The following is a 288358-nucleotide window of genomic DNA, read 5'->3' as shown; positions in this document are numbered from 1 at the left end:
TCCAATTCATGCAAGCTCCCTCCCTACTTGCTGTCTGCTTAAAACTGTTACTGAACAGTGAGAGTGAACAACCAACTCATGTCACTGTTGCTTCTTGTTATAGGGGAACTCTCATGTAAGTTGCTGTGTGATATCTAGCTCTCTGTATTTACACCATTAATAAAAATATTTATACAGGTAATTCATATTATAAGAATAAGAATATTTATATACCTCTTTTCAACAAATAACATTAACAAAGCAGTTTACAGAGAAAAAATAACTAATGTGACGGGGAAACTGATGTGAAGCAGACCCTTGGTTATTTGATAAATATTTATTTATTTTATTCATACCTACCTACCTACCCACAAGAACAGCATAAAATAATCCTCAAAACATAGGTGTACAGAAGAAATCAGTCCCTCAGTGTCCTGGTGCTAGGCTGCAGAGGGCTTTAAAGGTTAAAACCAGTACCATAAACTGGTCCTGAAAATATACCATCTATCATTGTGGCCACTGGAGCAGTGCTCTGTTTAGAGTTACATCGGTGAGCCCCAGCTCCCACATGGGCCTCCGTGTTCTGCACTAACGGTAGTTTTTGGACAGTCTTCAAGGGTGGCCTCATGTAGAGCCTGTTTCAGTGATATTAATGACATATCACCAAGGCATGGACCACTGTGATCACATCTGATGAACTTGAGTACAGCTGCAGCTGGTACACCAGCTGAGACTGGGCAAAGGCCCCCGCTCCCTCGGGTCGGCTAACTCAAAATTCACCTTGGGAACCATCTTTTTGAAATATGCCTGCCCAAAATATGTCAGATTTCCAACCTCAAAATGCCCCTTGGCGTGTTTTCATGGACATATAAGTGGGCTATTTATATTTTGTATGTGTCGCATATTCTTGTAAGTTCTGTTTTTCCTGAGCAGTGCAAGTTCCAGGACAGTTTCCTTCATAGAAGGGCACACGCGCTCTGAAGCATTGGAATGTTCATGTGGTACCTGTTTACTTAGAAACAAACAAGTGCAATAGGTAGTGAGCAAGCAGGTACATAAACTGGCAGCGCTGACCTCAAAGCAACAGCAGCCTTCAAAAGTAATGGCACCTCTATGTGTGTGCGTGTGTGTGTGTGTGATAAAACAGAGAAATAAAACAGAGTTATGGAATCTTATAATAATTACAAAGTCGAATGCAATTTTTTTTGGAGGGGTGCAAGTAGTTAGCCTTGGCTAGTGCTCAAAACAGTGTGCTACCAACCCTGCCTATTAATGGAACTTACTGCCAAGAAAGTGTGTATAGGATTGCAGCCCTAGTCTTGACCCTGCCCTGCAGCAAGATTTGCCATGCACTTGACTAAATGGAATCAGTTCTCCCTGTAAATCAGGATTATATAGTTTAACATGTGCAATTATCAGTGCAAAGATGTTATGAAACTTTGGGTATGGTTTTTGTAAGCATTAAACAGTGTATAATTACTTTGGCTGCTTCATGTAAAATTGTTCAAATACTTAATCTAATCATAGCCTTGTATGCTCATATTCTTCACTTTCTTATTGTAGGAATTTGTAAATACAGTAAAGCTACATTTGCTTCATCAGTCAACACTCCAGATCATTCACCACTAAGAGTTAATGTGTAATATTAATTGATTCAAGGATCAGAGTGATTTGTTAATCTTTTTAAATGTGGGGATTACTGATAGAGTCATGTATTCAGAATTCAGTTGTAAAGAAATTCTTCAGAATCTGCAGAAGGTTAAAATAAAGGAAATTGATACGTCTAATGCTAGTGGAGGTCTTGCATCAAGTTCAGAATACCAGGCTAAAGCTATTGAGTACGCAGGGATTTAAGTTAAACTTTTAATGGATATTATAGAAATGTTTGCTGTGTATTTAATGGATATTATTTTACTGCCACTATAATAAATATATTGCCAAAGTTTAGGACAAAGAATTTGTCAGGGAATGGGAATAAAGGTGTGCTTTCATCCAAGTTAGGTGCTGAAGTATTCACTGTCATGTAGTCATGGTGTCTCGGGCCATGTTTGTAGTAAATTAGACCCTTTCAAATTTGTGCTGTAACCTTTTGGGGGTTCACTTCAACAGCAGTTGATGGACATGCCCATGGGAGGCCGGCACACTCCATGTACTTGCAACCCTCTGCCCTCTTTCTCTCTGATCCCCAATACTAGTGCAGGAATATCTCCAGCTGGGTCTCTGGGAACTAGTATGCTCCTTTCTCGTTTGGACCATTAAACAAAGGAAGTGCAGGATCTCCTATTATATATAGGGGAGGCTCCATATCTGTGGATCCCATAACCATGGTTTCACTAAAATGCAGATTGGATCTGCAAAGTCCCCCCATGTACCCCCCTACACCCAATCTGTAGGCAAGGAGAGCTGAGCTGTCCTTGCCTCTATAAGATCTTTTGAGGTCTTCATTGGCCATGCTTGCCCACCCACCCATGGCTGCTGTGAACCTCAGAATGGCTGAAAAGGTGCAAAAAAAAAAAAAAAGTGGCCTCCCTGGGCCTCCAAATGCCTCCTCTGGTTTTATCATAAAACTGGAAGTTACTTTTTTTAACCTTTTCAGCCATTCTGAGGTCCGCAGCAGCCATGGGCGGGTGGATGCACGTGGCCTCTGCAGGCCTCAGAAAGTCTCCAGGGTGTGTGTGTGGGGGGTCCCCTTGTATCCAGATTCAGTTATCTGCAAGGGCTTCCAGAACAGAACCTACATGGTTACAGGGGGATGCCTGTATTGTAATTCCTGTTTTGTTTAAAGGGACTTTGTGACGAAGACGGGGGGTAGGATGAGGTAAGGGGGTAGTTGGGAGGCAGATTGCTGCCTTCTGCTCACTTTTCTGCTCACATTTAGGAAGTGGGAAGTGACTGGAGTAGATTCATGGTGGGCTGGAGGGATGCAGCTGCAGATTCAGGGTGAAAGGTACCCCAAATCTGTTTGCCGCTTCTCAGAACCCTCTGATCGTTGCAAGCCGTGATTCTTTCACTCTATGCATGTGCTCATATATGACTGGATTTGTACCTCCAGCATACTAAGAAATTTCTCTATAGGCCTTTAGTATGTAAGAAAAATTTAAATCAAAAGGATTCTGGACACACATGCCTTACTGACTTGCCTTCCAGAAGACATTCGATGTGCCCTTTTCAACAAAACATCAGCTGAGCTGACAAAACTGTGGTATGGTGCATGAGGAGGAGATGTCTGGCATAAAGGAGACAATCATTCTTTAAAATACGGCAGTTATGTACCAGGTCTTGTATAACAGAAGGCAACTGGTGAGATTGCTTAAGGCACATCAAGGGGGAAAGCAGCAAAAGTTGAGGCTTCTGTGATGAGTCACTGAGTACACAGGGCTGACTGGATTCATGACCCTGACATTCCAGCTGAATTAGTAGCTGAAATGTTGTCTCTGTACAATGAGTGATCCCAGCTGAGACTGTTCGGAGTGGACACATGAATCAGATGACTTTAGACAAACTATTGAAAATAAATGTAAGATAAAAGAAGAGCCTGGACCTGAGTGAAGAGCTAGACCTTATCAGGCTAGATGACATGGATGCAAAGCAAACTGATTTAAGCTGAACCAGACAAGACTGAAGTAATGACTGGTAAAACCTGTGACCTGAGGGCATGGGGAGGTGGTGTTGGAGTATCTGTTATTAATGACGGTTGGGTTCCTTGGTCACTGAGGCTTGCTTCTTTAGTGTCGGTGGTGAAGTGTTGAATGTTTAAGTGCAAGAATTATAACAAATTTCATAGTCACCCCTGCTAAAACTATACAACAAAAGAATAAACTTTAACTTTCATCTTTTTTCTCTTGTCACTTATTTCTAGTTTGAAACTTACTGTATTGCATTTTAGAATGTAACTCATTTCTGTCTCCTATGGTGAGCTGCAATAGTTTAAAGTGAATGTATAGAAACTGAAAGTTGGAATGAAAGGTATCCTCAAACGTAAAAGGCAAAGGCATTCAAATGGGATCATACTCTTCATACAGTGCTCCCCAAATTTACCTTGCCAGCAACGTCCTCATTGAGTTCCAGACCCAGAAGTAAGTGGTGATGATGATGTGACGATGCATTGACATGACGATGTCAGCGCCACTTACTTCCAAGTTGAGCAAAAAAAAGGCCTCAAAAATCACATCAAATAGTCCAGGGAGGGTAAGAGGGTAAATAATGCTCCACATAGCATTCTGTCGCATTGTGTTCCACTCGCACTGGTATGACCAGTGCATGTTCCATAATGCTCCTGAAAATGCGTCATGATGGAGTTTGGGAACCTGCATCAATGTAACATGAGCTTCATACTGAGTCTTCCAACATCTAGGGCAGGGCAGACTAGCACATATGTCCATTCACAAGTTTCTTGGCTTGTCTTCTGCTTCAAAGGGACCCTCCACAGGAGAAGGAACGGGAGCATGAAGCCACTACAGCAAGCATCCCCTCCTTCAGGCACAAGGAAGTCACTTGGAAGTTACAAGTGGCACAAGGAAGTCACTTCTGGGTTCTCCACAGAGGAAGAAGTACTGGCAGCTTTGCACCCCCTTGGCAAAGGGGGATGCATCCTAGTTAATGTCTTTGCTATTCTGTGCTCTGCTGTTGAAAAGTAGATGGGGCAGGAGTAGAGATTTTCTGATTTTTAAAAAAAATTCCCATTATTTCTTATGACTATTTAGTAAAAATTTATATGCCAACTGTGACTTTGTTGTACTCATTGTCTTCTGATGTTTGCAGTATGTCTGTAATCTGAAGAGTTTAGGATATGGCATATGTTAACTCCTTTGCATCCTACCTACCTACCTACCTCCCATTTCTCCATCCCCTTTACAAGTTTGCATTGGCTGGATTTGTGCTGGTATCAGAGGTGTGTTGGTGAGATGTGCTAGTGTTTGTAACTCATCTGTTGGTGAAACTTGGAGGTACTGTATGATGGCAAGATTGTCATTGCACTCATATCCGAGGTCATACACCATACCCTATACTGTTCAGAGTAGTGTTTCAGTAGTGCAATCAATTCTTGTTATCCGCTGGGGTTAAATTCCTGGAAACCCCAGCAGAAACTAAATCATTGTTCCCATGGGATAAATTGGGTTGGAAAAGGGGTAGCTAACCTGGTCAGGCATACCAGCAGCAGATAGCTGCAGAACAGCTTAAGATGTTTTAAAATGGCCATGGATAGCTTCAAGATAGCAGCAGATGCTTCAAAATGGCTGCCGTGAATAGCTTCAGGTTGGCTGCAAAGAGCTTTAGAATGGCTGTGGATGCAGCCAGTATCTTTGGAATGTCTGCATAGCTTCTAAACAGCTACTACAAATAGCTTCAGCAGACAGCTTTAGAATGGTCATGGATGCAGTGAACGGCTGTGGGTAGCTGAGAACAGGCAAGAGACGGTTCAAGGTAGATTACACTCTTGTTCCCGCAGATAAGTGAATCCACGGGAATGGAGTGTGCAGATAGTGAGAATTGATTGTATATGATTCTACCTTTTAAAAAAATGTATATATTTATATTATTTTGTCTTCTAGGCAGTTGGACTCTTATTTGAGATTGGTTTTGTCTATTATTTCAACTAATGGATATTGATTTCAAAACTGTGATGACTTTGCTCCGTTTATGCAATGACTGTATTTTCTTTAGATGTCTTTGAACTAAATATATTAATATGAAGAGAACAAGGTATTTCCTAATTCCTTTACTTCTATTAAGTCTTCCATTTCCAAATGGTCCATTTTATGGAGCAGTTTATTGCTATAGTCTTTCTGAGCTAAAAAAAACAAACATGTGACTATATTCATAAGACAGAAGCAACACCTTTAGATTACATTAAAGGTCACATTTTCCTTTTTCCTTATCCTGCAGGAACTTCTTATAATTTCCTACTGTGTATTTGAAGGCAATTGTATCAGCTTAAGGAAGGAACTGTTTTGTGCATTGTGTGTGTCTGTTAAACTGATGAATTCTTCCTGAGATATTTAATTAAAGCACACCCACCCATCTACCAGAGTACAAAGATGTATCCCTGGCCTTTTAAGGAGCTGAATGTCTAAACTGCAGGAGCAGAAATGTTACATATACTGTACTGCCTAATCATGGGGGAAGATGTAAATACTTTGTGAAGGCTGAATGTAGTATATTTAAAAACCAAACAATATATTAATATGTAGGGTTTTATAATAAACTCCATGTATAGAATCTCAGGGCTAACATTCAAAATATTGTTTGCTTTTCCAGTGATATGTTTGCAGCAAATTCAATACTAACATGAGCCATATTAGCTATTCAATTGAATTAAAACTTTTTGAGACCATCTGAAGTGGTCGTGATTATTCCAAGCTTGTTTTTAATGGCAAGAGACAATTCTTCAGGCACTGGCCAGATATCAAGATGAGAAACCACCCTGAGGTAGTTCGGGTGTTATCTGGTTTGTGTTTCTGTCTCAACACTTAATTATAAATGCGATTGCATTAAAAATATTTTAAAAATTTATATCCCAGATTTATGTATCTGAGTGTGGGCATGCCCCCTTATCCATGGGGTTTCCATTCTGGGATACCTGAAACTGTGAATAAGGGCAAACACCAGACCTCATGGTCTTGGGGCCACTCCCCCCCAGAAGTGAAGGGAACAGAGCTCCCCACACCTCCAAAGGGACCTCTGAGCTCAGCAGAGGCCTGCGACATCCGTCCCCAGCATCTGCCAAGCTCAGACTGAGCTCAGCAGCAGAAAAAATACTACTTCTGGCAGAGCGTCTTTTCAGCTGCTGAGCTTAGTCTGAGCTTGGCAGATGTCCCTGGCCTCTGCTGAGCTCAGAGGCCCCTCTGGAGGCAAGGGGAGCAGAGTTACCCATGCCTCCAGAAGGGATACACGAGATTGCGTGTCCTGGGGGCCCCCACCTGATTCGCAGATAAGTGAATCTGCAGATATGGCGGCCTCCTGTAAATTTGTATTGGAAAAGGAGGCTGGATATGTCAGCCTCATTTGTTCAGGATCATTTTGCATTTGGTTTTTACTGTGGGGCCAACTGCTCCTGCATTTTCTACAAGTTAGATGTCCTATGCTGTCGTCTTGTCTTTGCTCGAGAAACGAGGAGCGAAACCTTTTGAGAGTGGCATTGGAGTGGTGATAGTGTCTTTTTTCTGTTGCTCTACTATGGAAATGCAACTTCATGAACTGTGGAAGGCTACAGTGAAGTAAATCGGCACTGTGTTACACCATATTTATGTTAATAATCTGGGCACTGACATGTCTAATGAAACAGAAATAGTTCCCACAATTGACACATCACGTCTTGATTTAATGCCATCTAAAGTGTGGCTGTTCCTTCTTCCTCCTTTAGGTGCCCTTTTATGTATGCTGTTAAGTTAGAAGTAACTGTCAGAATCTGCAGGTGAAATAAAAATATTGGGAAATGAATTATTGTACACTTTTTGATAGCATTCGGAGAAACTTCTTCATATTGAATGGAAAATACATAGACATACTCCAGAATGCATTTTGGGTGTATCCAATGGCTTTGTCATGCTTTGTGTCTCCTCTCTTCTTTGTCCATCACAAACTGTGTGTGCTGTGATATCATCAGCTATGTGTATCTTTCTGCCACCTCAGTTAATGATGTAATGTAAGGACGGTTTATTGAAAATATGACACCATGTCATATTGGATGCACTTGGACACTACTACAAAAAGACCCAGAAAAGTCTCTGATAATCTTCGGCTTGTTCAGAGATTGGCTTGGAAAATTAGTTATAAATGGGATCAGTTGAACACCTGTATTTTGGAAGCTCTTGCATTCAAAAAGTTCTTTGTACGTTCTTATTTCAGTTATCTGACTTCTTTCTGTGATAGGTTATATATAACCAGTATAACCTTTTAATGTACACAGAAGTAGATGTAGCTCTCCAATAAAATATGGGGGAGTAGTTTTGCTCTGCAACCTGGTAATTTGGCGATGATGTGTTTATGTCATTGCTAAACATCCAGTCCCCTTTAAGAAAAAGGTTGCCAACCCCTGGTTTATATGGTCTCTTACAGGATGCAATTCATGGTACATATTATTTAAATACATTTTCCATGTGTGCTAGCCTATTGGCATGTCAAAGTAGCTTGCTAGAGGTCTACATGCCAGACCATCTAACTTTTGCAAAATAATGTTCTGTTTAAACAGGTAAGTACATTGCATGTGTATTTAAACATAACTCAGCAAGCATAGAATGATTATATACATAAAGGCTTTACCACTGGATCACTTTCTGTATAAATCTGATCTACATGACCATTATTCTATAAATGGTTGCTTGAATCTACACAATTTCAGTGCAGCTAAAAGTGGAGGACTAGATATTTTTCTTTTCTCTTAATCAGTGCATGCTCTAAACTTCTGAGTATGGATGGGAAAACCAAGTACAGTATAAGATGGAGGGATGGATGGATGGAGGGAGGGAGGGGAGGGGATGGTGATTGAAATTTGTTGGAATGGCTAAGAATGTGGAACCATGGGATAGATATTACTACAGCTGGTTCAAACTACAGCTGTTAACCTTGGTGATTTGATCCTCCTATGGTTGAAAAGGGAAAGGAAAACTAATGGAAGAGGCAAATGTTTGCAGTATAGTCGAAAACAAATATTTTCTTCCACTCTGTTTACTCTAGTTTCTAGTTTTATTCCTTGGTTTTATTTACAGAATATAGAAAGTGTATTTTAAGCATTACAGTGCAAGGAATATCAGCTTCTAGGTTTAAGAAACAGTATTCCTAACCAAGGAAACAGACTTTTAACATTCTTTTGCTTCTTTGATCTTTTCTCTTCGATGTTCTTTGTAAAGGGGTTTTCCATTTTATTGCATAACAAGCTGGACTTGATCCTGCCTCAGGCTGTACTTTTGAAATAGGGCTTTGTAGTGAAAATCTCCAATTTTCTCCATTTTTCTGCATATTTTGTCCTGGTTTGGATCTTCCTGTCACCTGGAAAGGCTTCTGTAATGCATCAGTGTCCTCCAGGGACTGCTGAGTCATTTGGATGCAGATGCCAGTGTTCTCTAGTAGTTTTTGATCTTTTCATTTGGACAGGTAGGCGACTTGGATTTGAGCTAGCTCCTTGGACTGCAAAGCCCACCTGGTTTCCAAGAATGGGCAAGTCAAGCTTAGGTGTCCCCTAGGTAAATCCTATTTAACCAATAGGTAAAACCTGGTTAAATGCACACAGGTGATAGAAAGCCATACACCCTCTGGCATATTTGTTTGCTCTTAGCACTGTCCCAGCTACAGGTAAGTAATAGTAAAGTAAAACACTCAATGCTTAATTTCCTGTTTATTAAATTTAGCTAAAAAGAGCAATTAATAATGTAAATATGATTTGCCACTGGACCCATGAATTTTATGTACTCTTTCTTTCAGGAAGAACTGAAACATGATTAATGATTTGCAGATTCAGAAACTATGTTATTCACATCACTTGAACTATTAAAACCTAGTTCTTAAATTTCCATTATGCATGTAGTGCCTAAATTTCCATTATTATAATCACTTCCTGGAGCAAGATTCAGGTTATGGTGAAGTCATAGTTCATTATCTCAAAATAACGATCGATTGTGCTTGTATGTTTGTGGGGGAAAACTATAACTGATCTCTTAAACAGTGATCAACATCCAGACCTTTGAGTTGATTTTCCAGCACTGACAAGGGCAATGCAGTTCTGAGGTAAGGGAACAAACATTCCCTTACTTTTGAGGAGGCCTCTGTGAGTGACACCCAATTGCAGGATGCAGCACACGTCCCATTGGCACCACTATGCCAGTGCTGGAAACCACTGACATAAGGGGTTAGGATTGTGCCCTTAGAGTGATACAAAAAAGGTCAAGAATAATATATTCATTATAAGTGTAGCAATTCTGTAAGTGACATAATTTGATGGATGCAAAGTCTACTACCAGCTTCTCAGGCTCTTGTCCACCATATGGCTACAAGATGAGCAGCCACTATCTTTTTTCCCTACCCATATTGCCTCTGATGCTCACAGTATCATGCCAGGACAGTTTGTGCATGAAAATATATTGATGAACAAAGATGGTGCAGTTATATTCTATTTTTAATTCAACATCATAGTCACTGATGTGAAGCTCATTTTTGTGATAATGCCAGATACAAAGGAAAGAGGACTGGGTTGATTAATTATCTGGATATTGCAAAAGGCATATTTTGTTTGTGATCTAATACCAGTTTCTACTTTTAGGTCTACTTAAATAGTTCGTTGGCACATTCTTTGTTTTTGTTTATTGAAGTTTCAGATGATGTTGGTTTAGTCTTCAAGTCTGCATCAAACATGAAAAGCAAGGTGCAGAGTAGCTCCCACAGGGCTCGATGGTGATGAATAAGAATAAGAATATTTATATACCAATATTCAACAAAAAGGTTCACAAAGCTGTTTTCATCATGGAATAAGTCGGTTTCCTGTCCCAAAAGGGATCTTAATCTAAAAAAAAAAATGCAAAAGGAACACCATCAGACAGCCGCTAGAAAAGATACTGTGCAGAGGTGAAAAGGGACAGCTACTCTCCTGCTGAGAGAGAGTAAAAATGCTTGAATAAGAGAGTAAAAATGCTTGAAAAAAATGCTTCTTTGTTCTGTTAGCCCAGTTAAATAACCCCCTGCCTCCCTCTGCCTCAGTTCTTCTTCAGACTGTGCTGCAACTTGGCAGGGTGATTCAAGTGCAGCCAAGGCCTTTGTGCCTGTCTTTCTCTTCCTGTTGCTGGCTTTTTGTCAGGTTCCCACGTTTACCTCTGATCTTACTTTTGCAGAGAGTAGCCTATGTACCAGGACCCTTGAGGAGGTCAAGCTGCTGGATGCCTCAGCTGGACCTGAATTGCAATATATCTAAAACAGCTGCAGCAATTCATACTCTGAGGCATTTGGTGAGAGAAAATAAAGTAATAATAGGCCCACTTGAAACCATTTTTTACCCTGTTCTCAGCAACACAGCATGCATGATTGCGCCCCTTGTGTTTACATATCCAAACTTCCATAAAAGCAGTAAAAAATGGAATGTTTTGGAAGCCTATTGATGTTGATTTACTGTAACAACAAAAGTCAAAGAGTTTCTGCAGTCTATATTATGTGTGGTACCATAATAGAATTCTTCAGTATAGAGCTCAGTGTCTTGTTTGTTCATAGTTTTGATCAGTGTTCTTCAGCCTTGGGGGTCAGGACTCTGATAGGGTTGTGAAGCCTCATTTGTGGAGTTGCCGTCTGGGAGTTAAAAGTAGAATTAGTAGGCACACACACACACACACCCCTGTCCAATTGGCTTATGGAGCAAGTGCTCATAGGACGAGACTTCTGGTACTGTCACCAGTGCTTGGGCTCTTTCATCTTTGTCTGGGCTTGCCCAACCTTACCCTGCATGCTGCCCAGTGTAGTATTCCAGCAGCATCCACACTGGGCTCCCTGGGGAAGCCGAACTGGGAGGCCGAACACAGTGGGTTGTGCCAGCCATCAGCTGGAGTAGCACAAGGGTGAGTGGAGACAGGGGTGGGGGTAGGCAGATTGGGTCCCAGGAGGGTCCCCAGCCTCATACTTTGTTTATTGGGGTCGTGGTATAAAAAAGGTTGAAGACCACTGGTTTAGATCTTAGAATGCCTGAGTTTGAAACTGGGCCAAAATATTGTTCATTATTTGATTTCAAGTCATTGCATATAAAACGAATATCTCCATTGTACTGTTTGAATACTGTTGAATAAACCCCTGCTAACTGGGTAAGAGGCACTTTTTCAAGTGGGTGGTCCTCTTTTATTTAGCAGGGGGAGAGTAATTGGCCCACCTCACCCCAGCACTGTCTGTTCTAGTGGCTGTCTGCTGGTATTCCTTTGCATCTTTTCAGATTGTGAGCCCTTTTGGGACAGGGAGCCATTAGATATTTGATTTTCTCTGTAAACCGCTTTGTGAACTTTTTGTTGAAAAGCGGTATATAAATACTGTTGTTGTTGTTAAGCAAAATGAGGAGATGACTCTCTTTTATATAGACTGATTCATTGGCCTTTTTGTGGCTGATGGCTACTATCAAATCATCGTCACCAGTTCGGGTGAGGGCTGTGCAACTGTGTCAGTTCTAAATGGGGAGAGAATTTGTTTTCAGGTAGCTGTCAAGAAGCAGGCTCAAGGCTTGCATGCTGTTGCTTTGGGGAATGAATCTAGATACTTGCCTTTCCACCCAAACTCAGCTTGTATACATGCACCCCCAGTATCCACAGGGGATATGTTCCAGCCCCCATGAGTACTGGAAAACGCAGATAAAAGGGAACCTGTTTCTGCATCTCCCCATGCCCATTGCCTTAGTTTGTCTCTTCCTTTTACTGATGCTATAAGCATGCAAGCATGAAAGTCAAGTAGGCAGGCAGCCTGAACGCTAGAGGTTACTCAGGCAAAATGTTAATAGGAAACATGAAGGCGTTCTAGCGTTCAGGCTGCCTGTCTTTGTATAAGCTTGCATTCTTATAGCGTCTATAAAGGAAGAGATATTCTTGCTTGGTCCAGTGGTAACAAAGATAAACAAAGGCAATGGGTGTAGAGGTGTGAAGAACCATGGATAACAGAATCCATGGATATTGGATCCATGGATATTGGGGGGGGGGGAGGCTTTATTTGTAAATTATAATCAATATATGTAAACTCTAATCAATATATGTGAAAATAGTTTTTGCATTTAGGGCAGCAGGGGAAGCTCATAGGTAGCAACTGAGTTTTGTCTCAAAATATGAAAGCAGTGAAAGCACTGTGTTTGTGAGCTCCTGGAAAATTGGCTTCAAGATCCTCTTGCTAGGTACTTTGTCAATTTTGACTGGGAACAACATCAGTCTGACTCAGTAGAAGTTTGCTTTTTACATAATGTACTGAAGTTGGTTCTTGTGTTCTAGAACATAGTGTGACAAAGCACAAAGTTGAAGTTAATTTCCAAATAATAAATGTTATTGTACAAACAATTATTTATTGACACAACTTCTGAAAGGATAATTTGGCCCTGCAGCAACTGTTACCCTGCACATGCCGGATCTTGTCTGATCTCAGAAGCTAAGCAGGGTCAGACCTGGTTAGTACTTGGATGGGAGACCGCCTGGGAATACTGGGTGCTGTAGGCTTATACCATAGTCTTTCGAGACTGAAGGTTGACAACCATCTCAGTTTGGCCCTGTCACACCACATCCTCATGAATTCTCTTAGACTTTTATGGGCAGTCCATATAAGGGCAGTTTTTATGGGCCGAACGGCCTCCTTGATAGTGAAAAATCACTCCCAGGTATTTTATTACTTTAACCTGCTCAATGGGTTTCCCATTTAGGAACCATCGATAGGCCTTATAACGTCTAGCAAAAACCAGCACCTTTGTTTTATCGGAATTTATAATTAATTCCTCCTGTGAACTGACCAGGGCTAGATGGCAAAGAGCCCTCCTCATGCTGACCTGTGTTCTCGATAATATAAGCACATCATCGGCATATGCCAGAACAGGGACATAGAAATGAACACAGAAATGAGTGATATAAAAGATAAAAAAGGCTTTTGAAGACTGTGGTTTCACAATGCCTTTTCAAATTAAGGCCCCAAATCCCAACCAACTTTCTAGCACTGGCATAGCTGTGCCAATGGGCTGTTTGCTTTATCCTGCATTTGGGTGACATTCATGGAGGCCTCCTCAATGTTTGTTTCCTTACCTTGGAGCTTCATTGCTCTTATGTCAGTGCTGGAAAGTGGGTTAGAATTGCGCCCTTATTGTTTCAGGTTATGGCTCTTTGGAATTGAAAATTATTAAAGTGTAAAAGTATTGATGCTTATTTTATACACTGCGCAAATAATAGTTTCCTGTGTCGTTTTTCCACATAGCATCCAGTGGTTACAGTCCACATGAACAGAATGTAGTTGTGGTATGAAATGCCACTGAGATCATTTAAAAAAACTATTCGAGATTTTTAAAGAACTGATTTTGTTCTAGACCAGGGGTCTCTAAACTTTTCGGCCAAAGGACCGCATCAAACATCTGGCACAGTGGAGAGGGCCTCAAAAAAAATTAAATATAAAATTTAAATAAATACATTAGAGATGGAACTTAGATGAATGAACAAATGGGCTCAAATGTCCAGGATTTCTCCAAACACCGACAAAGCCCAAAGCACACACTTAAAAGGACCCCCATTCCCCTCCCCCCAACTCTGGTTGTATTTGGTCAACTGGGCCAGAGGCTCTCAAGGAATCAGAGGCTGACCATGGACTGGATAGAGGCTGGCCACAGGCAGCATCTGGCCCCTGGGCTGGGGTTTGGAGATCCCTGTTCTAGACTAACTTAAATCACAGCTTGCTCCACATTCAAGAAACTATAGATTTTGTCCCATGATAAATGCTGATCTGCAGCTTTCTTTGGAACTGAAATATAAGCTTTGATCTTGCGGAATCAGCCCAGGGTAAACTTATTCCTATATTTCACTGCCCAGTTAGATTTAGTGGCTATTGCTTCAGTGATCATAAAATCATAGCAATGGAAGAAGCACAGTCCTATTTAACCTAAGCCTTCCTATCTAAAAGATTTGCAACCATTCACCCATCACCTATCGCAGATCATTCTTTGAAATCCAGGAAAACCACTGGTGGGCAGGGGCTCTCAGAGAGGTTTTTCCACAACCTTACCTCAAGATGCCATGGGTTGAACACAGGACCTTCTGCTTTCTAAGCAAACACTTTAAAAGTGGGCTATGACCCCTTAAGTGCCAGCTTAAACCACCCAGAAATCAACTGACAAAAAACAGAAAGCCTCATTTAATGTTCGGAAGTAATGTTTGGAAATTATGGTGCCACTCTGATTTTCATGGCAGGGACCAGGCATAGTTTGCCAGTTCACACAACACCAAACTATAGTTTGTTGGAAATCAGAAATAACTAATTACTTTGCATATGCAAGGGAATGGAACAAGGAAGGAATGTTTGTCTGAAAGTAACATTGGTTTGACCATGTGGCCAAGCATACAGATTGTTTTATGTATACTTGCTTTCCTTTGGCTGAGTTGAGCAACAACATTGCCTAGTCAACCTTTCTGCTTGGATTGGCATGCACCAGTTGATAGGTCATCCAAGCCCACCTGATCAGGTCAGAGGGCAGGTAAATATGCACAGGTAGCATCCAATTGGATGGATGTGTAACCTTGCTGAACCCAAGGATGTTCTTGTAAGTTCTGATTTGACTCTCAGAGGCATGTAAACATGGCCAGTTTTACCTGTCCTACTGGGGATCAGAGAGGGAAATAGCATCCAGAATGTTGCAACTGTACATACAGTTAGGGACCAGTGAACTAAAAATTTATTGGGGAATTATTGTACTTTAAAGTTTGACAGTAATCTGCTTGTACTCTTGCTAAAATCTGCACCTGGGCACTGCCAATGTCAAACCCTTTTCCTAGCTTGTTCGTTTCATTCTTTCCTCCTTGTATTGTCTGTTCTCACCCTTTTTCTGTGTCTCAATAAACTCTTTATGTTCCAGCTCTTCACTTGTTTGTTGATGTCTGAATTCTGCCGAAGCTTTGCCACAGTTCTCCTAGATCTTTGGCTGCACACTATTGGATAGGTTTTAGGTTTGGGGGGAATTCTCTACATAATAGGGAGGAAGGATTTTGAGAATGACCTCTCACTACCTGGTTTTAAAAGGTATGTTTCTAGCTCTTATGAATGCAGAGAACAACTTAAACACATGATCTGTGTCTTGTTATATCTCAAAACCAGAGAGCAGTTGAACAAGATTGTCAGTAGTCAAGGGGAGAGGCTTCATTATCCTTAAGAGCTTTTGGCTCAGAATTCCATTTTCCCCTATCTACACCTTGCCATATGTATTCTTCCCTCAATGTTTGGCATGACATTGCAAATTCTTTAAAAAAAAAAATCTTGTTTGTAGTGTTTATAGGTATGTGAACCCTTTTACTCACAATGGCCATGGGAATGCAAGCACAAGGAGGGAGTAACACCTGATTAGTCATATCTACAAACCACAGTTGCCATTTCCTGGCAGCAATTTGCAGTGGTGGAATCTGCTATGGTTACATCATGAAATTAATGGTTGCCCTGTACCAACAACATCTTGCAAGAGAAGTAAAAATGGATGACTGCGTGTGATTGTGGATTTCTGTGCCATAAGAACATCTGGCAATAAGGAGAGAGAACCTGCATTCAGTTGCTGCTTCTCAGGAGTAACTTCATGTGCAGGTGGAGCCTATTTATCCATGTTAGTTCCGTTCCGTGACTCCTCACAATTAACAAAAAACGAGTTATGCTAAATTCCATAGAGTTAAGCAAATACGCTGCAGCCTGACACTTGGGGCTGGAAGGAAACTAAGGCAGCTATTTTCAATCCCCTCCGCTCCTTCACCTCCTTCCCCTTTCACAGGTGGGATGCTGAGCTTTTAAGAGTCCAGTCCTATGCGTTCCTACTCAGAAGTAAGTCCCATTCTATTCAATGGGGCTTAGTCCCAGGAAAGTGTGGAGAGGATTGTAGCCTAAATCTAATGATTTGATTGCTGGGAAGGCTTGCAGCATCTCAGTGGGGGTGGGGGGGAGAATTTGGCAAACACTCCCTGGGTTTTTTTAAAGCAATCCCCTCTGTTGCTACCACACCTGCCCCTGTGTGTGTGTGTGTGAGAGAGAGAGAGAGAGATCCACCTTGCTGTACATGTTCTGGTTACACAGCATTTTCCGCTCCCCTCTTCAGCCTCTTTGCTGGCTCAGGGGCTCCAAGAGTGTTACTGTTCCTTTGCAAGGGGAACCTCTTCCAGGGCTATTTCCCTGCCTGTGCCAGGTGGAGCCTTTTTGTAGTGTTTTGGGCTGTCTGGAAATGGATCAGCGCAGGGCAACGGTAGATATGACTTTCAGTTCCCCCTCCCCATTCGCATTGAGACAAATAAAAAATCTGTGGATAAATAGGTTGCACTAGTACGGCAAATTCTTCTGGAGTTGTGCTCAAGGGAATCTCTGAAAAGGTCATGCATTTGTCCTAGATTTCTGGTTCCAGGGTTTGTAAATACTAGCTGGAGTGGGATGGTGGTTAATCTGAGCAGGGAATTGCATAATTGGATAATATATGGGTCATTCTGTTGACCTGGCAAAATTCTAACCCAGAAAACACTATTTGTAAATATTACAGCAAGAAGAATTCTGTATTTCCCACCTTTAAAAGGGGCAAAAGAAGACACTCCCTTGTTCCAACTGTGAGGAGCATTTCAGATTCATACTGTCTCCCCTCTATTGTTTCACAGTAGAAAATACTCCAGAATTCTAGCCTGACTAAAAGGGAGGATTAACATGAAAAAGGAACATGAAACCAAAGACCGTATGTCTGGAAAGAGTAACATTTCCATACAAACCGCAATATCAAATCCAGTTGAGGGCACCCAGATTTCAAGTGTTTTGTCAACAAATTGGAAAATTATTAAGATGACAACCTCAACAGTGAGGGGCTAATTATGATTTCTGTATTGTCCAGAGCAGGGGTGTCCAAACTTTTTGGCAGGAGGGCCACATCATCTCTCTGACACTGTGTCGGGGGCCGAATTAATTTACATTCCAAATTTGAATAAATTTACATAAATGAATATATTAGAGATGGAACTTGTATGAATGAAGGTCTTGTAATAGCTTAAGGCCTATAAAAATCCTTGCACAAAGCAAGGCTAGCCTTTCCTTCACTGCCACTGCTACATCACAGATGTGAAACAGCAAGCAGTGGAGGGGACCCTTGTCCCACAGCTCATGCAAGAGGTCAAACAGTCATCTTCACATTGAGAGCAGTTGTGTCAGGCCAGCATGGGCTCCAGCAAGTCTCTGGAGGGCCAGATGCTCATTGGAGATTGAGGGCTCCCTGCGGGCCAGATTGTGAGTCCCTGAGGGCCACAAGTGGCCCCTGGGCCGGGGTTTGGGCACCCCTGGTCCAGAGCATAGGAGACTAATAAGAGAGATGTCATATTTCTAAAATATGTTGGTAGGAAGGCAGACAACAATTATGTAAAGGACAAGAAACAGTAGTTCTGAACTACACGGATGTAGTCTCAGGGTTAGGAAGAGCTTTCTGCCTACAAAAGGAGTTCAGTAGTGATATATCGTAAGCTACCAAGAGAGGGGGTAGAATTTCCTTCCTTGTGGGTTTGAAAAAAATGGGGGGAGGGCAGATTAAGAGGTTGAATAGATATGTTTGAATTGCTTTAAATATAGGCTAGATATGCATAGTAGATTGGACTACAAGATCATCCATTTTTACCACTGAGTAATAATTTTTTGGAAATCCTGGTCTAACTGTGGTTTACCAAAGCAATGGAAACAAGATACTTTTCCATCATCTGCCTTGAGTAGGCATCTTCCTGCCTTTCTAGATAGGTAAAATTATTTCTTCTAAATATTTTTCTATTTCATTATGTAAAAATAAGTCCACAACATAAAATTTACAATTTTCACCAATATGACATAAACACAAACACAGTAAAAATATATTCACAAACAAAAGCCTGATGAAAGAGGTATATTTTATGTCTGTCCCCCAAACTAGCAAAGAGGTAGCTTTCTCTACCTCTTTAGGGACAATTGTGGGACATCCACAGCAAAAACCTGATTACTGGTCATCATCATCTGAACTTGTCTTGGGCAGAGAATAGACTGACTAGATTTCAGTTGGGAAAGTGGGATCCGGAGGGGGGAGAGGTGGTCCTTACGGTGTGAAGGTCTCAGACCGTGCCAGACTTTAAGGTTAAAATGAGTCCCTTGAATTTGTCCTGGATGCAAATTGGTGATCAATGAAGCGAATATAGAATTGGTTGACTATGCACCAACTTTTCAATATCCATTAGGAGATGTGCAGCGGCAGTCTGTGCCTGAAGCTTAATTTTCAGTTAAGCAAACAAAACTGAAGCTTAATTTTCAGTGGCAGCCTCATAGAGACTGCATTGCCATAAATCAGAATGCAAGATGAAGATGCATAAATCAGCATCAGAAGGAAGATGGGAAAGGCCTAATTAGACAAAGATGAAGAAAATGCTTCTAGGAATACTTCCAGTCTGTTTCTCAAGAAGCAGTGCCAGTACCACTAGTACCCCCACATTTTGTACCTGATCAGATAGGATCTTTGTGTCACTATCAACCATGAGCAGTTGTATCCCCTCCAGACCATAGCCATTACCTTCTGATATCCTGTTCTTCGCTGAATTCAGTTCTAAACATTTTCGCTCATCGTCTCCTTTGCAGTACAGCAGTAATTTGTGCTGTGAGTAGGGGTGATGGTGAGCAGAAACACCATGCTTAGTTCCTTTCTGGCCCCTCTTGTGTTCTTCCCTGGTACCATTGGTGAAGTTCTTTTTAAGGCTACCACCACTAAAGCAGCCCCTCTACGTTGGAAAATTCTTACTTTATGAGCCAGCTATGCCACCTGTACTGGATAGAGTGGAATTAAGAACATAAGAACAGCCCCACTGGATCAGGCCATAGACTCATCTAGTCCGGCTTCCTATATCTCACAGCGGCCCACCACATGCCCCAGGAAGCACACCAGATAACAAGAGACGTGCATCCTGGTTCCCTTCCTTGCAGCTGACATTTTGACATAGCCTATTTCTAAAATCAGGAGGTTGCACATACACATCATGGTTTGTAACCCGTAATGGATTTTTCCTCCAGAAATTTGTCCAATCCACTTTTAAAGGTATCTAGGCCAGATGCCATCACCACATCCTGTGGCAAGGAGTTCCACAGACCAACCACACGCTGAGTAAAGAAATATTTTCTTTTGTCTGTCCTAACTCTCCCAACACTCAGTTTTAGTGGATGTCCCCTGGTTCTGATATTATGTGAGAGTGTAAAGAGCATCTCCCTATCCACTCTGTCCATCCCCTGCATAATTGGTTGTTTGGTGGGAGGGAGGAAAACAAAACAACAACAACAACAAAAAACTTTGGAAAACAAGTTGAGTAAACTGCAAGAAAGTTTACTAGAGATTTTGAGAAAGAATTGTCATGCTCCTTTCCTATCGCACACTGGAACAGGCAATCCAGCAGGCCTGCACTGTATCCAGCACAAGATTGGGACCAGAATTGGCTCAGCCAGAGGCAAAGGGAAACTCTTCCCCTGGGTAAGCCACCACAGCCCCAATGGCTCTCCTCGGACCTGTGCCACTTCAGGAGGTGATGCAAGTCAGAAGAGAACGGAGTGACTTGGAGCCACTCCACACTGCTTGAAGAATGGGGTTGGGATCCACCGTAACTGCCGGATCCCAGCTCTGCCTCCTGCTTCCTGCCTGCCCTTCCCCTGCCCTGGAATGCGTCCTCCCCGGAATCCCCAGACTCCTGTGTTGGTTGAGCTCAACCGCGCAGCCTTATATCTCCATGTCAGCACAGAGGCTGTATGCAGCCAACACACGAGAAGGCGCAAACATGCTTTACAGAACATTTGCGATCCTCCTGGGCTGGTGCAAGGGATTTGTGCTGGCCTAATTCCCAGTTAGAATTGCACCTTTTGTCTTAAAGCAGTTTTTATAAAGCTGTAAGAGCACATGGGAACAGAAAATAAACAGGGATAAATGCGTTCAGCTAAACCCTAACTAGACTTGGTCTCTGGTGTAGCCAGGTTCCAAGTTAAAACAATAGACAGGTAGTTTAGCTTTTCAGTTCATTCTTCCTTCCTTATACCCTTTTCAAGCAGCAGCAGTTCTCTCTGGCTCTTTCTAAGCTGACTTGTTTGCTGGCTTAGCCTCATTTTTACAGGAAAACACTGACCTTTCCTCCTAGATTTTATTCAGTCAGATGTCCAATTCGATATCCTCAAATTAGTGGTTTTACACTTTCTGAAAAATCCTCACCCCCCTTTCATTTTTTCAAATAAAACTTTGATTTCTGTTACCTGGATTGATTTAGGGTCCAGTCCTGTGCTGATGGCGTGTGCATTGCATCCTGTGGTGGGGAGGCAATCACAGATGCCGCCTCAAGGTATGGGAACATTCATTCCCTTACCTAGGGACTGCATTGCAGCTACACTGGTGCTGGAAAGTTGGTTAAGATTGGGCTATTACAGAGCAATCCTATGCATATTTATTCAGAAGTCCCATTCGGCTCAATGGGACCTACTCCCAGGTAAGCTTTATTAACCCTCCTGCCTGCAGCTGAACTGAAACTTACAAAAACATTATTTTCTTCAGGCAACCACTTTACAAGGCAGCATATGTATAATACCACAAATATAAAATGGGGGAAAGATGCTGATTCCTTCACACAGGAGCCAGTCCTGTTCCCCACAGCCAATACCAGTGCAGCCATGCCAAAAAGGCACATGCTGCATCCTTTGGTGGGGAGGGGGAACGACCTGAAGTCAAACAGGAGCCAAGTAAAAATATAGTTTACTTACCTCTCTGTGGGTGCTTGGGCTGCCTATGTGTCTCCTTGGATTTACACCGCCTATTTTGGTGAAGTATATCCAAGTAGGGACATGGGGACAGGAGGTTTTTTAGAAGGGGATAATCCGCTGTGCACCATTGCTTCTATATCCACCCCTCTCTTCCTTTCTCCACTCCCCCCCCCCGGTTCCTCCCACAGCACTCCTGATCCTCCCCACCTCATCCACGGCCCACCGCCACCACTGACTTACTGGCACTGGGGGATCCAGGGAAGCTACTGTCTTGTGGTTAGCACCAATTACCGTTTCTGGCAGCAGACTGGTAACTACTATGATAGTCATGTTTTTTTGAAGCCATAAGTCAAGATATACTGCTGAAAGACTCAGAAACCTGCCCAGAAAACAGGCTGATCTAATTGCCTCCCAGGAAACAGAAAAAGGATCTCTGCTTGGAATACACCTGTTGACTTTAGGACACCCCAAGTAAGCATCCTCTTCAAGGGAGATACATAGTTGAGTGCCCACTAATTGGTGATAATTAAGCCTGTCACTTCTAGACAGACATCAGTTCCTTCTTTATCTTCTCTGACTTCTCTTACTCTGCAAACTACGCAATGGGCCTGGCAAAGCCCTATTTCAAAGCTGAATTCCTCAGGGGCTGGTCTAAAGTCACAAGTGACAGTCACCCCGCCTTATTGGGTTCAGAAGTCTCAAAGGAAAAACCCACCTCTCAGGAGTGTTACCTTGAAAAAGGGAAACTTTTATTTAATTAAAAATGATTTATATCTTTTCTATTTAGAAATTCACAAGGTGAATAACAATACTTAATTAAAATGCTAATACACGTTTTAAGAGACAATAATAAATTTTAAGAGACAATAATAAGATAAAATTAACAGCAAAATGAGGCTATTGACAGCAGTAAACAAATATGAGAGAATAGTCCCAAGACCCCATGGTTCACCTTTTGCCAAAACCCCTAAAGTCCAGCTGGGAAAGAGCAAAATAAATCTTCCCAGGGAGGAAGTTCCACAATGTTAACAACATGACTAAAAAGGCTCCATGCACCCACCCATAGAGAGGACACATGGAGCATAGCATCTGAGGAAGATTATCAGGTATCAGTAGGAAGTTGTACTGTACTTTCAGTACTGCTGCAGTCGCCTCAGAGGGGCAGTTTGTGATACTGGCTGCCTATGTCAATTTTTGGAAAACCACAATTGCATTTTTTCAGTACTATTTAATCTCTCTCTGTGTGTATCTATGTATACATACATGACATCTTTGATCTTTTTTGCTTAGAATTTTGCTTAGAATTTTTGCTTAGAATATGATACTTGAAATAGACTTAGGGCAAAAAGGGATACACACAAACCCCCACCCACCCATCAATGGCTTTCTAATAGTTTCCATGACTACATTTCTCAGAAGTCAAAGCTGTTTTAGCTCACTTCCGCTGTAGAGATATAGTTATGTTGTGACCTGCAGAATCTTTCACATTAGCAGCCTCTGACTTTCTTCTATATCATTCATTCATTCATTCTGTGGGGGTTATGGAACTCAAATAATGTTGTATAAGCCTAATGCCTTTCCTAAAATGTTTGTTGCAACTTTGTTATAAATGTGGGGGATGACAGGCAGTCCAATGCTGAATTTTTTTTAACTTGTCAAGTCTCATGGACTTCAGTGGAACTAAGCATGATTAGTAATGTATCAAAGAATTCTAATTATTGTTACCTGGTGCAGTGAATTATCCCAAATCTTATTGGATTCTATCAGATTTATTTCTCATTGAGGAAAAAATCAGTGGCTGGATGTATATGCAAACGGGGAGGGCATAAACAGATCCTAATGTGCGGTGTTGTGGTCATTCAAGTGGGAGTGTCTGTCACCACTATATTTATTCTCATTTATGATGCTTACTCTGATGCACATTCCTCCACAACTTGACAGCATGTATGTGCTAGTCCACCACTACACTGCACATTAGTTTATACAAATGCTTTATTCAGAGCAAAAAAATTAGAATCCAGTATGTGCAGAAATTGTGCTGAAAAGCAAAACTTTAGATATTAGAATCCTTTTCAGATTTCTTAAAGCATGGAAAGGCAATGTAGAAAATGTTCTGGAAATATTGTACCTTTTTGCTAGGAAGAAGTGGAGGCTGTCTGTCTAATAACTGAAGCATTGCTTAACTATAAATGTAAATCTTTCCTCTGCCAGACAGGAAAAAGGCATCAATATGGACAAATAACTGTTTGCAGAATAGATCTTACTAAGGCTATAACTTGCATTCCTTTATCTAGACAGTCACTAATTTGGTAAACATAGTTCAGAGAATCATATTACTGGAAGAGCATGAATATAATTAAGATTCACCTCAAAACATTGCAGAAATGTCCTCCATATTTTATTTTAGTATACAGGAATCAAACTATATGATTAACAAAAGCATGTGGCATAGCCATTGCAAAAAAGGAGCTGCATGTCTGAATACTTCTTCAACACTTTCACTCAAATCTTTATAGGTTATATCATGTGAGGGGGAAACAGTATGGAAGATTCATGATTCACTTGTTGTTCCACAATTTCAAGTATTGACCAAAAGAAAGGGCTTGCTGAGGAGGTGGTGTGGGAGATATTCCCACATTGCGAACTGTATGTAAACTAGGGTGGGCAAGTGGAGAAAATGCTATACCATTTATTATAGGAACTGAAGCTTTTGTGATCGGGGTTGTCCTGAAGTGAAAAGTTTTGGGGGGATTTTTTACCACATTCAGCAGATTTAAGTTCTCCTCCTAACATTTTGCCCTCACATGTGTAAGACATTATTAAAGGACTAAAAACACCTGAAAAGTTAAATATTAATCTACTGATAAAAACTTTGCTATGGTTCACTGAAAATTGTCCTCGGTGGAAGTTATGAGTTAACATAAGAAAATAACAAGAGCCCCGCTGGATCAGGCCAAGGGCCCATCTAGTCCAGCTTCCTGTATTTCACCATGGCCAGCCAGATGCCTCAGGGAGCTCTGAAGACAACAAGATACCTGTATCCTGTTGCTCAGATGCATAATGTCCCGCCCCAGTGCCCAAGGCAGTGACATCACAACTTGATGTCATTTTCCAGAGGAGGAGATACTAGCTAAATGCGGCTGTTTCTCATCTGGGGAGAGCCTGGAAGAGACTGCCTTTGTGCTGTGGAAGAGTTGGCTGTGCATGTGTGGCTCCTCATCCTCCTACTCCTCCTTCTGGGATGGCCCAGAAGACACTGCCTTAGTGCTGCTTGCGGTGCAAAGACAGTCACCTCCAGGCTGTCCCTGCAAAAGGAGGCGCTGGGAGCCTCCAGAGGAGATGGAATGGGGCATGGGAAGTGGCCAGTGTCCTCCATAATTAGGGCAAAGACTGGGGCCAGTCTTCCGCACCCCCTCCTGGTGGAGCACCCAGGGTGAGTGTTGCTCAGGCTCTGCCCTAGTTATGACTCTGTTGTTGCCAGTCCTTTGTATCTGGCATTCAGAGGTAGGCTACTTCTAAAACCCAGAGTGTTTTACTTCATAAAAGTTAGTTCCCTTAGCGTAGAAAGGCACATGCAGTGTAGTAAATGTCGCTGTGAACTGTTCATGGCACATATTATTCCTTTTTATATATAAGGATGTTTGTTTTTTTAAATCTGTGTTTTAAAAAAATCAGTTATAAAAATGATACTTGGAGAAAAAATTCACAGCACTGACACTGATCCCCCAGTTTACCAGGTATGACAGGAATCTGAACAAAAAGACAAGGAGACTGGAAATCATGACCTTTTTTGCTTTCATAGTGCATAGTGATATCAAATGCATTCTATAACGTCAGAGGCAAATACCAAGCAATCAAATAATACTTGTTGGAAAAGTGAGAACTGAGTGGTGTGGATTTTTTTTTTTTCCTTTTTGGAAATTGTGTACTGTTCTGAGTCAGGTGTTTCCCACTAGCTTCTGAATTGGATTTCAGTAATTTACTGTGTCTGCCAATTTGCACTGCAGTATCTTCGCCCACTCTCCTCCCATCCTTTGTCAGTGGGCGGATCTTGGTAATGAACAGTATCGGGTTACACTGCTTGACACACTCCAGCCTTTCTGCTTCCTGTTTCAGTGGAGCACAAGAGTTGCCTTAGGTAATGCTATCAGAAGCCTAGTGCAGCCAGAGGAGGACACTTCAATTCCACAGCTGCTGAGTGCCAGAGAGGCTGCAGGGGAAAGACTTGCCTTTGCCATCACATTTTATACTCCAGCAGAATCAGCGGTGACATCCGATACTGCTGCTCCTTCAGCCACAATGGTGGCAAAGGATTATCCATTTTATCTCACCGTCAAGAGAGCAAACTGTGGCTTCGAAGTACAGACAGCGAGCATCTCAGCTAGAGAGACAGAGGTATGATCTGCAGGCATTCAAGAGGTTTCACTGCAGCCTTTGTAATCCAAAACTAATTGGGGCAGAGATGGGTGTCTCTCAGATGCTATGTACAAATAACCTGCTCAGCTCTCTTTAGTTGTTTATATTACTCTGTCTTCAAAGAAATAAATATGATCTCAAAACACCCTTCTGTAATTAGAATTCATTTGTGGCGTTAATAATGGAGGAATGGATATGATTATAATGCGTTTACAGGCACGGTATTGATAGTATCTGCTAAAACTTATTGTAGCACATTTCATAGGCAGGAAAAGCTGCATGCTCAATACGTTTTCATCATTTTTAACTGATCAAGGAACTGAAACTGGAGTCCTAAACTTTTGTACATGGAAGGCCATTAGAGTGAACTTTCAGGTAAATACTTTTAGGATGTATAGTGTACACATATAAATACTGATTTCTGAACTAAGCTTATTTTAAACTTGGTCATTTTCACAAGTTAGCAAATACAGCTAAAAAATAAATGTTGCTATTATTAATGGTTGCAGAATGTTTTAAGTATTTTTAAAATACTTCCATAGTTTAGTGTTTTATAGTTTAGTTGTTCAAATGTGTTTCACAAAGAAAACAGAGATCCAAAGAATTAGGTCCAATGTCTGGGTGGGGGGAAACCAGGAGAGGAAAAAATTGCTCTTCAGAATTTGGAATTTATCTCCAGGAGACCCTTGTGGTGAGATCCTTTAAAAAGGGGGGGGGGAGGAATATTCAGTGGACTGCCCTTAACAAACCGTCACCTCTGAAAAGTGATTTAAGTGCAGTAGGAGATGAATTGCTTCTACAAGGCAAGGTTTTCATATGAAGGACTAATTACAGCGTATTACTGGTAACATGGTGAATTAATGTATGTTTCTGAGAATGTTTCCATTTCCATGATGATTTGCAATTCTGAGATGTTTCAGCACTTGTTACTATTCTGTAATACTCACTAACATCCCAATTCATACCATATTTATTCAGAAATATGACCTGTTGATCTCAGTGGCTGCTATGTATGTATGTTTAGGATTGCAGCCTCTGCCCAGAAATTACAAATACAGATGATCAAATGTGGTGCTTAATTTATTTTGAAAAAAAGCAGAAATCCTTTCATGCCTTTTCCTCCAAAGTATTTTGCAATTGAAACTCATCTTAAAAAGTACAAAAAAGTGGTGTTGGACTGTTTTAGTAGATATCTGGTTGTAAGAAATAATGAAGTTTCCATTTTTTTTGTCAGTGTATACTAAAGATCTTTCTGAGGGCTATTTAAATGCATTGTAGCAGTTGCATCTAAATGTTTCAGAATGTATTCCAAAATAGTAAAAGTGAAAGCTTTGAACTTGGAGTGCAATTTTCAGTTGGCATTATTCATTTAGATTGTGAAAATCAAATTCTGGAATGAGATTAATGCTGCAGTTCTGATTTTTGTGATTTAGTTTTAGATAAACAAAGCATAATTTTGGGAAACATGCTCTGCTATTATGTAAAGGGACACAAGAGCTGTTGAGGGGCTCTCTTGAACAGTGGGAACCTTTCCGTAATATACAGAAGCAGATAGACATACAGGAGGTAAAATGGCCCTCCTGAAAATACAATTTGAGATCATTGTTTGACCCTATCTCTGCCTCCTTAAGGGGCGGGGGAATGATGATCCCTAGGATCGCACCACCACCACTGTGGATAGAGGGACTTTTATAAACTCACCCTGTCTGTGCCAGTCTGGGGGGGGGGTGTGCAGGGAGCCCTCTTTAGGGCTTTCCGCACCTCAGAACTTTGTAAAAATGTTATCGTAACAATCGCAAAAACGGAACTGAGTTGCAATCTCATTTTTTTAAAGTTCTGAGGTGCGGGGAGCCCTGCAGAGGGCTCTGCGGGGCTCCCCCTACCCCCATGAGGTGAGCACAGAGAGAGGGTGAATTTAAAAAAAGCACCTCTGTCCCTGGTTGTGGCGTGATCCTGGGGATTGCATTGTCACCATCACCCTGCCCCTGCAAAGTCCAAAAATTGCAAAGCAATGCAAACTTGACACATGAGTTTGAGAACCACTGATTTACAGAAACAGGAATGGTATATTCTTGAAGAGGCTGTCAGGACAGGAGTTTGCATTGTCTTAAGTGCAGTTTTTTTACAGTTTGAAAAAGACTATGAGTGCACTCTACCATGATTTTGTTTCTATTGAGTTATCAAAGCAAACCAGCTGTTAATATCTGCAATCCTTGGTCTTGAAAATTCTCTGCTTGGTATTAGCTGTCCTTATCACCTAATGCATGCACACTTTGCTAGCTGAACATATATTGTGGAGGAGGACAAAGAGGAAAGTATGCAAAGCAGAAATCATAGTTGCCATTTGCACCTTCTCTGCTTTCTAAACCGGAACTATGTGAACCATGTTTTTGACAGAATGTGAACTGCTTCAACAGTCTCTTAGAAAGTGAAAAGACATAGATGTGCACATAGATAGCTATTGGTGAAGTAACATGTCCCCCCCCCCAGTATAATAAAGCATTTTGTCCTGCTTTTTGATTTAAAAACAAAAGACTTTCAATATTGAAGTGCATAGTAAAAATCCTAATACAGTCAGTAAAAATAAGAAAATAGAAACCGTACACAAATCACAGAGTAACATCATACCATCGAGCAGTGGTCTTTAACCTTCTGAGAGATTTACTCCTGAAGTAAGTCTTTGCTGGGGAGGGGCGAGAGCAGGGACGCAATCCCCAGGATTGCGTTGCTGGGGGGGGGGGTGCGAGGGGAGGTGCTTTCACTTTCTGAGGGCTGGTGCAAGGTCCAGGAGTTGTGGGAAGCCCTGCACAGCCCTCCACAGGGCTCCCCAAGACTTGGAATCTTAAAAAAAAGAAGTGGGTGCAAACCACTTTGTGCTTGCAACACGAAGCCAGAAATGGTTTGCGCTTACTTTTTTGTAGTTTCTAAGCCTTGGGGAGCCCTGCAGAGGGCTGTACGTGGCTCCCCACAACTCCTAGACTTTGTGCCAACCCTCAGTAGGTGAAAGCACCTCACCTTCCTTAGCGATGTCATCCTGGGGATCATGTTGCTTCCTCTCCCCTTCCCCTGCACCTTAAAGGTGCACCTTAAAGGTGCAGGGGAACCTTTACAAGGGGTGGTGGGTAACCTACCAGTTTGAGTACCACTCCCATAGAGAAAAGGCTTTCCGGAACAAGAATAGGCAGGAAATTAAAACAAAGAAAGCCAAAGGAGGAGCCAACTGAATCTCCTTGCAAAGGAAATTTCATAAATAAGGTGCTGCCATTGAGAATCCCTTGTCTTTGGTACTCCATCAACCACATTCCTGTCTGTGGTGGGCCCTAGAGGAATACCTTACCCAGCATGACCGGCACTTAGTGTTCTGGAGCGCCACTGTTATTCTTTTGTCCAGAATGGGACAAAGCTACGCTCTGGGCAGTTGCGTCTATGGTGCAGTGCCCCAGTGGGCATTGCGCCCAGATTTCCGGGCAGATGCAACTGCCCAGAGCATCACATTGTCCCAATCTGGGGCAAAGAAGAGCCCTGGCACACCAGAACAGTAAGCACCGTTCATGGGAGAGAGAAGGATTCTCCCAAATCCAGCCTGCGGGCTGGGGCTTGGAGAGACCTGCCCTAGAGCAAGATCCCCGAGATAGCTCTTAAAGGCCAAAATAAGATACTATTTTGCATATAAGAAGTGATACCAGAAGTTGTATTTTTTCGCCCAAAATGGGCATTCTGAGTCTCACAGAGGCAGTGCATGAATGTGTGCTACCTCTGTGAGGCTGGGATGGGATGAACAAGAAACAGTGGTGGCCATCACATATTCGGGCTGTCACTGGTCAGAACCTCACTAAGTGATGCTCACCTGTATATCAATTAACAAATGTAATAATTACTATGTGTTACTTTATGCATGCGGCTTGGGGTATACAGGTAAACAGGTATAAATATCAATGTGAAATAATATTTTATTTTAAAATACTCATGTGTATGTTGAATTGTGGGCAGACTGCTATATTATTTGGTGTGGACTGCATGTGCCCCACAGGCAAGGCAGGCTGGGAAAAAACTTTTTTGCTGCGCAATTTGGATCGCAGGTGAGGAGGAGCCCAACTTGGTCTCTCGACACTCTGCATCTGTGGAGCAGTGGTAGGCTGGGCGGCCACCTCCCGGAGCCCATTTTGATGTTTGAAGGGCTGTTCCAGTTTCCAAAGAGCCAATTTGAGCGAGCCCCCCTGCTCAGCACTTCCTGTGACTGTTCATCCCTTTCTTCTGGCTCCTATCACCCAATCAGTGCAGGCTCAGCCGTGGGCTTTTCCAGGTGGGCTCCTCACTCCATGACAGGAGGGCTGCCAGACAGCTGTGGTCTGGGAGTCCTGTAATGCCCAAACTGGTGTGGAGTTGCCTATCTCCTAGGCCGCAGCTGTCTGGCAGCTCTTGTGTTGTGGACTATGGAGGGCTCCTGGAACAGCCCACAGCAGACTGAGCATGGCTGAGTGGCAGAACTGGAAACAACCTGGGCTGGCGGGAACACCAGTACAGGCCAGGAAAGGGCAAAGCACACAGCTTGGATTGTGGGGAAAGTGAAAACAGATGGAGGAGATTGGGGAGGCCCGGTCAGAGCTGAAGGCTCAGCCTGTACTGATTAGGTGATGGAAGCCAGGAGAAAGGGACAAATTGTCCCAGGAAGGGACAATTGTTGCTTCTTGTTCTTGCTGGCAAGGGACTTGCTGGAGTGGCTTCTGCACTCTCGCACTAGGTGCTGAAGGAGGCACAGAGTTTTTGGTGTCACCCTCCCTGGTGTCATCCCTCCCTGAGGGATGTTCAGGCCACATCCCCTAGTGACACCCCTGAGGCCATCCACCTGATGTGGCATATTGCAAAGATATGAAGTTAGGCATATTGACCAATGAGGGTGGAGCTATTCTTGACATAGTTTTGTTCCCTTAAACCCTATGCATGAAATCTTGTGTTCTACATCGATTATTCTGTGTGTTTGAGAATGGTTTTTATTAGAAATGCATCTGAATGGAGAGGGAGGTAGTATGTATATGTAGCCAAAATGAGGCCAAATGAACATTACAGTTCTCAAAATAAAGATTTAATTGTGCTGTCTAGCTCTGGAAAAGAAGTACTTTATTTGATAAAGAAGAAGTCATTAGTGTCAGGACTTGTAGCTTGGCACGCCAGTGAGTATAGACAGGAATTTCATCTCTGAGCAGCTAAGCCTCCTCAGATCTACAAGTTATTCAGACTATGGAGCCAGGATATAAGGCCACATGTGATCCTATTGGCTGCTCACTATACTCTCTAGCCCAGCCATTTTCAACCACTGTGCCATGGCACATTGGTGTGCCTTGACTGGTCCATAGGTGTGACACAGGAATTTGGGAGACGGTCATTTATTAGTAGGGCCAATGGAGGATGTGAGCCCCCCCCCCCCACTGCAGCATGGTGTGCCTTGTCAATTGTCAAAAACCTGATGGTATGCCTTGACAATTTTAGTGCCTTGTCAGTGTGCCATGAGATGAAAAAGGTTGAAAATCGCTGCTCTAGCCTATTGCAGTGTTGTGAGGTTTAGGCTAGCAGTTCCTTCTGCTTATAAACTGCATCTGGACCTTGTTGCAAAAGACATGGTTCAAGATCCTTATGTTAGGTAGTGAGGAAGTGGTTCCTCTGGCACCTTTCTGGCATTTGTTCCATGAAAATGGAAAAAATCTGCCGCCACTTTAGCACTGGTATTTTCCACTCTTCCTTTTGTTTTCCATACGGTTTTCTTCTTCTTTGTTGTTTGTTAGTAGGTATGTTCAGAAACTAACAAATTAACTGACATTTCCGCAGATTCCAGGTGTAACTTGATTTTTTGGGAAGGCATGAATCTGGTCCTCAAATGAAATCAGCCAACATGAAATCTTGAACATACCTGTTTCTATTTTTTGGGTTGGAAGCTCTTAGAAGTTAGTAGCTTTCTGTAGGAAGCTGTCTCTTCTTAGTTTATTGCTTCTGGTTGTGAATGCACAAAATTACTGCTGTTTTTGCTGAGCTTAAACCAGACATTATACAGGTACCAACTAAGAACCGTAACAAAACAGTATCTAACATTGGATAATCCATCTAAAAATCAGAAACTTTGCACTGTGTGATGTAATGACCTAAGACTGGACAACTGAGAATCATAATGCTCTGTAATCTAGTTTCATAATGTTAGTAAGCCTTAAAACTGTGTTGTGTACTAATGCTAATTACAAGCATTGTGGGTACTACTGTAGTTGAACTTAAACTAATGAGTTAAAACATGTTTCTCATCTGTTTTCCAGTAAGGATTTATATGCATACTTAGGTAAGCAAAGAAGTCTCAAAGCATCTGTATATTTTTCATTGCAGTGGTAACCTCTGGATTTAGTATTGGAGAAAGGATAAGAGCATCACCTGAATCTCAGTTAATGGGAGCTACTATTCCACTGCTAAAGAGTTTTTTTTTTTATAGCTCTTTGCTAAGGTTGCATAAATGCTGCTGATACAGAACTAAATGCTGCAACTGAACCTGAATGAAGAAACTTGGGAGGTACAACATGATTATCCAAACATCCTTTGAGAATTACTGAGCTCTAGCCTAACCCATGAGAGCAACTGAGAAATAACCTTGATGGATGGAAGCAGGGGTTGCTTTACTTGGTCTCATCAGAACTAGTAGCCACAGTAACCTGCCTGCTCTGTAGTCAGCTCTGCAGAAAACCTTTATCGGTAGTGCTAACTCCCCTGCCCCTCCTGGTTCAGTCTCCCCAGATCCTAATGTTCATGTTTTGCCAATCAAGTTCAGCGTTTCTCAAGTTTGTCTCCTGCTATACCACTTTGCATGGTCCACCTATTAGAAGTACCGCTGGAAGTAACTGGCAATGGTGTCACCCCCAGTTACTTACTATAGATAGGGAGGCCAGACACAGTGCAACAAACACGTAAGAGGTTCATGGCAGGTGAGAGGATTTTTTTGAGCACTTGAAAAGCACATGCTGGAGCTCTGCCCACCCAGCCAACCCTCCTACCACTGCTTGTCATGTTGCATTGCTGCTCTCGCAGTCAGGTGGCTGGGGTCTAGGGGTCCTGCGCATACCACCAGGCACCAGTTCAAGTACCACTAGTTGAGAAACACTGCTCTAGTTTATTCTGGCTCCTAGACAGTCAGCCAGCTGCCAGTCATTCCATTCACACCCACATATATCAGTACTGTACATATTGCTGTGCTTCTACTTCCTAGAGGAGCCATAGCAAAAGGCAGACTTTTTGAACGGAGCTAGCTGGACCCAAAGAACAATGCAACTAGGAAGGTTTCTGGGAAGAAGTACAGTTACAACGGAGCTATAGGTACAGAGTGGAATACGAAGCTAGATATGAAGGCTCAGAATCAGAAAAAAGTGATGAAAATCCTCCTTTTTGAGGGGTCTGAATTTCTGAGGTTCTATTGAAATAGAATTTCTGAGGTTCAAGAGTAGTATTTTTAGCATGCCACTTTGATGTGGTGACTTCAAATAGGAAACAAAGACATTCGACACCTCTGCTTTACGGAAGTTGGCCTTGTATCAGTTCCATTGTCATTTGCTCATGAAGTACTTAAAGGGAAAAGGATATAGGTTAGGATAAACAGGGGTAAATGTAGACCTCTAAAAAGCAGGTAAACAGGATACATGGGAGAATGTTTCCTTGCCAGAATTTCACGTATGGCAATGAAATCTTTATTTTCAATTTAAGCTTGATACACATTTAAGCAGTAAACAGTTTTGTTCAATGTTTTGTTCGTCAGGTTTGTTCATTGAGCGTTAATACTTCAAACACTGAGGTTTTTTTGTGGGAAGGAAGAAAGGAAAATAAACAGGAAAAAAATGTAATATCCTCTAATATAAACGTTTATAGCTTCTCCTTCTGTAAGGATCATTGTTAATTGCTCTACTTCTTGTTCCTTCATATGAGAACTCAGAAGGAGTTGTCCTGAGAAGGTCTGACACACAGAAAAGAATTTTTTCCCCAAAATTATTTCCAATTATATTGATACGGTGTTATCAGTGCTCCCACCACCTTTTCCTAAGCAAGAAGAATCAATAGCATCATAGAGACTTACAGCACAGACCTATGCATGTTTATTCAGAAGGACCAGCGTGTTCAGTGGTGCTTAGTCCCAGATAAGAATGCATCCGATTTCAACTCTGGAGACAGTTTTGCAGAACTCATTGCCTAAAGTCCACACATTTATTTCATATCCTGCTATGATCCAAACGGGTTTTGCAGGTTTTTATTGAACTTTACTGTATCCTTGAAAGAACTAGTTCCAGTTCTGTAGTGGTGTTTTGATGTGACTGTTGTGAGAGCTAGTTAAAGAGTGCCTAGAATGAGTAATTCATTTGCTGACCAAGAACACTCTGGGGAAAAATAATTTTTTTAGCAAAAAATTCCTGTAGCCCTTTAAAAGAAATAAATAAAACAACACAAAGTTTTCCTCTCAATGAAATTGGCCAGATCAGGCACTGCTTGTTTTCCAGTCTAGTAAATGTTGCCACTGATTTGCATGGGACAAGGCAGGAAGGCTGCAGTTGGGAAAAGGGTGAGATATCACTTCTACCCTCATCCATTACTTCTGTACATTTATCAGGTTACTGCTCCCTGATCAGGGCTACTGCTAAGCTAGTGGTTAAAGAGGAAGCTATTGGTTGTTCCACAGTAATATCCCTCTACTGCTATAGAGGCATATCTTCTTCCTATAGAAACTTCAGACAAAACCCGCATTTAATTTCCAAAAATCAGACTGACAGTCCATTCTGCCATATAGCTGCCATGCTGAAACTAGTGTTCTGGTAGCACAGCCAGACCTATGATGTTGCAAAACGTGATACTTCCTGCTTCTGTTAGTGTCAGTCTAGTTTTTTTCCAAGCACTCAGGCTGCTGGCAGCCTGCCCGAGAGTCGCTGTAAGCTGTGAAAACATTTTTGCCCTGGTAAGCCTATCAGCAATGTTAATGGGTGCATTAACAGGGCGCATTTGGGGGGGAGCGGAATCTGCGGATAACTGAATCTGCGGATATAGGGTGCCATGAGCAGGTTAAATCTAGGCCCAAGTCTGAACCCATTTTGAGAGTTGCAACTGCTGCTCTGCAGCTGGTGAGAAAAGAGCTAACTAGCTTGAGTAAGGAATGTGTTATCTGCTTCTCAGTAGCCAGGGGAGGCAAGTAGCCAATCCCAGAGCAGAGCGCTTCTTGCTCGCTAGGACGCACTTATCAAGGAAGATTCCCTGTAGCTGTGTGATTCTAATTGGGAGGAGTTAGAGCAATGACCCATAGCAGCCAGTCTCTTCTAGAAGTTTCAGACCCTGTTACATCCTGGTTGGCTAGTGCAGGTGTAATTCACATAAGGGGATAAAAAGAGACCCTCAGAGATTGTGCTGTGCTTCCCATGGACAGTGAAACTTGGGCGCGGCCCTACCTTTGGCTTGTTTTCTTCGTCTCTATTGTCTGTCATGGGTGCCTGGCCCAGAAGGTAGCCTTGGGAGCCGTTTGTTCTTCAGTGGTTAGAGAACCCAGGTGAGAGATAGATATGTAAACAAGTAGAGTCAAAAAGCAAGCTTTGTTATTTTAGAACTGATGTGTTTCGGGAAGTCTGTATCTCTTGCAACTGCTGCCCTGATTTATGTATGTGTAAACTTAACTTTCTTAAATAAACCAAAATATATTTTACAGGCCAGAATTGGTCAAGAGTACTGGAAACAGGAACCAGCTATCCATCCTAGCTGCTTGGTTGAGCTACCAGTAAACGATTCAGTTACAGTGCAGAGTCTTGAGGGCTGGGTCCCTGAGTTGAAGGGAGTGCAAGCCCATTGGGCCTCAGTCTGAGGCACTGGTGTAGTCAGGGTGGTGGCAATCCTACCAAGATTCAGTACTCTGTACTTTGGTTTAATTGTCTAAGAACTGTGCCTTGCTGTCTTAAGGTATATTGTGTTCTCTTGAGATTGCAAGGAATGGAATAATTGCAACTAAGAACCAGGCTTGACACTTGAGCTGAGATTTAGACCCCTTAAGTGCCTGGCCTACCTATGAATATAAACTGGGTACGGAGACCCCTGGACTGCTACGAATTGAGATAGCAGGGCCAGGGGCGGTAAAAATGAAGTGAGAAGTGGGTGCCTGTGGTGGGGACCCAATCCTTACCTTTCACAGTGGGTCTACCTGTATTTAGCGATATTCTGTTGTTGAATCTCCATGATAGTCTCAAAGAATATTCTTATGCTTATGGACTAGGATGTCAAAAAAAGACCAAGAGCATTTTATGTCAAAGTAAAATGTGTGATCTTGTAGTTATTACAAAGAGCTTAACTTTGTGTGGTTTTTTTTTTCACTCAAAACCAAGAAACAGAAATAGAAAATGTCAAGAAATAGTTTTTTCCCCCTATTTTTCAATTTTTTCTTCTATGCTAAAAGTTGTAATAAGGAATGGCTGGAGCAGGCTTCAGCAGCTATTCACATTGCAGATCAAAGAAAATAGCTAGGTCCAGTAGCCATCAACTAGGAAGTTGATGGCAAAAAGAAACAACCTTATGGGACAATCTAATTTATATGTCTAAAGGTCAGTGGGAGACCTCTTGCAGTGCTGTCTAGTTCATATCTAAATGCAGTTGAGCAAAGTGAGGAACTTAAATCAAGAAGACCTCTTGTAGATCTGTATAGCAGTCAGGTCTTACGGCATTTTATCTTTCAGTCTCAGTTTGAGGTTTATACAGTGGGCCTTCGGTATCAATGGTGGATCTGTTCCTGGATTCCCATGGATACCAATATCTGTGGATAATCAAATTCGTGGTCAGCCCTTACAGGACCACCTGGACATGACTGGAAATGTCTTCTGATCGTATCCGGGAGGTGTTTTGAGGTTTGGGGAGGCCTCCAAAAGACACTTGATCATGTCTGGGAGGTCCATGAGCCCCTTCAGACACAGGTTGACACCCACATTGAGTCAAATCTGCAGGTGCCTAACCTGTACATTTGAATGGGCCACTGTTCTACCAAACCTCCATATTTCTCTCACTGGCTTTCTTAGGGCCCAGTCCTATCCAATTTTAGGATAGGATAATCCTATCCAATTTTATAGTGCTGATGCAACCACAATGCAGGTCCAAGGTGAGGGAACAAACATTCCCATACCTTGAGGAGGCCTCTGTGACTGCCTCCCCACCGCAGCACATGTCCCATTGGTACAACTGCATCAATGCTGGAAAGTTGGGTGGATTGGGCCCTTAGACGAAAGAATAATATGGCTGACCATATACCAATAATATGGTGTTGGATCAGAAATTAGTATCCAGTTTACTGTATTTGTAATTGCATTCCTTTTTAAGGGGCAGGGATCAAAGGATTAGCAAATGTATAGTCTTATTTGCCCTGGCTGCAAGAAAAAAAATCAGTGCTATATTTATTTTAGGGCTATGATTCTGTGAATTTATTGTACTTGTATTGGTTTGCTTATTGTATTTTGTTCATGACTTAAAATCTTTTTTTATATTTACTTTCCATGCATTTTATGATGTGTGTGTTGAATGTGCTTTAATTGCCTCATGTCTTCTATTTTAAGATGCCATAACCTTTAGTTTGTGATAATAAATCTGACTTACTCGTTTGTTTATAAAACTTTCATGGTATTACACAATTTTTTTTTGTTAAGCCTACTCAGAAAAGATTAGTTGTCTGAGTCATCAGAATAACAATTTGCAAGAGTAAGAATTAGTAACTCAGTGTTATTCTTCTAAGGACTGTGTGTTGCATTTAATACTTTTACTGTAATCATAGAAGTCTTTATCAGTAAAACATAATTGACTATTTCAACATGAAGAGCTGTAATAATTCCAGTTGACACTGGAATTAATGCTTCCAGTGGGAAACATGAGATCTAAAACAGTTTCCATGAATAGGATCCTACATTTCTGTGAGGCTCTGGCAATGAGCTTTGCTATGGAAAATTCTGTACCTTCGGTGAAATGTTTTCATCTGTTTTTTTAGGTAGCTGAAAACATCCTGACAATTCAACTTGAGTTGTGAAAACATGCATTTTCCATGACTCGTGGAAACTCGAGTTATGCATGTCATTAACTCAGATCCTTATTTGTGACTCGTGGCAATGATTCAGAAAAGAGCCATGACTTGTAGATACTTGAGTCACAAAGACTCATGTTCTTTGCGCCTGTGACTTGGTTTTGTTTCTTTTTTTAAATTAATTTTTAAATTATTTTCCAAAATAAAAACAAACAACAAATATAAACAAACACATGACAAACACAAACTCAATACACAACACAAAAAACAACAACACAAAAACATGCTGGTGAAGGGTATGTTCTCTTCTGTCATTTGCAGCTAATGAGGTTCTAAGTGAGAAAAAGTGCTTATTTTTGGTTATGACCTGTTTAATGACATTTCCTACCTAATGACATCACTTCTGGCTCTCAGCAGGCGTCATAAATGCTATTCCGCCCTTGGTTGGAAACGAGTTTGACACCCTTGGTCTAGGCTGTGCAAGAGGAGCCACCTGCACTCACCATTCACTGCCCTCTAATGCTCTATACCAGGGTTTCTCAAGCTTTGAGGGAACTTTACTCCCTCAGTAAGTTCTTTCAGGGGAGAGGCTTGGGCAGCAACGCGATCTCCAGGATCATTCCGCTAAGGGAGGTGATAGAAGTGGGCACAAAGCACTTCTGTTTTGCAGGAGGTGCTTTGCGCCCGCTTCTATTGCAGGTTCCAAGCCTCAGGGAGCCCTCCAGAGGGCTGCGCAGGGCTCCCCGCACCTCCTGCAGCCTGATGCAGCCCTACACAATGCTAAGTAAGTCACAAGCAACCCCCTTGCCCCCCTTAGCTGCGCAATCCTAGGGATCGCGTCGCTGCCTCCCTCCCCTTCCCCCACCCCTTTAAGGGATGGGGGAAGTGTTACACGAACTGGTGGGTCGCGACCCACCAGTTTGAGAGCCACTGCTCTATACAGCTTGATGCTTGTTTTGCTCTGTAAGCTGGGTTATTTACCAGCAAGCCCTGCATTTCCTCTTTTGTTTAAGCAATTTCTGCCCAATGTTGCATATATGCAATAGGGACTAAATGTGTACACCTGTGAGCCAGGCTAAAATTGGTTTTAAAATTGGTTTTAAAGAGCATGGATGGAGGAAGGGATGAGATCACCGTGCTCAGAGGATCCCAGGCACTTGAAATGAAAGAGGAACCATGGTGCAGCTTACAGAGCAAAGTGAATGTGAACTTAGAGAGTGATGAGTATGAGTGGCTCTTGTTACACAGCCCAGTCCTGACTTATATAAAACTCAGTATACATAAGGGTGTCCAAAATGGAACTCGTAGGTAAGTCAGGAGTTGCCCTTATATTGGAAGCAGGTCTAAACTAGTTTAACAACAGTTATGCAACCTATTACCGTAAATGCTTGTAATTCAGTTTCCAGCTGCTGTGACAGTGGCAATTAGCAAGGCTACAGTATTTTGTTTGGTTCTGTGATAGAAACTTCATATGTACAGAGTTACCACTGGATAATCTTCTGATGTTTTTTCTAGTGTTACAAAAGGTGATGGTAGTACAATAAAACTTTGCTTTGAAACTCTTTGATCTGCACAACTCAGTTGTTTCAACACAGCTGAAATATTTCAATATATTTATCTTTTCCAAAACCCATTCTTCATGCATTACCATAATCCCTAAGTACTGAAATATAAAAGTTGGTTTCACAGAGTTAAAAGTATTTTTGTCTTTTTTTCTAATGCTATTCAATCCAACTAGTCTGGATTCTTGATATCCTTGTGATCTTTCTGCTGTACAGTGATCAGAAAGCTGTGACCAGCTTTTTAGATTAACCCAGCACACTGATTAAGAGCTTGAATTAGCAACATTGGCAGAAATCTGAAGGTGTTTTAGCCACATCCTCTTGCTTGTTATCTGGGGTCATGCTCAGGTCATTGTGAACTTGTCAGAAATTCGAGCTTCTCCCAACTCTGCGTAGTGGGGGCACTGACCAAGCCATTGTTCATGCAGTGTATGGTATTGAAATGAAATAGAGTTAAATAAAGGTTAATCAGTAACTGGGGTGTTCTTGTTGTGGTTGAATTCAAGCCCCCTTAATTTGGTACAAAAAGAAGAGGTTAATACATACAGTGGAAAGCATTCATCTAATCCAATCCATCATTCTAAAGCAAAGAATTTCTATACCAGAGTTTCTCAAGCTCTTAGCAAACTGAGCTGTCAAAAATAGCTGTACCCAAAAAATATATCCCCTTGAGTAAAACAGGCAAGGATTCACCTGGCAACTTTACTTTGACTTTGGGATAAGGAGACTAAAAGGAAAAAAGGGAAGAAATGGGTTGTGTAGATCCACAGTTTTAAGAGAAATGGGGGGGGGGACAAAACCAACAGCTGCCTGCCAAAAATCTGCTTTCCAGAAAACCACAAAACACTCAAGAAAAAAAACCAAGGACGATCCCTGGAACTCAACTGCATAACAAGGACGGAACCTAATAACAAAACCAGCTGGCTAGGTGTGAATAATTTTCAAACTAAATAGTTAAATTTTCCTAGGTGCTTTGTGTCCATTAGTTTGAAAAAAAAAAAGTTACACTTTGATGACCAAAAAATTGAGTTGAAGATATGATTTGCAGTTAGATCCCAAGCTTATTTACTCAGAAGTAAGTTATTCCAAGTTAAATTGGATTTACTTCCAATCAAGTGTGCATAGGATTGGTGCTGGTGAAGTGTCACTGCAAAATTTTCCCCCAAATCCACATCATTAAAAAAGAAAAAGAAATCTGGTTGAAAATAGTGCTAATATTGGTAGTATCCAGTGAAACAGAATGTGACTTTCCCTTAACTATGGTTTTCAACTAAAGCATGGCGCTTGAGCTTTATTAAAACTATTTTATCCCCTGCCAAATCAATCCGTAGCAGACTATTTTTTAAGGCTTTTTTGACATCAGAAATGTTCATATGCTCTTTCAGTGTATACTCTACACTTCCAGGCTAGAATCTTTGAAAATAAAGAAGTATAGAAACTTTGTCAGGAGGAATAAGGTGTCTGACAGAAAGCTGGTTTTGGTTATTTTAGTTGCAAGGCTGGTGGAAACAGTGTTTTGTGATAGTGTTGCAGTCTGTTACACTGCTAAGTGCAGAATAATTTGTTTTCCAGATCATAACCTTTTAGCACAAATCAGTGCTGTACTGCCATGGAAATAATCTTGAAAAGAAAACAAAAAACATTCTGTATTTTAGGAACACTTTAGTCTTTTAACATAGTGAAACTCAGACTCATTGTTCCTGCTGCTTCCCCTTCATTTTTGTTTAGAATATATATTTCCAGTTATCTTATTGTACGTATTTTAAGCCATAGTTTGGTGGTCACAGTCTATAGTATGTTGCACTCAATAGTGTTTTTCTTCCCTATTCTGCAGTGAAGACCTCCCTGAATAATAAATGTAGGGTGCTATCCTAACCCCTTATGTCAGTGCTTTCTAGCACTGACATAAGGGCAATGCAGCTCTGAGGTAAGGGAACAAGCATTCCCTTACTTTGAGGAGGCCTCCGTGAGTGACACCCAACTGCAGGATGCAGCACACGTCCCAGTGGCACCGCTATGCCAGTACTGGAAAGCACTGACATAAGGGGTTAGGATTGCACCCGTAGTTGTCTTGATGATGCTGATCAACTGTATGTGTGAGAGAGGGGAAGAACAATGAAAGAATGGTACCTGGGCAAAGTACCTCACCCAGCAGCTGTTACCATTGTTAGAGATGACTGTGCTGACCAGTGCTCTGACAGTACATGACTAACCACAATCCATCAAGAGGTACTTCATATGGACATTGGACACAGACGCACAAGGCCTAGTCTGGAGGGCAATCTGTATGCAGAACAAGATCACCCTTGCTGGATCAAGGTGACAGTGCATTAAGACATATAACTATATAACCTGACTATGTATATTTACCATCTAAAGTTTTTAGCCCCATTTCTGAATAATCAATCTTTTTTTTCTTGGTTCTTCTGAAGATGTCTTTTTTTCCTCATCAGTTTAAAAAATAAGTTTTTTGATATTGAAAAAAAAGAATTTAGTATTGAATTTAAAAGAAAAAGTACTGAATTTTTTAAAAAGCCATGTTTAAACAGAAGATTCTATTGTTCACTCGTTTTGGGGGGGGAATGGTGGTCAGCAACAGGGTACAGGCTCAGCCCTATGCAGGGATGTGTATATAATTATTATTTGGGTGCAAGACATATAATTTTGAATTGGCTTTTACGTGTCAGTTTTGGGGGTTTGTATTACAGCTGTAACCATGTGTTAGGAATAATGAGACATTTAAGAAAGTGAGAAAAGACATGCAGGAGGATGCTCCAGGTTGGGGACTTCAGGGCAATGCAAGTGTGGAGCAATACTGAGATTTCTGAATACTAAGATGTTAATGTCATTAGTGATGCGGTTGGAAATTAGATATTGTATTTCCATGCCAGTGCTTTCGCCTTGAGTTGGCATAAGAGGTTAAATGCTGATCAGATGGGGTATGCATTCTCTGTGGTTCAGCGTTTGAACCAGAGGTGTCAAATTCATTTCATTTGATACCATTGATGGTGCCTGCTTGAAGGCTGGAAGTGACATCATGAAGCAGGCCATGATATCATGACCAGAAATAAGCACTTTGTTCTCACATAAGAACTTGTAAGCTGCAAATGACAGAAGAGAAAGTATGCAAACCTTGATCATATTTCATATTTTCAAGATACCAGAGAGCCCAATTATCACACTGGTTGCCATTTCAGCACTTCAGTCTTTGATCTGAGTTCCCTTTAGCAGCTCTTCTAGCTGTGGAGTTGCTGATTGGTGAGCAACTCCTGTGTTGCTGAGAGAAGAATTAACCATCTATAAATTTGTGAGGTCTAGTTGCATATGTTTTTTCATGTGGCAGTGGCTTTCTATCAGGAAGAGGAGTGAAAATACTGGGAAAGACCTTTACAATTAGGCCCTACTCATGTGGTTGGGTCATATGAACCTTTTCTCTAGAGCTGCTCACAGATAAGCAGCTTCCATGCAGTTAGGAGAATGTCTAAAAGCTGCCATTTACATGGTGAATGGAAGGTTGAGGTGAACATAAAGAGAGCACCTCCAGCATTCTTGGACCAAGAGCAGCTTGCTTGTTTGGCAAGTCAAGCTCACTCTTGAGAGAACATAAGAAGCTGTCTTCTATGAGTTAGACCAGGGGTGTCCAAACATTTTGGCAGGAGGGCCACATCATCTTTCAGACAGTGTCAGGGGCCAGGAAAAAAAAAGAATTAATTTACATCATCATTAATTTGAATAAATTTACATAAACGAATTTATTAGAGATTGAACTTATTTGAATGAATGAAGGTCTTGCAGTAGCTCAAGGCCTATAAAAGACCTTGCACAAAGCAAGGCCAGCCTTTCCTTTGCTGCCGCTGCTTCATCACAGACATGAAACAACAAGTAGTGGAGGGAACCCTCATCCCACAGCTCACGAGAGAGGTTGAACAGTTGCTCTCATGCTGAGAGCAGTTGTGTCAGGTCAGCCTGGACTCCAGCAAGTCTCATTGGACACTGGGAGCTCCCTGCGGGCCAGAGTAGGAATCCCTGAGGGCCGCAAGTGGCTCCCGGGCCGTGGTTTGGGCACCCCTGAGTTAGACCATTGCTCCATCTAGCTCAATGTTATTGACAATAGCTGGCAATGACTGTCCGGGTTTTTGAATAGGTATTTATCTCTTTCCTTTCTGAAGACTGAATCTGGGATCTCCTGCATTCAAAGCATATGCTTTACCACCCTCCCTTAACGTTTATGCTACACAAACAGACAGGTATCCAGGATAGTTAGCAAGATGGTGGGGTGGGGTGACTACAGCATCCAGGAACACCTTGTTCATGTTGATAGACATTATAATTTAAGAATAACAAACCCCAAACCACTTCTGCATCATAACTTGTAAACAAGCCATAAGTTTATATAACAGGCTAATGTCAAGGGAATATGTAACCAGGTAGGCTTTATTGGTTCAGTATACAGTTTCTGACCCACACACTGGGATTTCACTGTCTTCTGACTGCAGTGCAGTTTGATGGATGAGAAGCTTTCTCTGTCACAGGAGAATTGAGGTACAGCAACACTGGCATGCTAAATAAGAAACAGCTGATGGCTGAGGCGCCATCAAGAGGAGAATTACAGTGAGAGCTCAAAGACTTTTTTAGTGTGTTCAGTATTCCAGTGGTGCTGCAGTGGCGTAAAAATAAATGTACCTTCAACAAAGCTGAGCCAAATGTTTGTTGCTAAAGATGGAAGAAATAAAAGGCACCTTTGCTGAAGATTAGGGTGCAGATTGCTTGTTTTGTTTGTTATCAGGATCCACAAGTGGACATGTCTATTATTTATATGGGGCTTTGTAGCATTTTGGTGTAATATTTTAGCAGTGTTGGAGTTCAGTTTTATTTCTGGAGAAATAAATACAAGGCTTGCTTTTGCTTCTCCTGTCTGTAGCTGTGCTGGTGGAAATAATATTTCTGAACTATAATTAATGAAGTTATTTGTGCTCTGAATTTTTTTTTAAAGAAGAATTGCTAAGGTGAAACTACTAACATGTGGAAGATTGCAGTAAGATATGATTTATTTTCCCAGGGATTTTTCTAGGAAACTGCAGTTATAAGATGAACAAACAAACTTCATAATCATTGCTGAAAAAGAAAGGTGAACAGTTAAGGATATTTTTGGAATATGATTTTTGGTGGATTTATGCACATCACTTGGAAGTTTTGGCTTTTTCTGTCAAATCTTGACTTTTACATGTCTGTTCAAGATCTCTTCAGTGTTGGATGGAGATTAGGAAGGCAAGGGTAATGATGCATTTAAAAAAATTACTGCTGTACCTTTTTCTGCCTCTGTATCATAGTTTTGTTTATATTTCCTTGGCATGCAGAGAAGGAATGTTATTGGTCTTCACATATATGAGATTAAGTAGTCTGTGATTTGAGTTCATGGATTGCTCTGATACTAGATGATTAAGCTTTTAAATTTCAGTTCATTTAAGGTCATATGCTATATCTTATATATTAATGGAAAGATGTATATATGATTAAACGTGCAAATGACCTTCACAAAAATTGTTATCTGTAGCGCTCTAATTTTTGCTGCTTGGAATTTTTGCCTCTTGTATTTATTAAATGTACAGAAATGTACAGTGATGTGGCTACTAGCAAGGAAAAATACTTGCAGCTGTATCTATGCCCTTCAGTGGCAAGGTCATCATAACAAGCACAGTCCCTTGTATGTTATTGGATGGGATATGGAATTTTTCATGGAGGGGATTAAATGTGTATGCGTGTGGGGTGGAATGTTTGACTAAATGTGTTTGGGGGAAGTTGCATAATAGTCTATTGTGCTTCCCCCCCTTCTGCAGTTGTTTCATATATTTGCCAGATCTGAGTACATTGAGCAAAAGGAATCTATCATTGTCAGCATTAGAATTCATTCTGTTGGTTTATTGCTTAACTATCTCAAACTATGTTACAGAATCACTGTGTTGCTTTTCTAACATATTATTTTGTCTAAAACTTACAGGAGCCCAGTAACAAACGGGTGAGGCCTCTTTCTAGAGTTACATCATTAGCAAGTTTAATTCCTCCTGTCCGAGCAACTCCTTTGAAGCGCTTTGGTCAGTCACTTCAGGTAAAACATCTTTTTTGTAAATACATAGCTTACAACAGAAAAAAAAAACTTCTACCAAGCAGCTGTTTAGATCCAAGCCATCATTTGTTATTGTGTATCATTATAGCATTATCAATATGCATGACACTTCAAAGCATTAAAAAATAAATAAAACAGGATTTGTCATGATTCTTCTGATGCTATTGGTCTGTGCTGCTTGCAAAGAATTAAATACTTGCAGTAGTAGTGTGTCTGGATAGGAGGTATTATAGCATTCAACACAGTGACTTCTTGCTCCCAAAAGTCATATATCACATAAAATACAAGTCCCTGCATACAGACAGGGATAAAAACAAAGTAGATGAATTTTATAGTTTTGTCTAGAACAGGGGTGCTCACACTTTTTTGGCTGGAGAGCTACTTTGAAACCCAGCAAGGCCCGGAGATCTACCAGAGTTTTTTTTACAATGTTCGCGCCATCATAACATATAACATTTATGTGCACAATGTATGTTGGTGTACCTTGAGCCCCACTGAGTATAACAGGACTTACTCCTGAGTAGACATGCCTAGGATTAGGCTGTGAGGCTGCAATCCTAGCCACACTTACCTGGGAGTAAGCCCCATTGAGTACAATGGGCCTTACTCCCGGCGTTTCCTCCCAGAGGCACCTGAAAAGGGGGGGGGGTCGGCACTCCGCGATCTACTCATTTTGCCTTGCGATCTACCGGTAGATCGCGATCCACCTATTGAGCACCCTTGGTCTAGAAAGTATACTAGCTACTGTTGCATGGCTACTTCAGGAATGCCTGCATTCCTTTGGCAATATCAGTGTTGTCCAGTCTTTCCCAAAGAAAGATACTGGTCTGGCTCTGGAAAAAATGATCCATTAGTGTAGAAGCTGCAAAGTGTAGAAAGTGAATTAGATTGTCACAGGGCTTTACTTTTGCCATGAAACTGTTGTTTCATATGGGTTCTTATTTTCTTACATTGGTTTTAGAGGAGCTGGGGCTCTTTGGGTGTAAAAGATTCAGGTGAGAATGGTTGGGTTAATTAGAGAAGAGGGTAAAAACCTTTAGAGAAGGGAACTTTGTTGTCTTCCTGGTGAATGAGACCTAAGGAAGAGTTAGCCTCACTCTGGTGGTGTGAGTAAATGAGAGAAGTTTTGAGAAGAGAGAATGAGGAAGAGTCATGCTACCAGTTGTACTAGCAGTTGTGCCCTGCTGGGAGTAAGAGCATGGTGGCTTGGAGCATTACCTTTCTCTCTTCTGGGGCAGGCTACAGTGGGTCTCTGCTGAGAAACACTGTTCTGCCTCCTGTGGCAATGTTGCAGTTCTGAAAACAAAAGGAATTCAGATTAGTGTCTGACCAGTAGTAGCTAGTTGGAGTCCCTGGCATTCATCAAAAGGGAGCAGACATTCCCTGCTCTTAGTGTTGCACATAGAAGGAATGGTTAGGCAACAGTGACTAGCAGAGACATTTGATAAACCTCAAAGGTGACAGTTGGAGGTAGAGACAGGAGGCAGAGATGCAGCATCAATGTGTGGTGGCATGGACATCCCCCTTACTTACCTGTGTGGGGTGTGTTGGAAAAGGGGTGGGGGAAGCAGAGCGATCAGCAGAAGTATCCTTTTTCTTTGGTAAAATCCACCATCTGGCTAGGCTGCTCCTATCAATTAACAAACACAAAAGCAGAGGGTGGTTAAGGTTTCAAAAGAAATATTTTACTCACAGTTTCCAAGATTATATATCTTCTGACTGGTCAGAGGTTCCTACTACCATTTGTACGAGTGTATGTGGGAGGATGTGGTCTGACATTGTGGAGACAGAGCAATGCATCCTTCTGCGTCAGTGGTGTAGAAGAGGGAGAAGGGGCAGGAAGGAAATAGTCTCAAGGGCCACACCTCCTGCAAGGATCATAGAGGGCAGCTAAAGGGTCTCAGATGTCTGGACAGTATGCTGCCCTCCAGAGTCCGGTAGCATTGTATCCAGATTCCAATGGGGTACAACTGTACTTGCTTCTCTGTTGGAGCGGGGAGGTAGAGATTCCAGTTGAGTGTTTGTGCATGGAGTTCTCCTGAGGCAGAATACCTACAGTAACAATTCTGATAATCTTGCCATATATGTTGTAGGAGATAAGAGTGTTTGTCTCTTTATGTTCCAAAGTGCTTCCTTTATGATCCAAATGTGCTTTCACAATCGTTCCTATCACCAAAGTTCCCCTTTGAGAGACCAGAGAGGTATAGCCCACATTCATGCTGTATGTCCTGTCATCTGAGCTACAGTTTCCCTAGCAGGGGCTTGTATGCTGAGTTGGTGTGCTACAATTGGCTCCACCCTATGGTTTGTATCCAATGCTCTGTCTTAGGAATGTAGGTGGGGCAGGTGGATGGTGCAATTTTCCGATGTTTTTCCCTTTCCCATTGTTCTCTAAAGCAGTGTTTTGCAAACTCTGGGTTGGGACCCACAAGTGGGTCACGAACCAGTTTCAGTTGGGTCGCATAGCACCTACCTCAGCCACCACTGAAAATTCAGAGATGAAAATAGAGGGTACAGAGCTGTTAGGCGGGGCTGGCTTCCTGTGGGATTGAGGCATGGTGCTTTCCCTGAATAGGTGAGAAGATGAGAACCTGGAAAGGGGAGAGGGCTGTATGGTTGGAGAAGGATCCAAGCCTGCATTCTGCTTTGACTTCTGAGCTGGAATGTTTGAGTTCCAAGCTATGCAAAATAACAACACGAGCATGCTTTGTAATGGGACCTTTGGATGATTGTGGCTTAGGTTTGAAGCCTAAATTGATGATGTCACTTCCAGCCATGACATCACTTCCAGGTTAATGACATTACTTCTGGTGGGTCCTGACAGATTGTCATTCTAAAAAGTGGGTCCCTGTGCTAAAAAGTGCAACAACCACTTCTAAAGGGTTAGTTACACCTACCTACAGTAGCTGTGTCATTGGTATAGTGTTTTTCCATTTGGGGGGGCATGTCCATCATCTGAAGTGGGGTTCAGATATAGCATACATCAACTCTTCCTTCCATGTCCCTCCCCAGTCTCCTCCTCTTTCTCCTCCCTTTTTTGGCCTCTTCACTGGTAGGCATGCATCAGCAAATGTCAGTGAGGCATAAAGCTCAGTGCCTATTTTTTCCCAGTTTCTTTTGTCAATTTTTCTCTTGGTCAGATTCCCAACTCCCTTCCCTCTCCTTCCTGAGCTTAAATGCTATAAGGTTCCTTCTTGCTTCAATCCTGTTTCCTCTGCAAGTTTTCTGGATACCTTTGTACCATGAGCAGCTGTGAGTTGAGTGTGAGTTGGAATGTTCATATCATTGAATGGTCACACTACTGAATGCACAACCAGTACCAGAGGTTTCATGGCCTCAAATACAGCACAACAGAAATACTTATATCTCAGAAGCAGGAAAGATAAGTATTGAGAGGAAAAAACTCTGAACATAATCATCAATCTCTGAACAATTCTCACACTTTGAAATGAAGGAATCCATAGGATATAATTTCCCAAGTTTCACATGTAGCATTCCAATTACATTAATGTAAGTTTCATCTGCTGACTGAGAATGAGGTCAGTGTAGCTCTCCATGTGAAAACTGGCCCTGGCATTAATCCCTAGCTATTTAACATGAAAGCTTAATAACTATCAAGATCTATTACTTTAAAAATATTTTTCCAAATGTATTTATCAGTATTTTTTCCCCTGAGTAAAGCTTTTCTTTTCTCTTTTGCATCTGTTGAAGTAGACTCATTGTGAAATAAAGCTTGTTATTCAAGATACTGCAGGGCTCCTTATTTTTCTTGCAGAAGACTAAACATAGCTGCTCCTCTGGAACTGACTTTGTAATGCACACAAATGCACCATTGTAAATACTTTTCTGCCTTTAAATGTCAATGCATGGTGGATAACTGAAATAAATAAAGTTAAATGAATTTTTATATACTGGTAATTTTTCTGTATTGATTACAGAGTGCTTATTTGCTGCCCCATTATGTGGACATGTTTATATATACAAGTTATATCTACAGTTTTTATTTACTGTATAGATGTACTGTATACCTTTCTGCATTATGGTATACTGTAATATCTTCATTGCTGTTGTTTCCAAAAGTTATAGTAATTGCCTTGAGTTATATTTTAAATTTTTTCACTAGATGGTTAAATCTTTTCACTAATAAGCTTCCCATAAAGTTTCAGAATGTTGGTTTGTTTTTTGGAATTAGTTTTCATTTATCATGAACAAGGCATTCTCCCCGTTTTCTTGTTCTGTAGCGTTCCATCAGTTTTCGCAGTGACAGTCGGCCTGATCTGCTTACTCCTCGACCTTGGACTAGAAATGTACCTGCTAGCACCAAGCGAAGAGATAGTAAACTCTGGAGTGAGACCTTTGATGCTTGTGTCAATCAGATGCTCACATCTAAAGAAATTAAGCGCCAAGAGGTAGGTTTGTTTATATTTTCTTTGAATAGTTTTGCCTAAAATGAGAGATTGAGGAATGCAGGTAAGTATGTACATGTAGACACCCTTATATCTTGGTATAGATCCCAATGTTTTTGTTTGTTTTGTTTTTCTTTCCTTGAACAGGCTAAGAAAGCTTCTACAAAACCTGCTGCCACCTTTGTCCTTGGCATACACCTAGCATACTGTAGTTATGGAATATACTGTCATCTTGGGCAGGGTATTCAGTTCCAGCCCGGCCTGCTGCTGAGAGCCTGAGTCCTCCCTTCCTGAATACTTGCAGAAGGATGCAATCACTCTCTGCTTTTGGCTGTGGGAGAGTAGCAGCAGCAGCAGCAGATCCAGGAGCCTGGCCCTGTCAAACCCATCCGACTGGACTATCATCTTCCAGGGGCAGGGTGTTTGGTCCCAGTTTAGCCTATGGGGAGGGTTGCCATTAAAGGGGATGACACCAGAGAGGATTGTCCCTTTGGAGAGGAGCCAAGTGGATGCTGTTTTGTAGTCATCACTGTCCTCCCTGGCCAACAGGACCCAGAAGGAGCTATTGGGGAATAGCTGTCTAGCACCCTGGTTAGCATTCAGGATACTGCTGGGTTCCGCCTTCTCCCCCATCTTATTTAATGTGTATATGAAACTGGCAAGAGAGGTCATTTGAGGATCATCAATATGCGGATGATACTCAACACTGCCTTTGTCATCTGATTCTGGGAAAGCAGTTAAAACCTTGGAGCACTGTCTGGAGATAGTGAGGATCCAGATGTGGGCTGATAAAATGGAAGTCCCCTTCATTTAGAAATTCATAATACAGATATTCTGATATTGGCCTGTTCTGAAGGGGGCTGCAGTCCTCTGAAGGAGCAGATCCGTAGCTTGGGACTCTCTGCTGCTCTTGGATGCTGAGGTGGTGATGCTGGTAAGGGTCGCCTTTACGCAGCTCAGGCTGGTGAGCTGGTTGAGGCCAAATCTGATCAGACTTAACCACAGTGGCCCATGCTCGGTGGCATTGAAACTCTGTCACTGCAGCACATTTTGTGGGACTGCCCTTGAAGACTGTCCAGAAGTTACAGTTACCATAGAATGTGGGGGCCTGGTGCTACTGATCTGTTTCTAGCCAATTCAAGGTGCTGATTTTGACCATTTTAGCCCCATGGTGATCAGGCCGAGGATATCTGAGGAACTGCCTTCTCTCATACAAACCAACCGCATCCCTTAAGGTCAGCAAGGGGAACATTGCTATATATATCATCCCTCTGGGGACCAGATGGACAGCAACAAGGGGCAGGATCTTTGTTGTGGGGGTGCCTTTATTATGGAACTCCCTCCTAGAGGGATTAAAAACTGCTCCCTCTTCCTTAGCCTTCCAACAAGGACTGAAGACTTCCCTTTTCTGCCTGGCCTTCCCTTCTTAGTTGCTTTTGTGGTTGTATTCTGTATTTTGTTATTTTTTAATTGCACTTATTATTGCAGTTTTTCTTTTGTGTTTTGCATGTTACTGTTTCTTCCTCTATTTTGTACACTGCCTTAAGAGTTCCTTTTATTAAGAGTGGTGGGATATAAAATCCCTGGGTGATATAACACATCCCTCGCACTCTAAAAAAAAACAAAACAAAACTTACTTTCTTGGGGCAAGAGGGGCAGGTGTCTTGACATCTTCCTTGGCTAAAAGAATTCATAAAATGAATGGGTTGTGGGACTGGAGAAAATATTCTGAAAATGAATAGTATTCATTCTTAGCTTTGGACCGTATCCTATGTCCTACAGGTAAGCCTGATAAAAGAACATGGTTTGAGGGTATATGATGCATGCAGCAAAGTTGCTGAAACAAAGCAGGTCTGAGTCTTCTCAAGAGGCTGCCTAGGAACCCTGAGAATACCACCTTGAAATAAATTATGGAAGAAGGTTGACACTTTTGAGGAAGATTTGCACCTTGGTCCTGTCCTTTTTCTTCCATTGTTGTGCTGCTGCCACCTGGCCTTATTCCATTTTCCTATAATTGCTCTACAGTGCAGAGAAGGGGCCATAGGCCCACTATCACTTTTTCTTAATATCTTGCCTGGGGAGTGCTAACTGATTGTATGTTGTACTGCATTATCATCCCACGAACAAGATCTAAAAGTTTTGTCAGCAACAGGAGCTAGGGTTATGAGAACCTTCCCCCTGTAGTCTACAGATAATGAAAGAGAAGGGAATCAAATGTGTGCAAGAACAAAAAGAAATACAGGCTTCCAGGGCTCTAGCAGGAAATTGCTCAGGTAATGAGAGCAAAACCAATCTCTCACTTTTGCTTTTGGTAGAGAACTTTTGCTGCAATCAAATTTATAAATTTATCACCAGTTTATAAAACCTATTTTATCTTCACACCAAAGTAGGATAAGTGTCTTTAATAGTTTCAGCTAAAAAGTATCAGAATAATAAAGCTTTGAAAGGTTGCTGTTTGATAGCGTTGCCTTTATTAGAACCAACCAAGAAGTATTACTGTGCTCTGGATTTTTTCTTCTTCTTTTTCTAATGGGCGGATGTGATCACTTAGTATTTCAACATTTTTCAAAGTCCTAATTTCTCAAACAATATGTGTTTAATTACAGGCAATTTTTGAACTTTCCCAAGGAGAAGAAGACTTGATAGAAGACTTAAAGTTAGCAAAGAAGGTATTCAAACTTTAAATATTTTGGCAAGGATTCCACAAGTTTGCTTGCTACATATACCATGACAGATGAGCTCCTGCTTCTGCTTGGCAACTATGAGGAGCCTCAGCCTATCTTGAATCTTCAGAGGGCAGGGATTATCCTGCAGCTGCAGAGGCAGGGATTACTGTGCCACAACTCCAAAGATGGGAGGAAGGCTGCAGTTTGTTTGGCAGCTGCATTGCCAAACTGCCCAGACTGCCTTGACAATGCAGGATCAAGCCAGTAGTTCTCCCACTTATCTTTTCCATCTCTGCAGCTGGAGATGGGGAGAGGAACAGACATTTGTCACTGGCTTAACTCAGGTTTGCAGAGAGCAAGGTCAGGGACAAGAGGGGTGGGCAGGATCCTAGCAACCATAATTTTGACTTAGTTACCAAGGCTAGCCTCCCCACCTTTTTTTTCATAAACTGCTTAAGAAAATTCTTAAATTGCTTATTTGGTTTGCAGGCATTCTGTCACCTATGTATGTGGATAAAAGTTCAAATATCTAAACCTTCTGGCATGAAAATTAGAGTTCAAAGGTTATCTCTAAATAGCTAATTTGATGTGCATTTATTTTACAGTTTTTCTGTTTTTTGCAGGCATACCACGATCCTATGCTGAAACTCTCTATAATGACAGAGCAAGAACTGAACCAAATTTTTGGAACACTGGATTCTTTAATTCCTTTGCATGAAGGTATAATTGCTTTCATTCAATACAGGTAAAAGGAGGTCCACTGTACATATTATGCAGAGTGAGATGGTCAGCTGAGATAGTAGAGCTGTGGAATGTTCTACATAGTGCAGAGGTGCAGTCCTGTTTTTGAATCTTCTCCTGTGCAAAACACATCCCTCAGTGCACATAGTAAATGAGTGTAGCCTTCTTCCTGATTTGCTAGTTTACTATATAAAGGATTTTCCTGCTTGGAGAAAGGATTTGGAAATCAGAGTCTCCACCTGTCACCTAAAGTGAATAGAATTTTTCCACTTCATTGTGTAGTATGTAGATTGAGAGCCCAATCCTATGCCTGTCTTCTCAGAAGTAAGTCCCATTATAGTCAGTGGGGCCTACTCCCAGGAAAGTGTGGATAGGATTGCAGCCTGAGTCTGTGATGTTTTTCTACGTTGGACTACAAATGCCTCAAAGTGGCTTGAATAAAAAAGGAATGGGCAGGAATCTAACACATTTGGAATTTCTTTACAAAATCTGCCTATTTCAAAGTAATACTTTTTTATGGATTTTTCTTTTCTTTTGGAATTGGCCTTATAGTGCTTATCACATTATAGTCACTTTTGGGGGTTGCAAAATAGAATCATAGAGTTGGAAGGGACCTAATAGGTCATCCATTCCAACCCCTGCCTGTAGCAGGAAATCCTCCGAGAGCATCTCCAAAAGGTGCTTGTCAAGCTTCTGTTTGAAGATCTCCAGTCAGGCAGAGTCCACCACCTTCCTCAGCAATCTGTTCCAATGTCAAACCACCCTTTCGATCAGGAATTTTTTCCTGATATCTAATTGGCGTCTCTTCTCTTGCAATTTGTACCCATTGAATCTAGTTCTAAACAAAAACAAAGTTTCATTTATTTGACAATTAGTGCTTGTTTGAACAGCTACTGACAACTGTATTTATACATGACACACCCACCTCCTGAAAGTGGTATAGTTGTCAGCAGTTGCTGTATTTACAGTGCTCACATTTTATAGGTTAAATGTTCTCAATAAATCAAATTGCAAACAAAATACGTGGAAGTGAGTTTCTAAGTACAGAGAAATTTTCAGCCTAATCAGGTTTTTGGAAAGAGGTGTACTTTAAACAGTTGTGCATTTTAACAGCCTTGTAAGACTTGTGCAATTTTAAATGATTGGGACTTGTCACAACCATGTGCCTTACAACCCATCCAGCTGTCCTACAGAGCAAATGAAGACACTTGCAAGGCCAGCTGTGGGTCATTTGTGTTGGGTTTGAATGACCACAAACCAGCTAAATTTAACCCAAATGGTAGAACTGTCACCACCCCTCTGGTAGTCTTGATTCTGAGGATGGTCCAAGCCTCTATACATCCCAGCTATTCTGGAGAAAAAGAAGCCTCAACCCTCAGAACTCCCCTTTCTCCAGAGTATTGCAAAAGTTTTCAGCAGTGTAACTTTGTGGTTGACACAGAATTTAGATGAACCTAACCTTCCCAGCAAGAACCACACACTACTGTAGATCAGGGGTGTCCAAAGTTTTTGGCAGGAAGGCCACATCATCTCTCTGACACTGCGCTAGGGTCCAGGGAAAAAAATAATTTACACTTAAAATTTGAATAAATTTACATAAGCTTACATAAATGAATATATTACAGATGAACTTATATGAATGAATGAAGGTCTTGCAATAGCTCGAGGCCTATAAAAGGCCTTTCACAAAGCAAGGCTGGCCTTTCCTTTGCTGCCGCTACTGCATCACAGACATGAAACAGCAAGCAGTGGAGGGAGCTCTCATCCCACAGCTCATGCGAGAGGTCAAACAGTTGCCCTCACACTGAGAGCAGTTGCATGGGGCCAGTGTGGACTCCAACAAATGTCCGGAGGGCCAGGGACTCATTGGAGACTGGGGACTCCATGAGGGCCGCATTGAGAGGCCTCGAGGGCCGCAAGTGTCCGTAGGGCTGTGGTTTGGGCACCCCTGCTGTAGATTAAGAATAGGTTAAGAATAAGTCAAACACCAAGACTTCTGTAATATTGAATTGAGAATTATACATATGCACAACAGAACACAATATATGCTCCTAATCACTTACTGGTTTACCTCATCTGAAAGCATAACTTTTGAGCATGTTCAGAAAGCTGAGACAACCACCCAGCAGCATATATGTCTGTTCTGGCCATAGAAGGCATCTACCCACACTCCAGGAAGAATCTTTTATATTTGAGAGGATACCTTCTGGAAACATCTAACCAATCAGGAGATTCTGGACCTTCATGAAAATGTTCAGATGATGCAAGCTAGTCTGGATGTTATACCAGGTAGCAAGCAAAGTGGCTCAGCCAATCAGAACTCACACACTATGGAGCATTTGAGGGAATGCATCAGGCCTGTCCAGGAGCAATTGCTCTCTCTCTTCCTGGAAGACACAGCTGAAGCAAATTTGCAGTTAACAGCCTAGCTAGTTGGCCTTGAGAAGAAGAGGCCAGCACAGATAAGCCTGCATTGTTAGAACAGGTATCTCTGTGAGAATCCTTCTAATTAGCAGCTTGTTCTCATGCCCAGAGACACAGCTGTGCTCTCACACAAGATGGATTCCTGAGAGCTCTAAGATGGAGTTTGGTAAAGCAGGATTTGACAGATGTGTCACAGGACCATACAATTTTCTTGATCTAAATGCACTCCACTCAAAGCTGCTATTCGTCTTGCTGGAGGCAAAATACAGGCAATGATATGGGAACCTGTGTTTCTTCTTTTATGAGGTTAATAGCAGCACAGGGGGCTTTAGATTGCTACAGGAGGAAAAGGGTTTGCCCTTCCTCAGTTAAAATTAGAATCCACCACAGCTGCTTTTAAGTGCAAATAAAGATGACAGAAAATGCGACTCAGATATCCTGTGTCTTATGTATTTTGGACCTAGGAGAAGACAACTAGCAGAGTGTAACAAAGATTGCCGACAGCCATTTTGGCGTGGGACAATTCACTCAGATTTGTAAAAATGAATGTCACACCGTTTTGCAGCAATTTAATGAGCAGAGAGTGATAATGTGGCAAGCAGATGGTCAAAGATAATGCACATTTCACAGACTAGCACCTAGCAAGATTGAACTGCAGTGGAGAAGACCTAAATATTCCTGATTCCTTATTTTTGTTTATTTGCATATTTATACACCTTTTTCCAGGTAAGACCTGGTGCTCAAGGCAGTTCACAACACACACACAATAAAAATAATTAAAACCACAGTAGCTTAAATAAAAACCTAAAAACAGCAGCTAAAAACATAATACAACAGTATCCAGAAGACAATTCCCACTATCCCCACCTATCAAGTCTCCCCCCCCCCCAACTTCCCACCATCAGAAGCCATTTGAAATAAAAAAAGTCTTCAAGCTCTGCTACAAAATGTCCAGAAAAGGAGGCTGATCACAATTCACCCAGGAGGGAATTCCACATTTGAGGGGGCCACCACCAAGAAGGCCTGTGTCTCACCACTTGCCCCACTGCTTCAGTCAAATGGGGTGCACAAATAAGGGCCCCCTCTGAGATTCTTAGGGGATGAAGCAATCTGTGTAGGAGGCCTAGCAGGACCAACAGGAACATACTCCCCCCCCATCCAGTCCCCAGAGCAGGTTATCAAGTAGGGTGGCCAAGGCTGTCCCTGGCCTGAAGCCAGACTGACAGGGAGCCAGATAATCACCATCTTTCAGAAATCTCTGGGCTTGGGCACCACTGCCCATTCAACCATCCTGTTCAAGAAGGGGAGGTTGGATACAAGCCCAAAATAATTTAAAACTATAGTCATGGGATGGGTTTTTTTTAGGAGGGGGCATGCCACCATTGTTTTTAGCTGTGCAAGCAGCCTCTTCCCTCACCAATGTATTTATCACCTTCCCCACCCATTTGGCCAATCCCCCCTGCTGATACCATAAGCCATGCTTGACAAGGATCCAGCAGACACATTGACAGCTGTACAGCCCAAATGACTCTGGCCATGTCCTCAGGTTGCAAAAGTTGAAAAAAAATCCAAAATAATAGGGACCACCAGAATCATCAATGAACCCTGCCAGCATGGAATCCAGATAGCGACAGATTTTAGTAATTTTATCTGCAAAGTGCTTACAAACAAATAAATTTCATGTCATCTTCACCTGGAGCTGAACTGAGCAAGCTGTGCATGACAAGGAAAAGCCTTCCTGGACAGTCTCAGTAGACACGATGATAGCAGAGAAAAAACTGTGGAGTAAGCCCTAAAACAAGCTCTAGCCTGTGTCTAGTTGGTTCTGTCACAAGTCTTCCTCCACCATTACTGCAGACATATCTGCCCTGTGGCTTCATTGCCTGTAGCTCTCTAGTAAACCAAGGAGGCGGCTTGGAGGCATGGTAGACATTGTTCAGAAGCAAGCTGATCCACTACCATCACCATTTCCTCATTCCATAGCAATGCCGCATTCAGTATGTCTAGTATGTTGGGTTTTGTGGTATATTTCACAGATGTCTGGGAAAAGGACTTGGGAGAAGGAAGGCTAACCATGGGGAGTGGGGCTTAGTGGACATAAACCCCTTCTTACTCCCCACTTTCTCTTTTTTGATTCAGCAGCTGAATAGGGGAAGAACCTTGGTAGTTCATCTGCTGCCACCATTCCAGGTTACAAAGATCAGGCAAAGGAGGCCATCTGTGAAAAAACCCCTCCCAGGAATTATGGAAAGTCAAACTCACAGTAGTGTCTACAGGCCAACTCACATGACATAACCCATAGAAGTACCCATGAATTAAGCAGGCCAAGAATCAAAATATAGCTAGTTTAATTCCTTTTCTTTTAGTTTTTTAACAAAATGGGAGATGGGTGGAAGGCTGGTGAAAAATGCCAGTCTTGGCTAGATCGACACCGACTATTGGGAAACAGATAAAGACTGATCGGCCTATAATTTCTCAGGTCCTCCGTCCCTCCCTTTATAGCAATTTGAGTGACGTTAGCTATTCTGCTATCCTCTGGCATAATGGCTGTTTTAAGGGACAGGAGCGAGGACACCAATCCACAAAGACGTGCTTGATAGAAATTGAGTTTCATACAAAGGCTGCTTGCCAGCACCTTTTTAGGCTGCTGAACCTGTATAGAAGCTTCTGGAGAGTTGTGTCCAAAAGTAAAGGAAAATAGGACATTCATCACAGATGGATATAGAGAAATAAGATTTGCGTGGAAATAATAAATATTTAGATCAGAAAAGCTATTAAGTGTTCCTTTTTAAACGTATTGACTTTTTTCTTGTTTTTATCAGATCTTCTTAGGCAGCTTAAAGAAGTAAGGAAGCCTGATGGATCTACTGATTATGTTGGTCACATCCTTGTGAGCTGGGTATGGATGACCTTCATGCTTACTCATATGTTAATTAGTCTTCTTATCACTGTCTTCATTTATCAAGATTAGAAAGTTGAAAATGAATAGGGCTTCTTTGATATTATTGGTCATGGATAGCATAACCAAAGCAAATAAAATGTGTGAAGAATGGGCAGGCATATCAGAATTTGAAAATTTAGTGGCAATGAATAACTAATTCCACAAATGTATTAGTTAACAAATTCAAGTCCTACTTGATTAAGAACCTGTAGCACTAACTCTGCAGAAGAGCAAGGATCAGAGGCAAACGATGTGTCACTTAAGGGCCCAATCCTATCCAACTTTCCAGCACCAGTGTAGCCACAATGCAGCCCCGTGGTAAGGGAACAAATGCTCCCATACCTTGAGGAGGCCTCTGTGACTGCCTTCCCACCACAGGATGCAATGCACACCTCATTGGCATAGGCTATACCGGCACTGGAAAATTGGATAGGATTGGGTCCTGAGTTGAGTCAGAAGACAAGACCCAGTTTACTTTTGAGTTCAACTTATACTGAACTTCAGTAACTTGCTACTGTATTGAATTACAGATAGAAATTTCAAATGATGTGAAATAGTAGTAATATAGTTGCATAACTGACATCCAGATATTGTCAGTAGCAGGTAAGTGTCATCATGGAGAAGTTATACTCCAAAAAAATTCTGAACCACTGCTGTTAAGAGGATTAAGATATAACCTTATGCAAGAGTTATATTGGAGTGAACACTGGATAGAGGGGAATACCCCCAAAACAATTGCCAGATGTATACCCTACAAATTATTTCTAAACATTGTTTTTTCAGTTACCCTGCCTGAATTCCTATGATAGCTATTGCAGCAACCAGGTAGCTGCTAAAGCTTTGTTGGACCTCAAGAAGCAAGATCATCGAGTACAAGATTTTCTACAGCGTTGCCTAGAATCTCCTTTTAGCCGTAAACTGGACCTATGGAATTTTCTTGACATTCCAAGAAGCCGCCTGGTGAAATACCCTTTGCTACTCAGAGAAATTCTGAGGCACACACCAAATGATCATCCAGATCAACAGCACCTTGAAGAAGCAGTATGTATTTAGTATAAATACATTTTATAATACCATTTAAAATGTTGCCCCAGCCAGTTATCTGAAAGTATAGAACTCTGCTGAGTGTGTGCATATAAGAAGTTATTGAAATCAAAGGCATTTTATTAATTTAATGAATACGTAGAGCTGCTTTCTGTGCACAAAGGATTACCCATTGCACATACATAGCACAAAATTCTGCTCATAGAGCATAAGGGGGATGTCACTGCAGTGTGTTGGGGAGCCAGTGATGAATGGCCTTTGTAATAAGTGGTTCAAAAGGAAGAAAATAATGTTTAAAAATGAAACGCCAAACTGAAGTGTATAACACTTACATAGAATGTCTTCTGTTCACATCATTGTCAGTCTCTGGAAGAATAATGCTTGTTTTCTTTGTTTAAGGAATTTATACCCTGCTTTTCTACCCTTTTAGGGCCCTCAAGGCATCTAAGCCTAATATCGGAACATTAAGTTCCATTCAGCGTTTTAATGGTAAAAAAGAAGCTAGAAGAGTTAGCAAAGTTGGATTGCCAGATTCTGACATGTTTCATTGTCTTTTTCATAGATTAATATTGTCCAAGGCATTGTGGCAGAAATCAACAAAAAGACAGGTGAATCTGAATGCCAGTTTTACAAAGAAAGGCTAATATACCTTGATGAAGGCCAAAAGGACTCCTTGATAGATAATTCACGTGTTGTATGTTGTCATGGTGAACTAAAGAACAACAGAGGAGTGGTAAGGAGTTGATGTTTAAAAACCAAATACTGGTTCACTTTTTCAATATTCTGTTTTATTACTTCAGTAACTTACAGATGAATAATACTTTATTGGTATGAAAACTAGCACAGTAACCAGCTGTGCTACTTTGCATTTGGGATTCAGCCCACTGAGTTCTACAAATGGATGGGACCTGGACCACACCATTTTAATTGGAAGTTGAAAAGATTTAGGTAGCTTCTACACTCTCCTTCTGTTTCCAGGGGTGACACAGGTGGAACCTTGTTGGGTACAGTACCCCACAAGGCCTACCAGCCGGCAGCATAGAACTAGTTATGAAAATAGTCACATTGTGACTTTCTGTTTTCTTATCTCTATATGAAACTCAAGAGTCCTGTATAGGGACAGGAAATCCAAGTCACTGCACACCTGTACTATCCTAATAGATTAGTTCTGTGCCGCAGTCAGTAGTCTTGAGCCTAGCATTGTTAGCCCAGTGGGTCAGTGTAGGTGGGGCAGAGGGCCTGTGTGAATTTCACCTCCTCCCTCTTCTAGGAATTATCAGATTCGCTGGTGGGAAAAGGAGTAGGAGAAGGTGTTCATTAGAGTTGAAACTCACACGGGTTCTTTCCCCTCCCCCACTAACTGGACTCTCTTAGGCAGCTTAGGGAGGAGGAAGCTGTGTTCCATCTGTCAGTCCACTAAACTACATTTGGGTATGGAAGAGACAAAAGCTACAAGGAAGAAAGAAGTTAGATGTGATGTCACACACAAATGACATTATCACACCTGTGAGAAACACATAAGGATGAACCTACACATGTACCTAAAAACACACTGAGGGATGTTTGGTTATGTAGCACTTAAGGGGAATTGGTATTTGTGGAAAAAATAGAAGAAACTTCAAAATGCATAGACTATTTATGAGTCGTTTACAATAATAGGCAGGGGAATCAAAATAAAAGCAGTATGAGAGGCAAAACAGTAATGAAACAAGGGTTAAAACAATATAAATAGAGCAAAATAAATGAACAATAATATACAATCTCACTTAGAATGAGTGTGAGCCTGTTAACCCAATATCTGTCCAAAGGTACTTAGAACAGAGGTGAGAAGAGGGGGTAGGAGCTTGGTTTCCATAGAGCAGGGATGTCAAACATAAGGCCTGTGGACCAGATGTGCCCCTTTCCCCCCTCCTCAAAGTGCTTTAGCCAGGCCTTGTGATAACTGGACTCTCTCGACAGCACCACTTCTGTTGAGGTGTCACTTCACAGACCACCTCTCAGGTGCTGAACTGCAAAGTGATACTGCAACAGAAGTGGTGCAGTAGTGGCCAATGAGTTTCTATGTGAGAACAAAGTGCTTATTTCTGGCCATCATCTGCTTAATGACTTCCTGATTAATGATGTCTCTTTGGCCCTCAACAGGCTCCATGAAAGCTATTCAGCCCCTTATATGAAATGAGTTTGACACCCCCCTACATAGAGGAAGGAGATAGGAGAGGTCAGCGTTCACACAGAAGAAGAGAAACACTGTGTCATGGTTATTAGGTGGTTTAAGAAAGACAAGCAGGATTTTCAGTAAAAACAGACTCTAGAGCAGTGATTTTCAACCATTGTGCCGTGGCACACTGGTGTGCCGTGGCACACTGGTGTGCCGCAAAGGGTCTGCAGGTGTGCCACGGGAATTGGGGAGGGTCATTTATTATTAAGGCTATTGGGGGATGTGAATCCCCCATCAGCAGCATGGTGTGCCTTGTCAATTGTCAAAGAACTGATGGTGTACTTTGACAATCTTAGCATCTTGTCAGTGTGCCCTGAGATGAAAAAGGCTGAAAATCGGTGCTCTAGAGTGATTGGGAGGGGAACGTGGACATGAAACCTGGCAAAGAAATAATAGTAATAATAATAACTAGGTATTTATATACCGCCTTACTGGTCATCAGATTACTCCTCTGACTTTATTCAAGGCGGTTTACTTAGGCAGGTGTTCTAAATCCTTCAAGGGGATTTTTACAATCATAGAAGGTTCTATCTTTCAAGAACCACACAACATTTCAGATGAATCTTGCTGGTCTGGTCTCACTTCTGGCCTCCAGTTGCCTCCCACGCAGGCTGACAAGCAGCTCCTTCATCTCTCACATAGAGGGCATCCAAGATGCTTCTTCACTCACACCAAAGAGCAGGTGGAACAACTCGGCTCGGCTTGTCAGCTGCTTCAAGGTCTAGCTGTTCAGTGAGCTGCCGGTGGCTTTGAACTGGCGAACTTCCGATGTTATCTTCAGGATGACGGAGGCTCTACCCTCTAGACCAGACCTCCTGCCCTGGAGTGTCTGGACAAGCACATCAGTGGCTCAAAGCATAAAATGAATTGGAAAGCAGAGACAGTGGAGGCTAGGTTGAAATTGCTTCACTATTCGCTTGTAGCAAGAGCACTTGCTGTCCACCTCAAGGACTCTTAAAGCAGTGGCTAAGAGAAAGGAGTTTTAGAGAGAGCAATAGATTTCACTATCTTACAAATTGCCATTCAGTACAAAAAAGCTTTACATATGCTAGATTGGTTAAAAGACTCCTATTCTAGAGAGTCTGGAGGCTAATTTTCTGGGCTGTTGCCATGTGGGTTGAAAAATAGAAAAAGGACATTAAATACAAGAAGGCAAGAAAAACTGCACAATCAATGATCTATGTGTAGGAAATCTAAAACTAGTCTACACTAGTACTTACCAAGCCTACCTAGCTCAATCTACTGGGATACGTTGCTCAGGCCTGTTTAGCCAAGTTAGGGCCCAGTCCTATCCAACTGTCCAGCACCAGTGCAACCGTAATGTAGCCCCGAGGTAAGGGAACAACTGTTCCCATACCTTAGGAGGGATCTGTGACTGCCTCTCCACCACAGGATGCAATGCATGCCTTAATGGAGCAGCTACACCGGCACTGGAAAATTGGATAGGATTGGGCCTCAGGCTTTGGGGTCAAAGACTAGAAAGGTAAAGAAAGGAACAGGAGTGAAGGATGACCAGCAAATCTTACTTAACTTGTATGATTTCATCTTCAGTGACTTATTGGCACCAAATTGCCTTTAAAACAAAGACAACAACAACAAAAACTTTCACAGGATTTCCCAATATCTTAAGAACTGATCAGGCACTGAGTGCGGATGTCTACGTTATTATTAACAGTATTTATTAACAATATTTACAGCTGCTTTGGGAAAATTAGAATACTGGCTTTGCTCAAGTAAAGGGAAGGGAGTCCCAAAGAGAGTCCCTCTTTGGAGGCAACAGGAGAAAAGATTTCAGGTTGGGTTGGCCCTGACCAAAGTTTAGAAAACACAATATAAGCCACCCTACCACTATGAATGCTGGGTATTAATTCATAACAGGAGACCCAGGTCATGGCATTACAGTACAGCCTGGCACAAGCAGGCACCTGCTGCATCCATTTCCCATCATGTAGTTAGTTGGTGAACTACTTTAATGCCTTAAAAAAAAAACACCCTCTGCAATCTGAAAATTATAATTTTTTCTTTGGTTTTTGCTTTACTCTCAGAAGCTACACGTCTTTCTTTTCCAAGAAGTGCTGGTAATTACTCGAGCAGTTACACATAATGAACAACTCTGCTACCAGCTGTATCGGCAACCCATCCCCGTGAAGGATCTCGTGCTGGAAGACTTACAAGATGGAGAAGTGAGATTGGGTGGATCCATACGTGGTGCATTTAGCAACAATGAGAGAAGTAAGAATGCATTATTTCAGTGCTATCCATTTTTTTTCATTTTTAAAAGTGCTGCTTGCTTAGTGCTTAGATAGAAAGTGACCTTTTCTTCAAATAGCTGTTTATAAAAATGAACAAAACTGAAATCCCATGGGTTTCCCTGTGAATTCTGTTGCAACATCCAAATCTTTCTTGGAAGCAGAAACTTTCATATTATTCATACAAAACATTTTGCCCTGGCTTTTTAGATTTTTAACTGGGGGGGGGGGGGAGTAAGATTTTGAAAAGCGGTGCATAAAGTTTAAGAGCATAGCATGCTCGAAACTTCTGGCAGGAAATGGCAGAGACCCCACAGCCCAAGTGTTCACGTGAATATACTTTCATAATTTATTTTCTATTTAATTATTAAATATTTGGGCTTATTTACAAGAGTATGGAACAAGATAGTTAGTCAGAGTAAGGAAACAAGTGGAGTTTTGGGCAAGGATTTTAGGGAAATGAGAGGAGATATGGCAGAAGTGTTCTGGGCAGCAGTTAGAAGCAAGGGAGGAAAGAAGGAATCACTTGAAGAAGCAAGATACTTGTGATCTGCTGAGGGTAATGAATCTGGACGGGCAAAAATTACAGCAGGAGTTTGCTGAAATATTAGTGTTGAGTGGTTATAGTGTGTGTAGGAGTTTCCAGCAGAGCAAAAACAAACGGCAGCACAACAGAAACTTGAGGCTGATGTCCAAGGCAATCTCTCAGAAGACAAAGAAGCACTTGACACGAGAGTTAGGTTCCATCACCAAGAGATATTATATACAAGAATATTTACAGCAACACTGGTCAATCATACAGGGACACACATACACGGCATCCTGATTCCTATTTCCCCAGCTCACCCTCACTCACACTCACCCTGACCCACAGTTGAGTGTTTGTCTGCGGCCTTGTTATATGCACAAGGCACACCCACAATCAGCTGCACAGAGTCAGCAATCAGGAACAGCTGCTTCTTGTTACTAGCTACAAACAGTCTATTCACCATAGCATTTGTTACATTCCCTCCTGTGCACAGGACCTGAGTGATTTCCTGGGTTCAGACCTCAACAATTAGTGTGCAGGGATATAGAAGGAGCAAAGTCACCAAAGATTTTGAAGCAAGGACAGGGTACTTGCTTAATATCCAGGTGTAGACAGGAAGCTAGCGTAAGAATATAAGAATGGGAATTACATAGAACAGTGACAGTGGTGGATGTTTTGGCAAGAATGCCGAGTAGAAGTGGGGAAACAGATGAGACCATGGAAGATCAGAGAGTGGAAGGTTGTAGTAGTTAAGGCAAGAGACAACCAGGGCATGAACCAATCAGAGCTTTTGAAGAGAGGTTGGAAGGGCAATAGAAAGAGAAGTGACATGATTTGTTAATGAACAAAGGAGAATGAGGAATGACAGAGAAAGCAAGTGCTATTCACCACCAGTGACATGGGAACCCCTCCCTTCATTATTGGTGGTAGTGGGAAATGGCGACGGCAGCTACTGATGAGGAATGGGATTCTCTATGCCTTTACCTACAGCAGAAGTGAAGTAAGTAAGTGAAGTAAGCTTGAAATTGCCTTAGCCCTCTGCAGGTTGTCCAGCACAGCAGTTGTGTAGTTGGGGGGGGGGTTGTCACAGGGATGCTGTTACCCCAGGTGCAACTCCATTGGGACTTCTCCTGGTCTCAGAAGGCCTGCTAAGTGCCTTAAAACATCACTTCCAGTTTTGCCCAGAAAACCAGAAGTGATGTTCTAAGGCCTTCCCAAGGCCCAGGGAGGCCACCCAGGACCTCAGAACACCCTCTGGATGTGACAGGAGTGCAGCTCTGGTCACATCTGTAGTACAGGTAAGGGGGCAACCCTGGAAGGTGTGTCCCAGAGCAGCACTTCTTCCAGCTATGCCACTGCAGCAGAACCTCTCGTGTATCGCTGATGTAATCTTATTGGATGTCATTTGCCTTCAATCGATGCTCAATGGCAGCTTTTACTTTATTTTTACTATTACTGGTTCCTGTTGATTCTTATAAACTGTCAGCCATGAAAAAAAAAATCTTTAGGTTTATTTTGTGACTGTTCTTTAACTTGTTTGTCTTCCTATTGGTTTTAAACTTTAAAAAAAAGTTAGAAGTGCTATGCTTCGTATTAAAAAAAACTTAGGCAGTCCAGCAGAACCTGCTACTCGCAATCCACATGCAGCCCACAAGTTTCAGCCACCAGAAACTCAACAGACATTTTCTTGCTTTCGTTGCTGCTTGCTTTGGACAGATAAGAATGTCCCTATGCAAGCACCAAGCACTTGTCAGTGCATGGCTGTGTGAGCTGCATTTGGCTTAGTGGGCCCTGGTTTGTAAAAGTCTGCTATATTGCAAGAGAGTGCAGCATAGAAGCGTTAATGGTTGCAACTTTATTTTAGTTTTCCATGGTACTTAATGGAACCTTCAACTATTTAAATCCTTCCTATCCTCAGAGGAAGAGTGGTATAAAAATAAGAAAGTAAAATTTCTAGTAATTTCATGGAGATACAAATAAAGGGCTTGAACTTCAAAGGGTGGAGATTATAGTTAACAGTACGCATAAGTTCTTGCCCACATGGTAATCAGTGTATTAATAAAGATTCTTTCTTTCAGTTAAAAACTTCTTTCGAGTCAGTTTCAGAAATGGATCTCAAAGCCAATCCCACTCGTTACAAGCAAATGACACCTTCAACAAGCAGCAGTGGCTCAACTGTATCCGTCAAGCCAAAGAAACAATCTTATGTGTGTCAGGCAAGAGTGAAATACTGCTTTCTGAAGAATCCTTCCTGTCAACACATAGAAGCAGAGTACCCAGGCAAGAATCAAAGTTTGAGCAAATGGACCAATCGGATAGCAGTTCAGACTGTAGTATGGACACCAGTGAAATCAGCATTGACTGTGATCACATGGAGCAGACGAACTCTTGGAAGACTGACAAAGAGCTAGAAAGCAATGTCTGACTGAAACTTCATAGAATTCTTCTGTGTCTTACCTGTACAGTATTTGCATTCCTCATATGGAGCAAGAAGCACTTTTTAATTTTGTGACAATGTCAACTTGATATCTATTTTTTGTGTGTAATTTGGAATGTATGACAGCTATAATCCTGTGATAGTCTATAGATGTGTCAATGGCTGGGGGAGGTACTGTTCAAATGTCCTGTTGATGGGTATGATCTTTAAACTACTGTCTTTATGCATATTACAGAAGTGTCTGTTTATAAAGTGTCTTCTGACCTCTCAGATGATATCAAAACCAGAAAACGGTTGTAAATGATGCACAGCTTGAAAAGCTTAAAGGGCCTCATTACTTGATTACTTTGTACCATCAAGCAATTGATCCACGTCAGCGATCTAATACAGATGGAACTTTCACATCACCTCACATACAGTGGTGTTCAACTGAGTCAGTGTACACTTTCAGTTGAGTTGGCGAAAAGAAATCAAGAGCACAATCCTAACCCGGTCTACTCAGAAGTAAGTCCTAGTTTGTTCAATGGGGCTTACTCTCAGGAAAGTGTGATTAGGATTACAGCCCAAGTGATGTATGGGCAGTTGCAAACCAGTCTTGTGTCTGAGGATAAATTAAGACAGTATATCAATACAATTTTTACATCTTTATGAAGAAAGGAAAGATCTTTACTTTAACAGTAAAGGGTGACAGTTGCACCATACAATTGAAAGCAAATAGTCAGTTCATCTTCAGAGGAAAATCTGAAACTTTGTTTTTTTCAAATAAGTGGCTAATAACCTGCTTATTACCCTAATTGTAAAAAGATCATCAACAGGCAAAAGATCCGAAAAAAGCAAAATCACAACTTCTCAGTGACTTTTTATAAATTGTCTGTATTGTTCAATGTAGCCATGGGATCCTAGATGATAACCTATGGGTCACATCCAGCCCCATAACACATTTTGAATGGTTGACAGACCACAGGTGTGTGCATTGCCCTACTCCTTCCTCTTCTTCCCCCCCGCCCCTGCTTGTCACCACACAGCTTCTTCCTGCTGCCTGAAGTGACCCTGGGGGGGGGGGTGTCTCAGTGAGTCCAGCAGAGAACAGTATTACATAGATGCACAGAAGCAGGCTTGCAGCTGCAACTATTCTCTTATTGTGAAAATTCTAAAGGGTAATGTACAAAATGTATATATTTTCTAGAAATGATTTGTTTGAGCTTCCCATAAGAGAAAGACTGAATGATATGGCCCTTGCAGCTAATGGTTTGGGGACCCCTGTTGCAGCCCTTTCTGTGGCCACAGCCAACTTTTTATATGTAAAATGATACTCTATAAGGTATCCCTTAAACTTTTTTTTCCTTTTTCAAACATTAGCTATACTAATTTCATTAGAACAGCCATTATAGGATGCCTACCAAAAAAAAAAAAAAAAGCATTCCTTCTTTCACTATCCTTAATAGGTCCTAGCATCTTCTGCCTGCTCTCAAGATATCTGTAAAATACATGGTGGTATATGAAAATGTATTGGCTATGTGTGGAAGTCTTCCACAGCATAATCCTCAGGACCAGCACTGCAAACTAACACCAAGGTACATCCTCCAGACCAGGGGTGCCCAAACACTGGCCCTGGGGCCACTTGCGGCCCTCAAGGTCTCTCAATGCAGCCCTCAGAGAGCCCCCAGTCTCCAATGAGCCTCTGGCCCTCTGCAGATTTGTTGGAGCCCGCACTGGCCCGATGCAACTGCTCTCAGCGTGAGGGCGACTGTTTGACCTCTTGCGTGAGCTGTGGAATGAGGGCTCCCTCCACTGCTTGCTGTTTCATGTCTGTGATGCAGCAGCAGCAAAGTAAAGGCCAGTCTTACTTTGGGCAGTCTTTTTATAGGCCTTGAGCTATTGCAAGACCTTCATTCATTGGTATAAGTTCATCTTTAATATATTCATTTATGTAAACCTATGTAAATTTATTCAAATTTTAAATGTAAATTAATTCTCTCCCTGGCCCCACAATGTCAGAGAGCTGATGTGGCCCTCCTGCCAAAAACTTTGGACACCCTTGCTCCAGACTGATGGAAGAATACATACTGAAACTGTTTGGACTTGGGCTCCAGAAGAATTTTTGCCTTATTTTGGATGCACCTATGTTCCCTCACTTCTTTTAAAAATTATCCCCAACATCTCTTATGATGGCAATTCATCTACCAAAGTTTCTAGTTCTCAGAGAGATTTTAACTTGTTTTGTTAGTCACACTCTTCAGTCAGACTTCTACCCTTAGGCCCAAATCCTAACCAACATTCCAACGCTAGCATAGCAGTGCCAATGGAACGTGTGCTGCATCCTGCATGGAGGCCTCTTCAAAGTGAGGGAATGCTTGTTCCCTTACCTTGGAGCTGCATTGCCCTTATGTCAGTGCTGGAAAATGGGTTAGGATTGCGCCCTTAATAGGAAAAATGTGAAAAAAAATTGGTAGACCTGAAAACAAGCTTTCAATGCTGCTGAAGCTGAATACAGAAATGTGAAATTTCCCCATTTTTAAAAAAGAGGGGAAGGACTGTAGTTCAGTGGTAGAGCATCTACTTTACATGTAGAATATCCCAGGTCTGATCTCCAATATTTCCAAAGTGAAACAGAGAAAATTCCTATCTGAAACTATGCAGAGCTAGTGCCAGATATGTAGATTATACTGAGCTACATAGGCCAATGAGTCTGATTCAGTATAAGGCAGCTTCCTATTCCCCAAGAACAAGCATCAAACTTACAATCTAGTGCACTGAAATTATCTCAAAAACCACTATTTTTTCAATTTAGACTGTATCCTGAACACAAGCAGTAATATTGCCAAAATGCATCCTTCATATATAATACATGTTTACAGGAAAAACTGGGTGGTAATAGTGATAAAGAAGATGTTTTAATTTGTACATATTTTTTGCTATGTGTTAGAGGAACCATTGTGTTGAAATAATCAATATAAACACAGATTTTACTTCTACTTTAAAAGAATTATGACCAATTTTACTCTATAGAACATTTCTGTATTTATGAGTTCTAAACTTGACAATTCTTCTCTCTCAGACTTTTAATTTATTTTAATTGCTTCATTTTGTAAGTTAGTTTTAACTAATCATGATAGGTGAACAAGATACAAAATAAAACCCCAGAAAGTATAAAATGCAAACTACTGAAACAAGAAAGATTTGCTGAAGTTTTGGAGAAACAATGTAATGTTTTTCATTAAAACTATGTATAGATAATTTGTCTGCATAAGAGCCTTACACTGTTCTCAAAGCATTCCAAATAAATTACACACTTAACCAGTCCCCCCAATCTTAATATAACTAAAGGAGATAATAACATCGCTACAAAGTCAGTGATTTCTGAACAATACTGGTTAGTAATATTTGTACTTGATTGCAGCTTGTATCTATCTGGTTCATAATTGACTGATGAAACACAATATCAGAGTGGACTTTATGACAGTGAGTTTAAAAGTCATATATATTTGCTTTAATGTGAAAGTTACTGTTGTGGAGCGATGTGTTTTAATGTTAATAATAATCATCATCAGAAATTTTGCCTATATTATTAACAGTATAAACCACTTTTCAACAAAAGTTCACAAAGCAGTTTACAGGAAAAAATCAAATAAGTAAATGGTTCCCTGTCCCCAGAAGGGCTCACAATCTAAAAAGATGCAGAAAAACACTAGGAACCACTAGAAAAGACCTCATGTTGGGGTGAAAAGGGACAATTACTGTCCCCTTGCTAAATATAAGAGGAGCACCACCTGAAAAAAATGACTCTTGACCAGTTAGCAGAAGATAAATCCTTTTATACCATGGTACATAAACCAAATGAGTGAAAGCTGAATTGTGATCCCAGACATTTAGAAACAGCTAAGATAAAAAAGGCTTTATTCTAGGCATATATTTTTTTCAAACAATTCACTTTGGGTTTTCTATACATAAAGTATTATAGATATTGTATTGTCTACAGTAGATCAGCTACAAAAATGTATGTCTGAATTGTTGGGCTATAATATATTAAGGAAGCTACATTTTGTTCACTAAAACAAATGAACAGAAACAATGTTTTGTTGCTCATATGAGCAATATTGCTCCATCAAGAATCACTGTAAAGGTTTCAACTTTCCAGCCACATAATTGGCTTGCAGCAAGGTATTTGCACAAGCAGAGTACAGGATGCATGCACACACACTCTCAGTGACAGATTGCAGAGACTAATTTTTTAAGTCATGGGTAGGGGTGTTTGTTTCCAGTAAGCAAGATAGGATTACAACCTAAGTCTTACTGAATACAATGGGCTTACTTCTGAGTAAAAAAATACCATTCTAGTCATGGGCCAATATTATCAAACATATGCTAAAGGTGCCTAAAAAAACCAAGTTACAAATAACCACTGTTATTCAAACAAGACTGGTTTGTGCATCTTCACAAGAACCAGACATCAAACAATGTATTGTATTGGCAACCTTCAGTCTCGAAAGACTATGGTATCGCGCTCTGAAAGGTGGTTCTGGCACAGCGTCTAGTGTGGCTGAAAAATAAACAATATAGCAGGGCATACCACAGTGTGTTGTGGCATGCTACTACTGCAGTTCTGAATTGAAGCCTAACAAAGATATAGCATTTGAATCCCATCATTCACAGGAGTACTAACACAATTTAGATCCAAAACCAGTGGATTGCCAGAATTTGGTCATTAGGTTTTCTGGATTCTATTACAAAAATCTGAAAAGGGCAACTGCACATCTCCCATTCAAAACACACAGTATGAACATAAGAACATAAGATCAGCCCCATGGGATCAGGCCATAGGCCCATCTAGTCCAGCTTCCTGTATCTCACAGCGGCCCACCAAATGCCCCAGGGAGCACACCAGATAACAAGAGATCTGCATCCTGGTGCCCTCCCTTGCATCTGGCATTCTGACATCACCCATTTCTAAAATAGGAGGTTGCACATACACATCATGGCTTGTACCCCGTAATTTTTCCTCCAGAAACTTGTCCAATCCCCTTTTAAAGGAATCCAGGCCAGTCACCATCACCACATCCTGTGGCAAAGAGTTCAACAGACCAACCACACGCTGAATAAAGAAATATTTTCTTTTGTCTGTCCTGACTCTCCCAACACTCAATTTGAGTGGATGTCCCCTGGTTCTGGTGTTGTGTGAGAGTGTAAAGAGCATCTCCCTATCCACTCTGTCCATCCCCTGCATAATTTTGTATGTCTCAATCATGTCCCCCCTCAGGCGTCTCTTTTCTAGGCTGAAGAGGCCCAAACGCCGCAGCCTTTCCTCATAAGGAAGGTGCCCCAGCCCCGTAATCATCCTAGTCGCTCTCTTTTGCACCTTTTCCGCTTCCACTATGTCTTTTTTGAGATGCGGCAACCAGAACTGGACACAATACTCCAGGTGTGGCCTTACCATAGATTTGTACAACGGCATTATAATATTAGCCGTTTTGTTCTCAATACCTTTCCTAATGATCCCAAGCATAGAATTGGCCTTCTTCACTGCCGCCGCACATTGGGTGGACACTTTCATCAACCTGTCCACCACCACCCCAAGATCTCTCTCCTGATCTGTCACAGACAGCTCAGAACCTATCAGCCTATATCTAAAATTTTGATTTCTTGCCCCAATGTGCATGACTTTACACTTACTGACATTGAAGCACATCTGCCATTTTGTTGCCCATTCTGAAATGAGCTCATGAAATTATTATGAATAATAATTATGAAATGACCTCATACTAGCAGCCAGCACACCAGCAGAAATCAAGTCAAGCTACAAAAGTTTTGGTGGCAGTTCCTCCTTCACAAACTGTAGTAACACAGGCCAACATACATTTTGCTTCCTTAAACGTTACACCAATCCCTGGGTATATGTGGGGTGCTGATTCCAAAAATGGCATCCGTTTTGCCCCATCACATCTAGTTTTGGAGACACAGCATAGCCTCTTTAGTGACTGGTTCAAGCAGCTTCCTCATGAGGAAGCCTACACCATGGCTTCCTCATGAGGGAGCTGCTTGAACCATTCACTAATGAGGCTATACTATATCTCCAAAACTAGATGTGATGGGGCAAAACGGATGCCATTTTTGGAATCAGCACCCCAAATTCATATCAAACCACCATAAAGTTTGGGAAAAACTTTTCTGACCCTCAATTTTGTAGGCCTATGTAATCTTCTAAAGAAGGATTTTTTTTCAGTTTTAGGGGATTAATGGCAGGGTATGGCTATTTCCTTTCATCTTCTTGTGGACTCCCAAGAGACACTGAGTTGGTCTCTGTGGGATCAGAGTGCTGGGCTGGTTGGTTCTTTGGTTTAATGCAGCAGGGCTCTGAAGTGAAAATAAAACACAGAGAGCACAATTTTACTTCAAACCTTAATATTGACTTTGGAGTAGTAGAATAATCTCCCTGCACAATATGCTTTAACCTATAATCTTGACAGTGAAAAGCTAAAAGGTTTATGTGAGGTGTGATTATTCATCATTTAGGCTACAATCAGAATAACCAAGGGCTGAAGGGGGATTACAATTGTTTTTTCTGGAAAACTAGCTTTCCATATCCGAAAACAAACTGATTCTGAATCTGGAGGACGTTTGTTTTCCTACTCGTTTGTTTGTTGTTAATGAGTTTCTACTATTACAACAATACAAAAATGGCAATGCAACTTCCAATACTGTACTTTACCATAATATAGTAATGTATGACTGTATTACTAGTTATCCACCCTCTTCTTCTATATGGGAGTTGCAAAAGTAAAAGATTCTGTTGGGTAGTGCAAGTCTCCTGTGAAAGCTGCCACTGATAATACTTCACAGGCAAAATAAAAAATATGGTGAAGTTAGACTACTGCTGCCACCTACTGGGACTATTTTTATTAAGAGTAAAGCAACTTGACAAAAAGAATTAGCTCAATTATTATTAGTTCTTTTGTGAAGTATTACTGTTCATTAACTATTAAAAATTAAAAATCTAATTTAAATAGATGCATTTGTATAGCAAGGATTAGGAAGCCACTTCAGAAAAAAAATGTGCTCAATAGCAACAATACAAATGCAACTATGAAGGCATGTTAAGAGAAAAGGAGTATGTTATTGGCATCCTTCAGTCTCGGAAGACTATGGTATCACACTCTGAATGGTGGGTCTGGAACAGAGTGTCCTCTCCAGTGCACAAAGCCTGGGTAAAGTAGATATGGAGGAAAGACTGTTTCCCGTGCAGCAAATCTCCCCTCTCCACGTCACTGAAATGGTCCAATGGAAAGGCAGAGGCCAATACGGTTGGTTCCAGTGGCATCGCAGGAGTTGCCAGAACATGAGTGTGTTCAGCCATGAACTGCCTCAGGGACATTTGACAGTGAGTATTGTCTCATTTTGGCTTTATCTCAACTTCTGTGCTCCACTATTACTTAACTTCAGGGTACAGCACATCGACACTAAAAGATAGTTCCTCTTGGTAACAATTTATTAATCTATGTCTGGGCAGGCCCATATCTAACCTGGCCACTATACTGCTTCCCCCCCCCAACAGATGATGTGCGGTGCATGGATCCAGTCATGGAGCAGAATCACCAGAACTGAAGCCTGACCTTGGCTCAGAGCAAGCTGGGGAACTACTCAGCACACACTGCCACCGAGGCCAGCTACACTGATTTCTGGGCAGGGTGGAGGCTGGCTCCCACCACCTCACTGCTGCATCATGGAGCCACTGCAGGTGGCGCAGTATGGGATCCTCACTTGGAGCAGACTACAGAGGAGGGCAGCAGATGGGAGCTGAGAGGGAATAATGGAGAGGGCATTGGGGTAGGAGGTCCTTTTGGGTTAGGGAGGTAACCAGAAGGAGCTGGTCCAGCAGAGGAGCCAAACCTATTTATTAGCTAACAGAACAGGTTATGAGGAAATCACAGGTAGGTAGACATTCCCCATACTGGAGGTCATGAGTGACTGCAGCAGAGAGCCTGGGAAAATCCTTTCCTCCTGCAGGTCTTAAAAAACAAAAGCGGAAGAAGATACGAAGGTAAAAGTTACCTTCCGACTGCATAACTACATTTTTCAGAATTTGTTATAGAAGAGAGGAACGTCATCCAAAATTGAGCCAAAGAGTAGACCAGGGTTGTCAAATATAAGGCACGAGGGCCAAATGCGGCCCCGGAAGCAATTTATCCAACTCCCATTATACTGTGGTAATTGGGCTGTCTCATATCTTGAAAATATGGAGAGGGGCATATCTGCAGATTCCATATCTGCAGTTTCATGTATCTCTCCAGGGCTTCCCTGGCCTTAGAATGCCTTATAAGGCAATAAAAAGTCACTTTTTTTGGTCCAAACAGCCGTTCTGAAGCTCTCAGAGGCTGCCGGTGGACAGGCATGGCCTCTGCAGGCCTCAGAAAAGCCTCCAGACTTGACTGGCACACAGCTCCAGTCAGGTTTGGAGGGCTGGCAGGTGTTGTCCCCGGTTAACCGTGGTTACACTTAACTGCAGGGGAAGGGAATTCCAGAACACCCCGCAGATACTGGGGCATGACTGTATAAACAAGATTTGCACATTTCTCTTCTGTCGTTTGCAGCTAATGAGTTTCTGTGGCAGAACAGAGTGCCTTTTTCTGGCCATCCTCTGCTGCATGATGTCACTTTCTGCTGAATCATGTCATTTAGTGATATCATTTTCTGCTTAATGTCACTTTCTGCTCAATGATGTCATTTAATGATGTCACCTTCTGCTCAATGATTAATTATATTACTTTCTGCTCAATATCATTTCTGCTTAATGATGCCACTTAATGATGTCATTTTCTGCTTAATGATGTCACTTAATGACGTCACTTTCTGCTCAGTGATGTCACTTAATGATGTCACTTTCTGCTCAATGTCATTTTCTGCTTAAATGATGCCACCTAATGATGTCACTTTCTGCTCAGTGATGTCACTTAATGACGTCACTTTCTGCTCTGTGACATCACTTCCTTCCCTCAGTGGGCTTTGGCCCTCTGTGTGAAATGCGCCCTGATGGCATCCAGCCAAGAGTTATTAAGGAATTGAAGAAAGAAGTTGCTGATCTCTTGACTAAGATATGCAACCTGTCCCTCAAAACGGCCATGGTGCTAGAAGATTGGAGGATAGCAAATGTCACACCTATCTTTAAAAAGGGAAAGAGGGGGGACTCGGGAAACTATAGGCCGGTCAGCCTAACATCTATACCGGGTAAGATGGTGGAATGCCTCATCAAAGATAGGATCTCAAAACACAGACGAACAGGCCTTGCTGAGGGAGAATCAGCATGGCTTCTTGCCTCACAAACCTTATAGAATTCTTTGAAAAGAATCCACAGGAAAACAGGCATGTGGATGCGGGAGAACCCGTAAACATTATATATCCGGACTTTCAGAAGGCATTCCGGTCCCTCACCAAAGGCTACTGAAAAAACTCCACAGTCAGGGAATTAGAAGGCAGGTCCTCTCCTGGACTGAGACCTGGCTGAAGACCAGGAAACAGAGAGTAGGTGTCAATGGACAATTTTCACAATGGAGAGAGGTGAAAAGTGGAGTGCTGCAAGGATCTGTCCTGCGACCGGTGCTTTTCAACCTCTTCATAAATGACCTGGAGACAGGGTTGAGCAGTGAGGTGGCAAAGTTTGCAGACGACACCAAACTTTTCCAAGTGGTGAAGACCAGAAGTGATTGTGAGGAGCTCCAGAAGGATCTCTCCAGACTGGCAGAATGGGCAGCAAAATGGCAGATGCGTTTCAATGTGAGTAAGTGTAAAGTCATGCACATTGGAGCAAAAAATCAAAACGTCACATATAGGCTGATGGGTACTGAGCTGTCTGTGACAGATCAGGAGAGAGATCTTGGGGTGGTGGTGGACAGGTTGATGAAAGTGTTGACCCAGTGTGCGGCGGCAGTGAAGAGGGCCAATTCTATGCTTGGGATCATTAGAAAAGGTATTGAGAACAAAACGGCTAATATAATGCCGTTGTACAAATCTATGGTAAGGCCACATCTGGAGTATTGTGTCCAATTCTGGTCACCACATCTCAAAAAGGGCATAGTGGAAATGGAAAAGGTGCAAAAGAAAGCGACTAAGATGATTGCTGGGCTGGGGCACCTTCCTCATGAGGAAAGGCTACAGTGTTTGGACCTCTTCAGCCTAGAAAAGAGGCGCCTGAGCAGGGACATGATTGAGACATACAAAATTATGCATGGGAAGGATAAAGTGGACGGAGAGATGCTCTTTACACTCTCACATAACACCAGAACCAGGGGACATCCACTCAAATTGAGTGTTGGGAGAGTTAGGACAGACAAAAGAAAATATTTCTTTACTCAGCATGTGGTTGGTCTGTGGAACACCTTGCCACAGGATGTGGTGATGGCGTCTGGCCTGGACGCTTTTAAAAGGGGATTGGACAAGTTTCTGGAGGAAAAATCCATTATGGGGTACAAACCATGATGTGTATGCGCAACCTCCTGATTTTAGAAATGGGTTGTGTCAGAATGCCAGATGCAAGGGAGGGCACCAGGATGCAGGTCTCTTGTTATCTGGTGTGCTCCTTGGGGCATTTGGTGGGCCACTGTGAGATACAGGAAGCTGGACTAGATGGGCCCATGGCCTGATCCAGTGGGGCTGTTTTTATGTTCATACTGTGTGTTTTGAATGGGAGCTGTGCAGTTGCCCTTTTCAGATTTTTGTAATAGAATTCAGAAAACCTAATGACCAAATTCTGGCAATGCACTGGTTTTGGATCTAAATTGTGTTGGTACTCCTGTGAATGATGGGATTCAAATGCTATATACTGGATGCCAATAAGTTTTTTAATCAATGCACTGATCTATATATTTGTCATTCAGTTGATCTGATTAAAGCAACAACACATCTTCTCTGCTTTGAGTTAGCCATCTAGCATTATTTGAATGACCAACACATGGAAACAATGTCTTGAACTGGGAAGTACAGACTGGGTGGTCCACAGAGTACTGGTGTTCCCTGGCATGTTTTTAGATGGTCTGTGTAAAGAGGGCAAAATAACTGACACCATAGTGGCAAAGAGATTCTCTTTAGGCAATCAATGCGGTGAATGGTCTTTCACATTTTCAATGTATGAAAACCTCCTTTATTCTGAAAGAGTTTCTAACCTCCTTTTCTTGATTCATGCTAGCCCATCTTCATAGGCTTTGGCACATCTTCCCTAAGAGGTCTTGTGTGAGTGCAATATTGTGAAATGTAGCTACACGACTCAACAATTGATTCACTTCCCAAGCTACTTTTATCACAGCGTTCATCACAGTTAATGAACCTCAAGATTGCCAGTTGCAGGGGAGGGCACCAGGATGCATGTCGTGTCTTGTGCGCTCCCTGAAGCACTTGGTTTGCCACTGTGAGATACAGGAAGCTGGACTAGATGGGCCTTTGGCCTGATACAGCGGGGCTGTTCTTCTGAGCTTGCGGGACTCCACAGACCAGCCCCACAACGGGCGATCTCGCGCAGCGGCTGGAGAACAGGCGCGCGCCGACAGCCGGCAATTCCTCGAAAAGCGCTTCCTGAGGCCAGGCAGTCGCGCGGCGCGCGCGCAGCCCTGCCTTGGCGCTTTTATCAGTAGCGCTGCGCGCTGATTGGCTGTGCCTAAGCCCCTCCCCCTTTCAGCCGCCATGTTGCTGTGAGAGCGGGGAGGGAGGAGACGTTGGTGAGATGTAGTTGGCGGTCGGAGGAAGAGGAGGCGGGGTGGGGGAGCGACCCTCCTAGTGCCGCGGGGCGCCTCGGGATGGGGCGGCGGGCCGAAGCCTAGAGCCCTTAGGCGCGGCACAGCCCCCCTTCGTCGAGGTCCATGGCGGACGCCGCTGCGATGAGCGCCGGAGCAAAGGCGCCGGAGCAGCCTCCTCGCCCGGAGAGCGGCGGCCTCCCCGGTGCGGAGAGGAGAACCGAGGCGGAGGAGGACTCCACACAAAATGGCGGCCGCCGCCAGAGGAGCAGGAGCGGGGAGAAGAGCCTGTTGGTGGGCGCTGCGGCTGCGGGGGAGGGCGGAGGGTCTCCGGGCGGCGGCCCGCGCAGGAGCGGCGGCCCCGCGGCCCACGACCAGCCGCAGCAGCAGGTCAGCGAGGGGCCCGGGGGCGCTGTGCCCAAACCCCCCGAAGACCCGCCCGCGAAGAAGAACTTCCAGATCCCCAGGAAGAGCAAAGAAAAGAAAGGTGCTGCCCGCGCCCGCCGCTGCAGGGGGAGGGGCGGCCCTGCGGTGGCTGGTGGGGGAGGGGCGGGCCGAAGCGCCCCAGGCCGTGCTGTGCAGGAGGTGGTGAGGCAGGCGGCTGGGTGCGACGTGGGCAGTGTGGAGAAGCCTTCTAAACGCCTCCCCACCGACCTGTGTGTGGAGCTAAATTCTGCTCCCCTTCTCTTGTCCTCACAACAACCCTGTGAGGTAGGTGAGACTGAGAGAAAGTGACTGGCCCCAGGTCACTGAGGAAGCTTCAGAGCTGAGGGAGGATTTGAACCTGGGTCTTCCAGGTCTAAGTTCACCTCCCAAAACACTACACCACCCTGCTTTCCTGGTTCACCTCTTTTGCTCTCTTTGCAACAGGACGGGGGCAAGCATCCTCATCTTGAAGCCCTAGCGTGAAGGCTTTTTCACCCCCCCCAGCAGAAGCCACTCGTGACTTCCATTGTGTTGCCAGTGGCCCCCCATCATCCTATGCTGCACTCTTGGAAGTGGAGCTGCTGATCCTAGTTATCATTATTATTACAATTGACAGTATTTATATACTGCTTTTCAACAGAATGTTCACAAAGCCATTTTCAGAGACAATCAAATGACTGATGGCCCCCTGTCCCAAAAGGGCTCACAATCTAAAAAGATGCCAACAAAACACCAGCAGACAGCCACTAGAAAAGACAGTGCTGGTGTGAGAATCTTACAGATCTTCATACCTGCTCACAGCTTGGTTGGCTTTCAGTTACCTCTCCTTGAAAGTCTACTCTGAACATTCAGAGTTGTCCTCATTCTTAATCACTAGAGGAGGGGTGGTCAAATGTTCATCTTTAGGGATCCTGGAGCATTAACAGTTATTATTATTAACAGTATTTATATACTGCTCTTCAACAAAAAGTTCACAATGGTTTACAGAGAAAAATTGTGTAGGAGAGAGGATTTCAGCAGGTGCTGCTTGTCATCTGTGAGATGACAAGCTGCACCTGCTGCAGTTCCCTCTTCTATACAATTGTTAAAGGTTCAGGATCCCTAAAGTTGAAAGTTTGCCCACTCCTGCACTTTTCATCTCGGAGCACACTGACAAGGTGCTAAAATTGTCAACAACTTCTTGATAATTGACAAGGCACACCATGCTGCTGCTGTTGGGGGGGGCTAACATCCCCCAGTGGCCCTAATAATAAATTACCCTTTCCCCAATTTCCTTGGCAATTGAAAATTGCTTCACTAGAGAATAAGTTGGCTTTTCAAGGTGGTTCTTTCAAAGGAATTGTAGGTAGTACTAAAGTGAACTCTTTTGGTCTGTAGATTAGTTTGATGAGCACTTCTTGAAGGTGGGCAGTCTTATCTCTGGTTCTCATAACATAAGCAAAGTGGCTCAGCAAGTTGAGAAGATTCATCATCGCCTTTGGGAACAAAACCCAGTAGATGCTCTACTTTTGGCTTAGCCCCAAAATCATGTGATTGAAGTGTTATTGCATGGACAGCCAAAGGGTCATTTCATTTCCTGGTCATGTGTTTAGGACTTCTGTATGAACTGTATGAACTTGAGCCAAACTAGAGAGAGAGAGAAACTAGACCTGCTAAAGTAAGTTTCTGGGACTTCTGTTGCCTTCTTGTTCTCTACAGGACATATGGTTAACCACACTACATTCCTGGGAATACTTTTAACATAACACCATTTTGTTGCTTCTCCTTGCAGTAGCAATTCTGATGGTCTAAATTTACTTGCATCAGAATTAATTGCACAAGGCCCAATCCTATCCAATTTTCCAGTGCCAGTGCAGCTGTGCCAGTGGGGTGTGCATTGCATCCTTTGGTGGGGAGGCATGTTTTTTCATCTTCAAATACTGATATTTGAACAGTTACAGTGCACCCGGTATTGCTGACTTGGGCATTATTGCAAGTTTTATACTGTATTGAAAGTGAAATAACTGTTGGAAACAGCCAAGATTCTTTAAGAGGTGCCATTATTCAACACTTGAGCCATTGAGAGATAGTAATCTATGTACTGCATAGATTTTGGCATACTAGGAGAAAGATACTAAATGTTTCAGAGTTCGGCCAATCAAGTGTCGAGCTACCTTTTTTCAGAAAACTTGAAATAAAGTGCTCCCCCCCCCTTTCGTCACAGGTTGTTTCTGTTTTTCCACTGGAAGAACTATTGTCTGTGTGTGTATGAATCGTTTTTTTTTGGAGTCCTTATTTGGTGCAGTGGTGTTGTGACCTTTCTCCAAGGAGCTCACAGCAAAGTTTTACATAGATTATTCAGGGCTATGTAGGCCCAAACATGCTTTGTACTCAGAACCAAAAGTGTCAAAGAAATTTTGAGAACATTACAAAGATGGAAGTTATGTGAATTATATGTGTGTGTCTTCTTTTTTTAAAAAAGGATGCTTTGACTTTTGATGGGGAGCGCTTCATTTGAAAAGGTTTGAATAGAAGAAATATTTGCAAATGTTGGCCATCATTCCACCTTGACATTTTCTATATAGTAGTAAATGCTTTTCAACAAGAGGTGGAACATGATATCGTGGGAACTGTACTGTCCAGAGAATTGTAGAAAATATTTGACTCTAAAAGAGCAAAGCAATGAAGGAACTAATAGAGGGATTATGTAATTAGCATTTTCCCAGAGATTATTTGTGGCGAGTCATAGCTCCTTAGAGACTTTATTTCCAAATACCACTAACTGATAGGGAAACTCTTTTAGAGGAATGAGCTAGAGAACAGGCTTTAAGGAATATTTTTTTTTAACATCTAGCCATGATGCTTGAAGTCACGTCATTCAGAAAATTTAACTTTAATGAGAGAAGTAGTGGTTCTTTTTCTTGGTCAAACCTAGGTTTGGGAGGTTTTCTTCCCCAGGTCAGTGGTTCCCAACTTTTTTTTTTCAGTTGTGCACCCCTTGGCAGCCTATTTCCATAAATTGTACCCCATAAATTCCAGTTCTTAGATTCCAAATTGTAAATTCCAATTTACAATTCCATAAATTATATCAGCAAATGTTTGTAAATAATATTTCAAATTTGTTTTCAGGTATGATCCATATTTGATAATACAGAATTTGATGACTAAAAACTAGCAGTTGCTGGGGCTTTCACAGCCTTCCTTCCTGCCTTTCCAGCCCCACAAAGCATTCTGATACAGACCTGCTTTTTTCCACCATTATTCATTTTGAGTATCCCTAAAGGTCCTGGCAAGTACCCCTGTGGGTACACAAACCACAGGTTGGGACACTGCCCTAGGTTATTCACCTACAGAACTTCAGAAATGGCAAAAAGCAAGACAAACCCCTCTTGTAGCTTTCCTTTACCCCAGCATCAGTGGAGAAAGGAAGAGAGACTTGTGTTGCTTCTTGCCTTCTCTAGCATGAGGGAAAGTGAAAACAGGCCCATCACCTAGAGCAGGGGTGCTCAATAGGTGGATTGTGATCTACCGGTAGATCGCGAGGCAAAATGAGTAGATCGTGGAGTGCCGACCCCCCCCTTCAGGTGCCTCTGGGAGGAAACACCGGGAGTAAGACCCATTGTACTCAATGGGGCTTACTCCCAGGTAAGTGTGGCTAGGATTGCAGCCTCGCAGCCTAATCCTAGGCATGTCTACTCAGGAGTAAGTCCTGTTATACTCAGTGGGGCTCAAGGTACACCAACATACATTGTGCACATAAATGTTATATGTTATGATGGCGCGAACATTGTAAAAAAAACTCTGGTAGATCTCCGGGCCTTGCAGGGTTTCAAAGTAGCTCTCGAGCCAAAAAAGTGTGAGCACCCCTGACCTAGAGTCTCTATTTTGAATGGAGCTTTTGCACTTCTGCTTTTTGCCTGTTTCTTCAGTCTTTTGTCATGTGCAGTGAACTTGATGAGAGAGACAAATGAAGACCCCAAATAATGACTGGCTGCTAACCAAACAAAATCTGTGTACTACTGCTCCCAAAGAAGGGCAAAAGTATATGCTTGCTTGTAGACTATTTTTCACTTTCTTTAATCTACAGTAGGGCTGGATGAGTACATGCAGGCAAATGAGGTGGTAGTGTCAATTGTACCACTTGTGAATGCAGATGGGGAAGCATAACGGTTCTTCCGTTTGTGTTAAATGTTCTGCACGTAGAAAACCTAACAGGAAAAGGGTCTAGCCCAGTTGTCTTCCTGTTTCTGTCATATTAGCAGTGGTGTCACTAGGGTTTGTGTTACCTGGAGCAGGAAGCCAGCGCTTCACCCCCATGATGGACCTCCTTCCATGCAGTGGGCAGGGCAATGCCCTGGGTGGTGGGTGTGGTGATGTACCATTGCCTCGCCCCTGCTAGTTTTTTGGCTGTACCTTCTGATAGAACACAGATATTTCAGTGCAGTTTCATTGCGTTTTGCATAATATGTGTCAATTGATATATAACTTGGTGGTATTCCTACAAACCGTGATTTTAGTGATTTTGGTCACTAGTGGTATCACCCCCCCAAGGTATCACCTTGCTAACACCTTATTGGTTCCATGCTGTGTCACAGTAATATTGCATTGGCGATAACACTCAGTCATATTGCTCCATTTTGAACTAAGGAAATGTACTTTTTTGTTACGTAAGTCAGTCGCATTTTTGTTTTCTGGTTTTTTGGCCATAACTTTCGATAGAATGGAGATATTTGCCTCTGTTTTTTAATTGCATTCTGCTGTAAATTATGTATTGAATGGTATATAACATGATGGTATTATCAGTGACATCACTAGGGGGGGTGTGGGCCATACCAGGTAATGCACATGGTGATGCACTAAAATCACGGTGGTTAGGAATAACCCTATCATTCCATCCAAAGTTATGACCAAAAAACTGGAAAACAAAAATGCATGAAGCCCTATGGAAAGTGAAATCGAGCCATATCATGTGTTTACTCATGAGTAGGCAAACTTGCTTTAGGCTGCAATCCTATCCACACTTACCCAGTAGTAAGCCATATTGACTATAATGGGTCTTACTTCTGAGTACCTCACGGTAGAAAGAATACAGACATTTTTTTGTCAGAACCTTGCGTGTTAACAGGAGCCTTGCGTGTTTGTCAGAGCCTTGCATGTTAACATTTTGCAAAATGCTAGCTTGAATACTAATTTACACACTTGGGGGTTGCATGTGATTATGCTCACCCAATTCAGTAATACACTTCGCTCAATATTTCAGCCATGTTCCCAGCAAAGTTGGCCTGGGATTTGAACCGGTCAGGGAGAACACAAGGTGGCAGTGTTTGATCAGGAGGTTCATGACTGACTTTAGCTCACAGTATACTTTTAGAAGCAATATAACATCTAGGAAACACTTTATGTTTTCATGTATAGCTGTAGGAGGTGGTTTCCAGATGCTTCAAGCTATAATTCAAAGCTATATTAAATTTAAAAAAACCAACAGTACTTACGAAAAATGACAGAGGATATTTTGTATAAGGAGAAAGTTTTGATGCTATGCAATTGTGCAAAAATAAATGTGCAATTCTGATATTACAGTGAATAATCTTTAGTAAGTTTCATTCTCTTATTGACAGAGCATCTTTCCAAGAATTTTGTGGCATCTATTGGTATTCCCTGTACAGTGTTAATGGTTATCAACATTAGTTTAGTATGTTGACATTTATTAACAAACCTGGATGTTCAGATGGTGATTGGTTTTGTGTGTTTTCTCTCTCTCTAGATCTCTTCCAGAAACTAAAGCTTGGGCTTCGTGAATTTGATGATATTGTAAATATTTTACGTTCAGCATATTTGGACAGTAATTCTAAGGACAGTTTCGCCTACAACCAAGCCAGTTTGGTTCATAATGAACTGTTGGAAAAGGAGGTGAGTACTTGTGATTTGCTTATTATAAATTATTTTTTTGAAACTTGCACACAAAATCCTGTATTTATTTTATAATTAAATGATGCTATCCATAATTGGTTGCCTGTGGTGGTGCTGGAAGAAAAAACCAAGGAAATGGCCAAGTTTAATGAACTGCTTAATACTTGAAACTTAGGTAGTAAAAACAGTTTCAAGTGCATTTTGTTAATTCTCAGTTATTTCTGTAAAACAAATGTAGTTCTTTAAAAATTTAACTTGTGTCTTAAGAGTATAGTGCAAATGGAGCATAAGTTTATACTTATGAAAGACTAGTATTCTTGCTCCTGAATAGTTTTGGTGTAGACTACTGTAGTGGACAAAAGTAAAACGTTGATTTTGTAACATATGTTTCTTTGTCTCGGAAGGTATACTTACTTACATTTCAAGAACCAGTGTTACAGAATTTGGGGTAGGAAGTACAGTTTTAAGTACTTAAATAGGCTCTTGAAGAGGTGTACCTAATGTTTGGCTTGTTCATGTAAACACTGCCTTATGCACAATTGAAGATAATCAATTGTATATGCACAATTGAAGATAATCATTTTTAGATATAGGTGCTCTTGAGAATAGCCATCACTTTCTTTATGCATGTATACCCTATTAACCTCGGGACCTGTGTGGGTTTGACATAACTAGGAAAGGCACAATAAAGTGACCACAATCTTATGCTGGTCTACTTAGAAGTAAGTCTTGAGTTTACTAGGACTTACTCCAAGGAAATTATACATAGGATTGTAGCCTTAGTCAATCATAAACTATCTTTTCCTTGATATTTGAGTTAACTTACTACAGATTTTAGATTTGTTTAATTTTTAATATATGTGACCCCTTAATACAGTTTGTACTAATGCAGTATATTTAAAAATTTTGTCTCTTGCAAGTTTGTAGAGAAACGGAGAGAATTGAAACAAGATGGACGAACAGACATAGAGCTTTCTGAAAGCTATGCATTCCTGATGGTTGACCGTACACTGGTGAGAACATTTTTGATCAAATAACCATTAAAATGTAACTGTGTTGAAAGAACCAAAGCTCAAGAAAAGTATTTCAAGTAACACTGCTTAAACAGAATTCAGAGGAAGTGCAGAAATGCATGGAAGTCTTAGATCTGACTTATTGTTGTTGTTGTTGTTATTATTATTTATTAGACTTATATTCCACCTTTCTCCCTGAAGGGCACCCAAGGTGGCTAACAATCAAGATTAAAATACAGTACAAGGTAAAATACAAATAAACATTAAAAAAAAAAAATTAAACTGTTAAAACAAGATAAAGTATACATCAGTCAGAAAATAAACATGCACAGTAGAAGACATAATTTATAAAAGCAGCCCCTATTAGGCATCAAAGGCTTTCCTAAATAAAAAAGTCTTCAGACCATGCTGGAAAGTTAATAATGAGGAAGTTGTCCTCAATTCAAAGGGGAGGAAATTCCAAAGTGCAGGTGCCATCACCAAGAAGGCCCTGCTTCTGGCCGCCATCCTGTCACCTCTCTCAATGATGGAACAACCAACAGGGCCCCTTCTGATGACCTGAGAGAAGAGGGCCCCTTCTGATGACTTCTGATGACCTGAGAGGACTATATGGAAGAAGGTGGTCTCTCAAATACGCTGGTCCCAAGCTGTTTAGGGCTTTAAAGGTCAAAACCAGCGCCTTGAATTCAGTCCGGAATTGAATCGGCAGCCAGTGCAGCTGCTGGAGCAGCGGTGTGACAGAGTCAAACCGCCGACCTCCAGCAATTACATGAGCCACCGCGTTCTGTACTAGTTTTCGCTTCCAGACCGTCTTCAGGTGCAGCCCCATGTAGAGTGCGTTACAATCTAATCTTGATGTTACATGGCATGGACCACTGTGGCCAGATCCGCCCGAGACAGGTACAGCTGCAGCTGGCGCAGCAGCCGAAGCTGGGCAAAGGTGCTCCTGGTCACGGCTGACCCCTAGACGTCCAGGAGGAGCTGCGAGTCTAGGAGAACCCCCAAGCTGCGAACCTGCTCTTTCAGGGGGAGTGCAACTCCATTCAGAGCAGGGCGATAGTCTAAAACAGGGGTGCCCAAACCCCGGCCCTGGGGCTACTTGCGGCCCTCAAGGACTCCCAATCTGGCCCTTAGGAAGCCCCCAGTCTCTAATGAGCCTTTCGCCCTCCAGAGACTTACTGGAGCCCATTCTGGCCTGATGGAACGGCTTTCAGCGTGACGGCCAACTGTTCGACCTCTCACATGAGCTGTGGGACAAGGGCTCCCTCCACTGCTTGCTATTTCACATCTGTGATGCAGATGCAGCAGCAAATGAAAGACTGGCCTTACTTTGTGCAGGGCCTTTTATAGGCCTTGAGCTATTGCGACCTTCATTTATTCATATAAGTTCCATCTCTAATATATTCATTTATGTAAATTTATTCAAATTTGAAATGTAAATTCTTTTTCCCGGCCTCTAACACAGTGTCAGAGAGATGGTGTGGCCCTCCTGCCAAAAAGTTTGGACATCCCTGGTCTAAAACTCACCAGCAGTCTAGAAAACACATGTTGCCTTTTTCTTCTCCATTCCTAAAACCAATTGACTATTCAACTCCTAAGTGGCTACAGGAAGTCTACTTTGTATTGGCAACCTTAAGTCTTGAAAGACTATGGTATCGCGCTCTGAAAGGTGGTTCTGGCACAGCGTCTAGTGTGGCTGAAAAGGCCAATCCGGGAGTGACAATCCCTTCCACACCGGGAGCAAGTGCAGTCTGTCCCTGGTCTGTCTCCCTGGCTATGGGCCTTTCTTCTTTGCCTCTTAGCCTCAGACTGCTGGCAAAGTGTCTCTTCAAACTAGGAAAGGCCATGCTGCACAGCCTGCCTCCAAGCGGGCCGCTCAGAGGCCAGGGTTTCCCACTTGTTGAGGTCCATCCCTAAGGCCTTCAGATCCCTCTTGCAGATGTCCTTGTATCGCAGCTGTGGTCTACCTGTAGGGCGCTTTCCTTGCACGAGTTTTCCATAGAGGAGATCCTTTGGGATCCGGCCATCATCCATTCTCACAGCATGACCGAGCCAACGCAGGTGTCTCTGTTTCAGCAGCGCATACATGCTAGGGATTCCAGCACGTTCCAGGACTGTGTTGTTAGGAACTTTGTCCTGCCAGATGATGCCGAGAGTGCGCCAGAGGCAGCGCATGTGGAAAGTGTTCAGTTTCCTCTCCTGTTGTGAGCGGAGAGTCCATGACTCGCTGCAGTACAGAAGTGTACTCAGGACGCAAGCTCTGTAGACCTGGATCTTGGTATGTTCTGTCAGCTTCTTGTTGGACCAGACTCTCTTTGTGAGTCTGGAAAACGTGGTAGCTGCTTTACTGATGCGTTTGTTTAGCTCAGTATCGAGAGAAAGAGTGTCGGAGATCATTGAGCCAAGGTACACAAAGTCATGGACAACCTCCAGTTCATGCGCAGAGATTGTAATGCAGGGAGGTGAGTCCACATCCTGAACCATGACCTGTGTTGAGCAATTATACTGTACTTGATGTCTTGATTTTGTGCATGGCTTGGGAGCATGTGATAGTCAAATAGGCAGTATAAATTTTCTTCTTGAAGATGATGGAATATGAATACTTCAGACCTACTTTGGAGGCAAACTGGTACATTTAGAGGAAGCATCAATTGAGGTACTGCATTTTTCTTATGACTATTGGTCTATAGCAGGGGTGTCCAAAGTTTTTGGGAGGAGGGCCACATCGTCTCTCTGACACTGTTTCGGGGGCCGGGGGAAAAAAGAATTAATTTACATTTCAAATTTGAATAAATTTACATAAGTTTACATAAATGAATGTTAAAGATGAGCTTATATGAATGAATGAAGGTCTTGCAATAGCTCAAGGCCTATAAAAGTCCTTGCACAAAGCAAGGCTGGCCTTTCCTTTGCTGCTGCTACTGCATCACAGACGTGAAACAACAAGCAGTGGAGGGAGCCCGCAGCTCAGGTGAGAGGTCAAACGATCGCCCTTACACTGAGAGTAGTTTTGTCAGGCCGTTGTGGGCTCCAGCAAATCACTGGAGGGCCAGAGGCTCATTGGAGACTGGGGGCTCCCTGAGGGCCGCATTGAGAGGCCTTGAGGGCCACAAGTGGCCCCAGGGTTGGGGTTTGGTTACCCCTGGTCTGTAGTTACATAGGACAGATTTTTGTGTTTATGTGTACAGTGTAGCTATTTAAGAGTTGGAAGAGTCAGTTGGAGCTGTATTTTTAAATGATGCATATTTTTAAATGATGTAGTAATGGTTAAGATGTTCTGCTGTTTTAGAAGATCCAAGGTTTATATACTGTCTAAACCAGTCATTTTCAACCACTGTGCTGTGGCACACTGGTGTGCCGCCAATGGTCCCCAGGTGTGCCCTGGGGATTTGGTGGAGGGTCATTTCTTAATAGGACCATTGAGGATATGAGCTCCCCACCAATAGCAAGGTGTGCCTTGTCAATTGTCCAAAAACTAATGGTATACCTTGGTAATTTTAGTTCCTTGTCAGTGTGCCATGAGATGAAAAAGGTTGAAAATCATTGGTCTAAACAGTTAAATGTATGTCTAAAGAGCTGTACAGTTGAGAATAAAATACAATACAGGTTGAGACTAATCATTATTATTATTTACCTTTGTGATGCTCTTGTGCAGAAAAGCACAGTAGCACCGTGCTTCTCTTGTTGCTGAAGCCACCTTCTGCAAAATCCTACAAGAATGCATCTCTCCTTTTTTTCCCATAGGGTGGCTTGTGTTTGTAGAAGGTATAGGGTTACTCATTAGGGTGGTGGTTCTCAAACTGGGGCATCGGAACGCCCCAGCCACAGAGCCCTGGCCTCTGCACCCTTGAGGGGAAGGAGGCAACGATGCGATCACCAGAATCACATTGCTGTCGAGGGGTGCAGGGGCTTGCTTCCACTTACCAGAGGCTGGAACAGGGTCCCAGGGATGTGGGGAGCCATGTGCCAGTCTCCACAGGGCTCCCCAAAGCATGAAGACACTTAAAATAACGATTGTGACCCACTTCTGGTTTTTAGTCGCAAAACTGGACATGGGTCATGATTTTTATTTTGACAGTGTACACACTTCGGGGGGCCCTGTGGAGGCTGGCACAGGGCTCCCCACACCCACGGGAGCCTGTTCCAGCCTCTGGTAAATGAAAGTAAGCCCCTGCAGTCCCCTGCAAGAACTTACAGCAGGACTCAAACTCCCTGAGAGTTTGAGAGCTGCTGAGGTAGGGGATGACACCTGCCAGGGGATTTGGTTTTAATCTCACTGACAACTCTCTGTCCATTCATAGAAGGGGAAGTTGTCAGCAAGCTTTCTGAAAAACACTTCAAATTCCTGACATCTTTGTTCACCCTGGCAGTGTCTTTTCTAGTGGCTGTCTGCTGGTGTTGCATCTTTTTAGATTGTGAGCCCTTTTGGGACAGGGAGCCATTAGATATTTGATTTTCTCTGTAAACTGCTTTGTGAACTTTTTGTTGAAAAGCGGTATATAAATACTGTTGTTTCCTGTAGCATGTTGGTGAAAATTCTGTGCCATCATGCAAGGTCAATCAGTGTGTTCAAAACTTTATCACAGCAAGTGCTGTTCAATATAAATGTTAGTATTTAAATACAATTTGAACACTGATTTTGATGCCAGCTTTTGAGTTTCTCTAATGTAGTTAATTAACAGCAATTAAGCACTGAAGTAACATGTTTAATTTCAGGTGCAGAGCATTTGTGAAAATGGGTTGCAGGTGGGCCATTCCAAAATAACAGTTCTTGGCAGCCCTTCTATGGGTAACTATCTTTTTTATCATTTGAACTTGTGACTTATATAATACTAGAGATCTTCAAGCAGAGGATTCATCATTTTGAATCAGTTTGAATCAGCTCCTCTTGTCTCCAAATCTTGTGTAATATATTCTCTCAGCATAGTGAGATGTTCTTACTCAGATGTTTTCAGCATGTTTTGATGTTCTTACTGCAACTGCACTAATCATTAATATTATGTGATTAACCCTTTTAGTTAGATTATTGGCTAAAAGGGGCTAGCAGATCAGGCACAGTTCCCTGCAACAGCTGCTTTATATTGTTAACTGTAGATTTAAAATATACATATGATTTCTGTTGACTTTTAGAAAACTAAAGATTAAATTTTGTTATCATCTTGACTTGATAACATTAGTCTATACTCCAAGAATGGTAAGGCATCCATGCTTTTTTTTAGAGTTTTGGTATTAGTCCTTTGATGGCTCTCACCTTTGATGTATCTCCATAAATACTCACATTTGTGATAACCCTTTCAGAAAGGGAGTCTTTTAGTAGTTTAATAGGAACTAGTAAAATCTATGGTGTTGCTCACCCTGGTATTTCTTGCATATCACTAGAACCATTCTGAGGGCTTTCATATATGTTAAAACTTAACTTCTCTTTTATTCTCATGCTCTTAAGGCATATATCTCTCTAGGTATGCAGACTTGTTGCAAGCCAATCCTCTGGAGCCTAGAACAACTGGTGATATTATTATTTTTAAAGTAATAAAGGTAAGTGTGAACTGTGTCAACTACTAACAGTGCACTCCTATGCCTGCTTACTCACTTTGTTTAAAGGCTTATTCTCAGAAAAGGGCATAGGATTGTAGCCTAACTTGCATTCCTTTTCCTTAAAATTTTGCACAAACATGATTTGCTGCTTAATTTTGCAGTTGAATCTAATATAAAATACTCCAGATTCTTTCTTGTATAAATCACATGGCGATGTTTTTAAAATCTAAACTTATTTTACTAAGGGATAGTTATGCAAAACTCTTATATGATAGCAATAAGTGGCATAGATGTAATTAGTTTTCAGAATAGAAAAAAAAAGCATTGGATTGGATGTAGTTAATTGCAACTGCATTTAAGACAACTTTGAAAGGAGGAAAGAGAATAGGCTAGAGCAGGGGTGTCCAAACATTTTGGCAGGAGGGCCATATCATTTCTCTGGCACTGTGTTGGGGCAAAAAAGAATTAATTTACAATTTAAAATTTGAATAAATTTACGTAGATGAATATATTAGAAATGGAACTTATATGAATGAATGAAAGTGTTGCAGTAGCTCAAGGCCTATAAAGGGCCTTGCACAAAGCAAGGCCAGCCTTTCCTTCGTTGCCACTGCTGCATCACAGACATGAAACTGCAAGTAGTGGAAGGAGCCCTTGTCCCGTAGCTCAGGTGAGAAGTCAAACAGTTGTCCTCTTGCTGATAGCAGTTGTGTCGGGCCAGCACGGGCTCCAACAAATCTCTGGAGGGCCACAGGCTCATTGGAGACTGGGGGCTTCCCAAGGGCCTGATTGAGAGCCCCTGAGGGCCGCAAGTGGACCCCAGGCCAGGGTTTGGGCACCCGTGGGCTAGAGTGCTTGCTATAACTAAACTGCTGTTTTCTGAAGATGGAGTTTATTGGAGGCAGTGCTCTATAACTCTGTATCTAGTTCTTTGTGTGTGACTTTATTAGATGGAGACTGGTTTGAGTCTGTCTGTTTATGCCATGTGTGCTTCTTTTCTAAAAAGCCATTTTCTGGTTCTTTAAGGGAAAAATGAAAAGCATATATGATAATGTGGGAGTAAAACCAGTGGATTCAACTGTTAAAAATGCATTAGACCCAACACCAAAGCATGAATGCCATGTTTTAAGGAGTGCAAACAGAATTCCTTCCATCTTAACTTATAGAGCATATGAGCGTACACAGGTAAGAGAATGCATTTTGTGATCTGTTACATTCATATTTGTTCAGTCACCTTGGTATGTATTGTAACAATCAGTTTATAAACTGTACTGCAGGCTTGAAATTGGGATTTCTGAATGTTTGTCTACTCCCTAATGTGCTGATTGAGATCTTCCCCCCCCCCCACTAGTGTTTGAAGTCTATCAGTTTGGGACACCCAAGAGAATATTCACAATACCCTGCACCACGATAGTAGAATAGCCTTTCTAGGAATGCTTGTCTAATCTGCTTACATTTATTTATATATATCTAGGAAGTTTTATCCCACCTTTCTACAGCAGAAGAGGCCCCCAAGGCGACTGGTGTCTCTGTGCCAGCTGTGTGTGTTTCTTTTACTTTTATCTGTCTCTGTTTAATTTTAAATAGTTTTATTGTTTTATGGAATGTCTTACAGTATTTTGAGCCACCATGAACACTATGGAAAGGCAGTATGTAATTTTTTGAATAAATACATTTTTGAGCGCATTGAGTGTTTCTCACTGAGCATTACTAATGTGAGGGATATAAATGCGTACCAAGTTTTTTTTGTAGAGTACCAGTACCATGTTTTTTTGTAGAGATAACGTCTTTTAAGTTTGATCTTTACCCATAGCTACTATTCTTTTATCAAATTGTTATTGATGCTAAAAACTCTTAATATAATTATAGGGGTATGGTTTAATCCAGAGGTGGGCAAAGAAAGATTGTGGCACTGGATCTGGTCCCTGACAGTATCCATTCTTACCCTTTGACTGCTCCCCATCCATGGCTAAGAATTTGGCCCTCAGATTCTTCTTCTCTGTTCAGCCACACCGATGCTACTACCTCATTCCCAGTCTGTGTGCACCCATGCATGGGAAAAGGGTTCAAGTGTATGCCAATTGATGTGCCATGCCATGACAGAGCACAAGCAAGCATGTGTCCTGTGTAGTAGCAGTGCCAGTCTTAGAAAATTTGCTCTGAGAGAGCAAGAAAGGAAAAATTCTTCCTCAGAACTTTCAGTTCAAAAATGAGTAGTCCCTACCGCATAGAAAAATAGTGATGTGTATTAGCCCGTTTCTGCCCAGCCCACAGGTGTACACATTTGATCCCTGTTGCATATATACAACGTTGGGCAGAAATGGCTTAAACAAAACATTGGAATGCAAAATATATTCGTTGTAGATTTTTAGATTGTGAGCCCCTTTTGGGACAGGGAGCCATTTAGTTATTTGATTTTTCTCTGTAAACCGCTTTGTGAACTTTTAGTTGAAAAGCGGTATATAAATACTGTTAATAATAATAATAATAATTGTAGAAGTGGCATCAAAGTTATAATGGTAATTATAACAAGTATTATGGCCCTCTTTACAATTTTCATATCCCAGTGAGTCTCTTGGGCCAAAAAATTTGTCCGCACCTGAATTCCTGATCTATTTCAGGAATTATATACTTTTTTAGGCTTGGCTATAAAGTTTCATTTGCAGTGAAATCTGATATTGTGGGTATCTGCAAACTCAAGTCCATTTATCTGAATTTGTTTCTAGTATTATTTCTATGAGTACGAATATGGATTTAATGAAATCAGGAAAAGACCAAGACATGTATGTCCATATGCTATTGTATCATTTTCTTACAAGGATGAAAAAGTACAAAACTCTTTGCCTCAATCAAGGTAAGTTAAAGTCTGATTTCAATCAAGTCATAACTTCCCGTGTTTTCTAATACAGGCAATTAAATCCTGAGCTGGGGTCAGGGGAATTATAAAGCATGGGACTCACTTTATCTGTTAATCGCTTGAAAGAAATTTACTGTATCCTTCTCTACAATAGTTTTATTTGTTCCTAATATATGCTTTTTTTCTACAAGGGAAAAAAACAGTCCTAAAACAACTGGGTTATGAGTGATATACTCATGGATTCATTCTTATACAATTTTGTCAATCCCAGTTGTTTGCGACTTTTACAACTTGGGTCAGAAAGTGTTTAAAACTCTGTTCTTCTGTTAGCGATAAAGGATTGGCGTACAAGGCCATCAATAAAGAATTGGTGTACAATATAGATATGCTACTTCAGAATATTATAGCATATTCTGATATGGGAAATTGCTGTATTGAAAGATACACACCTGTAGATGAGATTTGTAGAGCATTTACAAGCTAGGATTACTGTGTTTTTCTAGTATGATCTGGTGAAGCTGGTGGTCGTCTCCCAGAAAGGGAGATGGTCCTGCTTCCTGATGAGAGGTATGGGAACTTTCTGAAGGATATCAAATAACCTTTTCTATCTGTTGAGAACAGGAATTTATTATTAGAAAAAGTATAATTTTCTGTGCTATGAGCATTCCGTGCCAAGAAAAAACTGAGTTCTGTGATGCATGGCACTTAAAATCGAAGAGCATAAAAAGGAAAATTACCTGAAAATGAGGACAGTACTTCTGGCTTTTTATTTTAACTTTATATATTTTATTTGTAGATTGAAGACTTCCAGTGTGGATAAGATGACTGGTAAGAACACAACTCTTAAATGGTGATCTTAAAATGGGGGGGGGGAGTAGTATTGACATTTTTGTAATAATAAGTTTTGCTCATAAGAGGCAAAGTAATAAACTGTCTGGAACTGACAGCAGAGTCCCTCATATTCCAGAACAATCAACCTGTTAGTTGTGTACATACTCAAACTTTGAAAGCCTTTATTTGCGACTATATAAGATACAGAATCTACAACTTTTGGCTTCCTAGAGAATCACGCTGTTTGTACTGTAGTTTCTGATTCTAGTATAAAAACATAATTTACAGTAATATTTACATGTGTTGCATATCGTGGCAAACAATATTTATTGCAAACCAGGAAGTTGGTTGGTGGGACTTTAGAGCACAGACCTGATGATCAAACCATGATTTGACCATAATGTATGACTAATGACCGTAGATAATATCAACTGCCTTGTGAGGAAGGTGAGAAGGAGAAGCTAGCAAGGCGAAAAACTACCTTGACCTACTGGTGCCTTGATCGTACCCCTTCCCCCTGAAACAATAATGATTATTATTATTATTTTTCACATTTTTATACCACCCTTTCTCCAAAGAGCTCAGGGCGGTGTACACAGCTGCTCCCCTCCTTTTGTCCTCACAACAACCCTGTGAGGTAGGTGAGGCTGAGAGAAAGTGACTGGCCCAAGGTCACCCAGGAAGCTTTGTGGCTGAGGGGGGACTTGAACCTGGATCTTCCAGGTCCAAGTCCACCTCCCAAACCACTACACCACCCTGGCTCTCAGGGTGCCCTTGTGCCCCATAACTGCCCTTGTGAGAAAGGATTTGGTTTTTTTCTTTGTATCTGTATTCTTTAATAGTTGTGAGCCATTTGAGGAGCGTTGTAAGAGTTTGAAAGACAAGATAAACATCAAAAAATGTGAACGGTTGGCAATAGTGAGGATACACTTGGAGGATATTTGATAGGACAGGTGTGGGCATCAGTGCAGATCTTCACAAAACACTAGTGGGTGGACTTAATCTTTGCAGTGACTAGTTTTAGGTGGAAGAGGTTTCTCCCACGCACAGTAATTAATCAGGAAGATTGTTGCATGAGCTATGAGTGCATAGACTACCTTCCTTCATTCTACTAAAGTTTTGTTCCATTAAGTGGGTAGAAAAAAGTCATGTTATCCTCTTTGCTCATTTTGACATGGGCTCAATTTAGACATATCGCTAATTATGGCATTAACCTTTTGTGTCTGTCGTCATACTTTTCATTATTGCTTGTGTCATTTTACAGTTGGATTGTTTTGAGTCTCCATGTTCTTTGCTACAGGTTGCTAATGCCAGGGCTTGTATTTAATTTTTCTTATTAATGCATCTCTTTGGGAGTAAAACCAAACTTGATGGAAGGGGTGTGCCCTTTTTCTTAGTAATATTAGGCAATATATATTAATGGCAAATAACACCTTCCTGTCATCTTTGCTTTTATCTGCTATTTACATGCTAGCAGCAAAATATTTTCACAGACATGTGATCAGAGTATATTATAGCATTTATTATAACTTTTTGAGTCTACTGCAGTAGGGAACTTTTTGAGTCTACTGCAATAGGGGTAGCAACATTGCGTTTTAGACTGGAAGTTGTCATGAGCAGAAAAATTAAGGGAATCTCCAAAGTTCATTAAATTCTGATATTTGTTCAGGTTTTTAATGCTACTAAAAATGAAGCTAGCATTTTAACTTTGTTACTTGCAATTGGTATCCATTAGACAAGTGTTTCTCAAACTGTGTGTCAGGACCCACTAGGTGGGTCTTGAACCAATTTCAGGTGGGCCCCCATTCATTTCAATATTTTATTTTTAATATTTTAGACTTGATGCTACCATGGTATGTGAGTGCATTTGGGGAAATGTTACAGACCTGTACTTTTAACAAGCTACTACGTATATTATTTTAACAATGATAGTAAATGGGACTTACTCCTGGGTAAGTGTGGGTAGGATTGTTAAAAATTTTCCTGCTTGATGATGTCACTTCCAATCATGACATCACTTCCAGTGGGTCCTGACAGATTTTCATTCTAAAAAGTGGGTCTCGGTGTGAAATGTGTGAGAACCACTGCATTAGACCAATGATTCTCAAACATTTTAGCACCAGGACCCACTTCTTAAAATGACACTGTTATTGGGACCCATGTAGCTTTACAAGACTTTTTTTTAAAAAAAGGTGAACTAGGAATACTTATTTACACGTAATATTTTATTTGTAAAAAAACCTCGATCCCTTTCTCATAAAGAGGTAGCCCTAACAGATAGTCTTAAGGGGCTTAGTTATGTGACCTTATACTTCACCTGCCCCCACTACCTGTCATTGATGGACTTAGAAAAAAAAACACACCAGAAAAAAAGATACTGAAACATTTATATTCCTGTATTTACTTAGGCGTGTCTTATGCCTAATAAAGGTTTTTTGAGTTCAGTACTTAAGTGTGCAAACTGCAGGAGCTCAGTTTGCAGGGCAATTAGCTGCTATCTTGCAAACTGCAGGAGCTTGGTTCTTTGCATGGCAGTTAGCAACTATCTGAATTTTGAATAGCCTCAGGGCTTGTGGCAATTAACTGATCTTTCTTTATCACTATAATTTCATTTATTTATAATAATAAAGGGAAAAGAAAGGAAAAACACAGTAAAAGAGAAAAGAAACAAACATCATTAAAGGTATATAAAAATACAAAGAATCCTTCTAATAATGTAGCATGGGCAAAGTCAAATGTTCTAAGGTGGTGTCTTGTTTTCTGCTAGGGTTCTGTTCTAGAACCACTACTGGATAAAAAAATCAGTGGAAAAATAGATTTAAAGACCCACTTCCAGGTTTCTTGCCCCTCCACTGATCCTAATAAAGTTGTGTGTCGACATTCACAGGGGTTGGTTACTGGGACTCCCTGCTGATACCATAAAATGTGTTAAATAAAAGCCATTTTAAAAAAATTAAAGTGCGTCCCTTTACAATTGTGGTTTAAAAACAGCTTTTCTTACTGTTGTAGAGAGGCAGTCAGCAATTAGAAATGCAAAGGACCTCATGAGTTTGCCTGGCTTAGCTGAAGCATGAAACGATCCCTTGCATGACTGTCTCTCTATGACTAAGTAAAGCAGTTTTTAAAACTGTGATTTTAAAAATACATTTTCCCCTTCTCCAGGGATCAGGACATTTCTTCTCATTTGCAGTGGCCATTTGTGTTGAGTCAAATCCCATTTGCAGTGGCCATTTGTGTTGAGTCAATTTGTGTATAAAAAATCTGTGTATAACAAGGTTGGACCTGTATTCCTTTTTGGCACAACTGCACCAGCCAGGGGGAGAAGGATAAGATTGGGCTCTTATATGAATGAATGAAGGTCTTGTAATAGCTCAAGGCCTATAAAAGGCCTTGCACAAAACAAGGCTGGTCTTTCCTTTGCTGCTGCTACTGCATCATAGATGTGAAACAGCAAGCAGTGGAAGGAGCCCTCATCCCACAGCTCATACAAGAGGTCAAACAGTTGCCCTCATGCTGAGAACAGTTGCGTCGGACCAGTGTGGGCTCCAGCAAATCTCCGGAGGGCCAGAGGCTTACTGGAGACTGGGGTCTTCCTGAGGGCCGCAATGGGAGTCCTCGAGGGCCGCAAGTGGCCCCAGGGCCGGGATTTGGGCACACCTGGTCTATACCAATGCATTCTGGGGCAACAATTGAGGCTCAAAAAACCTGGAAGGTCTTTAAAGCCATTTTTCCACTGATTTGGTATCCACTGATTCTTTTATCCACAGAGCGTTTCCGAAAAGAACTGAGGCATGATCTGTATTCTAACATTGTTGCTCAAGTGTCTTTTTTGCAGAAAACCGCATTGGTTTTCATGTATAAAATTTTGTAGTACAGGTTGAGCCTCATTATTTGCGTGGGTTCTGTTCCAAGCACTTGTGGATGGCAAAAAACACACCATAGCAAATCAATTTAAAAAACAAAGTTTCTTTGCTCCGGTGATTTAAAAACAGCCTTAAGAACATAACAGCCCCACTGGATCAGGCCATAGGCCCATCTAGTCCAGCTTCCTGTATCTCACAGCGGCCCCACCAAATGCCCCAGGGAGCACACCAGATAACAAGAGACCTCATTCTGGTGCCCTCCCTTGCGTGTGGCATTCTGACATAGCCCATTTCTAAAATCAGGAGGTTGCACGAATACATCATGGTTTGTAACCTGTAATGGATTTTTCCTCCAGAAACTTGTCCAATCCCCTTTTAAAGGCGTCCAGGCCAGACACCCTCACCACATCCTGTGGCAAGGAGTTCCACAGACCAACCACATGCTGAGTAAAGAAATATTTTCTTTTGTCTGTTCTAACTCTCCCAACACTCAATTTTAGTGGATGTCCCCTGGTTCAGGTGTTATGTGAGAGTGTAAAGAGCATCTCTCTATCCACTCTATCCATCCCCTGCATAATTTTGTATGTCTCAATCATGTCCCCACTCAGGCGCCTCTTTTTTAGGCTGAAGAGGCCGAAAAGCTGTCGTCTTAATGACTCTGTCTTGACATCGCAATCAGTCCTTTTCCAAGCACTTACAGAGGCGCTTCTCTCAATTCCTCGTTTCACCAATGCAAAGTGATCACCTTTCTTTCACGTGCTCAGGGGGAAGGGAGGGGTCTGCTGGAGAGAGCAGGATTGATGGATTGTCAGCCAGCTGCCTTCTCTATCTCTCTCATTAACGAGGCTACTGTTAAAGGACTGTTCAGTTTTTTAAACTGATTTTAAAGGGGTGCATTTTCCCCTTCTCCAGGGATCAGCACATTCCTTCTCATTTGCCATTCGTGTTGAGTCAAATCCGTATATAAAAAATCTGTGTATAACAAGACTGGACCTGTATCTTCATTCTGTTTGCAAAAATTGCAATAAATATCTTATAATCGTTATTTAACAACAAATTAGGTCTATAATTTTTATGTCAATTAAATCTTGCTTTCTGTAGGTATCAGAGTTATATTTGCCACCTCCCACAAGCCTGGCATTTTCCCAGCCTGTAGAATATCATTCATTATATTTAACAGTGTTAGGCTTAAACATTTTATAAATGTTTAGATTTATAAAATCTTCTTGTTAAACCATCAGGAGCTGGTGCCTTACTTAACAGTTGTGCATTGCTTAGCGACAGGGATGTAGACCAGCAGCCCCATCACCAAGTGAGGCCTGACGTTATGCAAAGCCTCTGAAGGCGAATAGAGCTGTGTTTTCACCTCTGGAGGCGTTTCTGAGTCTCGCAGATGGAGCACGTCCACACGCTGCCTCTACGAGGCTCGGAATGTGTATTTTGGGCTGAAACGGTGTGCAGATGCATTCTGTCTCTGTGAGGCTCAGAAAGACTGGAGGGGTGAACAGGAATCGATAGGAGCCGTTGCGTATGCAGGTCGGAATGTCGCTAAGTGACACTCACCAGTATTTATTTCTTTATTGCATCTGCAACTTCCCATGGAGTTATTCATTTAAAATTCTTCTTTGTTCTTCAGATATCTTTGGTAAGTTTAGTTTCTCCAAATAACACTTAACTTGTGCTTGATCTGTCTTTCAACTTTTATACAGCCTCCCATAGTATTTTTTGTATATCCTCCTGTTCAGTACACATTTTTTCTACCTCTTGCAGTTTGAAATAGTTCTCCTTTCTCAATTTATAAGCCAACCATTTTCTTGTTTTATTGACATATCGAAATACCTTTGTTTAACAAATTTCATTTTAGCTTTCATTTGATTCACTATCATAAGTGATAATTGATGCTGTAAATCTTTTATTTGTCGCACTACTTTTTTAACACTTGATGTTTTCACCAATTTTTCTTTTTTAATTTTCCTCCTCAATTTTTTGAAACTTGCTTCATCTCTTTTTTCTATTAATTTTTCTGAATAAAATAGCCTCTCAAAAAAGCTTTGCTAATCCCAAACTATCCTCGACTCTTTGTGCATGCTCAGTTCAAAAAACTTAATTTCTGCTTAGTTCTTTTGTTATACTTTCCTTTTGCAGCAATAACTCATTCAATCTCCATCTATAAGTTATAACTTTCTTCTTGATCGCCAAAGCAATTGGGTTTTGATCTGAAAAAGTTTTTGCTAAAAATATGTTTTGAATGCTTTAAATGCTATGTCCTTTGACCCCCAAAACACATCAATCCTCAAAGGATCTGTGTTAGAAAAACACAAATAAGTAAATTATTTAGCATTCCCATTTATCTGTCGCCAGATGTCTACTATCCCTGAGCTTCTGCCAAATCAAAAAAATGGCTTTGGCAATTTCCCTTGGGTTAGCCTTTATCTCTTTTTCAGACCTTTTATCCCAATGTGGCTAAGCAACTGCATTCCAGTCTCCCATCAAACAATAACTAGCATATGGGTGATTTAAAAGTACATCAGATAATTGCTTAAAGAACACCCCCTCTCTTGATTTGAAGCATACAAACTAATTGCGGTTTCAAATTCTCTTCAAATTTGAATTTGAATATTTCAAATTCAAATATAATTGCAATTAGTATTTTCAGATGAGAAAGTTAGGTGGTTGGCTGTTGAAGTGATATTGAGAACAAGAATTATGGGTTTGTATGATTCAAGTTATATACAATTCTTTTCAACAAACTCAAAGAAGAAAAAAGTAAATTTTATATGTGTGTGTGTGTGTGTGTGCATGCATGCGTGTGCGCGCGTGCACACATGTAAATATTTAGTGTATATAAAATTTACATTTTTCTTTGAGTTTGCTGAAAAGAATTCTTGTTCCAAGTTTTTCTGAATTGGATATTTTGTATCCCCAGTTTTTTGAGTCTTTTGTAGACAGATCACACCTTTTTTTAACTTCAAATAATGAAACAGTCTTTTTCTCTTTTAGGAGCATTTGCCCCATTAATATTCCAAGATGAAAACTTATATTCCATTATTAGTGTTTTGAACTGTTTGTTGCAATGTCCATAATCTCTTTTTTGTATCCTTGAACTTGTTGCATATCCTCTTGTTTTCTTACAATCCTTCTCCTCCTCCTTTTTCTCTTCCTTCCTCAAATCTCTTCATAATTCTTTTTGCTTTCTGAATCATATTCAGTGTAAGGGTTTTTTTGGCTGAAATTTAAAGACCTTCCAACTGGCCCCATTTGAAAACGATCTTCTTTTGTTTTAACATGTCCACCGAAAAGCCATAATCCTTTCTTAGAATTCTAAGTGGGACCTTCTTCAACACAATCAGTACTCAATCTGCTGTGATCCTTGATTTTTTGTGGTGTTGGAAGTTCATAATCACTTGTGCAGTTCATAAGGAAAAGAACTAATACTTCTTTTGCAAGATTCTTCCATCTCGCAAATCTTGTGTGTACTCTACCCTATCAAGATCAATCTCCAGGTCTTCCAAGTCAAATATCTCTCATTCTAATTCTTATCATTCATTCATTCAGCTTTATTGGCATATGAGACATACAAACAAACAAAAAATAGTACAAAATGTTACATGAGCATTATGCTCATTTTAGCATTGATTGGAGGTCAGAAGGTCAAAGAATAAAATGTTTATGGTTGACAGAGGCATCATCATGAGTTAGTATTATCTATGTTAATAGCTCTTACAGCACTGGGCTTACATTAGTTTATACCAGGGGTGGCAAACATAAGGTCCGGGGGCCGGATGCGGCCCCTGGAAACTTCTTATCCGGCCCTCAGGCTCTCTGTTGCTGAGCAGTGCTGAGGTGTTACCACTGAAACAGCAGCCCCCATGAAAATTGGGCTTTCCCATATCTTGAAATATGATCAAGATTTGCGTATTCTGTCTTTTACAGTTCATGAACTTCTATATGAGAGCAAGGTGCTGATTTCTGGCCATTAGGTGCTTAATAATGTCACTTTCTGCTTGATGACATCATTTCTGGCCCTCAGCAGGCGCCCTGAATGCTAACTTCGGCCCTCTGTATGAAACGAGTTTGACACCCCTGGTTTATACCAACTGTTTCAATGGAGGGAGAGCTCTGCGGCTCTGTATTACCAGTTTTATAAAGGTTGCTAATTGGGTAATAAGCTATTCATCAACTTCATTCAGCAGATGTTGCAGAATGAATTTATCAGGATGTTCTGGAAATCTTGAGAGTATCGGGTCTAAGTGGAGTAAATGAATATCCTTATATAGATTGCAATAAAATAATGTGTGGGTCAGGCACTCTACTGTCTTGCTGTTACATGGGCAAAGTTGTGCTTCATACGGGACTGCACTGAATCTTCCAATTAAGACGTTAGAGGAGAGCGTGTTGCAGCTCGTTAGGGTGAGGGCACTTCGTTCCTATAGATTCTTCAGGAAAGAAAGATAGCTAACCATTCTCAGCACAGTTGGTATACTAATGTATAGAGAACAGGTTTTTCATGCTGCATCGTGTAATATTTGTTGCTCAATATCTAGTAGTCTTCCTTTCAGGAGCATCTGGGGTGGTTGAAGAGCTCCCATGGAGTCCAGAGCAATACCCATGGTTTTAACTTTCTGTAAAAATAACTTGAATTCAAAAAGTGAAAAAGGTTCTGAAAACATGCCCTTAAGAAAGGGATCGTTGTTTGATATATATAACAGATCCAAATCCAAAACCTGAAAAAATGAAGTTATGCCATAATTCTTATCTCCTCTCTCATCTGCTTTGGTATTGCCCTGAACCTTAAAATTTTCTCTTTTTGTGTCAATGCAAGCATATCTTACCTTCTTTAACTTCAAATCCTCAAATTCTGCCTCATGGGCTTTCATTCTGTCATTTATCCCGTTTATCTTTGCTTCTTTCTACATTGCATCTAAGCATGACATCTTCCTGCATCTGGGATTTCATCCCTTGTAATTCTTGATATAAAGCTTTGAATTTCTAATTTTTCCTCCACATTTTCCAGTAGTTCTTGGATACTGTCCATATTTAATTCTCGAATCAGGGATTTTGGAGGTGATTTCCCTTTTTGTAACTGTTCAAGGGTGTTAAGTCTCTTTCTTATAGCTATTATCTCTTTATTTGTAATTTAGAAGTTCAAATCTTAACACAGCTCAGCACAACTTGAAACAATTTAGCCCCAATTCAGCAAATTCTTTTATTTTCCCGTAAATTGCCACTGGATGTCAGCATTCCTCCATCCTGAATGTCTTTGTCAAACAAAAACAAAAAACTGTTCTAAAATCCTCAGATGCCTGAGAAATATTCCAAATATGTCAACAAACTGGTCAAAGTCTGCATTGAATATTTTACAATAAACTCTTTGCAGTTAAACTATGAAAAGTCTAAAATTGTGGTTTTGGGGAACTCATGGAAACCACAATCTTGGCTTTTCAGGGGAAATTAATACAGCAGGTCAAGGAATTCCAGTACCTTGATCTTCGATTTCATTACAAGCATTCCTGGTCCTCTCATCGATCAATTGCAATTAATTCATCCAAACCAGTGGTTCAAGCCATAACTTGTTTTTTCTTCTCCTGGGGCAACCGGTTTGTACCAGCTGCTTTACAAACTTTCAATGCTAAAGTCATACCACAAATTTTATATGGCATCCCAGTATGGATGCCGGCATTAAATAATACAATTGAAAGGGTTCAATCTAAATTTCTTTACAAAATTCTCTAAAGACTTACATGGCAGATTTAGAAATGCCTCCTGGGAAGATTGTTTATGTAGCTGCAATTTAGGCGAAGTAGAATCATCCACACACATTGTTGCACTGTCCCAGATATCAAGCGCTAAGACAGCAATTTCTCTCTCCCTTGCGCCATGCTAAAACAGGGCATTCTGAGAAAGCTATAATTCAATTCCTTCTAGCAGGTGATGTAGAGCATACAACTCTTTGTCGCACAGTTCCTAAATTTGAGTAATCTGAATCGAGCCAAGCTTTCTGTACCAAGCAATCACTGAGTATATTACATCTTGGCAATATCTGCAGAGTAACTGTTTTCTGTCTTTTAAATCATGTTTGTATGTAAAATGTAATGTATGTTCGCATCTGTGTGTACACGTAGGTGCACACATATACATATATTCGTGTACTGCTTAGGCTTCTATTCTCTCTATGGTTTCTGTACAGAGTCTTCACCTATCAAATGTTTATGCCTAATAAAGGTTTTGTTGACTGTTGACTATGTCAACAAACACCACCACAACAATAAACAAGCGGTGAAGACATTTCTTTATTCACAAATTATCCGCAGCAATCTATAAAAATACTTCCTACAAGTCTCTTCATCTTAATTCCAGTATTTCTAGTCATCACTGAACAATTAAACTTTACTGCTTATCATCTAGTCCAGGGATGTCCAGACACTTTGGCAGGAGGGTCACATCATCTCTCTGTCACTGTGTCGGGGCGGGGGGAGGAAACAAAAGAATTAATTTACATTTAAAATTTGAATAAATTTACATAAATGACTTTATTAGAGATGGAACTTATATGAATGAATGAAGGTCTTGCAGTAGCTCAAGGCCTATAAAAGACCTTGCACAAAACAAGGCCAACCTTTCCTTCACTGCCACTGCTGCATCACAGACGTGAAATAGCGAGTAGTGGAGGGAGCCCTAATAGGTAAATAGGCAGTGTAAATTTTCTTCTTGAAGATGATGGAATATGAATACTTCAGACTTATTTGGAGGCAAACTGGTACACTTAAAGGGAACAGCAATTGAGGTTCTACATTTTTCTTATGACTATTGGTCTATAGCAGGGTTGTCCAGACTTTTTGGCAGGAGGGCCACATCATCTCTCTGACACTGTGTCGGGGGCCGGGGGAAAAAAGAATTAATTTACATTTCAAATTAGAATAAATTTACACAAGGGAATATGTTAAAGATGAACTTATATGAATGAATGAAGGTCTTGCAATAGCTCATGGCCTGTAAAAGTCCTTGCACAAAGCAAGGCTGGCCTTTCCTTTGCTGCTGCTACTGCATCACAGACATGAAACATCAAGCAGTGGAGGGAGCCTTCATCCTACAGCTCAGGTGAGAGGTCAAACAGTCGTCGTCATGCTGAGAGCAATTGCATCATAAGAACATAAGAATAGCCCCACTGGATCAGGCATAGGCCCATCTAGTCCAGCTTCCTGTATCTCACAGCAGCCCACCAAATGCCCCAGGGAGCACACCAGATAACAAGAGACCTCATCCTGGTGCCCTCCCTTGCATCTGGCATTCTGACATAACCCATTTCTAAAATCAGGAGGTTGCGCATACACATCATGGCTTGTACCCCATAATGGATTTTTCCTTCAGAAACTTGTCCAATCCCCTTTTAAAGGCATCTAGGCTAGATGCCGTCACCACATCCTGTGGCAAGGAGTTCCACAGACCGACCACACGCTGAGTAAAGAAATATTTTCTTTTGTCTGTCCTAACCCGCCCAACACTCAATTTTAGTTGAGTGAACTGGCATCGGGCCAGCATGGGCTCCAGCAAGTCTCTGGAGCGCCAGAGGTTCATTGGAGACTGGGGGCTCCCCGAGGGCCTGATTGGGAGCCCCCGATGGCAGCAAGCGGCCCCCGGCCTGGGGTTTGGGCACCCCTGATCTAGTCCATGAGTAAACTGTCGTTTACTGTAGTCTCATTGTGAAATTTTTATTATTTATTTCTTTAAATTTTTTCTCCAGCTGTTGGTTTCACTTTTATCTTTTAAATCCACATGCTTTCTCTTTATCTCCCAAGTCCATTCTCCACTACATGCCTCAGAAAACAAGCTACATGGGGGAGGTCAGCTTACTTTCTATCTGCTTCTTGAGCTCAACGTTTTCCTTCTCTCTCACTCTAAACTGTATTACACCCTCAGAGCCTCAGCTCTGAGGGTATAGGATAGAAGTGTTTGGAAGATTCGAGGTTTATCTCATCATATACCCTGTCCATCCAGGGGTATCTTGTTTATATTGGCAGATGAACTCTGCCGATACAGAGCTATTGGCAAGATTGTCAGCCCGCCATTCCTACTGACTGTAGGTATCAGTTATGTATCTTTCCATCACCCATGTTTTTATTGGAGGCTCTGCGGGACCCACCAGAAATCAGGTCCCAACCCACAGTTTGAGAAATGCTGCTTTAGACTATCCCTGCCTCCAACTAATAATTCTCATTCATGAAAATTCCAAGTTTCTCTGATTCACGTGTAACATTCTCAAAAATGTTTGGGGCAAAAATGATCTCTCTCCCCTCCATCCCTAGTCCCTTTGAAAATAAACAATTTTCAAAGGCTCACTACGCTGGAGTGTTAAAAGAGAATTCTTATTTTTAATGCAGGTAAAACAAGTTACACCCTATGGAAAGGACAACTTTTAAACAGGGGGACATTAGTATGCCATGCTGCTTTGAAATCAGAAGCATGTCCTTCACTACCTTGCAAACTGTAAGTATTATTTTAAAAGCAGGTGCTAAATCAGGAATTAGTTCAGGTTATGCCAGCTTGCATGATGGAACCAAATTCATTTTCAGTTGGAAGAAACTTTTTCTAGCTTCCATTACATATAATTTTGAAAACGTAGTTTAAAGTTATTTGAATTAGCATATTTACCAGTATTGCCAATATGTGTTTAATGTCCTGATGAAGAAAAATTTAATTTTTCTAGTCCTGAGAAACTTGAGGTTGAAATGGTTATGAGCATTGAACGTTTGACACGGCAAATCCCACCGAGAGCATTGTATAAAGAAACATATTCAGGAGGCAGGGAAGGTAAGGCCTTTATCAATCACAGATAAATATTCTTATTGTTGTATATATGTATTGAATTTCCTAATTATTCAGATCACTGTTTTGCTGAGGAGGTTTTGGTAATGAAGCATCAGGTCAGATAGCATACATTTGGGGTAAAAATTCTCACCCAGTCCAGCCAGAGGTCATTTTAGATACTTTTGGATCCCTGCCTTGATTTGGCATTGAAACAGTAGATGACCTACAAAGTTCAGCAGTAGTTGAGTGTGATCCTGCTGATTTTTCTGAGAGTCTTTGATACTAAAGTATTCTTCTGCATTACCCATCTGAAATAGATGTATGAGGCTTTTGTATGGCACTTCTCTTTCTACCTAATGCAAAAATTCCAGGAGGTGTTATTTTAGAGTTAGCTGTCAGTTAGGAGTGAGTTTTAAACAAAATGCCCAGCTTTGTTTTTGCTTTTCCCCCCACCCCCCATTGGAGAGACAGTTGTGAACAGTTGAAGGAATGCCAGGTAATGGTTATGGGCTGGTTAAGGAATAATAAACTGAAACTCAGTCCAGATAAGGTTGTGGTGTTAATTGGTGTTTCAGTGTACACTAAGTCAAAGCATCTTATTCTTGCTGGTCTAGTGCTGTTGCACCTCCTTGGAAGCACCACTGAAGGATACAACTGTCTGTAACTTAACATCCATTACTCATGGAGCTGTCTGAACGTCCATGACTCATGGAGCCAGTGTAATTTCAAAGATTTGCCTGTGAGCAAAAGTACAACTCTTGGGTGACCTCTGAGCCAAAACAATTAGAGCACGGATGGGGTCGCACTCCTTCAGTAGTGGGTTTGCTCCTTGGAAGTCCTACTAGACTTTAGACTTAACCCTCTCTTGGGAGGCTTAGGATCTGTCTTCATCAGATTTGGCTGGTGTTGCAGCCTCCCTAAAGAGACAAAGAAGGCCTTGGTACAGTTGTCCATGTCACTGCAATGTTCAGATTAGATTACTGCAGTGTAGTGTATGTAGATCTGCCCTTGAAGATGAATTGTTGTCCAGAATACAGCAGCCAGACTGTTTGGAAAGCACTAATCTCAATATAAGTACCTGTCTCACAAAATCTGAAATGGCTCCCAATGTGTTTCTAAGCTTAGTTTCAAGGTGCTGATTTTAACCTTGAGGTCTAAAGGATTTAGGGGCAAGGTGTTTAAAGCTGTTGTCTTCCACATGAACCCCTTCAAATTTGAGGTCTTCCGTGCTTGTAGAGATCATGCTTATAGTGTTAAGACAGCCTTCTCAACGCAGGCACCTTCTTTGCACGTGATTTTTATTGCAGCTTTATTTTACTGATTCTGTTTTGTTTTAATGTGCTAAACTTTTAAATTATTAAATGTTATTATCTGTTTCTGATTTTGTGCTACATGGATTGTGCTTAGAGTTTTTTAGACACTTAAATAGAAAAGCAGCATGGACTTTTTCCCCAATAACTGCACACTATAAAAGAATAGCATTTACTTATTTTGTGTCCTGGCAGGGACAACAATTTGATAATTTTTTATTTTTATTTTTCTTCTCAGAGTTCAGAAACGGGATGTACTATAGTCTGTATGAAGTTGTGGAACAGATTAGTTTGGGAAGTAATTTAGAAGGCTTACTTCAAAAGCTAGAAAGAGAGAAAATGGTGAGTAGATTAGATTATCTGCCTAATTTTGCCATGTGCGGTTATTCCACTAAAATATTCAAATAATAATTTGAGCAATTTGTTTGGCCACTACATGTTATCATGAAGTACCATCTCAGATGCTCTTGCTCTTCCCCAGTGATTCTCAAATATTTTAGCATCGGGACCCACTTTAAAAAAAAGTTTCACTTTACAAGCTGTTCAAGCCTTTGTGGCTGTAATGGTGATTGGGCATCAGTGTTCCACCCCCCCCCCCCCCCCGTAGCAGGTTGCTTAACCCTTGATGCTCATAGCCTAATCTGCCCTGTCAGTTTCACAACCACCCAAAAATTGGGTCATAAAAGCCACTTGTGGGCCATGGACCTACAGTTTGAGAACTGCTGCGCTACACTATTTAGTGGTAATCCAAATTAAATATGTATTATATGATGTTGGGAATGTATTTTTATAGTTCGTAAACTTTCTTTTTGCAGGTTATTGTTAAGCCACTTATAGACAGAGGATATCTTCTGCTGCTTTCTCCTTGTCAGATGGCTTCACCTTATGGTATTCAACTTCTTTTGATTTTGACAGCTCCAGTTTTATTTGTTCATGAGTGTTGTTTTATGGCATGTTTTCTTTTTTTCCTTGTCAGATAACCATTCAGGAAGACCTCGCATTCTGCAGGCATTGTTTCTGTTTCGGAAACCTAGAAATTTAGCATCTTCAAGTAAGTTTAAATGTATGATTTATTAGGAGTGTTAATTGTGCCTGCTAAGTTTCATTACTACTGGTAAAATAAATAGAACACTAAACTAAGTAAGTGCAAGTGAATAGACACCCTTTAAAATGCATAATACTGTCCTCGGTTTTGTTGTTCATGATCAGTTTGCACACTTTCAGCCCAATCCCTAATTCTTTATATTGTCTAAACAGACTTGTTTTGTACTTCTGATTAGACTTGATTTTTTGACTCTGCCTGATTATGCCTAATGTAATGTCCCTAGGATGGGCTTAGGCAAAAAATTTGATGGTAATGTTTGTTTAAGAGAAGAGAGAAATGTGAGTGGTTTCCTTTTTTATTTTAAGAATGAAAAAAACACAAAAACATTACACAACACCACACAATAAACAAAACAATAAAAACATACACATACATTTGGGGGTGCAGAATATCATGTCACTTTAATTAATATATCATTGCATATATATTAGCTGATTTCCCCAGCTTGTATGTTTGTGATAGCAAGTGAGAGTTTTAAAGTCTAAGTAGAAAATGAAAGGAAGTGGTAGGAAGGTTTAGAGCCTTGACTGAAGTGTTGAACTACTTGAACTAAGTGTTGCAATGGTAAACTGGCCACATGAGACAAAAACAAAATGAGATTTTAGAGTGCTGAGGAAGATGGTCAAACAAGAGCAGGATACTAGGATCACTACCAAATGTGACTAGGATTATTGTACCAACTTAAAGACTTTCAGTTGTCTTTTATGATAAAGAGTAAGCAAACAAGTAGACAGTTATCTCTACAAAACTATTATGGTAAAAAGTCTTAGCCCCCCTGAATGTAAAAAGTTGTCTTGGGGTCTCAGTGTAGATGGATATCTCTTTAAAACTTTTAATATATATATTGATAATTAAGTTGCTTACTTGAAATTCTGTGTGGTTTTTCCTTATATTTATTTTTAATGCAGTACATACAGTTGAACAGAAAAATGCAAATACTTCAGAACTTCAGGAAACTCATGTGGTTATGCCAGAACTTACAAGATTTATTCAGTCACTACATTATGCTTATCTTCATTCTCGTAAAGACTCTAAATCAGACTTGAATACAGTGGTGGAAAAATATATAAATGAGTATTTGAAACGATACAGTAAACATAAGGAGTTTTTTTTACATCAGTATAAACCATCTTTGGATGAGAGAAGGCAATTGTATACTGCACCAAGAATCAAATCCCACCTTGACACCTCTTTGCATGCCTACATTTTTGGTTCTAAAGCCTACCAGATTCCTGTTTCCAAAGCAAAAAAACTAATTGAGGGGAATCGAAAACCTCAGCAGTTCAGTCCTGTTTCAGATTACGAAGTCCCGGAAGAAGAATCTGACTACACAAAGAGAAAAGCTGGAAAAAGAAATGGTTCTAAATGTGAAACTGTAGCTGCCAAAAGGAAACCTTCTCATCCTAGAGATTATGATGAAGAAAGAATCAAAGAACTGATTAATTTAATTCAGTGTAAGAAGAAAAATGTAGATAGAGATTCTGATACAGAAGAAGACAGCAGAAACAAAAGCAGACTCAAACGAAAGTTGGAAAGTAGTATAGAGAGCCCACAAAAACACATAAAAATAAGCGACTCTTCAGAAAGTGCTTTTCAGAATGAAGGTAAGAGGTTTTACCCCACTACTGTTCTTTGAAAAAATGGCCAGTTTTTTTCTCATCTGTTTCCTTGCCAGCTGTTTCAGGAATTTGCTGTTTTGTCATTACAATAATAGCACAGCTAGAAGTATATAATCAGTGTAGATGTGACTTTCATAAACAGCTAGTTTTATCAGATACCATCTAATGTTTGTGTGTGAGAGCTTGCATTTTGAATGTTTGCTATTTGCATAAATAACACCATGTGCAGTTTTGAGGCACAGAGCTTTCTTCCAGTTTTGCTGGGGTAAGGAATCAACAGCACTGAAGCAGTTGGCCGTTTGTCAGTTGAGTAGAAGAAAGGAACTGGAGTCTAAGGGAGATGGAGGTTTATTCAATTCTTAATTAACCCCATGGCTCAGTTCTAGAATTAGTTTTCTGTGCCTGGACTCATTCCTGACACAGAAATAGAAGCAATTCAATGTCTGTGCAATGCACATTTCCACTCACCCATGAGTCACCTCAAGCAGACTGCTATCAGCAGTGATTAGGGAAGTTATTTTGCATCTCAGGAGTTCTGATTTCTAAGCACACTTGAACCCCTTAGAAATTAAGTAGGCAGTTTAATTCCAGAGTTATACTGTGCCTTGCCAACTTTCAGCCCCTATGCCAGTTTAAAAAGATATACCAGTGCATTGGGGAAAATTCCTGACCTATGTTTGTGGGTAACACCTATGCTGACCCTGACTGTTCATTGGAAGGACAGATTTTGAAGCTTAAGTACTTTGGTCATCTCATGAGAAGGGAAGTTTCTTTAGAAAAGACCCTGATGCTGGGAAAAATTGAAGGCAAAAGGAGAAGGGGCGGCACAGGATGAGATGGTTAGATTGCCTCTGTGACACTATGAGCATGAATTTGAACAAATTCCAGAAGTTATTGGTAGACAGGGGGGCTTGGTGTGCTATGATCTATGGGATCACAAAGATTTGTACAACTTAACAACTGAACAACACCTATGCAGGTGCATAGGGTTGAGGGAGGGGTGTAAACATAACAGACTGATGCTTATTCAACAGAATACTATCCCTTTGTTGTGCCAATATAGCCTTTTTTTCCAGCGGCCTCAAATTGTTTTATAGTCTGGAAAGTAGGGGCACCTTCCCTATGAGGACAGGCTACAGTGTTTGGGCCTGTTCAGTCTAGAAATGAGGCGCCTGAGGTATGATTGAGACATACAAATCATGCAGGGGATGGACAGAGTAGATAGACGCTCTTTTCCCTCTTGCAAAACACCAGAACCAGGGGACATCCACGAAAATTGAGTGTTGGGAGAGTTAGGACAGACAGAAGAAAATATTTCTTTACCCAGTGTGTAATTAGTTTGTGGAACTCTTTGCCACAAGAAGTAGTTGTGGCATCTTGCCTGGATGCCTTTAAGAGGGGATTGGACAGATTTCTGGAGGAGAAGTTCATTACGGGTTACAAGTCATAGTAGGTATGTGCAATCTCTTGGTTTTAGAGGCAGGCTGCCTCTGATTGCCAGATGCAGGGGAGGGCACTAGGTCACAGGTTGTCTTGTGAGCTACCTCAGGCATTTGGTGGACCACTGTGAGATACAGGAAACTGGACGAGATGGGCCCTTGGTCTGATCCAGCGGGGCTATTCTTATGTTCTTATGTCTATATTATATAAACCAGGGACTGATTCAAAGATGGGAGAAAGCTTTCAGTGTATAATTTGTTTTTCTCTCTTGTACCTTGTTCTCAATTCCTAGGGGACAGAACATCAGAATCTCTTCTCAAGGTTATAGCTGATCTTGGTGGACGTGACACTGATTTGAGACAGCAAAACATTTCTGATCCACCTGATACTGATATGTTTCAGGTCTGCAGACTGCTTTCTGAAGCTTTAACTAATCCAGATTCCTCATTGGCAAGAATTAGCAAACTTTTAGCAGAAAACAGTTCACGGCAGCCTACAGCATATGATTTGATTTCACCACAGGTCAAGGAAGAAACTGAGCTTCCTAATACTACATGTATTGAAAATACTCATTTCAAGGATCCCCAAAGCCCAGTCAAGTTGGCAACTGATGCATCTTGTTTACCATATTCTGTTGATGTCCCTACAAGTGAAGCAAATACTGACCACATGCCGCATTTCAAAGTAAGAACCTTTTTAGAATGGTAGAAATAAAGTATTTTTAAAAATCTTCATTGTATACATTTGTGAATATAATTTTTTTTTCAGCATTTGTATCTTTAGACTGTGGATCATGTGTTTAACTGCTACAGTTACTAAATACCTTCAACGTATTTTCAGTTCAATTCTTTTTTTTCTCCTTTGCTCTTTATTTTTAGTTGGTTGCAAAATCATGTCACTTCTCCTTTTGTGTATTACAAAAATGTGGCACTTCTGTTCCATTGACAAAAATTCATTGTAATCTTTTCCCTCTCTTACTGATGCTTTCTGTTCCTTAGCCTCCCATTGTCTTTCCTGGGTTCCATCGCCTCTATCCAGCACTCCACAGCAAAAATCATGCCGCTCTCCCATTGCTCTAATAACATAATGCTCCTCCTTAAAGGCCTACATTAGCTTTCGGTTCGCTCCCACAGCAGTTTTGCATCAGTATTTTCAAAATCCTTAATTTTCCCTCCCCACCCTCTCTCACATTTTGATGCACCCCTGTCTGATCTTCGTTTGTCCAACTCTATCAGCTTAGTTGTCTGGAGGTATTCTGCTTCCTCAAAAGTTTCCTGTTAGTTCTTTCTTGCTTCTTGTTATTGCTTCAAGCTACCTCCTTAATTTTTTTAAAATCAATTACCAAACTCTCCCCTTTATTTGTGAAGCTTTTGAGCCCCCTTCCAGTCTCCGCATTGCATTGTAACTAAGCCTAAGTTAAGTGTCCATGATACAATTGCATTTTTCCTTAATCATTCCATTCATTCAGCACTCCTTCCCATTGTCTTCCTTTTATTTTTAATATGGTTAGCTATACGCTACTGCATATTCTCTCGCTCTGTGCTTTTGTTTAATTAGTAAGTATTCTAGATGCATGGGTCTAGTTCCATTCTTCATTGTGGTAGAGGGCATCTGAAGTTAAAGGGCAAGACGAACGCCCTTGTATGTTTGTATGATGTACCCCTTTTCTTTTGCAGTCTCTATCTGATTCTGAATAGTATCAGCTAACTTTTCCCCCTCCTCCTCACCATCATTGGTTTAGCTAGTGGAAAGGTGTGAGGCAGGTCAACACAACACCCCTGAGAACTGTCTAATGGTAGCAAAGGGAGAAGGTAGAGAATTCCCATCCTGCTTGAAAGAAAGGAATTCTCATAATACACACAGATGCAAAAATCTTTACAGGAAGGGTCAAAAGAGGGAATCATTTGGCCCTTCTTGTGCAGTAGGACAGAATTTTGAGCCTCCAGATGGCAGTGTACTTGCTGAATCAATGCACTGGCAGCAAGGCTGACCAGAATGGTGCCAGGAAAAGATATGAAACCCAAAATCATTGGTCCCCACTATACCTGCAGCAAGATGGAGTAGAAGCAAAGGCCTTATTGGGGTTTGCAGTCCATTTTGTTCTTTCACTGGCTGTAAATGGGGTCTTGGTTTAGCATGCTGGGAGCCTAGTATGGATTCTGGCAATTATTCTTTGTCCACTATTTTTTTCCAAGTGCTGTTTATTCATTGCAAGTTTTCGAAGACAGTTTCATAAGAGAAACATGTCCCTAAAAGCAGTGCTTTTCAATTGGTGGTACTACCACCACCTATATTCCTGCTAAAGAGTCCATGCCTGTGCACGGACCCCTGCATGTACTTCAGGGCGGCTCCTCAGCATTTCCATACACATGGTGGTGATGTCAAGCATCATCGCTGGACTTCCGGGACCGCTAATTCTGAACTTGGCTTTGAGCTTTACAGCTCAACTAGTGGCCAAGTACTACTAGTGGTACTTAAGAGCATGGGGGTAGTGATACTTGAAGCCACTGCCATGACAACAGTGTGGTTCTAGAAGCAGCTGGGTCACATGTGCACTAGTAGTCACGATGGTGCCATATAGCTATTTTGAGGAAGGAGAGTGAAGGGGAAGGGGAAGCCATTCACTTGTGCCATCTTTAGTAGCAGTGATAGTACTCATAAAAGTGATAAGATTGTACTAAAAAGTCAAAAGTGTTGCGGGGGAGGGTGGGGAGACCTAATTCAGAAGGGAGGCTGAATAAGAGTTGGGAATGGCCTTCAGAGTTTCCTTCTAGCTGAAGTGAAAAGCTGAAAGTGAAAAAGTCCAATGCTGTAGGTACTCTAACCAACTGCTTCCCCTGGTTGTCTGGTGCCATTTCTTTCTTGTTGCCCCTCACTGAGTGCAAGTAAAACATTGTCATTCTGATGCAAGCCTAACCACAGTTCTGTAGCCCTATTGAACTCACTAGGACATGCTTTTGAGTACACATGCATAGATCTGGGTTGATGATATGTTTTTATAAGTGGTTCACCAATGAACACTTTTGTCTGTGCTGAAATTGGATATACAAGTAAAAACATCTTTATAGAGATTTATAGAGATTAGCATTTTGCCAGTGTAACAATACTTTAAGCAGCATTTTTCAACATTTGTCCTTCACTGTACCACTTTACATGGTCCATTCCTAAAGATTATGTCATCGTCATTGTCATTGCCACTTACTTCCGGATTGGGAGGCCAGATACAATGCAACAAATAGTAAGAGGCTCAGAGCAGACAAGAGGACTGAGCACATGAAAAATGCACACTGGAGCTCTGTTTGCTGGACCAAGCCCCCTACTACTGCTTATCGCATTGCATTGCTGGTCTTGCTGCCAGGCAGCAAGGGTCTGGGGTTCCTGTGAGTACCACCTGACAGTACCTCATGTACCCCCAGTGGTACAAGTACCATTGGTGGAGAAACAGTGCTTTAAAAGCTTTAGCATGATTAAAGTGCAGTTTTTAATCTAAACTACTGTATATTTATTAGGGAACAAGTACTGGAAGTGTAAGTAGCTTTGATGGTTGCAACAGTCCATGTCCTGGCACACCAATTGAACAGAACTATCACAGGCAGCATTCTAGCTCAAATAACACTGGGTCAACTGAAATGCTCTGGAAACTGATTCCAATCACTGGTAAGTAATGCAACTTTATGCATATAAAGTCTAAACATTTGCTCTTTTCTGAGATGTGCTTTTGAAAATAGCAGGGAACTGCATTTCCAGCATTTGAATTTTCTTATCCTCAGGTTATGAAGACCACATTTTGAACCCTTCTCATGTACTGTAGCTGCCTGGCTCTGGGTTTAACTAAGCACCCACATAAGCAATAAATGGTTTGCATTAGATCACTAGCTAGCAGATATACAGTGTAATAAGCTGGAACAGCTCAGTAGGATTTTGTGTCACAGAGTAAAGTTGGAAGAGACACAGGAGGCCATGAAATCCAAGACTGTTTCCTGAAGCAGGACACTCACCATTTAAAACAAGGATGACCAGCTTCTACATTCTTGGGGCCTACTTTTTCTCCAGGCATTGATTGGAAGTAATACCTTGCCATACAAGCTGAATTGCTTCTGGATGGTTTAGGCTCTAGAATAAAGTTGGCATCACCTAGCTCTAGCAGCAGGCACTTCACAATTGCAGATTGTATGTACTCAGTTATGACTGGGGCATTACATACAACATTCAGAGATTGCTACAAACTGTATAATCTCACATCTTGAAAACGTGTTTCTTTATCTTATGAGTGAAATTGGACAAATGTTCTACCATCTATTGATTGAAATTTAGTAGGGCCACTAGAGTCAGAAAATAGCTTCAGGGGCATAATTTCATCTGCAAGTTACCAGTTGGTTGTTTGTGATCCAAAACATTCATGCAAATTCTAGTTGTCTCCTTTTGGAGATCTCATACAAGGATGGCTAAACTTCTTTCTAGGCAGACTCTGTGTCCAACAGCATTGCAATTTGAAGACTCTTTTTGCTGGAGCCTGATTTACTAGGAGTACTTTTGGAGTTCTGTTTATTAACTCTAAAGGATCTATAAATCGGTTTTTCTCAAACTGGTGATCTAGATTTTTAGAACAGCTTTTTCCAAAAGCTCCAAAGATGCTTAAGCTGAACATTGTGAGACAAGCTTATAAGAAAAGAGAGAAATTGTGCAGCTTCTTCTGAGACTTGTTTCTGAAGGATTCTTCTTGTTGTTGCAATTTGTCAGGTGCATTACCTTTTATTGTTCAATCTCATCAATTTAGGTGATTCCTCATCTTTTAAAACATTATTTGAATGCATGAAAATGGATTTGTTTTATTGCAAGCATTATTCTACTTGCTTTTGTTGGTGGCTTCTTTTTTTGTCTTTATAGAAAATGATGTAGCCTGTAGCATTCTTTGTTATGTTGTCTTTTTCACTGAGGAATGAAAAGTCTTTTGATGTGGGTGTGAAAGCAGCAGTGGCATGGTTAGGTAGCTCAAACCTTAGTAAATCAAAAATGCTTAAATATGGGAATTAATAGTCTGCTGTTTCTTGCAGTTTCAATAGATGTAATGGACTTTGGAATTTAAATCTTCTCTTGAATTAAAAGGAGACTCTATGTTATCCAAACAGAAATTAATAACAATCATTGGTTTTATACTCTTGATAGAGTGATAACAATTTTTAAATTGGTGCTGTAGCCCGGAAAGTATGTGGAAGGAAGTACTTTTATAAGTATTGAGAAACTCTAAACTTGCTAACTGCTGCTCTCCCTCAGGAGGGGCAGGAAGAGTTCCTGAGGAGCAACTGAGAAAACATGGAGATAACCACACAGGTGAGAAGGATGGCCTTTATTGCATACACCGTTGCTATCCAGATGACCAAGAAGAAACATTCTTCTTGAATTTTCAGCAAGACAGTGAGGGCCAGATGAGTAGCTTGCTGTGTAGTTGATTGTATTAATCCTCTGAAGTGAGCATCATAAGAATTTCAAACACTTGAGAAATAAAGTAGAGCAGGCAGTTGCATAGCCTTTAATCTTTAGAGTTGACTTTGTGTCTGTAGGGCAGAATATAGGAAAACGATCATTTGGAATAACAAATCCTCCTTTTGAGTACTGATTGTGAGAAAGGCACTAAAATACTTCTATATCTTAATGGGAAGTCAGTGTAATTGACAAAGCTACTTCTAAAAACCAAGGACCACTTTGTAAGTATGAAATGCTATAACAGGCATATAACAGGTGTGTGTCTAATACATGATCCATATATACAAAATTTCTATAAATGGAACAATTTCACTTCAAGCGTACTGTCATGTAACTTCTTGTAGTCTTAAAGGTGTAGTACATAATATTGCTTGGACAAGGTCCCCATTTCTGATGTAAGTCTTAGGTTGTTATAACTCAACATGTCCATGAAAATATGGATGCAGAATAAGCTCTGTTAAGTAGGTTAGATAACTTTCAAAGGCTTTCACTTAAAAGCCCTGTTCAGAAGTAGTGTAACTGTGGGAACTGTCCACAATTATTGCAAATTCTACAGTTATGAATTTCTTGGTAAGCCCCATTTATAAACAGTCTTTAAAACAATGCTCTTCCCAACTGGAGTGTTTTGTCTGCAGCTACTAACACTATACTGGGAGGGGTTCTCCCAGCATCCTTATGGTGAGGATCTCTCAACAAGAGAGGTCATGGAGGTCACGGGGCTCATGGAGGTCATGCATGGTGGGGATGGGGCTTGCTGATATGCTCACACAAACTCTGGAACTTCCACAATTAACAGCACTTCTGAATAGGGCTATAGCTTCACTTTGTTCTTTTATAAGAAATTTGGCTCTAAACTCTGTGTGGGGGTGAATGGGTGGGTCATCTTGGAAGACATTGAAGCTGTTCACCTGGAGTTTTGGGTGGTGGTTGTTTTTCCAAATATAATTCCACCATAGTGTGTTGCAGACTTGCTCTTTGAGAAGATGGGGTGAACAGTAATAAGCAGAGTGACCAGATGGAATGCAGGACAGAGTGCCTATACCTTTACCCATTGTATAGAAGAGATAATTTTGGCAGGTGCAGTTCAATATTGGAAGGGTTTAAAAAGTTGCACCTGCCAAAATTCCCTATTCTTAACAGTGGTTAAAGGTATAGGCACTCTGTCCTGCATTATATCTGGTGGGGGTGGCAGGTGAGGTAGAACTGCCCTGTCATTATCTGTGAAGAAACACTGCAGCTGCTCCGCCTACTTACACCTGAGGAGACGCTCCTTACACCTACTTTCTCAGGTGTAAGTGGGTGGGGTGGCTGTAGTGCTTTTCCATGGACTGTGACGGGGCGGTTCTGGTTCACTTGTGGCCCCTGCACTGCACATCCCTGCTGGGTGCTGTTGTCACTTCCTTACATCAGGCATTCAGAAGTAGGCTGCCTCTAAAACTTGAAGGTTGCATACAGTCATGACTTGTAACTTGCAATGACTTTTCCTACATAAATTTGTCCAAGCTGCTTTAAAAAGCATCTAGGCCAAGTGTCATCACAAAATCCTGTGGCAAGGAGTTTTAAATTAATTACATGCTGAATAAAGAAATGTTTCCTTTTGTCTATTCTAACTCTCCCACCAATTGTAGTGTAATTGCCCTGGTTCTGTAGTGTAATTGCCCACCAATTGCCCTGGTTCTGATGTTGTGTGAGAGGGAAAAGACCTTCCTTGTATTCATCCCATGCATAATTTTATAGGTCTTAACTATGTTCCCCTCAGAAGCTTTCTTTCTAGGTTGGAGAGCCCCAAACATTGTAGCCTAAATGGATAAGCCTTAATCTATTAGCCTTAATACAAAACGAGATAAGATGCAGTAGTGCAGACAAAGTTTATATATTTTGACAAAATGGAATTGCAGGCATACCAGTAGTAGTTGTAAATAAGTGTTTGATATTGGTTGACTAGTATTGTTTCACAAATTTTGATGTTTCCATCATATGACAGCAGTGGGATTATCAAATTGTTTTATTTGAATGCTCAGGAAGAAATAGTTCAGAGGCCTGATTTTTCTTCGTAAGCACAGAAATAAGTTCATTCTCTCTCAAATTGTAAGAAAGGAATAGTTTTTGCTGTCATTTGTAACATACTATTATATTTGGAAGCATTGTTAAGGTATCATTAACATGTGCATATGCAGCATGCTTAATGGTTGTTGACTTAATCATCCTCACAACAGCTCAATGAGGTAGGTTCTTTTATCTTAGAAATGCGGAGCTGAATCTGAAATCTCATCTTTATCTTGGACTTTCCATTGAAATTGATATCTGAATTCTGGTTTATACTTTCTGTTACCAGCATAGTCTAAAGCAGGGGTCTCCAAACTTTTTGGCCAGAGGGCTGCATCAAATATCTGACATGGTGTTGAGGGCTGGAAAAAAAATTTAAATATAAAATTTAAATAGAGATGGAACTTAGATGAGTGAATAAATGAATGAATGGGCTCATTCATTCAACCTCTCTGGCCCTCAGAACACCCTCCAGACACAATCAGAGCACAATTCTGGTCATGTTCAGTTGAGTGGGCCAGAGGCTTTCAGGGGATAAGAAGTTTGCTGCGGGCCGGATAGAGGCTTGCCGCGCGCCACATCTGGGCCCCGGGCCGGGGTTTGGAGTCCCTTATATAATTATAATTGAAGCAGCTTGATTTTCTTACCTAATTTATATGCATCCATGTGTTGAAACGATTTCCTGGAATCTCTATTTTTAGGTGATCATTTTCTAGGGATTTTTTTGCATTGGTTTTTTGAAATTCATAACATAATGGGGTTATTCACCTCATTCTCTCTCCACTATTAATTTGTAACAACACTGGAGTTTGCCATACACTCTAGAAATTATCCCTAGGTTAGGATGTGTGTTCTCAACTTAGAAGTGATGAGAAGTGCCAACAATTTGAATGTTTCTCTGGCATAGCTGTTGTAGTGTCCAAAGAGGAACTTGTGGAGTAGAGATGAGAACTTAACACTTGCATATTTTCTCTTTCCATGTTTCTCTTTGAATATTACAACATTAAAACAACAACAAACATTGAAGGCTTGAGGTGCTTGTGCGTTCAGTACTTTTCATAACATCTAAAACACCTAAGAGAGCAAAGATCACACCTTACAAATAATTGCTGTTAGCTTTCTGTTTACAGTATAAAATTCAATACACCTGATTTGTCTTTTATTGTGTTTAAGTATATTGAATAATGCCTGTGTTGCTGAATTATTGAAGTCCTTGTTTGTCTGATTTAAGATTTGGAAAAGTGTGGAATTACACATCAAAAGCACTGTCTTTTCACCGTCATGTGGTCAGGATTTGAAAGAAAACATGGTGGATCTGTTCCATGGTGGATCTGTTCCAAACATGGTGACTTGTTTCTGATATGCTTGCGTGGTGAACAGTTATTTTTTTTTTTAAACCTGACACACTTTGGCTGATGTGTTGGTTTTTAGATGCTTCTCTTTCTGTAAGCTGCCCTCTAGCTCCAGAAAATGGGTTGTATCCTAAAGAGCTCATGTAGAAAGTATTATGTTGGGCTGTTCCATATGAGGTTGGGCAAGCACATGCAAAAAACATTGTGCTGCAGAGAGGTACTGACAGTTTTTTGTGCAATGCATTAGGCAAGAGCTAAGTCAAGTCAGGATTTTTTTAAATTTCTGTGTGCAGGAAACATGTGCCATCATTTTGTACCCACAAGACTTCTTACACAAGCAGAAGGGTAACTTAGGCTACAGCCCATTTTATTGTTATGCCAGCTACAGTATGTATATGTAGTGAGAAATACTGTAGTGTAATACTGGGGGCGTACTATCGTCCTCCAGACCAGAAATCAGAAGGGGACCTTGAAATGAGGAAACAGATCAGGGAGGTGACAAGGAGGGACAGGGTTTTAATCATGGGGGACTTCAATTATCCTCATATTGACTGGGTCAATTTGTATTCTGGTCACGAAAAGGAGACCGGATTCCTTGACATACTAAATGACTGTGCCTTAGAGCAGCTAGTCATGGAGCCCACCAGAGGACAGGTGAGTCTGGATTTAATATTGTGCGGTACGCAGGACCTGGTTAGAGATGTCAGTGTTACAGAGCCATTGAGGAACAGTGATCATGATGTAATCCGTTTCGACATGCACATCGGGGGAAGAATACCAGGCAAATCTCTCACAAAAACTCTTGACTTCCGACGGGTGGACTTCCCTCAAATGAGGAGGCTGGTTAGAAGGGGGTTGAAAGGGAAGGTAAAAAGAGTCCAATCTCTCCAGAGTGCATGGAGGCTGCTTAAAACAACAGTAATAGAGGCCCAGCAGAAGTGTATACCACATAGGAAGAACACTCTCACATAATACCAGAACCAGGGGACATCCACTAAAATTGAGTGTTGGGCGGGTTAGGACAGACAAAAGAAAATATTTCTTTACTCAGCGCGTGGTCGGTCTGTGGAATTCCTTGCCACAGGATGTGGTGCTGGCGTCTAGCCTAGACGCCTTTAAAAGGGGATTGGATGAGTTTCTGGAGGAAAAATCCATTATGGGGTACAAGCCATGATGTGTATGCGCAACCTCCTGATTTTAGGAATGGGTTAAGTCAGAATGCCAGATGTAGGGGAGAGCACCAGGATGAGGTCTCTTGTTATCTGGTGTGCTCCCTGGGGCATTTGGTGGGCCGCTGTGAGATACAGGAAGCTGGACTAGATGGGCCTATGGCCTGATCCAGTGGGGCTGTTCTTATGTTCTTATGTTCTTATTAAGGGCTCGACTAAGTCCAGGAGGGTGCCTGCATGGCTAACCAGCCAAGTTAGAGAGGCTGTGAAGGGCAAGGAAGCTTCCTTCCGTAAATGGAAGTCTTGCCCTAATGAGGAGAATAAAAAGGAACATAAACTGTGGCAAAAGAAATGTAAGAAGGTGATATGGGAGGCCAAGAGAGACCATGAGGAACACATGGCCAGCAACATTAAGGGGAATAATAAAAGCTTCTTCAAATATGTTAGAAGCAGGAAACCCGCCAGAGAAGCGTTTGGCCCTCTGGATGGTGAGGGAGAGAAAGGGGTGATAAAAGGAGACTTAGAGATGGCAGAGCAATTAAATGAATTCTTTGCATCTGTCTTCACAGCAGAAGACCTCGGGTAGATACCGCTGCCCGAACAGCCCCTCCTAACAGAGGAATTAAGTCAGATAGAGGTTAAAAGAGATGATGTTTCAGACCTCATTGATAAATTAAAGATGAATAAGTCACCAGGCCCTGATGGCATCCACCCAAGAGTTATTAAGGAATTGAAGAATGAAGTTGCTGATCTCTTCACTAAAATATGCAACTTGTCCCTCAAAACGGCCACAGTGCCAGAAGATTGGAGGATAGCAAATGTCATGCCTATCTTTAAAAAGGGAAAGAGGGGGGACTTGGGAAACTATAGGCTGGTCAGCCTAACATCTATACTGGGTAAGATGGTGGAATGCCTCATCAAAGAGAGAATCTCAAAACACATAGACAAACAGGCTTTGCTGAGGGAGAATCAGCACGACATCTGTAAGGGTAAGTCTTGCCTCACAAACCTTATAGAATTCTTTGGAATGGTCAACAGGCATGTGGATGTGGGAGAACCCGTGGATGTTATATATCTGGACTTTCAGAAGGCGTTTGACACGGTCCTTCACCAAAGGCTACTGAAAAAACTCCACAGTCAGGGAATTAGAGGACAGGTCCTCTCATGGATTGAGAACTGGTTGAAGACCAGGAAACAGAGTGGGTGTCAATGGGCAATTTTCACAATGGAGAGAGGTGAAAAGCGGTGTGCCCCAAGGATCTATCCTGGGACCGGTGTTTTTCAACCTCTTCATAAATGACCTGGAGACAGGGTTGAGCAGTGAGGTGGCAAAGTTTGCAAACGACACCAAACTTTTCCGAATGGTGAAGACCAGAAGTGATTGTGAGGAGCGCCAGAAGGATCTCTCCAAACTGGCAGAATGGGCAGCAAAATGGCAGATGCGCTTCAATGTCAGAAAGTGTAAGGTCATGCACGTTGGGGCAAAAAAAATCAAAACTTTAGATATAGGCTGATGGGTTCTGTGACAGATCAGGAGAGAGATCTTGGGGTGGTGGTGGACAGGTCGATGAAAGTGTTGATCCAATGTGTTGACACATGTGTCGGCGGCAGTGAAGAAGGCCAATTCTATGCTTGGGATCATTAGAAAGGTTTTGAGAACAAAACGGCTAATATAATGCCATTGTACAAATCTATGGTAAGGCCACACCTGGAGTATTGTGTCCAGTTCTGGTCGCCACATCTCAAAAAAGACATAGTGGAAATGGAAAAGGTGCAAAAGAGAGCGACTAAGATGATTACTGGGCTGGGGCACCTTCCCTATGAGGAAAGGCTATGGTGTTTGGGCCTCTTCAGCCTAGAAAAGAAATGCCTGAGGGGGACACACGATTGAGACATACAAAATTATGCAGGGGATGGACATAGTGGATAGAGAGATGCTCTTTACACTCTCACATTACACCAGAACCAGGGGACATCCACTAAAATTGAGTGTTGGGAGAGTTAGGACAGACAAAAGAAAATATTTCTTTACTCAGCGTGTGGTTGGTCTGTGGAACTCCTTGCCACAGGATGTGGTGATGGCGTCTGGCCTGGCCTGGCCTGGTCAGTGCCTTTAAAATGGGTTTGGACAAGTTTCTGGAAGAAAAATCTATTATGGGTTACAAGCCATGATGTGTATGTGCAGGCTCCTGATTTTAGAAATGGGCTATGTCAGAATGCCAATGCAAGGGAGGACACCAGAATGAGGTCTCATCTGGTGTGCTCCCTGGGGCATTTGGTGGGCTGCTGTAAGATACAGGAAGCTGGACTAGATGGGCCTATGGGCTGATCCAGTGGGGCTGTTCTTATGTACATGAAATAATTGTATATCTTACCCAGTTTAGCTAGCTAGCACTTCTTCCTTCAGTTATCTTGCATGTGTGTCTAGATTGAGAGTCCCTTGGGGCAGGGACTTATCATCTTTAGTCAAGTGCTGGAAATCATAAAAAAGCAGAACCCAGTCTATTTCAGACTTGCAAGAATAGCAGGCTGGTCAGGCAGTGGCTGCTTCTTGCAACCTCTTCTGCTGAGACAACAAAGAGCAGCCATTGCCTCCAGCACACTGGGCAGATTGGATTTTTCCTCCCTCCCCCCCTCCAGCATTGGCTCTGGTGTCCAATGACTCTGCCTCTACTTCCCCGAGTATGCCCAGAGATACCAGACTGAAGTTTACATGGCAATAGGGACTTGGCAGGAAGTGAAAAGAATGCTGTCTGACTACTCTTGTTTTCCTTGTCCCTGAGAGAAGAATAGAAACCTGTGGTCCAGTCTCAAGAGCAAAAAGTCTGGGAGAGAGAAAAGAAGCAACCATAATTAACTAAGATAAAAGAAAGATTGAAGATGAAGAATTGGTGTGGTGGCAAATGGTTACGTCTCCGTGCCATGGTACCAATTCAAATTGAAGACCTCAACTATTGCCCTTTGAGAGAGAAAAACAAGAGTACCAGTCATATAATTCCTACATAATACATGGTTTGATCCTGAAGTACTCAAATTTTCTGTAAAAGCTGCCTTAAAAGGTCTGGGCACCTCATACAGAGACGCAGGGAAAATAGTTTGCATAAATTTCTTCAAGCACAATTTTGCTTCCTTCATGGTAATGGACTTGCAGGCCAGACCAAAACCCCTCTGAACCTTGTCTCCTGTCTTCTCTCCATGCTTTGACCCTGAGGTAGTGAGAGAGCACATTGGGGTAGGATCCAAAGGAGGTGATTGACAAAGGGCATACAATGCATTGCCAAGGTTATAGGCAGAGAAATAGGCCCTGTCGGAGAAGTAAAGCCTGTCATCCCACTGCTGTTTTGCAATTCAGTGAAACATTCTTTAATCAACTTAAATTTATAACACTTGAATTTAAGAGTTCTGAAGAAGTATGCATATAGTATTTTTATGCCTGTTGCATGCATGATGTATAGAAACTATTGTAGAAGAAGCAAAAATCATTTTTGAAAAGTGCCTTGGATTTATTGGTGGCAGATTGTTCAGTAAATCACAATGTCTGATTGGGTTAGTTGACTGACTAAACATTGTAGTATTATAAATAGGAGTGTCTGGAGGAGGGATTTTTTTCAAAATTTCTTGATTAAAATTAGAAATTGTGGTGTCTTGCTTTTATCCTAATTCTTATTCAAAATTGTATAAATAGCGCAATAAGCATTTCAACTGTGAACTCTGCATCATTTTAGACTGTTGTCAAATGTGTACATATTGATTAGTTTTTCAATCTTCTCAAAAGTGCAGCACCACATGCACAAACATACCTTTTTTAAAAAAATCACAGTATTCCCCCCCCCCCCCCTTTGCATCCCAGAATGGAATGTGCAAAAAAGCCTGCAGAACAGGTTAAGGTGCAGTGCAATTCAGAAAAAATAAAATCAGAGAAAGGTTTCACTGAGCCTTACTTGGTTTTCCAAGCTTCTCAAAAGTCCAGCACCACACAGACAAGTCCCAGAAAAGGCATTTACAGAGAGTAGCTTGGGGCAGAAGGGAGATCCATATCTGAACAGATTGATCACTTGATCACATACAGATCAGTTTTGAACTCAATTGCCTCACCTCCAGATTAAATACAGTACTGGTACCCTACCTGGGCATAACAGAATGGCAAAAAATTACAGAAAATGAGCAGATGAAGGTGCAGTGAAGTACAGGGTGAAAAAAAATCAGAGAAAACATTACTTGGTTTTCCGAGGTCTCCAAAAGTGCAGAACAACACTGACAACCAGTCATAATGACATAAAATTGGCTCTCACATGAAACTGCCTCAATCACAGTAGGAGTATCCAAAAGCCAAGAAGTCTCTCTAAATGCCTCTGCAAACAGCTGCGGGACAGAAAAGGGTGGGAAGCAGCAGTCAGGAAGAGCAACAACTAAGCCCTAAGGAGCACCTAGGGAGCAATTGCAAATTATGAACCCTGACAAGTGAAGAAAAGCAAAGAGGAAGCAAGGCAGGTTGGAACTGCAGGTTAGCTCTTCTCAGTGACTCTGCTCAGGCATTTGCTTTCTCCCCACTTGCTCTCATCTCTTCCCACCCTCCAGCTGCCACACACACACACACACACACCCTAGCTGCAGATACTTTTACTCAGCCACTGCACCATCAGTGATGCTTCAGGGCCTTGCTGCCTTCCTAAAAACTACTTGAGGATTCCTCCAAAGTAAGCAAAAATGGTATTTCCAGAAATGAGCGGTTTTTCATGTTTTCATGTTTTGATCTTAATGTCATTTTGTAATGTGATTTGATCAGAAATTCTCATTTCGCACTGTTAGCCACAAACACCTTTACTTATAAATAAAATCTAACTAAAGCAATGTTTTTTTTCTGTCCTTAGTGAGTTAGAGGGGAATTACAAATAGCAGATTTAACAGATAAGTCTTAAAGTGTTACCTAGTTTTGCTTGTTGGCAGCTGATAATGGATGGAAGCTTGAAGCAGGCTTCAAGCGAAACGTTCAGTAATTTATAATATTCTGAACTCTGTTTTCATCTCCATGTAGAATAAACATACTGTTGTACTAAACAGCCTGTAGTAAAGCCTTCTTGCACGTTTCCCTTCCAGTTTTTTTTAAATATGGAAACTAATTGTTTCTGAAATCAGCTCAGTGGCAATTTGAGTATTTTCTTTATATATCAACTGTGCTATCAAAAATGTGAAAGAACTCTCTTTTTGGTCTAAGAAGTATCTACTTTTATGACGTGTATGCAAATAGCTTGAAAATATTCTTGAATGATTTTGCCAAATTGTAGTTGTTCTGTTAATAAAATGTATTTCATGTGCCCGCGCTGTTTGTTTTATGATAACAAGCAATTTATACATCTTTGGTTCTTTAATGTTCTCTGTATTAAGTATTAAAATTTTCTTAACATTTCATGGCGGTTAACAGGTATGAGTAACTTGTAAATAGTATCCCTTAGATCAGGGGTGTCCAAATTTTTTGGCAGGAGGGCCCATCTTTCTGACAATGTTTTGGGGGCTAGGAAAAAAGAATTAATTTACATTTAAAATTTGAATTCACATAAACTTACATAAATGAATATATTCGAGATGGAACTTGTATGAATGAATGAAGATCTTGCGATAGCTCAAGCCCTATAAAAGACCTTGAACAAAGCAAGACCAGTCTTTCCTTTGCTGCTGCTGCTGCTTCAGATGTGAAACAGCAAGCAGTGGAGGGAGCCCTCAGCCCAAAGCTTGTGCAAGAGGTCAAACAATCAGCCCTTGCGCTCAGAGTAGTCACATCGGGCCAGTGTGGGCTCTAACAAGTCTCCGGAGGGGCAGAAGCTCATTGGAGACTGGGGGTTCCTGAGGGCCACAAGTGGCCCCCCGGGCTGGGGTTTGGGCACCCCTGCCTTAGATTGTAAGTGATTAGTGATACATTAGGAATATATCATTAGTTTGAAATCTACACTATAAATTGTATGTAAGCAAGTTCAATTAAACATAACCTTCAATGGTTCTATGTATAATGTGCAGTACTGACAAATAGTATTATGCAAAATACTTTTCAGGCTAACATTTGATAGATTTGTGGTTGTCTTTCTGACAGAAAAAGAATCCCCAGAACAAAATTTTTCTGGGTGTTTTTTTTAATACTGTGAAAAACATGTACAGGAAAATGGTGGAACAAAAAATGAAACACGAAAAGCCCCATAACTTCTGTCCCAGCTGCTAAACCAGCAATTGGAATTTGAATTTTAGGACAGCAGTCGAGCACTGTCTGTTAAATAAAAACACTCTGCTGCTAAAATCTCAGCTATAGGGTTATCCATTTGATTTCTGAACCATTAAGATAGAAATGTAAGAAGCTGCCTTCCACTAAGTTGGATGATTGGTCAGTCTGTCTCAGTATTGTCTATGTTGACTAGCAGTAGCTATCCAGGGTGTCAAACAGAGGCCTTTTCTCAACTCTATCTGGAGATGTTAGGGATTCAATCTGAAATCTCTTGTTCTCTGCCATTGATCTAAGATTCCCAAATATCTTCTGGAGTATTTTGATGGGGGAAAACTCTATTATCACAGTTTCTTTTATATACTGTCTTGGGAATAGGATTGCTGGACTGGTGCTGGTGGAGTTTAAGCAGTAGTATAAGGGCATCAGGTGTGTATCCTTAAACCAGTGCTAGGACTCTTGTCTCAAGTTGGTGAACTGCTATTCTGACATAGTACATTTAGGATGTAAGGCAGAAAATAGTTGTCATATAGCATCAAAGTTTAATGTTCAAATAATTTGGGGATTTATTAACTAAATGCAGTTCACCTGAGATTGCTCTGACAGTTCTTTTAATTTGAGTTTTTTGGTGAGTTCAAATACAATATATTAACTCCTCCTGTGTAGGCCTGAAATCTTCAGAAGAATCTCTGGCGTATTCACCACCAAAGGATGCCTCTGAAAATGACCCCCGGGTAATAAACAGGCAAAGAAGTTTTGATAATTTTGCATATTCTGCGTTCTCAGACACGCAGAAGGGAAGACTAGAAGATGGAGTGCATATTGGCCAAGATGAAAAATTTGAAGATCAATATGAATTTGAAGTGAATCACTGTACACCAAATAAACACACTATTAGTGGAGTAATAGAAGCAGTAATATTAAAAGAATACAATCTCTTTACCAGTAAGATTCAGAAGATTTTGCAGCAGAAGAATATAATGTATGTGAGTGGACTATCCAGGCCAGTCCTATCAGCCCAGGAAAGAATCTTGAGACTTTCTGAATATATATGTATTCAGGCATCAGAAATTCCTATCCAGGAATATATAGAGAGACTGAGTGAAAAGCTCAACAATGTTGCTTTGTCATCTTCATGTATCCCGAGTGCACTACTTACTTGCAGTCCTAGACCAGTAGATGATGCAGTTACTGACAGTGCATTACCTGTGCCATCAGAAGAGCCAATACCTGCTGCGAATGATTTTGACGTGGAACAGTTTCCAGAGCCACTGTCTAACAAAATAGTGGGAGCTTCAAGCATTATTGAACAGAATTCTTCTGCGATTTCAGTCACAGGAAAAGAGCAGAGCCCAGCAAAGGCCAATGTAGAGATGAAGTTGACAGCTGATCCATATGTATCTATTGCTGACTCCCTGCCACAACCAGACAAGACGCTCATGTCTGTAGTTAATATGGATGTAATAAACCAAATGAAAAATGAAGTTTATCACAGCATTGTCAAAATTATGAAAGATGTCCAAAAAAACAGAGTGAAATTCTACATTCATGAAGAACAAGAGAGTGCACTCTGTAAGGAAATAAAGGTATGCTTTCCTTTTTTGTGAAATGTGGGGGTGATATATGTAAGTAAGAGTAAATAATGTGTGTGTATCTCAACGTGTACTTGGCAATCCTGTAGTTGCTGAGCACAATTAAAGAAGTGTAAACATGACATTGTGGTTAGTGAGCCATGATGCAAACTGGTATTACTCTGCTGTAATAGGACAGTAGCAAGGTAGACATAGGATATATAATGTTTAGTCATGATTAAGCAAGTTGAAATCGGTGGAACTAAATTTGCAGCACTATCTTGTTCAAAAGCAAGTTCTGTCCAGTTGGTTTGATACAATATCTCTAGTTTAAGATACAATCCAACATTCCTTAAAACAAAAGTAGGAACCTTCATGCTGTGTTTAAAAACTGCTACGTTAAAGCAGAGCCAGGATGGTGTAGTAGTTCAGGAGTTGGACCTGGAATATCTGGTCCAAATGAATCTGGTCCTGGATGACCTTGGATCAGTCGCTGTCACACACTAACCAATCTTACAGGGTTGTTGTGAGGAAAAAAATGGAACTATGTATACTGCCTTGTGCTCCTTGGAGGAAGAGCTGTATAAAAATGTGAAAAATAAAACAATAAAGCATTTTCCTTTCATTACCCATATATTAAGGGACTGTAAGATGAATGTTCCTCTTGAAATTTTGTATGATGCTTGGAAAGGACTGGAAAATGGTTGTTTTGAAATAGCAACATGAAGCTGAAGGCAGAATGGTGTAATTAAAACATGCTCTCTGCAAAGTGTGCTAAGTGATGATCAAGCATAATCTATGCTGTTGCACTAAATAACCTTTAGTGAAGCCTTGCAAGCTTACCTTGTTTCTTAATATGGAAATGAATTTTTCTTGGGATTTTTAAATGAATTCTATTGCTTTAACCATTACTGTGTTTAATTGGTTTAGGAATATCTTATTAAATTAGGCAATACAGATTGTTGTCCTGAGGCGTTCTTGAGAGGAAGAGTTGAGCTGGATAAATTGCTTATAATTATTCAAAATGAAGATATTGCCAGTCTAATTCATAAGGTATGTAAAGGTGATTGTATTTCTGAGTACATCTAACAGTACTATTATTGATGTAGTGTCAGGTTATTTGTGCTACTATGCTCTAGTGATCCAAAGCTGGTACATAAACATAGTAACCAATGTAGAATTCCTAATGGTTATTTATTATTGAAGCCTAACCATATACTTTCTTCAAACAGATTCCACGTTTAGTAGATTTGAAGAAACTCTCGTGTGTCAGTTTTGCTGGTGTTGACAGTTTGGATGATGTGAAAAATCACACCTACAATGAATTATTTGTTTCTGGTGGCTTCATTGTCTCTGATGAATCTGTTCTTAATCTGGAGTTGGTTACAGTTGGTAAGATTTATTTTTTAATATGGCCACAAAAAATATTTCTTAGAAAAATATTTCTATGTGCTCAGACAAGCAAGCACCGGTTAATTTAAAAAAAAAATTCTTTAGTGGTTATGTATTAAAACATTGCTGTGGAATTCTGCTGTACAGGGTAGAACTTCACATCATTTAAAATACCCAAGACTGCGCTCAAGGCGATTTATAACAGAAAAGATCAAAATATCCATTATGAAATGTACATAAAAACAATACTTAAAACCACACTAACCTAAAAACCACATCTAAAATATAAAGGAAAAAAACAGCAGATAAAAACTCCAGCAAACCCCACCAATGTCCTCAACCATCAAAACTCCCTTCCTCCCACCCTACCCACCACTAAAAAATAATAAAAGTTTAGTAGTGACAGATCTGCTTGGGCTGTTCCCTGTGGTGTGCAAGTCAAATCTAAGTGCAGTACAAGATAGGTGCTGCCTACAGGCATACAATGTTAATGATTCAGGTATGCAATAAATATAACTTTATCACTTATTGGTCATTACAATGAACAGGTTGAACTAAACACAGGTCTGGTACAAATGCTTTTTAAATAGAAAAGCAGCTGAAAAATGTCTTAAATATTATATAAGAAAAGCTCTACTGAATCATGCCATAGGCCCATCTAGTCCAGCATCGTGTTGCACACAGTAACCCATTAACTACCATTGGGAAGCCCACAAGCAAGGCAAGAAGTCACATTTTTCTCTTTCACCATTTGTTCTTTGCAGTTGAAATTCATAGGCACCCTGCTACTGAACTCGGAAGTAGTGCCTAGTTGTAGTGACTGGTAGCCATTGATACGCCCATTCTCCATGAATTTGTCTAGTCCCCTTTAAGGCTATCCAAAGCCAGTGGGTTTCTCCACAACTAGTGGCAACAAATGCCATAGATTAACTGTGCATTGTATGAAATAAATACTTCGTTCTCCATTGGACTGTCCATGGTGTGGTCAGTCAGTCTTGAATAGGTAGCTCTTCCTCTCAGGATAGGCAGGTCAGGCAAAAACTTCTTGAGTGGAAGGGCTCTCCAAACTGACCTCATCTCTGGAGGAAGCTGGTTGGGCTTCCTATGTCACTGGCCAGCCATGCAGGCCTGTGCAACCTTCCTTTTGGGGGTGGTGCTCAACTTCTCTAGGTGCAGCCAATGCTCCCTGCAGCCTTTTAGCACCTCATGCCACTGTGTTGCCTCCCTCCTGACCTACCCCTTCACTCCTGGAGGCTTCTCTCTTTCTGTGAAACAGGTTGCAGCATCCATTTTCTATGTGTGCCTAACTGCTGCCCGAGGGCAGGAGAGGGGTTGCAGATGCCGGCTGGACAACTGTAGGCCCCCCCCCCATTCAAGATCAAGTCTGAGAGGGGGCTTGGCTGGAGGAGACCAATTTCATTGGATGACCTGTGGCTCAGGTGTAGTGAAAGATGGTGAAAAACATTCTATTCACTCTCTTCATACCAAGCATAATTCTATAATTCACATCCCCCCCGCAAACTACTTTTTTCAAGCTAAAATATGCCAGGTGTGGATTTTCTTTGTAGAAAAGGTGCTTCAGCTCTGCAATAATTTTAGTTGCCATCCTTTGCACCTTTCCTAGTTCTGCAATGTGCTTGAGGTTTGATAACCAGAACTGTACACAATATTCTTTGGTTTTACCACCCTGAATAGTTCGGTGTCATCTGCAAACTTGATCACTTCAATAACTTCAGGTAATTGTTGAATAGGCTTCCTGTTCTATAAACAGTTACCAGTTCATTAAAGGACCTTTCATCACACTCTGTGACTGCTAAGTTTACTCAAAAACCTTTAATGAGGGACTTGTCACAAGGTGTTTGTAGGTTAGAGTATACAATGTCAAGTGGATAATCACTGTCTACATGGAATTATCAAAGAACTCTAGAAAGTTGAGCCAGGACTTGATATGTACAAAAATTACACTGATTTTCCTTTAGCAAGACTTGTTCTATATGCTCAATAATTTTATGTTTAATTATACTTTCTACCAGTTTTCCCAACCCAGACATTAAGCTGACTTGCTTGTAATTGCCAGATCCCGCCCAGGATCTTTTTAAATATTGCCCTGGCAATTTTAAAATATTGGCTACCTAGCACAGAGTCTAATTTAAAGAACAGGTTAAATATGTTTTTGAGAAGATCAACAATTTCATGTTTGAGTTCCTTAAGAACTAGGGTGGATGCTGTCTAGGTCCAGTGAAATGGTAATTTTTAATTTGTCAGTATGTTCTAGAACCATATCCCTTAGCACTGTTACTTGATTTGATTCTTCAGACTCTCTCCCTATGAATCTCAGGCATGAGTTTCTGCCCTTATTCATCTACGTTCTCTGCAGTCTCCATATACATATACATATACCTTGTTATACATGGATTTTTTATACACAAATGGCTACTGTAAATGAGAAGGAATGAGCTTGATCCCTGGAGAAAGGGAAAAATGCACCCCTTTAAAATGCCGTTCTTACTGTTGTAGAGATTTTGATCTCAACATGATGATAAAGGGCCCTTTAAATTAAAGGAAAACAGGCAGCCAGCTGACAATCCATCAATCCTTCTCCCTCCCTTCCCCCTGTACACATGAAAGAAAGATAGCTTTCTAAGGGCCTGGAGAGAGACTGATTGTTGGATTGTGGTCTTGACTCTATCTTAGTATCACAGAGGTCAGCAAAGCTGTTTTTAAATCACCTGAGCAAAGGAACTTTGTTTTTTAAATTGATCTGCTGTAGTTCAATTTTTGCCATTCAAGTGAGTTCTGGGAACAGAACCCTCTTGAATAATGAGACTCAACCTGTACTCTTTGGCTTCCTTTTCACCTAATGTCCCAGTTGCCTCCCTGGCAAGTTTCCTGTCTTGGGTGTATTTAATGAAATGTGTAGCCATGTGCCCCTTGCATTATTATTATTTTTGTCAGGGAAAGTAGCTGGGAATAGCTGCAGGCTTAGGGGAGTAATGGTTAGTTGTCATGCCCTTTCCTGCAGTCCTCAGTTTAGGGGTAACCAGGCAGAAGGGATCTGTCAGGAGAAACTCTTAGGGGACTACAAAACCACAGGGGGTTTATTATGAATCACATTTCCATAGCACGTGCAAGTGATCAGATATGTAACCCCTACATTACCATTAACAAGGGCTAGGCAGGCAAGGAGTCAAAATATAACTATTTCATTAAAAATCTGAAAGAGAAAGAAATTAACAAATTGAGAATAAGGGGATTGAGAAAAGTATAAATAGTAGGTTGGTGAAAAATGCCTGCACGGAAACAAAAGAGCTTGACCAAATTGCTTGCAATAACAAGTAAAGCCAGTAAAGGGAGCCAAAGTAGAGCAAAGTACACAAAACCCCTACACATTGCTAAAACTGGTGACATTTGCAGGCTGACTTGGAAAAAAATTCCCTAAACATACCTAGCTACAAACAGTTCCTATTACTTGCTGTTTATGGTGTCCCATGAATTGCTGTTCCTTCACTTACTGGAGAATGAATTTTGCCTTCCATGAATCGCGTGTTGCCTTCTCAGCAGAAACACCCACAAGCACCCCTGTGCCTGAACCTAGGTTTGATGATGATGATGATATAGCGTTATCTGCGTTAGCATTAGCCTCAGCGTCCAGCTGTTGACTTGGACAGGTGGACATGTGCCTCCTGATTGGCCACTTCAAAGCTAGCTCATTTGAAGGCTTGGGCACTCCAGTCATAGGGAAGGACCAAATCCACACAGCACCTGTCTTTTGGGAGTGGCATTTTCAGAGATTGTTGCAAGAACTGTTGCTCTTAGATTGCTGAAGCAGCACAGAAGCTTTGACAGATTAGAAGTGTCCCAAAATAAGGAAAAGTGGGGGGACGGGACAGGGACAAGGCATTCATCACATCATCCCTTATTGTTGACTTATATTGTATTTCCCAATATTTCTATTCCTTTTTGTTCTCTTCATTTAGACAAGACTTTTCTGAAGGAAGCTGTCCTTTTATAGCTTTCTCGTCAGCTTTCTTTTTACTGGTCCTCTCATTTTTGGGAAGGGTCATCATCCTCCCCTCTCCCCTTCTAAAGAACAAAGTGTCTTCGTTGGACTTTCTTGAAAACACTTCAATCTATGTATGTGTTCAGTTGGGTAGGAAACAGAAGCTGTAGCAATGTCGATTAGCAATATTAATATCTTGCACTAGGACCTGGGCTCAACATAGGATTAAGTCTAGAGTTGCTTCCCTTCAAGACCAGCTGTTCCAGGGCACAGTCATTTAGTAGAAATTTTCTCTTTGTTATGGCCTGAATGAATATACCCAGGCGGTATGTGAGTAATTGAAGTCACCCATTTCTACAAAACTTCTGCTTTTAGGTGCCTCCCTTATTTCTTTCTCCAAGTCAAGATCACCTTCAGCATTTTGGTCAGGAGGGTGATAGCATATCCCCATTTTTACATTATTCGGAGGGCCTAGTATTATTCACAATGATTTCGCAGAAGTGTCTGATCCCTCTTAGATTTCTAGTTCTTTGATTCTATACCTCTTTTGACATAAAGCAGCATTTCTCAAATGGTGGGTTGGGAACTGCTAGGTGGGTCCCCATTTATTTCCGTGTGTATTTTTATTTTTAATGTATTAGGCTTGATGCTATCATAGTATATGACTGCATTTGGGGAAATGCTTCAGATCTGTACTTTTAACAGGCTACTATGTTTATGCTTTTAACAATGATAGTCAATGGGGCTTACTCCTGAGTAAGTGTGGATAGGGATTGCAACCTTTGGGATGTTTGGGAAACTTTTTTAAACAGATCAGCAACTGCTTGGGAGGGTTAGAAGGGTGGTTCTTTATTTTAAATAAATTTTTAAACTTTGAGTTTACGTACTTGATTTGATTTTGTTGTATGGAGGGTGTTAAATTTCCAGCTTCATGATGTTACTTCTGGCCATGGCATCCAGGTTAATTGCTTCACTTTTTGTGGGTCCCATTGAATTGTCATTCTAAAAAGTCGGTCCCAGTGCTAAAAAGTTTGAGAACCACTGAGCTGTATCCACCCACTTCTGCCTTCTGTAAAGTTTGTGCCCTGGAATAATTGTATCACACTGGTTCTGTCTGTGCTTACCAGAATTCTGTAATCCTGAACCAAGCATTCCAGCTTCCCTGTGTCGACTTGGAAACTTGCTTTTGCATATAAACACCTATACACCTTCTGAATAATGTAGTGTGCCTTTTCCCTGTGATCTTAGTCTTTGACCTATTGTAATGTCCTACACTGGTACCAAAGACTAATCACGTTTTCTTATAATCAGAGTTTACATCCAGTTAATCGTGGTTAGCACCTATGCAGTTGTAGTGCTGTTCACTACAACTAGTTTAAAGCAAACTACAGGGACATTTGTGCATGGGAAAGGGAATATTAAGCACCCGGCACATTCTCAATGTACTAACAGCTAGGAGAGTGCAAATTTGACTCATTTGATATGGGCTACAATATAACTTCCAATAAGTGAAGACATTTGGTATCATTTTGCCCAACTTTGAATATCTGCAATGGAAAGATTGATATTCCAGTTCTAGGGATTTAGTTTTAAACATTGCTTGTTAAGTCTTGTTTTCTTTAGAATAATTCCCTGCCTTTTTCCAGTATAAAGATTTATCTTCTGATAAACCAAACAGCAATAATCAAAATGCAGGGGTGGTGGCAATCAAAATCAACTTAAGAATTGAAGACTCATCAGTAAACTTGCCTATGGTGAATTGACTTGTATGGTAAAAATTCCAGATCTGTTAAATGAACAAATTTATTAAAGTTTAATTCTGGCAAATTAAATGTTTGACTACCCAATCCTATCCACACTTTTGTTGGGAGTAAGCTCCATTGACTCTAGTGGGACTTACTTCTGAGTAGACATGCATACGATTGGGCTGTGAATCTGTTAAGATTTGAAAAATTCACTGAAGAGAAAAACAAGCTTATATTTACACAATTTTATAAAACTTGTACACATACTTTGTTTTTAAAACCAGATAAACTTGGCTGTTTTTTAAAGTTCCTTGAAGAACTAAGTACTCCAGATGGAAAGTGGCAATGGAAAGTGCACTGTAAAATACAGAAAAAATTGAAAGAACTTGGACGGTAAGTATTTCATATCAAAACATTAAATGCATTTTGGACTAGTAGAATATTGAACTCCAATCACTGCATTGGAGACAGCACCCCCTCCCCATCCAGTCCCCCCCTCCTGAATCCACTCCTGAGCTTAATGCTCCCCACTCTGCATTCTCACTCAAACACAAACACGCACACATCCTTCCCCCCACATGATAGTCTTCAAAGAAACCAAGTGCATGGCATCTGCTGCTGCTGCTGTGTTTTTTTCCTTACTGAGCTCAGTCTCCCAACAGTCCAGGAGTCAGTGAGCCTCCTCACTGACTGCCTGACCCCATTTGAGGTTTGCACTGGCTGCTGAAATCCTGTCCCCTCCAGCCCCCATCTGGCTCCTGGCTCTCATGAGAGCCAGTGCAAACCCAGTGGCCTGCTCTCAGCCACACCAGGCACATGTTCCTTGTGTTGCAACATGGTAGTATGGCCCTGGCTCCAGAGAGCCCAAGTGCCTGCTAAGTGCAGGCAGCCCTATCATCCTAGCAGGACCAGCAGCAGGTGACACATAGGCTGAATAAAATCCTCCCTTGGGCTGGGGTTTGGAGACCCTGCTGTAAACATTCAGAAAAAAATAGCTTGTTCATTTTAGTTAATATTTCTATAGTATGCCTTGAATTAAATGCAGATATCCTAATGTCTTTTAAACAGAGAAAATGCTTGCTCTTTTTTTCCAGAACAAATACAAATGCCACAAGCTTGCTAACACTTCTGAATGCTTATCAAAAGAAACATGTGGTTGAAATTCTGTCATACCATCAGTGTGATTCTCAGACTCGAAATCCTCCTGAGTTAGACTGTCTCATTAGGCTTCAGGCTCAGAATATACAGCAGAGGCACATTGTCTTCCTGACAGGTAAAAAATCACTATTGGGTCTGTTCTCTCTCTTTCTCTGTATGTATATATGTATATCAAAACCTCTTTTATTTTCTCCTTAGAAAAGAATGTTTCAACTTTTGAAACTTATGTGGATAATGGAATAGTGGTTACTACAGTTGATTGCTTCATGCACAACTTTAAAAGTCTTGTTGGCTACCATAACTCAATTACTGAAGGAAACAACCTTTCTCCCTGCACTGATCATGAAAGACAATCAGGTAATAACATGTTTCATTTTTTTACCATATATAAATAGCTAGAAATAGTGGGGAAGCGATATTAGTATGTTACTCTTAATATAAACAATTGGTGAGAGAAAGCAAGTTGCAGATCACAATTTAAAGACTAGAAAACAAAGCATTAGTGCAATGTGGCTTCTTCAAATATAGAATTGGTATAATGGGGTGTCCAAGAAATTCCCATGAGATAATGGGAATGGGAGATAAGGGGTAATGGGAAATGATGTAGAGAGTGGAGACGAGGTTTGAAAAACTAGCAGTGAGTGAGGGTGTCAGTAATTGTATTAGGTAATTTTCGTGTCATATACTGACCTGCTGTATAACTTTAGATGCTGTTTTGAATTAAATCCTTTGGAGCTGGAAGTTGGGGTTTCCCAACATTAAGCATGAACACATTTCGCAGAAGCTTTTAGCATCGGGATATCCGGACGCTCACACAAAGAGTTAAATGTGTGTTGAGTAAGTGAACAAAAATGGCAGAAGATCCAGCCCTTAAGGGATATGCGACTTTCAGACCTGAAGCCTAACACTGTGTGAGTAGTGCGTAGTATTTTTAAACAAGCTTTTTATTTCAATAGAGTAGGATTTTTCTCTTCTTAATGTAGTTCTTGTAGAAAACGATGAAAAGGATGAGGAGGACATGTCTTTGGATTCAGGGGATGAAGCATCACGTATAGAAGTTTGCAATGATGTCTCAAAATATGATTCAAACTTGGAAGCTTTTCAAACAGAGACCAAAGGATCACATGGAACAGACTCTAAGCTAAACTCTCAAACTGGTACACAGCGGTCTACTGAAAGGCATATTCTTCTGACAGAAAAGACTTCAAAAATTGCCATGCAGAACATACAACCAGTTACTCCTGTTTATACAACCTGCTGTACTGAAGGAGAGAGAACCAGTGCAGTTGAACCAGTTCCTTTCAATAACTTCCAGATTTACAATAGACAGTTAAGTGTGTCCCATCAGTTCAGTCATTTTAATGTTCTTACTCATCAGACATTTCTGAGAGCGACATACCCAATTACTGCAACACAGAACCAAGAACATGGGAACTGCTTTCTGACTGCCTACAGCCAGAACATGAATACGGACCAGTCCTCGTCTCCCAGTAATTGGGATGTCAGTTGTGATTCTTCCAGGCCATATTCTAAATTGAATTAAGCAAAACAGTAATGTTTTTATAAGTTGTTTGTGGACTTTTCTGTTACTAAAAAATTACAGTTTCTATTTCCGGATCAAAACATTTTCCTGTCTCTTATCTCCAAATGTTTTCCTGACTTATTTAAATCATGATGGTCTGTACCAGTTGAAGCACCTGGAGTTTGAAATAAATATATATTTTCTAACATTTATTGTATTTGAATGAACTTGTCTTTTGGCGTTTAAGTTTCTGCATTTTGTATTTGACCTGTAATTGAGGCTTCGACTTGAAGTCTGTTTTAATGTAATGAATGTTTGCCTAAACCATATGTGAAATGGGAAGGCTTCATTTTTAAAGCAAAGTGTAATAGGATATCCAAACCATTTTTTCTCTATCAAAGCTGTTATGTACATATTTGACAGTTTTGTACAAAACCTTTATACAACTCTGAAGGCAGTTAGTTATTTCAGCTGATACTTTGGTTTTTTGGCTACATACCTCAGAACAACTAACGGTGCAGTTCCATTTTGGAAATAAAATCATTGTCAATATGGGACCTAATAGCAAGTTGCATTTTGTACTGCCATTTGTTTCCAGGAAATAGATGCAGCAGAAGTCTTTTTTCTTTGTCATTTTAAATTGGATGACCTTTTCCAGTAAAGCATATAGGAATAGAAAATATGACACGTGATATCTACTATTTTGAATGTTTCACTTCCAACACAGCAGTATTTGAAATTAATCATTCTTAAATGCAGATGTATCTGCAGTAACACTTCAGACACAATAGTGACAGCCCAGTCCCAACATCAGAGGGCTTAAGCACACTTAGTGTGCAGTCCTAACCAATTTTCTAGTACTGAGGTAAAGGCAATGCAACTCCAAGGTTAAGGGAACAAACATGGCCATACCTTGAGGAGGCCTCCGTGACTGCTCCCCAATTGCAAGATGCAGCACATGCTCCACTGGCACAGCGATGCCAGAGCTGGAAAGTTGGTTAGGATTGCACCCTTAATTTTTTTAAATGTTGCAGGCTTAATAGTGGACTGTCTTTGAGAATCTGTTTCTGCATTTGGAATAAAGAAACTATTGGAGGCTCAAGAAGAGGGAGACACAGCCCTCTCTTAAATGTTAGAGCTACAACCATACTAATATGGACTAATACTGGCTGTTTATATACAAACAGCAAACTCAAGTGCTTGAGCACTTGTAATTATGGAGTAAGACAACCTGCAGACACTTTCCAATTTCTACATTAGCCCTGAGATGTGCAAAGGTAGATCTGAGATCTGAGCCCTGAGATGTGCAAAGTCTCATGGACTGAGCATGCTCAGTGACCCCTCAATGCATGGAAGATTGAGGTGTCAGTTGGGGTAAAAAAAAATAGTGGAACAAGTTGTGTGTGAGAGAATTGACCTGCTTGAGCCAATTAAATGTTAGGTTTGGGGAGATGCAACGTTTTGGTGCAGATTTTCCCTTCTTTTGGTGTGTTAAACTCCAACTGCAGCTAAGTAGCATCTTGCAATTTGTGATATGTATGTATCACACAGCACAATACTACTATTGTATAACACTAAATTAAGAAATTTTGTTTGTATAGTAAACAAAAAGTTGTTTTTGAATTGTGTATTGCCTTTTCTGCTGTAAAAATTGCACCCAAAGTGGATTAAAGACTGGGCAGATATTAAGCAGAACACAAAGCACTTGAAAGAAAAAGTTGTTGGATGTGGATATACTTTTGGAGAGGCATCAAAACAAGTTGAATTAGATGAAAGGAAAGATTGTATGTATTTGTGTCTTGATTAGTTTGTGGCAGTAGTAAAAAGGCCATTCACCTGGTCACTTGTGACAAATGAGAATGTCCTGCAGGCAGGTGGGTAGAGAAACTACAAAGGTAGACATTCTTGTCTTGAGAAACAAGAAGAATACATAAAACGGGCAAGTTGATTTTTTTTTCAGAAATAAAGTTTGTAGAGTTGCAATTTTGATGGACTGGTTAGCAAGGTTGTGCTAAAAGTTATTGAATTGCAATTCCAAAGGTAGGTGTGTGGAGTGAATTGCTGTGTGAGAGAGGATGTAGGAATCCATAATTGCACAAGCAGGGTCTTGAAAGCTGGCGTGCTGAGTGTTTCAAGAATATCATGCTAGGTTGCAAGCAAATGTAATATGAACAATTGTTTTCTTCTGAACATCAACCCTTTTATAAGTTGTTGACATCTTGGTTGTAGTTAAACTGGAGTGCTCAGAGTCCAGCCTGTTTTTGTCTACAGCCTTTGACTGAAGCTGATCTAGTCCTTTTTGAACTCGGTCCAAATAACTGGTTGAGTAGTTTGGGATCTAAGCTCCTACTAGAAGATATGAAAAACTAATATGTCTGAGACAACTAAACTACAGACTTGTTCAACAGCTGTATTCAGGAAGAATACTTGGGAGCTTTCCACATGGTTACTGAAAGTCATGTCCCAGCCCCATCCTTTTCTGTGATATTACAAGTGTGATGTCCAGTCAATATGATGGAACAGGAATAGTGTACTTCCTAATAGCATTCACAATTTTTAAGATCAGCAAAAACTTTGCTGAGGCCCAACATGACAGTTGTAGTAGGGGTAACTTGACCACAGGGTGTCTTTGAATTCTGTTTAGATAAGAAAGTGGATGTCCAGTAGTTCAAATAGGTGGAATGAAGATATCATGAACTCTGCTCTTGTGGAAGGATATCTATTACAGTAAACAGGCAGAATAAACATGATGTTGTGTATTGTAAGTACAAACACTGCAGTCTTCCAAATTAAGTAATCCTTTTTAGTGCCAGATGGAAGTGAGACCATATTACAGTGATGCTCATCTGATTTGATGCAATTATGATCACCACATGATTAGCCCTAATTCTGATAAGAGTATAGCAAGAATTATACAAGCACTGAGTAGTTGTATCATTGGCTGAAGATAAAAGTACACAAGGAACCATTTCAGACTGGGGAAGATGTCTGGTCAACATCACCTGGGAAGACACTTGAGCTATAATGTGATCATCTGTATTTTAAATTTAATAAACTGGCTTGATTGCTTATCAGTGTCAAATGTGTTTTGTATGTGCTTTTTAGCACATTTTTTGTACACATAAGTAATGATAGCCATGTGGCAGTGGAGATGAATGTGCTGCTGCTCAGTTCCTTTTTAATAAGGGGGATGCTGGGTATGTAAATCATTGCAGAAGGGGCACCCAGCTTCAACAGTTTTTCTTTAAAAAATCATTTTTTAAGTTGTAGGCATCAAAGACTTACTGCTTATTCCTTAGGTACTCATGACACTTGCACAATTACAACAATTTTTCATCTGGCAACAGTTACTGAAATACTGTGCTTCGAGTGCTCAAAAATGCACTTTTGCTGTATCAGAAGAATCCTGATAGAGAATGTAATGAGTGCATGCAACAAATAAGACATTATGGTAAAGTGAAAGGGTGGGGCGGACTGGCCCACTTCTTCCCTAACCAGAATCTGATCAGGGAAGTCATGTTGACTTTTGTGCTCTTCAGAATGTCATGTTTAAAAGGAAGATTTGAAAACTAATAAAATTAAAGCCAGAGCTTGGTATGCCTGGCTGTAGTAAGAACATCATGGATGATAAAAATTTAGGGATGGTAGTTTTCTGTAGCATAATTTGGCAACAGGTACAGAATCTGAATGTAGGCTTTTTTAAAATGCCGATCTCTAGAGTGCAAAGGTGCATAAATTTTGTTGTGCTGTAGCACAATGACAATAAAGTTACTACTACTACTACTAAATGGCAAGTTTCCAAGGCTTCTACATGTCTTCCCAAAGAGATCATTTTCTCTCTTCCAAAGTAATGGCCATGCCTACATGGCTCCTGCTGCAGCTTACATTACATTAAAATGTATTGTTCTAAAGTCATATCAAATTTTACATGTACTCAAAATGGCAAGTTCAGATTACCATACATATTTGGTCACTATTTATTTGCATCACTTTGCACAGATGTTATGACAAATTTGATACAGCCACTATCCATGTAAAATACAAAAAGGATGGAGTAGGGTTCTCAATGGGTTTTGTGATTTATGATACGTTAATGACAGTTTAGAACAATTTCAGGTGGATCCCCATTTTCAACATTATTTTTTAAAAAATATTTTAGACTTGATGCTACAATGGTATTTGACTGCATGTGGGGAAATGTTATAGATCTATACTTATCAGGCTACTAGGTATACGCTTTCAACAATGACAGTCAATGGGGCTTACTCCCAAGTAAGTGTGGATAGGATTGCAGCCTTTAGGATGTTTGGGGAACTTTTTAAAACAGATCAGCAACTGCTTGGGAGAGTTCTTTATCTTAAATTCTTAAACTAACTGTAAAATTTTACTTAATTTGATTTGGTTTTGTCATACAGAGGTGTTAAAAATTTTCCTGCTTGATGATGTCACTTCCAGGTTAATGACATCACTTCTGATGGGTTCCAACAGAATGTCATCTTAAAAAATGCTTCACAGTGCTGAAAAGTTTGAGAAGCACTGGTTCAGAGCTATTGTGGGCTCTCGGTTTCATGAAGACTTCTTTAAAATGTGGCATTTTGTAGTTGGTAGTACAGACCTGATCAGTGTAGGGATGATGCACTCATTAATTTAAAAACCAAGATAACATTTTTTTACAAAGTAAGTTTCCATTGCATTCAAATGTTTAATAACTTATTCCTCATGCCAAGAATATACACACAATTTAAATTAGTTATACAAATATTCCATGTAAACAAAACCAAACAGTCTAGTGCCATTTCCTGCTAAATAAATTCTTCCATTTCTGGAAGTTTTCAGCATATGAAATGCATAATCGGTTCAAGCCTCCTCAAATCTGAATAACCAAAAATCCATACTGCTACACAAATGTGGTTCATTATTACAGTAGTAAATATAAAGTGCCAACAGAGCAACAAATCTACTTATCAAACTTGGGGTTTTTAAAATGGTGAAATAAAGGTCTCTTCTTGACTTGTGGTACTTGGAATAAGACATGTCTCCAGTTCTTTCTGCTTCTGGAGAAGTCCCTGAAAAGAGTTCAAAAGAGATACCAGTTAGGAGATCAAACAAAGCAGATGGCAACTGCATTCTCATTTGCCTCAAGCTAGCATTGGATTTCATTGCCCATGGATGATGATTGGTAGCTGAAGCTAATGTAGCAGCCTGCCTACAGACAAGTCTCTGTCACATAGAGAATTTGATGCGAGCCCAGTGCCAAGGAACTGTAAAGAGCAGCAGCAACTTCTACAATTAAGGCTGTATTCAGAATCAACTTATTGCCACGTCAACCATTTTGGATATTTGAAGAAGAAAAAGAAAAACACTAAATATCTCCTTATACTTTTAAAATGTTTTGGCCAAAGTTTCACATAGAGGGAACCAAATTTCTACATAAACATTTGTACACAAAGTTTTAGCATAGTGAAGCATCTCCATTTGTCCACTATTTGGTAACCATTGGCATACATTATCCCAAGCTGATGCAGAAATTCACAAGAAACACTGGTGTTAAGAACATAAGAACAGCCCCACTGGTTCAGGCCATAGGCCCATCTAGTCCAGCTTCCTGTATCTTACAGCGGCCCACCAAATGCCCCAGGGAGCACACCTGATAACAAGAGGCCTGCATCCTGGTGCCCTCCCTTGCATCTGGCATTCTGACATAACCCATTTCTAAAATCAGGAGGTTGCGCATACACATCATGGCTTGTACCCCATAATGGATTTTTCCTCCAGAAACTTGTCCAATCCCCTTTTAAAGGCATCTAGGCTAGATGCCAGCACCACATCCTGTGGCAGGGAGTTCCACAGACTGACCACACACTGAGTAAAGAAATATTTTCTTTTGTCTGTCCTAACCCGCCCAACACTCAATTTTAGTGGATGTCCCCTGTTTCTGGTATTATGTGAGAGTGTAAAGAGCATCTCCCTATCCACTCTGTCCATCCCCTGCATGTTCTCAATACCCTTCCTAATAATCCCAAGCATAGAATTGGCCTTATTCACTGCCGCCGCACATTGGGTCGACACTTTCATCGACCTGTCCACCACCCCAAGATCTCTCTCCTGATCTGTCACAGACAGCTCAGAACCCATCAGCCTATATCTAAAGTTTTGATTTTTTGCCCCAATGTGCATGACTTTACACTTATCAACATTGAAGCGCATTTGCCATTTTGCTGCCCATTCTGCCAGTCTGGAGAGATCCTTCTGGAGCGCCTCACAATCACTTCTGGTCTTCACCACTCGGAAAAGTTTGGTGTCGTCTGCAAACTTAGCCACTTCACTGCTCAACCCTGTGTCCAGGTCATTTATGAAGAGGTTGAAAAGCACCGGTCCCAAGACAGATCCTTGGGGCACACTGCTTTTCACCTCTCTCCATTGTGAAAATTGCCCATTGACACCCACTCTCTGCTTCCTGGCCTCCAACCAGTTCTCAAGCCACGAGAGGACCTGTCCTCTAATTCCCTGACTGGAGTTTTTTCAGTAGCCTTTGGTGAGGGACCGTGTCAAAAGCCTTCTGAAAGTCCAGATATATAATGTCCACGGGTTCTCCCACATCCACATGCCTGTTGACCTTTTCAAAGAATTCTATAAGGTTCGTGAGGCAAGACTTACCCTTACAGAAGCCATGCTGACTCTCCCTCAGCAAGGCCTGTTCATCTATGTGTTTTGAGATCCTATCTTTGATGAGGCATTCCACCATCTTACCCGGTATGGATGTTAGGCTGACTGGCCTATAGTTTCCCAGGTCCCCCCCTCTTTCCCTTTTTAAAAATAGGCGTGACATTTGCTATCCTCCAATCTTCTGGCACTGTGGCCGTTTTGAGGGACAAGTTGCATACCTTAGTCGAGATCTGCAACTTCATTCTTCAATTCCTTAATAACTCTTGGGTGGATGCCATCAGGGCCCAGTGACTTATTGATCTTTAATTTATCAATGAGGTCTGAAACATCATCTCTTTTAACCTCTATCTGACTTAACTCCTCGGTCAGGAGGGGCCGTTCGGGCAGCGGTATCTACCCGAGGTCTTCTGCCGTGAAGACAGATGCAAAGAACTCATTTAATTTCTCTGCTATCTCTAAGTCTCCTTTTATCTCCCTTTTCCCTCCCTCACCATCCAGAGGGCCAACTGCTTCTCTGGCGGGTTTCCTGCTTCTAACATATTTGAAGCTTTTATTATTCCCCTTAATGTTGCTGGCCATGCGTTCCTCATAGTCTCGCTTGGCCTCCTGTATCACCTTCTTACATTTCTTTTGCCACAGTTTATGTTCCTTATTCTCCTCATTAGGGCAAGACTTCCATTTACGGAAGGAAGCTTCCTTGCCCTTTACGGCCTCTCTAACTTGGCTGGTTAGCCATACGGGCACCCTCCTGGATTTAGTGGAACCCTTCTTTCTTTGCGGTATACACCTCTGCTGGGCCTCTATTACTGTTGTTTTAAGCAGCCTCCATGCACTCTGGAGAGATTGGACTCTTTTTACCCTCCCTTTCCACCTCCTTCTAACCAGCCTCCTCATTTGGGGGAAGTCTGCCCATCGGAAGTCTAGGGCTTTTGTTAGAGATTTGCCTAACAAATGTTCATGTAAACATAGTCATTTTACTGTGTTCATGTAAACATAGTAATTCTGATTACCCTTGTTGCAGGGGCAGCTAGGAAAATGCATCTAAGGAAAGAAAGAATTCCTCATTCTTAACTGCACTGCAATTTAGTGCAATTTGCCTGAGAACTGCTATTTGACATCGTTTTATGATGAAGAGCAAGCAGTATGCTAGTGGATGCAAGATGATCCAATATTTCCTAGTTTTGAGTAAAACTTGAGAGGTAGCGGTTGTAAGAGATTCTACATGTCTGCCATCCATTTCTTGCTAGAAGCTGCTATCTTCCTCATCATCTTATGCTGTAGCTAGAATTGACACTTTAAATTTACAGACACTGTGCATCTAAGGCAGCAATTTTCAATCTTCATTTCATGGCATGCTGAGAAGGCAGTAAAATTGTCAACCCCTGTTTTTTTTTTACAATTCACAAGACGCACCACACTGCTGACTGGAGGCCCATATCCCCCAATAGGCCTACTAATGTAAGACCTCCCCCAAACACCTACAGACATTTGTGGCACACCTATGTGCTGCAGCACAGTGGCTGAAAATCGATGATCTAAGGACCCATAAGGTGAAAGAACATAAATGTGAGTACCAAGCTGCAATGTTTGTGTAAGGGTTCATGTAATATAGTAGACAGGCTCTTATATTTCTGCTTATACAACAGCTTGCTCAAGTAGAGGAATATCTTTTAGAGTTAGTTTCACTAACTCTTTATTCACAAAATAATCCAAAAAAAGATTACTTCCACATGTAGATGGGCATATTTAGATTCAATCCATTGCCCTTTTGGTTTCCCTTCTACAATTTCTGGTTGGTTCTAGCCATGCTTACTAGCTATCATCCAACAACCAATCCACCAATGTGATGGAAATGTTTGGTTCACAGCTTGCTTTACTACAACATCCCAAAATATAATTGTACTTCCCACCTAAAATATCTACAAGTTCACTTAGACAGCTTATAACTATACATCTCTTGTATTAGATTAAGACTTCAAGTAAACTGTACGAATCTATTCTTGCACAATGTCACCCATATTTTCACAATGAAGCATATCTACATTTGAAGTTCCATCTAACAGGGACTAGTCAATCTCTTAGAAGTTGATTTCTTGAACTTCTTTGTTGAAAACTGCACTTTAAATATAATGAATAAAGCACATGGGAGATCCATTTCCTCACTGTCCAAAATTGCAGTATTACATCTTTAACTGTTTCACAATTAACAATTTAGGGCACAATCCTAACCAGGTGTACTCAGAAGTCCTATTCTGTTCAATGGTGCTTACTCTCAGGAAAGTGTGGTTAGGATTGCAGCCTAACCTTTTGAAGTTGTTCAAAAAGATAAATAGGGGAGAAATACAAAAGTGAACTCTTGCACAATGTTTCAGGGGAAACATTTTACCTCACTTGATAAACATTAATGTGAAATTACCATGTAGCACTGTAAAATGTAGAAATATTTTGAAAAAGGGCACAAGAAAGAAAATTGGATATGAATCTTGAAGGAAGTCATAGACATCCTGAAGAAAATTCACTCATCCATTTCATATTCTATGCAAACCATCCATTTGTTATATATTTAAAAGATTTATATCCTACCTTTCCTTGGCTAGAGCAATGCCCAAGGTGGCATACAATTTCAGACTTAATTATAGCAATGAAAAATCCCAATATGTACAACAATAAATGAAAACATAATCAGTACGTACAGAGACACAGGGGCAGGCAAACAACACATCACACACACAAGATGAAAAGAATGTTTTGAGCCCTCGCCGAAAAGCCATGAGGGAGGGGGTAATTTTTAGTTCCTCCAGCAGGGGATTCCATAGTTGTGATGCCACTACAAAGAAGACTTACCCCCATGCCGCCATCCCTCTAACTTGGAACAAGGGCAGCACTTGAAGGAGAACCCCCTCAGATAACCTAACACAGGGGTGTTCAAAGTTTTTGGCAGGAGGGCCACATCAGCTCTCTGATGTGTCAGGGGCCAGGGGAAAAATAATTTACATTTAAAATTTGAATAAATTTACATAAATGAACATATTAAAGATGAACTTATATGAATGAATGCAGGTCTTGCAATAGCTCAAGGCCTGTAAAAGGCCTTGCACAAAGCAAGGCTGGCCTTTCCTTTGCTGCCGCTACTGCATCACAGACATGAAACAACAAGCAGTGGAGGGAGCCCTCATCCCACAGCTCACGTGAGAGGTCAAACAGTCGCCCTCACACTGAGAGCAGTTGCGTCAGGCCAGTGTGAGCTCCAACAAATCTCCAGAGGCTCATTGGAGACTGGGGGCTCCCTGAGGGCCACATTGAGAGGCTTTGAGCACCACAAGTGGCACCAGGGCCGGGGTTTGGGCACCCCTTACCTAAGAGATGGGGCTACAATGTATGGAAGAAGGCAATTCCTCAGATAACCTGAACCCAAACCATGAAGGGCTTTAAAGGTCAAGCAATACCAGGATTTTGAATTGGGTCTGGAAACAAATGGGCATCTAGTACATTGGCTGGAGCAGCAGTCCAAAAGACTCAAACATTTTCATTTAGTAACATCAGCATTATTTGCACAACTTCTAAATTCAGCACATGCTGAAACTGACATCAAACTAACGGTAATTTTGTAATACCTTGCAATGAAAAAAGATGACACAAGGTTAGTCATTTTTCATATGACAAGCTTTTAAAAAATCATAACAGAAAAGTACAACCACATAAAGACATAAGTCAGTTGCTGCACAGCCTTTTGCTATAGAATCTTCTCGAAATTTTTTCGGTTCCATACCATTCATGTCTTATTTACATTGTACCAACTGATGCACTGTTTGTATAGCAAGGAGCTAAAGAATATAGACTCCTGTTTAAAACAAAGTAATAGCGTAACTCTTGTCCTGACTTAATTTCAAATAAGTTCTTCCCAGAATACCACAAGGAACATAATACCACTGTAGGAAAAGAGCCAACAGAAATAACTTAATTTTCATTTCTAAAAATATGTATAAAAAGTAAAAAAAGTTGCAAGACCTCTACCATAGTGTCTATGGAAGTACCTACTGCTTTTTCCACTGGCCTGCTGGATGATGTGAAGAGAATCTCAAAACAGTCTTTAACACAATGCTTTTCAACAAGTGGTAGTACTGATAGTACTACTACTTCATGGTATGGCCTGTGGTACTTGGCCCCACTACTGTAGTGACCATGTGGTACTGCCGTGCCTGGCCTGACCCCAAAGGAGGTGGAGATGGATGAAGTACTGCTGCATTAATTAGCAAGATGTGGCTGTGCAGGCGACCAATCCTTCAAAAGAGGTGTGGCTGTGCACAGTTGCTATCTCTGGTAGAAGTGATGGTACAGCAAGACATTGCACTTTCGTCTGGTTAGAGACCAGAGCATGAAAAAATAAAAAATGGAGAAATGTCAAAGTATAGACTTATTTACCTTGCAAATTTATTTTGATTGATAAATTTAATGTGAACAATTAAAACAAACAAACCTCCAAAATGTGGCTTTTACAAGAACAGATCAAGCCAAGGGAGCACATATTTGACGATGATCACATTAGTCGTAGCTTCTGAAGGAAAAGAGCCATATGCAGCATGAAAAACCAAGAAAACCAGAATCATTGGTCCAAGTGATTCTGCAGAATGGCATTGCTGTAGGCCACACAGTCTCTATGGTAAAAGCCCTTGGTGCATTAAACCATTGCTGGAGCAGAATGGAAATGCCCTTGAGGAGTAGGACTGATGGTACCCCACTGTTTTTCATCCTTTGATAAAGCAGAAACATGAGGCAAACCGAAACATGATGCTCGGCCACTGGAATAATATATTTCACGGTATTGGATGCCCTGCGTTTGCACTTTGGACCTGGAAGGGTAGATTGGCTTGCACCAAAGCTCTGAGCCTCAAGCTATGGGAGCGCGCATGCACACAGCCTTTTCTGTAGAACGTCAACAAATGTCCTGGAAGGTTGGACAAAATCAGACAAAAGAAGAAAGCATGTGGACAAAATATGAAATGTGGTTATAACTGAAAACGGCCAAAAGAGCAAAGCGATGAAAGTCAAGGCATTACTATACTTAGAAAAATGGTACTTAAAACAATCCCACCGCCCCCTCTCCAAATTCCAAAAGCTCTGGTTTAATGTATCAAATCTTGAACAGCATAACCCTGAAAGGACAACAGGCAGAAACAACTAGACTTTAAAGGAAGGAACTAGTATTTTCCAAGTAGCAGATCAGGCCATACAATCAAAACATAGGGTTTTATGGGATAATTAACTTTAATGCTTACATTCAAAGTATGCTTGAAGAACATAAATCATTTACATCAGACTAGTTAATACTGCCATACTTAGGGTCTACGTATGCCTGATAAAATGGCATCCCTGTATTAAAACTATACAGATATGAGGGCGGTTGTGAAAAATATAACTCTTTTGGAACGTTAGGGGTTTTCCCTCCAAAATTTAAGTACTGGAATTGCTTGTATGCTTAAAACTTAGGTATGCACCTCAGTTGTTCACTTAATCAAGGACATGCTGCAAGTTTTTCATCATTTTGGGATATACAAACTTTTATACAATACAAACCTGTAGCAACAGCATGAATACTTTTAACCAAAACGCTTTGGAGAAGTGGACAAATCATCCTGTCTGTACCACTCCTGTGTAGAAGCCATGCAAGTCTACAATTCATAGGTATTCACTAAATTAAGAGTCTATTTGACTTTTCTTTACAATTACTGCACAGCTCTATTTGAGACAGATAAGACACTTTTCTTTCCCTTTGGTGATCACTGCTATCTAGGTGAGCAGGTGTCTGTACCCGACTGTCCTTGACAGTTGTCAACAGCAGGCTAGTTATTCACTGGTAACAAAGTGATGACTAATCAGTACTAGCGAAGGACAGCAGAGAGCAGATGTAGAGAATACTGCATTAAAAACAGCAAAGAAACCTGAAGGTAGGATCCAGTTCCTTGACAGCATCACATGGCGGGAGGGATATAAGTAGAGGTTAGAACAGGTGTAGGATGTGACCAAAATGAAAAACATTTGCAGAAAAATGCAATTCCTTCTTTTAAAAAATGTTTTCCCAATATGGAAAAATCCAACTGTTATGATGGACTGATATCAAAGGAGGCCTGGGACCGAACTGCACTGCTATCAAGCAGGTCTATGGGTTGTGGATTGTGAACTGGTCTGCAGTGGAAACTGAATGTGGAAGACCTGACAATTAATCATGATCTAACAGAAGCTATGTGTGAAGGGTATGATAGCGGTGCTACTCATCTATCTTCATGCAAGAAACTATGGAACTGCATGATGTTACTGACATGAAGCCTGCCATAGTTACTGCCACAAAGAAACCACCTGCCATTGCTACTTCATGTTCATCTTAGGAGAAATGACGACTGAAGGAGTTCACTCTAACATGGGTACATCAGCGGCTTTCAACCTTATTCATCTCATGCCACACTGATATGGCGCTAACAATGTCAAGGTACACCATCATTTTTTTTTCTCTCAACTGACAAGCCATACCATGCTGCTGGCAGAAGGCTCACCAATTGGCCCTACTAATAAATGGCCCTCCCACAAACTCCTGAGGCGTACCCATGGACCATCTGTGGTATGGCACACTGATTGAAAATCACTGGGTTACGTGGATGTTACTTTGCATTTCCGAAACTTGGGAATCTAGTGGTGTTGAACAGTTTCTAGTCTTTCAAATCTTGAAAAGGAAATGGTTTGCTAAACTAAGCAGTGGTGGTTAGAACCACACTACTGCACCACTGTGATCCTTGATGCTAACAATCGGAGGTTTCCTGGTCATTTTAACTTCGCTGATAAGAAGAGCCTTGCCATACTTCCGACTGGAGGGGGGAGGAATAGTTTCCTGAAAGTTAAATACCACGGAACTGAAGAAATGTGGTTCATCAGTTTGAAGTGAAGTTTGTTCAGATTAAGAAGACGGACAATGCTTCTTAGTATTCATACTTTCTTTCATCACACAAGACTGCTAAACCATAACAGGCATGTGTGGCTACTAAATACTGGTGATTAGAAAATCTTGGATGCCAATTTCTACTAGTTTCCTGAACAGACTACTATTGTAACTTTGAGACAGTATATTTTTCAGATATAGTCTCCTACTGGCAGCATCAACGTAAGCACTTTCAGTTTTGGAGGAAACGGAGATCTCAGCAAATTATAAACATTTTTTTTACCGACAATGCACAAAATGACATCACAAAAGAATTGCATTGTATTGTATCAGTGGCAGTAGTTTGATCACCTTCTTCTTAGCATTATGCTGGTTGGGAGTCAGGCTGGTAATAGAATTGCAGTCAACAGTTATGCCAGCATAACACGTGCATAGCTAAATGCAATATAGTTTATATCTTTTATTCTGTATTTTAAAATGTTATATTTAGCCTATTCACTCCTTCAACAAGTCTCTCTTCATGAGTTTGTTTTATAGAATTTAATTGCAAAGTTTTATAATGGAATAATTGGATATTGAGTGGAACTATGCAAAGAGCATGTCTGCAAAATGTAAATACTGACTTTCATAAAAACAGCAGTCCTGTAGAATCTACAAACAGGCTGAACAAAAATAGTTGTCCTACAGAAAGAAAAATCAAATTTTTGGTTACTTTAGACTTTTTACAAAACAGTTTCTCAAGGCTGCCTTGAGGACCTTATCCAACCTACACTGAAAGCCAGAGCATCTATTAAGTCACGCATTTGCAATGTCACTGAAAAGAATAAAAATGTCAATTTCCAGTGCCGTGCATAATGTCGGTAGACAAGGTGCACCTGTGTATCTTTTAAAATAAACATTTGTACACAAAATCTGAACTTTACATTCTGTTTTGCAGCTAACTACTTAGCAAGGGAGCATGCAGAGGAGTTGGTGCCAGAATTTATCTGATCATTCACTGATGCTGCAAAGTAAGTTGCATGGTGATATGCTCTTTCATTTGCTAATTAGTAATAATAGTAATAGTAATACTGGTATTTATATACCACCTTCTGGTCATCAGATTACTCCTCTGACTTTATTCAAGGTGGTTCACATAGGCAGGCGGTCTCTAAATCCCGGAGGGGATTTTTACAATCACAGAAAGGTTCTACCTTTCAAGAACCACACAACATTTCAGATGGATCTTTCATGGTCTGGTATCACTTCTGGCCCCCAGCTGCCTCCCACACTAGCTGACAAGCAGCTCCTTCATCTCTCACTTGAAGGGCAGCCAAGTCGCTTCTTTGCTCACACCAAACAGCAGGTGGTGTTATCTTCGGGCTAATGGAGGTTCTACCCTCTAGACCAGACCTCCTGCCTAATCAGACCTAATCAGCAAAGATATGTAGTCTTCAGAGTACCTGTATGACAGTTAGAGTCTGGAATAGTATGTGCCCTCATAGCTGTATCCATGGTCTACTGAAAATATGCCAAAGAATTATGCCGAGACTCTGTCAGTCTACACATTATAAAGAAAGAACAGAGAACACTCAGGAAGATACCTCTCCAGGCAGTAGGTGGAGGGCCACTTCTTAATTCCCTCCCCATGTAAAAAGATTTCCTTCATTTAGAAAACTGTGCACATCAGAGAGGGGCTAGTCTAAACTGCTCTCATGGATGTGCCAGTTTACTACCTGAAAAGAAAGTTTTAACATGGCTTTCAAAAAATATGGCCTCCCCTCCTGTCTACTTTAGATGTTAACAGTTAAAAATTCTGCATAATGTGCAGACTGTTTTTCATGTGAGTGCATTTAAGAGTATCCAATGTTTCATTCAAAATGCTATGCAGGCAAGAAACCAAAGAGCTGAATTCACAGTAGGAGAAAGACATTTGTTATCCATGAGATGATGTGATGTGACCCACCAAATGAAAATCTTTTCTTTTTTTGTTCTCTAGAGGACACAAACCAAGACTGTGAAAAGAACTGGATGATGAAAGGATACGTAAGAAACTCTATGCTGCAAATGTCACACTAAAATATTAATTGTGAATTTAGCTAGTACAGTACCTGTCGTAGTTCTGAGAGTCCTCTGAGTATGGCCTGTTGTCTGTCTCTCACCACATTAGGATTAAAAAGTGGATCTCTAATATGATCGGAACTAAAAATCTGCCGTGGTGTATGGGGAGCATCTAAAGGTAAACAGATGAGATTACATGTGCTGCAAATAGTGTTTCTCACATTATGCAAGACCTAATTTTAAAAGTTGACCTAGTTTTAGGTGAACATGGAAAAAAGACTACATACATCTGACGAATAAATGGGCAATTTTCCACTGTGGAATGAAAAAGAAATGGGGTCTCCCTAAGATCAATATTGGGCAGGTGCTTTTTTACTTGTTTATAAATAATTTGGAGTTAGGGATAAACAGCAAGGTGACCAAGTTTGCAGATGACACCAAACTATTTTGAATGATCAAAAACAGATTGTTAAGTTTTCCAAAAGGATCTTTCCAAATTGAGTGAAGGGGAAACCAAATGGCAGATGTGGTTCACTGTCAGTATGGGTTAAGTAATACACATTGGGGTGAAAAAGCCCAACTTCACACATACACTGATAGGATCTGAGATGATCTAGGAAAGAGATCTTACGATTGTGATACACCTCAATGAAAAGGTTGATGCAGTGTGTGGCAGCTATGAAGAAGTCAAATTCCATCCTTGGGGCTGTCCAAAAGGGGCTATGTATACAACTGCTAATATTATAATGCCCCTATAGCAATCTATGGTGCGGTCACATCTGAAATATTGTGTGCAGTTCTGGCCCCCACATTTCAGGAAGAATATCATAGAACTGAAAAGGTGCAGAAGCTGATAATTACCAACATGACCAGAAGATTATGAGGAGAACATATAATGTTTGAGGCTTTTTAGTTGGGGGGGGGGGGGAGAATGGGTGGATGACATGAATGAGATTTACATTCCACAATTATGCATTGTATAAGAGTGGATAGAGAGACGTTTTTCTCCCTTTATCACTGTATGTGAACCACAGGTCATCCAATGAAAGTTATGGGAAACATTTAGCAGCAACAAAACAAGATACTTTGCACAGCACATAATTAGTCTGTTGAATTTGTTGCTACAAGATGTGGTGATAGCCACAAGCTTGGATGGTTTTAAAAGGAACGGGACAAACTCATGGAGGACAGATTTATCAATGGCTATCAGTCATAACAACAATGCACTGCCTCTGGCTTCAATGACAGTATACCTCTGAATTTCAGTTGCAGGGGAGCAATGGCAAAAGAGGAGTATGACCTCTCCCTTGCTTGTGAGCTTTCCAGAGGCAGCTGGTGGTCACTGCGGGAACCAGGATGCTAGACTACATGAAGCTTTGGCCTGATCCAACAGGGCTGTTCATATGCTCTAAGAATGTTTAATGCATGTCACAATTTTAAAACAAATGTTCTAATACAGAGTATTCCATGTCAAATCATCACTGTGACCAGCTGATCTCCTTTATGAAATTTGGGGTGCTTTTTTGTCCTATGGTGTAATGCAAAAATACCAATTTTGCCTAAGTTCACTATGTGAAATTTTATAGCTATGTAAATTTACAAAATTTTATCAAAAAATGATGTGCTAATGATAATTTAACTGTATCACTCAGTGTAACTGAGGACCAAATCCTATCCAGTTTTCCAGTGCTGGTGCAGGCCATGCCAACAGGGCATGCACTACATCTTACAGTAGGTGGGCTGTCACAGAGGCCTCCTCCAGGGATGTTTGCTTCCTTACCTCAGGGCTGCATTGCAACTGTACCAGCATTGGAAAGTTGAGGATTGGGCCCTCAGACGCTAGTTGGGATATAGAGCTGGGAACCGTCTCATTTTAAAGCTCTTTTAATCAGTTTTCATATGGTATACAACTCAATGAGTTTAATAATTTAATTTTTAAAAATTCAATTTAAAATTTCAAAATCAGTTCCAAAAAAATGGACATTTTTAAAATTTCGAAAAAAAATCTCAAGATTAGTTCATACTTACGTGTAACTCATTAAAAGAGCTTCAGAATGAGACCACTCCCATATCTATATCACAACTGGTGTTTGAGGTACAGCTAGTTAAAATATCACTACTACACCGTTTTTGATAAAATTTTGAAATTTTAGACAAATACATTTCTCTGCTAGTTTAAAAATTTAAAAATGCATTTCTTCAATAACTACATAAGATCATTAAGTATGATAAGTTTTATCAAAATGGCAAAAATCAGCTGACTACCCTCTAACTACTGTAAAGGACTGTTTTCCTTTAATTTAAAGGGCCCTTATCATGTTGAGATAAAAATCTCTACAACAGTAAGAAAAGCATTTTAAAGGGGTGCATTTTTCCCCTTCTCCAGGGATCAGCACATTCCTTCTCATTTGCAGTGGCTATTCATGTTGAGTCAAATCCGTGTATAAAAAATCTGTGTATAACAAGGTTGGACCTGAATAAGGTAAGAAAATATTAAGTGTGATGATTTGACACAGAATGCCCCTACATTATGAACTGCACTAGTACATAATTAAGATGACTACTAGCATATATTTACAATTGGATAAAATATTTAGCCACACAGTTTTCTGGTAAAACTTCATTTTGTACCCGAAGCTATTCATGAACAAAGGTTTTTAGGGGGAAAATAAGTTCAGTGTGCTGGTAAGGTATTAATCAATGATAAGCATTTCTCTATTTCCAGTTTTTAGTACCATTCAGCTGTTGGTATTGTGGCTCATGTGTTGAAGGTCGAGTCATAGGTGCATCTGGATCAAGGTAATACACTTCATTTGTTCGTACATAGGGAACAAAGTGGGATGAAGGCGGCCTTTCTGTTTCAACACAAGGAGGGAGTCTTTCATTCACTTGCTTATCTGTGTGGATTGATTTTTCTCTTCCATCACTGCTGTTATGAGTTGGGAAGTCAGAAGCCTTTATTTGTTGCTGCAATTTGTTTTTAATTGCTGGAACAGGTGGTGATTCAGATCTGTTTAAAAGAACAAACAAGCAAACTACAATAACTAATCTCAAGCAGGGAGCTTCACTGATTTTCTTGATAGTCTTGATCAATACTAAATGGCACACTTGAGAAATCTCTGAACTTATTTCTTTTGACTTGTGAATTTGTCTTCAGTTAAACACATGAAATACTGTCAACTGGGAATACCCAAACATGCTGAAGCCATGTTGTCCTAAGCCTTGTTTTCCTCTAGTCAGTCATGTTTCAGCATTCAGTATTGTGTACTACAGCAGGTCATCACATAGAGTGTACCTTTGCTTATAGTTAAAGACTATGGGCAGGGCTTTTCAAACTGGGGTGCTGCGACACCCCAGCCTGAAGGCCTTGGCCTCTGTCCCCTTAAGGGGTAGGGGCAGCGAGGAGCCAGCGAAGAGGAGGAAGCTGTAGGGGCTTGGTTGGACTTACCAGAGCCTCCTGCAGCCTCCTAGGGATGCAGGGAGCCCTGCACAAGCTTTTTTAATGTGCTGGTTTTCAATCACTGGTTCATACATGAATCGTTGACCAAAAACTAGCTATTGGTGGGGCTTTCACAGCCAACTAGCTACCTCCCATCATGCCTTGCTGGTCCTTGCAAGGCACTCCTGCCTTGCAAGGCATTCTGGAGCACGGCCTGCCTTTTTCTGCCATTATTCCATTCTTTTTCAAGTACCCCTAAAGGTTCTGTTGAGTGTCCCTGGGAGTACATGAATACCAGGTTGGGAACCACTGTTCTACTGGTATGCTGTTTACAGTGCACTTGCTCTGATAGTGTTTACAAAAAGGTGGTGAAGACCAGAATTTTAAAAAGAATAAAAATGTATCTTATGATCTTTTACTATGTTTTTAATAAATTAGAGACTACAGTTCTTAGGTAACAATTAGTGGTAGGTTATTAGTTATTTTTCAGGATCTGGCCTTGGGTAAAATCAGACAAAACTATAGTCAGACACCCCCCTAAGTTTAAACCCCCTGCCCCGACTTATCCAAGGATCATAGGAAATTCCATGATTGTTGGCTCAAAACCTGCCCTCGACTTATCTGTGGGGTCGACTTATGGGCGAGTGTCTGCGGTAAATAGAAAATTGCTGTCTTTCTCATGTTAATGTTTCAATAACTTATGTTCTATATTCTAAGATGGTGATGTTTACAAAAAGATTGTGAAGACCAGAATTAAAAAAGTTATTGAATAAAAATGTATCTTATGATCTTTTATATTTCTTTTAAAAATTAGAGACTGTACAGTTCTTAAGTAACAATTACTGGTAGGTTATTTTTCAGGATCTGGCCTGGCGTAAAAGCAGACAAAAAATTGTCTTCAGAGACAGACTAACACCAGTGCGAGGGCTCGCGAACGTACCTTATGGCAGGTTTGCAACAGTGTGTGCTGGCAGTGAGCTGGTGCACCAAGTTCAGGATTGGGCTCTTACTCCACCACTGTGTTTATAAATTGATTTTAAACAACATTTTTATTTCTATAAAATTGCATTGAAGTATGTATAACACCAATAGTATCTCAGAGTTCCCAAGGATTATCTTTTCATTCAGTCAAACTTTGTTTGCTTCTTCTCACTGTCATCCCCCCTCCCCAGTTTGTTTACATTTACGACTGCAAGTCTCCAGACAAGTATTTTCATTTGTAAAAGTACAGAGTCAACAGCATTCATATAATTTAAATGATGGTCTGATATAAATTATAAAGAAACAATTCATTATATCATTATACAGAAATAATATTTAGATATTAAGGGGCATACTTCAATTTGCCCCTTAAAAAAGTACTCAAAAAATATACATATTTTACATTTAGGTTCTCAAAGAAGTCTTAGTCTCTGAAGACAATTTTTTTGTAGGCACAGAATTTAAGATCATTTACATTAAGACAAAAAAAAAATTAAATAGTTTAACAGCCAATTCTGTCCAACCTTCCCTACGCCGATGCGGTGGTGCTCCGCACAGGCCATACTGCATCCAAAGTTGCTTTGCTCGCGGTATCCTTGGGTGAAGGCAACTCAGACCTGTGTCTGCTAAATAGTCAATGCAAGTTTGTGTTGCCTCATGTTTATGTATCTGGCCCAGGAAGGGGAATAGGCTATGGCATGCACCACTGTTGCTGGTCCTGCCCCCTCCCAAGCCTGATCTCCCTATCACCACTCTCCCCCTGCCCCTGCGCTGCAGCCTTTACCTGCTCCAGCACACTCCATCTGGAGCTGGCACCAGCAGGATGGTGCAGGCCTTCCTACCAGCACTACAAACTTTTGCACTGTTGCAACATATTTTATGGTACATTTGTGACCACTCACTCTGCCAGCACCAAGGCGCAACATTCTGTAATTCTGTGCTGTAATTCTTATTATGACAATTATCTATATTAGAAAAGGACTTACCTTTGTGCAATCAAATTGTTTTTTGGAGATGGTTCTCCCTAAAAGAGCAAAATAAATATGTTTTAGGACAGAGTTTGGTAACCTACAGCCCAGCCACCCAAAAGTATCTGGCCCAGGGTTCCCATTACTGATGCTTGTTGGAAACAGGGAAGGGGTGGGAGTTGGGCTGCTGCACCACACATCGGTGCACGTTGACAGCCACCAGAATTTGGTTTCACTCAGGGGTTGTCTCTGCTCAACCCAGCTTCGTAAGCCCCACTCTGGAGAGGAGCTGTGGGGATTGGAACTGTTTGAGTCTGTGGGTAAGTGGGGCGGGTGGAAAGTGAATAAAACATCAGGACCCGTGTCCTGCTCTTCCAAAGGGAGGCTGCATTGCCATGCCCAGCTACACGGGGGGTAGCAGCAGAGATAGAGGGACCCCTGCATTGGCCTATGCTCCACATAGAACATGCCACCGCTGCTACTGTGAGGAAGTGGGAGAGAAGCAGCAGCACCTCCTCAGCCTTCTTTCCTCCTCCTTCGCCTCTGTGTGGTCATCCTTGTCACTGCCACAGGCTCTGCCTGCCTACCTCCCTGGGGTCCCATTCAATAGAGGAAGTGGTGGTGGCAGCAGCTTCTTGCCCCACATGGCTCCAGTCCTGGTGGTGGTGGTGGTGCTACCACTGCTTCACAGATTAAGGCTAGTACTAAATTGCACAGAAAAAGGGATCTCTTTTCTTTCCCTCTCTCTCCTGAAATGTTCCTCCTCTTCTCTGGATTGTGCTACAAAGCTGTTTCATACAGATTGGAGTTCTGGCCAGAAAAAAATTCTTCTTAGGGCCTGGGTATACTAGCATCCAAAGTTTGTCTTCCTCTAGAGCAAACATCTCTGGATTCTACCTGTGTCCCCACCTGGATTCCCAATAGTCTGTTCCTATCATATAACAGTCTCACATGCTAGTGTTCAATAAGCAGGATCCAAAGCAGTGTGATCCAAGTGGGTAGGGGCCGGTTCAGTTTTCAGTTACTTTGATTTTGTTCTATGTGACAAACTGCATGAAATCATGAAATAATGTTGAAAGGGGCAATAAGAATGGGTGCGGATTGAAGTTTGGAAAAAGGACTGGAAGTCTCCTTCCCATTTCTTTGTAAACCATTTTGTGCACGTTTTTGTTCTGAAAAACAGTATGCAAATATTAATAATGAGGAACTGGATGGGTCTGCAGCTACTTATAGTTATACCCCATCTTTTTTCCAAGGAGCTCAGGAATGGTATAAATAGAGATTATCTCATTTTATTCACACGATACTGTGACATGTATGACTGACTGTGAGCTTTACGACTTCATGTACAAGAAACACTAGTCTTTCAACGCCTTGGGAACATTTGGGTTCACAAATAACTTGGGGCACCCTAAAATAACATAGAGTCAAGTCATGAAGTACATAGATGTAGTATGCACTATTTGATGTAGAAATATTCCTAACAAAACATAAAATCTGACATAACACAAAAGGCTTTTATTCAGACAAGAATTTTTCTCATAAAAAGAACCTTCGTTTAATTAATGCTGAAAACCCTAATAACATCTGGGAAATGTACCTGAGTGGGTATCACAAAAACTTTCACAAATAATGGAAGTTGTGCCCACCATAGAGGCCCCTTCCACTGACACTGTATGTTGAAGGTTTTTAATCACTGCTTTAAGTGAGTGATATTTATATTGTATGTTAGCTTGAATAGAGAACACATAACATTGTACATAAATAAAATAAATTCATAAGCATTTAGCAGTTTTCTTGAACTAAGTAATGAATTTTATCTTATTTTATCTTTATCTTACATTTTTGCTCTGTGAACAAAACCATCTTCTATGAATGAAAGCATCTTTTGCTCACAGAGTGTAAAGTTAGGATACAATTCAGTATTTCCTGGTGACAGGATTGTAGCTAAATGACCTTTCTGGTTGATCAGTTTGTTGCACAATAAGTGCACTTTGGTTTCTCTTTTTGTTATATGCAATCTGTGACTACTGCCTTTCAAGACTTCATTTCTGATGCAAGTTCATTGCATTTTTTTATTGCAATCCTACTCAGAAATCCCACTGAATTCAGTGGGGCTTACTCTCAGGTAAAAGTAGGTAGGACCACAAACTTAGGGAGTTTTTAGAGAGTGCCCACTATGGGTGACAGTATACTTAAAAGTCCAGAAGCATAATCCAGCAGTAGTCATGACCACAGCTGCAGTCTTATTACACTTCTTTAAAAGTAAGCATCACTGAACTCAGAAGGATTTACTTTTCAGTAAACAATCATGTGATTAGACTGCACATTCTGATTAAGCCCATGTTCACAAAAAGTTACTTTTAAAGTCTATGTTTGGAATAAAGTTCTAGTGAGGCTAGAGCACTATTATCTGATCTGTAAATGGATTGTTCGTTAGAATTATCTCTTGCCCCCATTTCTCAGAGCTTCTCTATCCAAAGTGGAATGTCTTATCTAACCAAAGCACAGGAAATCTCTGGCATACCTCCACATAAACTTCCTGACTTTAATCTTCCTTGTGCGATGATGTATCCTATACATAATGAAGAGTACTAAAGCAAAACTCTGTCAGTCCCATCCTAAGCATGTTACCAAAAAGTAAATTCCACTGAGTTCTATGATGAATACAGTATTATAGCCTTGTTTATAAGATTACCTTAAAGCTGTCTTTTTTTGTGGGTAGGTAGCAGCATTGCAGCTAGATAGATACTCTCCTCACTATGCCAAAGTTCCTTTTCTTAAAGATATGAAGCCACACAGATAGATTACCGACTCCGGAAGTCCTGTTTGTTTAAGAGTGTATGATAGTGGTTTTTATTTGTCTTTCACTAAGAAGCTGTAAAGATTGCTTGTATCATTTTCAGATCTCTGAGTGTCTTTCCACAATTATATTTGAGGGAGACACCAGTTTTAGAGCCATCTCAGAAAAACTTCAAAGTGAAAGGGTGTCCTCCCCCCTCCAACGTAAACAGAACTTTGATTACAGCATCTGCTGGCCGATCCTACATGTTCATGACTAAGATGACTCTGAGATGGGCAATGGGCCCAGCACCTTGTTGAGCATTGGCCTGACAGCATTTGTGCAGCTCAGTGGTTGTAATCAAATGTTACTAGAATCCAGAGGGATAAAATGGAGAACACCACTTTCTCCAATATCTGCGTTACGGACTCATCGAAAACTATTTTATTTTTTGTGCCACACTGTGCGAGATAAAAGTGTTTCGGGGCATTGAGGGTGTATCTTGAGGACAGATTGTGTACAGTAATGCTGTTTTTTGTGTGGTGTACTAACTTTTTTTAGGGTATGCATGCATGCATAAGTAGAATTTCTCAAGCCTCCTTCATATAGTTAGTGTTATAAACACAGCCTAAAATAGGAAATAAGGGCTTTGGAACACTATATCATCACTTTTCTCACTGCATTCACCTTATCCTCTTCACGCAGAGGTGAAGGGGATCTATCTGGAGAAACCCCTTTCTTTTGGGAGAGATTTCCAGGGCTATTTCTTTCAACCAACTGAAGCAGTTCCATTTGGCGTCTGGCTTTCTTTTCTTCCCTTTGCTTTTGCAGACGTCTTGGATATCTTTCTGATGCTGGAATATACCGTTTGCAAGGTTTGTTTATGTTCCAGTCAGGTCTCTTCCCATTCCTTTCCACTGGCTTGGCTTGCTTCTGGTTTTCTGCCAATTGTTCATATAGATTGCTATAGCTGACAATATTCTCTTTTTCTGAAATCTTCTTTTTAGCTAGATTTTGTGGTTCCTTCTTGCATTTTTTGCTGTTAGAATCCACTTTATATTCTATACAAATATCTGGAGATGCACTGTCCATTCTTCCATTCCCAATTTGCCTGGTACATATTTCAGAACTAGGGTGCACATCACTGTGAATGCTATCTAAAAAAAAAAAATACATTTGCACTTAAAGTAGTCCAAATAACTAGCTTGAAATATTTCAGTACATTATAGTAGGTTGATTCAATTATTGCCCAGCTTTGTGGTGACCAAGGTTGGTCCATTTCTTTTAATGAAATAAACAAGCAACAAAAAAAGCATATTCAACATTAGTAAGCATGCATTTAAACTAAATAGATTACAAGGATGAAGCACTTTTAGTGAACTTCACATTTTGTTCATAATTTTAAAAACATCAGTTATAGCCTATGTAAAATAATCTTCATAGTTCTTTTTCCCTACTTTTACATAGACAAAACAATTAACATTTCCTTTGTGAATAATTGTTGCTTTCTTTCCAAGAAAAACAACTAAGTGATGAAAATTGTATATTAATATTAATATAAATATTTATCACACTATTTCTACTTCCATATTGTCTCTACCCAGACATTTGAAAATGATTTGCCTTTCTAAACAATTATAAATCTATAGGATAACAATTTAATTCATCCTGAGCAGTTTCACATTCTTATACTGCATTGATTTTTCTTTGAATAATATTTCACACCCATTGATCCTTAACAAATCAGACACAGCTCTCACATTTGCTCCTAATATTTTTCAGAGCAACTGTTGTAGATAAAGCCTCTGGTTGTCTGTCTCTCACAGAAAGAGGATTATTTCAGACATCATATACTCTATACAGGCATGCCCCCATAGCCGCAGGGGTTCTGTTCCAGAACCTACTGAGGTTAAGTGAAATTGTAGATATGAGGGAATGTTCTCCACCCTCCAGAGGCGAGAGAAGCTCTGCTCCCCTCACCCTTGGAGGGTCTTCTGAGTCTGGCAGAGGCCATGTGCATCCACCTGTAGCCTATGCCAGGCTCCGACTGACTCTTACTAGTAAAAAACAGTGACTTAAAAACACAAAAGTACAAGAAGTGTCTTATAAGTCATTAGAAGACCAGGGGAAGCCACTAAGCCATAAAATACAGGATGGGGGTGCAGGTGGGCATGTGTATCCATGGATCCCATATCTGCAGTTTCATTTATCCATGGATTGGGTCCACGTACCCCCTTCTGAGGCAAGGAGAGCTCTGCTCCCCTCACCTCCGGATGGTCTTCTGAGCCTGACAGAGGCTGCGTCTGTGCACTACGGTCTTAGAATGACAATTTGAGTTTTTTTTTAAAAACCCAACTTCTGGTCTTTCAAAAAAACAGAAAGTGATGTTTTCATAAGCTAAGCAATGAGGAGCAGATGTTTTCATAAGCTAAGCAATGAGGATTGGCCCTGAATGAGTATCTGGAAGCTGTGGTGGGGTGGAGATTGATCAACATGCTGCATTTGAAACTGAAAAAAATGGAAGCAACACCGGTAAGAGTCTTTGGGAGTTTACAGGCATCCCATTATTACCATATGGAAACAAATATGCAGCCTGGGCACCTTCCTAAACCCATACTTATTTTGTGTAAACCAGTGATGGTAGTGTGGTCAAAAGTGCTTTTTATCTGTTACACTCAGTGCTTTCCAAATTTACATTCGTCACAATGCACCAGCATCCAGAAATGGTGATAACGCATGATGTGATTGTACAAGGATGTCATCACCACTTCCTTCCAGTTTTGAAGGCCTGAAGAGACCCTACAAGCAGTGGTAAGAAACTCAGGGCCTTTTTAAGCAAGCAGAAACCACAGGCAGAAGCTCTGCCTATCAAGCTAAACCCTTTGCCACTGTTCACAGGGTCATGGCCTGATATCGCTGCCAGGCAGTAGGCATCCTGCAATGTCCCAGTGAGTACCTCATCACATGCTAGGGCATCATGACACACACTTTCTCAAAGATCAGTAATGTAACTGCAATGCAGTTTAAAGGGGCTACCCTCAAAGATGGATTAAAAGTTGGAGCCTGACTGTTTGCTGGCATTGAAAGATCAGGACATATTTAACTAGCTTTGTGCAAAGTGCACTGGCTGTCTGCACCCAATTTAAGGTACTCATTCTTTTAAAACCTTCCTAATCTCCAGCTGCATTTTACTATATGCTAAACCAGGAGTGTCCAAACTTTTTGGCAGGAGGGCCACATCATCTCTCTGACACTGTGTTAGGGGCTGGGAAAAAAGGAATTAATTTACATTTAAAATTGGAATAAATTTACATACATGAATATATTAGAGATGGAACTTATATGAATGAATGAAGGTCTTATGATAGCTCAAGACCTATAAAAGACCTCTTGCAAAGCAAAGCCGGCCTTTCCTTTGCTGCCGCTTCACAGATGTGACACAGCAAGCAGCTGAGGGAGCCCTCAGCCCATGGCTCATGTGAGAGGTCAAACAGTTGGCCCTCATGCTGAGAGTAGTCGCATTGGGCCAGTGCGGGCTCCAACAAGTCCCAAAGGGCCAGAGGCTCTTTGGAGACTGGGGTCTCTCTGCAGGCCAGATTGGGGGTCCCCAAGGGCTGCAAGTAGCCCCCAGGCCAGAGTTTGGGCACCCCTGCTCTAAACCTATGAGACTACCTAAGCTTATGAGAACCAGAGCTATCGCATCTGCACAATAGCTCCACCTACACCTGTGCAAAAATGCCAATTCAGCTGTCCGTAACTCAGGGAGCTAGTGTAACAGACAATAAAGTTGGGATCCTGATCAGGCTTAAAAAAAGTTCTATGCAATTTGCCTCACAGCTGGCATCCAAAAATTCAATCTCCTCCACTTGCACCGCTATCAACTTTTGCCATAAGAGTTTCTCCGTTAATGCTCTAGTTGCCATTCCTGTTTCATAGCTCTAAGGAAAATAATGCTATTTTTTATGCTATATGTGCTTTGTGGAGAGCAAGAAAATATTTGTAAGTGATTAGATCTATGGTCCTATCTGTATTCCACAGATAAACCAAGGCATGGGCTGAACTACCAACCACACTAGCAGTAAGTTTCTCCAGAGCTGTCAGAAATTTTATCTGCATCTACCTCCAGAGCTGGATCATTCTGACATGCTCCTTGACCCTAGGCTGGTTTAATCTTGTGCAATGCCAAAAAAAACCCCAAACCACACAGGACCTGCAAGATATCAGCTGTAATGGAGCCATTGTTAATATAATGATATGAACTCCTGCAGGTAAGGTAGCTTCAGCATGAATACTGAAGTTATCAACACCATGTTGAAGATTATTGAGCATTTTCTACTCTATCTAAAGTCGGCTTTGTTCTCCCTCTGTTTTTACTCCTAAATGTACAAAACTGACACTACTAATTTCATTTTTATTGTGAACTGATTCTAAATTCACCTATAAGGATTCCTCCAAAAGTAATCTACAAAATAATTAAACCTCATTGCTCTAAAAGAAAATGGAAACCACTTTTTTCCATCTAAACACCCTGTTTCACTATTCACTGTGTAAATAAACTATCTGTTTATAGTTTAAGTTAACAAATATAGCACTGAATGTATTTGTGTACCTGTCTGTACAGCAGTATCTTTCCGAGGAGACAGAATAATTTTGATGTTCTGATTTATTATACTGCTGTTCTCTCCTGAACAACTATCATGGTGATTGCCAACCTCTGAAAAGCCATTCAGATCAGTACAATAACTCTCATATTGTCCATCACCTAAAGGAAGAAAAAGAAATGACTCTATAGTATCAGGAATATTATTTGAATAAGTTAATACTTTACATATTCAAATTTGTTTGTTGAATTTACAAATTGTTCTGAATTTCTCAGTTACTGATAGAAAATACATTTGAATCAATGAATGGTGAATTGCTACCAAAACACTTAAAAATAAGGAATTATAAATTATAGCACCTCTTTTTTCATCTTGACAGAACCACCCTGGTATTTTCACTACAAAAGGTTTGGAAGCAAAAGAAGGGGACTTTCAGGAGATGCAAAATGCATCCCCCCCACCCCAAATGTACTTTCTTTTGCAGTTCTTCACAGTTGTTTGCAGCCTCCGTGTTTTTTGCTGCTCCCTTTGATGCCATTTTTAAAGGTTCAGGGTTGTCTGTGTGTCACACCACGACCTCAATCAATTGTGTATACATTATGAATACAATGACATTATGACAACATGGAACAATCCAAATCTGATTATGTAATGGCATTGCTGAATTGGGGGGGGGGGTACTTGGGAGAAAGGTCTGCCCTGCAGAGTTTTCAAAGCAGCAAACCAGAGTGCACTGGCTATAGGAATGCCCTTTCAAATGCTCCTGAGAAACTGCTGAAGGAGGTGAAAACATTTGTGAAGTTCAGGCTGTTGTTTCGATGCAGCACTAGTCTTAACTTGCAAACACTGATTTAGTCTAACACTGGCTAACTAAGTGGACTATTCTGGAAAGGGTTTTAAAAAATACCTTGGATAACGGGCAGCCCAATCGTGCGCTCCCGGTGCCCAGGGCTGCAGCAGCGCTGAAAATGGCTGCCGTTGCATCCTGCACACTCCACAGGCAGTGCCAGGGGCTCTTCGGAAGAAGAGGACTTTCGTCCCCTTCCCACGGGTAAGCCAAGTAGCCCCACAATGGGGCTACTCAATTCTACATTGACCCAAAGGTCAGTGTAGAATTTTTAGCCTCCGTGTCAGGCCAGAGGCCTGAAACAGAGACTCTACCGGCCCTTCCCCTGCCTTTCCCCAGCATGCCTCCTCCCTGCCTTCTCCTCAACCACTGCCTGCCTTGGAGTGCCTTCCCCCGCACCTACCTCTCCACTCCTCGGCACTCCACCTCCCTCCCCCCTGGCATGTTTGCGACAGTGTGTGCCGGCAGTGAGCTGGTGCACACTGTGTAGGATTGGGCCCTGAGTCTACTTGAAGGCCAGTATGCTTGGTGTTTGAAAAAACCTTCCAAAGGTTATCCATAAACTAAGGATAATGCAAAGAATACCATGTGGTGTTTTAAGGCTAGAAATGGCCACAGAAAGTCATACAGAAGGGCATACATTTTATTCATTTTTTTCTTCAATCAGGCAGCAATGAAACTTGTTTTTAAGGAAAAGAAAGCCTATTTGAGCTTGGTACTTACCACCACCAAGATTCTTCTGCAATTTGGAAATATCATGCCCTTTCTGAGCCAACTCTTTAATACGCTGTTCTTGTTTTAATCTCTGGGCCAGCTCCTGAGCTCTTTGCATTGTCTGATATAGTTCATTTGTTTTAAGGGTCATGATTTCCTATCAGGATAAAAGAGATATATACATAAGAACAGTTACCAAAGAAAGGAAAAGGAAACCCTGATGCTGTCTTTCAAGCATGTGCTGAATGCCTTGTTTAAACTCCCCAGAAGATCCTATGTAGGTTCAGCAGCCTAAAAAACTGCTGGAGCATACTTTGCAAGACAAAAGTTATGTAAGTGCCAGCCTATATAACTTTCAGCTGCTTATCCCTGTAAAGGGAAAGTGCCAAGCAGGAAGGAGTGTGTGTTTGAACTAATCACACTGTGTTACTCCCCTTGGTCATCCTGCCTTCTCCTGGGATTCACTCTTCCCTTTCCCTGACACAGCTCTATGCCTCTATGACTTGCATGCTATGGGTTGTTTTTTTTAAAGTTTGTATGTGGCATATTTTATACACACCGGCATATCTACATATTGACAAAAATGATTTTCACTGGCAGCCAGATTCTACCATCAATAAAATGGTCTGGAATCTCTACATGAGAGGTACAACCACTCTGAAAACCTCACTGGTGAATTCGCTACTGTCAGAGGACAGTAGAGTATTATATTAACCTCTGTAAATAGGTATGAATGCCTCAGAGAATATTATAGTTTGCATCCAAAGCCTAGCCTCCGCTTCCTGCCACAGCTCCGACACCCTGACAGAGATGATCCTGAAATTTTCAAGCGTCTGAGATGGTGTGTGGTGATGTGGCACAGCAGGGGAAGGAAAGAGGAGAATTTGTGCCAGTGGCTATCCATCCCATCTTGGGAGCAGGGGATAAGAACCAGCAGTGCCACACTAGTGGCTGGCCACGGTGCCTAGCATCCTTGCACTCAGTTCTATGAGAAGAGACATATAACATCAGACTCTGAGGGTATTTTGACACCAAAGGAGACTCAAGGCAGTAGGCAACTCATATGGGCTCTTATGAAGTAGGATGTGCAAACTACTTCTCAACTTTAATGATACTTCTCGACTTTAATGTTATTTATTCTGGAGGAGCAAGGAGCTCTGCTTGTCTTTTAATACCAAGCACTGAAAAGTCTTTGTCACCCCTCTGACTGCAGAAATTTCACCTAGCATTAACTTTTTCACCTTAAAAGGGGTACAAAGAGCGTGGGGTGGAGGGTGCGTGCGCATGCGTGCTTAAGTGAAAGTAGAAATTATCAGGAAGCAGAATTATGCACCAAATACCTCTATCTGCATTTGACACAGGCTGTGCTGTGTACATTTTGCTATAGGACACTATGAGAGGTATACCTCTTTTTGCTTTTGTCTGAACAGATCTTCTTCAAACTGCTTTTTCATCAGCTCCTGTTCTCTTGCAAGTCGGCCTTCTTCTTCTTGCTCTTCCCGTCTTCTTTGCTCTTCTTCAAGTTGCTTCTTCTTACGTTTTTCTTCTACTTGAGCCATTATGGCTTTCTAGAAGAATCAAATTCATTATACAATGCTCTTAGGAGTTATGGATGGGTGGGCTATGTGTTGAAGTGAGGATTTAATCTGATCATAATCTGCTGGTTTCTTGTTTACATGCCAGACGTTTTGATAAATTGTTTTATATTTATATTCCACTTTATCTCCATCCTGGGCATTCAAAGCAGTTATGTACTGCCTAAAAATCACAAGACCCAAACAGAAGAAATTCTTCTAACCTAAAACTCTTGGTATAGACTCTTAAGAGTCTACTAGACTCTTTAACCCCCCTCCAATCAATACCATTAGACTTTTCATCATTTCTCTGATATGAATTATGACTATTAATGCTGTATTTATCTATATCCAGTTTATTTTGTAAAATTATTTTTTAAAAATACCACAAAAAACTAGCACTTTTTAGCATCCACATTATAAATGTTTCTTAAGTTTCCAAAGTACATTAAAAACATGTTCTCAAACCTATATTTGGATTCATCATGAATAGCACTCAATATAAATATGTGCTCCATACAGCTAAATGATGATTCTGATGAAGGAACATCCCCTTTCCCAAGGAGGAATCACCCCTGTCTGCAATCACATGAAGGACGCTTTTGATCATTTACTTGGATAGGAGAGCCACTCTGGCTTACTAAGTACTTGCCCAACTGACAACATTTATTCATTTATAGTGCATGGGCTTTGCTTGAGGCATCAGGCATTGTCTGAACTTCCCTCCACCACCAACTCCAAGCTCCAAACAAATAAGTGTCAATAAGTGTCAACAGAGAGAGAAGGGAATAGTGTAGGAATTAGGGTTGAAGAGAACAGGAAAATAGTGTTACAAAATGGCAGCAGCTTAAAACATGGGGAAAGAAATCCTTTCAGATTGCAGCATGTGCTTTGTAGATTTTATATTTTTGAGGTAAAGAGCTCAGTAGGCATCTAAGCATCTCACAAAAATATATTAAATTGCAAAACCTCAGTAAAGGATTATACTCTTTAAAGGAAGGGAACCTGAAGCACAGTAACTAAAGAGTTCTGTTTAAGAAGACAAAAGCCATATACTCCAGGTCTAGTAGAACTACCTTCATATTTTATTAGTTATTGTGTTAACTTGTGGATTTTTGTGGGGAAAAGGGGAATAAATTAAATTGCGTTCCTAAGAATGTATCCGAAGTGAATGACTTTACCTGGTGTTCTAACTGCTTTTGTCGCCGCTTCTCTCTTTCTTCAATTTGAGCTGGATCCAAGAGGGCAGTCATTGAGCGAAGGAAACTATATATAGAAGAGAGCATTCAGAGAAACAAACACACTGATTAACTTTTAAAACATACCTTTCCAAGTCTTCTGCAGCATAAAAAGCTCTGTAACATTTCCACATTTATTTATAGTGCTATTATATTCACACAAGTATTTCTGTTCATGGATATAGAAATACCATATAGAAACATTATTAAAACTGAAACAAATAAACAGTATTAATACAAAGCACTGGGTTGGAAGAAAAAAATCATAAGAAAAGTCAAAGGCCTATCTAGTCCAGCATCTTGTTTCTCAAACCAGATGTCCCTTAGAAACCCCTAAAAAGGACAGAATGGCATACCTCTCTCCCACCATTGCTCCCCTGCAACAAGTCTCCAAAGGCATAGGCGCTGAAACTGGAGGTAGCACAGAACCATCATGACTAGTAGCCAGTGATACACCTGTCCTTCATGAATTTGTCTAATCCCCTTTTAAAGCCATCTAAGCCTAATGGCCTTTGCCACAATTTGAAGCAACATATTCCCTAAATAAATTATGGTTTATGTGAAGAAATTCTTCTTTTGTCTGTCTTGAATTTCCCACCAGTCATTTTGATGCCTGGTTCAAGTGAAGTGGGGAGAGGGAGAAAAATCTGTCTCTCCTTCTCTTTCCATATTGTACATAATTTTATAGGTCTCAATCATAAGGAAGGTGCTTCAGCCCCGATAACTCTGGATGCCCACCTCTGTACCTTTCTAGCTCTCTAAGGTACAATATAAAATATTTTATTTATATATATTATAAATATTCTACACTTTCACTTGTATTACTCAGTATTATATAATTATAATGTAATAAAATATAAAATAAGGATACTTTCAAACCCATTTCCATGTCAATGAGCATGTTCCACTCTTCATCCCAGCATGCCTTTCTAGTTTTAATAACTGTAGCATCTAGATTGTGCATGATGGACTCATTTGCTGAACAACCCGCTTGCCCCCCACAAGATGACAAAACCTAGAACAACATGCCAAGTGAGGGAGCAGAATGTACATGTAGGCAGGGCTTGTCACAAAGTGTCTTCCAAACTGGTTCAAAGTCTCTGAGGGCGCAATCCTAACCCCTTATGTCAGTGCTTTCCAGCACTGACATAAGGGCAATGCAGCTCTGAGGTAAGGGAACAAGCATTCCCTTACTTTGAGGAGGTCTCCGTGAGTGACATCCAACTGTAGGATGCAGCACATGTCCCATTGGCACCGCTATGCGAGTGCTTGAAAGCACTGACATAAGGGGTTAGGATTGCGCCCTAAGGCACACATCAATAGCAAGAGCAAATTAAAAGCTGGAAAAACTGAGGACATCTACCTGGTCTTCTGATTTGCCTCCAAAGCATTGGGTCCAATGGCTTTTCCTGAACCTTCTACCTCTGTTGGTGTCAGATGGCATAAAGCTGTAGGTGTAAAAGCATTCTGGTCCTGAGGGTTCGGAGAAAGGGATAAAGCTTCAGGTTGCTTTCTGTATGTTGTATTTAAAGGGTATTGTGAAGAACAGGGCATATGATTCCTGAAAGAGTCAAAATGCATTGTCCACTTCTCATGCTCTTCACCCTAATGAGATAAGCAACATTAAAGATACATATTTTTTAAATTGATATCCCACTTTTGTGCTATAATGGCCTCAAAATGACAAATACTTTGAATGACCTCATATAAACATACATATAGATTGTTATTTTACAGAATCTTAAAATGCAGGATTTGCATTTGAACAAAGCATTTTGCTATAGCTGGCTCACAGCAGACCCCAGAGATTAATTATGTGGTGAACGTTCAATAGTACTTAACCGTTTCCTTAAGTACTGTTCCATTATAATTTCTATAAAGAAAATATGCAGCCCAATGCTAAGCATGCTTACTCATAACCAAGTCCCATTATTTTCAACAGAATGTCTGTGCACGTGTACACAGAATTCTTGTCTAAGGTCCAGTTTATACAATCCCCTACAACTGAGATCTTTCCTGCTGTGGAGAAACAGTGTGTAAACATGCAGGGACATATACAGCCCAAGGGTTTGCTCTATTCATGCAATTCTTCCTGCCTAGGGTGACAGGAATGGGATATTTTGTTTACATTTCAAATTGCTCTTCATTAACTATAGCTACCTTTGATAAATTATATTTTTCTTCTATTTTTCGCAGTTTGTCAGCTTCTTTTTGTTTATCAAGTTCTTCAAGCCACTTTTTCTGTTGTTCACGTTTTATTGCACTAAAAGGATGCTCCAATGGTGTTGCTTCCTAAAAGAAGAAAATTTATATTTCCACTAACTCTTTGCTCAGATAAATTGAGAATGATTCTGCCTTTACAAACACTTTTCATGCAGGTACAGAAGACATGTATATCCATATGTTCAAACAAAGCAGTTTCTTATAGTAGTAGATTGGATCTTGCAATATTCTAATGCCAGAATGACACCTTTTCATGCAAATGGTAATTGCTGTACGCATCCTTCTATTCACCCTATCTGTGATGCACAAGGAACATAATTCCAGCTTCAGCTCCTGGCTTATTTGCAAACTCCATCTGGTACAAACCAGGATTTGCTGAGTTAGGACATCACAGAATATCTTAGTTTGCTCTCCTGTGGTGGAAGGGTGTATTCCAAGGAGTGGGTTGCCCACTTTTCGAAATGCCCCCTTTCTCCACCAAGACTTCCCAGGTAAGGAACTTGTCTTCTCTCTCTCTCGCTCTCTCTCTCTCTCACACACACACACACACAAGGTTGGGAACACTTTGCATTTCCAGGATTAAACCATGGTTTCACACAATATCTGAATAGCCCCAATGTGTCATCTAATCCTACCTTTACCTTAAAACTGAAAATTCATATTGAACACATTTATGAATGAAGCCTGCCTGGTCAACCTTTTCAAACTACAAACGGCATTCCAGAAACAAAGAAATGTACTGTTTGATGTTTAAGGCAAACTCAAAACATCACATGAACATTGTTTCTTACCCCTAACACAAATGCTGTTCGAATAGCAGCTGGCAAGTCAGGCGAACTGAAACTAGAGAACTGTCCACTTTGGCCTCTTGAAACGCTGGGTGAGGCTTCACTAGCCTCAGTGGTTAAAATCCTACAAGTGTGGATATCTTCTACTGTGGGATTCAAGTCATCTGAAAATGCCATCTACAAATAAAGTATTTATTTATTTTTCAAGTTTATATACCACCCTTCTTTCAATGAGCTCAGTTCTACATGGCTCCTCCCCCTCCTTCCATCCTTATAACAACCTTGTGTTGCAGATTAGGCCAAGTGTGTGACTGGATTGATTGGAGGTTTGAATCAGGGACCTTCTGGTCCAAGTCCAGGACTAGGTCTTCTTGGTGACTTCAAACAAACTGCTTTATTGTACCAGTGTTACAATTAAAACATGACATTTTATACAATAATGTAGTTATTTAGAAAAATGTGACAATCACCACCCTATATTACATATCACAAATTCTTCTAGGAACCTTTGGGAAATAACTATTCAAGGATCTCACTATTTGCAGTACAGCCCTGAAAAGACGTAGTTTAGAATAGTGAGCGGACTCTCTAAATAATCTGCCTATTCACCTGAACAATATCACTAAATTGCATCCAAAGCTTTCACTCAGCGAATGAAAAGCTCTTCCGTGAATGGAAGGATGCCTTCCTTGAGTACTCTTCCCTGAGTGGAAGTACTACGGAGCAAAAACTCTGGATGCAACCCAGTGTCAGTCTAAATCAGGAAGGAGGGGGAGAGAAAACAAGCAGCAACTCAGGGGTGAGGTATACCAAACACTAAAGAATTACAGGCACCTCTCAATTAACACAGTCTGATTTACACATTTTCTAAATAGCACAATTTGCAAGTGGAGACCAGAAGTCTAATTTACATTGGCAAGTTTTAAATAATGCAGTCAATTAGCTGCTAATGAGCAACACTGTTAGATGTTGGCAGCTTCCTGTGGGGAGAGGAGTCTACTCTAAAGCCAGAAGATTAAAAATAGAGAAAGAAAATGTGCTCACAGAGCTGCTGCTTAGTTTCCTTATCTGCATCTTTGTTTTCATTATTGCTTTCTCAGTCATCAACATCAGTAGCCATTCCCACTTCCAGCAGCCTCTCTCCTCAACTTGTCCTGGAAATTCCTATCCACCAATCAAGTTGCAAAAACCTCTTCCTCTCATATGAGTCTCTATTTGGTCTGTCTGAGTGCCCTTTCATGCTTTCTTTATCCATAGTTCCACCCCATGATGTTTTCTCTCACACTTCCTGGTTGGTTTGCCTATGCCTTGGCACACCACTTGCAATGCACTTAGTGGAGAGGCATTCAATGCTAAGTTTGCGCTGTGTTCCTTGCTCTGTGTTGTGCTGCCTATGACAACTTGGGCAAGCAGAAGTAATCGGTTTTCACCATGAGAAGTGATTTCTCCCCTAATTTATGCCATTTACATTGGTTCCTATGGGGAAAAGTGTTTTAATTTAGTCATTTTTAATATACACTCCAATTTCCAATAACATAACCCCCGAATAAATCAATAAGTACCTGTATATGCAAACATCTACTTGTCTAACAAAGTAAGGTAGAATCCTATACAAACTATATGCAATATCTAAGTATACATACATTTCCAAACAAAGTAGAATTAAACAAATTGCTTAACTTTACCTTAGCTTGTTTGGCCATCTCTGCTTTTTCTGTGGAGGTTTTCACGACATTAGTTTTCTGTCTTGAGTGATATTTTGATTCTCCTTCTGAAATTTCTTGGAGTTTCTTCTTTAAAGCTATCTGTTCATCTTTAAAGATTGTTTTATCAGTGAAATTTCTCAGTAAGTACAAATAACTACATGCAGAATCAGTAAAATGAAATTTTCAAGAACAGTGAAATTATAGTGCAAACATATATGTTTACTGAGAAGGGGGGTCAACCTGTGTCCGATAGGGCTTACTTCCTAGCAAATGTTCTACATCTTTTGAAGACTGCAATCCTATACACATCTTGGGGATAAATTCTATTGAACTGAGAGGGTCTTACTTCTGAGTTGACCTGCAAAGGACTGTGCTGTAAATCATTTAATAAAACAAAAAACCAATCTGGATCAATTTTTTAAGATATGTTTGTTCTAAGTGCAAAAACTCTGGCATCCTTCAGTCTCGGAAGACTATGGTATCGCACTCTGAATGGTGGTTCTGGAACAGCGTCTAGTGTGGCTGAAAAGGCCAGTTCAGGAGTGACAATCCCTTCCACACTGGGAGCAAATGCAGTTGTCCCTGGTCTGTCTCCCTGGCTGTGGGCCTTCCTTCTTTGCCTCTTTGCCTCAGTCTGTTGGCCAAGTGTCTCTTCAAACTGGGAGAGGCCATGCGGCACAGCCTGCCTCCAAGTGGGCCGCTCAGAGGCCAAGGTTTCCCACCTGTTGATGTCCATTCCTAAGGCCTTCAGATCCCTCTTGCAGATGTATCGCAGCTGTGGTCTACCTGCACCAGTTCTCCGTAGAGGAGATCCTTTGGGATCCGGCCATCACCCATTCTCATGATATGACCAAGCCAACGCAGGCATCTCTGTTTCAGCAGTGTATACATGCTGGGGATTCCAGGTCGTTCCAGGACTGCGTTGTTTGGAACTTTGTCCTGCCAGGTGATACCAAGGATGCATCAGAGGCAACGCATGTGGAAAGCGTTCAGTTTCCTCTCCTGTTGTGAGCGAAGAGTCCATGACTCACTGCAGTACAGAAGTGTACTCAAGGCGCAAGCTCTGTAGACCTGGATCTTGGAATGTTCCGTCAGCTTCTTGTTGGTCCATACTTTCTTTGTGAGTCTGGAAAACGTGGTAGCTGCTTTGCTGATGCATTTGTTTAGCTCAGTATCGAGAGAAAGAGTGTTGGAGATCGTTGAGCCAAGGTACACAAAGTCATGGACAACCTCCAGTTCATGTGCAGAGATTGTAATGCACATGAACCATCCTGAACCATGACCTGTGTTTTCTTCAGGCTGATTGTCAGATCAAAGTCTTGGCAGGCCTTGCTTAAACAATTCATGAGCTGCTGAAGATCTTTGGCAGAGTGGGCGGTAACAGCTGCATCGTTAAAAGAGGAAGTCACACAGACATTTCAGCTGGACTTTGGACTTTGCTCTCAGTCTGGAGAGGATGAGAAGTTTTCCATCTGATCTGGTCCAGAGATAGATGCCTTCTGTTGCAGTTCCAAAGGCATGCTTCAGCAGGACAGTGAAGAAAATTCCAAACGAGGTTGGCGCAAGAACACAGCCCTGTTGCACTCCGCTTCAGATGTCAAAGGGGTCTGATGTGGATCCATCAAAACTACAGTGCCCTTCATGTCCTCGTGGAAAGACCTGATGATGCTGAGGAGCCTGGGTGGACATCTGATCTTGGGGAGCATCTTGAAAAGGCCGTCCCTGCTGACCAGGTCGAAAGCCTTCGTGAGATCTATGAAGGCTATAAAGAGTGGCTGTCGTTGTTCCCTACATTTCTCCTGCAGCTGTCTAAGGGAGAATACCATATCAGTGGTGGACCTGTTGGCTCGGAATCCGCACTGCAATTCTGGAAAGACGCTCTCTGCAAGTAACTGGAGCCTCTTTAGTGCAACGCAGGCAAACAGCTTTCCTACAACGCTAAGATGAGAGATGCCACAGTAGTTATTGCAGTCACCCTGTTGCCTTTGTTCTTGTACAGCGTAATGATGTTTGCATCCCTCATGTCCTGGGGTACTCCACCTTCTCTCCAGCAGAGACAGAGGATTTCATGCAGCTCAGTGGCAATGATCTCTTTGCAGCACTTTAGGACCTCAGCAGGGATGCTGTCTTTCCCAGGTGCCTTGCCAGAGGCAAGGGAGTCCAGGGCCATGTTAAGTTCTGATAAGGTTGGTTCACTGTAAAGCTCCTCCAACACAGGCAGGCACTCAATGTTGTTCAGCGCTTCTTCAGTAACTACATTTTCTCTGGAATACAGCTCAGAGTAGTGCTGCACCTAGCGTTCCATCTGCTGCACCCAGTCCTGGATGACCTTGCCTGTGGCAGACTTCAGAGGGGCGGTTTTCTTCCGTGTTGGACCTAGAGCCTGCTTGATGCCATCATACATTATCTTGATGTTGCCTGTGTCAGCTGCTATCTGTATCTGGGAACAGAGTTGGAGCCAGTAGCCATTAGCACATCTCCTGGCAGTCTGCTGAACTTTGCTGTAAGCAGCTCGGAGGACGTGCAGGTTGTGCTCAATGGGACAGGCTTTGTGGCTATAGTGTTACCAGTTTATATCTGTATCCAGAGTTTGTTGAAAATCTCCATGCTTTGAAGATGGCAAGGCTCTTGGCTGTGCTGTCCAGGATCCCTTGATTTTGAGAGATTTGCAGTGGGTTTGCCACACCCATCTTGAAGAGTCAATGATTACTGTTCTCAATAGCAGCTCAAAATGGAAGGGAACATCTTCAAAAAGTTCGGAAGGGTATACTACTGCAGATACTCTAGAAACAGGAGCTAAAATGATAGTTTCTGATGGCGATGCACTTGGGACCTGAAAATGGAGAGGAACCATCTCTCTAGATGTCTCTTTTGCAGACAGATCAGTAAGATGACTGCTATGGTAAATACCACATTGCCCAAAATGCACTGGATAAGATGCAACGATTGAGAAAGTGAAAAGCTATGTGGGCTCCAAATGAGATTTCTCATAGTTGACATACAGTCCGGAAAATGTTAGCAAGGCTAACAAGTCTAGATGTTTCATGAGTTCTTGCTTGAATTCTGCCAGTATACTGTAATTAAAGCCATGCACTTTGGAAATATTATTTGATGCAAGATCCCAAAAGGAAGCAGTGTTGATCATGTGCAAACCACAGATACTTCCAATATTATGCACAGATCACAATGTGAAAGTAGGTGTCCTGTGGAAAAATGGTTGCAAAACAGGAATCTTCATAAAGAAGTGTCATGATGTTGAGAACAGAGATCACATGAAACTTCTTGGTCTTGACCAAGGTGTTAACATCCCATAGCTCTAGTATGGGATGTAGGGCACTGTCTCTCTTCAGTACTGTTACATACCCAGAATAGAAATCTTGATTATATTCATTGAAGAGTACTGGATTGATGGCACCTTTCCAGAGAAGAGTGTCTATCTTTGTCTGCTAGAGCTGGAATAGGTTCAGTGACTTGACGGTGGAAGATGAATGAAGTCTATGCACTATGAATGAACTCTATAGTCAATCATGACTATAGTGAGCGAGAGTTCCAGACTGTCTACAAACTATTTTAAATGATTCTCAAATTTAGGAGAATCTTTGCAATGTGGTGGTGACAATCCAAGATGAGGTTGGTTGATGTTGCGGTCATTAAGGTGAGGGTATGTTGAGAGGGGTCATAGATTCTGTTTTACTGGAGTCACATGTGTTGAGAAATTTGAAGCTTGTTTAGATTTTGAAGACAATTATCCCTTTCTTGCAACATGGATAAGCAGTTATATAATACGCTCAATCTGAGTAAGTTTTGTATTGTCAAAATTGTGATTGATGGCTTTATCTTGATTTTGAAGAAGCTAAAGTTCCAAATGTTTCAGCAGTCACCTTTGTACTAATTCCAAAGACTTACAGCCCAATCCTAAACCTGGCGGTGCCCAGGGCTCCAGCAGCACTGGAATGGCTACCGCTGGATCCAATAGGTGCCAGGTTAGCATCAGGAGTCTCCTCAGGGTTAAAGAATATTTGCTCCCTTACCCCAGGAAACGCAGCCGCAGTCCCAATCTCTCACTTTTGAGCAGACAGACCCAAAGAGGCCTGTATGGGGCTGTCTGGGCCAGGAAGGAGGTTAGGATACAACAGCAGAGACTGCTGCTGACTCTCTCTCCAGGGGCCTGATCCTCCCCTCCCTCCACCCCATCCTGCCCATTCCCTGCCTCCCTTCCACCCCAAGAAGCCTCATCATGGCTGGTGGGGGAGGAGCACCAGCACTGGTGGCCCTTCCTCTCTGGGTGCCACAGATGTGCCTTATGGCACATTTGCAACACCCAGCACTGGTGCTGAAGCTGAGTGCCACCGCTAAGAGGGGTTAGGATTGGGCCCTTAGTGGTAGAACCGAAGAGCCCCTTCCCATCAAAAGGCAGGTCTTCCATGCACGCATGCCTTCTTATCTGGTAGAAGAGAAGCACAGAATAGCCTCAAAAACATCTTCAGAGCCATGGATGCGACCCTAGTCTTGGAAGAACACTCCATAAGATTGTTTTCTATGTTGATTTGTTGTTTAGCTACTTTAGATGCCCCATATTGAAAAGTTTTTACAGGGGGCTTATCCACAGGGAGCCCCCATAGATAAGGAAAACTGCAAGTATTGAAACCCTTGGTTTTCGGGCCCCACTCCCCCTCCAGTTGGAACTCAGGTCAGGTCTTCTGAGTGGTCCTCTGCAGGCCTCAGAATGACTATTACAATGCAGAATGACTATTACAATGAAAAAAAAGGCGACTTCTGGTTTTACTGGAAGACTTCCGGTTTTGCTGAAAAAATAAGGTTTTGGATCAGTGGGCTCCAAACCCACAGATAATGCGGGCAGGCCTGCACTCAGCCTCTAATAATTTGCTTCGTAATAAAAGGCAACTTCTCCCAGAGACAGTACTGATAGTTTGCCATGCAAGAGAGGAAGTTGGCGATTTTAACATTCATGGCAGTGATAATGTAAAGTTTTTCTGACACAGCATCCAGCTTTCTCCAGTCAGAATCCATAGGAGTGTGTTTTCTTTTGCTGGCAGAAGCATATTTTACTATAAGGCAGTTTGGCTTCAGATGTTTGAAAGAAAAAAAGGGCAACCATCTACCTGGACATTATACATCTGTTCCAGCTTCCATGAGATGGAGAGTCCAAATGATGGCTTCTCCCAAGGAGAAGCTCCTTCAAGCAGAATTGAAAGTATAATTGAGGCAACAGTATAAGCACTAGTTGGGCTGAAAATGTAGACTGGGTGATCCCTGGAGTTAATGCCATTCTAATGATATTTTCATTGTATGTCCTCTTTTGGAGATGCCAACTTCTCATTGGGTGGTAAAGTGAAGGCCCTGAAAGCATGAGATGTGATTGTCTTCAACTCAGATTCTCTTCTGATGAACTGGAAGATGGGAGAGAGCAGACGAGACAAGATGTTGGGAGTAGGGAAGACTGACTTTAGAGTCGAAGCTGAAGAGACTAATACAGTCAAGTTTGATGCAATCAATGTCAAAGTAACAACTGGTCACAGAGATTGCCAGTGATGTTGGCATAAGACTCAGTGTTAATTGCCAAGCCAACTGTGGCTGTTGCTTCACTTTTGACAGCTCTCTGTAGAGGATTTGTGCACCATCTTAGCAGCCTGTTTCAAGGAAGCCATTTCCTGTGGCAAATAAATTGGAGGTGATCACATTCCCCCCATCACCACTGGGGAGGTAAGAGCTGACTGCTATAGCACTGGTCTGAAAAATTCTGTTCTCTCATTCATTTAGATAACTTCTTGCAGCAGACATACAATATGTCTGTCTCCTGGGCAGAAAAAGTAGGAGCTGTGGCCAGCAGTGATGGGGAGTTTAGCCTCACAGCAGAGAGACTTTTTCAAGAGCTAACAGACTAAATCTTTTTCCTTTTCCAGAAAAGAAATTGTTCTTTCTCCTTCTTTCTGACAAGTGAAGAAATAGAAAATAAAAAGGAAGTTGTCCTAATGATGCTGCTGAGGTAAAGGAACTGAGCATGAAGGATTCAACATTATCCCTGTGTTTGAGAACACAGTGTGCATGTGCCCACTTGAGAACAGGAGGGTAGAATACACTGTGTTTAACTGCATAGACACCAGAAAGAATTAAAAAACAGATGTCATATTTTCTAAATCTCAACAGACAATGTTTTCTATAGACTCGTAGGCTGTGATTTAATGCACCCATATCTTAAAGTAATCAGTGCAACTTGCAACCTAAAAAATGTTAAAATGTTCTGTTTTTCTTGTTCGTTCTCCGAATAATCTCACTGAGGTGGTAATTGTTATTCCCAATTTGCAGACAAAGAACTGGAAGCTGGAAACAGGTGTTTACCACAAATCTTTGACAAACATGGCACTGTGGTTCAGTTCGTTATGAATGCCATTTATGGACGCTTGCTAACATTGCAGATATTTTAGGCACCAATTTGATTAACATAAGTAAGTGAAAAAAGAAGCCACAGAGCATTTGACATTTAAATACTGACATTTGTTTTAAGAGCTGAAAATATAACGACCCTATAAAGTTAAGCTTCATAACATATTGATCACATTTCACCACAGTTAACTACAGTAACAATTTTTTTGTAAAACTATGTGCCTATTTAATAACCAATAGTTAGAGGTATTTGTTTTTGTTGATAATGACGCAAAACACCCCAGCACTGCATTTTGGTGTCTAAGTATTTTCCAGAAAATTTTGGTGTCTGCATTTTGGTGTCTAAGATTACTTTTCCAGTCAAAAGTAATACTGCGGCTGTATCTGCTGACACTGTATCACCTATCTAGTACACTTTTCAAGTGTTAAAAATAAAAATGAGAACTTAGAACGAGAACTTAACACTTAACACCAGTTTCTGCCTTTCACTTTTTTCAAACAATGAAATCTGCAAAAAAACCACAATTTTTAAACACCTCTACCAATAGTGTAGATTAGAATATGTGTGATTACACTGTACCTAGTTCTTTTCTCCATTGGGACTTCATAGCATCCAATAAGGTTTTATCCCTTTCTCGTTCACCCAGAGTACTAAATATGTCACCTGGTTTCCATGAATTCCTGCTGACAAAGAATAAAAGGTTTTTTAAGCTCAACTGTTTGTCGTCAAACAACAGCTAAGGAGTAATCAACCCATATTAGGCTGTATCATAGCCCTACCCCTCATCTACTCTTCAAGGTCAGAGAGACATCTGGAGCAATATGGAATGTGACAGTAGGACTTGCAAAGTGAGAGGGGTAATAGTGAAAACTGCCCAACCTTGCATGTATGGAAACATCTTCTGTACACACAAATCAAAGTTAGTATATAACTCACTGACAATGATTTATCAGGGCTGAAAGGAGACCAAGGGTACATACATACTACTGTATACCCTATAGCTAGGGTCAGCAGACTTCAGGATTACAGGATCAACTTTGTTTTTTGTAGAACCCTGAGGTTCACTTTCCAGAGACAGATGCAACATTTTTTACCTTGCCTTTATCACCCAAAGGAAGGTGGCCCAAGGACATTTATTTACAATTTTAAGGAAGAGCAAGTGGAGTCAGCTAGCACTCTTCAGTATAAAGTCCCATTTTACAGCTGGGGAAAACTGAGGCTCAGAGATACAAGCTTGATCAAACACATAAGTGTGTACAGACAATCTTTTTTTAATTGTTAAAAAATTAGAACTGTAATTGATCTACTGGATGTCACCCAAAAATCTATCAGTAGATCTTTATCTGCCTTCAGCTCACCCTGCCCAAGAGTTCTCCTTGCTGGGTTGCTTAAAGAATCAGAGACCCAAGCTCTCTTTCCACTTTATAAAGGGGGAGGATACATGTCTCCTTGGTTGTTCCTCCTTATGTTCTATGGGCTTTCTCTAACAGCTCCCTTCTAAAAAAACAGACAACACCTTTGATTGAAAAAGGAATTGTAAAATCAAAGGAGTGATCAAAGGAGTTCATTCACATAATATCCTTGGTGACTGTTTGTAATGCCGTCTGAGGATATGAATCACTGTGTATTTAAGAATATACAGCACATGGCTACCTCCGTATTCTGTGCCAGTATCTCTCTGAAACCAGTGCAATGGCAAGTTACTAAGGAGTGCAATGGCAGGAGAAAGGTATGCCTTTATCTCCTGCTTGTGACCTTCCATTGGCATCTGTTTGACCTCTGCGAGAAACAGGATGCTTGACATGCCTTACATTTGCTCCAGCAGGGTGCTTATGTTCTTAGAGTATGTGTTTTCATTAAAATGTGCCTGCTGGTTTTTGTAAGAACATATACAAGAAGACAATACACTGTGCAACGGCCTACCCTCTATTCATTCTGTAACTTAGGTTAACATTCTGTTTCAAAAACGTGCACCATCATAAATTCAAGTTTATTTGAAAAGATCTACGTACATGATAAGTTTCTGTTCAACGTGCTTGGGTGATCCTTGCTTTCTGTTTAAAATGATACTATTTTCACTAGGAATGGATGGAGCTTCACCAGCCTTTTGGAGCAGTCCCATTATGTTCTCTTCTTCTGGAGCCTGATCAGCAAGAGAGCTAGTATCTGCACAGTTTGGTACAAAAAGTAAAAAGTGCTCTTAAAAAGGAATATTGCAATAAGATTTTTTTCCTTACCATGTGAAATCCTTTAAGACAGCAGGAAACATCAAGGGCCACATCCAATGTTATATTTATGCTATAGGGATATTCCCATAACTCCCATTTGATGAAAATTGTGATACCAGAAGGAGTTTTAATCATATCTACTTGTGGATTAAATATGGGTATTTTGATCTGTTTTTGGAATATTCTACAAACTTGTATGTGTAGACTAGCTCACACTTTCTGAACACAGCCTAACTCTAAATAGTAAAGCATGTACACATTATGAAGAGTTGTAAATGCACACACGTTTCTTAAACATACAAACAGAAGCTCAGTCTTTTCCAATTGCTGCTTCTATATATTGCAGGAAAACCTGGTCATTTGATGATTAGACAGTGGGTGCTCAGTATTCATGGGGGATCCATTCCAGGACCACCACCACTCGTGGATATGGAATTTCACAGATAAGGAAATCCATGGGGGGTGGCAGTATGGCACCACATTTACTTATGGGGGGGCGTGCCTGGCCCTCCGGAAATTGTGTGAGGTCTACTGGTCTCCTAGATGCTACTGAAAGGCACTTCTGGTTCATGCTGGTGACTTCTGGTCACATCCAGGAGGCCTTCTAAGTGAAAGGAAAGAGAAGGGAGGCCTTCTCAGAACCTCTCCTGGAAGGTACTTCCAGATTGTGCCTAGGAAGTGTTCTGAGGCTCTCAAGCCACAGGCTCAGCATCCATGGATATTCAAATCCAAGGATGCAGAGCCCACAGATAAGGAGGGCCCACTGTAAACTACCATTTAAATTGCAAAGTTAAGAACCAGCTTTGATTTAAAAGTAGATATCACTTTTGCCTTTTTCATGTTACTTTTTTCAAGACAGATGTACCAAACTCTGCCTGAGTGAAATAATGCTAAGACTACAGTTAAAAATATGCTTACAGGGTTGCTAAGACCCACCTATTTGAAACAGAACTATTTGTAACTATGTTTATATCTGCATTGTAAGATTAAATTCTTACCTAAAACACATTCATAGAGAGCCATGTGTGAATGAATCCAGTAAGGTAGAAAACACTATAAATTAGTTAATGTCAGGAACCTGCAATTTATATAAGGGCCAAACTATACATTCTGATTAATGCACATGCTGAAATAAATCCCTATACCTGATTCACAGACCTAATTCAGAAAGCATGGCTATGTATAGTTTGTGCCAACCATGGGTTATAACTGAAAGTTTAGTTCAAGTTTCTAGACATACATTTTCATCCAAAAGTGGCCTATCTGAACATTTAATTTTAATGTAAGTATCTTACTAGTTTTGAGTATCATACTTCTTTGAAGTATACTGCCAAGAAAACTAGCTGCTAGAAAACAATTTAGTTTTGGAAAATGATAAATATCTTACTTGTTTCTTTATTCTTTTCATCTGGAAGCTGGGAAGCTGCTTTGGTTCCTTCTTTTACAGCCATCAAAATCTGTTCAAGCTGCTCTTGTGTTAAACACACCAAGTTGTCCCTTAGATCCTCAGGATGCTTTTTAAACTTCTTGTTGGACACCAAAGGTTTCTTAACTGAAATTCCAGTATTATCAGATTTTGCACTGTCTTTATAGGTGATAAAAGCATTATCCTTATTGCAAAATTCTTTTGAAGAATCCTTAGTGAATTCAGAAGTCTCATGGTTTTTCCCAATTTTTGTCTCTGAAAGTCTGGTTCCAGTTTTGTGTTTTGTTACACAATCATTCTTCTCACAGGTAGTTTGCACTGATTTCAGAACATGTCCATTCTGTCTTGTTTTCAATGTATGTTTTAAGGGTCTGTTTTTATTGAATATCTGTTAAAACAGTAACAATTTTCCTATTATGGTAGTCTCCAAAAAATGACAATGCTTTCCATTGCTGGCTATGTTACTGAAATGGCTTTTTAGTTTCCCTAGCTAAGAAAGACTGATAACTTTTGCAAAATTAATATTTAAGATTAATATCTATTTTAATTGTGTTTGTACTGGTGGAGGATGGCCAGATTAAAGTGGAAGTTTGTTAATCTTGTCTGGATATTACTTGGTTCTTACTTGGAACCATTCCAAGAATAAACCATTCTTACTTGGTTTGTGAACTATTAAAGACTGCTTGACAAGCGCCCAACCCAAAGAACCTACAAGTTTTCAGATAGCAGCTCCCCATCACACCATATGGCGAAACAGTTTTGACACTGAAGAGCCTTTCAAAGGATCTGGTGTTCAAAGAAAAAAACAAAAATCCCAATAGTCATGGTTGGGACACAGGGAGTTAAAGAGCAAAGGAAAATTTTCCCATACTAGGCACAAATATCTTTTGTAAACACAGCATTGTGAGAAGAACTTAAATATGGCTGTCAATTTATGCAGCAGGACTTACCTTAACACTAGGTTTGGATTTTCCCACTAGAACAAAAACAAACACAAATGAGAACTAGTAGAACAACAACTAGAAAATTCAGCTTAGGCCAATGAAAATGTTGTCAAATGTATTTTATATCAATGGCTGCAAGACAAAACCCTGAGCAATGTTCAGCCTCCTAAAGATGTACTGTATGTAACTGTCGAACATATTATTATTATTAACAGTATTTAAATACCGCTTTTCAACAAAAAGTTCACAAAGCGATTTACAGAAAAAATCAAACAACATACACATTGACTCCATCCAACAAGGCTTTCTACTATAACAGCTCTCGCCTCATTCCACCTCTTTAGAATAAACTGAGTACAAGTTATCAGCCTTCTAAATCACATATACAAAGAACTTTTGCAATCTCAGAGGTGCTGAGTGTTAGACTTACACCTTAAGCCAAATAATCCTTACAGTCTCATTCTAGTCATGCTCACTGATATTAAGGGAGTAAGGGTGCAATCCTATGCACACTTGCCTGGGAATAAAATGGAGGGAAAGGGGAAATAAAAAGAGACTTAGAGATGGCAGAGAAATTGAATGAGTTCTTTGCATCTGTCTTCATGGCAGAAGACCTCGGGCAGATACCATTGCCCAAACGGCCCCTCCTGACCAAGAAATTAAGTCAGATAGAGGTTAAAAGAGAAGAAGTTTCAGACCTAATTGATAAATTAAAGATCAGTAAGTCACTGGGCCCTGATGGCATCCACCCAAGAGTTATTAAGGAATTGAAGAATGAAGTTGCTGATCTCTTGACTAAAATATGCAACTTGTTCCTCAAAACGGCTACAGTGCCAAAGGACTGCAGGATGGCAAATGTCACGCTGATCTTTAAAAAGGAAAAGAGGGGGGACCCGGGAAACTATAGGCCGGTCAGCCTAACATCTATACTGGGTAAGATGGTGGAATGCCTCATCAAAGATAGAATCTCAAAACACACAGACGAACAGGCCTTGCTGAGGGAGAATCAGCATGGCTCCTGTAAGGATAAGTCTTGCCTCACAAACCTTTTAGAATTCTTCGAAAAGGTCAACAGGCACGTAGATGCGGGAGAACCCGTGGACATTATATACCAGAAGGCGTTCGACACGGTCCCTCACCAAAGACTACTGAAAAACTCCACAGTCAGGGAATTAGAGGGCAGGTCGTCTCCTGGATTGAGACCTGGTTGAAGACCAGCAAACACAGAGTGGGTGTCAATGGGCAATTTTCACAATGGAGAGGTGAAAAGCAGTGTGCCCCAAGGATCTATCCTGGGACCGGTGCTCTTCAACCATAAATGACCTGGAGACAGGGTTGAGCAGTGAGGTGGCTAAGTTTGCAGACGACACCAAACTTTTCCGAGTGGTGAAGACCAGAAGTGATTGTGAGGCGCTCCAGAAGGATCTCTCCAGACTGGCAGAATGGGCAGCAAAATGGCAAATGCGCTTCAATGTCGATAAGTGTAAAGTCATGCACATTGGGGCAAAAAAATCAAAACTTCATATATAGGCTAATGGGTTCTGAGCTGTCTGTGACAGATTAGGAGAGAGATCTTGGGGTGGTGGTGGACAAGTCGATGAAAGTGTTGACCCAATGTGCGGCCGCAGTAAAGAAGGCCAATTCTATGCTTGGGATCATTAGAAAAGGTATTGAGAACAAAACGGCTAATATTATAATGCCGTTGTACAAATCGATGGTAAGGCCACACCTAGAGTATTGTGTTCAGTTCTGGTTGCCATATCTCAAAAAGGACATAGTGGAAATGGAAAAGGTGCAAAAGAGAGCGACTAAGATGATTACTGGGCTGGGGCACCTTCCTTATGAGGTGCCTTATGAGGTCTCCCTTTCTCCTCCTCAGCCCCAAAGTTCCTCATTGCACTGGCAAGGGAGAGAAAGAGTGAACAAGAGGCAGAGGTGACAGATGGGGCACACATTATCTGTGAGTGGCATGATGGAAGGATTGGACTTCAAAGGTTTGCCCAGAGAAAAAGAGAAGCCATCTGCTTGCTTGCCTCCCCCTCTCACTCTAAACATTGTAGCAACAATGATTGGGGCCTTTTTGTGCAGTCCTCAACAATGTAGCACCCAGAGGGAAAGTTCTAGTGTCTAAGCCATTTCTGCTCAATGTTGCATATACAATACACAACATTACATACATGCAACAGGTATGTGTTGCATATATACAACTCATATCAAATGTGTACAGTTCTGGTCGCCGCATCTCAAAAAGGATATAGTGGAAATGGAAAAAGTGCAAAAGAGAGCGACTAAGATTATTACTGGGCTGGGGCACCTTCCTTATGAGGAAAGGCTATGGCGTTTGGGCCTCTTCAGCCTAGAAAAGAGACGCCTGAGGGGGGACATGATTGAGACATACAAAATTATGCAGGGGATGGACAGAGTGGATAGAGAGATGCTCTTTACACTCTCACATAACACCAGAACCAGGGGACATCCACTAAAATTGAGTGTTGGGAGAGTTAGGACAGACAAAAGAAAATATTTCTTTACTCAGCGTGTGGTTGGTCTGTGGAACTCCTTGCTACAGGATGTAGTGACTGCATCTGGCCTGGATGCCTTTAAAAGGGGATTGAACAAGTTTCTGGAGGAAAAATCCATTACGGGTTACAAGCCATGATGTGTATGCGCAACCTCCTGATTTTAGAAATGGGTTATGTCAGATGCAAGGGAGGGCACCAGGATGCAGGTCTCTTGTTATCAGGTGTGCTCCATGGGGCATTTGGTGGGGCTGCTGTGAGATACAGGAAGCTGGACTAGATGGGCCTATGGCCTGATCCAGTGGGGCTGTTCTTATGTTCTTAAAACCCTGCTAGCAATAGCATGAACTATGGCAGTGTTTCTGTAAGTCATGACCCACCAATGGGCTGCAAAACTGTAAGCATTTCTGTTAGCATCCATTTAGTTTTTTCAAGCATTCAGGCTGCCAGAAGCCTGCCTTCACATCACTATAAGCTTGAACGCATATAGCGACCTGTATCATTTTTGCCCTGGTAAGGTTCTAAACTAAGTTAAAGGGTGCAGGGGGCATTCAGAGGCCACAGAGACAGAGCTTCCCCGTATTCATAGTTTCCATGTCCATGGGGGCCCAGAACAGATCCCCACAGGTACGGGGCCCCACCCATAATTTTCATAGAAGCAATGCACAGGTGCAAGGGAGGACACCAGGATGCAGGTCTTTTGTTATCTGGTGTGCTCCCTGGGGCATTTGGTGGGCTGCTGTGAGATACAGGAAGCTGGACTAGAAGGGCCTATGGCTTGATTCAGTGGGGTTGCTCTTATGTTCTTAATATATAAATACATCTCTAGCAAATAAATACAATTACATGCCTGACCAATACAAAACGTCTTAATGTATTCAGCAGAGTTTACTCTTAAATAGGTGTGACAGGCCATCAGTGTTAGTGCCACTGGAGAATTCCTACACAGCCCCAACACAGTGTGCAATATTAAATCATGATTTTCAAAAGTCCTTATAATTTGCACATAGTGGCTCCAATCCAACACAGGCTAACTGTAACCAAGAACCAACAATTGTGGCCAATGTCTTAAGCATAATCCTAAACCTGTGTAACTAAGCCAACAGAAACCCAAATAAAACAGAACATCTTTCACTAATGTAATTAAAGGTATGCTGTCATCATTTGGGTAAATGAAGATGATGGTAGTACTTAATTTTAATTATTATACATAGAAGTTGTCATACCACAAGAAGCCAGTATCAGCCTAGGTTTTCCATCCAGCATTTCAGTTTCAAGCTTTAAACCATCCCTATCAAATAAGAGAAGATGAAATATTTTCATAATTAGTCTTAGACAAAATATGCAGCAACATTTTTAAACAGTATAATGAACCAATAAAGCCCTCTTCTAAACAAAGATTTTTTTCACATCAGTAAACATGACTAAACAGATTGGGGGTTCTCCTAGATCCATGGCTGCTCCTGGATGCCTAGGTGTCAGCTGTGGCCAGGGGTCCTTTTGCTCAGTTTTGGTTGGTGACCAGCTGCAACCATGCCTTCCTCAATTGGATCTGGTCATGGTGGTCCATGCCATGGTTATGTCAAAGTTAGACTACTGAAACACTCTCTACATGGGTCTGCCCTTGAAGACAGTTTAGAAGTTGGGGCAAGTGTAAAATGTGGCAGCCCATGTGGTTGCTGCAGTTTGGAGGTTTAACTGTCAGACCACTGCTTCTGCCGTTTCACTGGATGCCAGTTTGGTTCTGGGCCCAATTCACGGTGCTGGATTTGACCTTTAAAGCCCTTTAGGGCTTGGGACCAGCATATTTGAGAGACTGCATCCTTCCATATAATCCAACCCACTCTCTTCAATCATCTGAGAGAAACCTTTCAGATGAGCCATCACTGAGAGGTTAGGTTGATGGCCAGAAATAGGGCCACCTCTGTAGTGATGCCTATTCTACAGAACTCCCTCATCTTTGAGTTGATAACTACTCCTTTGTTAGAATCCTTCCAGCAAGGCCTGAAGACCTTCTATTTCAAGAAGCTTCTGGAACCCAGTAGGGTTTTAAAGAATATGCTTGCTGGTTGCAGGTTGGTGCTTGCTGATTTTTATTAATTATTTAATGTTTTAACTGATAGTTTTTATTGCTGCTGCTGCTGCTTGGCTTTTAATACGGTATATTTGTGTATATTATAGTTTTATCTATGTTCAATGTATGGATGTGCTCCTTTATCCATGGATCCAGTATCTGCAGTTTCAATTTTCCGGTTTGTAAATTCCACCCCTCCCCATCATACAAATAATCTGTGTCTCACTGTAGCATTCCTGTGACTCACTGTGCACACACTTACAGGAAGTGCTTAGAGGAAGGGATTGGAACCTGAAACCAACATGAGGTTATGGCGTGTTTGTATATTTGTATATGTTTGTTTGTATATTTGTGTTTGTATATTTAAGGGCTGTTGGGTGCATCATCATTAAAGGAACAGCATTGTTTATATTCCACATCAAAAGTTGCTGCAGCAGCCCAGGGGGGAAATTCTTAATCTTCTTAATAGTGCAGAGCCTGGGGTGCCTTGTCTGTTATAGGTGAAGTTCCCACGTGGTTTTAACTTTCGTGTAAAGTTTCAGTAGAAATGTTGCCCAATGTCTTAATTTGAGAAAAAGCATGAGCAAGCTCTTCCCAACTTGCCTTGCCACCTAACCTTCCCCACCTCCCCTTTGGCCGCCTGATAACTTTTGACTAAAAGATTGTCCTTCTCCCCTCCCTGGACTCTGCCTGGCTTGGGACCCCAAGGTCAGGGACCTCAATTTGTCCTCAATTTCAATTTCTTCATAAATGACCTGGAGGTGGGATAAGCAGTGAGGTGGCCAAGTTTGCAGAAGACATTAAACTTATCTGGGTGGTGAACACTTGAATTGATTGTGAAAAGCTCCAGAAGGATCAATCCAAACTGAGGGAATGGGTGGCAAAAATGGCAGATTCACTTCACCATATATAAGTATAAAGCAACATACATTGGGACAAGAAATCAAAAGTTTACATATACTCTGATGGGTTCTCAGCTGTCTGTGACAGATCAGGAGAAAGATTTTGTGGTGGTGGTGGACAGCTCAATGAAAGTATCAACCCAGTGTGCAATACAGGTGCAGTGTATTTATCCACAGATTTTTTATCTGCAGATTTTTCTCAACTGGGGTGACTGGGGTGGGGGTACTGAAAGTCACATGCACCTTTGCCTCCTTTGCCCTGCGCTGGCGTTTCCAGGCAGCCCAAAACACTGCAAAAAGGCTCTGCCTCGCCCAGGCAGGGAAATAGCCCTGGAGCCCTGGAAGAGGTTCCCCTTGCCAAAGAACAGTCACATTCCTGGAGCTCCTGAGCCAGCCGAGGCTAAAGAGGGGAAAGGGGGACCAAAAACCTCTGTAGCCAGAACATGTACAGCAAGGCGGAGCTCACTCACTCACACAGGGGCAGGTGTGGTAGCAACAGAGGGGATTGCTTTAAAAAAACCCAGGGAGTGTTTGCCAAATTCCCCCCCCCCCCCCAAAGAAAACAGCCCAGCAAGGAAGCCTTCCCAGCAAGCAAAGAATGAGATTTAGGCTACAATCCTCTCTACACTTTCCTGGGAGTAAGCCCCACTGACTAGAATAGGGCTTACTTCTGAGTAGTAACGCATAGGATTCTTAAAAGCTCAACATCCCACCTATGAAAGAAGCAGGACAGCTGGCAATGGGGAGGGCTCAGGAGGGGGAGGAGAGGGGATTGCTTTAAAAAACCCAGGGAGTGTTTGCCAAATTTCCCCCCCCCCCAATGATGCAAGCTCTCCTGTTCCAGCAAGCCTTGGAGAGATGGGTGAGCAGAGAGCAGGACTACAAGTCCCAAAATGCTGCGGGACAGAGGAGCTTCTATGATGACAGCGGCCAGGAAGGGCTGCACGAGGAAGAGGAGAACCTGCAGTGCTGTCCGGAGGCTGCCTGGGACACAGAGGCTCCCCAAGCAAGCTCAGGATCCCACCTGTGAAAGGTGAAGGAGGGGGGAGGGGATTGAGAACAGCTGCCTTAGTTTCCTTCCATCTGGAAGTGTTGGGCTGCAGCAAATTTGCTTAACTCTAAGGCATTTAGCACAATGCGTTTTTGTTAATCGCGCTGAGTCACAGAACGGAACTAATGCGGATAAATAGGCTGTACCTGTAGTAGAAGAAAGCTAATTCCATGCTTGTGATCATTAAAACAGGGATTGAGAATAGAACAGCCAATATTATGTCATAGTACAAATCAATGATAAGACAGGTATGTGTAAGCTCTTGGTTTTAGAGGCAAGCTGCCTCTGATTACCAGATGCAGGGGAGTGCACCAGGACGCAGGTTTGTTGTCTTGGGTGCTCCCTTGGCCATTTGGTGGTCCACTGTGAGATACAGGAAGCTGGACTAGATGGGCCCTTGGCCTGATCCAGCAGGGCTCTTCTTATGTTCTTATGACCACACTTGGCGTGTTGTTGTTATTATTATTATTATTATTATTATTATTATTATTATTATCAACAGTATTTATGTCCAGTTCTGGTTTTATGTCCAATTCTGGTTCCCACATCTGAAAAAGGATTTAGTGGAACTGGAAAAGGTGCAGAAGAGACCAACCAAAATAATTAGTAAGCTGGGGCTAAGCAGAAAGGCTGAAGCATCATAGGCAGGCTGACCATAAACCCCATTTTATTCAAATGAGGTTTTGAAGACTTGCTTCAATATAATTAGTGTCGCTAACTAGAAAAAATTGTCACAGCTGCTTTTGTGCCTTGAACAGCAGTCTGATGTATAAAAATCAACAAATAAAACTCATCACCACATGGAAACAAATGCTTTTAACTCTTAATTGCTGATTATCCCCCAGCTGTTGCAAAGCACAGTACTTCAAAAGGGTTCAGTATATTTAACTCAGTACTGGATTACAGGAAACGTATTTAGGACTAGCATTAGTCTAGAAGCCAGTTTGCTGATTTTTTTTTTTTTTACATCAACAAATGAGTAATTTGAGAAATCAACATCTGGGTAGGTCTGCTTAGCAACGCCATAGGGTCAAGATTGCAAAATGAACAGGGGTAAGGATCTTCCTAGATCAGTGGATCCCAAACTTTTTAGCACTGGGACCCATTTTTTTAAATGACTATCAGGACCCACCTAAATAAGAACATAAGAAGAGCCCCGCTGGATCAGGCCAAGGGCCCATCTAGTCCAGCTTCCTATATCTCACAGAGGCCCAGAAAATGCCCCAGGGAGCACACAAGACAACAGACACAACTCATGTCCTGGTGCTCTCCCCTGCACCCAGCAATCAGAGGCAGCTTGCCTCTAAAACCAAGAGCTTACACATACCTACCATAACTTGTAAGCTGTAATGAACTTCTCCTCCAGAAATTTGTCCAATCCCCTCTTAAAGGTATCCAGGCAAGATGGCATCACTACATCCTGTGGCAAGGAGTTCCACAAACTAATTACACGCTGGGTAAAGAAATATTTTCTTCTGTGTCCTAACTCTCCCAACACTCAACTTTCATGGATGTCCCCTGGTTCTGGTGTTATGTGAGAGGGAAAAGACTCTGTCCATCCCTGCATGATTTTGTATGTCTCAATCATGTTCCCATTCAGGCGCCTCTTTTCTAGACTGAAGAGGCCCAAACGTTGTAGCCTTTCCTCATAGGGAAAGTGCCCCAGCCCAGTAATCATTTTGGTTGCTCTCTTTTGCATCTTTTCCATCTCCACTATATCCTTTCTGAGATGTGGCAACCAGAACTGGACACAATACTCCAGGTGTGGCCTTACCATTGACTTGTACCACATTACAATATTAGCTGTCTTATTCTCAATGTCTTTCCTAATGATCCCAAGCATGGAATTGGCCTTCTTCACTGCTGCCGCACATTGGGTCAACACTTTCATCGAGCTGTTCACCACCACCCCAAGATCTCTCTCCTGATCTGTCACAGACAGCTCAGAACCCATTAGCCTATATGTAAAGTTTTGATTTTTTGTCCCAATGTGCATGACTTTACACTTACTTACATTGAAACATATCTGCCATTTAGCTGCCCAGTCTCCCAGTTTGGAGAGGTCCTTCTGGAGCTCTTCACAATCTCTTCTGGTCTTCACTACTTGGAAAAGTTGGTGTCATCTGCAAACTTGGCCGTCTCGTTGCTTAGCCCTGACTCCAGGTCATTTATGAACAGGTTTAAAAATGTACAGGTCCCAGGACAGATCCTTGGGGCACTCCACTTTCCACCTCTCTCCACTGTGAAAACTGTTCATTGATACCCACTCTCAGCTTCCTGGACCTCAACCAATTCCTAATCCAAGAGAGGACCTGCCCTCTAATTCCCTGACTGTGCATTTTTCTCAGCAGCCTTTGGTGAGGGACCGTGTCAAACGCCTTCTGAAAGTCCAGATATAATGTCCACTGATTCTCCCACATCCACATGCCTGTTGACCTTTACAAAGAATTCTAAAAGGTTCGTGAAGCAAGACATACCCTTACAGAAGCCATGCTGATTCTCCCTCAGCAAGGCCTGTTCATCTATGTGTTTTGAGATTTTATCTTTGATGAGGCATTCCACCATCTTACCTGAAACAGATGTTAGGCTGACCAGCCTATAGTTTCCTGGGTCCCTTCTCCTTCCTTTTTTAAAGATCAGTGTGACATTTGCTATCCTCCAATCCTCTGGCACTGTGGCCGTTTTGAGGAACAAGTTGCATATTTTAGTCAAGAGATCAGCAACTTCATTCTTCAGTTCCTTAATAACTCTTGGGTGGATGCTATCAGGGCCCAGTGACTTACTGATCATTTATTTATCAATGAGGTCTGAAATATCTTCTCTTTTAACCTCTATTCGACTTAATTCCTTGCTCAGGACGGGCCGTTCAGGCAGCGGTATCTGCCTGAGGTCTTCTGCCATGAAGACAGATGCAAACAACTCATTTAATTTCTCTGCCATCTCTAAGTCTCCTTTTATCTCCCCTTTCCCTCCCTCACCATCGAGGGAGCCATCCACTTCTCTGGCAGGTTTCCTGCTTCTAACATATTTGAAGAAACTTTTATTATTCCCTAGGTTTTATTTTATTATTCCCTAAAGTCACCTAGGTTTACCTGACTTTAATAAAAGGAGATCTAGAAAGAAATAATATTGATTTTATGAGTAATAATAACCAGGAAAAAGCCCTCAAACATTTATCTCCCTATGTTTACACATTCTTGCGAACTGCAGGAGCTGAGCTGTTTGCAGGGTAATTAACCTTATCAGGCTATGATATCAGGCTGATTTTTGAATAGCCTCAGGGCTTGAGGCAATTAGTTATCTGATCTTTCCATCACAGTTTGGCAACTCACCAAAAATCAGGTTGCAGCCCACCAGTGTGTCCTGACCCATTATTTGAGAAACACTGAATCTAGATAAAAATTACAACTAAAACAAAGCATACGATAAATGAGTGCTCTTAGGCACACAGATGCCTCAGGTACACAGATAAGGATAGTAAGTGTGCGGTCTCAGGTACACAGAGGTAGGCGTGTGTACAAGGATAATGAAGCTGTGGCCTCAGGTACACAGATAAGGACCCTGTGGCCTCAGGCGCACAGATGCTGACATGCCTGGTCTGCAAAGCCTTTCACGTTCCTGGCAAGCCACGCACAGTGGGCAGAAAGGGGCAGGAGAGCAACACCTTCACCTGCACTGCACGACTCCGCTCAGGCCGGGGAGTGCCGGCTCCACGAACACTCCCGGCCACAACAATGGGAGACCCACATGCAGGAGACACGCGCTGCTGCCTCCCCCAGCGAGCCCCCCCCTCCTTACCCCAGGTTCATGGCCCGGCCTTGGCTTTGTGGACCCAACCAGGAGCGAGCAGCAGCACAGGGCACACCTCGGAGACGCTGCCAAACCCTCACCGACCCCGGCTCAGCCTGTGTGTGTACGTCGGTTGCTGCCACCGCACAATGAGAAGAGAGCCGATAGGCCTGCCGCAGCCGCGGGCCCGTCACCAATCAGCTCCTCTGGCACTGAGCAGGCCGCCGTGCCTGCCCGCGCAGCATTGTGGGAGTTGGAGTCCAGCCCGACTGCCTCCCACGCTCCCTCCATTTCGGCGCCTCTCCCTTCCCCCGCTCGCAAGTCGGTTCCCGCTGTCAAGAAGCGCGCGAGCGGGGACGGGCGCGCGCAGTTCTCTGGCTGAGGAAAGCCAGAGCGGAGCGTTCTGTCTGTAACGGTTTTCCGGGCTGGACCGTTGGCGGGCGTTCGATTTTTAAACGCTCTTTGCCCGGCCTATTGAGTATATGGAACGTTGGCGCAGAGCTTTTGGTCTGAGAGAAGAGCATGTGCAAACCAAAGTCCTGTCACCGTGGCAGGCAGGTGTGGGTGGCGAGGCAGGTGAGGCAGAGTCTCCCCACGGGAGTCCCTCGAAGAGCGCCGCCACTGTGTGAGGTGTGCAAGCACACACAACCCATGCACACAGCGCATGGGTTGTGTGTGCTTGCACACCTCACACGGCGGCAGCGCTCTTCAAAGGACTCCTGTGGGGAGGCTCTGCCTCACCAGCCTCCCCACCCACCACACCTGCCTGCTCATGTCGCAGTATCCCAGAAGAAATGCCACTGCTACTGCCCTTTGACCACACCCTATCCAGCATTACTGTATGAAACTTATTTTCAAAAAATTCCAATTAAAAAAACCCTACTGTACATTAAACCCCAAAATATCACCCCATGCTGTGGATCACGGTCAGAGCCTTGTGCAAAAAGAATCATGCGCAGATTGTGAGGGAAAGAACATAATTCCACTCACCACACAATAAAAATGTAACATGATAAACTTACAAAAAGTGTCACCTGCAATCTTCAGGGAAACCAACGGTGTAAAGGCCCGCGGCTTAAATAGCAAGCAACACAGAACCAGTTGTGCTTTACCCAGCTTGTGATTTGTCTGTGGAACTCCTTGCCACAGGATGTGGTGATGGCATCTGGCTTGGGTGCCTTCAAAAGGGGATTTGGACAGATTTCTTGAGGAAAACGCCATCATGGGTTACAAACCGTGATGGGTACGTGTGACCTGGTTTTAGAAGTGGGCTACCTCCGAATGTCAGGTGCAAAGGAGGGCATCAGGGTACAGGTCTCCTGTGTACTCCCTGAGGCATCTGGTGGGCCACTGTGGGATACAAGAATCTGGACTAGGTGGGCTTTTGGTCTGATCCAGCCAGGCCCTTCTTATGAAGGATGTTTCTGAGCAAACAACAACAACAGTATTTATATACCGCTTTTCAACTAAAGCAAAGAAGAAACATCAGCATCTCCAAATGAGCAAATTCTCATTTCTTTGTCTAGCTCAGTGCAAAAGGTTGCTTTGGATAGACACAGTATAAGGTTGCAAGTTATGTTCTCCACATCTCTTGTTAAAAGTACCTTAAGTAACAGTGGTGGGAAGTACATACGCTCAGTACTGTCTGAAAAGGACCAGTGGTTGACATCTGTACTAGACATCTCTATTGATTTACCTCCAGTAGTAACTGCTTTTGTATGGTGTGTAATGAAAGAACATAGCTGACATATTCATTCATTCGTTCATTCAATAGATTTCTATTGCCCACTTCCACCACAGTAGGGGCTACCAGTTCAGCTTACAACAAATATTAAAACAGAAGCAGATAAGCAAACAAAAATCCATGCATAAAATTAATGAGATATAATAATAATCATTCTCATGGGGCCATGGGTGTTTCTATTGCTACTGAAATAGGGCGAGGACACAGTCCACTCCTGAGAAGGTGGCAGGTGACTGAAGAGAATATGCAAAGGAGAATCATGTAAACATATTCCATTGCAAAGGAATATGTTCATGATGGTGTTGTCATCAAGGCAAGATAGTCATCACATACCAAATGTTAAAGTTTGTTTTTAATAATTGTGTTCCCTTGAAGGTCCTGTACGGATGGATACACAAAATCAAAATATTTTGAACTATTATGTATTGGGAACCTTCAGTCTCGAAAGACTATGGTATCGCGCTCTGAAAGGTGGTTCTGGCACAGCGTCTAGTGTGGCTGAAAAGGCCAATTCGGGAGTGACAATCCCTTCCACACCGGGAGCAAGTGCAGTCTGTCCCTGGTCTGTCTCCCTGGCTATGGGCCTTCCTTCTTTGCCTCTTAGCCTCAGACTGTTGGCAAAGTGTCTCTTCAAACTGGGAAAGGCCATGCTGCACAGCCTGCCTCCAAGCGGGCCGCTCAGAGGCCAGGGTTTCCCACTTGTTGAGGTCCATCCCTAAGGCCTTCAGATCCCTCTTGCAGATGTCCTTGCATCGCAGCTGTGGTCTACCTGTAGGGCGCTTTCCTTGCACGAGTTCTCCATAGAGGAGATCCTTTGGGATCCGGCCATCATCCATTCTCACGACATGACCAAGCCAACGCAGGCGTCTCTGTTTCAGCAGTGAATACATGCTAGGGATTCCAGCACGTTCCAGGACTGTGTTGTTTGGAACTTTGTCCTGCCAGGTGATGCCGAGGATGCGTCGGAGGCAGCGCATGTGGAAAGCGCTCAGTTTCCTCTCCTGTTGTGAGCGAAGAGTCCATGACTCGCTGCAGTACAGAAGTGTACTCAGGACGCAAGCTCTGTAGACCTGGATCTTGGTGTGTTCCGTCAGCTTCTTGTTGGACCAGACTCTCTTTGTGAGTCTGGAAAACGTGGTAGCTGCTTTACCGATGCGCTTGTTTAGCTCGGTATCGAGAGAATGAGTGTCGGAGATCGTTGAGCCAAGGTACACAAAGTCATGGACAACCTCCAGTTCATGCTCAGAGATTGTAATGCAGGGAGGTGAGTCCACATCCTGAACCATGACCTGTGTTTTCTTCAGGCTGATTGTCAGTCCAAAATCTTGGCAGGCCTTGCTAAAACGATCCATGAGCTGCTGGAGATCTTTGGCAGAGTGGGTAGTGACAGCTGCATCGTCGGCAAAGAGGAAGTCACGCAGACATTTCAGCTGGACTTTGGATTTTGCTCTCAGTCTGGAGAGGTTGAAGAGCTTTCCGTCTGATCTGGTCCGGAGATAGATGCCTTCTGTTGCAGTTCCAAAGGCATGCTTCAGCAGGACAGCGAAGAAAATCCCAAACAAGGTTGGTGCAAGAACACAGCCCTGCTTCACTCCGCTTCGGATGCCAAAAGGGTCTGATGTGGAGCCATCGAAGACAACAGTGCCCTTCATGTCCTTGTGGAAAGATCTGATGATGCTGAGGAGCCTGGGTGGACATCCAATCTTGGGGAGAATCTTGAAGAGGCCGTCTCTGCTGACCAGGTCGAAAGCCTTTGTGAGATCTATGAAGGCTATAAAGAGTGGCTGTCGTTGTTCCCTGCATTTCTCCTGCAGTTGTCTAAGGGAGAATACCATATCAGTGGTGGACCTGTTGGCTCGGAATCCACACTGCGATTCTGGATAGACGCTCTCTGCAAGTACCTGGAGCCTCTTTAGTACAACTCGGGCAAACAGCTTTCCTACAACGCTAAGGAGAGAGATGCCGCGGTAGTTGTTGCAGTCACCCCTGTCACCTTTGTTCTTGTACAGCGTGATGATGTTTGCATCCCTCATGTCTTGAGGTACTCCACCTTCTCTCCAGCAGAGACAGAGGATTTCATGCAGCTCAGTGACGATGATCTCTTTGCAGCATTTTAGGACTTCAGCAGGGATGCTGTCTTTTCCAGGTGCCTTGCCAAAGGCAAGGGAGTCCAGGGCCACGTGAAGTTCTTCTAGGGTTGGTTCACTGTCAAGCTCTTCCAGCACAGGCAGGCACTCAATGTTGTTCAGTGCTTCTTCGGTGACTACATTTTCTCTGGAATATAGCTCAGAGTAGTGCTGCACCCAGCGTTCCATCTGCTGCGCCCGATCCTGGATGACCTCGCCTGTGGCAGACTTCAGAGGGGCAATTTTCTTCTGTGTTGGACCTAGGGCCTGCTTGATACCATCATACATCCCCTTGATGTTGCCCGTGTCAGCTGCTATCTGTATCTCGGAACAGAGCTGGAGCCAGTAGTCGTTAGCACATCTCCTGGCAGTCTGTTGGACTTTGCTGCGAGCAGTTCGGAGGACCTGCAGGTTGCGCTCACTGGGACAGGCCTTGTATGCTGCTTGAGCTCTCCTCTTTTCCTCAATGACTGGTGTCAACTCCTCAGAGTGGGCTTCAAACCAGTCTGCCGCCTTGTTGGTCTTTTTGACGAATATGGACAAGGCAGTGTTGTAAACGGTATTCTTGAAATGTTCCCATCTGTTGGATGCGTTTGCGTCGGCCGGGCCTGGAAGAGATTCCTCAAGCGCTTGTGCAAATTCCTCCACTTTTCTCTGATCCCGGGTCTTGCTGGTATCAATGCGAGGTCTTCCTTCCTTTTTCGTGTGATACAGTCGCTTTGTTTGCAGTTTCACTCTGCTGCACACCAGGGAGTGGTCAGTGTCGCAGGCAGCACCATGATAACTGCGTGTGATCTTGATGCTGGGAAGGCTGGAGCGTCTGGTGAGGATCAGGTCGAGCTGGTGCCAGTGCTTTGATCTTGGATGTCTCCAAGAGACTCTATGTTGGGGCTTTGTGTTGAAGAACGTGTTGCTGACACAGAGACCGTGATGACAGCAAAACTCTAGCAGGCGTTGGCCATTTTCGTTCATCCTCCCAGTGCCAAACTGACCTAAGCAAGTGGGCCATGAACTGTTATCAGCACCAACTCTAGCATTGAAATCGCCGAGGATGAACAATGGCTCTTTTACAGGGATTTTCTTGACAGTGGTGGCCAGGTCATCATAGAATTTGTCTTTGGCTTCTGCTGGAGACGACAGAGTCGGTGCATAAGCACTGATGAGAGTGATAGGTCCTGCTGATGACTGGAGCTGCAGGGACAAAATTCTTTCACTTCCCACAGTAGGTGGGATGATGGATTTCAGCAGGGTATTTCTGACCGCAAAGCCAACGCCATGTTCCCTGGTTTCGTTTGGTGGTTTTCCCTGCCAGAAAAATGAGAAATTTCTCTCCTTGACAGATCCGGAATCTGGCAGCCTGGTCTCTTGAAGGGCGACGATGTCCATCTGCAGTCTGCTCAGCTCCATGTCGATGACAGCTGTTTTGTGTGCGTCGTCTATTTCTTGCAGGTTATCAGAGAAGCCAGGTGTCATTGTCCTAACGTTCCAGGTGCCCAGCTTTAGGGCAGTAGTTTTCTGTTTTCTGTTGCATGGTGCAGAGTTGTCGATCCGCTTGTCGGTTTTCACCCTAAACCCCACGCACCCCATGAGGTTAACAGACCGTGGCGAGGCAACACCTTACTGGCTGGGGACTGCCCAGCTTAAGGCGGGCGGTAGCTGCCCAATGAGATGCAATGATCTCTCCCACCGTCGGAAGCAGCCCCTGGCGTCATGCTCTACGCCAATCGAGCAAAGACTTATAACCGGTAAACTGCTGCTTCCCGTGTTGTGCCGACGCCGTATGGCGAAGTTGGAGTGTCCTCTCCAGTGCGCGAAGCCTGGGTAAAGAAGGTATGGAGGATAGGCTGTTACCCATGCAGCAAATCCCCCCTCTCCACATCGCTGGAATGGTCCAATGGAAAGGCAGAAGCCAATACGGTTGGTTCCAGCGGCGTCGCAGGAGTTGCCAGGACGTGACTGTGTTCAGCCATGAACTGCCTAAGGGACTCCGGCTCCTGATTTTGCCTCGAGGTTGACTCCTGAAGCCTTTTCCAGAACTGGATGTAGCCACAAGGCAGTGGAGGTTTGAGGTCAGAGTTTCCTTCTCTTAGATGAGCTGCCTTCCTAGGCTGACGAGTCCCATCTACCCGGTGGCTGTTTAGTCGCCTCTTACGACAAGTACAGCCAAACTGAGGGCCTATTCTTAGCCCCCAGCCCCCAGGGTAATTGAACTATTAATCATGGTTAAGTGGTCCTTTCACTTGCACATGTGTGATGCTATGGTAGCCATAAAGTTCTTTCAATATTTGATGGGCAGACTAATCCTATCCTGTGCTGCAACAGGCAGGCCACAGTGGCCTGCACCGATCCAGTGCAGGTTAAGGCACCTCAGGGTAAGGGGATATTTTTCCCCTTACCCCATGTCAAGCCGCAGTCACCCCTATGGGGTACTCAGATCTTACTGCACATTTGCAACACTCAGGAGCTGGCGCAGGGGGCCAGCACCGGCTCAGGATTGTGCCCTGAATCTTCCTCAGAGTTTTGAAGCTCCAAAGTTAGAGCTCTATTTTTAAATGCTCAAAGGATGTGTAACTTAAGGACCCATCAAACAAGGCAAAGAGCTAGGTTTAGAAGACAGATATTAAAGGTAACAAAGACATAATAAGAAAAGCAAATTTTGCTTCTAAATTATCTGCACAGGAAGGATCTATGAACCTGGGAAAATGCCAGGAATCAATTGGCTGCATAGTTTCAAGCTGCACAGTCTCTAGTGAGAGAGTTCATTGCAGAGAACAAAGATACAAAGTCCTTGGTGGTTGCAGTAAAAGCAATTAATGAGACTTTGAGGGATCTATTCACAAGGCAAACACCAACCTTGGAGAATACTGTAACATTGTGTGCTATTCCCACTGTGAGTTCTAAGAGGTGTTTGCAAGGCACACAGCTGCTTGTGTCTCCAAAGTCTACTGTCCTTGTTCCAGTAAAAGCTTGGGAAGAAGTACAGAGAACTGTGGGAAGAAGAAAAGATATAACAATTTTCAGTTACCTGCTGATGTTTGAATAAAGTTGCAATTCTATCCAAACTTACTTAGGAGTAAGCTGCATTGAATATAGTAGGAGCTACAGTATATTCTGAGTAAACATGTATGTACTGTTAGCAACCTATGTTATTGTACTTTCCTGCTTTCAAACTGTTCATCTGTTTTATCTGTTAATATTTATATCTCTCTCACTAGTGAAGCATATTTTCCATTTTGTTTTGATGGGTCGTCTTGTTATCAACTGTATCAAATGGTACTTGCTCATCTTGCTATGTGAGTCAGGGTATAAGGAATGTTTTGGAAGCTGAAATCCATTATTTCTCTGAGTGGTCAATTATGACTGATGGAGTTCTGTAGGATGTGGCATTAGAGTGAGCAGATAATGGCAGGGATCCAAGAAACTCTGTGCCCACATGCAAAAGCAAATCTGTGAGCACACCAGAACTTCCATAATTTCCCCTTCCAACTGTAGACCCTTACACTACATCAGATACCATGCTGGATACTTGCTCAGTTTTTGGGAGCAAGCTGGTTTTCCTGCAATATAGAAGTGGGAAGAGAGAGACAGCAAAAGGCTGTGTATATGTGCAGAAGCTGTTGGCATTGTTGGTTGGAACTCAGTGAACATACTTTAAAAATAATAAGTATTATTACAATTATTCCATAGGAGTTACATTACTGGAATAGGGGTGGATTGTGTTAACTTGCACAAAACTGAATCCTTTCAAAGAGGTTGAACTGGCCATTTAAATCATTTTTAGAATCTTGTAACAAGACTAGAAGTTAGGAAATGCCTTCTAACTTGAACTGGATTTTTAACAGTCAGCTTTATGTTCTACACATATTGCACATTTCTTTTAAGAGGACAGCTTCATTAATATAAATGCCTAATATATTTTAAGATTATACCTGCCGAAGACATGGATTCAAAAGCTAACATTATTTTAAATAGCTAATTGGTTCACTAGGACAGTGGTTCTTAAACTTTTTCACACTCTCCAAACATCCCAAAGGCTGCAATCCTATCCACTCATATGCAGGAGTAAACCCCATTGACTATCATTGTTAAAAGCATATACATAGTAGTAGTCTGTTAAAAGTACAGATCTGTAACATGTTCCCAAATGCAGTCACATACCATGGTTGCATCAAGTCTAATATATAAAAATAAAATACTCTTTGAAAAGAATGGGGACCCACCTGAAATTGGCTAGCAACCCACCTAGTGGGTCCTGATCCTCGGTTTGAGAAACACTGCACTAGAACAAGGTTAATTTATTGTAATCTTTGTTTCAGTCAGCAGGTGGCAGAAGATTCAAACAAACTTATTTTAAAACAGAAGAATTAATGTGACACTTCAAAATATTTCTTCATTTTAGTATATTTGTATTTTAGTTTGTAGCCCTAAAAGACCTTAAAGGAGTTTTTTCCTACTCCAGAAATAGGGATATTATTGAAATACTGTCATATGATGTTCTATTTAAGGAGAAAACCTCCCCTGTGTACTGCTACAAAATATTTTGTTATTTACTGTAGTACCATGTTACTTCAATTTCATTTATTATTATTATTATTATTATTATTATTATTATTATTATTTAGACTGCAACCTATCTACACTTTTCTGGGAGTAAGCTCCATTGCCTATAATGGAACTTACTTCTGAGTAGACAGGCATCGGATTGGGCTCTTCATGTTTCTGTTTTGCCTCCTTATATTCATTCATATAGTAATCTTTAAAATTCATATCTCATTTTTCTCCAAAAAGGCAGCCAACAACAATGAACAATAAAATCATATAATCAGACAGCAATGATAACTTACCACAGGAACAGTTATTAAACACACACACTGCGAGAGAGATAGACCAGTGAATCAACAACAACTAATCCAGGAACCAGAGAGAGAGAAAATAATTAAAAGAGTGCAACACAGTCCTACAGGAAGAATGTTGTCTTTGATATGTCCCAAAACACAACCAGAGGGGGCATTAGACATACCCTCCATTTCAGGGACTGTCATAGGGTTAAGCCACCATAGAGAAGGCATCTCACCACCAGCTGAGCTTCTGATAATAGTGGAACATGCAAGAGTACCTCACCAGATGACCTCAGGGGACTAGTAATCTCACCTGGAGGCAAGTAATCTTTAAAGCACTATGGCCTCAAGCGTTTTATGGCTTTAAAGCAGTGGATTCCAAACTTTTGCAAATGGCAGCTTCCTTGACCTACTGGGCCATTGACTGTGGCTCCCCATTAGAGCTACAGTCCTATACAGTCCTTGTATAGGGCAGCAGTTTTTTTAATGAGTATTCTGTGGCTCCCCTGGTTGGTTTCTACAGTTCCCCAAGGAGCCACAGCTCACAGTTTTGGAACCACTGGCATCAAAAGTAAAAAACTCACACTTTGAATGTCATCAGAATAACAACCATTGCATCTGAAGCAACCACATCTTTTAGTTATGCAAAAAGTTTTAACAATGTAGCTCAGTGGATTACATGAGAAATGGGAACTTGGAGTAGGAAGATCCAGGCTTCAACTGTGAGGCTCACTGAGTTTAGCCTACCTTGCAGTTTGTGAGCCTTGGGTGCAAAAGCCCACTAAATGCAAAGTGTCTATGCTAAGCACAGCTCGCGTAGACAGGATGCAACATCTTGGGTTAAAAAGAGTATTTCTAGGTGGATGACATGTATAATTTCATGAGTCACATGAGGTGCAGCCAGGAGGACTCAAATATGGATACCTGTTGAGAATATATCAAGAATATTTATGTCCCATCTTTCCCCTCCTCCGCTGGAAGTGTCTGATGTGACCTGCAGTATTTTACTATATATTAGTAGAATACCTGCACAAATGTTAAAGGGGGGGGTATGCCTCTCTGGCTTCTCCTCATAGAACCATTTCTTTATGAGGGGCACAATTCAGCTTAAAAAGGCACCAGCAGCTGGAGGTGGTGGTGGTGATGACGACGACGACGACTCTTCATCTTGCTGGCTTTTCCCTTCTTCATCTCCTCTCCCTTGCAAAGAAGTTGGTGTTTCTCTGTGAGAGGGGAAGGGCACAGTTGCATAGGAGGTCTAGTCTTGTGTGTTAGGCATAGTTGCATAGGTCTAGTCTCATTTGGGGGCAGAATGTTAGTTCACTAACTAGGACTGGCAAATTTTAATCTTCAACTTTCTGTTCTTTCACCTGTTGCAGCAAGCAGGAGTTCACAGCAGTTGGGAAAGGGATAAACAGATGAAATAGGCCCACATTAGCACCACAGTGGAAGAATATTGTTTCTGAAAGTGTTATGCTTTGCTGCCCTAGAATTGTTAAAGAAACAAGCATATCATCCAGAAAGCATCGGAGGACCCTTCCCAAATCACCACTCAGAACAGACTTTCCACTTCTTTTGCCTTCCCCAGTCCCAGTAGATACCACATAGTTTCCAAACCGTCCTATTTCTTACATCTGAAGCTGCAATCCTATGCATACTTTCCTAAGAGTAAGTCCCAATGAGCTCAGTGGGGCTTACTTCTGAGTAGAAATACAGACAGTTGGGCTGTCAGTTTGCTTCAAAAAGAAGGGCATGCTTTTTAAACTCTCCACAGGTCTAACACATGTCTGATTATATCACTTGTGGCAGGGAATGAGCAAGGGATACGACACTGAAGGCTGGGAATGTGGTCCTAAATGCTGCCAGCCCAGAGCTTCAGGAACTGTGGGCTAATGACCCAAATAGTCAACTGAAATAATATAAAACACATGATTAGTTTTCCAGCCCAGTTTGTATTTCACTGGGGCAAAACGTAATGTGACATATTACAGGCACGTGCCTTTTGTTTTAAGACTTCAAAAAGTTATTGTGCTGCAATGCTATGCAAGAAAACTAGAATGGTAGTTGGCAACCTTCAGTCTCGGAAGACTATGGTATCGCACTCTGAATAGTGGTTCCGGCACAGCGTCTGGTGTGGCTGAAAAGGCCAATTCGGGAGTGACAATCCCTTCCACACTGGGAGCAACTGCAGTCTGTCAGTGGTCTGTCTCCCTGGCTATGGGCCTTCCTTCTTTGCCTCTTTGCCTCAGTCTGTTGGCAAAGTGTCTCTTCAAACTGGGAGAGGCCATGCTGCACAGCCTGCCTCCAAGCAGGCCGCTCAGAGGCCAGGGTTTCCCACCTGTTGAGGTCCACCCCTAAGGCCTTCAGATCCCTCTTGCAGATGTCCTTGTATCGCAGCTGTGGTCTACCTGTAGGGCACATTCCCTGCACTATTTCTCCATAGAGGAGATCCTTTGGGATCCGGCCATCATCCATTCTCACGACATGACAGAGCCAACACAGGCGTCTCTGTTTCAGCAGTGCATACATGTTAGAGATTCCAGCTCGTTCCAGGACTGTGTTGTTTGGAACTTTGTCCTGCCACGTGATGCCGAGAATGCGTCGGAGGCAGCGCATGTGGAAAGTGTTCAGTTTCCTCTCCTGTTGTGAGCGAAGAGTCCATGACTCGCTGCAGTACAGAAGTGTACTCAAGACGCAAGCTCTGTAGACTTGGATCTTGGTATGTTCCCTCAGCTTCTTGTTGGTCCATACTCTCTTTGTGAGCCTGGAAAATGTGGTAGCTGCTTTACCGATGTGTTTGTATAGCTTGTATCGAGAAAAAGAGTGTCAGAGATCGTTGAGCCAAGGTACACAAAGTCATGGACAACCTCCAGTTCATGCGCAGAGATTGTAATGCAGGGAGGTGAGTCCACATCCTGAACCATGACCTGTGTTTTCTTCAGGCTGATCATCAGTCCAAAATCTTGGCAGGCTAAAACGATCCATGAGCTGCTGGAGATCTTTGGCAGAGTGGGTAGTGATAGCTGCATCGTCAGCAAAGAGGAAGTCACGCAGACATTTTAGCTGGACTTTGAACTTTGCTCTCAGTCTGGAGAGGTTGAAGAGCTTTCCATCTAATCTGGTCCGGAGATAGATGCCTTCTGTTGCAGTTCCAAGGGCATGCTTCAGCAGGACAGCGAAGAAAATCCCAAACAAGGTTGGTGCAAGAACACAGCCCTACTTCACTCCGCTTCGGATGTCAAAGGGCTCTGATGTGCAGCCATCTAAGACAACAGTGCCCTTCATGTCCTTGTGGAAATCCAATGCCTGGGTGGACATCCAATCTTGGGGAGAATCTTGAAGAGGCCAATCCCTGCTGACCAGGTCGAAAGCCTTTGTGAGATCTATGAAGGCTTTAAAGAGTGGCTGTCATTGTTCCCTGCATTTCTTCTGCAGTTCTCTAAGGGAGAATACCATATCAGTGGTGGACCTGTTGGATCGGAATCCGCACTGCGATTCTGGATAGACGCTCTCTGCATAGCTCTCTGCGATGCTATGCAAGAAAACTGGAATGGTATGAGTGTGTATTTCAAAGGCTTTCAGTAGTGTGTATGGCCATGTATCACACCTACATCATGCTAAAGAATGAAAACTAGTGAAGACCACTAGTTTTAAAATGAGTTCAATAATCTCTACCAGTGCAGAATCTATTTTAGCTTATGCTGCTAAGTATTCAATTCAAAATAAGCCTTTTTTTGAGAAGCAGGTGCTGTACTGAATTGCAAAAAGTGATGAGACTGTATCTATACCAGTGTCTCTCAAGTCATCAAGCTGTAATAAACTCCTGCTGTTAGTCTTTGAGTGCAAGAATACTTTTGCAGAAGCCTCTCAGCTCTTGCAAGAAATGCATGTGTTACTGTGCCAGTGTGGACGGTTGTGAGCATCACTGGGTGGTCTGCATATATCAATATTTTAAAAATGTCTCTAAAGCGTAAAGCTAAAGCGTAAAGCATAAATCTTGCTTATTTTGTTATTTGATTGTTTTTCTTTCTTTGTCACCGTCGCCTGATTGCATGATTGGGAATGAAAATGTGCTAGTGAGAATTGAAAAAGTTAGAATCAAAGTGCTCCTATAATCTTTTCTGATATTTCATGTGCACAGATAGCTGACTGGCTGCTGTTATGCCTAGCTCAACAAGCTTTCATTCCACAAAGAACTGACTGAGCCAAATAAGTGATATTATTCAAGAAAACAATTCTGGCCACCAAGACAGAAATGTTTTAAAAAGTAAGAAAAATGTTTTTTAAGTATAAATGGTGAAAGGTTAATTTAATGAGACACTGGGTACATTGCGGATACCTCAGCATGACACTGAATGTACACCAAAATGTAAATAAGCATAACACTGTCTCTTGGAGCCGAGTCCTATCCATGTCTACTCAGAAGTGAGCCCCATGATAGTCAATGGGGCTTTTTCCAGGTAAGTGAGGATCGAATTGCAGCCTTAGGGCCCAATCCTAAACAGTTGCAGCACCGGCGCTAGGTGTCACAAATTTGCCATAAGGCAAGTCTGTGGCACTTGGAAAGGAGGGGTTGCCGGCGCCAGTCAGTACTAAGCTTCAGCGCTGCTCAGAAGGCCAGCCAGCATTTAAGTAGTATTGGGCAGGAACAGGGTGGGGGAGAGTGGGGCGATGGGAGGAACTGGGGCGGAAGAGGGTGGGACTGGAGGAGCTCTGCTTCACTGGATCCTGAATTATGTGTTGGGCTGGAAGGCCTGACACTGGGTCTCTCAAGTCTGTGCTGGCAAAATAGCTCAGATTTGAGAAGCTCCATTTCTGGGCTTGGAGCTTTCACTGGGGAAAGCAGACGAAAGTAGCCATTTTGGTACCACTGCACCCAGTGGAGCCGCCAGCTTTAGGACTGGGCTGTTAGGCTTTCTACTAGGAGAATTGTTGTTAGCACCACCAACTTTAATTTAGAGACCTAAATACTCTTTTTTTCCCCCAAGAAGTGAAGAACCATCACTTCTGAGACTTAATTTTTTGGATTTGCTATTGATATTAAGCCAAAATGTAGGCAATATGGACAAGGTTGAAAGAAAGGGGAATACTCTCATGGTACGGGGTTCTTATGCTGCTGGAGTTACAGCCACAAGACCCATTCCTTATTGACGCACACAGACATTTCATAGAGGGCTGGCTCAGACATTCTGTTAAACTATGGTTTTGTACTACATGAAGAGAATTGTGCCCAAGACAATGTCTTGTGTCTTTATTCCCTTATATGCTCAAAATTCTCTCCTTGGGCACTATAAGATACCAGAAATCTTGAATTGGGTACCTTGGCACCTTACTTCTTTGCCTTCTCCAGCAGCTCTCAGGCAAAGTGAGTGATCAACCTGCTCTCTGCTGCACTGCAGCATGACCTGTGATGGCTGGAACTGGTCCTGCAGCTTTTCAACCCTGTTGCTCTGAGGAACCCATAGGGGGCCGGGCTGGACCATATAACTTGTTCCAGTATTTCTCAGTTTAAGTAACATCATTCCGTGAATAACATTCTTGCCGGCATAAACTGGTCCTTTGGCACCTACTCATGCTCCATTGTATCCCCTCCCTCTTCTGATCTTCATCTATCTGATCCAGGACTTGACTTCCAGCCTGCCTTGCCCATATCTGCTGCCTCTGGCCTATTAGACTTTCATGAGCCTGCTATGCAATCTGCCTTCTTTAATTGGGGTTTGCCATGTACATGGAATTAAGGGAGATACTCTGAGCATGAAGGGGAAGGAGGTAGCATGCAGGCCTGTAATGCTTATTCACCTTGCACCAAACCATCATTTTCCATTACATATGAACCAGCTCAGAGATTATTTGTGGTTCAGATAAAGCTTGGTCACTTTTACTCACTTTTTACTCAAAGTGTTTCATTGGGCAGGAAGACAACAGTTTTACATTTTTCTGGCACCAGCTTGTATCCTGGTTTGGAATACATGAGGGATAGCACAACCCTATTAATCATAACTCCCTATGCTACAATGTAGCAGTGCCAGCTTGGCTCCTTCTGCATCCCCTGAGGGACTTTTGGCTACTAAAGGGTTCCTTGGGGGAAGGGGACATTTATCCCCTTACCTCAGGGTAAGCCCCAGCAGTCACTATGGGTCAACTTGGACCTATGCCAGCTCAATCACTGATGCAAGTCCACATTGACCTGGGCAAGTGGATCCGGCCTAGGAAGGGGATCAAGACTTGACCTGCCACTGTCAATCTGATTCCTCTCCTGGGCCTGATCCACCCTCCTCTCAGCCCCTGTCACTGTCCTGTCCTGCCCACCCCCATTCTACCCACCCCACCTTCCCTCTGCCCCAGTCCACCCCCTGTGCAGGCTTACCTGCTCTGGTGAGTTTTTGTTAATCCATCAGTGTGCAATGGGAAGGCTCCAGCTTTCTTGCTGGCACTCCAGCATTGTGCACAGTAGAACACACATTCTGCTGGCGGTGTAGCCCATTAGGTTTGGGCTGTGACTTTCCAAGTTACATGTTAAAGGGTCCAAACCTATCCAACTTTCCAGTGCTGATGCAGCCATACCAACAGGGCATCCTGCAGTGGAGGGACAGTAATGGAGGCCTCCTCAAGGTAAGGGAACTTTTGTTCCCTTCTGTCAGGGCTGTATTGTGGCTACATTGGTGCCAGAAAGTTTGATAGGATTGGGCCAAAAATTACATATGTGAGCTTTCAAGACACAGTTCAAAGAACTGGATTTCACAAACAACAGATAAGCATGTTCTTTAGCCACAGTGCTTGCTGTTGTCTGACATCTTTACATGTGTACTTGACAATGTAGTGGAAGAGCCCTCAATTCTTTCACATGCCAATCCTATGCATGTTGATTCAGAAGTAGGTCTATTGAGTTAAATGGGGTTTACTCCTAACTAATTGAAATAATAGTTTCACTTCCTTTCATCCTAAAACAGATCACTGAAGGGCCTGTAGCTCAGTGGCAGAGTGCGTTCAGGTAGAGTGTATATTAGGGGTCTCCAAACCCTGGCCCGGGGGCCAAATGTGGCCCGCAGCAAGCCTCTTTCCGGCCCATGGCCAACCTCTTGTCCCCTGAAAGCCTCTGGCCCACTCAACTGAACATGACTAGAACTGTGCTCTGATTGTGTCTGGAGGGTGTTCTGCGGGCCAGAGAGGTTGAATGAATGAGCCCATTCATTCATTTATTCACTCATCTAAGTTCCATCTCTAATTTATTTATTTAAATTTTTTTCCTGGCCCTCCACACCATGCCAGATATTTGATGCAGCCCTCTGGCCTAAAAGTTTGGAGACCCGTGGTGTATGCAATCCCCAGTATCTCCAGGAGAGTCAGTGAACAATTCCACTGAAACCTTGGAGAGCCACTGCCAGTCTGTGTTGACAACAGTGAGCTAGATAGTCTAAGGACCTGATTCAGTGGAAAGCAACTTTCTATGTTCCTAATAATAGTGTTTACTAGAATAGTCTCCTTTTAGCAAACCAGTTATCCTCAGCTGTAGTAAACTTTGATTGCACTGACAACAGGATCTTATGTGCCTGATAAAAACCCCACCATCCTGAAAGCAGTTTTTGACAGGCTTGTGTTAGATTTTGATTTAACCTGAGCTGATCCAAGGCTGAAGGCCACAGACCTTTCAAATAGAATATAATATGACTATATGGCTAACATATATAATGCAAATTCTTACTTTAGAGGCCCAATTCAGCAAATACTAGTCATGATGACTTTCCATTGACATATGATAATTGCAACCCATTCCATTGCCTTAAATAAAACTTAATCCAACTTTTGCTGGATTATGTTCATTGCCTCCAATCCAGAGAAAGTTTGTTGTGTCTAAATCTCACTGAAATAAACGGCATGACAATTGACTAAGGGCCCAATCCTATCCAACTTTCCAGTGCTGTAGCAGCCACAGTGCTACCCCAAGATAAGGGAACAAACATTCCCTTAACTTGAGGAGGTGTCCGTGACTATCCCCTCCCCCACTGCAGGGTACCATGCATGTCCATTGTCATGGCTGCATCGGTACTGGAAAGTTGGATAGGACTGGGCCATAAGAGCCCATCCTATCCAACTTTCCAGCATGTTCACAAATGTTTCCATATCTTAAGGAGGCCTCTATGACTGTGTTTCCACCACAGGATGAAGTGCACACCCCATTGACACGGCAGCACTGGCACTGGAATATTGCATAGGATTTGGCCCGAAATCCCATTAATTTCAATGGAGTTTACATGTTATTCTGTCAAAGGAAAAGAGGAGCTGAATGCTAATGTTGCTGCCCCAGCTTCTCAAGCTTCACTCAGTCCCATAGCAGGGCTAGGAGGAAGTATTGATCCTGGATCATGTTTGCATGCACAATCCTCAGAGACTGTGAATTTTCCTCCAGTCAGTCTTTTCATCAGAAAAGTCAGGGGAGCTACAATAACTGACTGGGTTTCTGTACTCCAGCCCCTTTGTCCAGATACAAGGCCAGAAAAGCAGTAAAACGCTAGACCTTTTCATGATATGACTTTGTATGTTTACATACATTAGTATTAAACTACCCTATTCATTAAATTACTTCCATATTTGTATTTCATTGGGGAAAAAATTGTTTACTTACATTTACATATTTCTCCAATCATTTTCCCAGGAATTTCTTTTTCCTATCAATTGCGTTTCACTGACCTGAACCTATTTAATTATCATATATGGGAAAAAATATATGGAAAAAATATTCTATAAAGTATTTATTAAGTATGTAGACTTCAACAAATTCCCATTTTATCAGATTCCATACCATCTCTGCTCATCCGGAGGTGGACAAGTGTTTTATTTTCCTTCTTTTCTTTAGATCTGGAACTCATACAAGTACATGCATAGTTCAGAATCAATGGAGAGTTCCCAATATCTAAGTTTGATCCAGAATTGCATATTCTGTTCTTCCCAGGAAGGACTCAAACATCCGTTTAACTAATACCAAATAATTGCAAATTGCTGGCTAAAAAATGTACTTTGCTTTCCAAGTGTGATGAGCTGTTCTTATTACTTCTAGAACCAGGAAGAGAGAAAATAATCAAGGGCTTTTAGGATTAGCAATTATTTTAGAATTCTTCATTTAATAAAATCTCAGCACAATATCTCCTGTGTTCTTTTCACCTGTTCTTAATATTACTTGACTGGGGAGTTTTAACTTCTTTACAGGCTTCCTTGAGACAGTCCAGAGAAAATTAGGTATGCTTTGGCCTCATGAGATCTGCTGGGATTTAACTTTCTGAACTGTGCATGTTGCCTTTACAATGTTCTTCACTAGCAATCAGCACCAAATCAATAATCTGTGAAATTCATTGTCTCAAGATGTGGCGATGGTCACTAACTTGGATGACTTTAAGAGGGGATGTGTAACACACTCATGGCGGACAGGTTGGTCCATGTTCATTGTCATAATGAGTATCCAGGTTTAGGAACAATATGCCTCTGAATTTCAGCTGCAGGAGAGTAATGGCAGGAGAGATATGCCTTCCTCTTTTGCTTGTGGACTTCCTTGAGGCAGCTAGTGAGCCACTGTGGGAAATGGGAGTAGATGGGCCTTTGGCCTGATTTTGGAAAGACTTTTCTTATGTTCTTATTTTCTGAAGAGCTCGTTTCAGCAAAACAATTGCACACCTTCTGTTCAAAGAGTTGTGTGCCCCTGTTTGCACCCCAAACCTGCTGCCAGGGACTCTGAAGCCTGAACAAAGAATTTCAGGATCTGGGGCTAAGGTAATTGGTTAAGGGCCAAATCCTATTCAACTTTCCAGCACCAATGAAGCCGCAATACAGCCCCAAGGTAAGGAAACAAATGTTCCCTTGCATCGAGGAAGCCTCCATGACTCTCCCCTACCACAGGATGCAGCGCATGCCCCATTGGCATGGCTGTATCGGCACTGAAAAGTTGGATAGGATTGGGCCCTAAGTCTCTTACTCTGTTCTTCTTTCCTCACTGCAGCAAAAAGAAAGGGCAGTTGACAGGCAAAGGCAGAAGACCTGGTCTCTAGCATTCATACTAGGGCTCTTGCCAAGACTCTTTTCTACCTACCAGTCACAGGAACTAATGGTGCAGCACATTTATCTGTATCTGATGAGGACCCTGGAGTCTGAGCACATACAATTCATAGGAGTTATTAGCCTAGTATCCAAATTAACAGGATAAGCAAAAACCGTAGTCAAATCCTGCTTCTGGAGGTAAAGTAACTGCAAGTCAGAGTGTAAGTGATTTTATCTGCAGAATGGTGCACAACTGAGGTTATTTGGATTTCTCCTATGGGCCAATACGTAGTTGGCCCCTAACCACTGGGAACAGCTCTGCTAGCCTACACTGCACAGATGTAGCAGTGGCAGAGAAACAGTCATTCTTCAACATCAACTCTGCCTCCAAGCTGGCTCTGAAATGAGTTATGCGTTGAACACATTATGAGCCTTCTGCTACTGTTGTCCAAGCTGTCATTTCATTGTCCCCAACTCTTCAGGAAACAAAGGAAGTTCTGATGGGGCCTGAGGTCTGATGAGAGGGCATCTAGAAGTGATGGTGTCACCTGCCCCAATCATTTCCTGCTCTAGTGATTGACCAGGACTGCCAACAATCATGTCATCCATAGGTAACACCTTGACCTTTTGGCTAAGATCAAGCAAAACATTCTCTAATATGCCTGTTTTTGCTCCTGGCTCACATCAAAACTCAATAAATAAAAATGTACATTTTAATTTTTATTCTCTTAATTGCTTCCCAGCACGAAGGCAACAGGAAGGAACAATCAGCTTTCTGCAATCAAATACCAGTATGAGATTGCATTATCTAACTAGCACTCTTGACAATTAAAGAACTGAGCAAGCAAACTGTATGACAACAAAGTTATCACTGAAACCAAACATCTTTGAAGAAAAAGTTTTATTCATTAAGAAACATTTTGAAGTTCAAATATTAATTTTTCTTGCTCTTGACATCATCTGTCTCCTTTTCTTACCCTCCTAACTCCCAGCTATCTTCCCTCCCAGTAGCATGTGAATACTGCTCCAAATCGCAGCCAGCCCAAAACATCATGTTGCCTGAAGTAGGCAAGTCAAATAGTGCCCCCTAGTGGCAAAAATATAATCATAAACTGCCATGAAGGGAAAGTGGTTACAAGGCTCAGGCAAGCAAAAACAAAAGGGGCATTAAATGAGCAATTGTGTATGAGCATATAAAGGTACAACTAGATGAGAAAGCAGGAGATAGTATTTGGATCACCTGAAAAAAAAAAAATTTCCCCCAAGAGCTAAATACACTGCTGCTTCCTATCTAAATTTAGATGCAAGGGGAGGGTAGATTTAACGCTTTCTCTTGGACCAAGAGTGGCATCAGGTTGTGCCCACATTTATTGATGGGCCTACCTGGTCAGACGGACCCTGAACCCTAATACCAGTCATAATGGTAGCACCTAGTGGGTCATTGGAGGGTAGGTGTGGGCGCCATGGGCTGACTAGTGATGGGTTTTGCCCTAGGGCAGCCAATAACTTGGTGTGGCACTGCCTCACACTGTTTTCTTGAACTGAATCCCCCCACGGTGAGCTACTATTTGCCTTGTGTGGACAATATGGGCACATTTTGCATGAAGACTCAAGATGGAAGGGACTTTTGGGTGCAAGAAGGGAACAGAATCTGGGATCCAGTAGAGTTTCAAGCCAGATGTAAATGACAATCAGTGAGATATTTATTTACTAATTTATTCCTCTCAGGAGAACCAGCTGCAAGTAGGTTGCATGCGTGCAAGAGTGTGTGTGTGTGTGTGTGTGTGTGTGTGTGTGTGTGTATACACATCACCTGCAAGTCCAACAATGTAACATCTGATATGGAACACATGCATTCAGTACATTAGAAAAACAACAGGCCTTCATAAGCAATTTAGAAATCACAAGTTAGCAATCACAACAAAGAAGTTTGAATAGCTTGTTGCAAAACTTTCCAATTCTGATAGTCACTATCTTTCTGACTTTCCTACAGGGAAACAATCTAATCTAAGTATATCAGATAAAAAGAGAGAACTTCTGGATATGCAGACTGACTTCAGACTGTCTGACGCCCTATGGCTTCCATCTTGAAGATAATGCTGTGTGAGTTTAATTTTCTTGCATGTGCCACCTTCACGCCTGAAAGTGTCACCTGGCCTTTCAATGTTTTTTTAAAATTGCAATTCTGTTGCTGAGGGATGCTGAAGCTGAAATATCTGACTGAAGAAGTGTTGATCTCTGTTTTGTTGTCCTCAACAAGCACATACACACATATATCCTATACTGGAACTCCTTTTGATTCTTGAACTCCCTTAATGAATGATAATTGAAGAACGAAGGTGATTATTACAGGTATGATATTTATATCAAATTTAACAGTTATTGAGGGGCAGCTAAAAGGGGTTTGGTGAAGGAGCTTTCTCTGCTTACTATTCACTGCCATTCTCAAACATCACCAGCAGAGGGAGAGTTTCAATGGTAAAACAGTACAGGAGAGGCAGCTGTTCCTATATTTAACATCATTTTGAAATCCTCACCCCTCTTTTTCATGAATTGATGCAAATATGTAGAAGTAACACAAGTTTTCCAATTATATTCTTCTCTTTTATTCCTGAAAGCATTTGTATTATGCAGAAAGAGCACTTACATTCACTAAAGTTGAGAGAAATTACCATGAACATGATGTGCTAGGAAAAAGTAATGAAGCAGTCAGATGTTACCAGCTGCATAAATATAATACCCAAATGATAGCTTTATCTAATGAATGCTGGTGATTATATTTGCCTCCCTCTCTGATATATTGTGTTGCAGTTTCTTCACATAAAAGTACATTTATTCAACATTTAAATTGCAACTACCAGAACTTTAGCTGAAGGACTATTTAAATTTTATGAAATACAATAAGATATTTATCCACCTATTCTTCCTTTCTTCACACAAGAGAATTAGTATGGGAGGAGACAGTCATTGCCTCTTTCCCTCCTGAACCTGCCAAAGATCTGATCTCTCCCAGCCAGCTGCAGTAAGCAGAACTCTTGGTGTGCCACCACAAAGTTGGCAGGGGACAGCAGGCAGATGGCAGGATGAGGAAAGGGGTGGGCTGGCAGGAGAACCTGCAGCTGATTCATCTCCCACTGCAACTGGACAGTAGAAAGGTACAGTGTGAATAACTGGATTGCAAGCTAGCAATCCTAAGGCCTAATTTTCACAACCACCATAGGACAACATCCAGGGTAGTGTAAAGGTTTGGCCAGGTTGAGCATTGGTCAAGGGCTCCTGACCATTCGTGGGTCCCCCTAGCCAGGCCAACCCCTTGTTCTTCAGTATCTATGGCAGTAGTAGTACCCAATCCACCATGCACCAGTGCACTATGGCAGACCCAGTACAGGGCTTTGCCGGAGTGCCACCAGCCATCTAGAGATGGCCCAACCTTGCTCTATAATATCCCATTTTCTATTTGCAGAAAAACAATCATAAACGAATCATCGTGAAACACAACTTTGTCCTTCGCCTGAGTGTTGCCACTCATTTTGAAACACCAACACATCTCTAGGGCCAAGTTAAATTTCATACAGAAGCTCTACCTTTGGAGTTCCCTACATCTTTTAATTTTTCAAAAAGCAGCTGCAGTTTGCATTGGAATTACTTCTTGCCTCCAGTACCAATTCCCTGAGTTAAATCCCTGCCACCTGATATGAGCATAATTTCAGGTATATTTGTTCACCATATTCTCCCCCCTCCCACCACAGCTAAAACCACAGCTAAATTTATATTCCCACACTAATATTCAGTCAAATATTTGATTTATTTTTCCAATCAGGAAATTGGTACAGATGGAAAGGATCAAGCCCTCCTCCCATGCTATAGCCCTAGTCCAAGTTGTCCCTTGGGTACATTTTGAGAATAAAGAAGAAGTTGAGAATTCCAAACATGGAATCCCAATGTTAAATCTTCTTTTAATGATCTGTGTATTTAATAGCTTTGTACTCATTGCTGTTTTGCCCAGGTCAAACATTCTGATCCATAATATGAAAAATAGATGTAAACGCCATTAAAATGGGACGCTTGCACCACTGCAAAATGTTTTTAACCCAAACCAAGTTTCAAAAGCAGGTTTTGATTTGGCATTAGGAACAGCTGTTTAAAAAAAAGACAAGATAAAATTGCACTAGGCTAGCACGGGCTTTTTGCCTGAGTGTCAATAATTGTTGGAATCCTAGACTTGGAAAAAAAGAGAAAGTTTCTTGAAAAATAACTACAATGCTGCTTAATGCATAGCTAATGAAAGTGTAGCCCAGGGCCGAGTACAAAATGATGCCCCAGAAGTGACATCACTTCAGGAAGTGACATCACACCCAGACTTTAAAAAAAGTGAAAAATGGGGCAGTGGCATAGCTAAGGCATCTGCTACCTGGTATCAAAGAAGATTTTGTAGCACCCCCCCATGGCAAAATCAAATTTAATTTAAGTAAGTAAGTAAGTAAGTAAGTAGCTTTCTGATTAATTGGCCATAACTTTTGATAGTTGAGATAGTTGGCAACCTTCAGTCTCGAAAGACTATGGTATCGCGCTCTGAAAGGTGGTTCTGGAACAGCGTCTAGTGTGGCTGAAAAGGCCAATTCGGGAGTGACAATCCCTTCCACACTGGGAGCAAGTGCAGTCTGTCCCTGGTCTGTCTCCCTGGCTATGGGCCTTCCTTCTTTGCCTCTTAGCCTCAGACTGTTGGCCAAGTATCTCTTCAAACTGGGAAAGGCCATGCTGCACAGCCTGCCTCCAAGCGGGCCGCTCAGAGGCCAGGGTTTCCCACTTGTTGAGGTCCACTCCTAAGGCCTTCAGATCCCTCTTGCAGATGTCCTTGTATCGCAGCTGTGGTCTACCCGTAGGGCGCTTTCCTTGCACGAGTTCTCCATAGAGGAGATCCTTTGGGATCCGGCCATCATCCATTCTCACGACATGACCGAGCCAACGCAGGCGTCTCTGTTTCAGCAGTGCATACGTGCTAGGGATTCCAGCTTGTTCCAGGACTGTGTTGTTTGGAACTTTGTCCTGCCAGGTGATACTGAGGATGTGTCGGAGGCAGCGCATGTGGAAAGCATTCAGTTTCCTCTCCTGTTGTGAGTGAAGAGTCCATGACTCGCTGCAGTACAGAAGTGTACTCAAGACGCAAGCTCTGTAGACCTGGATCTTGGTATGTTCCGTCAGCTTCTTGTTGGACCAGACTCTCTTTGTGAGTCTGGAAAACGTGGTAGCTGCTTTACCGATGCGTTTGTTTAGCTCGGTATCGAGAGAAAGAGTGTCGGAGATCGTTGAGCCAAGGTACACAAAGTCATGGACAACCTCCAGTTCATGCGCAGAGATTGTAATGCAGGGAGGTGAGTCCACATCCTGAACCATGACCTGTGTTTTCTTCAGGCTGATTGAATACAGATATTTGGCATGCTCCGTTTGATTACATTCAGCATTAAATTATCTTTCTATTAATATATAACATGATGGTATTATTTGTACATACCAAGGCAGATGGGACTTGTTATCCTGGGAAGGCAGCTCATCTAAGAAAAGGAAACTCTGACCTCAAACCTCCACTGCCTTGAGGCTATATCCAGTTATGGAAAAGACTTCAGAAGTCAACCTCGAGGCAAAATCTGGAGCTGGAGTCCCTGAAGCAGTTCATGGTATACAGTCACGCTCTGGCAACTCCTGCAATGCTGCTGGAACCAACTGTATTGGCTTCTGTCTTTCCATTGGACCATTCCAGTGATATGGAGAGGGGGGATTTGCTGCATGGATAACAGCCTATCTTCCATACCTACTTTGCCCAGGCTTCATGCACTGGAGAGGACACTCCAACTTCACCATAGAGTGTTGGCATAACACGGGAAGCAGCAGTTTACCAGTTATAAATCTTCTGCTTGATTGGCATAGAGTGTGATGCCAGTGGCTGTTTCCAACGGTGGGAGAGGTCATTGCATCTCATTGGGCAGCTACCCACCCATCTTAAGCTGGGCAGTCCCCAGCCAGTAAGGTGCTGCCTTGTCACGGTCCACTAACCTCATGGGCTGTGTGGGGTTTAGGGTGAAAACCAACTAGTGGATCGACAACTCTGCACCATGCAACAGAAAGAAGGAAACTCCTGCCCTAAAGCTGGGCACCTGGAACGTAAGGACAATGACAACTGGCTTTTCTGACAACCTGCAAGAAATAGACGATGCACGCAAAACAGCTGTCATCAACATGGAACTGAGCAGACTGCAGATGTACATCGTCACCCTTCAAGAGATGAGGCTGCCAGATTCCAGATCTGTCAAGGAGAGAAATTTCTCATTTTTCTGGCAGGGAAAACCACCAAACGAAACCAGGGAACATGGTGTTGGCTTTGCGTTCAGAAATACCCTGCTGGAATCCAGGGTAGTGACAGGACCTGTCACTCTCATCAGTGCTTATGCACCGACTCTGTCGTCTCCAGCAGAAGCCAAAGACAAATTCTATGATGACCTGGCCACCACTATCAAGAAGATCCCCGTAAAAGAGCCATTGTTCATCCTTGGTGATTTCAATGCTAGAGTTGGTGCTGATCACAGTTCATGGCCCACTTGCTTAGGTCAGTTCGGCACTGGGAAGATGAACAAAAATGGCCAACGCCTGCTAGAGTTTTGCTGTCATCACGGTCTCTGTGTCAGCAACACATTCTTCAACACGAAGCCCCAAGATAGAGTCTCTTGGAGACACCCAAGATCAAAACACTGGCACCAGCTCGACCTGATTCTCACCAGACGCTCCAGCCTTCCCAGCATCAAGATCACACACAGTTATCAGGGTGCTGACTGTGACACTGATCACTCCCTGGTGTGCAGCAGAGTGAAACTGTGAGCAAAGCGACTGTATCGCATGAAAAAGGCAGGAAGACCTCACATTGATACCAGGAAGACCCAGGATCAGGGAAAAGTGGAAGAATTTGCATGAGCACTTGAGGAATCTTTTCCAGGCCCGGCCGATGCAAATGCATCCAACAGATGGGAACATTTCAAGAATGCTGTTTACAACACCGCCTTGTTCATATTCGGCAAGAAGACCAAACAAGGCGGCAGACTGGTTTGAAGCCCACTCTGAGGAGTTGACACCAGTCACTGAGGAAAAGAGGAGAGCTCAAGCAGCATACAAGGCCTGTCCCAGTGAGTGCAACCTGCAGGTCCTTCGAGCTGCTCGCAGCAAAGTCCAGCAGACTGCCAGGAGACATGCTAATGACTACTGGCTCCAGCTTTGTTCTCAGGTACAGATAGCAGCTGACACAGGCAACATCAAGGGGATGTATGATGGTATCAAGCAGGCCCTAAGTCCAACACAGAAGAAAATTTCCCCTCTGAAGTCTGCCACAGGCAAGATCATCCAGGATCGGGTGCAGTAGATGGAACGCTGGGTGCAGCACTACTCTGAGCTGTATTCCAGAGCAAATGTAGTAATCAAAGAAGTGCTGAACAACATTGAGTGCCTGCCTGTATTGGAGGAGCTTGACAGTGAACCAACCCTAGCAGAACTTAACATGGCCCTGGACTCCCTTGCCTCTGGCAAGGCACCTGGGAAAAACAGCATCCCTGCTGAAATCCTAAAGTGCTGCAAAGAGATCATCGTCACTGAGCTGCATGAAATCCTCTGTCTCTGCTGGAGAGAAGGTGGAGTACCTCAAGACATGAGGGATGCAAACATCATCAAGCTGTACAAGAACAAAGGTGACAGGGGTGACTGCAACAACTACTGCGGCATCTCTCTCCTTAGCGTTGTAGGAAAGCTGTTTGCCCGAGTTGCACTAAAGAGGTTCCAGGTACTTGCAGAGAGCGTCTATCCAGAATCGCAGTTCGGATTCCGAGCCAACAGGTTCACCACTGATATGGTATTCTCCCTTAGAGAACTGCAGGAGAACTGCAGGGAACAATGACAGCCACTCTTTATAGCCTTCAGAGATCTCACGAAGGCTTTCGACCCGGTCAGCAGAGACGGCCTCTTCAAGATTCTCCCCTAGATTGGATGTCCACGCAGGCTCTTCAGCATCATCAAGTCTTTCCACAAGGACATGAAGGGCAATGTTGTCTTTGATGGTTCCACATCAGACCCCTTTGACATCCAAAGCGGAGTGAAGCAGGGCTGTGTTCTTGCACCAACCTTGTTTGGGATTTTCTTCGCTGTCTTGCTGAAGCATGCCTTTGGAACTGCAACAGAAGGCATCTATCTCCGGAGCAGATCAGACGGAAAACTTCTCAACCTCTCCAGACTGAGAGCAAAGTCCAAAGTCCAGCTGAAATGTCTGCATGACTTCCTCTTTGCTGACAATGCAGCTGTCACCACTGACTCTGCCAAAGATCTCCAGCAGCTCATGAATTATTTTAGCAAGGCCTGCCAAGACTTTGGACTGACAATCAGCCTGAGAAAACAGGTCATGGTTCAGGATGTGGACTCACCTCCCTGCATTGCAATCTCTGCGCATGAACTGGAGGTTGTCCATGACTTTGTATACCTTGGCTCAACGATCTCCAACACTCTTTCTCTCGATACCGAGCTATACAAACACATCGGCAAAGCAGCTACCATGTTTTCCAGGCTCACAAAGAGAGTATGGGCCAACAAGAAACTGACAGAACATACCAAGATCCAGGTCTACAGAGCTTGCATCTTGAGTACACTTCTGTACTGCAGTGAGTCATGGATGCTTCACACATGACAGGAGAGGAAGCTGAACACTTTCCACATGCACTGCCTCTGACACATCCTCAGTATCACCTGGCAGGACAAAGTTCCAAGCAACACAGTCCTGGAATGAGCTGTAATCCCTAGCATGTATGCACTGCTGTGTAGCACGTATGCACTGCTGAAACAGAGACGCCTGCGTTGGCTCGGTCATGTTGTGAGAATGGATGATGGCCAGATCCCAAAGGATCTCCTCTATGGAGAACTAGTGCAGGGAAAGCGCCCTACAAGTAGACCGCAGCTGCGATACAAGGATATCTGTAAGTGGGATCTGAAGGCTTTAGGATTGGACCTCAACAGATGGGAAACAGATGGGAAACCTTGGCTTCTGAGCATCCCACTTGGAGGCAGGGAGCATGGCCTCTCCCAGTTTGAAGAGACACTTGGCCAACAGACTGAGGCAAAGAAGGAATGCCCATAACCAGGGAGACAGACCAGGGACAGACTACACTTGCTCCCAGTGTGGAAGGGAGTGTCACTTCCAAATCGGCCTTTTCAGCCACAGTAGATGCTGTTCCTGAACCACCATTCAGAGCGCGATACCATAGTCTTCCGAGACTGAAGGTTGCCGGCATGAACATGACGTATGGGCGATGTGGCTGTACCCGACTTCCTTCCTCCTCTTTCTTCCTCTGCCTTACTATGAGATGAACTTGTCCTCTATGCTTGGCTGGCTGTATGTTGTCAGTCACAATGAGGAGCCACACACACACACACACAGGGGATAACTTTTAAGACCCAAAAGTTTAGGCCCTGAGCAAACAATGAAAAATATGTACATATTTTTCCTTTAAACCAGAGCAAACAATGTGTACACTGTGGCACACTCACAGGGGCGACATGCAGCGCCACTTGGCCTCTTCTTCCCAGCTTGCCAGGCCGCATTGTGGGAAATCTCATGCTAGCAGCATCAAACCTTGTGCTATTCGCAGGAGATTTTACACTATGTTTTACACTATGTTTTACACTATGATTTTACACTATGTTGGCCCAGCAAGCCAGGAAAGCTGCACAATACTCCATGGAGCCCCCGTGAGTTCAAAGGGTGCTGTGGACCCAGTGAGCATGGGAACCACTGCTTTAGACTGTGAGTGTTTTTTTCTGAAACTGTTTTTCTGCTTTTGCTCCTATTTTATTCTCAGCAGTAATCTAATAGGGGTTAGTGTGTTGCTTCAGGAAAAAGGATTTCTGCTTTATAACTCGGTTTAATATAGCACTAAGACCAATAGCATTTCCAGAGGGCGGCACTGAGCTAGGTTTTGCAGGTGCGTCAACGTACTGCGTAAGTGACCCCTCTCCCTTGCTTTTGGAGCCATTCCAGGTGGTGAGAGCAAAGTGGAGGAGATGCCTCCGTGTTGCTCTTGAAGCCCAGAATGGTTCCAAAGGTGAGGAAGAGAGGCCGCTTACACAGGACGTTGAGGTGTCTGCAAAACTTAGCACTGTGTCCCCCTCTGGGAACTATACTAAGGTAGTATAGGGCAGCCTGAGGTAGTAAAGGGCAGCCCAATTCTAAGGATGCCCTTATGGCAATGTTTGTCCCCTTCCCCCAAGTAAGGACGCAAGCCCCGTAACGGGGCTTCTCAAGTCTGTTCTAGCTATTTTGCCAGTGCAGACTTGAGAACTTCTGTGTCTGGCTTTTCAGCCCAACACAGAGGATTGCATCCAGTGGCGGAGGACTTCGCTGTTCCCACTCCCTCCCACCCCAGCCCTTCCCCTTTTCACCCTCTCCCACCCCAGAACACTTCCCCCCATCCCAAACACCTGCACCTCTGGCTGGTATTGCTACTCTCTACCAGTCAGTGGCCTCCTGATGCTGGGCCCAGCACCAATTGGTGTGGCCCAGCACTGGTGCTCCTTACTCTAAGGGTGCTGTAAACATGCTTTATGGCACATATATGACATCTAGGGCTGGAGCTCAGTGCCAGCGCTAGGACCCAATAGGATTGGGCCCTAATACCCCCTTTTCCATAATAGTAACAATGTGGCTATTGTGCAGTTAACACTATGACTTGGAAGACAAAAAGATACTCTTCTGGAGAATAATCTTTGAATTAAAAAACCTTTGAGTTTTTAATGGGTTCAGAAGGGTACAGTGTGAGAGAATGCTATGAAAGCAACACATTTCAGCATATGAATTACTAAAGGAAAGCGCTTGTGTAGTTTGGGCTGAGGGGGAGTAAGCTGTAGAAGCAGGCTGTGGCAAATGTGGTGATGATACTCTCTGTCTCATCTCACATACCAGACTATCACCTCCTGTTTGACTGCCATCTTTGTTTTGAAGACCAGAGCATGAAAGCTGTTGCCGGCAGTCTGAGGAAAGATATCATATTGAGGACAACATTCTCTTCCTGTTATACTGTTCTATCACCCCAAATGAATTCTTGCTTTGATCTGACTCATTTGTGTCTTCTGCTCCACCAGCTAATTCAGCCTTTTTCTGCAGTTATTTTCAGAACCACCAGTGTTCCTTCACCAGAAGATGTAAGCAGAATGAAATTACCTTGATGTCTTTTTCTTACCATTTAAAGACTCCAAAGTGATCATTTATTTGTGTAGATGGCTGCTATGTATGAAACTCTACTTACCAACATAGATAGATAAATCTGTCCTGTTTACTTCATAATTCATAACAGTCAAACTTGTTAGCCCTTCGTTTATAAAACCAGGACTTGATTTTTTTGCTCACTTCATAATATTAAATTAATTTGCCATTAATATCACATTTCTAAGACTGTATATTACTGCTTTCAAGTACAGTTTATATTGCTGTAGATAACTGATGAGGCACATAACTGATTAAAATATACAAATTATAGTCCTTTATTTCAGATTAATTAATTCAGAATCAAACAAAGGCAAGGCTAACCCTATAGTTAAGATGTTAGTTCCTGTAAGTTCCATATTTCCAATAATAAAAATGCATTGAGAAGATGGGAAAAATATATCTGTTGTACTTCTTACTTCTGTTGTACTTCTTAATGAATGTGATCCAATGGTTAAATTGTACTAAGGAATAGCAATCTGTATTAGCAATATCACAGAGGTGGTCTAATCATTTAATTTCTGTCTACTTAAACCTGAAATTATTGCCTCTTGTATGCCTTTTCACATCCCAATCTTGAGCTGCCCAGGGCGCGTAGCTTCGGTGGCACAGAAAACGGCTGCTGCTGGATCCTGCACACCTCAGGCTACCATGGGTGGCACCTCGGAAGAAGGGGACTTTCATCCCAGGTAAGGGAAGTAGCCTCACAATGGGGCTATTCAAGTTACCACTGATCAAAAGGTTGTGGTAAAGTAAAGGCATTTGTGTAGGGTGCCGAGCCCCACACGAACGTGCAGGAGCAGAGCTCCACCAAACCCACCTCCCTCCCTCCCCCTGCCACGCCTCCTCTCTGACCTCTCCCCCTCCCCTCCCCACCACACCTCACCCCCATCCCCCTCCCCACTTACAGTGCCATGGCTTGGCAGTCCATGCAACTGCCGAGCGGTGGAGGATGGGTACCTGCCCGGCACTAGCCCAGCGCCGGCCAGCGCTGGGCAAGCACAGGCATTGGCCCAGCAGTAAACCTTGCAAACGTGCCTTACGGCACATTTGCAACAGTGCGCACTGGCGGGAAGCCAGTGCACCAAGCTCAGAATTGGGCTCTTAATCAGTTCCAGTTATGAAGCAAAAGGCTGTATTTTGTCTTGGACCAAATTGTTGAATGTTCCCATCAAAACAAGTGGAAAATTCAGCAAATGGGGAACTCATGCTTTATGCAAATATAATGCTTCCACTGGTATCTTGCAGTGAAACTTGAATGCAATCATAGGCAAGTCTACTCAGAAGTAAACTCTACTGAGTTTAATGGAGTTTATTCCTAGACAAGTGTGTACAGAATTGCAGCCTTTGCCAAGTTTTATTCTTTTAAAAGCTCTTTGGCTGTAATTTGCTATTTAATCCATTTTGGATTTGGCTTTGAATTTATCTCAAAAATAATCTTAACAAGAAAAGCTCAGCAAATGCTCTTTGGGGCATGTTTGTTGGAGGTTTATTTGTTTTTCTGTCTGTTCTTTCGAATTTCCAAAGATTAAAACTCACTTTATCCTTTTCAAAGTGTATGGAGAAAGGAGGAGTCGTATCTGATGATAACTGTGGGATTTTTCCTTATTTTTCCTGGGGTTTTTTTCAAATTAGGAAAATAATCAAACTCTGCTTCAGACTCACAGCATACTGACCACAGCATACTGGGATATAGTCCTGCTGAATAAAAAGCTTTGTTTGTTTTTGTTTCTGCCATGAAAGTTATATTTTTTTCTTCCTCTGTCAGCCCTGAAAGCTTGGTGCTGTTGAATTAGATAAGCTTAAATAGGAATACATAGGGACTCTAATAATTCAGGATATTCTTTTTGAAGGGACAATGGAGCTTTGTTAGGGAGGAAAAAAAAGAGATAAAGCTATTGAGCTATGGCTTTCAAAAATGTTGTTGGTCTCAAAAGGGAAATACATTTATCTGTTTGACTGCAAGATGGGACCGAAATGGTGTTGGCATGCATTGCAAAGCATTGTATTGCCAGCTATGTCTCAAGCCAGGCCATTCACATTTTCTCCCGTGATGGTTTCCTCTGCTAATTTTCTGCACACAATTAAGTTCAATGTATATATTTTACATTCTTGAAACAGTAGCAATCTGCTATAATGATAGGCTTACTCCGTGTTCAAGGAAACCTTCCTGTCCTACCTTGGTATGACATCAGTGGTACAGTATTTGTTTTCTGAAATACCCAAAGCCTCGAAGAACAAACAATATAATAGAAGAAACGAGATTGTACAGCAATCTGCATTATCCAAAATGTGTATTCTTGCAACGTATTATTATGCTTTGATAGCACATTAGGATTTGCAAAATCTGCTCAGGTGAACAGAAATATAGGAATAAACCAAGTTGTATTTATTAAACTATAGCTTTCCCCATGTAGGTTCCAAGATTCTCTAACCACTCATACGTTGCCAGTAATATTTATCAGTTGTAATAACATTTGTTACGCCACTGAAAAACTAGGTATGTAGCCAAGCCTGTTCAGGCTTTGTATCTGCCTGAAGAAATGTTTGGTGGCAAATGCCTCCGAAGCACCCAAATGAATAAGAATATACATAGTTTAGGGTACATAAAAGACATCTTGCCAAAATGTTATTTATCTACAGTTCCAGGGTGTGATGAACCCCATTTTTTGTCAATTTTTCCTGTATTTTTGGACACTTTTAACCCTCCAGAAGCTTCTGTGCCAGTTCCTCAACCTAAAAGCTGCAGGGACATACTTTGCAAGCAGTCTTTGTCCTTTGAGTGAAACTTTGTTACTAGAGAGAGAAAGTGACCATATGGGTTTGTGTATTCAGCTTCTCTTCCATCTGGGATGGCTAGCCTCCCTCTCAGGTTTGGCAAGTGCTTAGTGATTGGGCAGCCACACCTGTTCATTCTAGGTCAAGTGAGCGAGATGGAGTGACCAGGTGGGTTCCAATTCTCCCATCAGGATCCTTACAGCGCAATCCTAACCTAAGCTGGAACAGGCAGGCCGACTGGCCTGTGCTGGATCCAGTGCAGGTTAGGTGCAGGTTGAGGCACAACTGGGAGTAAGGCACTTATGTCCTCTTGCCCCAAGTAATGCACCAGCCAGCCCTACGGGCTACTCTGATTGTGCCAAAGACCCATGTAAGGCTGACCGGACTGGAGACAGGGGTTAGGATCCAGCTTGAGTGCTGGATCCTAGTACCCTCCTCCTCCTGCCCCGGATGTCCCTGTTCTGCTCCCCTCCCCAACCCCCCCCCCCACTGGCTATGGAGGCTGGTGCAAACTTACCTGGCTCTGTTGGTGTGGAGGCCGAACCTGACCTCTGTGCACTCACCCAACCAACTCACAAGGGACTGGTGCTAGCCCAATGAGTGCCTAGAATTGCAATGATAATGTCATTATCCGTGCAAAGCTATATACTTCCAGGTCCACTGCGGGTTCTCTACTAGTCGCCTGAATGACCCATTAATTGGGAGCTCAGAGAGGACATCCACCTGCTCAATTCCAAATAAAATTACTGAGGATTCTTTGCCATGCAAGCTAGGGACTATCTAACTAGGATCATGATCAGTTTTTGGTTTGGTTCTTTGTCATTCCAGTCATTACAAACTTCCTTGTGTTTAACACTGTGGCACGTGAGGGGGTAGTGGATTGAGGGATTGAGTAGCATCCTAAATCCATCTGCTGTGTTAATGGTCAGTGCATAACTTTGGTGAAATTTGTTCTTTATGTGATTAGGCCAAGCTTAGGCATTTTTCATCTGTCTGCTTGTACTTCTGCTACCCACTTTTCCTTCCCCATTTTGTTTGATTCCCTTTTTCGTTTAGCCTTTCAGGGGCATCTCCTCTATTTTGCTTCAGTGACCTGGAATGGCTCCTAGGGGGAGGGAGAGGGGCCACTTTCATGCTGAGGTGCAAACTTAGTGTGTTGCACCTCCTCTAGCTAAGGTACTGGAGTGCAAATGAACAACTAGGTACTACTCCCCTTGGTCAGCCTGCCTTCTCCCCTGACACAGGAATAAGAATAGCATTAGGAACACTGCAATGGCAAAGACCTTATAGTACTATAATTCTTTTCTGAGCAAGAAGACTAGAGTTCAGTGATTTTAATGTAGGGTTATTTTTCTTAAGGTGCATTTAGAGAAAAGATGACTATATTGATCTGAAAGCAATCTTGTTGTGCAATTCTGAGAAGAAAGACAAAGAAGAAAAATGAAAAATACCAACTGAGATTTACAAAGAAAAGCATCCTTTAAACACTTTTCTTTGTAGCTCTCAGTTGCTATTTTTCATTTTCTCCTTCTATTGTTTTCTTTCCCTAAACTCTATAGTGATATCATACCTAATTAGGTGTTTTCTATATAGCATCTGACCACAGTGACCAACAGTACAATGCTGTGCATGTCTTCTCAGTTCAATGGAGCTTACTTCCAGGTAAATGTGGATAGGATTTCAGCCTTCATTCTTACTGAGGTGGTAAACCTGTGCCTGGACTGTTCCACTTCAGACTAGGACTTGTCACAACGAGGCAGCAGAAGCCTTTCCCAAGCCAGGCAATTAGCAGAGCAATAACCCAATCACCTTCTAATTGATTCACCAACTTCTGCTCCCTGGTACTTTGCTCTTAACCTGAGGAGCCCACAGCCCATACAACAGGGCACTTTGCCCTTCCAAACCTTGCCCAGAGTCCCCACCTGGCTTATCAACAGGGTGCCAGACACAGTTACTGAGCATCAGGGTAGCTTAAGACTAAATCACTGGAAGCCAGTCCCATTTACCACCAGTGTCCCCCTTTCATGGTTCCAATAATCTGCACAGCTGTGAATAGACATAATTTATTAAAGAATTTATTTGTTAGAAATAACAACAGACAGGCACTTTACTTAGACATAAGTTTAAGAATTTAGAAAGAGAACATATAATATACACCAATAATAAAAATGAACTCCTAACACTAAAACTACCACTCACCAAAGTCTTACATCAAGAAATCTCAGTCCATCAGTCAGCCCAGTTGCAGTCAGGGGCCTTCCATCTTGGAACAGATTGGTCAAAACTCAGGCCTTACAGGCCAGAGAAGAACTAAGACAAGAGATGTACCTAACAGGTGACTCTTATACTGGCTTGAGCTCAGCAGCCAATAAGAAATTGGAACCAGCCAAACTTTCTAGGGCAGAGTTTCTCAAACTTTGAGGGAGCTTTACTCCCTCAGTAAGTTCTTGCAGGGGAGGGGCTGGGGCAGCAACTCGATCCCCAGGATCACATTGCTAAGGGGGGTGAGGGGGGGTGCTTTGCACTTACTTTAAGAAAGCAGGGCTGCTGCAGGAGGTGCAGGGAGCCCTGCGCAGCACTCCCCAGGCTTGGAACTTTCACTGAAAGTAGGAGTAAAGCACTTCTGTTTTGTAGGAGATGCTTTGCGCTTGCTTTTAGTGAAAGTTCCAAGGGGGGGCTGCGTAGGGCTCCCTGCACCTGCAGCAGCCCTGCCTTCTTAAAGTGCAAAGCACCCCCCCCATACACACACACACAATCCTGGGGATTGTGTCGCTGCCTCCCTCCCCTTTTCCCACCCCTTAAAGGGACAGGGGAAGCATTGCACAAACTGGTGGGTTGCGACCCACCAGTTTGAGAACCTCTGTTCTAGAGGCAGATGTGCACTCAAGCTACTCACTCATGGTGGATCACCCCCTGCCCATCCTGAAATCTGCAGCGGGGACAAACCCCCAATCAAGGTGTCCTTGGCCAATCAAGCCACTCTGGGAACAGCTATTTCTTAGAGATGAGGGCTAGCCACTCCCCCGTCCTCCTGAGAAGCTAGCTCCTGTGGAATGCTCTTAATTAACAACTTTCTCACAGTTACATCTAACTAGCATTTTTCAAACATTTAACATGGCTTCAGGCAGAGGCCTATACTTTTGCTGTTAACCAATTTTGCTTTTCCTGTGAGAGAACTCACATGATGTGGTCTACATATGCAGGAGAATGTGGTGGTGGACTGCTCAGGTAGGTAGACTGACTACTGCAGATTTCAGGTGGTGAATTTCAGTTTTGAAAGCTCTTTCATGTACTTTCTTTCTTACGGAAAAGTGTTTACTTTGAGGAAATGTAAACAAAATGTAGCCTTTAATGGCAAACTTGGATTTCTTTCACATCAGGTGACCATGTTAGCTATAGTGAAGAAAGATGAGGTGATAATCATAGATTGAAAACAGACAACATTTTAAGAGAAGTGGGGTCAATGTGCAAGTGCCATCACTGTAATAAATTCAAATGCACCCTTGCTTCCAAGGATTCATTGTTTCTGAAAACAATGAAATTCTGCAAGTTTGCCCCAGATGTTTGCTTGCTGTGCCAAGAGGTGATTGGGTCATGCTCTGTGATGCCACCAAGTGGCCTGTCCCCAATCCTCAAGATCAGTCTTACACTTTAAAAAAATTATCCAAAAGAGGGAAAGTGCTTTATTTCTTTCCCAGTCCAATGGCAGTTATGCAAAAATAGTATTTAGTTGCCAAAGCAATCAATTTTTTAATCTGTGGCAATGACAACTCTTTGCAAATATAAAATGGAACCAGACAAAGGGTAGGTTCAGATGCCTAAAATTCTTGCATGTAGAACCATTTGTATTTTTGTCTTCTAAACCTATAGTTGCCTAATGCATGAGGCCTTATGCTGGACATATCTGCAGAACAATTTTCATTTGCAGTTCACATCCACAAAGAGCAGAAGAAGAATTACTGGTACTCATGAGAATGCACTGTAATCTGGTGATTCATCTCTCTTCATAGTGATCAGTTTCCCCTGTTCTTCCTACTGCCAACCCCCAGGAAAAAATTAGCCACTAAGAAGAGAGGTAAGGGGAGAGAAACAACTGATGGAGAAAGACTCTTTCCTTATTTTGTGTATGATTTCTATCTTCTCGATTTTTCTATGCCTGTTGCTGGGGAGCCTTCAGAATTCTCAGGAGCCAGAGTTCACATGACTTGTATAATGTGTAGCATTGCTATTAAAATAATTGAAATGAATAAGACTAACAGCAAAATTCTATAGATGTTTACTTGAAAGTAAGTTTCATTATGTTCAGTGGAGCCTACTTCCATGTAAGTGTGCATAGGACTGCAATCCTTTTCCATTTGCAAGTGTACTTAGGACTGGAACCTTAGTTGTAAACAACTTGTACAGGATTATGTCCAAAAGCTGAAGATTTAAGTGTGAGAAACACTGGAGGATTTTAAGCCCAGTGACCAATCATTCCAGAAAAAGTGGTTGCAAGATTTGATATAAGACAGTGTTTTGTGGTAATTGGTGTTCCTGAGCCAAAGTATGAAGGTTGAACAAGGATGCTGCTTCCGAATAAAGAAAAAAAAAGAAAAAGAAATATGACTTCATCGTAAATGTATAGTTAGAGGTAAACTCTCAAGTGACACATTTTCTATAATTGTGAAAACACTCAACACCAGCTTTGATAGGTGTTATTAGGTGTGGCGTTGAACTGTGGTGAAGTTTTTATATCTGACATACCTCATTAATTTTGATGAGATGAGTAGCCTCTTCATGTCATCAGCTACAAATAGGAAAAAGGAAGCGATGGAAGAAGGAACTCCCACTTCTATTTTCTATATCCACATATTCTTATGAGCCCTAGAAAAGATAGCTTTGGGTGAATATACTTTGGGAACAATTTTCTGTACACACCTCTGCAGTTTGAAGAGTTACACTTTATGTCACAGTGACCTGCGACTTATCAGTATAGCAATGGGTTTTAAAATAAAATCTGTTACAGAAATAACTTGCATTATGAGTTACTAATGCAGGATAGACAGTGGACAATAAATGTAAAGAAATATGACAAAAAGTCTGCTTATGCCATTCCCAAAGGCTTCCTTGGAAAATCACTTGCACGATCACTGTTGCATTTGTGCTACTAGGATATAAGCCTGTAAGCTGCTTTTCCACCCAAAAGGACCCTCACAGCAACATACAAGAAAAGCAATGAAACTCAATAAAAATTCAACAAAATAAACATATGCAAACATTCAGCAATTTTCATAAAAAGCAGAGGAAATGATCAAATGGGAGCAAACTCCTGTTTGCTCAAACATCTGAACTAGCAGTCTTTAAAAAAAAAAAAGCACCAATCAGGATTGATTATCCCTTCAGGTCCCTTGACGATACTTTAATTAACAATGAAAAGAATTTTCCAATGAAATTTTGTCAGTCCTATTACTTTCACTCAAATTAATGACTTCGCACTCATCTCTTTCCATGCTACCTAGCCAATCTTATTTCTAAACCTCTCTCCAACCCCACCTTCTGCCGTCCTCCCTTCCTCCTCAACCTGATCCCTTTTCTTGGGCCTGGACCTGCTGCTGGTATATGTGTACTATCTCTACTCTAGCAGTTTTTATTTCTGGTCAGCTTGGCAGAAGGTGGCGGTGCCATGCAGTTAATTTTCTCTATGTGTAGTCTTAAGGGAAGTGTCTTTGAAACTAAGCTGTGAGTAGTTGTATCTGTGCCTCAGACAGGCGAATCTTCCAGAAGTTGGCTAGCAGAACATGAGTTCAAAGGCATGTACAGATGTGCACCGTTTAACAACATTTCACTTAACAATGGACCACATATATGATGGTGGTCAAAGCACAACAAAGAGGCTCTTAACAAGGCAGTCACATCTACTATAGCCTACAGCAGAGTGTCTGTTTACACAAGAAAGAGGCTCTTGGTGTAAAGAAGAAGCAAACTATCTCCAGTAGCCTGTGCAGCCAGCAAGTGTACGGCAGAAAGTGTCTGTTCACACAACAAAGCCTCTAGATTTGGCCGAGTGTTCACTAATGACCTGATCGCATAACAGGGGTAGGACAATGTATCCCCATCGTTAAGTGGCACGCACCTGTACTTGATTGGTCACAAATTAGAATAGTATTTGGACTGTGCCTTTATTATTAGAGAACTGAGACCAAATTACATCTGATGCTGAGTTGTGTGAGGCTGCAGTCTGATTGAAGACATAAGTAGGAAGAACAGCACCGGCTCATCCATGAGGCCAACAGTGACCTCAGGCAACTGCTTGGTGAGGGGACATCATCTCTGACTGCCTACTTGCCTCTACTGCTACTTGGTTTCCTTTCATTCCCTGGATTGGAAAAGGGAGGGGGAAGCAGGGAGAAAGAGGAAATGTGGAGTGCTGAGCTAGAGTGCGGGAGAAGCAGAGGTTGGCACCTCATTGGGCATAGGGGCAGCATTTGACAGGCTGTCTCAGACATTTGGAAGTCTTGGGCTGGCCCTGAGGGGAAGCAGCTTTTGCAGCCCAAACCTGAACTACCCGGTACGTGAGGCTGCCATGGCACCAAAATGGCTACTGCAGCATCCAAAGCACACTGGGCAACCCACAGTGGCTCCTCGGGGGAAGGGAAGTAGCTCTGCAATGGGGCTACTTGATTCTGCGGTTGCTCTTGAGCCAATACAGAATTGAGGAGTCCCTTTTGGGCCACAAGGCCAACACAGAATCCAGTGGAGCTGAGCTCTGCTGGTCCTGTCCCCCCCCACCTTCTCTCTGCCCTCCGCCTGCCCCAGAAAACCTCCCCCCATGCCCCCACTCACTTCTGCACTGCCCAGCAGTACAAGTAAGCCACCAGATGGCGGACTGCAGGCCCAACACTGGTTGACCCAGCATGAACTCGCGCTGGGCAAGCTCCGGTGCTGGGCCCGCGGTAATGGCCGCAGAGATGCCTTACATTTGAGACAGTGCGCGCTAGCAGTAAGACAGTGCACAGGGCCCTGGATTGGGGCCTAAATCCTTTCCTCTTTGGTGGTTCTCCCTCCACTCATAATACAAGTTATTTTTGTAATAGATTTTGTTTTAAAATTTGGAGAGAAGATACAAGTTTCATATCTTTCCTCCATGGGGAAGAAGCAGGTGAAGGGCAATTTTGAGGTTAAAAGAAAATGCTCAAGAAGAGAGGTTAAGAAGTTTTTTCCCCTGACATAGGCTTTCTGAGAAGACTGCAGCCCCAGTGGCTGCATTTTGTGAAAACTACCCTTAGGTGGGAGAATTACATGTGCCTAATGTCATGTATGTTAACAACTGAGGGAACCAATATCTACAGTTTGACAAGAAAAATCCAGCAAAAACACTTCATGGTAATGTGTATAAGATGGGCTGAGGAGAGTATCAATTTTTTTTTTCTAGCGTTATGTTTCCTTTGGAATGAATGGATTTGTTCCAGTTCAGTGGTGTACAGAGAAAGTCTTTCTGTAGAGCAAACTCTATATCTCCAGAATAATATTGCATATATTACTGCTTAAATGAGGCATCAGGTGCTGTCCACCTCATTTGAGCACTCATAAAACTGTCAAGTGAACTTCTGTGCACAATGCTTATTAAAAGAAAATGCATTCATTTTTATCATGACAAAATGAGCTACACTGAGCTGCACCTGCTCCTCTAACAGGAAATTAGCTGTATATGTCACTCATGTGGATTGTAAGTGAAATCATATCCTATTTTGCAAACAATTTGCTTTCATTCTATCAAATAAGTTCCATTGGAAAATAATATATTGAGCTAAGTTTATTTTCAGCTTGAATAATTAGGTAATAAAGCACACAATAGCATATGAAAAAGATATTTGTGAAAGGTGGGTTGAAGAATTGTATATTTCTCAAAATTAAAGTCCTAAGAAAATTAATTTCCTAAAAAAGGATACAAGGAAGACTTGCAAAACAAATTGCTGAGTCATCAATTTGTGCCCATGTTCTGATCAGCAGTTCTGAATCAGCATTCACTGTCTCAAGAAATGGAATAAAGTAAGGCCTATCAGTGGCCCCTCCCCAAGTTAGCCATTATGAGTAACAAAAGCAATTGTGGACATTATTGGAAATAAAAATCTGCCAGTCTTTTGAAATCCAGAAAAATTCCTATTCAGTGTTCCAGGATTTCACCCAAGAAGGACTTTTGCTCAGAAAAAGACTGCATACTTTGCCACAAGTTCAGGTCCTAATCCTATCCCTTTGCCAGACTTTGCAGTGCTTGTGATGGAGTTCATGCTGAGTGGTGGGGGAGGGGATGACCAACAGCCTCTGACACTTAGGCCAAATCCTAACCTCGCTCCCAAGTAACCTGGCCTAACAGATTGCTCAGATCTGTGCCAGCGATCTGTGCAGTGGCTGGTGCAGTGCTTGGGGTAAGAGGCACTTTAGGAAAAGTATCCTAAAGTGGAAAAGTATCCTCTTTTCCCAAGCTGCGCTGCAGCCACCTCCAACCCTGCGCTGGAATCAATGCAGGCCAGCTGGCCTGTCTGTTTCAGCACAGGTTAAGATTGGGCTGCCTGTTCCTTAAGTAATGTGTTTGCTTGATAATTAGTTTAATTTCCATTTTATTTTGTACGCAGCATGTATGTGTTTGGGGTTTTATTTTTGCATTTAGCCATGTGGCCTATGCATGCTGTATTGATAAACAACAGCATATATACATGAATACAATAAAAACAACTAATATTTTTATGACAATGCAGGATAGTCTATATTTTCAAATACATTGCAGCATTTCCCCCCATTTTTATCACCAGGAAAAATCTTTCTCGCCACCAAATAACTCCTGTGAAGTTGATCGATGCGCAGAATGCCACAGTCATGGGGTGCATGAGCGCTTACTGTACCTCACCGTTCTGCTTCATGCTGCGAACTCTGAAGTAGTCAAATTAGGCTTGCCAAAAGTTGCTGTTGTACACACTTGGACGCTGATTGCAAGTATTATCTTAAGAGATTTGTTTCTTACACTGGAAGAAAATTGCTACTCTTACAAGGCTCTATTTTGTACTTTCAGATGTCTTCTGATGGCTTTGCGACAGCTTCACTGGGGGGTGACTAACAGCATCAGTTCTTTCAAATGATTGTTGCTTCATTTTGAAAAGCAAAAAAGTGTGAATGGAAAAAAAGACTCTTAATACCTGGAATGGAAAATCTTATTCTATTTAGAAACAAAAGGGCAGGTTGCATCTCAGTTTGCAGCCACTTTGGCTTCCATGCCCAAAAGAATGGTGGCAAGTAGGATCTATTAAGAAAATGGGTTGCCTTCTTACTTAGAGCCGATTGCCATAGGGTCTCTGCATGGAAGCTAGTAGTCCTGATGAAATGGTATGGAATAAAAACCTGGCCAGCACAATGATACAAAGTTGAGGGTAAAAACTCAGATCTCTATAATCTAGCAATATGAGAGAAAGAAAATTTAACCACATCCCTGTTTAGTCTTTTATAATTCTTCTTGATCCTTGTTTCAGGAGTTGCTTATATCTTTCAGCCATCTAGTTGTTGCATTGTAGGGGAGTGTGGGGGGAAATGCAGCACATTTTCCCATGTCCTGCTTTGTCCTCTGCACTTCAAAAATGGGGTAATGACACCAGATTTGAAACTGTCCATCACATACTTCTAGTCAATAAACTCCCAATGAATAATGTGATGAATACCCCGTTTCCCCCTATTTTTCCTTACTTTTGAACATTTCTAACTCCCCAGAAGCTCCACTGCACATCCAACAGTCTAAAAGCAGCCTGTAACAGTCTTTGTTGAACACACCATTATCAGTCAGGCACGTGCTTTTGTAGATTCAGGGTCCTCCTTCCTGTCTAGAGTAGGTAACCCTCCTTCCAACCAGCATGCAGCTAACAACTGGGAAGCAATCTAGGTAAAGGGATGAGATGGAAAGGCTAGGTGGGCTCCACTCCTCCAATCAGATAACATAATCAAACCTTAAGTTACTTGGTTTCAAGTACGTGTGTGATTCTGCAGATCAGCCATGAGATCTAGTGTTGGTTTGTGGAAGGGAAACCCAGTTACTATCCAGTATGTGCAGGGACCAGGTTTCCTGGGATAATGTAAGTAGCTAGTGAAAGGGACAGTAATCCTAGCTAGACATGATAGGGAATTCATTTATTTTGCTTTGTTTATGCTTTTTCAACTTGGGGGTTCTGCATGCTCTGCTCTGAGTCTTGAGTAGTCTCCCAACTCTGTTTGCTGGGCATTACTTTACCTAAAGGAGAGAAGGGCCTTTACCTTGGCACGTTGTAACGTGACCCCCTCTAATGACTTACATGGCAGATTTAGAAATGCCTCCTGGGAAGATCGTTTATGTAGCTGCAATTTAGGTGAAGTAGAAACATTCACACACGTTATGTTGCACTGTCCCAGATGGCAAGCACTAAGACAGCAATTTCTCTCTCCCTTGCACCATGCTAAAACAGGGCATTCTGAGAAAGCTATAATTCAGTTCCTTCTAGCAGGTGATGTAGAGCATACAACTCTCTCAGTCGCACAGTTCCTAAATTTGAGTAATCTGAATCGAGCCAAGCTTTCTGAAGCAAGTAATCACTGAGTACATCACATATTTGGCAATAGCTGCAGAGTAACTGATTGTTTTGTTGTTTTTTTTAAAATATTACATGTTTGTATGTAAAATATATTGTATGTTTGTATCTGTGTGTACACATAGGTGTGCACATATACATATATCTGTGTATTACTTAGGTTTATATTCTCTCTACGGTTTCCGTACAGAGTCTTCACCTACCAAATGTTTATGCCTAATAAAGGTTGACTTGACTTGACTACTTTACCTAATTTGGTCAAAATTGTCTTTGTGTCTATCCAGCCATGTTCAGGCATTTTCCATCAGCCTTCTTGCACTTTTTCTACCCACCTACCCATTCTTTTAGTGCTTCGGGATTAAAAAAAAAATTATCTCTTGACTCTTGCCTGTTTAGTTCATTTTGACAGGTGATGCAGTGGGTTCTCATGACTGATTGTTCTCAGATGCTATTATGGTCTTGATTTTAAATAAGAACTCCTGGTGTTGGCTGCTCTGTAGGAGGAGTGGTTCCCAGATTCCTCTGTGCCCAGTCTCTGGTGGCAGTACATAGAAAATACCTGTGGGTGTCCCCACCCCCCATTCAGCTGCTAACTCAATAAAAAGGAAAAATGGAGAGCAGGAAAGGATGCATTGGTGCATGAACAAAATATAGGTGGGGCCTCAGTATCCACAAGAGATGCGTTCTGGGACCCCTTGCAGATATACAAAATTGCAGATAAGGAAATCCGCAATCTTTGGTCCCTCTGGAGGGTTTTCTGAAACCTACAGAGGCCGCGTGCATCTGCCCACGGCCTCTGTAGGCTTCAGACCGACCCATAGAAATTAAAAAATGTGACTTCTGGTTTCCCAAGGAAAACTGGAAATTACGTTTTTATGCCTTTATGCCTTTCTGAGGCCTGGGGAAAAACGTTGCTTCATTTTGCTTCTGTGGGCCATTCTGAAGCCCACAGAGGGCGTGGGTGCACGTATGCAACCTCTGTGGGCTTCAGAAAGCCCCCTGGAGGTGACCAGAGCACAGCTCAGATCACAGCTCTGGTCAGAGGGTGCAGGAGGGGCTGAGTCTGGCCAAACGTGGATCTGGGAGACCCACATTGAGCCAGATCTGCAGATGTAAAATCCAAGGATAAACTGGCTCCACCTGTATATGTGGTATACAGGTATACATGTGGTATACATCATGTCTTGTTTGGCCTTTAGACTGGTTTTGGTTGCTGCTTCCTATGCAGGGTAATTTTTTCTTCTTCTTCACCCACAGTCAATTTTAGAAGAATTCAGCCAAAACTGCTAACTTTTGCTACAGTTAAAAAAAAATGAAAGCTTGTGTGATTTCAAAATGTATAAATCACAAGTTCTTTCTATTTCTAATTCCCCAGAAGCTCGTGTACATGACAGTCTACATGGCAGTTATAATACAGGTGTTATTGACAAGTATCATGTACTCAGGGGAGGAGACATTTTGCTTTAAGAACACCATTATGATTTCCCAAAGGGGAGGATGGTCATCCCTTACCTGTTATGTGCTAAAGAACATGCAGCATGGTTTTCTTATTTGTATAGGGTTCAATCTTCCTCCTCAGATAATTATGCTGCAGCAGGATCCTGCTTTGGCTACAGCCCGATTTAGAATGCTTGGTGCCTGTTCATCCAAAAGTCTCCTTTAGCTTCTGATTAAAATAAGAAGAGGTATTTCTTTGGAGTGGTTAGATCTAAGTTCCATTTGACTCCTAGCTAGTTGACAGACACTCATTAGTAGTGCAGTAGAGAGTAACCATATGTTATGTAGAGGATTTGCATTACTGAGGCCTCTAAACCCCAAAAGAATATTTTTCAACACTTGCTCACCAGTTTAGTGATAATAATTCATTTACACATTTCCAGTCTCTTTATCATATTATTTAAAAAGAGAAGTGTAGGAAAGGAATTTAAAATGCATCTCAGATAATTCACAAAGATGATTACATGATGATTAGTTTTTAAAATAAAAAAATGGTGTTGTCACTTGCCTCATTTTAATGTGATTTTGGTTGTTACATGTATATTAAATATTATTGTAAATAATACTCACCAAAGTAACAGTACGTTAGGCATGGCTTGCTCTTGAAATCAATAAATGATTCCCCATATTGCAAGTTGAACTTTTGTGGCTTGTAAAGCCTTTAAGTGAGCTGCTTTTCAGAGAATGAAACATTTAAAGTCCTTTTCATGGTAGCTAATGATACTCTTAATATATGGTAGCCGGTTTTTTATTTTTGCTTTTTTTGCAGTAAATATTGTTGCCAGTGACCTCGCTTTGCAGAATCTGAGCAGTCTCTCCTAACTCCATCTTGGTTCCTTAGACTTTAGAGACAGCCAGGACTTAGGCATGGAGGGGGTGAGTCATGGTGCTCCCTCTGATCAAGATGATGCTAAGGGCCATTTATCTGAATAGAAAACTGTAGCACTGCAGTGTATCTGTGTGTCACTTTTCTCCACAGCAATGGTTCCCAAACATTTTAGCATCAGGACCCACTTTTTAAAACAAAAATCTATTGCAACCCACTAGACAAGAGAGAGAGAGAGAGAAAATTTATTATTAATGATTGTTATTAATAATAAATAGGGTCCTGTGCTTCCAAGGCTGCTAAAGATCTTACATACAGTATGTGTGTGAAGACATTGCTAGATTCACACAAGAAATGGAGTTCAATGGTTCCCACAAACTTTTACAGTCATTTCAGGGTGCCCAGAAGGTACGAAGAGAACAAGATGTGCTCACACACTCAACCCCTAAATGATACAAGAGCCACTCCCAAAAGCTTGGTTGAACACAGCCGTTTCCGCTACCATCCCACAAACATAGAGCTTTGGTGACTCAGTACTGTGGTCTTCACAAAGCAGAACTGGGTAAAGCAAGAGCAGAGGGTGCTAAAGTGAGCAGAAGCAGATGGTGTCTGACAGGCACTGAGGAGCAGCCAAGTGGCTTCCCTAGATGACTTGCTGCCAGCTATAGCTGATGGTGTGACACTGGTGTAGTGTAGCAGCCAAGTGACTAAGGGTACAATTCTATTTAACTTTCCAGTGCTGATGCAACTGCAATGTAGCCCCAAGGTAAGGGAACAAATGTTCCCTTACTCTGAGATGGCCTCCATGACTGCCCTCCCACTGCAAAATGCAGCACATGCCCCACTGTCACCACTGCATTGGCATTTGAACATTGGATAGGATTGGGCCCTAAGGGCCCAGTCTTATCCTTCTCTCCCCAGCTGGTGTAGTTATGCCAAAAAGGAATACACTGTATCCAGTAGGGGTGTATGCATAGGGAGACTTGCAAGGGAAAAGGAGATTTAAATCCCTTTAACCCTCTGTAAGCCTCCCATTTCGCAATGGGTCTCTTTGGACCTACACCAGTGAAACCAGAACTGGGTGAACCAGAACTTGCAACCACTGGTGCAAGTCTGAGGAGAGAAAGGGGGCGGGGAGGTTGCAAAATGAGGGGATAAGTTCCAGCATGCACCATTGCCACCAGATCAACCCCTTCCCACAGTCTCCTCTCCCCTCCCCTGTTCCTCTCCCTCCCCACCCAGTTTTGCCCCTCCCCAATACAGGAACAAATAGCTGCTTCCCCTGCAACAAAGATCTGCATTGATAAGCCAAATATTACCCACTTTTTACCCAACTTTTTTTCCTTGTCAGATGCAATCTTGGAAACAGCCTGTATGTAGAAACCTGTTGACATATTCAGGGTTGCTTCTGGTGGATGAGAGCTAATTAACTGCAACTCAGAACTTAATTGAAGCAACTGATGCATTCTGAGGACACATTTTGAAGCCATGGGGATGCTTCTATAGTTCATTCATATGAACTAATATGCATATATACCCAATTATAAATTAGGTAGGCTTTTATATATATATATATATATATATATATATATGCATCCTTGAAAAAAGGGTGTGAATAAACTGAGTGGCTCCTGGATTGACCAGGTATGTGAAAGTAAAGTAAGGAATGGATCTGGTCTCTTTCAGGGAAAATGCCAAAATGGGGAGATTAGTCAGGAAGGAATGACCAAATGTTTGCCTAGGAATGATTCTTTTCAATTTGCAATTTAATTCAATTCAATTCATGCACCTGTATGGTGGATGAAATCCAGCTGTAATTCAAAGGAAAATTGTCCTCATTGGTAATGATCAACACTTGGTCCATGTCCAACGGGCAGGGTCTTGATTGCCTGGGTCATATTTTTGCATGTATTTTGCCTGAGATATCCGTCAACTCAGTAAGAAAACCCACCTTGGCAGGGTGGCTTGGCTTCTCCCTGAAATAGTCCCCCGTTAACTGCATAGCTTGGCAGGGATAGGTGTAGGCTGAAGCAGTCCCCACATCTCGATGTCTATGTGGCCCATAAATATTATTCATACTACAGTCCCTTTGTTATTCTTAAAAATAAACTGTAAAAATTAAAAGAGCACTTTTGAGTTATTCAGGCTTGGACAACGTATATTGAAACATAGCAGTAAAATTGGTAATGTGTGAGAGTGTTAGCTATATTTTGCTGCACAGATAATTTCCCAGGCATATAGTCAGATGGGCTAATTACTTTGGTTGCAACCCAAATAGCTCCAGGTTCCATGTATTGACAACAATAACAGCAAATTGTTCTGCATTGGCCTCCACAGTACCACAGGAAATACAGAACAGTCTATGAAAGCAAAATTGGTTTCCTCTCTGAAAAGAGAATTATTTCATTGATCACATCTTTACAATGCAGACACAGAAACAAGCCTCTATAGCAACATGAAAAGAAGGAAATAGGTATTTCACCCAGCATTTCCAAGCCCCACAAAATCCTGTTGTGAAGAAAGCAGCCCCTGAAAATTTGTAGGCAGTTGTGGCTGCAGAGGGTCTTTGAAAGAAGATGAGAAGGGATTTTTTCTATAGGGAAAGGAAAGCTTGGAATGTGGAACCAGGCTAACCTGGAAGCCAGAGACCACATCAGCTACTAAGCATGGGTGCAACATTCTATTATATGTCAATATTGCGATCACAGCAGCCCTATAAAAAGTAGATTCTGCAACTATTGATAAGTTCTTTGACCTCTGTGCTAAAACAATCCTAGTCAATATTCTCCATGAAATTTATTGGATTTCTCTGAGGGCTTTCTTGACATAAGCAGAAAAAGGAAACATTCACAGAATTCTGGATGATATTGTATGTAGTGAGGGAATTCTTATTAAAGACTCCATTCTGGAGCAAAGTATCATGGAATAGCTATTTTCATTGTAAAATAATTACTTCCAATCTCATGCATGGTGGAACAGTTTCCTTACAGTTGAAGCAAAAATAAGCATAGCTAAAAAAGAATCCCATTTTATTATGCAGACAACTGGTAATGCACATCTATAAACAAGCCTGATACTAAACAGCTATAAATTGAAATTTCAAGTAAGTACAATTTATCATATTTTTTGTCTGCATACATTTTAGATGCCCAAAATCCTACCTCCATATGCAGATCTCTTTTTTTTAAGTAAAGCATTTATCCTTGATTGATGAAATGCAGAATTTAAGAATGATCTAAAGATTTATAACTCCAGGTAATATACTGGAAGAAGATCAAAGGAAAAAATGTGCAATGGATTTTTAATACAAGTGGGACCTCAGTATCCACTGATTTGGTATCCACTGATTTGAGTCACCACTGATACAGAGGTCCACCTTTAAATGTCTTATAACAAGGGAAAAAAGCACCATAATCCAATTTTCTATCTTAGTGCTGTTAAATAATTATAATTTCATTCCACTAGATTCTATTTTTCACCCCCTCTAGTGGCTGAATCTGGTATAGTGTCTATACCAATGCATTCTGGGGCAGCAATAGAGGAGCAAGAAACCTTGAAGTGGGTCTTTAAAGCTCTTTTCCCACTGATTTGGTATCCACTGATTTTTTTTTTATGCACTGGGGGTTCTGGAATGGGGTTAGGTTGCGACCTGTACCACCACAGTCAATCCCACCCCCCTTCTGGGCCCAATCTGCCTCCCATTCTGCCCTTCCACAGCCAAAAACACCCCTTCCCCACCACTGGAATACCCTCCTATCACCCTCTCCCACCCCCTGCGCCACTTGGTGCCGCACTCACCAGTGCTGGCTTTTGTAGGGATCTGAGCTGGCGCCAGCAGGCTGGTGCACATAGTTGAACCAACATCGCTGGCTCATGAGTTGATGCAAACATGCCTCATGGCACGCTTGCGACACTCCTGAGCATTTTCAGGATTGTGGCACTTTCAGGATTGTACTCTTAGTGCATATTACTATCCATAGAACATTCTTAACTGTAATTACCTAGCTATGATTAAGTGTATACAATCTATAGAACTGGGAGGTATCAAAATGTCATCCAAAATGGCACCCCTTCCCTTTTCATTGTAGGGCAAAACCAACCATCCATCCTCAATCTCCTTGACAGAGTGTGCCACAAGAAGCAACAGGTTTTCTACAGAAAGGTGTTTGAATTAGCACCAGATGACTAGGCAAGAGGGCCAGTCCACAAACTGCAAAGGAAGACTGATCCCACCCCATTTCAGATAATTACACATAGGTAAAAACATTATTTTACTTTAGAGATACACTGCTCAAAACAATAAAGGGAACACTTAAACAACACAATGTCACTCCAAGTCAATCACACTTCTGTGAAATCAAACTGTCCACCTAGGAAGCCCCACCGATTGACAATCAAGTTCACATGCTGTTGCACAAATGGAGTAGACAACAGGTGGAAATCATAGGCAAGTAACAAGACACCCCCAATAAAGGAGTGGTTCTGCAGGTGGTGACCACAGACCGCTTCACAGTCCCTATGCTTTCTGGCTGATGTTTGGGTGACCTTTGAATGCTGGTGGTGCTGTCACTCTAGTGGTAGCATGAGGCGGAGTCTGCAACCCACACAAGTGGCTCAGGTAGTGCAGTTCATCCAGGATGGCACATCAATGCGAGCTGTGGCAAGAAGGTTTGCTGTGTCTGTCAGTGTAGTGTCCAGAGCATGGAGGCACTACCAGGAGACAGGCCAGTTCACCAGGAGATATGGAGGAGGCCGTAGGAGGGCAACAACCCAGCATCAGGACCGCTACCTCCGCCTTCATGCCAGGAGGAACAGGAGGAGCACTGCCAGAGCCCTGCAAAATGACCTCCAGCAGGCCACAAATGTGCATGTGTCTGCTCAAATGGTCAGAAACAGACTCCATGAGGGTGGTATGAGGGCCCGATGTCCACAGGTGGGGGTTGTGCTGACAGCCCGACACTGTGCAGGATGTTTGGCATTTGCCAGAGAACAACAAGATTGGCAACCTCGCCACTGGCACCCTGTGCTCTTCACAGATGAAAGCAGGTTCACATTGAGCACATGTGACAGACGTGACAGAGTCTGGAGACACCAGGGAGAACGTTCTGCTGCCTGCAACATCCTCCAGCATGACTGGTTTGGCAGTGGGTCAGTAATGGTGTGGGGTGGCATTTCTTTGGGGGGCTGCACAGCCCTCCATGTACTCGCCAGAGATAGCCTGACTGCCATTAGGTACCGAGATGAGATCCTCAGACCCCTTGTGAGACCATATGCTGGCGCAGTTGGCCCTGGGTTCCTCTTAATGCAAGACAATGCTAGACCTCATGTGGCTGGAGTGTGTCAGCAGTTTCTGCAAGGCATTGATGCTATGGACTGGCCCGCCCGTTCCCCAGACCTGAATCCAATTGAGCACATCTGGGACATCATGTCTCGCTCCATCCACCAGCGCCACGTTGCACCACAGACTGTCCAGGAGTTGGCGGATGCTTTAGTCCAGGTCTGGGAGGCAATCCCTCAGGAGATTATCCACCACCTCATCAGGAGCATGCCCAGGCGTTGTAGGGAGGTCATACAGGCACATGGAGGCCACACACACTACTGAGCCTCATTTTGACTTGCTGTATGGACATTACATCGAAGTTGGATCAGCCTGTAGTGTGTTTTTCCACTTCAATTTTGAGTATGACACCAAACCCAGACCTCCATGGGTTAATAAATGTGATTTCCATTGATGATTGTTGTGTGATTTTGTTGGCAGCACATTCAACTATGTCAGGAACAAAGCATTTAATAGGAATATTTCGTTCATTCAGATCTCGGATGTGTTGTTTAAGTGTTCCCTTTATTGTTTTGAGCAGCTTATATTAAATGTCTGTTTTTCTATTAATTTTACATTCAGTAATAGCTCTGGAGAAGAGCTACAGAGAACTCAGAGGAATACTTTGCTGGTTTTCATTGTAGTCGTCCTTTTAGTCCTGATCCTTTGCTTTCCATTTTTCAAAAACCATGACACTTTTTTTTCTGAAAGAGTTGCTTTGTGTTCTTCTAGTCATCATCAAGCCTCTTGCTGGATGGCTGCTGTTCAAGCTGTGATTGCTTTGTGAGAAAGTGACCCCAAACGTGGGTGAATCATAACTTTTATATAATATGTGCGTCATTTTTTCCAAAGCATTCAATGTATAATTTTTGCAAAAAGGTAAAGTATAAGCGGCTGTTTAATGTCACCCTTTAAGCTGCTGCAATAGCAAGTGGAAGCAGGGAGCACTTTTACCATTAAGGAGGCTTGGATAAAAGTAACAGAGTCCAAATTGTTAGCAAGAATGTTTTAGCCCTTCCTTTGGTCTCCTTTTTCAGTATCAAGCATGCACCTGTGATTGCTGCTTTAATCTATGCAATGCCTGTGTTCTATTCATACTTTCTGTTTAAAAAAAAAAAAAACCTGCTATGGAGCTGTGATGTTTTTCATTTTAACTGAATCTTAAAATATGAAGAGGACCAGCTGCTTCTGAAGGGTAATTGGCAGAGGTAAGGGGAGATGAACCAGATGTGTGCAAGAAATGCTTTAACTAAAGATGGGCAACAGGTTCATTATCTTTTGTTTATCATATACTAGGAACATTAGCAAAAATATATTAGCAAAACATCTCTTTTATCAGTGTAATAAAGTAGAAAAGGGAAAAAAAACTTTCTTATCAGAGTTATCAATTTCAATTATGAAGCATTCTTAAAAAGGCTTCCAGTAATTATAATATGACCAGGCCAATGATAAGCACTTTTAAAGCCCATTGATTTAAAATTGCATGGTTTTGATTTAAAAGTGACCAGATGAGAGTCTTATCTTAAAAACCATGAAATTATTAAATCATGAAATTTGGGAGCTGTCCATTTTCCTTGCAGTTTCTGAGGTTTTAGGGTGTACTCCTCTCTCACATTTGTTATTTATTTATTTATTCTGGATTTTTTTATTTGGTAGTCATGAAAGGTTGAAACTGGCACTGTGGCCCTGGAGCTACATCCAGGAGGAAAACAACAAAAGAGCAAAGAAAGGGTAGAAATAATCAAAGTAAGAAAATGACTTATGGAAGCATTGGTTCTATTTAATTTGTTCAAAGACATTTATATTCTTCTTTTCCAGCAGTCCTTATAGGCAGCTCAAGGCAACTTACAAAAAAAGAATAATAAAATGCTATAAGCAGAAATAAATAAATAATCAGCAGCACAGGTTTAAAATTCCCCAGACTTCCCAATGTGGTTGAACATGAAACATCTACATTTTTCCTTGAGAAAATTTGTACACCATTTGTACACAAAGCAAGTCCTAGAAAAAGAGAGTTCTCTTCCAATTTGTTTGGCAGGAGAATATTTTCTTGCACCAATTGACTTTGCCCTTTGTTCATGTTTCCACAGTCCTAAAGGCAGATGAGGGCAGGAAACATAGCTTCTGAGTTGAAAGTGGTATGATAGAGACACTGTTGTCTGTGATGATCCAGCCTACTTCTGTCTCTGTAGACTGGCTCTGTAGGGTTTTATAGTACAGTACCCCAATATGCAACCCTTTCCCTACCCAAAAAAAGGAAGGATTGCACACATAGGGTATAAGAGTATAAGGATTCCTGCTGGCCCGTAGGATGCCTTGATTCAGTGGTAGTGCTGCCAACAGCTACCTGTTCCTAATCAGTGATGTTTGCTACCTTGCTCCTCTGAGACAGTTGCCACTTCAGAAAGAGGGTGTATCTACCGTCCTCAGATCAGAGAAGGAAGCTTAGAGCCTTGGACAGGTGTGGGCATTCAGTTCTGCTCTCTCTCCACTCTCTTGCTGGGAGAGAAGCTTTCACATGAACACCAAGTTTCTGGCTCTCTCTGCTAGTGACTCAGAATGGGTAGGTAGGCATGTTGGGAAAACAAAGCTTCAGGCTTGTCTAGGCATAAGTCCAAACTCCAGTTAGTTTGAAATAAAGAAAAGGCTTATCAAGCACAAAAGGGGGAATAACAAATGTGTTTGGGTGAAGCCAACTCTGCATAAAAAGAAAATAAATGGTGACTGTTCTATGTATTCTGAGCATGGCAAAATTCTAAGCAGAACTTTTCATGCTTATATCATATGATGCAAGGGTTGTGTGTGTGTGTGTGTGTGTTAATGTTTATTTATTTATTACAGATGCAGGACTGGGAAATGGGATAGACTTAGGGATAGGTCTACACAGGTAACACATCAGGATATTGACCTTGGGCTACAACATGCATTCTTAAAAAAAAATTTTTTAAACAGCTAGAAAAAAAGATTATCCATGCAGATATCACTTCATTTGTCATTATAATATTTACGAATTAGTCTAAACAATCAATATTATTTATCTAGAATTGTCTATCCAGTCATAAAAAGGCTTCCAATATCTTCTTATTTTACCTAAATCTCTCTTCCATTCTTTCTGTTAAGACATCCATTTTTGCTATTTCTTAAATCTTATCTATTAATTTTTCTCTGTTAGGAATGTCTATAGATTTCCACATTTGCGCATATAATATTCTTGCCGCTGTACTAATATGTACAATAAGGTGTTTCTTGTGTTGGTCTTTAATTTCTGATGTCAGATTTAGGAGGAATATTTCAGGTTTGAATGGTATTACACAATTCAATATCTCTTGTAACATTTTATGTATCGTTTTCCAGTATTTCTTTGCTTTCTCACATGTCTACCATATATGGTAAATAGTCCCCTCAATCTCTTTACACTTCCAACACTTATTTGATGAACCTGAATACATTTCTGCTATTTTCTCTGGAGTCAAATGCCATCTATAAAACATCTTATATCAATTCTCTTTAAAAGATGCCACTTTCATTATCTTAATATTTATATTACAAATTTGTTTCCATTCATCAATCGGTATATTATATCCAAATTTTTTTGCCCAGAGCATCATTGAGTCTTTCACTATCTCATCCTCCACTCTCATCTTAAAGGTAGTATAGATTGTAGAAGCTCACAGTGTGAATAGGGAGAAGGGCCCCTGCATTTGGAAGGACTGCTGGGGTGGGGGAGGAGTTTGACACAGTAATTGGGAATGAGTCGGTAGGCAGGATTGCTCAGCCCCTGCCTCATGGAAGGAAAGCTCCCCACAGGCAGGTGGGTTGAGATGCAGCCTCACACTTGGGGTTTAGTGATATGTGAGAGAGCATGTTCTACATGTATAGGTGACAAGCTGTTGACAGGTGAGAATGGGCTGTCGTATCTCAGTCTGCTGGATTTATAACAGGGACATTTCTTGTTTTGGAGGGATGCAAGTAACATGAATTGGTAGTTATGTGCCTAGCAGGGAGTCAGCTGACAGCTGAAGTGAGGTAGTGGCTAAAGAGGGCTAACTTATCGCAGCATGTTCAAAGTTTTTCTCCACGCAGTTTTCCTTCTACTGCTCATCTTTTCCATGCCCAGTGGAAACGAACATTCTTCAAATGTGGGAGTTTTTTTTGCCTTGGTTTAGTTGTATGTATGGAAACTTTATTGGCATAAAAAACATCCCTAGCTAAAGATACATAGGGCGCAATCCTAACCCACTTTCCAGCACCAACATAAGGGCAATGCAGCTCCTAAGTAAGGAAACAAACATTCCCTTACTTTGAGGAGGCCTCTGCGAGTACCCCCCAAGTGCAGGATGCTGCACACGTCCCATTGGCACAGCTCTGCCAGTGCTGGAAAGTGGGTGAAGATTTGGGCCATATACAGACAAAAAATAAAATAAAATTCTTACAACTTTAGCAGTTATGCAACAGTAAATAGTTAGATCAGACACATATACGTTCCCAGGCTACTCATCCACAGCACATTCAGCATTGTATTTAGAACCCGCATCTCTAGAGCTCATCACTGTGAGAATAAAAAGGTTCCTTGGCTTAGTTCAATGTTTTAAAATCTGTTTCTCAACCTATTTTTCCCTTTCCCCTCCCCCAGTACCTTTCTTTGTGGACATGGTTCTTTCAAAATTTTTGTTTCTAAAATGTAATATTTTTAATGGCAGTGTTTTGATTTTATGAATATTGCAAGCTGCTGTGGGAGCTCCAGTAAAAAAGCAGCACAGAAATGGAATGAAATAATAAATACATATACGAGTCAGTGTCACTGCATGCCTGCTTACTTGCCACATATATAGGATTCGGAGGCCAGAATGTGATACCAGATCAAAAAGATCCATCTGAAATGTTGTGGTTCTTAAAAGATAGAACCTTTCTTCGATTGTAAAAATCCCTACGGGGATTTAGAACAGCCTGCCCATGTAAACCGCCTTGAATAAAGTCTGAGGAGAAATCTGATGACCAAGAAAGGCGGTATATAAATACCTGTAATATTATTATTATTATTATTATTATTATTATTATTATTATTATTATTATTAATATTATTATTATTATTATTATTATTATTATTATTATTATTATTTCAGCTGGGTATGCATGCATGCGTGAATCAGCCCTTGCAGTGAAAAAATCTCTTAATATAATTTTCTCTGAGCTGTAGCTGGAATAGTTTTCCAGCTGATGACTTTCATATTTTGACTATTGTTCTCATGTGAATGAAGAAAACACCAAGAGAAGAGACACTCAATGTGCAGTGCAATCCTGTCTTGTGCTGGAACAGGCAGGCCAATAGGCCTGCACTGTATGCAGCGCAAGAAAGAATCCCAAAGTGGCTCAGCTGAAGGAAAGGAGAAACTCTTCCCCTTACCCCTGGGTAAGTCACTGCAGCCCCAATGGATCTCTTCGAACTTTGCCACTTCTAGAGGTGGCATAAGTCCAAGGAGAGAGAAATAGCTTGCATAATTGCGGGTCCCAGCCCTGTCTCCCGCTCCACACCCGCAACTGAGACTGCCTTCTGCCTGCCCTCCCCCCGCCCCAGAATGTCTCCCTCCCACCTTCTCCCTGCCCTCCCCAGAGCCTTGCGTCGGCTGAGCTTGGCTGACACAAGGCTTCTCCATGAAGTCAGCGTTCCTTTGCTGACCCAGCCAACTTCTGAGGAGATGCAAACAAGCCTTATGGGCTAGCCCAAGGGACTTGCACTGGCCCAAGAGCCCCTTAGGATTGCACCCTAAATTTTACATGAGACATTTACCTTTTTCCCTTCAAGAAGGTTTGACACTTACAGTCCATGTGGTACAGCACTTACACCTGGCAGGGAACATCCCTTTGATCACAGATGTACAAAATCTTTGTTCCATGAACTATTTGGCTGGGTGTAGTTACTCGCTATTAAACACTGCCATGAGAGTTCTTTCAGTAAATAGGGCAGAATAACAAAGCCTGGAAACCTATATGCACTTACCTTGGAGTAAACTTCATTGAATTCCATGACACTTGCTTCTGGGTAGACATACTTAGGATTGTGCTGACAGTCACTGAATATCTGGATACAGCACTCTCCTCGCTGCTAATGTTACTACTACTCTGCAGTTCTTACCAGTGCTAAGGAGAAAGCAGCATTAGCACAAACCTCTTGAACCAAGTACCTAGTACCCGAGTGGAGGGGAATGGCTGTGACTGATGCCACTTCTCTTGGTCTACAGAAAATAATATTTTGGTGGCAGCTGTTGATGATGTATAGCTGGAAGCAGCTGAGGTTCCTGCCTTCACCACAGCACTCAGGAAGGGGTTCATATGGTTGTGCATGAAAGATGTGGCCTGTTAAAAGATGTTTGTGTATGTTACAAGTGCGACAAAAATAATCAACGTCAGGTCTGTATTTGCTCATGCAAGTTTTGGGCATATGCATTGTGATAACATTATGTAATTGAATAATAATGCATTATGTAACAACATTATTTTATCACAGAGTATCTGCCTTTTTCAATCTCTGGAACTGACATAAAAAAAAGCTGCAGGAAAAGGAATTATATCTACCAGCTAAGTGAATTACTTCGCTGCCAATTGTTTATATAATCCAGAATGCAACCCTGTCTTCTTGAAAGAGATGCTAAACAATTGTGTTCAGTATTGTAGCTGATATAGAAACATCATTTTCATAAACAAGGGCATATTTTGTTGCTTGTTGCCGCAAATTCTGATTGATTTGATTCAGATTTATTATGGTCACAGACCAGCCCAAAATTCTGATCTGGATTATGCAATGTGCAGTGCAATCCTAAACTGTGTAAAGAACATTTGCACTGCCTTGCAAACAAGCTGCGCTGGTGCTGTGCTTGAAGCTCTCCTCGGACATGTGCCACTTCAGGAGCCTGGGATGCCTTGCCCAGGTGTAAGGGGAAAAGTTTCCCCTTGCCTCTGGCTGAGCTGATTCTGGCCCCTATCCTGCGCTAGATACAGTGCAAGCCTCTTGGCTTGCCTGTTCCAGTGTAGGGTAGGATTGCGCAGTTAGTCTGTAGTCTGATTCTAAAAGTTCTGCCTTGCGCTTGATATCTTTTTGATCATTTTCAATCCTCTGGTTCCTATATGTTGATGAACTAAATTCTAAGGTGCTTTATGTGTTCTGTCACCTCCCATCTCACCTCTCCAGAACTTTTCACCTGTAAATTGTCTTGACATTTGCAGTTTATCATCAAAGCAACAATTCCAGAACCCTTGACAATGTCAGCAGTTGAAGAATTGATTTGATCCAAAGTTATAAAAGTTACAATATATTTGAAGAACAGTTTTTCATAAGAATGACATATTTTTCTTCACTGCTACTTGATAACTGTATCATAATCTGACTAAACAGACACTGCCAAAAGACACTGTTCTTTGCCAAAAGACACTGTTTACCAGTGGCATAGTGGTACATTTAAAGCACAGGAGCTCATCATGACACCCCCCTATAACTATTTCCCCATAGCCACACCCCATTGACCATTACAGAAAAAAAAAAATCAAATTTAAATTTCTTTATTAGCGTGTCCTTATTCTACTTTGAATCTTGTTATGCTTCACATGATCTTAGCTCATTTCACCCCAAACTTTTAGAAAGGGTTGAAATACTTTAAGGCAAAAATATAAAAATTGAAAAATTGGAGTAATAAACATAAGGAGTATTTTAGAGTATTTGATTTAAGAGAGTATTTTATGTCAGAAGTGAGCCCGACTGTGCTCAACAGGAATACTCTTGGGTAAACTTGCATAGAAGTGTAGTCCTAATATAAACATGAGCAACATACTTCCTCTTCCTTAGGAAAGGTGATGGCTAGACATGAATATTTGACCCTAGGTAAATTTCTCAGTTTGCTTCCTGCTGATACTTCTTTGCTCAAGTTCTTTTAAAAATGTTTCAAAGGCAGCACCTGTCATCCTACTGATGACATCAGTACTCCTGCTGTAGGAGAAGTCCTGGAGTTCAAGTCTCCCTCGCTTCCCCTTGACAATGTTTTGCTCTGTAGTTTGAAATCCTAATTGCCCAGCTGAAAGATGAATTATGAATTATTTGGCCTTGTGGTGATTAATCTGAGCTGCCTGGGCATCTTATGCCTACCTGGCTAACCTCTAGTTATGCCTGCCTGAAAGACTGATTCTTAAAGACTTTACAAAGGTTGTTGGTTTTTAGATAAAGGAAGAGGAAATATCAAGAAGAGCAGTCTGAGCTCCTTATTAGCTGGGAACAGGAGACAAAGCAGAAGGGAGTTTGCCAGATGTCCCAGTAACCAGTTGGTAAAGAAAAGCATACAGTAGGCACATTTACCCCTGCTAATTGGGTAAGAGGCACTTTTTCAAGTGGGTGCTCCTTTTTTTTTTAGCAGGGGGAGAGTAACTGGCCCACCTCACCCCAGCACTGTCTGTTCTAGTGGCTGTCTGCTGGTATTCATTGGCATCTTCTTAGATTGTGAGCCCTTTTGGGACAGGGAGCCATTTAGTTATTTGATTTTTCTCTGTAAACCGCTTTGTGAACTTTTAGTTGAAAAGCGGTATATAAATACTGTTAATAAATAATTAATAATAATTGGCTGAGGCAATAGGCAACGTCAGGGCTGCTATGGCCCCATGAGTGTCATCTGCCCATCAGGGACCAGGAGAGATTGAGTACTATTGCTGTTTGCTATTGCAAAAAGTGGGGCCGGAAGGCATATATGGGCATCAAGAAGATGTGGGGCTACTCTCTGACCAGTGCAGCATTACACAGGAAAACCTGGTCAAATGCATCTGCAAATCTGCACGAATGCACCTTTAGGAACTTTGACTCGGGGGATTCTGAGTTCTTGTTACCCTTCAGATGCCACCAGGTTTGTAGTACCAAGAGCTGGTTTGATCTGTTAGCCTCATTACAGCAAGTATACATTCTTGGATGTAAACAGAGCTAGGATTGAGTATAGTGCTTGGATTATGTGGGAAGGCCCTGAATGAACTCCTCAAGCTCTACTTTGTTATTCCCACCATTTTGAGTAAAATACTTGTGTGGCCTGCTAAAAATAATAGCTAAGATAGCCATCACAAAAAGTAAGGGGCCCAGATCTTCTTTTACCTCTCCCTCTATATTTTCAGCACTGATCCGACAATAAGTTGGCATTGGCCCATAAAGTGAATTCTGAATGGAGTAAGGGTGTTCCTTTCCACGAAAGGATTTTTCTGACATCAGATGATGATATATTATTTACAATTTCCTGAATCATTAGTAGTAATGGTGAAGAACTAGTGTAATGTACAAAGATTCTAAGATAACTACGTCAGTGTGGCATTAGAGAAAGAGGCAACAATGATAAAAAATATTGCATAGGATTTGCTTATATGTTACATTTCTGGGAATTCATGCTGAGTGGAATGTTGCCCCTTGCTTTTCTTCCCTTTGGTCCTGCAAAGTATCTCAACTCATACCTGTTGATGAGAGTAATACAATGTTTGTGGTAAGAGTGGCCAGATCAATCACATGAAAAATAATTCATGTGCCTGCCTGCTCTTAGGTTACATGGGTAAATGGATGAAGTCTTTAAGGCTGCAATCATCTCCATCAGTAATATTATCTAGAACAAATATTTACGACTGCACATTTCAATGGGCTTTGGATATGGCAAATGTTGTGGCACTGGAAGGATCAAGCAACTGCAGTCTGACTGACTGAAATCAGCTTTAGTTTGTTCAGAATGAATACTGAATTAATTCTACTGACAGCAAAATCTAGCTGTAGCACATCTGCAAGATTAGAAATGAAATAATTGAAAATTTTTTGAAAAAAAGTAACTTTGTTGATTCCTAAGTGCCAGATTAACCTAGTAGCAAAAGTAGCATGTGCCGTGGGCTCCACATTTTTGAGGGCCCTGCACTAAATGCTTGCAAGCTGTCTTAGTTGAAATCAGCATCTCACGATCTGGCAACCCTGTTGTTTACATGTTGGGGGAGCTGTATGCTGCGCAGTACATAATCATTGTAGACGTCAATAACATGATACAAATAAATTTCATTCAAATTTAACTTTATTGTAGACACAATCCTATTGTGCCTCAGTGCCAGTGGAGAAAGCACATTGCGACAGCAGAAGAGTTTGAAGCACTGGTGGGAAGGCCAGCGCCAGCCTGCCGGTGCTTGCAGAAGACCAGCAGGTGCTGGGGTAGGTAAGCCGGTGGAGGGGCAGGGGGAGGGTGTAATAGGGTGGATAGGGGGTGTAACGGGGCAGGGGAGGATCCCTTTATAACATATGCTACAGGCCCCACACTAGCTTAATCCGGCCCTGCTCGTAGACAAGGTCTGGCAATGGGAATTAGATGGTTGTACTTTCTATGGGTAAAGGCCATAGTTCAATGGTGGAACTCATGTTTTGCGTAAAGAATATATACCAGATTCTGCCTCCAGCTAAACAGATCATGGACTGAGAAATGCCTCTGCCCAGTGGTAGCCCAGCTGTGACAATGACTGAAACAGCTGCTTTGAGCAGCAGATTGAGGAAGACAGCAAACTATCAGGGAGGGTGCCCCACAACCTGCATCTGCCTGTCAGGTGCCCTGGCTAATTGCTTACCCAGCCACTCCACCCATAAGGACTTGGGCCCCCCACCGGAGCGGGGCCGGACCTGGCTGTCTCATTGTCTTCTCCCATGCTCAGGGAGCAGCTTCGTTGCCACTGTGATTCTTTTCCCAAGCACTCTTCTGCCTTTTCGCCCTGTCACTTCTTGTAAAGTGGCTGAGCAGCAAGGAACAAAAACCTCCCAGCCTGGCAATTTATGCAAAGCCTCAGAGGAGATGGACAATAAGGATGAGGTGAATGCTGGGTGTGAGTGTGTGCCTGTGTGTGTTGATGCATGTGTGCACACACAAGGAGGTTAATGGAATTTGGGGATTGGTAGGCAGCAATTAGCTGCTATTTTAGGTGGCAGATCACCTAGGGCCACTCCTGCCTCTGTCTGAGACCATGAGGAACTCCTGCCACCTAAACCAGACAGTATTGGGCAAGAATGATTACCTGTTAGTCCAATGCATTACAAATTACCTTCATATGATCCTAATGATTGTCTTTTGTTAACTGTAACATACAATGCAAGCTTATGCATTTCTACTCAGAAGTAAGCCCCACTGAGTTTAATGGAACTTACTCCTACCTAAGTGTGTATAGGATTGCAGCCTTGACTCAAGTACACTATATATACTGTATTTCTTCACCATTTAATGAACCTTGCAAAAGAGAATCCTCATATCACAATAATGTTGGACAATTGTTTCTAAGGAGCCACTTGGTTTTGCTCTTTACTTGGAATGGGCATCAGAAGTCTCAAAGATGTAGAAGGTTGAGAACTTTTGTGCTTTTGTGCACTGCACAAGAACAAACGACAGAAAAACAGATTAGAGAATGTAAGTGCTGAAAGAGAGGAAATATGGTACTTAATACAGAAAAAGCATGTTATTGCTAGGAAACAGAATTCTGAAGAGCTTTTCCTGCTTCAGCCTACAAAAAATGGAAGGAAATGTTACATATAGTTTCAAAATCAAAAGAAGAAAAAAATCAAATCCAACATTTCTGAATTTTTAACTTAGAACTGAAATGTATTCCTTCTCAGCAAATTTTAAAATATTTTGCCTAGAACAAAAACTAAATCTTTAAAGTTGAAACCACTTTAAAATTAGGTTAAAATGATGACACACACATTCAAGAACCTAGTAGTACAATTTTTGCATGTTTACTCATAAGTAAGTTTCACTGTGTTTAATGACCTTTACTCAGTAAGTGAGTTTAGAGGATTGCTGCCTGATCCTATGCATTTTAATTCAATGGCACTTATTTTGAAGTGTATGCGTAAGTTATAAAAGCATAAAAACAATTTGTAATGAAAACAAATTCAATGATTTAAAAAGTAATCCGAGACTGGCCAAAAAACAACACTCCTGCAATGGCAGTCACAGGAGCAGCTTAGCTTCCCAACCCAGCACTTTGGCAAAACTGGTGCATTTTGAGGCCTTTTTTTAAAAAAAAAAGCAATGAGAAAAGGAGCCTCTGAACTCCCTAAGGCAGGGAGTTCCACTTTCAAGGGTTATCATGAAGAAGACTTTCATAGAATCATAGAACCAGAACTATAGAATCAAAGCTCTCCCATGTGCAAATCAATTGAGCTTTGCCCAGTGATCTCACATGGAGTACAATCTCTGTTAAAGATCTAATGGATGGGCAGATTGATATAACAGAAAGTGGTCCTTAATGGAACTGGACCTACCAGCCTCAGGGAGCAGCCTGCCTGACGAGCCTAGGGCAAGGTGCATTCCAAGCTGGAAAGGCATGGGCTATGGGCCAGTTGAGCAGAGTGCACTTACCGATGGTGCATCTACAGGACCTTCCTGTTCCCTGAAAGGGGAGGCATAGGACCCAAAGGGTGACCAGGCAGAGAGGGTGGACTGAGGAGGGACCAGCCAAAGTCAGGAGAATATATGGAGTGGGCCTGGGATGAGAAGAGGCTGGCTGAGGACAGGGGCTGACTGAAAGAGAGGTTCTTCAGAGGCCTGAGAAGCTGGAGAAAGCTGAGTCTATACTAGCAGGGACCCCAGTGGTGGGCAGGAACCCAAGACACCTTTCACACCACATAGGCCTTCAAAGGAAACAACCAGGTTCTTGCACTGAACCTGTAAATGGATGAGAAGCCAATCTAGTTCCTCCAGCTTGGAAATATGTTTTTCATCATATTGTGGCTCCCATCATAGCATGGTTTCCATTGGCAGTCTGGTTGCAGCACTCTGAACTCCTTGCAGTTTCTGAATAATTTTCAAAAGTAACCCTATTGGGAGTACAGTGCAATAGTCCAGTTGAAATGTGATGGACACACAGGTGACTGTAGCCAGGTCTGCTTTCTTGAGGAAGGACTGCAAATATACATCTAGCCATAGTTGCCACCTGCCCCTAGGACCAGGGCTGTGTCTAGGAGTACCCTCAGCTGTGTAGCTGCTCCTTCAGAGGGAGTGTACCCTTGTCAGTGCCAATGGAAAACACTGAGCTCCCATTCCTGGATCAGCTCTCCTACGGACTATCAGCATGTCTGTTTTGTATGGATTAAGTTTCAGTTTCTTACAGCCCGATCCTGAGCTGTTTAGAGGAGAAGCAGTGCCAAAATGGCTACTATTGCATCCTATGGGTGCCATGGCAGCAGTCGCCTCAGGGAAAGGAGACATTTGTCAACTTCTCTGGGTAAGGGTGCAGTTCCTTCAGTTGGTCTCCTCCAGTCTGTGTTGGCTATTTTGCTGGCACAGACTGGAGGAGCTCCATGTTGAGCTTTTCAACCCAACATGGAGTATTGGACATGCTGGAGCAGAGCTCCACCGGTCCAGCCTCTCTCCTGCCCCGGTTCCTTCCCGTTCTGCCTGACCCTGCTCTCTTCCTGCCCAGAATGCCTCCTCTCATCCCAATAAATCTTATCACTGCCTGGAGCTCTTCCCTTGCTCTGGGCAGTGTTTGTCATTGACACCCTACATGGAGGGTGTTGTAAACATGCTTTACGGCATGTTTACGACAGCCAGCACTGGTGGTACACTTGTACCACTGGTGCAGTAGAGCTCATGACTGGGCTCTTAGCTCACATTAATCCCATCACTGCCTCCAAACACTGGTTCAGGACATCCACTAATTTCCTGGGATCAGATGACATAGTGAAATAGAGTTGAGTGTCATCTGCATAATGGTGGCACCTCAGTCCAAACCCTTTGACCTCCCCTAGTGGTTTTCATGTAGATATTAATCCACATAGGGGACAAGATAGAACCATACAGGACCCCGAAGTCAGCTAAGACTAAACTGTGGTTCCTTCTGCACTTTCCCCTCCAGGAAGGACTGGGACACCATGCCTGCCAGTTCCAACCCTGAAAGACAGTGTACCAAAGCTGATGATCGCAAACGCCAATGAGAGGTCTAGCAGAATCAACAGGGATGCACTTCCCCATCCTGGCATAGGTTATTTATCAGGGTAATCAAGCCTGGCTATTAGAATATGGGTGCACATTATTAGCTGCATGCTATTACATCTCTAGATTATACATATCATTCATAAGAACATAAGAAGAGCCTGGCTGGATCAAGCCGAATGCTCATCTAGTCCATCTTCCTGTTTCTCACAGCAGCCCACCAGATGCCTCAGGGAGCACGCATAAGACCACAAGATACTTGCATCTTGCTGCCACTCCCCTGCATCTGGCCTTCTATTTACGCTCACACCCCTTTATTGATATGCATTAAATTATACCAAGAGAATATGCACTAGTGAAATCAGAGCAAAAGAAAAAAAACAGGTACACACAGTAAGTTCTGTATCAGTGGTTCTCACACCTTTAGTACTGGGACCCACTTTTTAGAATGAGAATCTGTCAGGACCGACTGGAAGTGATGTCATGACTGGAAGTGACATCATCAAGCAGGAAAATTTTTAACAATCCTAAACTGTAATCCTACCCACACTTACCCAGGAGTAAGTCCCATTGACTATCATTGTTAAAAGCAAATACATAGTAGCCTGTTCAAAGCACAGATCTATAACATTTCCCCAAATGCAGTTGCGTACCATGGCATCATCAAGCTTAATATATTAAAAATAAAATATTGAATGGGAACCCACCTGAAATTGACTCACCCAGCTAGTGGGTCCCGACCCAGGGTTTGAGACTCCGCAGAGTCTATTAAGGTTGTTTAATTATTATTTTTTGGCAAAGCTCTTGCAAGCAATGGACCCCGATTTCATTGCACTTGTATGCACAGGTATGTTGGTGTATGTGTTCAGCTTCCCCAGGGCCAGCTGGCACCCTCTTGGCCTTGAAGGCAGGAGCAAGGGCGCCTGCACGTGCCTGGGTGTGGGGCGGCGGGCCTCGCGCCTTCCTTCGGGTGGGCGCCCAGTGCCTGCGCTGGCAGACCAGCCGGAGATGGTCTCGGAGGCGGCTCTCTGCTGCCTCCGCTGGGCTCCCTCGACCGGGCAGCTCCTCGGGAATGCTGGGAATGTTGAGTCAGGGGCTGGAGAGGAGGCGAGCGAGGCAGGCTCGCCTCGGCTGGAGGGGCAGGAGGACGAGGGCTGGGAAGGCAGGCAAGCAGGCGCCTCCCCTGACTGCTGCAGCAGGTTCTCGCGCCTGGGACCTGCTGCTGCCGCTGCCCTCCGCTCCCCGCAGTCCAAGGGCTGCCCACCAGACGTGCCGTGGTAGAAGCCCTGGGAGGAGGACGCGCAGAGACGGATGCCAGGACTGGGAAGGTGAGGCGCCTCGGGGTGGCTTCCTGGGGACCGGTCCGGGATGCTCTGCCCCCGTCCCCCAGTGCATGGACCATCCAGGGGGGTGGGGGAAGAGGAACCTTCCTGGGGAGGCACCCGAAGCCGTGGCCATCAGCGGGACCGGCGCGCGTCTCCTCCTCGCAGCAGGTCCGCGCGCCTCTCCCTGCGCAGGAGCAGCATCGCCCAGATGGAGGTGCCTCCCGGCGCTGGCGCCCAGGGGTGCTGGTCCGCCTGGGCAGAGCGAGGATCGCGGCTCCTCCTTCTCCAGCAGAGGCTGGATGGAGGAGAGAGCTGGGCTGGGCTGGGCTGGGGACAGCATGATGCGTAAAGCCTGGAGAAGAGGCTTCCCCAGCCTCGCCTTGAAGAAGGAAGAAACCAGGTTTCTAGGAAGAAACGAGGTTACTCTCTTCGCAGTTACATAATGCAGAAGGAGACACCCGGGCTGCACGTTGAGCCTGCTCTGTGCATCGCCAAGACGCCTGGGGAGGCTCAAGGTTTGGACCCAGAAGGCAGCCCTCCTCCCACTGCTTTGCCATGCACGCCTGTGTGTGTGTGTGTGTGTGTGTGTGTGTGTGTGTGTGTGTGCTTGCATCGGGCTCTCTAGTAATAACCTGGGGGAGGGGGGGCGCCTGTGTTTCTGAGCGTGTGTGATTGATTTCTAGGCGGCTACCTGCTCAGCCTAGAATGGATGGAGGGGAATCTACTCCCTCGGCTGCGAACTGACATTTCCCTTTTGATGGACAAACCAAGAGGCCACTTGCATTGGCAGGCACGGGCTCCTTGCAATGAGCTCGGCCAATCGGTGCAGACGGGAGTGTGTGGGGGGGGCAAATCCTCTTGTCAGGGTTAGTTTCCTGGTTGGCTTTTTAAATCAGTGATTTCACTTACACTGGTGGTTGGGTGCTTCTTCCCCCATCTTCTCCGATCTCAGGGAAATAAAGCCACACTAAATGCAACCCCCCCCCCAAGCAGGAATCCCTTATTGAGGAACAGACATCTTTCTCAGGCCTTTGCCCGAACCCTTTATGCTCAGATGGTGATGGAGGCAAACCTGTAGTTAGAAGAGCATCTCTAGTACTCTTCCTTTTGTGCTCAGAACAAAATCCCCCATCACCTCTTTCATGTGTGTCCCCCCCAAAGATGAGAGATGAGAATGTCCCCCCACATTCCTAATGAAAAAATATTTTTTTTAAAGGGAATGCTTTCAGCCACTCCAGGCATTTTTTTCTCTCAAGCAGGTTCATGGAGGGACCTCAGGTGACCTAACCCCCCCAGTCCTTTTTGCCTTTGGCTGGCCTCTTCTTCCTGTTGAAAGATACAGGAACATTCACTCCTCAGCCTCATAGATGCCCTACAGAGCATAGCAGGTAGGCAAGAAAATGCCACCAGTGATAATGAGAAATAACCAGCTTTACTGTGTTACTCCTTTTTTGTGAGTTGCTGTCACTTAAGTTATCCCTTCGTTCGATACAAAATTTCTCAGTTCTCATTCGCCTATGAACAGGGAAGGTAGAAAAGTTGCAAATATTGGTAGGTTCTAATTATGATTGGTTTTCCGAAAATGCACTCTCCCTTTATGGTTCCATCTGACGAAACCTGCATCATAGTAGTGGCCTTTGATACATCTTGTTTTATATATGCAGAGTGTCGGAAGACCTCAATAGTTCTGGAATATGAATGAGCTCAGATGGATTTTAAGATTGGAAGTCTGTGGGCTGAGTAGTGGGATTTAGTTTTATTTTCTAAAACAGGGACAGCACTTTAAAGTTTAAGTGGCTTTCTGAACGAAATGTCATGATGGTGCTACTACTGGATCTGCTGGAATCTGACAAAGTGATTGTGTTACCCCCAATACCTCTCCTGCTCAGATGCCACCACTGAAAGGGCTTGTACCCAGATTACCTTGGGGTTATTTGCCATCTCTCTGTGTGTTGTACTAAAGGTACCGTAGACTGTATGTATTCAGTAAGTTGTTGCAACCTCTCGAAGATAAATGCTGCAGTTTTTTGTTGGCAGAAACTCTGTACTCAAGCCATAATCTCAGATTGATCATGTTGGATACAGTCCTTCTGGTTTTCTCCCTTCTTTGTTTTTGTTGGTGATACTGTCATCTCCGCTCTCCGAGGCACTTTGGAGTTGTGCTTGATTCTTCCCTATGCTGTTTTATAGTGATGGTCAGATCTGTTGCCTGTTTCTTTTCCGTATCTCCAGGGTTTACTCTTTCTTTTTCCTTCTTTTCTATGTTGATTTGCTTGTCATCTGTTCTACTCCAGCTTCTTCCACTGGTTTTTATTAAAAATGCCCCCTAAACAAATATTTTTCTCTCTTCTCTACAATCATATTACCACTCTCATTGTATGTCTGTACTGGTTTCTTGTCACAATATGTATTAATTTCAAGGTTCTAGTCATTATTTTAAAACAGTTCTTGACTACATGACCCCTTATATCACTTTTTGCTTCTTCCATTCAGAATCATCGCCTATTGGCCCTTTTTGCTGTTCACTCTTGTTTCAGTGTCCTTGGTCATGCTCCTTCTTTTCTATGCTCAGAATTGACTTCCTCCTCTCTCTTGATTCAAATCTCTCCTCAAACAATATTTTAACATAGCTCTTCTGAAAGCCTTGTCTTACTTGCTCCCTCCATTATCATCTGATGCTTCCATTACTCTTCCTTGTTATCTGTCCTATCCTCACCATTCTACATCCTCCCCTTTGGTTCTATTTCTCAGTTAGGCATGTGAAGGCAGAATACCTTCCTCTGGGTAAACACCTTTGTTCAAGATCCCCCCCAGCTGTTTATGTATAGCAGTGGGAATGAAACTATAAATTTTCAATTGGACTTCTCATGGTTGAAATAAAATATTTTGGAAATTATTCTCTGTGTGTATGTGTGTGAGAGAGAAACAGTAATGTTTGAGGTGTGTACCTCCCTAGTAAGTATACATATTTATTTATTTATTTATTTATTTAATGAAACTTTACCCCACCTTTTCTCCATGTTGGAGAATGGACATGGAAGATTTTATAGTATTAAGAGAGCAGAGTCTATATTTGTGAAACATGCAGAGGTTAGAAATTTTAAAAAAATCATTACTAGATTTCATTTGATTGATCAAAAAATGTGAACAAATGTGCAATTCAAAAATGCATATGAAATGATATGATTGGAAGAGGAATATAATATTGATTTTTCATGATCATCTACAAGCCTAGAACTTGCAGCTTTTACAGTGGGATACCGAGTATGCCAGATTCAATGGAGATATTATGTGGGTTTATATGGCATGTGTTTAAAAACGGGGAGTGGGGGAGAGGAAATGTTTATAATTACTTTCATTGCCGCAGGATGTGTTGCTTCCATAATTTTGAGGTGCAAATAGAACTACTGTACTAAAACTAATATGTATTTCTATATAGTGACTATAATGGAATCCAGGATTACTGTTTTTGACCCAATGTCTATATTTTTAGTTTGCTTCTGCCAAGCTGTGGTTATTGTGTGAGAGGTGTACCCAGAGTAGGAAGAACATGATCCATTACTAATACAGTATTTAATACAAATAGCAAATCATGAAGAAATGGCAAGGTCTGTGTTCTAGATCTCACTGTAGATTTTCTTCACAGATCGTAACTAGAAATTTCTAGTTCAGTATCAGTCACTGGGACATGGAGAAAAGATTTATAATATATCAATTATTTATAATTTTATCAATTCCTGGATCCAGTATTTCTTGTTGCTTTGACACTGACATGTGCAAAGGTTGTTTCAATACATTCAGAGAATGTACTATTTGCACAAAGATTTTTTATTGGCTGTAGAAAGTTTAAGGTTTGGTAAGTCCGTATGTCCCTCATTTTTCTTCTTCCAGGAATATGGAAAGAGGTGTATTGCTATTTTTCTTTTTTCCATGTGGCTTTCTTTGTGGTTCATGAGATTCAACCTCTATAGCTGGGAGATGAAATCAGAGGCATTCTCACTGTCAGCAGCAAGGAAAAAATTAGCGCCTCAAGGAGTGAAAAAAGTACATTGACAAGATGTCCACATGCTTTATAAGATGGATAGGATAAAATTATCCTCTGTTGCAGCAGATATTTGCTGAATCTCAAGTAATTCAAAAGGAAACGTGTTCTCTCTTTAAATTCTGAAACTGGCAGCCACGTAGCTGCTGCTGAATCTCTTAGGAATCGCAGTGGTTCTGGGAATGTGTTTACATAAATATACTTCTGTCATTAACCTGCATTTCTTTCATGTTGTCCTTCTGCAGCATACTTCATGGGCTTTCATACTTTATACACCCTGCTGGAAGTACAGACTCCTTCTGCTCAAAATTACTTCACCCACAATGCATTTTGAGAATTTTAAAAAAAATTGTCGTTAAGTAAATCAAATTTAGATATTACCACCTTTCCTGGGGTTTGAGAAATGTTAAAAAGAAAGGGAAATCGTGAAGTTAATTTGTTAGTGCAAAATAGATTGATGTGTACCAAGGCAGGAAAGGCTGAAGATGCAACAGATACTTCTTGTGAACATCAATTAAAGCTTTAACCATGTTTAAAACTTGGATAGTGGAGAAAGGTAGGAGAATGGCTGAGATGAAACAAGTTGTGAAACTCTTGTCCATTGATCTCTCACTAGGACCAAGGAATGCTGCATTAAGAACAGTAACTTTTTGTTTTCTGATTTCTTACTACTTTTAATGATTGGATCCCTGAAGTGAGGTGCTGATTAGGAAAAAACAAGATGTTTGGTGCTAAATGAGCTTATTCTAGTAGCATGTCAATAGATAAACATTGCAGCAAATAGGGAGTTTAAAAGAGCTGCCTGTAACTCGGCATCCCTTTAGCAATTTATTTTAAAGAGGCCGTTAATGTGCATGTGATTATTTTGTTGATTGTTTCCCATGTGTTGTGGTCTTTGTATGTGGCTGCTGTGGGTAGGGAGGATTTTTTTTGCATATTGCTGAGTCATTGAAGAAAATGGTTTGTTTAACACTGCTGGTCACAGGAGATTCCTAAATTAATGGAAGATATTGTCATACTGTGTTTGTGAACTGACTCATTTGTTCTAAGATGGTGGGGAGCAGGTCTGGTTTGTTTTGAGAGATCTGTGGTCAGGATACCCTGCATTTGTAAATATAAAAAAAAAAAATAGTAGCAGCTGTCCCTGATTTGGATCAGGACTGGGGGAGGGGGATTTCTTGCTAGTAGATGAGTTGCAACCTTTCCTGGAGACGTTTGATTTGGCCACTGTCACATTCAGGTTAGATTACTGCGATGCACTCTCCATGGCTCCCTCTGAAATGTCTGGAAACTGCAGTTGGTGTAGAATGGTGTTTGTTGCCCAAGTGGTGATGGGGGCCTGTTACGTGTTATGCGGTTATGTGCTTTGATTCTGGCTTCTTTCTGAGCCCAGTTCAGAGTTATTACCTTAGGTTTGAAGGACTGCCTGCTGAGGCCTGCAGGTGAGACTTGGCTCTGTGTCCCATTACCTTTGGAGGTGCCCTTGATGAGTATGTGGAATAGAATCTTCTTGGCTGTCCAGGCTTGGAATCCCTTAGTAAGCCTGTCTGTCCTCTTCCTTGCTGACTTTTCTGAAATTTCTGAAAACCTTCAGTTGAGTTGACTCTTTGCTTTTAGTTGCTCCTGGCTATGTTGCTTATTATGGCTTGTATTTAAGAAGTTAGTTATGGCTGTGTCTCATTGAAATTACTGAATCTCAGATCATTACAAAAAACTTGTATCATTGACTTCAGTGACATTCAACCATGACTGACTTTCTTTAGTTGCGATCCAACATATTTTCCTGCTGTGTTAGTGCAGTTTTTTGTGTAAATTTTGTTGCTATTATTTTTTGATGTAAGCTGCTTTGGACTGAAAAGTAATGTAAACACTTTAAAAAACAAAATTTTAAAAAAAGTGGCAGCTTTCCACATGCGCTGCCTCCGACGTATTCTCGGCATCACCTGGCAGGACAAAGTTCCAAACAACACAGTCCTGGAACGTGCTAGAATCCCTAGCATGTATGCACTACTGAAACAGAGACGCCTGCGTCGGCTCGGTCATGTTGTGAGAATGGATGATGGGCGGATCCCAAAGGATCTCCTCTATGGAGAACTCGTGCAAGGAAAGCGTCCTACGGGTAGACCACAGCTGCGATACAAGGACATCTGCAAGAGGGATCTGAAGGCCTTAGGAGTTGACCTCAACAAGTGGGAAACCCTGGCCTCTGAGCGGCCCGCTTGGAGGCAGGCTGTGCAACATGGCCTTTCCCAGTTTGAAGAGACACTTGGCCAACAGTCTGAGGCTAAGAGGCAAAGAAGGAAGGCCCATAGCCAGGGAGACAGGCCAGGGACAGACTGCACTTGCTCCCGGTGTGGAAGGGATTGTCACTCCCAAATCGGCCTTTTCAGCCACACTAGACACTGTTCCAGAACAACCTTTCAGAGCGCGATACCATAGTCTTTCGAGACTGAAGGTTGCCAACCTGTCAAGCTGCTTTGGACTGAAAAGTAATGTAAACACTTTAAAAAACAAAATTTTTAAAAAAGTGGGGAGCATGAAATGAAAAGTAAGACTAGTACTTTAATATTCAAAAGAGCATATTGAGAAAAAATACTGGTGTGTTCCAGTCAGTGCAACGTACATTGCTTGTGCCATCTATTTCTCCATAGCATTTACAATGCCTTTGGATACTGTACTATGGTTTGTTATGCACTTGGTTGCATTGCTCATTTAAGGGTAGATCTTAAAATCCTTGAATAAGGGGCAGTGTTTTATTGCTTCCATTTTAAATGCACCTATCAAAGCCTTGCATAGATTTATGGACTATGAAAACTGTTTCAGTATGTACCATTCCTTTGGCTTTCAACTGATGAGTTGGGACCTTAAACTGAATCTCAGCAAGGGTAAAACCCACCATTTTCTTTTGTCGTCTTGTCATTTTCTGTTTTCTTCCCCTTAGGAGAAGCAGAAAGATGGAGATGGGGGCAGAGAGAGAGAGAGAGAGAGAGAGAGAGAGAGAGAGAGAGAGAGAGAGAGAGACATAAATAGCAAGAAATAAAAACAAGATTTTGGAACAAACTACAAAAAACAATGTGTTATTGGGTTCATATTACAGTACTTTCACAGTATAGTGGTGTCTCTTCAATGGATTGCCATCCATTTAAAACTGGGCAAGTATACTGAATTGTGAGCCATAATTCATACGCTAGTAGGGCTTCTTGGAGGCCTTGATTTCAAAGCTGAGACTTGTTCACTTTCTATGTTTTGAAGAGAAAGCAGCATGATATATTATCCATTAAGCCCTAATGTGGATATGCACACACAAACACAGGCACACATGTGCACCAGCTACATTGTCAATTGGATTTTGTATTGTAGTAACTGGGTTGTTTTTGGAGTTGGTGCAACTCCGTCTGCTGTCCAGAGGGGGCAGGATGCTGTCCAGAAGGGGTCAAGCTATGGCCCAGTGAATCTGACCTTTCTACCTGTTCTCTCTGTGATCCTTGTAGGGTGTGGCCCTAACCTTTTACCCTTCCCTTCTCCTCTGAGCACTTCCTCTTGTTCTCTGACCACTGACCTGTTAAGATGGCGCACACCAGGGCTCTGATGCCCAGGCCATCTTGAGCACAAGGCATGCAGGGTGAGGCAGCTCCAGGGCCTTGCTATTTTAAGTACTGTATTAGCTGAACCTCTGATCCTAATCAGATGCTGTAAATATACAGTCAATGGAACTGTAAGTAAATAACTTCTTTTTTGCAACTTTAACAAGCCATTGTGTCTTTGTCTTTTTTTATTGAATAGCAGTCAGCCGGGTGAGGGAGGTTCCCTGGGATGATACCCAAAAGGGGGGGGGTCCACTGCTTAAGATACTCTGCTTCCCCCCCAAAGAGGAAACTATTTTTAATTTCCTCCAACAGTTGTTATGTAAAATTAAGCACAGTTTTGAATTTTTATGCTAAAAATAGTACAGTTCTGTACTGTGCAACATTAAATCATCACTATAAGATTTGAGGCACAGGCTCTTCTATTTGTGTCTGTATCTAGTGACAACTACAGGGTAGGTAGCAGCTGGGTGCATGTAATCTTTGTCAGGAGTGTGGCACAAAGGGAAAGGGTTAAATTTGGTCAGTGGTCCTGATCCGAATTCTGTCTGTGTTTCCTTCCACCAAGAGTTGCTTTTAGCAAACAAAGGATCCAGTCCTATCAAGCTTTCCAGCTCCGATGCAGCATGATGTAAGGGAATAAAGGTTCACAAATGTTCCCTTACCTTGAGGAGACCGCTGTGATTGCTTCCCCACTGCAGGATGCAGTGGCCTGGCTGCATCAATGCTGGACAATTGGATAGGATTGGGCCCAGCAAAAGGCAGATGATATGTTTAAAGCCATGTTGGATGGCAGGTGTGCAACAAAAAGAATGATGATCACACTATGAGGGAAAACATCTGGAAATGAAGGCTTCTATGAGTTTCTCCTAGAACATTAATTGTAAAAAACCCCATTTATAAAACTGGGGTTTTGGTGATAGCCTGCCTTCGTGAACTACTTTGGGTCTGTAACACTTGGGCAGCCCAATCCTAACCTGTGCTAGAATGGGGAGGCCACCTGGCCTCCCCCATGTCCAGAGCAGGGTTGGGCCTGCCTGTGGCTAAGCCTGGGGCAAGGAAAATTCATTGCCCTTTCCCCGGGTAATGCTGAAGCAGCCCCAATGGGGCTACTTGGATCTGCACCACCTAAGAAGGTGGCACAGATCCACGCAACCTGGAGCTGCTGTGGGTTGCTCTGGACTGGGATTAGGATCCGGCACAAGCGCCGGATTCTGAGCCTACCCCCTGCTTGACCACGCCCACCCATGGCCCACCCACCCTCCCCCCGCCCTGGAATGCCTTCTTCCCACCCTCCCTCCCTGTCCTCCTCAAGCCCCCATGCCTGCCTGACTCAGATAGTGCAGTCTTACTAGTCTGCCAGCACTGCGGGCTTCACTGGCCTCCCTCCTTGCATGGTGGCGTAAAGTGCTTTCTGGTACTTTTGCAACACCTCTTTCACCTTTTTCACCTCAACACCTTTTGAACACCTCATTCAAGGGTTGGATTTTTCCCTCACTCAGTTGTGAGAGTCAGTAGGAAAGGTGGTACATAAATGCCGTATAATATCAATAATGTCTACTTTGGCCCTCTTTATTTCTCCACTTTATTCCATTATTGTTGGTGAGTAGCTCATTAAAACATGTAGTTCTGTTGACAAGCTGCTCCAGTTAGCAAGAAATTTGATGTAGTGAACTGTAAGGATTCTAATATTTTAAAAAAATCACATAAATTAAAAAATCAATAACTGTAATAGGCCGTTACTGTAAACTGTGACGGTCACTTCCCTGAATGAATGTCTGGTGATGAACTGGACAGAACTGGTGACACTGGGGATTTAGACGCCTGAGTATTTTTGGAAATGTCTGTTGCCAAAATCTGTGTTACTATGTGTACAAATCTACTATCTCCAATCTTGGTTTGTCTGGATCAGAGTTAAGACCAAGTTGAGAAGAATTTTGACATAGTGACCAGGGTAGCCAATGCACATGGGACACAGTGAAGGGCTCCTTTTGGGCTGTTAACAAAGGGAAGAACTTCAAAATGGCTACCAGTTAGGCTACCAGTAACCACAAGAGAGGGTTTTCTAAAAGAAAACAAATTTGTTTGGAAAGATATAGAGGAACTCGGGGAAAAGGCAGTTTTTACTTATGAGACCTGTTGCCCTGCGTTTTTAATGGTTATTAACGGAGATGTTTGGAAATAGCTCTATCAGGACAGGCACAAAATGAGAGGAGAGAGGCTGCCAGCTGAGCTGAGTTATCTTCTTTTGAGATGATCAAATGTGAAAGTAGAGAGGACTCGTGGAAAGTTTATAGCCTGGGGAAAGGCGGTATAGAAATCTTCTAAAGTTTAAAGGCATGGAAGATGAGGATTTTAAGATGCAGAAAGGGTTTCAGCAAAGGAAGAGGGTTGTAGAGATTAGGATTTTTTTAGAACGGAAGTGGGAGAGATTTGGGAGAGCCGAGGAAAGAGGGGAAAGGGAAATTGCTGAATGGTTTGCTGGGTAGACTTGGATATGCTATCCTTCTGTGAGGTGAGGCAAGGCTGTATAGCTTTGGGTCCTGTGAACAGTGGTGTCAGTAGGGTTTGCATCACTCGGTGTGGGAGGCCAGCACGTCACTCTCATGATGGGCCCTCTCCCATGCAGTGGGTGGGGCAATGCCTGGGTGGTAGGTGTGGTGATGTAATATTGCCCCACCCCACTGTTTTTTTGGCTATTTTGATAGTATATAGATACTTCAGCTGGTTTGTTTCATTGCATTCTGCATGAAATTATGCATCAATTGATTACGCATTTATTTTTTAAAATTTTTTTAAAATTTTGACCAGTAGTGGTGTCACACACCCCCTGTGCGTGTCACCCAATGCGGCCTGCACCCCCCTAGCGATGCCACTGTCTGTGAAAAATGAAAGCACAGCCAATAGGGTGTCCCTTGGCAGGCAGGGTAGACAAGTGGTGACAACAACGGCCATGGAAGAGGAAGAAGAATGGATAAATTGGATGCAAGCTGAGGATGTGTGGGATATAGGGATGAAGATATAGAAGCAGCAGCAGTATTAAGACTGAAGACGTTCAGGCAAAGATGTTTGCCTGAAAAGATGTAGGAGAATTTTTTTTTAAAGACAGTGGTCGCAATCGAGTCAGATGTGGAGTAGATAATAGAAAAATCAGAATCGATGTGTGGTTCTCTGTTTCCTCATGCATCCTTCCCCATTTAAAATCTGGTCTCTCTGTAAAACAGTAAACAATATCTAAAAGTATACTAGTCACAGGGACAGGTCTTCTAGAAGCTGATTATTTTTCCTAGAATAATTTCTACTAATAGCTAGTATAAGTAATTAATGGACATCCTAATAGACAGACTGAAATTATAGGAAAGTAAATGCTTCACTTTGTAGTGGAATTCATTAATTTAAAACTCTTAAAATGGACTAAACTAAACGTTATACGTGACATAACTTGGGAATGAGCCAGCTTCCTGATGTATATCATGATGTATGTCATGATGGCCTCTATGCTTACAAACTATCTCTGCTGGCCAGATATACTGTATGTGCTGCCACAATACCCACATCCAGCCTCTGTCATGCCATAAGTGGCACTCTGTACCCAGACTTTACCATGAAAGTCAGTTCTGCTAGCAAGGCCAACAGCTGCCCAGCCCTTAGCGGGCTCAAGTATATAGACCAGATGGTTTGACCAGAGTAAGGCTACGGCTGTAGGGAGGAGAGGAATTCTGAATAGGGGCAACATTACCTGAGGGTGTCCCCACAGCCTGGGGGTGGGGTTTTCTTAAGCTCAGTCCTATTCTTGAGATACCCTGGTGTATTTCCACACACACTGGTACAGTGGCAGCCCTGCCGGTGTAAAAGCTTGCCTGCCAACAGACACACCAGGGACAAAGATGTAATGTTGGAAAAATGCTGCACCTCTGTAGACCGGATATCACATTGATACCTGTGCACTGTGTTAGCAGAGAGGCCAAAACAGTGAAGAGATTGGGATGTGACATGGGAGGGACATGGAAGGGATGAGGAGCAGTTGATGTATGCCATATCTTAACCCCTCTTCAGAAAATGGGCACCGTCTCTATGCCAGAACAATGCTATAAGAACAACAGAGCTGGCATAGGTAGGTAAAGGTAAAGGTCCCCCCCCCGGCATTAAGCCTAGTTATGTCCAACTCTAGGGGCAGTGCTCATCTCTAAGCTGAAGAGCTGGCGTTTGTCCGTAGACAGTTTCCGTGGTCATACGGCTGGCATGACTAAATGCCTAAGTGCATGGAATGCCATTACCATCCCACTGAAGTGGTATATATTTATCTACTCGCATTTTTACATGCTTCCTCATTCCCCCTTTTGTGTAAATCCCCCTATCTCAGGGCCTCTGAGAGGAATTTTATAAGGTGGTACAAAGATTCTTTTGGACCCCTTTGCAACGGGGAGGGGTGAAACAGAGTGGCCACTGTGTCCCTTTTAGGCATAGGTAGGAGTAACCCCCAAAAGGAAGGGAAAAATTGTAGAAAATTGCACTCCCTGCCACTCCCACTTTCCTATGACTAGTAGTTAATATAAGTGCTGAACTAGGTAATCTTCAAATTCTAGACTTAAAATAGATTTCTGTACTTTTACATGGATATGAAAGCTTGTTTAAGTTGCATGTTGAGCCATCATTTCAAGAAGGTGCATCCAAGGGTGAATTAGCAAGAACCTTGGCAAAAAAAAGAGCATCCCCAGGAAATTGGATTCAGTCCCATTTTCAATCCTGTGTTGAGGATGGTTTTGTTTTTTGGTTTTTTTTTTTTTAAAAGCCCTTATGAAATATTCTTAGATGTTGCCATGCCTATCTTATGGGGAACACAAGTATCCTTCTATTATAAACACTTTTTCTTTTGAGGTGTTTACAATTGTTGGAAAGAGAAGTCATGTTGAAGAATACAAAGATCCTGCTTGGGTCTTGCTTTCTCATCTCCACGTTCTTGCTAATGCTTTTTAAATATTTCTCTGTGTAGAGCTGTGTAGAAGATGAGAGACTTCTGGCCCAATCTATCAAGGGCCTATGGCAGCAGATCTTGCAATTTGCTGTCACGGGCCCAGTTGTGGCAATGTGAAAGCCACGCTGCTGGTGCATACTTCCGAGGTATAGGTGCCAGTGGCTGGAGGCTCTATGTGCCAGGACCCCAGCTGCTCCACAAGTGCAGATAAGGTCGCAGATTGGGTCAGGGATTAGACAGGGCCAGGGGTGTATCAAGGGTGGGCTGGGGCAGATTCTATGTTCCTGCCTGGAACCAACACTCTCCCTTAGGCCTACTTGGATTTATGGCAGCAAAAGGGATGACATACATTCAGGTAGGCCCATTTGGGACCAGAGAGTGACAGAGTAGGTAAGTATAAAAGTTCTTTACTTACCTTTCTGTGGTTGGCTGGTCCCCGGGTGTTTCATAGCATGCAGTGGAGGCTGCGTCAGCTTTGCTGCACGCTCTAGACCAGTCCAAGATAGGATTTGGCCATGTGTGGGACTTGCATAAAGTACTGTACACAACAATATATAGCTTTTGAAAATGTGAACTGTAAAGGACAAAGGTTTGAGTTCTTGAGTGTGAAGTACTTCCTAAATTTGCTGATTTCTAAATGTGTTTATTGATTTCAAGGGGGCGGTGCAGACATAATGCTCTTTTGTGTAATCCCCCCTTTTGTGTAAATCCCCCTATCTCAGGGCCTCTGAGAGGTATTTTATAAGGGGGTACAAAGATTCTTTTGGACCCCTTTGCAAAGGGGGAGGGGGAAACAGAGTGGGGAATGGTGGTGACAGGTGAGCAAAATAGGGAAAGGGAGGAGCAAAACAGGGTGGGGAGGTAGAGACAGCTGAAAAAGTCTTTGAAGCTCAGCTCTACCCACCCAGGTGGCATCAGCAGCTAGATACAGTAGATACAATACGGAAAACCAAACGCACTCCTAAGACTCTCTAAAATCATTTAAATATAGAAAATCATGCAGAAAATTAGCATCATCCTATTTAGGCTCACACATTCTAGTACATTCTATATACTCCTTCATGGTAAGTGGGTCCACAAGCCAAAGAGCTACTGTAGCAGGCCAGTTTCCTCCCAGATTGGACACTGTTTTAAGGAGTGTCATGTATGCATTCGTCAGCTTAGCATATATGGCTTGCTAGTAGCTGCAGCCACACACTTGTGGTAGTGTCATCAGCATCCTGTGTGGGCAACAAGTCTGAGCAGATAAGAAAATTATTTCCTGGAACATTTTCTGGGGCCCATCCTTTGGCTCCTGGGCCACCTTTTTGACCCTGGGCCTGGGTACAAATTATCCCCTTTACCCCCCTCTCCTTGCCTCTGCCCCACCTATTTCAGTTAGGTGTAACCATTTCAGTTAATGTCACCAACATTAACCATGGTTGATGCTAAGGCATCATTTCTTAACTAGGATTTGAAAACAGATTATTTTCAAATCCTGCTTTGTGTTAAGAATGGGTAAGTCATTGTTGGTGCTCATTCTTGGGATCTGAAAGGCATATGTGGTGCTTGTGAGAGGAGTATTGGCATGTCTCATTTAATTTCATTTGGCTCCTTCTTGCATTATCTGGACTTGTTTGTTCTGCAAGCAGTTTCACCAGACTTCTGTCCTCTGCTGATTGGCATGCTGCCATCTGCGTTGTATTATGTTGTGGTCAGGGTTGTGGATCTGTGGTAGATGATTTTGTGACTGGGATTAAATGGCCTTTGATTGCTTCTAGCTCTGATTCTAGTGACTGTGTTAAGAAACTCTTGATAAGTCTTGAGTTGTTATACTTAAATGTTCTCCTTCCCTCGCCTTATCCACCATCTCCTTTGCTGAACTGGCTGTTTTTTTTCTTTCATCTCATTTCATAGTTTGATGCCTTGACCACATCCTTTCTGGTATCTTTTCTTATTCTTTATTTGTTACATTTTTCCTACATCTCTGACTTTCAGTAGTTTGTGTATCAGCAATCTTCTAACCCATTCCTTGATTTGTAGTACAAAATCACAACCTGTCAGGTAGGAGGGCTGTAGGATTTTATAAGTGCCACAGTCCTGATCTCAATTGCAACACCTCCCCCCCCCTACTGTCTGTAATAGAGAAAAAGGATTCTGTTGAAAAATGAATTTTAAATAACCACCAGGAACTATTTCTTTCTAAAATAGATTATCTGTTCATTCAGACATTTGGGAGGTGTTGCAGGTGAAGAAACAAAAAGCACCGTTCTTTTTTTTTTTTTAACTTCTCTCCTTAATTTTGGCCTTGAATTATGCCTGTATATTTATGTGAAATTGTTCAATGCATTTAACATTTGATTTAAAATTCAAATGAAAAACCCATAAAGCATTCACTGTAAAGTTTTGATTTAAAAAAGAGACATGAATGCTCTAAGATTGTTCTGCAGTATATCTGTTGTAGGCATAATTAGAATGAATTTAAACTGAAGATAAATTTTTCCTATAGAAAGTACAACGATTGTCTGATGGTTCTTGTCAAAGGGCTTTTGTGGTACCATTTATAAGCTCAAGGAAAGAGGATGAATCTATTTTACAAGACTTTCTTGAGATCTTGCACTTCTTTTTATCCTGATTTACATAGACCTATGTGCTGCACTTGCCACAGCAATGTCTAAAGAGTTATCATCAATTTAGCGGTGGTTATGGTCCCGAGCATCATACCTAATAAGCTAAGCAGAGGATGAATCAGCTTGAGGGACTGAGCAACCTAACTAGTATTCTGGTGGGGCTTAATTTGGGACTGGCCCAATGATAGTTCCAACTTTGGCAACTACTTGGAACGAGAGACTTCCTGTACATTTGGCAGGGAGACAGATAAGTTGTTGGCTTGGTGTTATCCCTACATTCCAGGGGATGCCATAGACATACGTCTGATTTCCAGTGACTGCTCAGATCATAAATACAGAATGTATATGCCTGTCCTTTCTTCCAGCTGATTTTCTCCTTGCAAATATGCATTTTGGAACCAGGGGAAAGGGGAAAGCAGCTTGGGGCAGGCGGTATTGTGAGCAGAAAAATGCTAGATTTGGAAGAGTTTATCGGTTTCTCCTCTTGATGCTTCTCCACCTCAAATCTCCCTACATGATGCCTTTTCAAAGAAAGAATGGGGGAGGAGTGTCATGTCAGGGTTGATTTGCTGGTCGACAGTAGTTAAACATAGAAGTTACTCTCATTATCATTTGTTTACTGTTATTACCTTCTTCACAGTTACACCACAGCCAGTGAGTTCACATGTTCAAGTGATACGCAGTGTTGCAGTGTAGAGCTGTTTGTGAGACACCTCCCCTCATAGCCACCCACATTTACAGTCATGCCCCATGAAGATTAAAATAACAAAAATTAATTTCTCAAATACTCTCTCAAAGACTTTCTAGGCTGGAGAGGGGGGAATACCATCTGTATTGCATCTTAGTCGCCCTCTTAATGATAATTTTAGACTGTGTGTGCTTGGGGCCGGGAGCATCACCAGGCATTTGGGGTGGACTGGAATACCAGGCTTGGCGGACATTTGGCTCCAAAGTCTGAACGTGATCCCAGCAGGAAAAAGGTAGGGAAAAAGTACCTAGAAAGGGTACTTCTTGCCATGTGTCTTCCCTGCCAGGGTGGGGGCTCCTGGCATGTTGTCACATGCCTCCTGCTGGGCAGCACCTTGTGTCTAGAAAACACTTCTACCTTGTGGCCCAAATCCTAACCAATTTTCCAACGCAGGCAAAGTGGTGCCAATGGGACGTGTGCTGCTTCCTGCATTTGGGTGGCACTCATGGAGGCCTCCTCAAAGCAAGGGAATGTTTGTTCCCTTACCTTGGAGTTGCATTGCCCTTACGTCGGTACTGGAATGTGAGTTAGGGTTGCGCCCTGTGTCTCCTACAGTGCGGAGGACACCCAACATACCTCCACATGTCACCTGACCTTTGCAGTGTATTTCCTCTGGTGTCAGGGGACCTGACACTCTATTGTGTGTCTCCCGTGACATGTCATGGGAGACATGTATGTGCAGCCTCCTGATTTTAGAAATGGGCTATGTCAGATGCAAGGGAGGGCACCAGGATGCAGGTCTCCTATTATCTTGTGTGCTCCCTCAGGCATTCGATGGGGCACTGTGAGATACAGGAAGCTGAACTAGACGGGCCTATGGCCTGATCCAGTGGGACTGTTCTTATGTTCTTATGTCACACTCCATCCTGGCTGGTGGATTTTTTTTTAACCACCACAGTGCCATCTCTTCAGTCTTATGCACCTTGTTTTGCTCTGCTGGTTGGCAGTATGCAGTTGCACAGAGCTAGATCCTCCTTTGACAGAGCATGCTGCCTGATGACATCAGCTTTGTGATGCATTCTGGCACCGCTGTACCCTGGTGATTCCAATCATCTCTTTATCATCTCTCAGATCAATTCCTATTATTGGGCAGGAGGTCTGGTCTAGAGGGTAGAACCTCCATCTCCCTGAAGATAACATCCACAAGGACCACATCCACAAGGTCGCCAGTTCAAGGCCACTGGCACCATGCTACCTTGAAGCAGCTGACAAGCTGAAGCCGAGCTATTCCATCTGCTCTGAGCGTGGGAGGATGGAGCGTGGGAGGATGGAGGCCAGAATGTGAAGCCAGATCGGAACGAAACACCTTGAATGTAGTGGTTCTTGAAAGAAAGAACCTTCTTTCAAATTGTAAAAATCCCTATTTAATAAGGGATTTAAATAAAGCCTGCCTATGTAAACCGCCTTGAATAAAGTCTTGAATAAAGACCAAGAAAGGTGGTATATAAATACCTGTTGTTGTTGTTGTTATTATTGATGGTTGATTGATGTGATAGCAGGCCATGACTCTTCATTCTGATCACGTGGTAAATTGTGATTTAGTTCTGTAAATGTGAGCATTAAATGAATATTGTAATACGTGAATGCCCTCTTGCAGAGCAGTACTGTGCATGTTTACTCAGATATAAGCTGCATATGTTCATGGAGTATTCTCTCAGATAAGCATGCAAATGATTGTTCTGCCCAATCCTGTCCTCGTTATACGATGGTGGATCTCTCTGACTGCCTTTGCCTGAGCCATTCCAATGGCTCACTGCTTGAAGCTGATAAGCAGACCGTCCATTAGATCAGGAAAGGTGGTGGTGGTGGTGGGTAGGGAACAGGTTGGGGTGGATCTTGTTGGCAGTGGTATCTGTGGCCCCATCCTGGACCCAATATGGGGGCTCTTGGATTTAACAGATGTATGCCAACAAAATAGCTGATGTTGATCTGAGTAGGCCTATTGGGGTTCAAGGAGCAGTGGAGAAGGTAAGTAAAAGATTTATTTACTTCTCCCAGGTTTTCTGGTCCCCACTAGCCCATAGTATGCAGCACACACTGTCAGCGTGCTGCATGCTACGGGCCAACCCTGGACAGAATTGGGCTGTTAGTTATATATTTTTTCTGCATGAGTTAAAAAAGGCAAAGCGCAACTATAAATAATTGAACAATGCTTCTTCCATAGTACTTGTGTACTTGCAGAGTCTTACTTTCTAGGCACTAGCCCTTCTACGTTTAGGCATTTTTATTACCCGATTCTGTCTTTTGTTTTTGAGTCACAGAGTTATTTATGTTTGCCAATGTATGTCCTAGAAATGTAGGACTCAGTCTATCCTGAGATTTTGTTATCACAGCATGATACTTCACTTTAACATTTTGATTTTTTTTTCTTAAAATTAGGCATTCATTGGCAGTAAAATTCTACTAACTAGGCTAATTGTTTTTTCGTTTTTAAAAAGGGGAGAGCAACTGTCCTTATTTATCCCAGCATGTCGTCTCTCTTCCAGTGGCTGGTTGTTGGTGTCTCTTTTGAGCCTTGTTTAAGACTGTGAACCTGTTTCAGACAGAGAACAATAGTTTCACTTATTTTGCTATGCAAACTGTTTTGGGAACTCTTTTGTTGAAAAATGGTGTGTGTGTGTGTGTGTGTGTGTAAAATGAAAAATAAATATAGGTGATGCCTTGTTATCTGTGGAGGTTCCATTCCCAGAACCCCCATGGATTACAAAAACCGCAGAAAACAAAATCCATAGTTCAAGACACCATTAACCCTCTAAAGGGGACCTGTAAAACCATAGAAGTCATTCTGAGGGCTGGTGAGGCCACACACAACCTCCCTGGCCCTCATATCAGCCTCCAGAGGCGTGTCTGCCTTAATGCGGGTTGGGGCACCTGCATCAAACCAAATCCACTGATTTCTTATTTTAAAAATGTGTACTTCCAAGTGTGGATAGTATGTTCTTGCAATTTTATAATCACTCTGTCACACAATATAAACCCATGCTTTCACTTGAAAACTATTCTTACTAATTTGTACTTATTTTTTTATTTCCAGATTTCATTCTGAAGAAGTTATATTAAGGAATTTATTTGCCTTTTGGAAGAATGCTGTGAAGACGTTTGCTAAGGGTAGTAACTGGGAATATAGGTCAAATATTTCACTTAAGTGTGATTAATTTCTTATTTAAGTAGTACCTCACATTAGAATAAAAATGTACGGAAGTGCAAGAACAATCAGTAACTTGGATGGCAGTCCTGCCAGATCTCCACGCTTGCCAAGGTCTCCACGCCTGGGCCATAGACGAACAAGTAGTGGAGGAGGTGGAGGGACAGGTAAGACATTATCGATGGAGAACATTCAGTCACTTAATGCCGCCTATGCAACATCTGGACCAATGTATCTGAGTGACCATGAAGGTGTGGCATCCACTCCTTTCCCAAAGGGCACAATGACTCTTGGAAGGGCTACAAATCGAGCTGTGTATGGTGGTCGAGTTACAGCTATGGGGAGCAGTCCCAATATCGCCTCCGCTGGCCTTTCCCACTCAGATCTCCTTTCCTATACCGATCAACATGGGGGTCTGACCACTTCTGCACATCATCACCATCATCAACTCCCTTCTATGCTAAGACAGGTAAGAGACAGCACCATGCTAGATCTACAGGCTCAGCTTAAGGAGCTACAGAGAGAGAATGAACTCCTAAGGAAAGAACTTGACATCAAGGACAGCAAGCTTGGCTCTTCCATGAACAGCATCAAGACCTTTTGGAGTCCTGAGCTCAAAAAGGAAAGGGTCTTGCGAAAAGAAGAAGCAGCCAGAATGTCCGTTCTGAAAGAGCAAATGAGGGTTTCTCACGAGGAGAACCAGGTAAGCAAGTGGAAATGAAAATAAATGTTAATTAGGAAGGAATGGGGACCTTGTTCTGTAGTGATGACCAAGAGGTAGCTTGCTTTGGCTTCATGACATAGTTCTTTGTTGATATTTCTGGGCTCTGGTTGTGAAGTTGGGGAAAAAAGTGCACCAAAAAACTGGATGTACAGTAGCTTGTGATTCCAATGTGGAGAATAATTATTACTCACTATCTAATCAGGACTTTTTGCAACAGTAGCTTCAGTATATTCAGCACACTTTGCAATGTAAAGGTATCTTTACCAGATGGAAAAAATGTACTCAATCCAGGCATGTACTAGGCAGGGGTTTCGCTGCTCTAATTTCTCTCAGGAAATTGGAAACGAGCTATTAAATTTTGTATTTACATGGTTTTTCTGTGATTTTTCTAATATTATGGGCCTATTACAGAAAGAATTCAGTTAGACTAAGATTGTAACTGCTGTGTTAAAATATGTTCATCTTGAAATGTTGAAGCATATTTTGATTTATAAAACAGTTAACATATAATTAAAAATGTCTGTATATAAAGATGCATTTGTTCAAATGTTGAAAGTTTTGCTGTGCTTCCATGGAGCCATATGGCTTGGTCAATAGGAAAAACCAGAGGGCAAATTTTTGTTTTACACAAAATACATTGCACATACCTCTGGATAATTCTCATGTCTGCATTTGAACTTAAGATGCTTGTATTAGACTATCTGTTGATCATCCTGTGATGAAAATATAGTCTTGTTTTTCACCCTTGGACATTACCATTCTAGCAATTATTCTTGGCTTTAGGAAACTAGGGCTGCAGACTCATACACACTTTCCTAGGAGTAGTTCTGTTTAACACAGTGGATTGCCCCTCATCTTATGTGAGGATTATGTTCTAAGGTCAAAGCATTAAGCAAAAAATTACCTTGAAAATACCTTACATCAGTGTTTCTCAAGGTTTGTCTTCTGCCGTACCACTTCACATGGTCCACCTATTTGAAGTACCTGGGACATAATCGCCAGTTCTTTCAGGGTTGGGAGGCCAGATGCAATGCGTCAAACACTGGTAAGAGGCTCAGTGTGGACTAGAGGGCTTTTTTGAGTGTGGAAAGCATGCTTTGGAGCTCTGCCCGCTGAGTCAAGCCTCCTATAGCTGTTCATTGTGTCACATTCCTGGTCTCACTACTGGGTGGCAGGTGTCCAGAGGTCCTGTGAGTACCACCAGACAGCACCTCAAGTACCACTGGTGGTACCCATACCACTGTTTGAGAAACACTGCCTTACAGTCAGAAAATACATACTGTCCCTTTAAAGATTACAAGAAGCAGGAGGGAACTAGAATGACTGAGGGAACCCTCTCCGATCTCCAAGCTCACTCTCAGACACGTTACGTAGAAAGTGGAATGGGAGGTGGAATCGCAGGTCAACTGTGAGTTAAGGCGAGGGGTGACTGTACTTCTAAGTAGACAGAATGCATAGGATTGTGCTGTAGCTATCCTACCAAGGAGAAGTCTCTGCTGCTAGAGCAGGATTAATGTATTTTTCTTTGGGTGGCAGGTATAATATATAGGTCATCTTTCTGAAACTGAACTTCACATTGCCCAGTGCTATTTAATGCTAATCATTAATTGCTCTATGTTATGTAAAAGTGCTGAAGCATGAGTTGGTGCTGAGTTTTCTCGCAGCAGTCTGCTTCTCATACCAGGTTTTCAAGGGGTTGAATACATGCTCTTTTGCAAGCGATTGCCAAGTATATGGCATCAGAATTGCAAACTGAATTATTACTAGAAATTCATTAGGCGATATTGAAAATGTCAATAAACTCAAAGGGGAGAAATTGAAATTTGGGAATGCCATGTTTGACCACTATTGAATACTTCTCATGACTGTTGTGTAATGATAATGCCGTGTTAGCAGTTTAACAACTGCTTTGTGTTGGGTTTACATAGGTGGGGATACTGTTCGGATTTCTCAGTTGTGTGGACAAAGTTTGTAGCATATGGATCAACAGCATATGCACATTCCATTATGCATGGTTGTTGTGATTCTCATGGTCATACCATCATCATTGAGGACAGTCATGTCTAATTGGGTATATATAACTATTTCTGGTTCACATGCTACTTCTTCCATTCAGATTACTTCAAGAACATTAAC

At 41.9% G+C, this 288358-nt stretch overlaps 4 protein-coding genes and 1 pseudogene across 15 annotated transcripts in view; 4 read left to right on the top strand and 1 right to left on the bottom strand.

Moving 5' to 3' along the window:
- Positions 1–13013: 13013 nt before the first annotated feature.
- LOC136642775 (5S ribosomal RNA) lies at positions 13014–13133 on the top strand (annotated as a pseudogene).
- Positions 13134–25668: 12535 nt separating this feature from the next.
- Positions 25669–67412, top strand: ARHGEF3 (Rho guanine nucleotide exchange factor 3). Of its 2 annotated transcripts, none has more exons than XM_066614667.1 (10): positions 25669–25800; positions 45425–45532; positions 49792–49959; positions 52563–52625; positions 53246–53342; positions 58610–58686; positions 59512–59769; positions 60335–60505; positions 64036–64173; positions 66847–67412. In XM_066614667.1, the coding sequence occupies exons 1-10, from the start codon at positions 25705–25707 to the stop codon at positions 67177–67179; spliced, it is 1509 nt and encodes a 502-aa protein (XP_066470764.1). In that variant the 5' UTR covers positions 25669–25704; the 3' UTR covers positions 67180–67412. The 2 variants fall into 2 exon arrangements, with proteins under 2 accessions (XP_066470764.1, XP_066470763.1); XM_066614666.1 differs by having other exon boundaries at positions 64036–64222.
- Positions 67413–78931: 11519 nt separating this feature from the next.
- Positions 78932–188627, top strand: TASOR (transcription activation suppressor). 8 transcript variants are annotated; one of them, XR_010793889.1, is made up of 29 exons: positions 78932–79406; positions 85089–85234; positions 86155–86247; positions 90964–91036; positions 91691–91782; positions 92809–92967; positions 94509–94636; positions 95436–95467; positions 107712–107817; positions 108038–108141; positions 109687–109790; positions 110264–110336; positions 110425–110499; positions 111462–112157; positions 113905–114296; positions 117122–117269; positions 118887–118943; positions 130538–131457; positions 132373–132495; positions 132675–132834; positions 138864–138972; positions 139674–139852; positions 139936–140094; positions 155791–155863; positions 156832–156878; positions 157003–157071; positions 159619–159692; positions 184679–184761; positions 187243–188627. XR_010793889.1 is itself a non-coding variant. In XM_066617555.1 (25 exons), exons 1-25 carry the CDS (start codon positions 79046–79048, stop codon positions 141278–141280), a joined length of 4929 nt encoding a protein of 1642 aa, XP_066473652.1. In that variant the 5' UTR covers positions 78932–79045; the 3' UTR covers positions 141281–141467. The 8 variants fall into 8 exon arrangements, 5 of the variants coding, with proteins under 5 accessions (XP_066473652.1, XP_066473650.1, XP_066473654.1 ...); XR_010793888.1 differs by lacking the exon at positions 187243–188627 and adding an exon at positions 185082–185646; XR_010793887.1 differs by lacking the exon at positions 187243–188627 and having other exon boundaries at positions 184679–185647.
- On the bottom strand, positions 145836–200232 carry CCDC66 (coiled-coil domain containing 66). 4 transcript variants are annotated; one of them, XM_066617561.1, is made up of 19 exons: positions 200170–200232; positions 193504–193568; positions 189765–189790; positions 188776–189202; positions 187173–187326; positions 185740–185843; positions 178734–178861; positions 177052–177225; positions 176198–176329; positions 175401–175642; positions 173981–174065; positions 172632–172793; positions 171235–171382; positions 169673–169825; positions 165751–166220; positions 162300–162337; positions 159629–159903; positions 156944–157065; positions 145836–146325 (listed from the first exon to the last, which is right to left on the bottom strand). In XM_066617561.1, exons 2-19 carry the CDS (start codon positions 193541–193543, stop codon positions 146239–146241), a joined length of 2967 nt encoding a protein of 988 aa, XP_066473658.1. In that variant the 5' UTR covers positions 193544–193568; positions 200170–200232; the 3' UTR covers positions 145836–146238. The 4 variants fall into 4 exon arrangements, with proteins under 4 accessions (XP_066473658.1, XP_066473655.1, XP_066473659.1 ...); XM_066617558.1 differs by having other exon boundaries at positions 200103–200226; XM_066617562.1 differs by having other exon boundaries at positions 145837–146325; positions 175401–175510; positions 200103–200226.
- Positions 200233–285544: 85312 nt separating this feature from the next.
- Positions 285545–288358, top strand: part of ERC2 (ELKS/RAB6-interacting/CAST family member 2) — a 501410-nt gene continuing 498596 nt past the window's right edge. Inside the window, exon 1 of the mRNA XM_066612969.1 lies at positions 285545–286201. Coding sequence (XP_066469066.1) covers positions 285545–286201 — 657 coding nt within the window. The remainder of the gene's footprint in view (positions 286202–288358) is intronic.

The sequence above is a fragment of the Tiliqua scincoides genome, chromosome 2 (assembly GCF_035046505.1).
Source record: "Tiliqua scincoides isolate rTilSci1 chromosome 2, rTilSci1.hap2, whole genome shotgun sequence".
Lineage (NCBI taxonomy): Eukaryota > Metazoa > Chordata > Lepidosauria > Squamata > Scincidae > Tiliqua > Tiliqua scincoides.
The sequence above is the reverse complement of the archived record's forward strand: the minus strand, read 5'-3'. Positions and strand labels throughout refer to the sequence as shown.

Bases quoted from the DNA above. Each gene is read 5' to 3' on its own strand.
- TASOR (XM_066617553.1), top strand. From the start codon at position 79,046: ATGGCGGACGCCGCTGCGATGAGCGCCGGAGCAAAGGCGCCGGAGCAG. The intron at 85,235-86,154 runs GTGAGTACTTGT...GTCTCTTGCAAG, and splicing joins ATGAACTGTTGGAAAAGGAG to TTTGTAGAGAAACGGAGAGA. The intron at 108,142-109,686 runs GTAAGGCCTTTA...TTTTCTTCTCAG, and splicing joins ATATTCAGGAGGCAGGGAAG to AGTTCAGAAACGGGATGTAC.
- CCDC66 (XM_066617558.1), bottom strand. The intron at 189,203-189,764 runs GTAAGTCCTGCT...CTGTTTTAACAG, and splicing joins AATCCAAACCTAGTGTTAAG to ATATTCAATAAAAACAGACC. The intron at 157,066-159,628 runs GTACTAAAAACT...GTTTACCTTTAG, and splicing joins ACAATACCAACAGCTGAATG to ATGCTCCCCATACACCACGG.
- ARHGEF3 (XM_066614666.1), top strand. From the start codon at position 25,705: ATGGTGGCAAAGGATTATCCATTTTATCTCACCGTCAAGAGAGCAAAC. The intron at 49,960-52,562 runs GTAGGTTTGTTT...GTTTAATTACAG, and splicing joins AAGAAATTAAGCGCCAAGAG to GCAATTTTTGAACTTTCCCA. The intron at 60,506-64,035 runs GTAAGGAGTTGA...CTTTACTCTCAG, and splicing joins TAAAGAACAACAGAGGAGTG to AAGCTACACGTCTTTCTTTT.